Genomic DNA, 243545 nt, shown 5'->3' with positions numbered 1-243545 from the left:
TCAGTCCAATATCAGATCAGTACTGGTATAAAGAAAACTGGTTGTATTGGATATCAGCCTGATGCAGCTGACAATTTGGTTGATAAACACCGATGCTGCGCAAAGCTGCAGCGCAGCGCTCAGGCAGCAAGGAGCAGAGCCATCAGTGTGGAAAGCTGCCTCCAGCTGGTAAGTCTGGTGTGGTGGAAGGGGAGGGAGGAGGGGAGGGGGTGTGGGTGGAGAGAGACCAACACTCCCCATGGTAAGGGAGGAGGAAGGGGCAGGTGCTGCTCAGGTGGGTGGGGGAGGGCAGGAGGGCATGGGGGGCGGGCATGTGCCCCCCGGAGCTGCACCGGGTAGGGCAGGGCAGTGCAGGGCAGGGCAAGGCAGGGCGGGCTGCAACTGGGGTTGCATGGGGCTCTTCTCAGTGGGGGCTGGGCTTGGAGCAGGTGCTGGTGGCACTAGGAGGATGCTGCATCCATCCCAAATTTCACTGCTGCCACCTGCCACCTGGCACAGCCCCGGCTCTTCCTGATGTGTGTGTGGAGGTGGGGCATTAAGCTGGGGATGCACCAGGCAGCCGGTGGCAGCAGCACTGGCAGGAGAGCAGTGGCAAAATTTGGGTTGAATGCACCATCCCCCCAGTGCCTCTGGTGCCCACTCCAAGAAGAGCCCTGCACAGCCCCTGCTGGAGCCTGCCCCACCCCATGCAGATCTGGGAGGCACAGGCCCCCCTGTGGCCTCCTGGGGTGCAAGCAGTGTTGGGAGCTGCCTCCCCTACACCCCCCCATGAGCCACAGCTCTGCCCCCCTACCTGGCCTGGGCAGTGCCTACCCCTGCCCCCTCCCTCACCACGGGGGGCATTGATCTGCTCCCCCACGCCCTTTCCCTCCCCTTCCACCACACCGGACTTACCAGCTGGAGGCAGCTGTATTGGAAATCGGATTGGTATCAGCCAATATGCCTCCTTGAATATCAACTATCAGTATGGGCCCCAAAAATCGCTATTGGTGCAACCTTATAAAAAACACAAATACAAAATGAGTGACACCTGGCTGGATGACAGCACTATGAAAAGTGACATGAGAGTTTTGGTAGACCACAGAAACAATAGGAGTCGGCAGCATGATGCAGCTGTACAAGAGGCAAATGTAGTTTTGGGCTGCATCAATAGAAGTATTAGGTACAAGACACAAGAGATGATGGTGCCCCTCAACTCAGCAATGGTTAGGCTTCATTTGGAATACTGGTTGCACTGGTGGGTTCTAAAAAGGATGTGGAGAAGTTAGAGAGGGTCCAGAGGTGGGCAACAAAGATGATAAAGGGCTTGGAAAGCAAGTCATACGAGGAGAGGCTGAAGGAGCTAGGCATACTCAGCTTGAGGAAAAGGCACTTAAGAGGGGACATGGTAGCAGTCTTGAAATACTTGAAGGGCTGCCATAAAGTAGAGGGAAAGCAACTTGTCTCTCCTCCTGAAGAGAAGATGATGTGGAGCAATGATTCAAAGTTGTAGCAAAGTAAATTTAGATGGGATCAGAAAAACACCTTGACTGAGAATAGTGGTGCAGTGTAATACAAGACTGGGTAGGGAAGTTGTGGACTCTCCATCACTGGAGGTGTTCAGAAAGAACTTGGACAACCATTGGTTGGGGATGATCTAGACTAGCGGTTCCCAAACTGTGGTAGGCGTACCACCAGTGGTACACAGACGACCTGGAAGTGGTATGAGAAAGGCCAGGGGGAGGGGCTGCACACACCCAGAGTCCAGCAGCAGCCTGCTACACACAGCCAGGAACACAGCACCATGTGTGGAGCAGCACCCAGTAGGTAAGTGTGCTAGGGGGAAGAGGGGGCAGATCAAGGCCCCCATAGTGAGGGAGGTAGAGGGGCAGAGGCAGGGGCTGGAGTGAATGGGGCTCCAGGGTGGGTGGTGGGATGGTCAGAGCCCAGGTGGTTCCTCCAAGGGTGTGGAGTGGGGCTCCCTGCCATTGCATGCACCCCAGGGGAGGCATGTGAGGTATGCGCCCCTTGGATTTTTGCATGGGGCAGAGGTGGGCTGCCACTGTGTGCTGGGCTCTGCCGCATGCTGCCTGTTGCTGCTGCTGCTGCCACCACTACCACCACCTCACACGAGGGGCTACTGGTGCCTCGAGTCTCGGGAGGTACAAGCAACCAATGGCACAGCAGGTAAGGAAAGGGTCCCCCAGTGTCTGACTGGCAAAACCAGAAGTGCCACCAATACATCTCTTGGCGTCCCCACCCCCCGGCCAGTGAGGGCCAATCTCAGGGGGGGCATGTGCCCCCACTACGCATCACCTGTGCCAGGATCCCATTTACCCCTACCCCTGCTCTTGCTCTACTTCTTCCGTCACTGTGAAGGCCTTGATCTGCCCCTTTCCCCACCCCTCCACAGACTTACCTGCTGGGTGCTGTGTATGTGTGCGCGTGTGTGTGTGCGTGTGTCACTCTCAACTCACAGCCCCGCTATCCCTGCTGCTGCCCCTCACTCCTGACTCCCAGTACCCTGTATCCTGCCAGGGTGTGCAGGGTTCCCCTGCTCCTGAGGCTCCAAACCCCCCCACACACACCTGCAGCCCCCATACTTTCATAAATTACACACACACACACAATCCCCACCCCCCAACCATACAAAGTACCTGTATAATTCTGAGTTTTTCTGCAGATCATTTTGCATTTTAGCTGTAATTAAAATTGCAATTAATTGCAACTAACTTTTTTTAATCACACAATTAATTGCAATCAATTTTTTAAATTGATAGCCCTAATAAATGCTCATAATGCTTATGACTCTGAAGAGTTCCATTGAAGTCACAGCTTTATAGGTGCTCAGACCCACTGAAAGTCAGGTCAACATTACACACCTGTAGGCAAACCTAGGGGGCACATGCCAAAGCTGTGGGAGCCCCACATGTCCTTGGACAAGCTGCCTGGGTTCCAACCATCCCACAACCAGCCCCAGGGGCCCCAGCTTCTGCCCCACCCCCTCCCTCACCATGGGGGCCTTGATCTCCCCCCCCCACACACACACACACTTATCTGCTGGGCAGTTTCTATGTAGTAGCACAGTAAAAGTATCTTTTAAGTTTTACTCACACCCCCCGATAATATTTTCTTCCAACTATGGGGATACACATAAATATGCCAGCACTTGCACCCCTATGTGCAGAATCATCTGCAATGGAAAGGTGGCTGACTTCAACTTCTGTGAAGAGAAAGCACACTGAAACAAAGGGGACCTCTGAGGAATCAAGAGTTGGACCTTGAAGAAGCTGCTGAATTACTGGGAAATAGTACAGCTCACATTGTTGGATTAAGTGAGAAGGCCACTGGCATTTTTGAAAGATGCCCGGCTGCTGCAACACTTGGTAACCACAAGATTACTCAGGTATGATCCCAGCTATTTGGAATTTGGATTTACCTGGAGTGCTGAAGAAAGTGAACCAATACCTCAGTGCATGATTTGCTATGAACTCCTTTCAAACCATTGCATGAAACCTTCACTTATTCAGCAGCATCTTCATACAAAGTATAACTCTTTTAAAGACAAACCTCTTGATTTTTTAAAAAGAAAACTCAGCCAGTTCTGAGACAGTAAAAAAAACAATCACCACTCTAAGTGGTATTAATGTAAGGGCTTTGGAAGCATCATATAAAGTAAGTTTAAGGTGAGACTCTAGTGCTTGCTGCTGCAACGTTTAATCTATTCTTGGAGATACATATGCAAAACAGCTAGATGATGTTCCTTTGTCAAACAACACAGTATCAAGAAGAATTGAAGATATGGCTTATCAAGTGAAAGAAAAACTAATTGAAAGCCTCAAGAAAAGTAAGTACTGTTCATTGCAATTAGATGAAAGTACAGATATGACTAATTTTGCTCAACTTCTTGCATATGTAAGGTTTGAAGCAGATATGGCAATTAAGGAAAATTGTTTTGTTCTGTGAAGCTCTGTCAAGTCGTACAACAGCAGAACAGATTTTCCAGGAACTGGATAACTTCATAACCGATAATGGATTATAGTGGCAAAATTGTATTGGTGTATGCACTGATGAGGCACGAGCCATGACTGGCAAGTCAGGAGGCTTTCTATCAAAAGTAGGAGAAGTTGCACTGGCTGCCAAATTCATGCACTGCAGTATACATGGTGAGGCTCTAGCAGCCAAGACAATGCCTGTCAATCTTAAGGTCATTTTAGATTAGGCAGTAAAGGTGGCCAGCTTTGTCAAAGCAAGGCCACTCAATTCACAATCATTTCCTCTTCTATGCAATGAAATGGGGAATGAGCATGAAAACCTTCTTCTCCATACCAAAGTGAGATGGCTCTCTCATGGAAAGGTGTTGACCCATCTGTTTGAACTCCATTCTGGGTTGCAGATTTTTTTCAGTGACTTTAATTTTGAGTTTTCTGACCTTTTTACGGATGAGCTATGGTTGGCAAGGCTTGCCTATTTGGCAGACATATTTACATGTCTCAATGAACTGAATGCTAGTCTACAAGGCTTGAAAACAAACCCTTTTAGCGTTCATGTCAAAACAAGAGCATTTGTTAAAAAACTTCAGTTTATTATTCTGGAACTAGAGAGTTGTAATTCCAACATTGGATGGTTTTCTCACTAAAAACAAACTCAAACTTCACCCTGACCTGATCGCTGACCTGAAAGAGCACTGCCTTGGTCTGATGTCAAATTTGAGGGACTATTTCCCTGAAGATGTAACAAAAGAAAACTGGATCAGAAACCCGTTTTCACTTGAAGAAAACTGTTTGCCCAACTGGAGGCAGTGAATTAGTTGGACCTGACCTGCTCGATGTCTGTATAGCTTGGGCACTTCAGTGAGGCTTTTTTGACATTTTTATCTAATAGCTGATTGACTCACCTGCAGGCAGCCGCTGTCCCCCGCCCCCCCCCCCCCCCCGGCCTCAGGAGGCACGAGGCATTCATAGCGCTGCTGCTTCCAGTAAAGTGCTTTTTTGTCTGTTTTTTTTTAGCATGTGCAATTAGCCAGGGTGGCTGACAGTTGGCCAGCACCATAGCATGACAATAAGTTTCAAAGAGTTTAAGGCCAGAAGGGACAAATAGGGCTTGTGTCCTTCTCTCCTGTATATTGTAGGCCATTAAGTTTCACCCAAAATAAGAGGCACCATAAACTCCAAGATGTCTGCAAAGGCAGGGAGCTAGTTAGATTAAGTATAGGCAAAAATGCCTCAGTGCCTTGGAGATCTGACCTGGAGGAAACATTTTTGAGGCCTCAAATCTGTCAATCAAGATGATTTTGGCCCTGCAAACGCAACACACCAACCAGGCACCTGACACGTTCTCTTTACCATGTCAGAAGTATCGGCCCAAAAAATACAAACCTGTCCTGTACCCCATACCCAGCCATATCCAATCTCTGATGCTCCAGAGAAAGGCATGCCTTCCTCCTGATCAGAGGCCAACTCATATATTGCAAGGGAGGGAGCTGGTGGGCAGGCAGTCCTGCTCATCTCTTCAGGCAACTGGTTGTAATCTCAAAGCAAAACTAGAAAAACCCAGATCCCCCTACTTCCCCTCAGGTAAAGAATTTCTCCCAATTTTACTGTAATTTTAGGTCATCCTCTAGACTGCTGATAAAAATACTGGATGGTGTTGGACAAGAACTTATCCCATGTGGGGCTCCACTAAAAACTGCTCTTCTCTTGATAGTGTCCATTCAAGATTTCAGGGAGCTAGTGTTTAATCCAATTAGTGATCACTGTTGATTCAAATTAATGCATGTTTTGAATGTATCAGAATGTCCTGCCATATTAGGAGAAAGCAAAAATATAAAATAACAAAATTTTTAATCCTCTCAAAAGCATTGTTTGATCAGAGCTGTCTTCTGTGTAATCAAGTTAAATTTTATGAATTATATTTGTGTGCTGTAGCTCTTTGTTCAGACTCCTGAATTAATCACAATATTTTTTTACTTGGGATTGATATCAGGCTGACTCAACTCCTTGCATCACCTTTTTTTAAATACTGAAACATTTGTAGTCCTTTGATCCTTTGGAATTTCTCCAGTTTTCTCCAGACATTTTAAACATCAGCACAAGTGGTTCAGAGAGTGCCTCAGCTTTGAGACTCTGGGGTATATGTTATCTAGCCTTACTGATCTAAAAATATTTTGATGTTGCAGTTGTCTGTTTTGCTACAGATGACACATTTTCTATCCAAGAGATGACTTCATACGGTATTGCATGCAGCTTTTTGCTTCATTCCAAAAACAGAACAGAAAAAGGTATTGAACACATCTGCTTTTACCTCAGTCTAATTTACAATTTTACTGTCTGTCTAGATCAGATGTACTCAACCTCTGGCCCTTAGGCCAGATCCAGCCCGCAGAGCCATGTGATCCAGTCCAGAAATTTAGCAGTGGAGAAGCAGGGGTCATTAACATTGCCACCGCTCCCTCACTACCACATGTCAAGCCCCAAGCTGCTGGATTGTCCCTGGCCAGGCCAACTCCACATAAAATGATTGAGACCTGTTTCCTCATGACTGGATTGAGTCAGACCCTAATCCTGCCATGCAGAAATGGCCAGCCCAGAGCCCAACACAGCTGCAGGGCATCAGCCCTGGCTGGGCTGCTCCTACATGACTAGACTATCTGACTGGCCTGAGTGGGTAGGATCTGCCCCACTTCCCTACTGTGGGCACAGATCTTGCCCCCCTGCCAAACTCGCTGCCTGGCCCTGGTGCCCCCATTCTGGGCAAAGAGATTCCTGCAGGGCTGGAGGGCAATCCCTGTCCTGGGATTTCACCACTCAGGAGACCCTGCACTGGGTATCATGCAGGCACCTGCTATCACCCTCCTGGATTCCACGGGTGCTCAGAGCTGGTGAGCAGGCAGTACCAAGCCCCACTAGACCCCCCCTCACCCCTGGGAAGTATGCATACCAGGCAGCAGTATGCTCTGCACAGAGCAGCAAGTGAATCACTGTCACTGCTGTCACAAGAGCCTAGCCAGGGCTGATCCCACGTGACTAGATTGGGTCCTGCCAGATTGTTGGAACAGGCCCCGGCTTGGCTACCACGGCGCACCCAATTGGACCCCTGGGCTGGATCCAGCCCACAGACCCCTCCGAACTGCGAGCCGAAAAGGTTGGGCACCACTGAGCTACATCAGTGAAATGCTACCTGACCTTGGACTTTCCTTGATTGTAAATGTTTTTATGAAACTTCTTAGTTTTTGATTTTATTAACAACTAACATTCCACTGAGTCCTTTGGCCTCCATTTGCCATTCTAATATAAGAAAGGATTAATCTGTCTGTCTGTGTGTCTGTCTGTAACACTTCTGGCCAACTACGCATGTACCACCGAGAGGGCGGGTGGTGATTGGCTGGGTGGCCAAGGCTGTGTGGGCGCAAGTTTGTGCCGCTGCCGGGAAAGTTTGGCAGCTGGGAACATGCCCCAGCACCCAAGCAGCAGGGCTTCCCCCACCTCCCCACCTGAGAGTGAAGGTGGGGGGACCACAGTGTCAGTGCTCCCCTCCCCAGCCTGGATACCCCCCAGAACAGCCAGCAGAGAGGGGGCAGTGGCAGGCAGGGAGGGAGAGAGGGGAGCAGGGAGACAGGCAGATGTGGGTCAGACAGACCTGAAGCAGCAGAGGGGTGGGGAGGAGTGGGGTGGGACCCGAAGTGGCAGGGGAGGAGGGGGGAGTGTGGCAATGGGGGGCGGCAGAGATGGAGCACCACATCTGGTCCCACTCCCCCCTTTCCCATCATTTTTGACAGGCAATTTGCTAGTCTATTCTAATATAATAAGAGACTTATTCTGTCTGTAATGCTTCTGACCAACTGCTCATGCACTGCCGAGAGAGCAGGTGGCTATTGGCTGGGTGGCCCAGGCTGCACGGGCCCAAGTTTGTGCTGCTGCAGGGGAAGCTGGGCAGTGGGGAACACTAGGCCCTAGCTGCCTGAGCAGTGGGGCTTCCTCTCTGCCTAAGGGGGGGGATCATGGTGATGGCACCCCTGCCACCTCCCAGAACAGCCAGCAGGGAGGGGGAGGCAGCTGACAGGGAAGGAGGGAGGGGATTGGGGAAGCAGGTGGACACAGGCCAGGCAGACCTGAAGCAGCAGGGGAGAGCAGGGTTGGACCCTAAGCAGTGGGAGGAGGGGGTGAGCAGGGCTGGGGCCAGACCCGAAGTGGTGTGTGGGGAGTGAGCAGGGTCAGACCTAAAGTGGGGAGGGTGGGGTACAGGGGTAAAACAACCCCAGCAAGGTGATTGTCTAGCCAATTTGACCATCAAAAATGAGGTTGAAAATGACCCATCCACCACCACTCTCTGGGTATGGCCCTCCAGCCAATTTGCGACCCATCTGACTGCGTAGGCATTGACACCACAGTTGCCTAATTTTTTAATGAGGATGGGATGAAAGACAGTGTCAAAGGCCTTCCTAAAGTCCAGGAAGACTACGTCTACCACAACACCTGCATCCAAGGCTTTTGTGACCTAGTCGCAGAAGGCCACCAGGTTGGTCTGACAGGACCTGCCTCTAATGAACCCATATTGGTTGCTCCTAAGCTTAATCTCCCCTGCTGGCCCCTCACAGATGTGTTCCTGCATAATTTTCTCAAACAGCTTTCCCAAGACCAAGGTAAGACTAATGGGCCTATAGTTTCCTGGGTCCTCCTTCCTCCCTTTTTTGAAAATGGAGACTACACTGGCCCTTTCCCAGTCCTCTGGCATCTCACCAGAGCACCACGAGTGCTCGTAAAGCCGTGCCAGGGGTCCCACAGTGACTTCTGCCAATTCTCTCAACATTCTGGGGTGGACATCATCAGGACCTGCTGATTTGAACACATCTATCCCTCCAGAAGTTCCCTGACTAGGTCCTCACTGACTCTGGACCTGGCTGCGCCTCCCTTGGGTCCGTCCGGGATCCCAGTGTCTGGGGGGGGGGGGGCACGTCCCTGTCCCTGCTCAGAAAAATAGAAGCAAAGAATCTGTTAAAAAGATTACCTTTGTCATCTGGTGCTACCACCAGATTACCAAGCATGTTCTGCAGAGGCCCCATGTTACTTGGTACCTTCCTTTTTACCCCCTGTGTATTTAAAAAAGGACTTCTTGTTGTCTTTGATCCAGGTCGCTAGTCCCAGTTCCATCTCCGCCTTGGCCTTCCTAACAGCCCCCCCCTGCAGCCCCCCTACAATCTCAAGCAATGGAGGTATAATCCTCCCTAGTGATGGCCCCTCCCTTCCATTGGGTGTACACCTCCCTTTTGGCTTTGAAGACGTTCCTGGATGCTTTTGGTGAGCCATGGGGGCTTTTCAGCATTCTTGCCCCCTTTGATCTGTGTGGGGATTGTCACCCTTTGGGCTTGGAGGATCCTCTCCTTAAGGAACACTTGGACTCCCAACTCCCCTCCCCAATTCTGCAGGGACCTGGCACCCAGACAGGGGCAGACTCTTCTGTAGCACCTGCAATGTAACTGTGGATGCACCGAGGAAAATCAGCATAAATCAAAACTTAAGAGTTCAAGGTACACATGAAGAGAAAGGTTGGTGGAGAGGTTGAAGGTCAGAGCAAGAAACAAGCCACCATGCCATCCCTGTTTAAAGGGACCACAGAAAGGAGCTTGGCAAGGCAAGGGGGCATTTTCCCTCATGAAAGTATTTGCAGTGGCAAACATCCTGCTGGAGAAACTTGATCAGCCGAAGTTAAGGGACTACCTGAAACAAAATGTCTCTAGGCTGGCAGTTTTGCATGTGCCAACAAGCTTCACCAGGACTATTTCCCTGCAGTGATTGCTTCACATGTAGAGTCTATGAAGGCTGTTTTGGCAGAATATTATTCCTTTTCCTTTGTGGCTGATAAAGCCACTGACCCTCAGGACAACTACATGCTGCACATCTTGTTTGTACTGAGGAACTGAACCAAGCAGGACCTGCCTGTGTTTCAAACTTGAGGCAATCCACCTCACCTCTGTCAATTTTTCCACTGTGTCCCAAGCAATTGTGAAGGTTGTCAGCTATGATGTAGAATTTAACAAGATGTCAGCATTCCTGTCTGACAATGCCACGCACATAGATTTATAGATGGTAGGGTTGGAAGGGATTTCAGTAGGCCATCAAGTCTGACCTCCTGCCCTGGGCAGGAAAGAGCACTGGGTTCAGACAACCCCAGTTAGGTGCTTGTCCAGTCTCCTCTTGAAGACCCCCAAAGTAGTGGAGAGCACCACCTCCCTTGGAAGCCCATTCCAGATTCTGGCAACTCTTACTGTGAAGTACTTTCTAATGTCCAACCTAAATCTACTCTCTGTCAATTTGTGGCCATTGTTCCTAGTTACTCCAGGGGGTGCCCTAGTAAATAGAGTATCTCCTATTCCCTGCTGCCCTCCCCTGATGAATTTATAGGGAGCCACAAGATCACCTCTCAGCCTTCTCTTGCGAAGGCGGAAGAGATCTAGGTCCCTCAGCCTCTCCTCATAGGCCCTTGCCTGCAGTCCTCTGACCATGAGTGGTCCTCCTCTGAACTCTCTTCAAAATTCTCCGCATCCCTCTTGAAGTGCAGTGCCCAAAACTGGATGCAGTACTCCAACTGCAGCCTAAACAGTGCTACACAGAGGGGAAGCATCACCTCCCTGGACCTGTTCATCATGCATCTAAGGCATGATAAAGTGATCACTTCATCACATTGACAACTCATGTTCATCTGGTGTGTTAACTTTGCCCCATAATTTTGTATCATCTGCAAACTTGGACAGGGTGCTCTCCACGCCCTCAGCCAAGTCACTGATGAAGACATTGAATAGCACCGGTCCAAGGACTAAGCCTTGTGGGACTCCACTGCTCATATCTTTCCAGATCAATATTGACCTGTCCACCATCACTTTCTGGGGGCGACCCCCAAGTCAATTTGCCACCCACCTGACCATGTAATTATCTACATCACAGCCTGTCAGTTTATTTAGAACAGAATGAGATACTGTATCGAAGGCCTTCTTAAAGTCTAGGTAGATGACCTGGTCGTAAAAAGAAACAAGGTTAGTCAGGCAGCATCTACCTGCAATGAACCTGTGCTGATTTTCTTTCAGCATTATTTCCCCTGCTGGGCTCCCACAAATGTGACCCTTAATGATTTTTTCCAGAGTTTTCCCAAGCAAAGAGGTGACACCAACTGGCCTATAGCTTCCCATGCAAGGCTTTGTCTGATGTGCTCCAAGGAATGCTGCCCAACACTGTTTATGCATCTGGTGCGTGCAGTTTCCCAAGGTGGATAGCCTGATGTCTTCATTCAAGAAAGCCCTCAAATACCGTCCAGGTGGTCAGGTTCAGTATAGGGAGTCCTTCGCCCAGTCAGGGGGGGAACTTGCATGGCACTCTCTCACTGCCATCAGTCTGTACTCACAAGGTGGAATTCCTGGTTCAACATTGTCCATTAAAAGGACAAGGTGTGGAAATCACACCCAGCACACAGTGCATGCTTAACTTCATGATCTCTTAGGGTGAAGCAACATTTAAGATCAAGTAACATTTGTGGATGACAAATGCCAGCTGGTTCGTGAAGCTCTTGACCTGGTTTGAAGGTCAGCAGGCTGTGATCCACCATGCACACAAGGTAATGGATCTGATAAGCTGGGTCAAAGACAGGGCATTGCAAGAACTGTCAAACCAGTGCAGAAGGTACCTATTCCAGGTAGTAGTGATGAAGCTGAACCATTACTCCATATATAACCCATCACTACCACCACAGTTCAGAAAGCCAGCTTCTTAGTGCTGTTTGCGTTTTGGACCCCAACCTGGTGTCTTTGCTGAATTGTGACCCTCAGCTACTGAAAGCAATCCCAGAAAGAGGGAAAGAGAATGACCATGAACTTGCTGCTTACGTGAACTTCATCAGAGTGCCAGATGCCTGTGTCCGTGCCTGTGTTCTGGGACTCTATCTGTGACCAGTTTCCTTATCTTTAGCCCTGGAAAGACACCATTCCAACAAACTCAGTGGATGCTGAGTGTCATATCTCCATGTATGGACAAATGTTCACCCCACAGAAGCAGGGAATGTCTCTAGCCACTGTAGCTGGATGCACCATTTAATACATAGCATGAACTGCCTGCCTTAAGGTTAGCAGTCAATTTCAGTAAACTCCTTTTTATAATATAGTTTAATATAGTGTATATAGTTGGTATTAGTTACAAATTTATATTGTGCATAATACAGCTTTATTTTCATAATATATTTCAGTTTAGAGTTTGATTAGGTATATATAGTTGGTATTAATAAAATGTATAATTGTTATTGGTATTTATAAAGGCTGCTTGCAGATGTTAAAAAACCAAAACAAAACGGTGCTTTACTTTAAACTCTGTGCGCCCCTGTGAAAAGCCCAGCACATGCCCAAAAGAGGCAGCCAGCCTGGGACCTTGCAAAGAAGCTAGACCTTCTTTTTTTCTTTTTTTTCCATTACATTGCATTGCAAATGCCCACACAGGTGCTGCCAGCCTGCCCACCTGCTGTAGTACCCATGTGTTTTGGAGGCACTGTACAAGGAGCTGCCTCCTTTCCTGGTTGTGTGGTCAAACCTGTGAAAGCCATTAACCACATCCTAGACTGCTTACTAACTCATCAATTAAGGCTGGCAGTGGGGGCAGGTTACAAGCTGGTGCTGAGCACAGGGCAGGGGGAAGCGGCACCTTGCCTGCCCTGTGGCCAGTGCCCCGCGCTGCAACCACTCGCAGCCCACATGGGGCTGCCTGTACCTGCTCAGAACAGCCCCATGTGGACTGTGAGTGGCTGCAGCAGGGAGTGCCGGCCACAGGGCAGGTGAGGGGCAGCCTTTCCCCTGCACTCAGCACTAGCTCCCTCCTTGTCAGTGAGCAGGGGGTCAGGGCTGTGCGCTGCCCCCCGCCTGTACCTTGGGGCTGGGGGGCACTGGGAGTGAGTGGGTGCGGGAGCAGGGCTTGCACCATGTCCCAGGGCCAGCGCCAGCAGGGCCCAGAGCAAGGCAGCAGGAGTACAGTGTCCTGGCTGGCAGGGGCTCTATGGGGCCAGGCCAGCTCCCCCCTCTCCCTGCTGGTGCAGCCCAGGCGGGCTGCACAGATCCCTGCCAGCCTGCGCCCTACCAGTACTGGCCCTGGGACATTGGTCCCAAGATGGTGAGGGCACCTGTCAAGGGGCAGGACTACCCATGCAGCCCTCAACAGCTTCCCACAACTTGGTAAGCGGCCCTCCACCCTAAATAATTGCCCGCCCCTGCCTGGGCACTGAGCTCAGACCATGAAATTAGAAGGCAGCTGCCCCGAATATGGTAGGTCCTTACTTATCAGTACTTACACAGTCAGAACATTTCAAAATAGGTGCTTTATCTCCAGTCTATTGCAATAAAGACTATGGGAGAGGGTGAGAACATTAACAAATCCTCATTGCAACATTTCGGCCAAACTGCAAGAACTGAAATAGGTCTTGAGACCTAGGCTCTATTTTGGCTTTGCTACTGGTGTTCCAAATAACTTGAGGAACGTCACCCTGCTTCTCCATTTAAAACAGGGAAGATTTTTACCACTTTTGCAAAGTTGTAATTAAAAAAAAAAAGTGTAATTGTCTACCCATAGAACTGAATAGTGTTCACATGCAAAGCCATATAGCTTCAACTGCCTAAATAGCATTTAACTCTCACAAAAAACACTTCTCACTTGTTAAAATAACTAGGACATTACACGACAATAACCTCCATTAACACAGTTCAGGTTGTCCCCTTTGAAACATCAAAATTCAGTAGCACTCAAATGTCTGGACATCAGGAAATGAAGAGCTGAGGTAAAAGTACTTGCCAAAACAACATTAATTGTGCCCTCCTTGAGCAATGACTCCAACACAGCAATAACACACATACTTGCACTGCCTTTGCAGATGGTGCACATCGCTTGGGAAATAAGGCATGTAACTGCATCATAGTGCTGCTTTCTCTTTTTCAGAGAAAACATATTCTTAGGTTATTAAATATAGTAACACCCAACAAAATAAATACAGCTGGAGTGCATACAGATAATTCCAGTGTCTAGTATAAGCTTCAGGGACAAACATAAGATTGCACTGGTGCATACCTATATCTGGATTGCCTCGTTTTCAAGGGTTTAAGTGTCACTGAATTCACCAGTCTATAGTAAGGTTGTAGTAGATATAACTGTTGAGGGAATATGCAAGAAGCAAGGTATCTGAATCAACTTACAGAGGGGAGAGATGTTGCATAAGATTTTTGGTGCAAAATGCACTTCCCTCAGGTCTGGAAAAGAAGTAGGTATGGCTTCAGCTAAATACCAACTAGAGCAATTGCTTGTGGTTAATCCTGTGACAGAATACCATTTTGGTCTCTCCCCAAACTCTACCTGACAATTTGGTTACCATGGTCACTGCAGAAGGCAGACATCCCATGGGCTCCAGGTAACCCTGAGTTGTAACTTGAACTGGATGCATTCCTGAGAAAGCGGGGAAACCTGCTCCCTCTGCCTACACGATTGGCCTCACATACCTAGGTTGGGGACTTAAGCTCCCTATTGTTCTAAGCAATGCCAACCTGACTGGGAGGGGGCTAGAGACCCTGCCAGTCTACCCAGCAACCAGTGATGCATTTCAAATTGGTTGCTGGCAGCCAACAGTTGCTGGCCTTCTTTGGATCAGGTAAATGAGCTCATAAGGTCTATATAAGTTAAGGACGGCCCAGGAGGATGAGCAGTAGCCATGATAAAAACTCACAGAGAGAAGCTGGACCATCTGAAACTTGCTCTCTCTCTTGAAACTCATGATCAATGAACTGCCTCAAGAGGGAATCAATGAATTGCCTCCAGGGGGAATCTCCACCTGCCTCTGGATGATACTTGTGAGTAAGCTGAGATCTAACTAGATATATAGCTTGCAGTAACTCAGATACATGATCAAAGGCTAGCATGCCACTTTGCTCTAAGGGATTTCTCTTGATATTGCTCTACCCTGTACCCTATTCCAAACCTACTTCTTGTAACCAATGAAGTTCTCCTTTGTACCTAGCATGGGAGACTTATTGGGAGAGGGGCTAAATTATGCCTTGGGGTCCCCTTGGTTCAGCCAACTAAGGGAGACCACTGTTTGTCCTTCAGACTGAGGGAAGCACCCAAAGTTCTTGCAGTGGGTTAAGCACTCTCAAGGGCTAATAGGCCTGTGTTTCCCAGAGGGCACAGGTCTAGGATCAGTCCAGACTTTGGGTGGTGGCATCGTTACCCCCAGGCTAGCGGGTGTGCTCCAGAAAGGGGGTTGACCAGACGTGAGGCACCCCCAGGGAGGCACTTGGAGCCTGGAAAGTGGTTGGGCACAGTGAGGTGGGTAGCTCAGCATAGGAGCACCCCCTACTGGCCAGCCACAAATCCCATGCTGTCAATGGCAGTGATTGCTTAAAAATCAAGTAGAAAACCTGTGGAACAAAAAGAAACTTAACAGAAGTAGTGACAGATCAATTAAAGGGCAGTTTACTGTTCCAACTGTCCTACTAGAGTGGGACAATTGGAACACATAAACCTTATGTAAATAAGCCCATTCAAAAGGGAAAAGGGTCATTATAATCTGTGTATCAGAGAGGTTAACAGAAGGAGATCTAAGATTCATTGTGGCAACCTGTGGGTTAGGTATTCTTCAGTGAATCCATATAGATTTAACTGTGCATTTTTTTTCCACACAGAATTATTGAATACTTCATAAACAACACTACTCCCCCGACCTCAACTCAGTGGAGGCATCCACATGTGTGCTTTACTGTGGAGTTGCCTAATTAGCTCCACTCTAAAGTGTCACCATCTATGTGTGCAGTGCTATTAGGCCAGATTAATTAACTCCATTGCAATGCATGTGTAGAGGGTGATCAAGGCTGGCTGGGGTGCAAAGGTGCTACAGTGTGGGGCTAGCTGGCAGGCCCACACTGTAGCACCCTCGTGCCCCAGCCAGCCCTTTTACAGCATGTTGAGCTGGGGCACAGCAGCTCTGGGCTGGCAGGCTGTGCTGCTCCAGCTCAGTGTACTGTGGTTCTGGGTGTAAATGCTGAACCCGGGAGCAATAAACAATGGCACAAACTGTGCTGGGGTTTATACAGGTGCATTGTACGTGTAGATGTACCCATTTTGTCTCAACATAGCATTTATTGAGAAGTAGTGAGCAGTATTAGTTTGAAGTCAGGCAAAAGGCAGAGCATGGTAGTGCCTTACAGTCTAGTTCAGAAACACATGAGCAACAACCTATGAAGAGTATCTGACAAAGTAAGCTGTCACCTATCAAAGCATATGCATCTTTCCACTCATCAGTCTCTAAAATGGCACCCATCCCTGTCTTCTACATAGCATTTATTATTTCACCGGCACCCATCCCTGTCTTCTACATAGCATTTATTATTTCACCGTACCTCCATAATGACTATTATAGGGTGTTTAACTGGTAGTGCATGGATCATCTGTAGCCACCAAGGAGTCTCTAAAAGAAGTCTTGGAACAAATCAATCAATTAAATATTCATTAGCAGGTATCTGGGTTTTCTGTTTCCCATGGAAAAACAGTAAACTGTAGATTTTACCTTTTACCAGAGGCAAACGTGGATTTCTCATTTTACAAGGGAAACCCATACAGATTTGGGGGGCATGGGTCCCCCTTTCCCCAAGAGTATGCATGGTGGTGGGGAGCTGCCCCACACAAGCCCACAGCAGGTGGGAGTGGGGGCAAGGGGCTGTGGACCCGGGTCAGTAGGCCTGGCAGCTGAGGGCCCACTCCAGCAGGTGTGGGAGAGCAGAGGCTGTGGGTGGGCAGGAGGGGCACCAGCAAGGCTGTGGCAGGGGAGTGAGAGGCACAAGCAAGGCCAGGGGGCTGTGGGTGGAGAATGAGGGGCACCAGCAGGGCTGGGGGGGGGTGGGGTAGTGTGGGGGGGGCTTTAATTTTAATGACAGATTTTGGAACTTTTGTTAGAGAATTTGCAATTTTTTAGTGGAGAATTGGGTATTTTTTATCAGGGAGAACCAGGATCCCTGCTCATTAGTTACCGAGACTGGATGGCATTGATAGAATCATAGAGAAACAGGGCTGGAAGGGACTTCTAGATGTCATGTAGTCCAGTGGTTCTCAACTATTTTTTTTTTTTGTTTAACCAGAACCTATTTGTAAACACTGATAGCCAGGCCTGAGCCAGTAAATAGTTTAGAGCAGAAAACAGATCCCTGGCTCTGCTGGTGCCCCTTACTTCCAACCCATAGCTCCCCACCCCTGTTGATGCCCCTCACTTCTGACTTGCTTCCCCCTGCCCCCAGTCCAGGGCATGTGGGGGGCGGGGACATGTGCCCCTGCAGATTTCTGCATCGACAGTGGGCACGGGGCTGCAGCCTGGCTGGATGAGCTACTTCCACGGCCCAGCAGGAAGGACTCAGCACAGGAGGGCAGAGCAGGGCAGCAAGACTCATTGCTGCCGCCACCACTGGAACCCCTATGCCAGCCCATCCTGCCAGCAGTGTGAGAAGTAATGGTGCTGCACTGTCCTAACCTTCTTCTGCCACCAGCCACTTGGATGTTGGGCTGCCACTCCCCGCAGGCCACAGCTCTAGCTTAGAGAGTAGGTGGGGTGGGCTGGAGGGCCTGTGCACTCCCGCCCCCTGACACATCATCTATGCCCCCCCCATAGACTTACCTGTGGGGAGCTGCTTGCTCTTCATGCTGCCTGGCTGCCACATGCATATGTACATGAGCACATGCATGTGGCACCCCATGCCTGACTGACCTTTCACGCCCCACAGTCCCAAGCAGCCCCTTGCAGGGTGGAACTCTGCAGCCTGCAAGGGTAGCCTCCAGTTTTCCACAATTTTCTGCCTTAAAGGAGAATCCATTTTTTAAAGTTTGTTCATGACCCTTTCATATATTCTTGTGACCCATTTTTGGGTAACAACCCACAGGTTGAGAAATGCTGATCTAGTCCAACTCCCCACTTGAGGCAGAATCATCTCTATCCAAACCATCCTATACAACCCATAATCTAAAGTCTACGTAAGTCTACATCAATCCTGACACAACACAGACCTAACAACCTAACCTGCCACAAGTAAAGCAAGGGCGAACCACAGCAGCCAATGTTCTACTTCTATGAATTGTCAGCATCTGCTCAAGAGATTCTGGGTACAGAGAAAGGCAAAACCTCTCACAGTCCATACCAATCTAGCCATGGTGTAATAGTCCCTCCTGACCCCAAGTATGGCAATTGGCCTGATCCCGAGTAGAAGGACAAAACCCTTAAGCCAGGAACCTCCAGTTTTGGTCTCAGCAGGAGTGTTCAACCACCCCAGTCAAAGTCCCCAGCCTTGGCTGCAGCTAACACCCAATGCCAAACGTAGCAGAGTCATAGAGAAATAAGGCTGGAAGGAACCTCAAGAGATCATCTACTCCAACTGGAAAGAAGGGGGGGGGGGCAGGGGCAACCAGCAAAGTGCAGAAGTGAAATATCCATACTAGAACATAGGCACAGTTATACCTAGATCATCCCAAACCAGCGACTGATCCAACCTCTTTTTGAACACCTCCAGTGATGGAAAGTCCACAACTTCCCTAGGCAGTCTATTTCACTCCCTCCCTATTCTTACAGTAATTATGTTTTTTCAATCCAATCTAAACTTACTTTGCTGCAACTTCAAGCCATTGCTCCACGTCCTCTTCTCTTCAGGAGGAGAGAAAAAGATGCTTCCCTCTACCTTATGGCAGTCCTTCAAAGTATTTGAAGACTGCTATCATGTCCCCCTCTTAAGCTCTTTTCCTCATGCTTAGTAGCACTGTGCAAAACACCATTGTTTTGTTTTGATGTACATTTTGCTGTTTCAAAGGGACAGTGTTTCATTTTGTTGAGTTTCAAAGCACTGTTCCATTTCATTTCATCAAAACTATTTCACTGTTTTGTCGCATTTCGACATTTCGCCCATAGGCTATAATAAACTTTGTCATTTCTTGCCTGATTCGGATTAAAATTGCAGGGATGGTAGCCCGTTCTGTGGGCATGAAGCCTGCCATGTTTCAAGGAAATAGGTTCAGAGGTTTCTGGGAAACCGCACCTCAAACTGTTCAAAGCAAAACTCATACTCGCCAGCAGTGGCAGCCTCCTGTCATCCGGTGCACAGATCCAGGGGCCTGCAACCCCAGGAGGGCTGCATGGCTCTGCCGGACTCCTCCCAGGGGTGCAAGGCCCTGGACCTGTGCGCCGGATGACAGGAAGCTGCTGCTGCTGCCTGAGACCCAGCACCAGGGAAGACTGATGCTGTTGCTGGCCCCAGGCAGCAGCGGCAACCTCCTGTCATCCGGCATGCAGGTCCAGGGCCCCGCACCCCAGGAGTCTGGCAGCACTGGGAGGGCAAGTTGAGCTCCATGGGGCTGGTGAAACCAGTTAGGGCACAGCCCTGGCTCTCCCCATCTCCCACTGCCAGGCTGCACTCCGACCAGCTCCACTAGTCCCATTGAGCTCAGTTCAGCAGCAGGAGGCAGAGTGCAGCCCTGGCTCTCCCCACCTCCTGCTGTTGGGCTGTGCTCCGAGTGGCTCCGCAACACCACGGAGCTTAGTCCAGGGGCCGGAGGTGGAGTGCAGCCCTGGCTCTCCCCACCTCCCACCACTGGGCTGCTCTCCGGGTAGCTCCGCAGCCCCATGGAGCTCAGCCCGGAGGCAGAACGCAGCCCTGGCTCTCCCTGCCTCCTGCTGCTAGGCTGCGCTCTGACCAGCTCTGCAACCCCATGGAGCGCAGCTTGGCAGCAGGAGGCAGGGAGAGCCAGGGCTGAGCTCCATGGGGCTGCAGAGCCACTCGGAGTGCAGCCCTGGCTTTCTCCTGCCTCCTGCCACCAGGCTGCTTTGAAACTTGAAATGCTTAGAAACTTTCAAAACATTTTGACTGCCCACATTTTGTTTGGAAGCTGTTTCAAAGTTTTTTGTTTCATTTCGATTTTGCTATTTCAAGCTAAAAATACATCAAAGCAGCTTTGAAACGAAACACTACATGAAATTTTGCACAGCCCTAATGCCTAGCTCCTACAGCCTCTCTTGGTATGACCTGCTTACTAAGCCCTTTATCAACTTTGCTGCCCACCTCTGGACCCTCTCTAACTTCTCCACATCCTTTTTAAAATGTGTAGCTCAGAACTACACACAGTACTCCAGATGAGGCCTAACCAGTGCTGAGTAGAAAAGCACTTATCACCTCCCATGCCTTGCACCTAGTACTTCTATTGATGCAGCCCAAAACCACATTTGCCTCTTGTGTGACTGCATCACACCACAGACAGAAGTCCCTTTCCATAGTACTGTCATCCAGCCAGGTGTTACTCATTTTGTATGTATTTTTGATAATTCCTCCCAAGGTATAGCACCTTGCATTTATCTACTGAACTTCATCCTGTTATCTCCAGCCCAGCTTTCCAATTTGTCAAGGTGCTTCTGAATCGTGATCACATTCTCCATGTTTACAATCCTTCCCAGTTTTACATTGTCTGCCAAGTTGTTCAAGAAGCTTTCTATGCCAGCATCCAAATCATTAATAAACATATTGAACAGCACAGGGCCCTGGACAAATTCTTGTGGGACTCCACTTGAAACCTGCCATTCTGACATGGACCCTCTGTTTTGCAGCTGTTGAGCCAGTTATCTATCCCCCTTGTAGTGGGTTTTATCTAGCCTACATTTCTCCAATTTGTTTATGAGAAAGTTGTGCAGCACCTGGTAAAAAGCCTTGCTGAAGTCCAGCTACAAGGAACTCAAAGGTAAAATTGAGAACTGCTGGCAATAGTATGTAACCTATGGTTAATAAACAGCCTGTGCCAGAGGACTGGCAGGTTGTTAGCGTAACTCCAATCTGCAAAAAGGACTCCAGAGGTGATTTGGGGAACTACAGACTAGTGAGTCTCTTCCATCCCTAGCAAGTTGGTAGAATCTATAATAAAGAATAAAATCAGTGGTCACATGGACATATATGATCAACCTCTTTTTCTGAAAGGAAATCCTGCCTCACCAATCTGGAGTTCTTTGAGGGGGTCAACAAGCACATGAACAAGGGGGATCCAGTTGACATAGTATATTTGGACTTCCAAGAAGCATTTGACAAGCTCACTCACCAAAAAAACCTTGTTCCCACAGGATTGGAGGGAAGGTTCTTTTGTGGACTGAGAGCTGGTGAAAAGATAGGGAATAAAAGGTAGGGCTAAATCATCACTTTTCATGATGGAGGGGGATCAAAAGTGGGGTCCTTACAGGGATCTGTGTTGGGCCCAATTTCATTCAACATTCTCATCAATGAGCTAGAAATGTGGGTGTGCAATGAAATATCCAAGTTTATAGATGTGGTGATGGCAATTAGAATCCCTCCTCATACCCCTTTATAGTCCCCTAACGAACTGTAGGTTCCCTGACTTCCCCTCCTGCCACGTCTTGGATGTTATTATTATATGTTCTAATTTTTTATGTCACTCGTCGGGAGCATTATTATATAACCTTTTTTTTGTTTTTTGGTTTTTTTCTAGTAGTTCGTTCTTAGTATGTCTCTATTAGGGGTCCCGGGAACTATGGATAAAATATCTTGCTCGCTTTCCGAATATCCACGCTCACTCGCAAATACAGTTTCCAAGTTTCTAGGGTCAGAAGGGACCTGAGCAGATCATCAAGTCTGACCCCCTGCCATGGCAGGAAAGAGTACTGGAGTCAAACGACCCCAGCAAGATGTACATCCAGCCTCCTCTTAAAGACCCCCAGGGTAGGAGCCAGCACCACTTCTTTTGGAAGTTGGTTTCAGATCTTAGCCGCCCTGACCATGAAGTAGCACCTCCTGATATCTAGCCTAAATCTACCCTCTGCCAGCTTGTGACCGTTATTCCTGGTCACTCCTGGCAGTGCTCGGGGGAACAGGGACTTCCCCAGTGCCTGCTGGTCCTTCTGTCTAGCTTGTAACAGGCCACTAGATCTCCCCTCAGCTTTCTCTTGTGGAGGCTGAACAGGTTCAGGTCCCGTAGCCTCTCCTTGTACGGCCTGCCCTGCTGCCCACTGACCATGCAAGTGGCCCTCCTCTGGACCCTCTCCATGCTGTCCACATCCCTCTTGAAGTGCGGCGCCCAGAACTGGACACAGTACTCCAGCTGCGGCCTGACTAATGCCGCATAGAGGGGGAGGATCACCTCCTTGGACCTGCTCAAGATGCATCTGTGGATGCATGACAAGGTGCGGTTGGCCTTCCTAACTGCATCCCCACACTGCCGGCCCATGTTCATCCTGGCATCAATGATGACCCCAAGATCCTTTTCTGCTTCTGCACTGACGAGAAGGGAGTTCCCCAGCCTGTAGGTATAGTGCCAGGTTTTCTTCCCCAGGTGCATCACCTTGCACTTGTCGGTGTTGAATCCCATCCTATTCTCACCCGCCCACCCCTGTAACCTGTCTAGGTCCGATTGCAGCCTATTTCTCCCGTCTAGCATGCCCACATCCACCACATCTTAGTGTCATCAGCAAAATTGAACGGGGTGCTTTTTACCCCCTCGTCCAAGTCGCTGATGAAGATGTTGAACAGTGTGGGCCCGAGGACCGAGCCCTGGGGGACCCCACTGCCCACATCCCTCCAAGTCAAAAATGACCCATCCACTATCACTCTCTGGGTGCGGCCCTCCAGCCAGTTGGCGACCCATTTGACTGTGTAGGTGTCAACAATCACAGTCCCCCAGTTTCTTAATGAGAACGGGGTGAGAGACAGTGTCGAAGGCCTTCCGAAAGTCCAGGAATACTATGTCCACTGCTACCCCTGCATCTAAGGATTTGGTGATCTGGTCATAGAAGGCCACCAGGTTGGTCTGACAGGACCTGCCTCTAATGAACCCGTGTTGGTTGCCCCTAAGCATAATCTCCCTTGCTGGCCCCTCATGGACATGCGCCAGAATAATTTTCTCAAAAAGCTTGCCCAGGATTGAGATAAGATTAACTGGCCTATAGTTTCCCGGGTCATATGAATATGTTGGCTTTGTCATCTGGTATGAATATATATTCGCAATCTGGTTCAGATTAAAACTTGTCTTTATTTTTGTCTTTCATCACTGTGTACAACTTTCCTTTAGTTTCAGGCAGAAGCTGTCTTTTTGTATCGTTCTTTTCTTTTTTTTTTACCTCATCTATAATATCAACTTATTAACTCTACTTATATAATGCTCTTACGTTATCACTATTAACTTGGATGAACAGAACTTAGTATTCTTGAGCAAAGTCTCTTCCTTTCTTGCTCGCTTGTTCTTCTCATCTCATTATGGTCTTCTATCTTCAAATCTCTCTATATACACTCTACTTATCTGGGTAACTTATGAATCTACCTTTTATATACTGTACTTGGATGATGTCCTGAATCCTCTTGAAGGGTACTCAGACACTGAGTCAAATTCACACTCTTCTTTTTTTGTTTACTTTCCAGGCAGGTGGCATATTTGTCTCCTCCAGAATCTGCCCCTCTCTTCATAGCTCCGTTCTGCCCCAGAGCTGAGAGGCTTTCAGGTAAGCGGTGGATCCCTCAAGGATCCTCTTTCTTCCTTCTTTTCTCCTGTCTCCGCTTTTTTTTCCCTTTTAAACCCCTTTGTTGCTGCCTCACTCCGATCTCAGAGCTTCCATTCTAATATGGTAATGGCTCTGGAAGCGGCATTCCCTGGGTCTTTTCGCCATGTCCATGCTCACTCCTTCACAACAGATGATACTAAATTATTCAAAGTAGCCAAATCCGAAGCTGATGGACAGGAACTGCAGAAAGATCTCAGAATAAGTGAGTGGACAAACAGTGGTAGATGAATTTCAGTGTTGACAAGTGAAAAGTAATGCACCTGTGGGAAAATAACTTCAACTATTATGTACATAATAGTTCTGAACTAATTATTATGACTCAGGAAAGAGAGGTTGAAGTCACTGTAAATCGTTCTCTAAAAACATCTGCTCAATGTGCAGTGGACAACAAAAAAAGCCAATATAATGTTAGGCATCATTAAGGGAACTAAAAACAAAACAGAGAACATCATAATGCTATTATGCAAATACATGGTAGATCCACATCTTGAATACTGTGTGCAGTCCTGGTCTCTGCATCTTAAAAATGTTGTAGTAGGATTGGAGAGAGTACAGAGAAAGGCAACCAAAATAATCAGGGGTATGGAGCAGTTGCCATACCAGGAGAAACTAAAAAGGCTAAGATTCTTCCATTTGGAAAGGAGACTAGCGGAGAGTAACAGTAGGGAGGTCTCTTGTGTGTGGGTAACCTGTCTCACCCTCACCTGCCAGCCTTGATGGATTGTTGGAAAGATATAGTGGGCAAGGCTGCCTTAGGTCTGTGGCCCTGATGTTGGGGTCTAAGTACATGGCTCCACCATCCCCTATACCATGTCCGTCTCCACCCTCAGATCTTAATAGTACTGGTCGGTCACTAGATATTTTAATTAGGGCTTGAGAAGATCTTGTTTGCCCTCTGGACCTACATGTTCAGTTAAAGACGATTACCAGTATCCGTATCTTCTTCCCTGTCTCTATTAAGCCAAAAAGGAAGGTAGTAATTTAAATTCAAGAGTTGTCATCACTCATTGTATCAAACCAAATCAGCAATGCACAATGAGGAATCGGTATCTTCTCATCAAGCTTCTTCTTTCTGGGATTCCCTTTTGCAAGACAGTTTCTTAGGCCCTGCCTGCAATGTCCCAGGGCCCCTTCACTACAATCTAGGCTGTCGTAAGCTGCAGAATTACTGGTTGTGCTTGACCACCTGGCAGTTCTCTCCACTGTGGTCCCTTTCTCATCAGGGGTGCCTTTTCACAGTTATTGCTCACAGCATGGGTATAACCCCATTCCTGCCCACAATTGGGTCCTCTCTTTACCTGAGGGCTACTGCCGATCGTCATTTATAGTCCTTCCCCAGCTAGGTTTGGCTTTTTACTTACGGTTTCTGCCTCAAACTGTTACTTTCAGTTTCTTTTCTGTCTTGCAGGTCCGGTGAGTCTGGTGTCATCAGCGCCCTGTGAAGCTCTTGCAAGCCTTGCCCAGCATCCTCTGCTGAACCTGCTGCTCTGGTGACCCCCCCCCCAGTCTCCACACCAGCACTGGAAAGTACTGACTCTGTCCCTCTTTTGGTCTCGGGGTCTGTATACTCCCTGAGGTTGAGAGTCCTCCCTGCCTCTTCAGAATCCTGGCACCACTTTTAAACTTTGCGTGCACCTGACATTGTCTTTCTCCATCCAGTTAAAAGTGGCCATGCTTGAGTTCATTTTTTTCTCACTGCTTGTCTCCTGATGTCGGCTCGTCTGCCAGGTAAGTGTAGCAAGGGTGGATTCTGCCTCCCTGCCACAGGGGGATGCAAGAGAGGCCTATAAAAATCATAATGGGTGTGGACAAAGTGAACAGAGAACTGTTATTCACCAAGTCCCAGAATACCAGAACTAGAGGCACCTAGTAGGAGACAGTTTAAAACTAAACAAAGAAAATAGTTTTTAACACAATGCATAGTTAACTTGTGGAATTCATTGCCATAGGAGGTGGTAGAAGCAGACAGCATAGCCAGATTCAAAAAGGGATTACACAAATTCATACTTGATAAATCTATTAATAGCTGTTGAAAAGAATAGTTAGAGATCTTTTCTCTAGTCTCTCTAAATTAGTAATTGACAGATGCCAAGGAGGATAATGGATAAATCACTCTACTATCTGGTTTAATGCTCTCTATCTAAAGCATATACTCCTGTCACTGTAAGATACAGAATACTGGGTTAGATGAATCATTGGTCAGATCTTGTATGGCATTTAGTTTTTCCTACTCCTTCCCTCCTTCTGGCTGTGCTCTCTGCCCAATGGTGGCAGGGCAGGGTGGCATGGTACGCAGGGCTAAAGGCTCCAGAGCTGGGCAAATGGAGAGGGTCCAAGTAATCCCACAAAGTGTAGTGTAGCAGAGTACAGCAGGGCATGGGGATGCCCACTGGAAGTGTGGGTGGGGGGCATCACATGGGATGCTTGATGCAAGAACACTGGCACTGTAAGGAGGAGGGAGACTGCCGTAGTGTGGCACTATCTTAGCCCACAGTTTGCAGCTGGGGTTCATGTGAACCCCAGCCACCCAGAAGTTGGCCAGACCTGGTCTTTTATAATCAAAGGTAACTATTATTGCAAGGCATACTAATGGGCCTGTTTTTGGCTATTAAACTTCTATTTGTTTGTTCCAACAGCCTGATAATTTTACATGCATTTTTGTCTTGTACTTTGTTGGTGAATACTGGATTCTAAGTCTTTAACAGAGGCTTCTATTCTGGGTTTTGTACTCCTGGTAGGGTCATCCATGGTGGCAAGGTCAAGAGTGAAGTTTCAAGTTAATAGCAATCCAAAAATTAAAAAAAAAAAATCTTAAACAGCAGAGTAGGCAGATGAAGAAAGAATACTTCATAATGGCTGCAAAAGCAAATTAAGGCTGCAGAACAGAAACCTCTCCATCCATCCAGGTCTTCCTTGCCATTGGATTGTTTCCCTCCTGCAAAGTATCACGTGCTTACTGAAGCACAATGGCACCCCTAAGTTACAACACATGCAAACATTTTCTCTTTCAATAACTTTTTTATTTGCTGTGAAACTATTATCCTCATATCAAGGGACTGCTGCTACCACCATTGCCTATTTTACTCATGTATTCCTCAGCTCTTATCAGCTTCTTGCATCTGAAATGTTATGTAGCAGTAATCTGGCTCCATTTTGGTTAAAGTGGAGGATGTTCCCTTTGTTTAGGATTCCCAAAAAACATTCCCAGTGATTAACACAAGTAAACTGTTCTTTGCACCATCTTCTCAGTCACACAAAGATCTTTAAGTTCTCAGTTTGTGTGGATCTGTCTGAGGACCCTTTCTGAAAATGCAATGGAGTCTTCTATTTACCAATCAAAATTTTGCTTTCAGGTCCTGTGTCCTTTTGTCACTGATACCAGTATGTTCTATGGTAGGCTCCTCCCCAGCACTCATCAGAAGTCAGATTAGATATTCTCTAAAGCAGGAAGTCAATAACATTTTAGAACAGTGAGCCATCCTGGCTGCTTATCCCCTCCAGTCCCCCAGCCCTCCCTGCTCTGTGCCAAGGGCTGGTCTCCTGTGCCACCCTAATGCAACCTCCACTCACCTAGTGCTGCTGAAGAGAGTGTGTCTAATGTAAACTGAAAACAGCCAATTTGGTGGTGAGGGGGAGAGAAACATCAGGGGAGCACAAGAAACCAGCCCTCAGAACTGAACAGTCACATTTAAGGGAATGGTGTACAGGCTGCTGCATGTCATAAATACCTGTCTGCAGGCCATAGTTTGACAACCCTTGTTCTAGAAAATAGATTACTGTCTGTGGCTAAGGGGAACAGGACAGGACTGACGATCTCCAATTGCAGCAGGGGAAATTTAGGTTGGGTATTAGGAAGAACTTTCTGACTGTAGGGGTAGTTGAACATTGGAACAAGCTGACAAGATAGTGTAGGATTGCCAACCTTCAAAATTTGCAAGAGAAGGTTGAACAAACACTTGGCTGGGATAGCTTAGTCAGGGATAATCCTGTCTTGAGTACGGGACTGGACTAGAGGACCTCCTGAGGTTCCATTTAGCTCCATTTTATGATTTGTCTGGCACCTCTTGCTCTAAAGTGGCCTCATCTCTCCCAGCTATACAGTTTGTCCACTAAAAGACATCAATAAAAAATACTTGCTTTTCATATATTTCTGGAAGCAAAGCTACCCTGTAGGGATGTCTTGATTCTCGCCACATCCTCAACTACAGATGATCAGATCAGTCTCCTGACAATTCACTGATTGTACAGCTGGAAGGGACCTCAGAAAATCATCGGGTCCAGCCCCCTGCTCCAAGCAGGAAAGACAACTGGTGTAACCCCAGCAACATGACTGTCCAGTGATGTATTCAAAGACCTAGCTCCTCAAATCCTTGGAGTTCTTTTACAAAGAAGCTACATCCAGTTTGACTAGTTGTTTAACTGCTGTTAACTATGGTAGGACCAGCCCTTGTTGACTCATTATAGTTACTGCTTCTCATCCAGAGGCTAGTTTTTACCCTCCAACAGACAGTAATTTATTTGCAGTGGGTTTGGATGTACATTTCTTCGAAGTAATTTAGATACATAAGGAGTGTGGCAGCTTGTATTTCAATGCCTGTGCCAGTTCCTGCTAAGACTTGGCTTTCACCAGCCAACCATCCAGGCATTGGCCTACTGCTGTCAGAGAGCAGCTACCACCCTAGGTATGTGGTAAATACTCCAAGGGGCTGGACAGGACAATTCTAGATTGATAAGAACTAGCTCAGACAAATCTCATTTATTTGATATGAAGACAACATGAAATCAAGCCTCTGAGTCACATGCGGGCCAGGAATCACAAACTCTCACAGCAAACAAATCAAATGTGAACATCTTTATGAATCTGTTCAAATTCCTCAAGTCTAAGATGCACCTCTACTTTTCTTTTTGCAGAGGACAGTGAAAAGGAAACACAATCCCCTCCATCAAATGGGATTTAAATCAGATCATTGCTATCTTTTAAGGAGAAATGGATTCAATTTGTTCTCCTAAAAACTAGTGAGAAGGAAGAATATCCAGTACACAGAGATCTAAATTAATTCTACATCAGTAGAAGTAGAGAGGAAGAAGAAAGGAGACACAAAAGACAGGAACAGAAAGACTGCTGACAATAGTTAACAGCTCTGGCTTATAATATCAAATCTGTTCTCTGGGAGGAGGTGAAGGTGGAGAACAGAGGAGGTTGTAAGGAGGCACTTCAAGCATTTGTTTAGGTCTTTTTGTTGCTGGGAACTTCTTCCAAAATAAGTCTCCAGAGCAGCCTGGTGCTTTCTCTGTAGTTAAAAAAGCTGGAATGGAGGAGTATTTGCATTGAAGTGGAAGGTTCACACTGACCTAAAAAACTGGCATTGACCCATACATTTTCTCTAGGATCCCAATCCCTTCCATCCTTTCATTAAAAAGGCAAAGCCCCATAAAAGGAAGATCTTAGGGTTCACTCTTTGCTTCAGAGGATAGATGGAAGGACTGGAGCTGTTGCCCTTACAGTCAAATAACTCTTCTCAATAGAATTAGCATCTCTGTTACGTTGTATTCTGGAGTGAATGATCAAGACTGGCATGTGTCCAATTCATTTGGATTATAGAACTGATTCTGTCTAGATGTTCAAGGGTCTGTGGCATTTTCCAGTTTGTGAAATATTTCAAACAAATCTAGCTTTCCACTTTATACTTACCCAAATCCCAGATGATCCGAAATTTAAGATGACCCCCCAAATAATTAGATTCTATACATGAAAAATGTATACATTTGTTATAATTTTCCAAGTAGAAAATCTAATTATTAGAGAATCATCTTTAAATTCATCCCCCCACTGCTGCAGTGAGGAAAGCAATGGAAGGGAGACAGGTGGGGGGGAGGCAGACTATGGGGTGGGGACGGGCAGGTGGTGGAGGAGATCAAGTAAACTATTCCCATTCCTTGCCCCCCTACAGCCTTGCCCCCCCGCCCTCCAATCTTCCTCTTTTGCTGTTTACCTTTGTTCCTGGGCTGGAGCAGGGACAGAGCCTACCAGCACCAGGGCAAGGGTAGGTAGCAGAGGATGGGGTGGCAGGAAGGGAGGAAGAGCAGGGTGGTGGTAAGGCAGGCAGAGGCAGGGGTAGAGATAGGAGAGAGAGGCAATATAGGGGGCAAGGGGCTCGAGCTTACAGAGGAGGTGGGGTTGGAAGGCAGGTAGCTGTTACAGCTCTGGCACCAGACCTGGCCACAGGCTGGGGCCAGAGCCACAACTGCTGCCTGCCCACTCCACTCTCTCTCCTTCGCCTCATACTTGATTCCAAGATGAGGGGCTTCCCCTCATAGTAAAATGGCAGGGAGGGAAAACTCATCTTGGAACTGAGTAAATATGATACACTGTTACAATGTTTTCCAATCAACACCTCACTATTCTGCTCCAAAACTTATAAATATTTTACCCTGAGGCTCACAGAGCTTGACAGAAGCTCAATACTAACAGCTCAACCTTTCTTTCCATCTGTTCAGAGGACAGGTCTTTCCATACCATTTCTGAAGCAGCTTAAAGATCATGGATATCGCACGAATGCTTCCTTGGTGCTTCTAGATGGGTCCCAGAGTCGCAAAGCTAGGTCATTTGGCTATCCTTGTCCACCACTAAATTATCATCTTTTTTGTTTTGTTTTTAACAGATGCCAGGAAAGAAAAGTAAACTCTGGGTCTCATATGGGTGGTGAAAGAATCCATGTTTCCTTGATATCAGATATATGGTATTCAAACAAGATGGCTTTTTTCCTACTATGATAGCTTCTGAAGACCATGTTATGAAAAACAGTGAAAAACAAGTTTCTAGCCTAGATAGATCATCTGCTTGATCAGTGTCTGCCCTCCTTCACTCCACCAGGTACTTCAGTTGGCTCCTGTCCTTAGTCAGGATTTCAAGGCCTAAATCCAGACTAACGGAGGGGAGGAGCACAGGAAGTGCTTAGAACAGCATTTTAGCTCTACACAGGTCTTTGGGTGGTCTGCACCAGGTTTAAGGGTCATGTTTATTCCAGAAAATACAAAACAAATCACCAATATGTTCCCAAGGCAGTAAGTAGCTTCAAAAGCTATATCGGGGTGGGCAATTATTTTAGGCAAAGGGCCGCTTACTGAGTTTTGGTAAGCCATTGAGGCCCGCATGACAGGCAGCCAGGGGCAGATAAATATTAATTTTCTAAATTTTTTTAGGGGCTCCGCGGGCCAAATGGAATGGCCTGGCGGGCCACATTTTGCACACCCCTCAGCTATATGCTAATGCAAAACTGATGACTTGAGCAGTGCTGCCTAGTACAGCCATGGAATGAGTCCTATATACATGGCAACTAGAGTGGTCCTCACTTACCATCCTCTCAAGTATATGAAAGGAGGGAAAGAAGACTTTCTGTCCTACTACCAAAACTGGCAGTGGTGGTAAGCAGGACCCTCAATATCAACTGTTAGTGTGCTGACAGTACCCTGTGCTGGTCCCAAGAGGACAAACCTTGGTATGGTTCAACTGAGACTACCAATTCTTATCTTATTACTTGGATTAGTTTTTATAACCCCTGTTCCTCAAAGGGTTAGCTGCTTTGTTTTGTTCTCATTTTTCAACTTTACCTCTGCCAGCAGTGCCCCCTCCTTTTTCCTCCTTCGCTGCCCTTTGTAGTCTAATCACTGCTTTCTATTTAGAAGCTCTGCTTTCTGCAACTCTTTCACATCTGATGAAGCAAGCTGCTGCAACAGGTTTTGTAAGCATCTCTGATTTTGTTAGTTTATACAATGAAAATCTACCCTGCCTTCTGTCTCAGTGCAAAAAAGAAGTAGGATAGCTAAAGGTCAGATGTGGCCCTAGAACTGCTGTTCTTAGAACCCCTTGAAATTCTGAGTATGATAAATCCAATGCTAGAAAGTAAGCCTCGTACACCTGTATTGTTAGTGCTGATAGCACAGCAGCACTGGTAAGCTCCTTAAGACTTTCACTACAAGAAATGTTTTTCAAATTCTCTAATCATTCTCTCATTCTCATTTGAACCCCCTCAATTTTTCAACATCTTTGTTGAACTAATGACATGAAAACTGGACACTGGTGACAAACACAGGGACTATGTAACCACCCTACTTCTACTCAAGATTTCCCCAGTTAAAACACCTTAAGGCCACATTAGCCCTTTTGGCCAGGGAATCTCACCAGAAGCTCTGGTTCAAGTGACCGTGGGCCCCAAGTTCCAGATCTACAGCTTTCTGGACTAGAGATACCTGATTCTGTAAGCATAGCTTGAATACTTTTACCTAAGTAACCAGCCTTGCATTTTGTTTTACTGATACATATATATTGTGTTTGCACCCTATTTACCAAGTGATCCAGGTCGCTCTGTGAGCAATCTATTGTCTTCAATATCTATCACTCCCTCAACCATTGTATCAGGTGAAAACCTGAATCAACAGACATTTTGTTTTCTTCCAGGTCATTAAGAAAAATGTCAAATACCACAGGAAGAATAACTGATCCTTACAAGAACTCAATGGAAACACACACTTGATGATACCCCCTCACAATTAGATTGAGACCTATCAGTTAGCCAGATTTTAATCCATTTAATGTGTGCCATATAGATTTGGTTTTGTTCTGATTTTCAGTCAAAATATGATGTAGTACCAGTCAAATGCCTTACATAAGTATAACAACAACACTATTACCTGCATTAACCAAATCAAACACCCTAAGTAAAGATATAAAGTTTAAAGTCTTATACTTATCTGCTCTGGTTTAACATATTCACTGGCAAAAGTAACAAATGCTGGCCAGGCTCTTTACACAGAAAGGCACACCATTCAGTTTAAATGGAGTTTGTTTTAATTCACTCATTTAGAGGCAACTGTCGTTATATCCTAGAGGGAGAGAATGCCAATGCACCACATTTTTCACTAGCGTGGGAAAGGAAACACTAATATATATATATATATATACACATATATACACACACATGCCTGTGTGTGTGTGTGTGTGTGTGTGTGTGTGTGTATGTATATATATACACATATATATATGTATGTATATATACATTTTTGTATATATACACAGAATATACATATATGAATATACAGAATATATACACACACACTTTGCCTAGATTTGTTTACAAAATATGTAGCATTTTTATACCATCCAATAAAAGGTACATGATTTTAAACAAATCTTATAGAAATGACGTTATTGGAAATTTACACGTAAAAAAATCCAGCACAAGAAATCCAAGAGCTAAAACAAGATTTTGCTACTAAATCAGTGCTTCTATCACTCTTCAATAAAGATAAACACAGTTAGTTGTATGTGATGTAAAGGCAACATTGAGGGTTTTCCTGTTGTTGTTTTTAAATTAACTTCCAAATTCAAACCCTAAAATTTCAAAGAACTGAAGTCCATTTACAGGTCAAGTGCAGTAAACTAAATGTTCCTTCAGCACAAAGCAGCACTAGAGAAAGTAACATGGAGGGCAGAGGCCAACAGAGTTAGCTAGGGAGACAGTCAATGGCTGCTGCAATGGCCACACAGGTCAGAGTCTCCATCCTGAAGTACAAACACAAAATGAAGATTATATTTAAAGTACTGTCCACACAGAACTGATGTTTAGGCTGTGACCTAGCTTCTTGCAGTGGTACATCATGTGATTTTGTTTGAATGTGCATCCTGTGGGTTGTTTTTGCAGTGGCTTGTCAGCGAATGAAGTCACGAGGAAGATCTTACAGACAGTTCTGTCAATAGAATCTACCACACAGATGCATGATACCGCAGCAATGGCAACTTTTGAAATGTTTATATTGGGGTAAATAGGAGTGCCAAAGATCCCAAATGTCTTGAAAGAATGTATTCCAATGCAGAAAGAGCAGATAGCTTGGAGAATCCACTGAATTCACAGAAATGGAATAACGACCTTCAGTGATGTGGCATCTCTTATGTGACATGAAGATTATACTGATGTCAGCTTAACTTGAGTGAGAAGTGATTGGCTTTTGCCTTCAGACGCCTGGAATCCAAGGAGGCTGCAGAGCTAAGAACATGCTGCTAGCAAAGGCGCAGTCTACAGCTGCACAGGACAACTGTCATGCATTTAGCAATCCTTAGAGATATAGCTTGTGGGAACCGCTTGTTCCAAGCTAAGTCATCTGGGATCATGTGAGTAGTGAGGTAAAAATGGAAGGGCAGGAATAGGAGAATGCTGGGAAGAATATTCATATTCTTTTTAAATGTAGTGTCTTTATACTGGTTAAACAAAGGGTTGATCAGCAGGATTCTTTTTCGGGGCTGGACTGGAGGGGAAGCTCTACTGCATGAGGATGAAAACAGTCATGAGAGCTTACTCTACAGTGCCCTCCTTCCAGTGACAGTTTAGCACATTAAGCTATTTCATCAAAAGGTATGTTACAGAAGAGAAACCTGTTCCAGTCGAGCTGTATAAAAAATGTAAAAAGTGAATTATCAGCTTCACAATGCTAAGGATGACCAGATAATTAGTTTCCCTATGAAAACAGGGAAGGTACAACTAATAAAGAGACCATTTTGAAATTGCACAGTATTAGGGATGGGGAGCGGGAGGGCTTGATTTTCTCCATTGAGTTAGGAAAGTTGTTCTGGGGAGGTGATAAGACTGACCTACTCATATATCCTTTATGGATGGAGGGGAAATGAGAAACTATCCATATCTCTGAAATGGTCTGCAGTCCAGCTTGGGAACTCAAATTTTGTAAAGGGGGAGCTCCAGTTGTGTTCAGTGTTTCTAATAACTAGATAGCATGTCCATTGGTGCCTGTAATTACAGGGAATATAGAAGTTATTCCAATATCTGTGACACACTCTATATGCCTAAAGCCAGGCTGACATACAGCGAAGTAATCAGATATGCTGAATGTCAGGACTGAATGCATCTCACAAAGCCATCCAAAGAGGCACCCAAGGAAGAGCATGGAAAAATAACTCAACTAGAGAGGGATAGCAAGTCTAAATAACTCCCTGGAATACAGGCACACAACTGCAAATACAAGAGAAAAGGCAGCCTATATTGGATGCCAGGAGCGTAGGGGCTAGTGGAGAAGGGATTATTCTTCTTGAGTAGGAAAGGGTAGTATCCAAACGCACATATAGCTGTCCCAACTCCACAAAGATCAAAGTGGAGAGGTCCAGAGCCTAGAGGCGAACCATTCTGGTCAGCCCGTGCCAAAGGGGCATCTTGCCACAGAGCACCAAAGGTTTTCCAGATGCGTGTAACAGCATGTGCACAAGGCAAGCAAATGAGCACAGACAGGGTTACGGAAAACATTGAGAGAATCACTCCATGGATGGCTTGAGGCTCAAAAGTAGGACTGACTGGATAGTGGAGCACACAGCATGGGGGCACCTCAAAGCTGAAAGCCTTCCATGGGAGCCTCGCATTGCTGGAAGATGTACTGCTGCTGGCTGAGATCAACTTGCGGAGCAATGCTGCTGTCCTCATCCTCCGTCCCAAAGTAGTGCTCAATCAGATCAAAAGCCTTCTGATAGATTTCTTGGTTCTCATGGCTCTGCAAGAATTCAATCTTATCAAGACCTACAGAAGGAAGCAGATCACAAGTAATACAGTTTTAGTGAGGCAAACATCTCTCTCCCCCTCTCAGCCCACTAGAAACATCAAGTCTATTACAACCTGCCTTCACCTCCAAAAAGACCAGGCTCCATGGCAGAGGTTCCACCCCCTCCTGCCCTGGCAAACCCCTGCCCCACCAAACAAAGCAGCAAAAATAGGTCTTATTTTTGGCCAGAGGCTCACGGAAATAAATAGTAGACTACCGTTTGGATTTCTCTGTCAACTTCATTTCCCACTACACAAGCAAATCACAGGGAGAAACTATGAAGGTCTGGAGAACAAGGCCTTAAAATCTTTTCATGATTACACTGTGTCAAGAGCATGTTTCTGTTTGACAGACGAGTTAGTATATGTAAATAGTACAGCTGACCTACTACAAACAGGCTTTTTGCATGTGTAGACCAAACAGACATAACAACATAAGACTTGGTAGCCAGGAAGAGATTTTTTAAAATACACTGAAATGCAGTAGCTTAGTAAGCAGGGATACTGAAGTAATGAAATCTAGGTTTTGGTAATGGAATTAAGTCATAAGCACTGAATTCTGACAGCCTTCTTGTGTGTAGCCTTTCATTACTGCATGAACCCAAAAGAGATAACTTGGTGACCTTCAGCTTTCTAGTATTATCATCTTAAAAATTATCATTTGGGATAACAATGTGCAGGAGGAAGTTCTGGACTGTCAAATGCCCCGTCTAATCTCCAAATCGTTTTTACTCTCATTAACTTTAAGTTTGAGCCAGCAGCATTCCTGAAAGTAGTCAGGCTAACCCAAAGCAGGCATTCACTGTGAATCTGGAAAAAGGAATTTCTCATTATTTACCTATCTTGGTGTTTTTACCATGACCACCACCAAATACTTACATATTATAAGAAGAAGAAACCTAACCAAGGAACTCAGAAAAGACTGCCTCCAATTTCACCTACAAACTGACAAACACCCTGCACATATCCTGGTCTGAAGCCTGACTGGGAAATGTGAAAAAAAACAGACTGAGGGCACAGATAGAAGGATGACCTCTTGGCTAACGACAAGGGCCAGATATCCAAATCCATGCTGCTGCATCTTTTTGCAGCATCTGATAGAGCTCGCTGTGGAATCCTATTTATAACCTTAGAGATATAGCAGGGGCTTAGAGGATTGCACTACCACTACAAACGTGGTAGTGCTTCACACTTTTCATTTAGAGAAGTAGTATGTTCACCATCTCCTTTACTTTCAAAACTCCTCTCTTGTAGGATTAAGCATTTACTAAGCAGAGGCAGTGAAAGAGCATATGCTAAAATGCCAGCTGGCAACCAGCATTTGAGACAGGGATGGGCTGCACTGAAACCACTCAGAACAGTACTAATATAGAAAGAAAGAAAAATGTAAGATACCCTTCAGGTTGGTTTAGCGGGATTAAGGGACATATTTGACCTGTATGCAGCAAGGCAACTTGGGTGGCAAAGTGAGAGAAATGGGGTACTAGCAATATGAGCAGCGGTGGATCCAGGGGTACAGTTGTATCCCCTTTGGATTCCTGCTCCACTCACATTTTAAAACCAGCTACCCAGGAGATGCAGCATTTCTAATCAGACAACAGTATGGAAATCAACAGATTTCATGGCTCATAAATGTGCCTGATTCCTGCTACTCTTTCTTCACTGTACAGGTGCTAATGGCCCTCTCTCCTTTTTAATGGTCTTGATGTTCCATTAAATCAATGGAATCTTTCTTCTGCAATTTTGCTGTCTGTTTGCTATTTCTGGTAATCTCTCTCTTCTGCTTCTCAGCCCCAAAGACCGTTTTCAGTTCTAGCTCAAAATCTTACTCAGGGGTGGTATTATTAACTCAAGGAAACATTAATTTAGCTGTGTGAATGACTGACAGGGAAGTATTAGATGCACTGTCAAGATGCTCAAGAAGGCTAGATTTTGTTTTACAATTATGAATGAGATGTAGATTTAAATATAAATGACTGCAGGACTACCAAAACACCACCTTTGGACTATTTTTTTCCCTAGTTTGGGGGGATGGGGGGTGTTGTTTTTTAAACTTAATACATAAGCAAGTTAGAACACATTCCAATAAAGGTGTGTAAAGTTTTTGCTTTCATCTTAAACTGAATAATACAGTACTGGCCCCCAGTTTTTCAAGTGGAGAAAAATACGTACCATATTATGTTTGATGATGCCCCATACCACTTGCACCCCCTTTTCAAAATCCTAGAGGATGCCAAAATGGCAGTGCCAGAGAGCTTGTGTTAACAGCTCCCACTCATGTCTGGAGAGCTTGTACTTAGGCAGCAGCAACCTCTGCATGAGAAGGTAAGTGGCTTGCTTCCCACCCATCTCCAACCCACACCTCCTAATTGCTCAAACTGATCCTATTAGAAATTATTGCCACTGTGAGCAACACTATATTTTACAAACTGTTAAAGAAGACATTAAAGGAGGATCATCTGCTGGAAGTGGGTTCCAGGCAGAATGACAGTGATCCTTTCAGGTAATGTGGCAGAATTTCTTTGACTTTCCAAGCTATCTAAGGTGTTTGTCACTTTGTCCATGAGCTTCACAACAGGATCAAACCCCTAGAAGGACCAGGGTGAGATCTCTATCCCGTAAGAAAAATCCTCTCTCTGTTTAGATGTTTGACTGAACCAAGTTATAACAGCAACTAGAAGAGGGGATGTCTTCCCAAAACAGATGGAGGAAGCATACCAGGACCTCACTTAAATGTGTCAGCTTCTCAAATATGACAGGGAGGTAAGCAGTGCCCAACTGTTCACCCTAAGCAATTCAGCAATTAAGAAAAGGATATCTTGTCCTGCCCAAGCAAAGGCTCATGGTACATGAGGCCCACAGAATCCTCTATATTTTTCACTATATTCCAGTTGAGCCAAAATTCTCCAGTGACGACAGTGAAACTGGTATGTGGCACAACCTAGCAAATCCACAATAAGCAATCATTTTCCTGACTTGAGGAAAGCTATTAGAATGGAAAACTAGATATACTGCACAATAGAACCCAAGATAGCTGGATCTGAACACCAGGTTCCCACAGCGGGAAGACTGCAGAACCAGAGGAGAACGTACAGATACAGTGAATCTACATAGTTGTTACTGAAGCATCATGATGTGGTACCAAAGCCTACTAGGATCCCCAAGTGAGAATAACAGAGCTGAACTATGAAATAAGTAAGGCAGGGAGTTGTTGTCTGCAGTATTCAGGCAAACAAGGAAAGAGGGAGATTAAAGTAAATGAGTCCTCTATCTTGAGCTGCATCTACTGAGGAGGAAGACTACTGAAGCTGAGGGACATTACCAAAGCTTTTCATAAAAAAAAAGGATACGATCAACCTCTACGTCAAACATGGGCAGTGCTAACTCAGCAGATGGTGTATGTTGGTGGGTGGGCATGGGCAGCCTTCAGGGAACAAAAGGGCAGAAAGATGACAAGGAAGTTTAAAGCACCAATCCTGAGCTGCTGTATATTAAAGGGTTCCCAATTACTGCACATCTAACCTGACCTCCACAGATACTTTGCCCTTACCGTATGCTTCTTCAATAAGAGCACAATAAGGATTAATGCCAGCACCACTGCGTCTAGATTCCTGCTCTCCAAGTCTGAGGATGTTCTCCAGACCGTTCAATGCCACCTGAACAATCTTTGAATCCATTACTGTAAGAAGGTCACAGAGTGGTTTGATACATCCCAGTTCTACTAAATACCTGCAAAACACCACATACAGCATGGTCAGTAATTTAGATTAGTCATTTGCATACTATATGAAGTTGCATGGCCTAGCAATTTGTAGAGGACTATGAATCAAAACAATGAGCAATGAAAGTCCACTCCCTTCCGGGTCATCTAGGTGTCCAGATCTGGTTGTTTATATAATGTTTTATCCTTGTTGTATATGTGCCAAAAATGCCACTTATGTAAGGCTAGTATGCTATTCCTGGTGGCATACCATGTACACAGTTGGCTGTGTGACTATGCAGTCACACAGACTGGGCATGCATAGTAACAGCCATACCACATATGCATGCCCTTTGTGGACACATACAGCATTCTCAGATGCCCAGAAAGAGAGTTGGCCAAATCCATGAATGTCAGACCTAGAGTTAGGACCAGAAAGGTAGTAGGCACACAGATCCATCTCTTTCTCTCTCTCTCTCGTCCCATCACTCAGTGACTAAGGCACTCCTGGATTCTAGGGCCTCTCACCCACAGGGAAAATTTAAGAAACTGGGCCTGACTGGACTGTACCTATACTCAAGGTAAAGGCTTTCCAGCTCTTCAGCAACTAGTGTCGTACTTTACACATAAGCATTAAGTTAATTCAAACATTTAGAACAACTTCCATTTCCACCTACTTAATCTGTTCAGCAGAGCCTCCAGATGTTGCATTTGTGATTGCCCAAGCCGCTTCTTTTCTTGTCCGAAATTCAGCTGTTTGCAAAATATTTATAAGGGCTGGGAAAATATTGGCATCTATGACTGTCTGCAAAAAGGAATGACACACAAGGTTAAAGCATCAGTTATTAAACATACAGTTTCTTTGTCCTGAGCTGTCTACTCCAATCTCAGTGCTACGTAAGAAACAATGGAAGATTCCTTCTAAAATGAAATGAAATAAAATATTCCTTTTATATGAGCATTCAGCAATATTTAGGCTTACATTCATAACTGCAATTACCATTCAAGTCTATGCTGTATGGGGCCCCAGAACATAAAGAACATCTCCACAAAAATGAAAACATCAGCAGATTCTCTTCTGCAGAACAAGCAATGCTAGAGATTTTCTATTCAAATAGTTAACTATCTGGCACATCAAACTAACACTAGTCAAAAGACCAGTTTGTAAAAGGTGGTTTTCCCTAGGAAAATGGCCTTTTGCATTAATGGACAAATATTCATAGCTGGAAACCAATTTATTTTCAATACCATGACAAAATATCTGAGATACATAGATACATACAGCTTTTGCAAATGACAGTAGCATCTTATATTTATTGCAGTGTAATTAAATGCAAGTCCGAACAGAATTGTTAAAAGCAAACAAAGACAATTACTTTTCAACAATTTTGTAGAGGAGAACAAATGCATGCATTTGGCATAAATAACAGCTATATTCAGTGCACTGGACAGATGGATGGATGAAGTTCAGTAAATGAGACAAAAGGTTCGAAAGGGCCCGAGCACAATTACTACCATGACATGTTCAGCCAATTTATGGCACCATAAAATGGCCAACCAGCCACAAAGTTAATATAGAACAACTCTGTGGATGGTTTGTTTGACAAGTGAATGTGTGGCACATCCTGATAATCAGATGACTGTCAGAATGGGTACTAGGCAGCCCTGGGTCCTGAACCTAACAGTCAGCTGATTGTTGGCATCAGGACTGGGACAGCTCATGTCAACCTCCTGATGCCAACAGTGGGCTGGTGGACAAGTGGCACAAGGTTCCTGGCCCCTTGATTTCCCCCTGGAATCTTGCAACCCTTGACCTAGCACTTTAAAGCCAGCACATTTGTTGCCTTGCCTAATGCTACAAACATCAACTTCTTCAATTCCCAGTTGTATTATCCTGATTATCCCAATTATATATAGCACAATATTATGGCTACTTTCACTCCCCTCCTTGATGAGAGTGGCTTAACTGAAGTAGACTTTTATGACTGAATAATTGTGTTCTTTGGAAGTCTAGTAAAATATTCTTGAATGTCAAAAAAAATCTCTTTTCTCAAAGGAGAAAACTAGAGTCTTTAGAAAAATCTACCTGGAACACCAAACAAAGGTGCATGCTACATATTTAACATTTTTCCTGAAGCTATGGTATCTTCAGTCACACACTCCAATTACAAGCCTCTGAAAGATGCAAAATATTGAGATGATAATGCTGTGATGATAGATTTTCGTTTCAATGGAAAATATTCATCTCCTTAGGACGGGAAAAACTAAGGGTAGAATTCTTCTTCCCTTTGTTATATCTAAATAGAAGTTTTTTAGCTGTATAACTACCAATAATATCACTTACATGCAGGCAGCAAGTCTCTCACCCATACAGTATAAATGGGTGTGCACAGATTAAGGATACAGGAGGTTGCACATATAGCTACATATGTGAGACCACTGTGGACACATACAAACATTTAAGTCTGGAAAATGGAGGCAGCCCAGACCTAGCAAGAGACAGACTTTAGAACAGGAGTCTCCCATATCCCTGAAGAGGATAATAGTCTTCAAATACCTGAAGGGTGGTTCTAAGGGGATGGTGATAAGTTATTCTCTGTGGCTTCGGTAGACAGGACAAGGATCAATGACCTTAAAATTGCAGCAAGGGAAATTTAGGTTGGATATTAGGAACAGTTTTCTTGCCATGAGGGTAAATAAACGTTGGAACTGGCTACCCAGAGAAGCTGTGGAATATCCATCCTTAAAAGTTCTTAAGAGCAGGTTACACAAATATGGATGGCTTTAGTCAAGGGTAATCCTGGCTTGAGCAGGTTGGACTAGATGACTTCATGAGATCCCTTTTAGCCCAGTTTTTTATGATTCTATCTGTATAGATATGGAGGCAGATAATTATGGAGAATTCCTTCCAGAGTAGAGATTCTAACCCTGAATCAAAGATGCCATCTGAAATGAACTGCAAAGTAGATGAGGAAAGTCCCATTCTGAAACCAGGCAGAAACTAAGCTGGCCAGAAGTCACTTTTGCATGGATATTTCAGTTTAAATTTGCATACAAACCTATGCAGTGCCAACAGACCTCTGGCATATTGATAAATGGAGTACACATATGATATACTTAAAACAAAACAACCCACCGCCCAAAAAAAGTCCTCATAAATATTTCAAATAATTACTTATTTTCATCAATCCACTCAAGGCACACCCTGTGATGGAGGAACAACGATCCTGCTAAAACCACAGGGCACCTCTAAATGTGAAGTGAGGCTGCTCTGACATGCTAATTACAGTGCAACAGAGCAGACTCTAGCATTTCGTGCATCAGTGTCCCCATGCTGAAAATGGTGGCAGGGGCACTTTAAACTAAAGTTCATTCGACAAGATTTAGTTAAAAGTGCCCTTTGCCACCATTTTTCAGCACAGGGATTGAGATGCTCCAGGAGCTTCAGAGTGGCTCTTGGAGCCACTCTAACTAAAGCCTTCCCACCTCCCTCCAGGCATTATGTGTATAAATGCCCAAAGTTTTTATCTCATTCCAGAAGCATAAAAGATGTTCAAAACTAGTGTTTTTAAATTGCAAGAATCTTTCCAAATACATTGGTCTTTAAAACGGCTAAACTATTATGTTCAAGCTTTTGAAAACAAAATCACTTTAAAGTTATGAACAAGCATGGAAGATTTGAGCCCACAACACAGATATTAAACAAAATTCTGTGCATTGTATCATTATCTTGCAAAAACTCTTGTACAACCAGGACCACATGCAAATGTGCTCTCTTGTGCTCTATATTACTGCAGTGTGGCAGACTGAGATTCTGTAGCAGCTTAAAAGACTATAAAACAAACACATTTTGAACCAAATTAAACATAAATCAAGTTAATAAAAAAAACTGCATTATTTTTCCTGATGGTACTATTATTTTCTACTGCATCTACATTTTCCTGTATCATATGGCAAAAATCTTTAGAGGAAAATATTAAAACATTTGTTTGTTTCACATGTTTTATATAAATGGGTAGAAACAGCTATGGTTTTTGGTATGTGGGAACAGAGTGAATTTGTAGGATAAGCATGTAAGCAGGATCACAACAAAATAGTTCATGCTGACATTAAATATGCATCATTAGATTCTGAAGGTCCAATTAAGCTCCAATTGACAGCAACAATGGAGTGTCAACGTAGAGATGGTGCTAGCAGTTCCTTCTGTTTTTTAAACACTCTGTTGTCCAAACCTACTCATGACAAGGCTATCTAGCAGTGTGCCTTTGACACAGACAAGCAAGTTAAGCCCTGCACTAGCGTTCCCATTACTGGACTTTTTCAGTGGGAACAAAAGCAAGCAGACACAACCTTGTAGAATTTTCTTCAATCAGAAGAGCTAGAAGAAAAAAATTAAAGAATGGTAAAAGCACAGTCCTACACTCACAGAATAGACTGTATCCTAAAAAAAAGATAGTAATGTAGACTACCATTAACAATACTCAAAAAACCTTTAAAAGTTTCATAAGATCACAATATGGACTCCCTATATGTGGATATAATATCTAAAAGTAGGCTGTTGCCTACAAAAGCTCATGCCTTTCTGAACCACTTAAGTCTCTAGAAGTGCCAACTTCTTACCTTACCTTCTGCCTGATTTCAGACTAACCTGACTAATGATCTCTCTATATGGATGAAATTATTAAAGTTAATAAAATGGAGAAGTGCATTAAATAGCAAAGGGTCAAGGTAAATGTACTATTCATGTAAATTTGTGAACTGGGAGAGTAGAATCCTACAACACTATACTAGGACTGGTATCCTAGGATTTGCATTATTTACAAAATACAAACACAGAGCAACTTCCATTTTTGACATCCTCAGAAATATGATTGACGAGAGACAGATCACACTATTGAAAGAGCTGCCCGGATACCATGTGAAGAACTGCTATGGTACAGAAGGAAAAACGAATGAATCATACGCCACTGGTTATGACATACCACCCTGCCCTGGAACCTATATAGAAAATCCTCAAACAATTGCAACCCATACTAAAAGACAACCCAATTCTTAAAGATATCTTCCCAGAACCACTCATCCCAGCCTTCAAACAAGCACCGAACCTTGCTACCCTCATTACCAGAAAGAAGCAAGCTTCCTACAGCCCCAAACACACCGAATAGATCCAGACATTACCATGGCAATAAATGTAAAACCTGCCAACATATTTCCACCACCCCTGCACAACAGAACCATCAGCATTCCTGGATCTTACAGCTGCACCTCCAGAAATGTAATATACAGGCATACCTCGGAGATATTGCGGGTTCGGTTCCAGACCACCGCAATAAAGTGAATATCGCAATAAAGCGAGTCACACGAATTTTTTGGTTTCCCAGTGCATATAAAAGTTATGTTTACACTATACTGTAGTCTATTAAGTGTGCAATAGCATTATGCCTAAAAAACAATGTACATACCTTAATTAAAAAATACCTTCTTGCTAAAAAATGCTAACCATCATCTGAGCCGAATGGCGCCGATGGAAAAATGGCGCCGATAGACTTGCTTGACACAGGGTTGCCACAAACCTTAAATTTGTAAAAGCGAAATATCTGCGAAGCGCAATAAGCGAAGTGCAATAAAACGAGGTATGCCTGTATCTCATCCAATGCACCAAATGCCCTGATGGAAAATACGTAGGAGAGACCAAACAACAACCGCGCACCAGAATGAATGCGCACTGGAAATGTATCAAAGTCAAGAATACCCAATGACCTGTGGGGGCACATTTCTCACAAGAAAACCTTTCTTGCTCTCCAATCTCTCAGTTCTAATCCTCAAAGGGAATTTACAAAACCCCTTTCACAGACCAGTCAACGAACTCCACTTCATCAGCCTCCTGGATACTAAAACTCATGGACTAAATACAGACATTGGATTTATGACACATTATAACCTGCCTAACATCTGACTCCCCAGGTACTCTCCACTACTTACCAGCTACATTCATTCCCCCCCACACACACACACACACTCCCAACCTGTCTCTCATCCATTGACTCCTCAATTTACATCTTCATTGACTGGCTTTGTTGCATGCATACCAGCCTCTAGCTTCTTGACTACTCATTTCACCCAGGAAGAGCACACCCCAACTGCAGATGCTTCCTCAGCCTGAAAAAAGGTATTTATACCCTACAGCTTGTTAAGAAGAATGTTTCCAACTATCTGAGTTGGATCAAATTTACCCAAAGAACACTGTGTGCCTATGTCCTTAGACTAACACGGCTACAACCTATACCCATGAACGGTAACACATTTTTAAGCAAGCTACCCAACAACTCTTGCAAGATTACTACAGACTGTCAGAAATAATGTTCAAGTCTCAAACATAAGAAATCCCAGTTTCATTCACTGCACTGCAATGTCCTTCAGAATTACTGAAAAGGTTTTAGTCAACCTATTACATCCTCTAAATTACAATATAATAAACTGAACTCTTCTAGAGTCTGGGAGTAAATCCAGAATTCCTGAACACCTATATTTAATAAGTGACTAGAAAATAATGTTATGGCCCAGTAAACATAAATCTGTACTTAGTGTTCAGATTTATCATACTTAAGTTGTGAATCACCAAAGTACATGTTTCACATTTGAGTGTGTACTCCACTGATCAATGTATATTGTATCCCATGCTTTTTATACGCAGTTCACAGAGAATGGGAGCTTGTGACATCTCTTGACTTAACCGTTTTTTCTTTAGCACAATCATTAATCATCTTTTTGTTCTTGAGGTTCTAGTGTTGGCCATGATGGTATCTACTATATCTATAGTTGTTGCATACTAGCAGATTTGAAGGGAAAGGTAGAACACCCAGAAGAAGGGGGAGTAGAAAAGGCAGAGTTGCTGGTGGAACACAAGCATGCAACTCTGCTGCTACTGCATCTGGATGTATCTAATTTCTACGAGTAGAGTGCCCATGAGTACCTAAGATGCATTTGTGGAAGTGAATGATGACAGATTCCTTCCTGGCAGCTTCCTGAAGCTGACAGGTTGGTTATATCACAGCTAAGAAAGAATGAGTGTTCTTGGTATATCTGCTTTCAGTAACTTTTAAAAGAGTTAAAGTATAAGACAAAGAAATTCACTGAGGCATGTCAGTCTTTCATACCCTCCAGAAGGGTTGACAGTCAGGATTAGCTTCAGCAGTGCAGTTTCTCCTCCTGAGTCCCAGGTAGGTCCAGCTCCCCTTCTCCCTGACTCTGGAAAAGCTATCCACTGAAGTACAGCAAAGCTGCATACAAACTAGGAAATTAACAAACAAAAACTATGCTTAGTGACAATTAAGGTTGCATCAGGACATACCCGTCCACCCAAAACCTCAAAAGCATGGAAATAAAACATGGGAGACTCCTGCATTCCATTCCACCTTTCCATTCTATTGCTTACGTCACTGTTGATAACGCACTTAGAAAGCTTTCACTTCCACCTTCAACAAAAAATTAACAGCACCTTCGTAAGATCTTATATCAATTATAGAGAATAATCAGCACAACTGGCTGTCACATTTCATGCATTTGGGAAGTTATTGATTTCATTAAAATTTTATGTTAAAGGGTGAATATGATAAAGACAAGGTACATTCTGCTTCTTGGTATCTTTCGGAAATGGAAGTGAAAAATCTTTGGAGTGCGTTACCAGCAAGCATAGGCAAAAAGGAAGTGGAAATTGATACAGAGGTCTTTCCCTTTGGCTTCATATTTCCATACTTTACAGAGTATGGATGGAGGGATGTGTGACCCAAGGCAATCTTAACTGACATTAAACGTAGCTGTTTGTTTGTTAATGAACATGGGTGAGGCAAGCAGCCAGAAATTAAGTTTACAGATCTATTTCATTTTTCACTCAACAAGAAGTTGGCTAAAAGGAAATGTGGCTTGCCTTACGAGGCTCATTACTGCGAGAGTGATAGCAAAGTTTGGTGACGGTACCTATGCGATTCTAAAGGCTTACCTACACTGGATATATTAGCCTCCAGATAAATCATTTGTAAACTTGAACAAGTGCAGTTACAAAGTTTACCTTGTAAGAGAGACCTCCATTGTAAATAAATACTAAACCCCTGAATTCAAACACACAACTTTTTGAAAAGTTATTTTTTTACGTTCAAAAGTTATAGTCTGGTTTCTATCCAAAACAAATATTTTCCTTGCAAAACTTGATCAACAGCAGTTTACATTATCTGACAGCAAGGAAAATGAAGAACAGGAATTTTTTTTTACAAGTTTTTCTTTAAAAACAAACAAACAAACAAACAAACAAAACAACACCCTCCAACAATCCCTCCCTTCTCCCCAAACCCAACCTGGTGATCACAAAACAAACAAACAAACAAACAACTAAAGAAACCCTAGAGGCTGACAGTGTTTGCCTTAATGCCTCATTCCTCTAAGAATCCAATTCGTCTGGGAATGTGTTATATAAGCTTAACCAATTACATTAATAGACTGCTACATCTGACTTGCCAATACACTTAGACATTAAGGAGACTGGAACAACTCTGGATGAAGCCAAGGTATGGACAGAGCAGTCCTCTGGAAGAAAGCATTTCAGCAAACAAGCTTAAGGGTGAGGAGAAGATTTGGCCTGGGATTGGCATTTCAGCAGGGGAAGATCCAGGAGGGGTGCAGGGGCATGATCTCACTCCTCCTTGCACTGCATGCCAGAGCTGTCTCTACAAAAAGCATGCTGGCTGGCTCCAGCTCTCCACAGCCCCAGACACCTAAAGGCTCTGGACAGGAACTGAGGTTCAGATAAAGTGGGGCTGGAGGCCCAGGCTGGCAGCGAATGGGCAAGGAGCAGATGTAGGAAGGGTGAACCCATACAGTAACTTGGCAAGGGGAGGGGAGTGGCAAGTGAGGTACCAGCACTAGGCACTAACTTAGTAGGGGTACCAGAATGACTCCCTCACCTCCAAAGGGTCCATGCCCCTGGCAGAAGCAGCCCCATGGTGTTGCCATTGCAGCAGCAGTCAGGGATACACAGATCCTGAGGCTGCTGTCAGAGCAACAACTGCTGCATACAGACCAAGCTGCAGCAGTAACTGGGGGTTATTTTTGAGGTCCCAGAGTAGGTAAGGCTCCTCCCTCTCTGGCAATTAGTACCATCTCTGTTCAAAATGTTCCTTGACATAGCAAAACCTAAGAATTCTCTAGGTGACTTTCCAGTATCTAAAGGCAATTTCCACGAGCTTTATTTCATATCCTCAAGCTCCAGAAAAAAATGCTGCATTGATAAAATGTTTGTGTTTCCCTCTGGAATACTAATTCACATACAGACTTCTTGAGAGACCAGAACTGAAATAGACTGTGCACTATCATTTCCGTTTGAACTTCAAAACAGAAGACTTGTATCCTGTCCAAAGTCTGTCTTCCTCCATGGACCAGGTTCTATCATTTCAGTGAGGAGAGAGGCTACTTCAGTTCTTGATACTAAGGAATCAACTGCCCTCCCATATATAGATGGCATGTGCAAAGTGGGTTTTCCCCACAGTAGTACTGCTGGCTGTGGGGTAAAGTAAATGGAATAGAGAGGGAAGGTCTGCCAGGTCTTTTCCTGCAAGCCACAATCTATACAACACAGGAGATGCCATTTTATATTAGTGGATGGAACAGAGGCCACACTTAGCTTGACAGATCTCTTGAAAACTTAACTGAGTTTCTAGTACTTATGAAACTAATCCAATTTATACATATGAGCCACTTGCATGCAAGAGAATATTGGTTGTACCTCTAAAGTAGGGCTACTGCAGCTTTCCTCTCTGACAGATCTTGTTGCCAGTGTTGGTTTACTTTAGTGTTCTTTGGAAAAGGATGAGCTCATCCGTAGGACAGCATGGATACTGAATCCTAATATTGAATCCGCCTGATTTTCTCAAGAAGCATTTTCTGAGGTTGTTTCACACCCAGATGAGGATCCATTCTGAAGTACCCATCAGAGGGTACTTCAGAATCTGACCAGACTCAGAAAACCTCAAAAAGAAGAAAATCTTTTGAGGCCACACTGTTTTGCAGGGTATCCTCTCTTTGGTCTTCCAATTCGCCTAATGTGTAACCTCATTTGGGGGAGCAGCAGCTTCCCATTAAAAGACCTGCCAAGATAAAGTACCTTAAAGATTATCTTATTGGAAGGAGAAGTTATTTCCCTTGCCAAAAGGCTAGTGACTACTTTGCCTCTACACTTCCCCTAAGACCTTACCAACAAAATACTTGGAAAGATATAATTTAGCCTATAATGCCAATTCCAACAAGTAGTTGCCCACAGAACAAATATTTAGGAGGTCTGAATGAACAGCAAGTCAGAGTCTGAGAAGTATCAGTCTTGAAAAACTTCCAGAGAAATAGTTTAAAAAGCAAATGTTGCCAAGGGGTTCTCCCTGCCTCCCCCTACCCTTTTTCTTTCTTTTTTGATATGCTCACAACTGCCTACCTAGTAAATATATCCACTATCAGAGACAGCACCCAATACTCTTAGAGCTGAGACTGCTATATCTGAAGTCTAGTTTGAGTGATATGACTTTGCCTGGGCAGGAGTACACCTCCAGCAGAATGACTATGCCCTTTACTAAGGAAGCCTTGGCAGCAAAATCTAAGGGAGAATAATAAAAAATCCATTAGGTCCTGTGATACACTACCTCTTACTCATACTCCCACAAACCAGAACCAAACAATTAATTTTCCAAGTTTTTCTTTCTTTAGTGTTTTTTTGGGCAACCTGATCAACTGGTTGATCAGGGAGCCTGTGACAGTCTCTCTCAGTCTGGGGAGAATGAGATTGACTGTCATAGGCTCCATGATCGGGAATAGTGGGACGCACATGGGGAGCAGCAGGGACAAAGTCCAGGAGTGGCAGGACATACGAGCGGCAGGAGCCATGTGGCTGAACTGAGCCATGCCCTCTGCCACTGGAGCTGGGCGAGTGGGATGATCCCCCTCTGTACTCCCTGCCACTGGGCGAGTGGCGCCCTGGTCAGGCCAGGTCAGAGCCCTGATGGCTTGGGGCACAGCAGCAGCCACCTTGCCCTGCACACAAATCAGGGGGGCATGTGCCCTCCAGCCCTCTGCCAGGAGCCCACCCGCACACCTGGACAAGCCACCCAAGCTCTGACTCCCCCCCAGCCCAACCCACCCGCCTGGTCAGGGCCCCACTCACCCCTGCCCCACTCCCTCCTTCACTGTGGGGGCCTCGATCTGCCCCCAGGACCCCCTCAGACTGGTCTGCTGGGCAGGGTGGTGGGGTGTGGGGGGTGCAGTAGATCCTGGCTTGCCCTTTACTTCAAAAAGTGATCTTCACCTTAAAGAAGTTGAAGACCACTGAGATAAATTAACAAGAGCCACTGAACACAAATGCTTCATCTGCATTAGAAGGGCAGCAGGATGTGTCATCTTTTATGGCAGAGAAAGACTTGAGGGGTGCTTTCCAGTTCTCACTCATTTCTGCATGGATCTTGCCTTCATATTGACTAGGAGCTGGTGTTTCTTCTTTCAGTTCCAGGGATGACCTCACCTTCCTGAGTGATTTAGTTAAACTTCCCTGAGTTTTCTAGAAGCTGTGGAAATATGGGGTCCTATGTATAAGTGTATGCTGGGAGGAAGGAGAGTGAGAATGGGAAAGGAGAGGGCTTTAGAGCCATATAACTTATTCTAACTCAGTGACGGGAACTTCTGTCAGTCTGTTCAGTCTTAGTATTGGTCAGGCAGGAGTTATTTTCAATTCAGCCTGCTCTCTGCCTGCCGTTTCTGAGGGGGAACACAAGGAAGCGAAATGGCATCCTTCCAAATCTCCCACAAAGTCAAATAAAATCAAAGACATGGAGCCCTATCAGTTTTGAAGGGAAAACCAGAGAGCCAATGAAGAAAAAAGTAGTTAAATATCTCCTGAAAGTTTGTGAAACTGCTACAAAGGTTGGCCTGCAGTCTGCCATATGGAGTCAAAGAATTCTAGGAGTTCTACCACCTAAGAAAGTGATGGCACCCTGGGGTGCTGTGAAATTCTTGTAAGACTGTTGTGCAATATTCGCAATGTAAGGTGTGCAAACACGTACACATGATTCACAAGATAAACCCAGAGATTAAGTCCTATTTCAAACAGGAATCCATGGTGTCAAAAACATTCTGACCTACTGTGGTCTTTCTGAGTCTATTGCAAAAAAAAAGGATTGCTCTATTATTTTTCTGTAGTAGAAAGCCAAGATGTGACATTGTCCAAGGGGTCCCTGGAGTCTAAAAAGGTTGAGGACCACTGGTCTAAGAGAGGGCCAAAAACCCAGGCTATGAGGATCTGGTCTGTCTGGTCTGCCATGGCAAGGGAATTCCAGTGCACAGACTGATGTACAGGGGACTAAAATTGCTGTCTACTCCTATATTTTCTAGCACTGAAGACAACGAGACTAGAAAAGCTGATGGTTATGGAGGTGGTCTCAAAGAGACTATCCTAGTAACAACTGTTTTGAATTTGGACAGCCTGAACTAGGTAAAATGGTTCACTGGTGTGAAATCTAAGAACATTCATTAAGTGTTTTACAGAATCAACTTCCAGGTTTAGTAGTGAAAACATAGGATTGTGTGCGTTTAAAATCTGGCTATCATTATATTCAGTAAATTAGAAGGGTGAAAGTATTCCTTTCTTGTTTGGGAGGACCTAACTATACTGGGTGTTGAGATGAAAATTTAATTTTTGGCGATGAGATTTTATTCCCCAGATTGTATATAGCAAAGTTGCCAGAGACAAGGATTTTTGTGGGAGATAGCCCTTCCTCAGGACTCTGGCAGAGAACCAAAAACAGCACAGATAAACAGCAGATGTTTATTTGTTGTAAAACTCCATATGTAATTAAAAATGGGATACAAGAGAAATCATGGCAAACGGTGGCAAAGCTGTTTTTCTTAGGGTTAGCCAGTCAGCTCTCTTACCCCTGGCATAACTCTTCACCCTTTACTTCTGAAACCTGATAAAGTTTCTAAGCTTTAAGAATCTGAATTCTATTACAGAGATGGCTGGGTTGTCAAAACCTTCACCTGTGAAGGAGGCTCATAGCCTCCTACTACCTCTGTTTTAAAGTATATAAATAAATGGAATGCCACTTTATAGGCGTTTCTCCAAGATCAGAAGACAAAACCCATAGCTGTGTAGGTTACCTGGATCTGGGCTCTGTTTCCAGCTGTTATGTTAGATATTGTCCAACATGCCTCCTTTTTAATAGATTCCTTTGGGCTGCTTAACAAATGCAGTAAACTCTGGAGGGCTGAACAATTCAAAATTACCTAGGGGAAAGGGTAGAGAAAATATGTTAGATTATGCCCAGAATAATCAGCAGGGGAAAGGAGAGACAGCAGCAGAAGCATTCACCTATGCTGATGTGCCGTGACAACCCGTTCACTCCAGCTTTGTGGGCTGCACCATAGGCTGGAGGTTATGCATCCCTGAAGTAGACCATAAGCTTAATATGAACCAACGGTGTGCTCTTGTTGCAAAAAAGCCAAGAGCATTCTGGGTTGTACTGGTGGAAGCAGCACTTGCAAATCAAGGGCAGTAATTCTTCCACTCTATTTAGCAGTGGTGAAGCCTCACCTGTGGTACTGTATCCAGTTTTTCACCCCACACTTCAAAGAGGCTGTGAACAGCTTGGAAAGAGCCCAGCACATAGCAAAGATGACTAGGGGGCTGGGAGGCAAGACTTATGAGGAAAGACTGAAAGAACTAGGATTATTTAGTTTGGAGGAGAGAAAGCTGAAGGGGGATTTGATCACCCTGAAGGATGATTACAGAAGGGACAGAGATGGGCTTTTCTCTGTAGCTGCAGGGGACAGGTCTAAGAACACAGGCCGCAAACTACAGCACAGGAAATTTAGGTTGGAGATTGGGAGGAACTTTCTGAGTATGAGGGTGGGTCAAACACTGGAACAGGTTACTTAGAGAAATTGTGGAATCTCCATTTATTGGAATTTTTTAAGAGCAGGTTAGAGAGACACTTGGCTGGGATGATCCTGCCTAGATGATCTTGCCAGGTCCCTTCCAGCACTACTTTCATATGATGCTTTAACTGAAATTTCTGGGAAATTTGCATGATACTTAGTGACTTGGAATATAAAAGGAGTTCAAATGAGATGGACTACTTCCCCTTTTGACCTTAATTTCTACAAAACTAAGGAATCATGTATATCAAACCTGATCTCAAAATAATTTTATGGCAAATTTACATGCCATCGAAACAAGTGATAAAGCACATGGTGCTAATGTAGCTCTCAGCAACAGAACATAAAAAACAAGATTAGAAAATGTATACAAACAATCTCACTCATAATGAAGAATATAAGCAGAGAACATCTAGTTGTTACTCACCAATCTTCTTACCCAATATGAATCTAACTGGGTTAAAGGTGATATTACAAAAGAAAGAGTCCCATGCATAATAACATATGGTCAGTGTTAACAAACTAAACTCTGGGCTAGGAACCTGAGTTGCAAATTTGCAAAGATTAAAAAGTAAATATTAATATTTCAACGAGGCCAGGAGTATAAACACTTCTAAGCAGCTGGGGGCTGCACACCACATGGGCCACACCAGTAAGGTCTGCACACAGCACATGCAATTCCTGCTGCACTGTTCCACCAAGACACCTGAGCCTCCATCTTCACCCCCCAGCTGAACCACATTGCCATAGGCTCCTGGGGCAGGGACAGGAAGTGGAAATCCATAGGAGGTGCCTTGAGCCCCTGGTTGCTGCTGCAATGTGGGGAGGAACAGCCAGGTGGGAGCTCCTCCCACCCCCTACCCTCTGCAAATTAACCCCTTGCAGGGTGCATGAAATTGGACAATCTGAACTAGGCTATAGAGGTAAGAAGGCCACAGAATAAAGCCAGTACAAGATTCAGCATAACAGCTAGCCTTTGCTTGGGACAGAATCAGAAAAGAAATACTCGCAAGTGTTGAATGTCAAGATTGAATAGTATCAGCATGACTGTAGAAATTCATCCTAGGAGCTGTAGGTCAGGACTGAAATGAATCATGAGAGTGACATGCTCGGCTACAACCAATGACACCACTCTCATATGGGTGAAAACCAGAAAATACAATGGTGTAATAAGCAAAACAAAAAAGCAATTTAGAGGCTTATGAATTATCTCATTAACCAAAAAGGCAAACAGAATTACAACCCAAAAACAATGAAGTCTATACCTGGGTCTGGATGTCATCGCCAGTCACAATGTTCCCAACTGCTCGTAAGGCAGGAGATACCACTTTGTAATCACTGTGCCTAAAAAATACAAGGAAAGAGGTAACAGCCCAAGACAATTTTGCAGCCCCATCCTTTCAATCAGGACCTACACCAAGACTCCTTACTGGCAAAAGGAGAGTTTCCTCAACAAGATAGACTGACACGACTGAAGTCATAAAAGGTATCTCTAAGTTTAGATTTGAAACTATGGGTACTTCTTTTTAGGATCCTCTAGGGGGCTTTTTAATGTTTTAGATTTGATGAACAGTTTTTGTGACTTTTTGCTTTACTTTTTGTGCACTGTTTTTCTCTCTTCCAGTGCTGAGAAATCCACTGCACGGTAAAATAACTTACTGACTATATAATGGAATCAATAAAACTGACTACACACTAACTTCTGCCAAATAAAGAAAATAAACTAAGAAAAAATAAAAGAAAAATCCTTAATTTTCTGTTATAAAAACACAAGACTCTTACAAGTCTCTCCTATTACAGAAAAAATTGGGCATCAGATTTAATTTAACCACACACCCTTAAAATGAAGTTGTGGTTTTGAAAATGAAAAAACTAAATTCTTTTCCATAGGAAAGTATTCCTCCAACTTCGACTCCTGACAAATTCCTTCAAGCGAACAAAAAACACGTCTCATGGCTGTTATTTTGTTGCTAGGTGCTGACAAGCCAAGTGTTCTTCCTCTAACAAAATTTACCTTAAAATAAAAGGGATTCAAAGGGATGGACCGAAACAGTTAATTTCTCATAGCAATTTGACAACTGGCCATATATTATCTTTTATAAATATCTGAAAGCTAGTCCATCACTAGAAAATGGCAATGTGGCTCTTAACACAAAAGGGAAAATTCTAGTAAATATAAAAAGCATCACTTAATGATTACAGAGCAAGATTCACTGATGCTGAGATATCTGTATCATCTCTAAGATAAAATTTAACTAGCAAGAGATCACATTTCCTATATTTGTAACCAATCAGTAACAGCATTTTATTAAAGACCAAAGTGGGATAAAGCAGTGATAGTGTTTCCTCCAATGATGAGAAAACAGATAACTTTAGAAAAGAAAGACAGTATTTTTCAATAATTTCCTGTTTTTCCTTTTTCTTAAGTAAATGATCATTAATTCTGTTTAATACTGCTTGAGTCTGTTTAATACACACAAGCTGGTAAATGAAGGTAGTTGTATATTCTAGGTTTTTTTCCTTCCTACTTTTTAAACATATTGTAGGATTTTACATTAATGTAGCTATGTACTGCTTGTTTAGCAATAACAGCTTCCTAAGATATGCACAGACCATACGCATAAACCAAAATGACAAAGCCTACTTTTGTAGCTTTAGCTGAGATGATTCTAGCAGGGTGCAGGGCCCAGGGCAAAGCGGCCTGTGCGGGGCCCCCCTCCCCATCCCACGGCACTTACGCTGGGGAGTGAAAGCCCCGGCACACCGGATGCAGTGGGATGGGTGGCGGTTAGAACTTCTGGCTGGAACAAAGAGCCGTCCAATCCGCAGGCAGGTGCGTGGGCTAAACTACAGCCACGGCCTTTCCACTCTGCTCTGCAGGGCCCCCAGCAGTTGCTCCAATTTGCCTCCACCAGGGATGGCCCTGAGCTCCAGTATAAAATGTCATATATTTAACATAATATAAAAACTCAGTTGCGTCTCAGTGGGTACATCTACACATGCACTTTATTGTGCAGTTAACTAATTAGCTCCGTAGTAAAGCATCAGTCTACATGTGTGTTTGTATTAGGACACAGTAAATTAACTCCACTGTAGGACAGTACTGTCAGGGACAGTACTATCTTACAATGGAGTACTTTACTGTGCTGAAAGGTGCATGTAGATAGTGACCAGGGGCATAAATGGAGACCTGTCAGCCCAGCCTTTTGGGGGCTCATTCCATCTCAGCTCAAATTGCTGCTGTCCCAGGCACATGTATAGATGCTGCACCTGGGAGCAATTTGGCTCCAGCACAAGCTGCTCCAATTTATTCTGTCACTTTAATTTCACATGTAGATGCATCCACTGTTGTTTTTACAGAGTTTTAAAAGATACGTATCAAAATTACTGATACTGCTGGTATTAAGGCCAACGAACCATGTTTGTTTTCTACTATTGCAAAATCTCTACTTAACTTTACTTTTGCAGGAATCTGGACTGTAGAGAAAGGGTAAAGAGGTAACAGTAAGAAATCAAGTCAATCCTTTTAAGTTAATTTCTTACATCAGCAGCTCCACAAGTCTTCTACACACTCCTGCATCAATCACTGCCTGTATTTTATCATTAGGTCCATCAGACAAATATGACAAGGCCCAGCAGGCATCAGCTAGTACATCTGTGTCATTGACAAAGAGCAGCCAGGAAAGCACACTTAGACAAGGTGAAACCTGCAAAACATTAAAAAGATATGGTCTATGAAATGCAGAAGTCCAAAATTAGCTAGCATCCTGCACTTGACTCTGTAGGGCAGTGGACTGATATGCAGTCTGAAAGACTTGAGGAATCATTAAGGACCTACGTCAGTGCTCTTATGAAAAGCTCCAGCTCCACAGAGAAGCAGGAATAAGTCTTCCTTCAACATTAGAAATGAAGACATGTTCACGTATGCAGCAGCACATATAACTGGAGGAACTGGGAGCATCACATGACACAGGACAAGGCAGCCGATTCCCTCAGTATTAGATACAGAATATGCTAGTCAATTTTTCTAGAAAAGGACCTGGGGGTTACAGTGGACTATAAGCTGGATATGATCCAACTCGTATTGCAACAGTGTGCCCTTGTTGCAAAGAATGCTAAGCATCCTGGGCTGCATTAGTAGGAGTGTTGCCAGCATATCAAGAGAAGTGAAGTGATTACTGCCCTCTAATTCAGTGCTGGTGAGGCCACATCTGGAGTACCGTGTCTAGTTTTGGGCCTCCCACTACAGAAAGCACATGGACAAATTGGAGAAAAACAAAAATGTTTAGGGGCTCAGGCACATTACTTCAGAGGACTGGAGAAAAGACTGAGATGGGGTTTAATAGCAAACTTTAACTACCTGAAGGCTGGTTCCAAAAAGGATGGCGCTGGACTGTTCTCAGTGGTTGCAGATGACAGAGTGAAGAGCAATGGGCTCAAGTTTCAGCAAGGGAAGTTTAGGTTAGATATTAGGAAAACTCTCTCACTAGGTGGGTACTAAAACACTGGAACAGGTTACCCAGAGAGGCTGTGGAATCTCCATCCTTGGAGGTTTTTAAGACCAGGCCAGGCAAAGCCTTGGCTAGGATGACCTAGTTGGGGCTGGGTCCTGCTTTGAGTAAGGGGTTGGACTAGATGACTTCCTGAGGTCCCTTCTAACCCTAGTTTTCTATGATTCTGTTATTCATAAACAGCACTGCAGACTGGATGATAGGTCTCTGCAGGCCATGTTTTTGATACTCCTGCTATAGTGCAATGATACTTGAGTCCATGCCGTGTTATTTTTGTTTCACTCAGACTGGCTTAGTACTAATAGCAGTCAAGTGCCTTAGCTGCTGGATAGTTCAGTGAGACATCATTGGTAGGGATCTCCATAAATTGCAGAGGAAGTGCTCTGCAGCAACTCCTTTAATTTTTTTTTCATTTTACTGCTTTCCTCAGGCCCTGATAAGCAGAAGGGCCCCCACCAGCTGAGCTGTTTGCTGCAGATCTCTGGGAAATGAAATTTTAAATATGCCATGGTTTTTGCCTCCCTGCCAGTCAACAGCAAGCAGTGGGGCCACCGGGGTCTCCCTCCCAATCAGCAGTGGGGGAGCAAAAACCACAGCACATTTAAAACAGTGGTTTTCACTTCCCCAGTAATCAGCAGCAAGTGGCCTGGCCTGCAGGGCCCCTCCACCAATCAGTGTCGGGGCAGGGTAAGCAGCGAAATGAAAAAAAATTTAAGGAGCAGCTGCTGGAAGCACTTCCCCTGTGATTTACAGAGATCCCCAATTGTTGGGTCTAGTTTGCATAGGGACCTGGCAGCTCTCCCCACAGCCAGTGCCTAACCCCTCAGTAAGGGTTTTGTTTTTTTTTTTTTGTTTTTTTTAAGTATAACAGCTCTGCTGCACTCCTTTCCCTCTCACACTAGCCTCCCAAGAGATCCTGCCTATCAGCTCCTTGAGTGAGCTGAAGTCTGCTTTTCTGAAGTCCAGGGTCCTTACTCTGCTGCTCTCCATCCTTCCTTTCCTCAGGATCCTGAACTCAAATCTTCTCACAGTTGCTGCTGCCCAAGTTGCCATCCACTTCTACATTCCCCACCAGTTCTTCCGTGTCTGTGAACAGCAGGTCAAGGAGAGCACAGCCCCTAGTTGGCCTCTCCAGCACTTGCACCAGAAAGTTGTCCCCAACATTCTCCAAAAACTTCCTGGATTGCCTGTGCACTGCTGTATTGCCTTCCCAGCAGATGTCAGGGTGACTGAAGTCCCCCATAAGAACCAGGTCCTGTAATGGGGAAACTTCCACTAGCTGTTTGAAGAAAGCTTAATCCACCTCATCCTCCTGGTCTGGTGGTCGATAGCAGACCCTCACCACAACGTCACTTTGCTGCTCTCCCTCTTGCTAACCCAAAGACTTTCAACTGGCCTATCTCTAGTTCACACTGGAGCTCTGAGCAATCATACAGCTCATTTACATAAAGAGCTAGTCCTCTTCTTCCCTGCCTGTTGTTTCTGAACACTTTATACTGGAGAACTGTCACAGCTGGGTCATGCAAGCTAGCCCACCAAGTCTCTGTTATTCCAATGATGTCATAGTTCAATAACTGTATAAGGACTTCCAGTTCTTCTTGCTCGTTTCCCAGGCTCCATACATTGATGAACAGACATTTGAGGTAACTAGCTAACTGCCCTACTTTTTCAGGATGAATGAGAAGGCCTCCCTTGTTGCCCCCTCCTGTTTGTGCTACCTCCAGGTCACCTGCTTCCCCACACACCAGAGAGCTTTGGTTTCCATCCCCTGGCAAGCTTAATTTAATGCACTCCTCACCAGGTTAGTGAACCGGTCTGCAAAGATGCTCTTCCCTCCCTTCATCAGGTGGATCCCGTCTCTTCCTAGCAATCCATCGTCTTGGAACACCATCCCGTGTCTCAGACATGCCACACAGGGTACAATCATTGGATCAGCCCTATGTGGTGCAGAGGTTGGGATGGATGCACAGCTAGTTCAATGCACATAGCACCCGGGGACAGTCTGGGGTGCACACTGAATGCAGTGCTCATGGTACTGCAGCCCTGTGCATTGGATCCTGCATGCAGGGCCAGTCTGCAGGCCTGTTCGGCCCCATGGACTGGCCCTGCTCCATTTGTCTGAGCTGTTGACAAGCCCCATACCATTCGTCCAGCCCATAAAACCTCACAAGTTGGACATCCCTGCACTAGAAGGAGGTCTTGCATATATCCATCTGAAGCCCCACACCCTCCTCCTGTGAACATATGTTATTGCTCATGGGAATCGCAATAATCCTGAGACATTTGCAACAGCCCCAAAACATTAGACTGAGCAACTACACAGCCTGCCAATATGCATTACTTGGAGCAGTGTCCTAGGCAGGCCAATGGGCTTTTGACTGCCATGTAGAGCACTATCAATTGCTCCTTGGTTGTCAAACTAGTTGCATGCTGTATGCGTGGTGTCTGTTCCCAGGAGTTAGCACCTGGATAGACAAGATGAGACTTCACCAAGTGCAAAAGATTCTGCAGATCAAAAAAAAAATCTCCCAAAAATTGCACACATCTTCAAAGCTACCAATCTATACACTTCTCAGCTACACTAAGCACATTCAGGAAGACTTCTGAAAGTCCTAACAATTTCTGTGGATTTTTTGTTTAATTTAAACATCTCAGTTCCTTCCTCCTCCCTTTTTTGGGCACCATGCCTCAACCTTTCATTCTCTTGTTTTCTTTCATGTTTTGTTTCTTACCTTGGCAAAGTCAGGAGGAGGATTCTTCCCTCTGCAGAGGTTGGATAGAGCCCATACAGCATTCCGTGTCATGGTAAGACGATTCTGTTTTGAAAGTAATCTGAACAGAAAAAACAGCCATCAGTCCATTTCTTTTAAAATCTTTCAAAGGAAAAACATACTGTAGTGTTAATTAACAGATTAATTAATGAAGCTTTCACAGGGTCTAAAGTTCTTCCAACTTAAGTCAATGGAAACTAGGTTAGAAAGATTACATCAAAATAAATCACTAGTTAAATAGTAATCAATGGTAGAAGGCAACTTCTGCCTTCAATTTATTACTGGATTTTACTAGTCCAGAAACATCTGCAATGAGTTTGATCAAGTAACTTATTTTGATAGATATCAGGATCTCTATGGAACTGTTCAGTCAGTTCAGGAGCTTTGCTCACAACCTGGCTGAACTGTTTTAGAGAACAGGACCTTTAAATGAGGCCCAGAAGTTATATCAAAGATGCCTTCTTTATGAGAGAAAGTTCTCTAGGCTCAAGTGCTCCACTGCTGAATCAGCTGAAGACTCAAATCGTGAGCCTAGTCTCTGTGAAAGAACATACTACAAAGCTCCTTTCCTGGCTGCACAATTTCATTAAAATTAGATCTCTGATAGAGCTTGGGCAAGCAGGAGGTTTACAAAAGACAATGAGATCTATAAAATGATTACTGATAAATAACAGAACTTCCTGAATGTCCCCAGCCTAGTCAGAAGCAGGTTGTCTTTTCACTGAGCAAGCCCCTGCTGTTTATCAGCATTATTCATTGCAACAAAAATCCTTTTGTGCAATGGCAGCTGATGGGGAAGAATGATTTCCATTTCAGAACCCAAAGCATGTGTACCTAATTCTAGGTTTCTTCCAATATAAAAAAAATTACTTATTTTACATAACTGTGGTGGTTCGATGAGCTGTCTATACAGATGCCAGTCTGGGTGTTATGCAGGTATTCCATACATGTGAATTCAGATCCTTTTAAAAAAACTGACACTTCCCTGATGCCCCAATGCCATCCTTCTCCCCATCAAGTGCATAAAGCACTACCTGTGCTCTATTCCTTTGCCAATAGCAATCCCAGATAGGAACAAGACTGAATCTAGCTCAGGGCAGGAAGCAAATGACACTTATGTCTTACCTGATAAAGCATAAAGGTTCGTACCAGTGAAAGAGAGATAAAGACTGTGCTGCTGTTCCATATGCACCTAATAAAGGAATACTACCCAAGCAGATCACACGACTCCTGGTGGAAGAAGTGCTAATCTTGCCAAGATAATATTTCTTAGATCAAAGTGCAAGTCCTGACAGAGTCCAAGACCCACTTGGGCAGTTCCTATGATAGCCCAGGTGTAAACCTGAAAGGCTTAGTAGTCTGAACAGTGAAAGAAGCGAAAATGTAACAAATCCCTAACAGACTCATGGGGTGTAACTACACCAATATATTAGTATAGGTGTTCTCTGTCTGTAGCTTAGTCACTGTAATAATAGAATCAAAGAGAATTAAGGTTGTAGGGGACCTCAGGAGGTCACATCTAGTTCAACCCCCTGCTCAAAGCAGGACAATCCTCAATTATGTCATACCAGCCAAGGCTTTCTCTAGCCAGGTCTCAAAAACCACCAAGAATGAAGATTCCAAAGCTTGCCTGGGTAGCCTGTCCCAGTGCTTTACTACCCTCCTCATGAGAGTTTTTCCTAATATCTAACCTCAACTTCCCTTGCTGCAACTTGAGACCATTGCTCCTTGTTCTCTCATCTGTCACCACTCAGAACAGTCTCTTTTTGTAACCACCCTTCAGGGAGTTGAAGGTTGCAATTAAATCAGTCTTCTTTTCTCCAGATTAAATAAGCCCAATTTCGTTCAGTCTCTCCTCAGAAGCCGTGTGTCCCAGTACCCTATTTTCATTTCACCCTGGACTCTCTTCAATTTGTCCATATCCTTTCTATAGTGGGGGGCCCAAAACTGGGCACAGTACTCCAGATGCACCCTCACCAGTGCCAAACAAGGGAATAATCACTTCCCTTGATCCGCTGGGCAGTGCTCCTGTTAATGCAGCCCAGTGTGCCATTAGCCTTTTGCAAAAAGGCCACGCTGTTGGCCTCATATTCAGCTTATTGTCCACTGTAATGCCCAGGTCCTTTTCTGCGGAGCTGCTGCTTAGCCATTCAGTCCCCAGCCTATACTGGTGCATAGGGTTGTGCTGTCCTACATGCAGGACTTCGCATTTGTCCTTACTGAGCTTCATAAGATTTCTTTTGATCCAGTTGTCCAATTTGTTGAGCTGTCTCTGAATCCTAGCCCTACCCTCCAGCATATCTACTACTCCCCCCAGCTTGGTGTCATCTGCAAACATGCTGAGGCGGCACTACAACCCATCTTCCAGATCGCCGATGAAGGTACTGAACAAAACCAGAGCCAGACTGACCCTCGAAGCACTCAATTTGATACCAGCTGTCAATTAGACATCGAGTCAGTGATTACTACCCTTTGAGACCAACAATCTAGCCACTTTTCTATCCATTTCACAGTCCGTTCATGAAACCCGTATTTCTTTAGCTTGCCTGCAAGAGTGTTGCAGGAGACCATATCAAAAGCCTTGCTAAAGTCAAGATGCATCACACCCACTGCTTTCCCTGCATCCATGGAGCCAGTTTCCCATCATGGAAGGCAATCAGGTTGGTCAGGCATGACTTGCCCTTGGTGAATCCATGCCAACTGTTCCCAATGACCTTGTTCTCCTCCAAGTGCTTAGAAATGGATTCCTTGAGAACCTGCTCCATGATTTTTCCAGGGACTGAGGTGAGGCTGACCAGTCTGTAGCTCCCTGGATCCTCTTCCTTCCAAGATGGGCACTAGGATTTCCCCTTTTCTAATTCTCCAGGACCTTTCCTGATCACTGAGTTTTCAAAGATAATGGCCAGCAGCTCTGCAATCGTATCTCCAACCCCCTCAGCACCTTCGGCTGCATTGTGTCTGGCCCCATGGTCTTGCACATGTCCAGCTTTCTAAACCGTCCCTAACAAGTTCTTTCACCACTGTCAGCTGCTCACCTCCTCCCCAAACCGTGCTGCCAGGTGTAGTAGTCTGGGATCTAACTTTGCCTGTGAAGACTGACGTAAAAAAGACATTAAGTACTTCAGCCTTTTTCACATAATATGTCACTGGGGGCTCCTATACACATGCAGGGGGGCTGCTCTGATGCACTGTAATTAACTAAGTCTGCTGGCACGTGGAAATTACTACACTCCAGCAGACTCCAGCATCACGAGTATCAGTGTCCCTGCACTGAAAATGGTAGCAGGGTGCTTTAAACTAAAGCTCGTTTGGCAAGCTTTAATTCAAAGTGCCCCACTGCCCTTTTTCAGCGCAGGAATGCTGATACACATGACGCTCCAGGGACTTTTAATTAGCACTGCTCTCAAAACTGCACTAATTAAAGTGCCAGCCCTGCCTCAGGGGGCATGTCTCTGGATGCCCTAGGTTGTCTCCCCCATTCAGTAAGAGCCCACACATTTCCCGATCTTCCTTTTCTTGCTGACATATTTGTAGAAAACCTTCTCATTATTCTTCATGTCCCTTTCTAGCTGCAACGCCAACTGTGTTCTGGCCTTTCTGATATTTCATCCCTGCATTCCCGAGAAATACGCTTATAGTCCTCCCTTGTAGTTTGTCCAAGTTTCTACTACTTGTAAGCTTCCTTTTTGTGTTTTAGCTCACTGAAGAGTTCCTTGCCATACTTGTTAACTGTCCTGTGCATCAGGATGGTTGGTTCGTGCCCCCTCAGTAAGGTTTCTTTAAAGTACAACCAGCTCTACTACACTCCTCCTTTCCCCCTCAAATTGGCCTCCCAGGGGATCATGCCCATCAGTTCCTTGAGTGCTTACTGTCCTAGTATAAGATGCTTGAGTACAAAATCAATATGTTACAGTGTAAGTTTAACTGCGTAATCTATCTAGGCTAATGGTGGGCAAAGTATGGCCAGTGGGCTGAATCTAGCACACCAAGTGACTGGATCTGGCCTGCAGCTGCCTCAGTGGCACTTGGCATGGGGCTAAGCCCTGCCTGGCTTCTGTTGGCATTCATGGCCTAGTGCCAGCCCTAGCCAACACACACAGCTTTCATTTTGGCTGCAGCCGGGTGCTGCTCTGCTTCCCGTCTCCAGCAGTGGCTACTGCTCCTTATCTCTCCTCTATCCATGGCAGACTCCCAGGACCTAGCATCCAGGCAATACCTTCCCCCACAACCCTTCCCAGAGGGTAGGGTCACTTACAGAGTAGGTCCCAGGGCCTGGGCTGGAGCTGTCTGTCACCACCAGGGGATCTGGCCTCATGATTCCAACCTCACTTGCTCCTCCTGTTCCTGAACACTGTTCCCTACCCCCACCACAGCCCATAAGGAGCTTTGGTGAGTTGCTAAGGGTGGGGAGGTGCTGACCCAGCCCACAACAGCTCATCAAAGCTCCCCATTGCGGCCCTCAGGCCCAAATAAATGCCCACCCCTAGTCTAGGCCCTTAGCCCTACCCATGCTAAATATCAATACTCTCATGCAAGCCAATGTAGGAAATCTCATTTTGCTCATGGCAAAATACAGTTTAGCCAAGAGAAGCAAAATCTAAAGAGACAGGGAAGCAAGAGCACCCTGAAGAATATTCACACTTTAGGGTAAAAGTGACTTTGCTATCAGACACAGAAGGGCTCCCCCACCCCCAAATATTCAACACTATGTAAAAATTAAGAACAAAGTAAGAATGAAGAAACAAACCCTGAAAATTTCCAGCTGATACACAGTACACCTCCCTGTATTGAGCAAAAAACCGCATTTCCTCAGTGTGCCATTCTGTGTGTTAGCTGTCCACTGAATTGGGAATTTAGTTTCAGCTCTCACTCCTGATATTCAAAGTCCTTCATCAGCTACACACCCTCTGAATCCAAGCTCTCAGAACAGCTACATTGCAAAATAATGACCAGTACAGAAAACTCCACAAGAACAAAAAAAACTTTCGCATGAGCTGGATCTACCTGCCAGAACTCACTTTCACAAAGAGAACTGGCCACAGACTTCACTACTTTCAGAATCAAATACAGACTCACCTCTGACATAGTTTTCCTTCAGTAGTTTCTCCTTGTATACAAACCCTGCTAACAACAAATCGGGAAAGCAGCACTGTGAATACAGGATGAGAAGAACCCAATCTGTGCTGTTTGTGCTGCTGGGGAAGTACTTACGTAAAACTTTCCTACACAGCAGTAAGAGACAATTAAAAGTGAATTTACCTATTCCACTGTCAGTGGTAAATATGTACTGCTTATTAAGCTGTCAAATAAGGTATAAGCAGTAGCTCTCATCTGTGCTTGAATTTGTGACTCAGTTTCACAGTTACACATATCACACACTGTGTTGACATGTCTGGCTATCCCGGAGTTCAGTTTCAGCCTCATCAGACATCAGCAAAACAGAGACTACCCTTCTCAAAACATACTTACTGCAGTAAAGGGGGTAGGATGTTGCAGTCCAATACATAATCTCTACACATGGTGCTGTCTCCAGCAATATTGCCAAGAGCCCATACTGCCTGCAAAGAAATAAAAAACAATACCTGCTTTTATTCTCATGATTCAAATTAAAGTTTTCCTGCATGTGCATACTGTAGTAAGAGCTATCATGTTCCATGATAATCTTTAGATTCTTAGTTGATTTATATGGGAGGGAAAGATTCTTCCTTCTGAGGTACATATACACAGCCAGGCTCACTGGATGGCTCGACTAGGAACACCCACAAAGGGATATTGTCACATGGTGGGGAGCAGGCCAAATGGGGTCAACAACAGAATTTATTAACAGCCACATAAACAAGAATCTTCTTCATACCAAATTAGGAAGTGTGGCAGAAAAAGTCAAGAAACAGGAGCATGTGATGAATACAAATGGAAGGGCAAATCAATATTCAAACTCCCAACTCCACAAAGTTTACAGTTCTGCCATGCCTGCTCTTACTATGCAGTAAGTAAAAGAACCTGTGGATAAGGTGCTCCAGGTTACCTTTCACTCTTAAAACACTGGGGACTGGACAGCTGCCATAACTTGAGTAGGGCACAAAAAGGGAAGGAATGGAGAACTGTAACAATTACAGAATAACATCCTGAACTTAATTCCCATAGAAAATTAAGGAAAGACTGACATAAGATGTAATCAGTCAGATTACATCTATATTAGTCAGAATATGTTAAGCTTGACATTATCTCCCTGCAAAGGTCAACAGAAGTTTTTATTTACTTATATATCAATCATTTATATAAGGGAGGAAGACTAGCAAGTAGGGCAAGAGACCAGCTTAGCTTAGCATAGCAGGGAACTCTTCAATCCAGTAACACGTAAAAAAAAAGCTGACAAGAAGTGGAAATTTGGACAAACTACTAGGGTGAAGTATAAGAGTATTATTTGGGTATGCAGGGATGAAATATCAAAGGCCAAAGTGTAACTGCAGGTGCAGCTAACAAGGGAAGAAGAACAAAAAGGGTTTCTACAAGTATGTCAGCAACAACAAGAGGAAGATTTAGTGACAGATGATGTGGAAAAGACTGACGTACTCAGTGCCTTATCTTAGTCTTCACAGAGAAAGTCAGCTCCCAGACACTGTGCCTGGCAGCACACTTTAGGGAAAAGAAGAGCAGCTGATGGTGGCAAAAGAACATGTTAGGGACTGTTTAGAAAGCTGGACATGTACAAGCCCATGGGGCTGGATGTGATGTACCCAAGGGGGCTGAGAGAGTTGAGAAATGTGGTTGCAAAGTCACTCGCCATTTTCTCTGAAAACTCATGGTGGCCAGGAAATATCCTGGAAGATAGGAAAAGGACAAATCTAGTGCCCATCTTGAAGGGAAGAAGGATGATCTGGGGAACTACAGACTGGTGAGCTTTACCTCAGTCCCTGGAAAGGTCATGGAGCAGATCCCCAAGGAATCCATTTCTAAGCACTTGGAAAAATGGGTGATTAGGAATAGTCAGCATGGATTCACCACGAGCAAGTCTTGCCTGACCAAACTAATTGCCTTCTATTATAAGAGACTGGGTCCATGGATGTAGGAGAAGCAGTGCATGTGATGCATCTTGACTTTAGCAAGGCTTTTGATATGGTCTCCCACAACACTCCTGAAAGCAAACTAAGGAAATACAGGTTTCATGTATGGTGTAAGGTGGATAGAAAAGTGGCTGGATCATCAGCCTCAAAGGGTAGTAACCACTGGCTCGATGTCTAGTTGGTAGTCAATATTAAGTTGAGTGCCTCAAGGGTCAGTTCTGGGGCTGGTTTTATTCAATACCTCCATCAATGATCTGGAAGATGGGTTGGAGTATATCCTCAGCATGTTTGCAGATGACACCAAGCTGGGGGGAGTAGTAGATAAGCTGGAGGGTAGAAATCTCATGAGGTTCAATAAGGATAAGTGTGAAGTCCTGCATGTAGGACGGAACAACCCTATGCAGGGTACAGGCTGGGGACTGAATAGCTAAGTAGCAGCTCTGCAGAAAAGGACCTGGGGGTTACAGTGGACAATAAGCTGAGTATGAGCCAACAGTGTGGCATTGTTGTGGAAAAAAGCTAATGGCACACTGGGCTGCATTAGCAGGAGCACTGTGGCCAGTTTTGGTCACCTACAGAAAGGTTGTGGTCAAACTGGAGAGTGTCCAGGGGGCCAATGAAAATGGTGAGGGGGCTGGGACACATGACTTTTGAGAAGAGACTGAAGGAACTGGGCTTAATAAGTCTGGAGAAGAGAAGACTGATTTAATTGCAGCCTTCAACTGCCTGAAGGGTGGTTACAAAAGGGACTGTTCTGAGGGGTGGCAGATGAGAAAAAAGGAGCAATGGTCTCACATTGTAGCAAGGGAAGTTGAGGTTGGATATTAGGCACAACTCTCTCATGACGAGAGTAGTAAAGTAAAGGAACAGGTTACCCAGAGACCCTGTGGAATCTCCATCCTCGGAGGATTTTGAGACCTGGCTAGACAAAGCCTTGGCTGAGATGACACAGTTGAGGATTGTCCTGCTCTGAGCAAGGGGTTGGACTAGATGTGACCTCCTGCGGTCCCTCCCAATCGTCATTTTCCATATATGCATGAGCATATATATTACAGTATGGAACGCTGTACTTTAAGTTACATGCCTTAATATGTCTGTATAATGTGTGTGCATGTGTATGTGTATGTGTGCATGTGCACACACACACGGCAGACATACTTAGGATGGCCTCAGGGTGTACCTGGCAGTGGGCACCACTGCTGGCACTTCCACCTCCACCACAGTGGCACTGACACAGTTGCTGATTGGGTATGGGGGACCCCCCTCCCGGGTCACCAATTGGCTACTGGCCTCCACCCCCCACCTCATTTACTTGCTGCTGGGGAACCACCCCCATTCCCCCCACTTGACTGGCTACTGGGGTACACTGACCCAAAAAGGTTGAATGTTGTGCTGTAGTATGTAAACTTAATGTAGCATATTAAATGGATTAAAAAACTAGTTCATAGGTATCAAAATGAACTATAGATGGAAGATCTTGACTGAGTGAGGGAATTGCAAGTTGGGACCCACTGATATCTGTCCTTGTCCCAAAGGTGTTACACAGATATCTGCAACCGGGAGGTGCCCTCCACTGCAGAGTGGCAGACTGTCACCTCCAGAACCAGGGCTGCTAGTAACACAGCAGTACCAGTTCCTCCAGTCCAGCTGGAGAACAGGTATGAGGCCCTGGCAACTCTGGAGGAGAAGGAAGGAGAGGAGGCAACCGGAGAGGAGACAACTCCACGTTCCGAGCAGGCTGAAGGAGCTAAGGAGTCCCGGAGGAAAAAGCGTTGAGCGATCATCATAAGCAACTCCATCCTGAGAGGTACAGAGGGCCCCATATGTCGCCAGGACCCCTTGACACAAGAGGTCTACTGCCTACCTGGAGCAAAGATTCACGACGTGAAGGGGATGATCCAGGCCGTGATCCAGCTCACCAATTACTACCCCATGGTCCTAATCCATGTGGGTACTAATGATGCGGCCAGAAGAAGCCCTGATTGCCTGATGGCGGACTACCACACTCTGGGGGGCGTGCTGAAGGAGGTAGGGCACAGGTGGTTTTCTTTTCCATCCTACCAGTGAGCAGATGTGGAAGACAGTATGCAACGTGCATTGCGGAGACCAACTGGCGGCTTCGGGAATGGTGTCTCGAGGCAGGCTTTGGCTTCCTCAACAATGACCAGCACATCACGACAAGAGACATGCTCAGATGGGATGGTCTCCACCTTTCCCCTAAAGGTAAGCATGTGTTTTCTTTTTAGGTTGGCGGATCTCCTCCGGCGGGCTTTAAACTAGGCTCATTAGGGGAAGGGAAAGACAAGGGCGGAGGAAGCCCTGGACTGCCAAACCAAGCAACACCCACAAGTACAGCTCAGCCTAGGCTGATGAGCAGAACATATACACAGGTAAGCAACAGGGGCCAGGGTAATGCTGAAAGTAGGGGGCCAGTGCACACATCCACAGGAGGCCTCAAATGCCTCTACACAAATGCTCATAGTATGGGAAACAAGCAAGAGGAACTTACCCTCCTGCTAGCTGACGCCAACCCAGACATAGTGTGGATCACTGAAACATGGTGGGACCCAACGCATGACTGGGCGGTGAATATCAAGGGCTATAGGCTGTACAGGAGGGATAGGACAGGGAGGAAAGGTGGGGGTGTGGCGCTCTACATTAAAGGAGGAATACACATCCTCATCAGTTAGCAAAGAATCAGAGGAGGGGCACTCTGAAGTGCTCTGGGTTAAAATACAAGGCAGTCACAGGGAAAGAGACTTAACAGTGGGGGGTCTACTACAGACCACACAACCAAGCGGAAGAGCTAGACCAGGAATTCTTAAGTCAGCTAACGGAGGTAGTTAGGTCAAAGGACATGGTCATCATGGGGGACCTGAACTTTCCAGACATCTGCTGGGAAGAGCAGGCAGCCAGGTCTGACCGCTCATGTAGGTTCCTAGCCAGAATGCAGGACCTTCATCTAACCCAGGAGGTGCGCAGCCCCACTAGGGGAGACACCTTGTTGGATCTGGTGCTGGCCATGGGTGATGACCTGGTGAGGGGGCTGTGGGTGCTCGACCACCTGGGCAACAGTGATCATCGCCTGCTGGGATTCACCATCCAGCACAAGGTGGCAAAGGCCTACAGCAAGGCAGCAGCCCTGGACTTCAGGAGGGTGGACTTCAATGAACTAAGGAGAATAGTCGGGGAAGCGCTGAGGTCCCAGAGGGGAGGGGAGCCAGGTGTCCTTAAGGAGACTATCCTCCAAGCCCAAAGGGAGGTAATCCCAACACGGATCAAAGGGGGCAAGAGGGCGCAAAAGCCTCCATGGCTCACCAAAAGCATCTGGGAATGTCTCCTAGCTAAAAGGGAGGCACACACCCAATGGAAGGCAGGGGCCATCACCACAGAGGATTATATTGTGGTTGCTCGGGGATGCAGAGGGGCTGTCAGGAAGGCCAAGGCAGAGATGGAACTGGGACTAGCTTCGAGGACAACAAGAAGTCCTTTCTTAAATACAGAGGGGACAAAAAGAAGGTTCTGGGTAACGTGGGGCCCCTGCAGGACACACTAGGGAATTTGTTCGTCACACCAGACGACAAAGCCAACATATTTAATGATTTCTTTGCCTCCATTTTCCTGAGCAGGGACCAAAACAGTCACCCCCCTCCTCTGGGCCCCCTTAGACCCTAGGGGAGGCGCACCTAGACCAAGGGTTAGTGAGAAACTAGTCAGGGAACTTCTGGAGGGACTGGATGTATTTAAAATCAGCTGGTCCGGATGATCTCCACCCCAGAGTACCGAGGGAATTGGCTGAGGTCATTGCAGGACCCCTGGCACGGCTTTATGAACACTCATGGTGCCCTGGTGTGGTGCCAGAGGACTGGAAGAGGGCCAGTGTTGTTCCCATCTTCAAAAAGGGGAAGAAGGAGGACCCGGGAAACTATAGGCCAGTTAGTCTTACCTCAATCCTGGGCAAGCTTTTTGAGAAAATTATTCTGGCGCATATCCACGAGGGGCCAGCAGGGGAGATTATGCTTAGGGGCAACCAACACGGGTTCATTAGAGGCAGGTCCTGTCAGACCAACCTGGTGGCCTTCTATGACCAGATCACCAAATCCTTAGATGCAGGGGTAGCAGTGGACATAGTCTTCCTGGACTTTTGGAAGGCTTCAACACTGTCTCTCACCCCGTTCTCATTAAGAAACTGGGGGACTGTGGTGTCAACACCTACACAGTCAAATGGGTCGTCAACTGGCTGGAGGGCCGCACCCAGAGAGTGATAGTGGATGGGTCATTTTTGACTTGGAGGGATGTGGGCAGTGGGGTCCCCCAGGGCTCGGGCCCGCACTGTTCAACATCTTCATCAGTGACTTGGACGAGGGGGTAAATAGCACCCTGTTCAAATCTGCTGATGACACCAAGATGTGGGCACGTTAAAAGGGAGGAATAGGTTGCAATTGGACCTAGACAGGTTACAGGGTTGGGCAGATGAGAATAGGATGGGATTCAACACCAACAGGTGCACGGTGATGCACCTGGGGAGGAACAACTGGTACCATACCTACAGGTTGGGGAACTCCCTTCTCATCAGTACAGAGGCAGAAAAGGATCTTGGAGTCATCATTGATGCCAGGATGAACACGGGCCGGCAGTGTGGGGATGCAGTTAGGAAGCCCAACTGCACCTTGTCATGCATCCACAGATGCATCACAAGCAGGTCCAAGGAGGTGATCCTCCCCCTCTATGCGACACTGGTCAGGCTGCAGCTGGAGTACTGCGTCCAGTTCTGGGCGCCACACTTCAGGGATGTGGACAACGTGGAGAGGGTCCAGAGGAGAGCCACTCGCATGGTCAGGGGACAGCAGGGCAGGCCCTATGAGGAGAAGCTACAGGACCTGAAGCTGTTCAGCCTCCACTAGAGAAGGCTGAGGGGAGATCTAGTGGCCTGTTAAAATTAGTCAGAGGGGACCAGCAAGCACTGAGGAAAGTCCCTGTTCCCCTGTGCACTACCAGGAGTGACCAGGAATAACGGTCACAAGCTGGCAGAGGGTAGATTTAGGCTAGATATCAGGAGGCGCTACTTCACAGTCAGGGCGGGTAGGATCCAGAACCAACTTCCAAGGGAAGTGGTGCTGGCTTCTACCCTGGGGGTCTTTAAGACAAGGCTTGACAATCACCTTGCTGGGGTCATTTGACCCCAGTATTCTTCCCTGCCATGGCAGAGGGTTGGACTCAATGATCTGCTCAGGTCCCTTCCGACCCTGGAAACTATGAAAAACTATGCATATTGTGACAAAATCTTTAATTATATCAGGACTGTCCAACTAACAGCTTGTAGAGGGTTACATTTACATGTAATATATATGCGCGCACACACATATATATGGAAAATGAGGGTTGGAAGGGACCTCAGGAGGTCACATCTAGTCCAACCCCCTGCTCAGAGCAGGACAATCCTCAACTGTGTCATCTCAGCCAAGGCTTTGTCTAGCCAGGTCTCAAAATCCTCCGAGGATGGAGATTCCACAGGGTCTCTGGGTAACCTGTTCCTTTGCTTTACTACGCTTGTCATGAGAGAGTTGTGCCTAATATCCAACCTCAACTTCCCTTGCTACAATGTGAGACCATTGCTCCTTTTTTCTCATCTGCCACCCCTCAGAACAGTCCCTTTTGTAACCACCCTTCAGGCAGCTGAAGGCTGCAATTAAATCAGTCTTCTCTTCTCCAGAGCACTACCAGGAGTAACAAGTAATAATGGCCGTAAGTTGACTGACAGTAGATTCAAGCTAGCCATCAGGAGGCGCTACTTCACAGTCAGGGAGGCTAGGATCTAAAACCAACTTCCAAGTGAACTGGTGCTTGCTCCTACCCTGGGGATCTTCAAAAGGAGGCTAGATGATCACCTAGCCATGGTTATCTGACCCCAGCATTCTTACCTGCCCATGGAAACATTTTGGCTGCGAGGCTCCTGTCTTCTTGAAGCTTCTCTCCTCTCCACCACTGCTCAGCTGCACTAACAGCCAGAATGGCTGTCACTTCTCATCTCAGTCCTAAGGAGGGGTGTTGCAGTAGCATAGGAAGCTAAGGGTGAGCCAGGGATGCACAGTGCAGCAAGGAGTGGAGGGAGGTTCATGAGGCATGCAGCCTTACGGGGGCCTGCAGCTTCCTAAGGCAGCTGCTATTGCAGTCCATGGGGATAAATTGTTGGGGTATTTCTATTTTAAGCCTCAAAGTGAAGCCATAGGCCTAACTCACTGTATGCCATCTAAAACCTGCACTGAATATGAAATTACCTGTTTCCTCATGAGTTCTGATATTGTGCTATCACTTTACTACAAACAGCTCATAAACAATAATACATTTAGCTTTAATATTTCCAGGGTAGGTGATTGTACCACCACTGGAAGAAGTTTATTCCACAGTCTGGACACCCTGACTGTGAAGGAGCTTTTTCCCGGAATTGAGCCTGAAACAGCCTTCTAGGAGTTTGTATCCATTGCTCCTGGTTTTTCCAGGGGTGCCCTAGTAAACAGTTGTTCACTGAGTTCTTCATCCATTCCCCTGATGTAGCAGTAAGCCACTACCAAGTCCCCTCTCAGTCTTCTCTTCTGTAGGCTGAAGAGGCCCAACTCCCTCAGCCTCTCCTCGTATGGCTCCTTGTCTTGCAAGTCCCTGATCATACAGGTGGCTCTTTGGACCCTCTCAAGTTTTTCCATGTCCTTGTTGAAGTGCGGTGCCCAGAACTGGATGTGGTACTCCAGCTGTAGCCTCACCATGCAGAGTGGTGGGAGTATCACTTCCTTAGTTTTGCATGAGATGCAATGGATAACGCATGCCAACTTGTTGTTTGCCCTGCTTGCCACAGCCTTGCACTGCCGGCTCATGTCCATGCAATGGTTGATCACTACCCCAGGTCCCTTTTGGCCGCGGTGCAAATCAAATTGTAACCATGGAGGCTGTAGGTATGTTGGGGATTGTTTGCCCCCAGATGGAGCACCTTACACTGCTGAGTATTGAACTTCATCTGGTTCCGGTCTTCCCAACTCTCTAGCCTGTCCAGGTCCGCCAGTATCTGCAACCTATCTTCTGGCATGACCACACTCCTGCTAATTAGTGGTCACCTGTGAACAGTTTATTTGCAATGACCTGCCCAACACCACACAAACTCTGGGTAGAGGCAGGGAGATAATCCAATTGTCCAAGGAGGTTCTTCTTCCTTTTTTGGATATCCCCTTCCTCATTCATAACACACATTTAATCTCTTTAACAAACAAGGTAAGAGTCATACAGACAGAAGCCTCTTTCGTTATATACCAATTCATTCTTTTAATAATGTGCTTTTTAAAAATGCAACTTCCTTAGGGCATTTTTTCTTTAAAAAGAAACCAAAAAACTCCCACAGGTTCCACCATGTTGACCCACCCAGATCCATATGGGTTGTCAGCAGGACTGAGATATTTAGATCCAAACATGTGCCATTTGTAGAGGTAATGGGATAACTGGAAGAGTTCTATGTTTCCCTATAGGCAGCAGTCAGTAAAGAAGGACAAGGCATACATTTTGCTCCTGCAAGTCAGATACCTCCTAACAGAACAGCAACAAACTTATAGGTTCAATTAAGAATTTTGGAGGAGAGTCTGCTCCTGTGGTTCTAGATCATTGTTACTCTCACTTGTAATCCAATATAACCACTCCAGCCATTTGTTTCCCTGAACCTCCGCAAACCTTCCTCGACTCTTGCCTGAATGCCTACGTTCTTATTCCTCACCCGCTTAACTCATCTCTCTGGATTTGAATCAGGCTCATTCCTCTGCCAACGTGCTGCCTGAAAGCCAGCAGGAACAGCACTGAAAAAATTGCTTCTGAGGGCTAATTTCTCCTACTACAGCTCCAATGCAGAACATAGGTGGGGATGGCACATGCCAGCAAACAGGATTTTGGAGAATATTTCTGTCAACCTCTAATAAACCTCTGAACATGTGTCAACTGCTTTTAAAGATTTAAAACTTCAACAAAACATAAGTGGATTTTCACAGGGACAGTAGAAGACACAGGACTACCAACCTAGCAACCTGTGATAAAGTTTCAGTCTCTGCTTCAAAAAAAAAAGGGAGGGAAGGGGAGAGAGCCTGAAATTTTTCAACAGATCTATAAGAAATGGAAAAATGATTTTCTAATGAGAAATGTTAGGCAATCTTACTCATACTAACTTAACACTACCCACGTCATGTATAATAAAGGCAGGTTATTTATAGAAAATTACTTACAAACTGGACTCACCTGAACCATCTATATATTAATATAACTAAAGACAAGTTTATATATCTAGAAATAAAGAATGTAGGATAGCTGGAAAACTGTACCCTGGAAAAGACCAACTGAAAAGAACAATTCTTCTTGGTAGATAAGTGGTTCAAAATATACTCCCAGTGAGCTTCTGCAACTAAGAGACTATCAAGTAGGAGAAGACTTATGACATGACCTCTCTGTACAGCAGTGATAAAACTATTAATGTCCAGATCATGAGACCTCACATCACAAAATACGTTGAAAAAAAAACTGACAAGGATTCAGAAAAGGACCATAAAAATATGTGAGAACTGGAAAATGTGGTACAGTGAAAAGCTGGGGAAGCCATATTTAGTTTACCCAAGAAAAGTTTAAAGTGGTTAGTGCTCTCTTCTCTTCTTTCTTTCGTACGGCATCAGATATCAACTTCCAAATCTATGAGCCACTGTCTGGTAAGAGGTTGGCTGATCACAACCTACATGTTGTTACATGGTAAGAAAATAAAGAACTTTTTAATCAACAAAATCCCTCCTTAGAAACTGAAGCTAGGTAAGTTCATACATAGGAGAGGTACATTTTTTTAAGCTAGGATGATTAACTACTGAAATAACCTACAAAGATTCCTCACCACTTGAAATGTTCAAAGCACGAGTGTCTTAATTTTAACATACATGCTCTTGCTCAAATGATGTTTAGACTTCATGCACAAATTACTGTGTGAAAATTTTGTGTTACGCAGGAAGTCAGGCTAAATTATCACTATAGCCCCTTCTGTCCTTTAAATATATTAATCTAGTTTGCAGAAGAGACACTTCACTGTTGTTGACAGAATAAAACAATGCTGTATTCTTTCATGTTAATCACTCCCCCTCAAAGCGCACCATCAGCTCTAAACAGTTGTGTTCTGTTTCAGAACACTTTTGCTTACATCAGTCAAGAGGCATGTAACAAGTATTGTTACATATCAGCATTTTTTCTGTTTTAGAGGAAAAGCCATCATTTTCATTCATGTTTTACCAACCAGAAAAATAGAAGCTTCAATATTTTATATTTCTAAATATTTTTTTCAAACATCAGGGAGGCTTCACAACCTCTTTAGAAGGTAGGAAAGTGTTATCCCTATTTCACTGACAAGATGCATTAAGCCACTTAAAATTACCTTGACAGTCTAGCAAAAGGCAAAATATGGCATATTACAGTTGCTTTCACTAACAGGTCAATCTGCATCACAAGAATTAGTAAATCACTATCTGTACAGAACTGTCCATCAGGTCATTTTCCTCTCCAGAAGCATTTGATTCTTTTATGACGCAGCCCTTGATCCCATTTCAAAGTAGAAAGAAAGAGAACCCCAACTCTTAATTTTTACCTGCTCCTGTACATCTTCAAACTCTGAGCTGAGCAGCTCTATGAAGATGGGGACAGCTCCTGCTTGAATCACAATTCGAGTCTGAAGGGAATTTCCAGAGGCAATGTTTGTCAGCACCCAAGCAGCTTCAAACTGAAACATAAAATACAGGGAAATGCTCACCATCAGCATAAAAGTTTAAATGCATTCTATAAGAAAGCAAGCATGAGACAAAAAAAAAAAAAAACCCCAAAAACCACAGAGCAACTAAACAGCTAACTGTGCTAAATTTGCAAACAATTTCAAGTATCAGAATCATATGGAATTGAATTCAAAGTTGCAGGAATGATTTATAAACGCAACATCACATTTCCCACGGAATCTCAGTTATAATTTATTTTTGCTCAGAAGTTCCACAGCTTTTGCTTTATCCCATTTCTTTTTTTCATTCTTTCGTATGATTTTTTACAAGGCTGGAGTTTCCAGAGCCTCTCAAGTTTCCAGCATATTGCACAAAATAGGGACTGATGTACCTGAACAAATACATACTTAGAACCAGTGAAGCATAACTGAACTTTGCTCGACACAATTTAGTCACTCTCAAAATCTGGGGTGTCATTTTTAAATCCAGTAGGAATGAAGATAAAAGAACTTGCTAACATCTTTACAAGTTCTTTTGCCCTCAGTTACAACCTGGCATCACCCTTCAGTTGGAGTATAATTCTTTGAGTAAAAAATTAGTAATACATGATGTCTGTGAACTAAACTGAGACCCCAATTTAAATCGTCTTGTGGATTTTAAGAATGATAAATATACTTTTTGCTATAATGTGACACAGGTAATAAACCTTTTTTCGATAGGTTCAACCTATTTGAGCTACTAGGTTCTCCCAGTATTCAAGCCTCTTTTCTTGTGATAGTGTAAATTATGGTTTTAGCTGTGATAGTCCAGAAACTATACAAGAGGCTAATTTCTTCTGCTGTTGGTCTGCTACCCCTGGGAATTTCTCCCTTCAATTTCACAGCTCTGCCTATCGTTCTTAATTATTACTGTGCATGCTTTCCTCCTCAGACCCGATGAAGAACGCCTTGCATTCAAAAAGCCTGTCTAACTTTCCCCCAACAATGCAGTAGGGTCCAATAAAATGTAATCAACCTTAGAAAAAAAAATCTGTCTCTCTCCCATAATTCCTGGACCATCATAGCTACAACATCACTCCAACATTACCAAATATATATTGAACAAAAACATGTCAATATGTCAGTCCCTTGGTCTTGTCATGGGGTGAGCCCATGACAAGAGGAGAGCCCAGAGACGCAGGGTCACTTTCTACTGTTCTACAACATATCCTTGGGGCTTTGACCGAATCTTGCTTCAGGGCCAGCTCCTCTTCTAGTAAATCTCTGTCTAACCAGTAGCCCATCTGGACCTTACAGCTTTGTGGACAATGATTTCCCAGGCTCCTAGGACTCCCTGCGATTACAAAATAAAATGGGCCGGCTGTCCCGAAGGAACAAAATGCCAACTGCTGCCAGCCACCCTGAAATCACTCGTTACCAAACAAAATAGAAGGTAAAAAGCCAAAACAGATTTATTATGTGAGACAGACAAATATAAAGCAAGAAGGTTGTCAAGTCTGGAGACAAATACAAAACAAAACCAGAAATCTCTCTGCTGCTTTCTGAAATGAAGCAGGCTCCTGGTGATTTCTGTGCTTCCAGCAGCTAGCAATCCTGCTAGCTTATTAGGTAATGCTCCAGCCTACTTTGCTCTTTTCTGTAAATTCAAAGTCCTTCCCCTCTTCCACCAAGTGACTTTTCCTTAAATACTTAACTGTGTCTCCTTCATCTAATTCTTTGTTCGGTTCAAGGAGGACAGAACTATTCCCTCAAACAGACATCTGCCTAACAAGTTAATGCATCTTATTTGTTATGCGTTTGATGCATTTTCCTACTGAAGTGCATTTGGACAATTTCTGACTGGAAAGCTTCTTAACACAATAACTGCCTGACAGTCAAGCAGGGTTAGATCAGTGATTTCCAAAGGGCTTGCAGTGGCACACTAATGTGCCGTGACAGTGGTGGAAGTATGTCATTAAAAGTAGGCTAGAATGGGGCTGAAGCCACACCAACCCAGCATGGAGAGAATGGGCCAACAGACCAGATCTGGCCTATGGACTAGAGAGCAAAGTGTGCCTCAAACTGAGCATGTTCCTCATTCCCTGCATTTCATTTGTCCCAAGAGGCTCAGCATTCCCCAAAACACCTCTCAAGAAATTGGACAGTGAAATCAAGCAGCTCCTGAAGAAGTGGATGTACTTCTAGCTAAGTGGATGTACCTGCTGCAGGGAGATCCTGCATATCCCCTACTGACAGGGGGATGCCAGCATCTCCTGAATGGGAGACCTCTATATTATCACCTGTGCCTTCTGCCTCCTAACTTTGTCCCAACGACCTGGCGAGCAGCATCACTGCCAATGCCCTGAAGGAGACAACCAAGAAAAGGATCACGACACAAGGACCTGGCCACATTCCTGAGTGGGTTGCTGGAGGGTGAATTCAGCCCCAACTGTCAACTGAATCACTGTTACCTGCTGAATCAGGATCTGCCTGGAGAGGTTCCTGAAGGGTGCTATGCAGGTCAAGTACTTCAGTGACCTGAAGACAAAACTTGACCAGGGCAAAAATCTTTGAGGTCACCTTGAAGTCGGATGCCAGCAACTACTTTATGACTTGAGGGAACTTCACACATATTGAAGACTGGTACTTCATCCACTGGGCCTGTCCCAAATGCCTCCCACTCAACGATGCCATCGCTACAGCCACAGGAGACCAGAAGTGCCAGAGGTCCAGCTATGAAAGCAAGACCCTGTGCCACATCCTGTTCAGCTGTGAGTCTCATGCAAGAGCCTGGCAACTCCACCACAAAGCCATGCAGGACCAGCTGGTGAATGCCATCTTGCAATGGCAGCTGTGAACCATACCACTGCAGGCTGCAACAATCACCCCACCCCAAACACACACTGCTTGCAGCAGCTCATATAGGAGCAGCACAAATTTGTACTGGAGATTTTTGCCTCAAATGTGCCTGAACACGTACTTTCGTGTGGGGCAAATTGTGCCACTTGGGGCAAACTGACCCTGTCCAGCTCCTCCCAGATCTTCAGCCAGGAGGAAGACACGCATCCGGCTTTTTTGCCGCAGTTACACTGACGGCAACACCCGGCAGAGGGAGGCGGTACAGAAGCACCTCCAGCGGGAAGTGCTAGAGCTGGAGAGGCGCCTGGCCACCAACCCAACCAACCCATCCCTCTGCAGAGAGTGTTAGGAGAGGTGGGAAGAGCTTCATGCTCTGAACAACCACTGTGCCCGTGATGCGTTTTTCTGCTCACATGTCCAGCTCCTTCAGGAAAAGGACCATGGCTCCCACTTCTTCTATGCCCTGAAGAGGAGGCAGGGGGGCAAGAAGTATGAGCTGGAGAGGAAGCGGGGGACCACCTGCCTTCTGGCGGGTGATGGCACCCCCCTCTCGGATCCAGGTGAGATGCGCCAGCACGTGCACTCCTTCCAGGAAGAGCTCTTCTCCCTGGATCCAACTGATGCCAAAGCCTGTCAGACCCTGTGAGAGGGACTCCCACAGGTCAGCATGGGCAACTAGGATCAGCTGGAAGCTCCTCTCACTCTGGCTGAGTTTTCGGCCACCCTCTGCCTGATGCCTGGCAACAAAGCGCTGGGCATCGACAGGCTGACCATGGAGTTCTACCAGGCCTTCTAGGATGTCCTCAGCCCAGACCTTGCCATGGTCTGAGCTGAATCCACCTGCGGTGAGGAACTCCCCCTGTCCTGCCGGAGGGCCATGCTAACCCTACTGCCAAAGAAGGGGGATTCCCACAACCTTAGGAACTGGAGTCTCGTGTCCCTCCTCTGCATGGACTACAAGGTGACAGCAAAAGCTATCTCGCTGCACCTCTGGTCCGTGCTGATGGACAAGATCCATCCCAACCAGATGTACATGGAGCCTGGACGTTCCATTTTTGATAACCTGTACCTGGTTTGGGACCTCTTGGAGCTAGCACACCAGAAGGGCCCGTCTTTCACCCTCCTATCCCTGGACCAGGAGAAGGCATTTGACAGAGTGGATCACAGGTACCTCACAGGCATGCTGCGGGCCTTTGGCTTTGGGCCCTGCTTCACACAGGCTCTCTAGGTGCTGTACACCTCTGCTGAGTGTTTGGTCAAGCTCAGCTGGACCCTGGTGGAGCCCATCCTGTTCAGGAGAGGGATGCATCAAGGCTGCCTGCTGTCAGGCCAGCTGGACACCTTGGCCCTGGAGCCCTTCCTTGTTTTCCTGTGGAAGCGGGTGGCTGGGCTGATGCTCCAGGAGCTGGCAGTGCCCCCCACCCGGACCCCTCACTCCTGACCTGCCCCTATGAGCCTCTGCCTGCCCCTACGAGCCTCCCTCCCAGCCGCAACTCTGTTCCAGCACCAGGACATGAGTCCAGCTGCAGCTATCCCACCTACTGCTTTGGGGCTCTGAGTAGTGCAAGCCCTTGCTCTTCTGCTTCCTGCCCCATGCTGTCCCTGGGAAGTCCCTGACTGGGGACTGAGCTGGGTCCTTTCCTCCCAGGCTGGCTTTCCCCTGCACAGGCTGCTCTAGGAGGACAGAGGGGCTCTAAGCCTGGCCCTGACACCCTCTCCAACCTGGAGCACTCCCCCACCCCAATCCCCATCTCTCTCTCTCACACAACCCTGCTGCCACCTCCACCCCTCCCAGCCCATCATATCCCAAAAGTCATTCCTAGGACCAGAAACCTCCGCCGGGTGGGTCTGCAGGTCCCAGCACTGGGGTGGGCATGAGGCAGGGCTGCAGGGTGGCAGGTGCCCCTGCAAGCCACAGCTCCTACCAGCAAGTCCCATCCAATCCCATGTGGCTGGCTGGGCACACAGGGTACGAGATTTGTGGGAGGATGTGGGGAGAAGGGGTGTGCGGGAGTTTGGGGTTTGTGGCTGGGTATGTGGGTGAGGGGCTTGTAACGGTAGTTTGGCAGCGTGGGGTTTCTGGTTGAATTGTGAGGGGACTGGGGGGGCAGCCAAGGAGCAGTGGGTACCTCCACCCCCCGGAGGGCGCAGCCTCCCTGCACAACTGCCCTCCGCCGCAGAGCCCACAGCCCTCCCTCAGTGCTCACAGTTCCCTCCATTGGACCCATAGTGCACAGTTCCCACATGCTCCCTCCCCCCTGGCAGCAGCAGCAGCCATCAGGGCACTCAGGGCCCTCCTGGCAGAGCCCCCCTCCAGCACTCCCTGCAGCCCCGGCCACCTGGCACCCAGCACCACCTGTACTGCGTGTTGCAGGTCCGGCCCAGACCGGGGCTGTGCGCCTTCAGGCAGCACCAGGCTGCTGTAGCTGTCACCAAAGGTCTTGGCACTGCTTGCAGGGGCCATTCATTGCACCAGACCGAGTCCTGCCTCCATGTGCCCCACGTGCCACCAGGCTGGGCTGGTTCCACAGAGCAGGACCCAGCCCAGCGCAACATGCAGCACCTGCAAGTGGTGCTGGGACCCTGAGTGACAGCCTGAGTGGCCCAGGGCTGCCCAAAGGCACATGACCACAGGCCAGGCCTGCAAAATGCGCTGGGTGCCAGGCAGCCAGAGCTGTGCTGCACGGGGGGGAGAGGGTGCTATGCCAGGAAAGCCCTGAGCACCCCACGGCTACTGCTGCTGGGGGTGGGTAGGGGGGGGAAGAAGCGGCGGCCAGCCATACAGGGGGCAGGCATGGCACCCACTCCTCCCGAGCAACCCACCACCTACCCACCGTCTCCTGCACTGTCACAGGTTCACTTGCCCCTCCAGTTCCACCCCCAGCCCCAGTCCCTATATACCTAGGCTAGAGTCTAGCCCGGAGCACACAGCAGCCTGCACTGCTGGTTTACCCCACAGACAGCAAGGGGCAACCATAGAAATGTCACCCACCAAAGCATCTCTTTGGAACATCCTAGCCTCCGGCTGCTTCAGGGCACACTACAGAAGCGTAGCTTTGCCCTGCTTTTTTCCGTAGGGTTTTTTGGTTGGGGTTTTTTTTTTTTTTTTTGATACCTGAATTTCCAGGTATCAAATTTAGAAACTGTGCTGCAAATATGCAGCGCCGGGAACATTTTTGGTTGCCATGTGCTTTTTCTTTCAACATGCCTCAACTGCTTTGAGACACCACAAGAGGCACGTGCGTGCTTGTCTGGACACGCCCACAAACACTTGCCAGCCCACCTATTATATATCACATGCTAAAACCATTGTAAGAAGCTCTTATAACTTGTGTATGAATGCAGTTACCAAGCAAAGGGTCTTTATATTTCATCCATCTCATCCTTACCATGGCACTTTGTATTTTATACTTTATACTTTTAAACCCCTAAGGAACGTACTCCCTGTAGAATGAAGTTACATCCTTGGACCATTGTTAAAACTGCATTGAAACTGCATTGTTAAAATCTGCTATAGTGGGCAGTCCCTTAACTGAATCCAAGTATGTATGCTAATTAGTAGGTAATTAAATGACAATAGCCTAGCCAAAGGAACTTACCATTACAAAACTCTACTCTACAACCCATTTTAAACTAAACAAGCCAAGGAACTGATTCCTGGGACTGAGCACCCACCCTATTGACTATTCCTGCAACCTTTAACAATACATTGTTAATTAATCAAAATCACAGACTGACTCCCAAAACTACACCACTGGATGAAACCCCCAGTGACTGTGACTAACAGCTGTCAGGTACTACTCAAGATACATGTGGGACAGCAACCTCCAGATTGGGCAGCCAAGATGATGCTGGGGGAATCAGAGAAGTCTGCCAGAAAGGGATAAAAGGCAGTGAAGTGTGACCCTCAGGGATGCCCTCTCATCCAGCATCTGACCTACTGAGAAAGGAGGACAAGCACGCGACCCCCTTCTGGAGAAGACATTGCCTTGAAGGAAGCTGACCATCAACAGCAAGCTCCTGGGCCTCGAATAGGTAGATATACTGACACCAGTGCTCTCTCAATCACTACAGCAGCTACTATACAATATACTATATGGGTCTGAATGAGTGAGTGCATGTGTGGGCGTGTGTGCTATTGTGACCAGTACCACTAATAACTCAAAGTTTGCATTTATGATTTTATTGCTAACTTCACATCCCAACCAATAAACTAGAATTTATGATGATCCCAAGAGTTGGTCCTTTGTAGCCAACATTATCTGGTGGAGAACGTGACAAAAGTCTAAGATTATTGACGGTTGCAACAGTTGATAATTGCGAGGGGGCTGTGTCACCTTGTAGAACCCACGTCCGCAGGGGAGTGGAGTTGTTTGGAAGTCGGGAGCTAAGGGTTTAAGAACTGTCAGACAGAACCCACATCCGTGAGGAAGTGGGATACAGACCTGGTCTGCAGGACAGGGGAGGGCAGGCTTCAGAGGACAGAACCCACGTCCGACTTGAGGGACAGGGGAGGGTCACGTCCACGAGGCACTAGGAATTGGTTAGGGAATTCCTGTGCATAGTCGGGAGTGAGGGCTAAAGGAAACCAGACTCGGGAACTGGTTTTAGACAGAGCTCTCATCCATGAAGGAGTGAGATTTGGTCACAGTACTCCAGCAAGGCAGGGGCAGGAACAGTCAGTCGGGTGCATGAGGGCTCAAGGAAACCAACAGGCTTGAAGTATATTGAGGGGGATGTCTTTGTTTAGAAAGAAGACCCTCAAGGGTGGGGTGGGAGGCCAAGTGGGTAAAGAGGGAGGAAATTTCCCCTCTCCATAAGGAGATCCTAAAGGATGGACCCAGCCCATGAAGGGAGGATGTATGCACCCCAGGCTTCTCCATAGGAGACAGTGAAGCCCAATTTGAGACGTTCTGCCTTTGTGAAAAACCCTCAGCTCAAAGATAACACAGTGCCCTGGTCTGGCTACTGTGGCATGCTATAAGAACAGCAATCAAGGAAAAAGCTCAGCAAGCCTCAGAAGTTGAGGAGAAAGAAGAGCAAATCCAAATTCTAAAAGATAAATGTACCCAATTGAAAAACCAGTAATCAGGCTCTAAAAGGACCGTCTCAAAATTTGGAAAATGAAAAGTGGAGAAAGGTAAATCAAGATAATGCCCAACAATTGGAATCCTTGGGCCAGGAAAAGGCTAGCTGAGAAGCCTTGCAAAAATTAGTTAAGACCATGACTCAAGATCAAGGCAAGAAGGGAGCTAAAGTAAACCAGAGCCCCTGCATAAATATTATCAATTGTTTAAAGAAAGAACTCCAGGAGTACAGTCTGCAAGCAGTAGCTGTCATTTGGGGATACCAAGCCTGGGACCCAGACATCTCCTTCAATCCGGGAGAGATTTGGGATGGGGAAATGTGGGGAGACCCAGAGGACACAGTGGATCCCTCGCCTAAGGATCCTAAGTCTGAGAAGGAGAGCAATCCGGTGCCTGAGATGAGTACGATCACTCGAACCTCAGTCACCTGGGATGCACAGGGAAACCCAAGGGAAACCACATATGTAATGGTTCCCCCCTTAGTGGAGCTGATCTAGTTGCCCTGGGCAAGATCTTGGGACCTGCTAACATTAGGAATTTGAGGCAATAGTTACAAAAATCCCTGCCTGTAGTGGAATGTGAAACCCTGAGTACCCGGAAGTGGCATCACTTATTGAGAGCCTGTGCCACTCTGGAGATTCAGGCAACCATGAGTCATGAGGACAGCTTTGGGGGAGGCACTATTCCCCAGAGTATAGTGGATTTGGTGATCAACCTAGGAAGAAAGACATTTAAATGGCAGTTTGAAGCAAGTCACCAAACACCTGGGGAACTGGATAGGGACTATGTGACTCGGTGCATCATGCTGCAAGCAGCTTTGTGGGAGGAATTCCCCCTCAGCTCCCTGGGGCTGCTTGGGGATGGGGAAGCCTGGGGTGGGGTGGAGGGAAACCCTACAAGATGGTGGTTCCCAGGTGCCCCCATGCGGGGCTGCACAGGCAGCACCCAGCCAGGATTGCTTCTTCCTCCCTCCTGTCCAGGGGCAGGGGCTCAGCTCCCTAGGGCTGCCTGGGCTGGGAAACCAAGGCTGGGGGAAACTCCCTAAGGAGGAGGCTCCCCCAAGGTGGGCCAACACCCCAACAGGGGGTTCATTAAATCCCTGGGGGGGGGGTGCAACAGAGGGGCTGGGGACATTTGGCTGGGCGGGCACTGGTCAGCAGACTGGGAGACATGCTCTAGCACCCCCTGCCTACTGGCCTGGATCAGTGCAGGCCTCCCCCTGCCTTTCCTAGTTGAAAACTGAATGTTAGTTCAGTTGGTTAACAGTTCAACCTATGCAGCTGCCCAGATTGAACTGCTTCTGCCTCGGGCTTTTTGACTGTCTGTACTTAGCCCAAGAGATGGAGAATACTCCACTCCCAGCATTAGTCTGCTCCAATGGTTCATCAACCTCACCAACAAAAACATATGGTTATTTCCAAACTGAATTTTTCTGGCATCAACTTCCAGCCATTAGTCCTTTTATAGCTTTCTCCACTAAATAAAGAGCCATTTGGTATCCAGCATTGTCTTCCCTAGGAAGGTATTTTTACATTATTCAAATTCAAGTCACCTCTCAATCTTCATTTGGACAACAGCTAGAGACTGAGCTCTTTAGTTTTTCATTAAGGCATTTTTCAAAAGCTCCAAATTAGTTTTGGCTCTCTTTTGAACACTCTTTGATTTTTTTAAAATATAAACATCAGAACTATGCACACTATTTCAATATCAGTCACACCAGTTCTATGAATGTCACTGACTTTTCCCCGATACATCCCAAAATTGCATATTAGCCCTTTTTGGGAATACCACTGCACTAGAAGTTTATGTCCAGATTACTTGTCCACTCTGACCCCTTCACCCTTTTCAAATTCACTGCTTCCCAGGGGACAGTCCTCCATTCAGCAGCTATGCCTTATGTTTCTTCTTCCTAAATTTATCATTTTGCAACTGGCGATTTTAAAATCTATTTTGTTTTAATGGGCCCAAGGAGACAGACAGCTTCTATAATGCAGATATTCTTAAGCAAGCTAGTTACATGCGCCTCAATGTGAATCACCATCATAACAATAGAGAGGAAAATAGTGTACCTGCAATGTACAGTTTTCTTTTCGTTTAAGGAACTCCACAAACCTTGCCACCACTCCTGGCGTGCTGATAACTTCATCTATTGGTGGATTAGGCTCTGTTTAAATAAAATTCAAAATAATCCATAAGAATCGTCTAGCAAGGAAAGTCTCACACACCCCCACCCACCCATGTTGATTTGCTTTTTAATCAAGATCAGGAATTTAAATTTGCCTTTGAAAAAAGATTCCACTTCAAAAAGAAAACACGTGAAGGAATGAAGTTGATTCATAAAAGTCAAAAGGCTCCTTTACAGATACAGTTACTTCTCATTAACAGCACCTTTGTGATACTACTTCTGCAGCATCACATGCTAGTATTTTGTGTTTCAGGCACAGCTGGATTACAACTTTCTGGGAAGAAACATGTTTAGGCAACTAAGGTACTTGCTAGAGGGCCCAAAGGTTTGTTAGGGAGGATGTAGAAGCCCAGTATACCACCACTACATGAAACAGATTCATAGATATTAAAGTGACCTATGACCATTAAGTCTGACATCATGTAAAGCACAGGGCATAGAACCTCACCTAGTAATTTTTGTATACACATATAACTTCTGCTTGCACTATCTATTTCTTACAAAAAGATCCCGTCTCAATCTAATGATGTGATGAATCAACCAATACCCCTTAGATCAGCACCTGGCAACCCTTTCAAGCCACCACCTGGTACAACTTGGCTTCAGTCCAACACAGGCTGGGTGGCTTACATCATGTGTCAGTGGTAGGGGGGTTCCATTGCACTGACTCTAGGGTCAGTCAGCTGGGAGCTGCACCTGTGCTGCAACTGCTTCTTCCAGCCCTTCACTCCCCAGCTGGGACATGAGCACAGCTTCCAGCTGGTGAGGAGTTACATTGGGGTGAGGCATCTGGAAGCTGCATTCATACTACCGATGCTTCTGTACCACAGCTGGGAGGTAGAGGCGGGGGGGGCCTAGGGAAAATCTGGGTCATGGAAAGAGAGAAGCAGCAGCAGTGTGGACACAGCTTCCAGCTGCCTGGCCCTGCTGTAGTTCCCCACTGGCTTCCAGCTGTACCCACACTGAAGCATGGGGGAGTGGTGGGGGGGTAGGGTGAGAGGAGCATCAGCAACAACTAGAGCAGCTCAACTAGGCTGAGCTCCTTGCTGCTTAGCCCCAGTGCAGGTGTGGGCATAGGCAAAGCCCTGGGGCTCTGAAGGCTAGACCCAGTGGCTTCACAGGCCAGACCCAGTGACTTCACAGGCCAGACCATGCTGAACAGCAAGGGGAAACTGGTGGGAATCAAGCTGGGGAGACATCCCCCAAGCTCTAGTTCCCAGCCACTGGCTTTTAAATTGCGATCCCACTTGGGGGAGGGGAGAGCAAAAGGAAGCCAGCAGAAGATGGCAAAGTCCCCTGCCTCTTCCCTGAAACTGGGGACTACCCAGTTGGGAAAAAAGAGGCGGGGAATGGTGGTTTAATGTCCCCCTCAACTCCCAGTCTATGGAGGAGGGGCAGGGAAACAGCTGCTCTCCATGCCTCCCCAAGACCAGGGTGACCCAGGTCTTGGGAAGGTAGGGAGTCTTTCCCCTGGTTCCACTCCCCCTTGTTCTCAAGAGGAGTTAAGCCAGGGAAAACTCTAAAGACATTCAGTCTTGAGAGAAACTCCCCTGGTAGTGATTTAACCCTGGTTGTTCCAAGATTATTTTTCTCCCAGGGGGGCCATTTTTGCTTTGGGAAAAAAATTCTGAACATCTATACACTTTTGGTTTCTACCAAGACAACAATGATTCCCCTGACAGAAACTAAATATCTATACTTAGCCAAACAAGGCCAGCAGAGTGCTTCATATATTTGCACCCTCCAGCAGTGTAATAGGGACCTGGTTGGTCCTCCTCTATCCCACCAGGTTCTATTTCTCCTCATTTTGCCTGTCACCCAACTCTGAGGACTCAGCCTCCATTTTAAATTGATGGTGTTGTGGACCCTTTCAGACAGGGTGACCATATGTTCTGGTTTTGCCAAGATACTCATGGATTCCATATCCTGGTCCTGGCCAGATACTTAAAAGTCCCAGGCCAGAGTCTGGTGTGGAGACAGAGTAGCACAGTTCACCAGCCAGGTCACCGGACAGGCACTGCTGTTCCTATGTGGGAGCAAGGACATGCCACATGCAGGTGGGGTGGGAGCAAGGTCCAATCTGCCCACCTTGCTCCCACACAGAATCAGTGGTGCCTGCCCAGCCATCTGCCTGGCACACCATGCTGCTTTGCAAAACTTTTGACCAACCAGCTGGGACCAGGCTATGGAATCCATAAGTGTCCCAGGCAAACCAACCTTTACGTCTTTACTGATTGCTTCCCATATCATCCTTTCTAAAATTTTGCCCAGTTTGATATTAAGTCAATATATCACCCCAAGTCACCTTTTTACTCTTTTTCAATTTTGGTACAACATTCTATTTCTTTAGTCTTTTGGAACTTTGTGTTAAGATTTGTTAAAAATCAATATTAATGTTCCTCAGCCAATCTTTTAAATATTTTTTGGTTGCAAGTTATCCAGTCCTATTTATTCATGTTTAATTTTAATAATTGTTATTAATTAATCATCTAATTACTGATACAATATGAAGTACTTCCTCATTGTGAGGATATCCCTTAGCTTCTTTTTAAATATAGAACATTGTCTGTTGAAAGTGTCTGCCTTTTCTGCATTGTTCAGAGTTTCCACCTATTCAAAGCGCAAGATGAAAGCTAAAAGAGATGAGGAAAGTAATTGGACTGTGTGAACCTCCAATGGCAATAACAAGATTCAAGTAAACGTCTCTGTCCTTTAAGAGATAGCTTTGCAGATTCCTTCTCTGGGAAAATAAACTAGAAGGAGAGAACTCAGGAGGAAATAGTTGCATTAAAATTCTGGTTCTATGCTGGGGCATTCAAATAGCTTTTTACAATGATATCAGGAGGTGCTACTTCACTGTCCAAGAGGCTAGGATCTGGAACCACCTTCCAAGAGAAGTGGTGCTGGCTCCTACCCTGGGGGTCTTTAAGCAGAGGCTAGATGAACACCTTGCTGGGGTCATTTGATCCCAGTACTCTTTCCTGCCATGGCAGGGGGTCAGACTCGATCTGCTCAGATCCCTTCCAACCCTACCAACTATGAAATTATGAATCATTGCTTTCAGAAGATTCCAAAGCCAGTGTAGTATAAAAAGCAAAATCACACACAAGCATTCAAAGACAACTGTCTAAAAAACAGGTCTCTTCAATAAAAAAGCAGCACACACAGGAAGTCTCATCACAAAGGAGTTTATCCTTCAATGCTAGAATTTATACTGAGGTTTGGGGAGTATGATGTTAAAACAACTTTCATGTCAGACAGTTTACAACCACTTTACTAAGCTGGACATAAAACATTCTCCCTTCTAACATTATTATTCTAAGTAGCTTCAGCACTCACCTTTGGAGAGTAGTTTTCTGAACTTCTGGGTGGCTGAAAGTTGCTGCTCTGGACTATTGGAGAAAATCATCTCAATCATATCAGAGGTGATGACAGCACTCTGGGATCACAAGGGCAAAAATAAACAAATTAATCTTGGATTTGAATTCAGAGAAAAAAAATTCTAACACCATTTGTCAGATTCTAGTACTGAGTTTGACAGAGAGGGAGGATACTAAAATGCGAAACTTCTCTTTGGAAACCAGCGTTCAAACTCTGTTTATGCTGTACAAGCCCAATTTAATAGATAATTTTATGAAGCTCTAGAGGGTATAACTGGCAGTCTTAATTGGAGAAGAAAGTCTTAAGGCTGGAATAGTAGAACTATTAATATGTGGGAGACTGAGGATGTCAGAAACAGCTTTTGTTAGTCAGGCTACTGTCTAGCCTTCCCAGTACTGTGCAGCTCAAGCCCCTTTATTACATGTAAAATAATTTTTAAATGTTAAAAAAAAAAAAAAAAAAAAAAACTAAAAATTTTAGTGTTGGTGAAAGATGAAAGATCAAAAGCCCTGGCAGCAATATAAGCTACTTGCACTACTTTGACTAGCACCATTCTACTTGGATCTGGACACCTTTACATCATGAAAAATGGAAGCATAGTTCCCCACACATGCAAGTGTCCAGGTAGAAGTAGTAGAATAAAAATAACTTGATAGTAAAAAAAAAAAAAAAAATTAGAAAAAAAAAAAATCAACTCATCTAATCCAATTCTAAGATGAAGATCGTTAGCAATGGTAAAACTATCCAAGCTTTGTCTGTCTTGGTGAAAGATTACAGGTTTAGATTTTAATCAGAATAAACAAGGCAGAAAGGGACAAGAAGCTAAATTTTTGGTCCTTTTGGACTACCATGGACATCAATTTGAGGTATCTGCAATGGCAAACTAATAATAGTCTCAATGGAACAAGTAGTAACGAGGCGGCCCTCCTTTACACTTTATACAACAACTCATTACACACAAGCTTCCAAACAAAAGATTTACATTGTCTGCTGTAACTGACCTGGAGTAAATTTGAAGAAAAGCTACAGGTAGAAAACTTTATATCCCTTTATAGATCCACTGAGCAATCCAGTTTCAAGATTAATGAGATTATGTCCAAGTGAAACATCCTACATTCAACCCAGTTGCATCTTGCTGTGTCTCTCTGTAAGGCAGTAACCTGAAGACTACATTTGCTCAGTTCCAAAGTATCAAGGAATGGTTGAGGGATCCATTAAGGAAAACTTGAGACAGCCCTATTTTTATTAAAATCATCATTTCATCATTCTGGGTAGAGGCATGAGATAGTGATTTTAAGGTGAAGTCAGAGTTAATGGGGTCGTCATTTCACTCTGGTTGAGCCCCTCTCATCCTTCCCACCCTGACCAGGTTCCTAATTTCTGATGAAAAAATTGGAAAAAAATTAAATAGGTCTGATTTCCAGGGATCAGGTCAGAGTGGAGTGCATGACCACTAATGGGTGTATAACAAGGTCTACAAACACAACACAGTTTGCAACACTACTTTAAAATTATGTCAGTTAAAACTTGCCCAAGGCACAATTTCACAATAGCTCCATTTTCTCCTATAAAAATGCAGCCACCTGCTGCAGCACCATAGTTTCATAGTTAGTAGAGTCGGAAGGGACCTAAGCAGATCATCAAGTCTGACCCTCCGCCATGGCAGGAAAGAGTACTGGGGTCAAACAACTCCAGCAAGGTGATTGTCAAGCCTTATCTTAAAGACCCTCAGGGTAGGAGCCAGCACCACTTGCTTGGAAGTTGGTTCCAGATCCTAGCCGCCCTGATAGTGAAGTAGCGCCTCCTGATGTCCAGTCAGAATTTACCCTCTGCCAACTTGGGCCCATTATTTCTAGTCACTCCTAGTAGTGCTCAGGGAAACAGGGACTCCCCCAGTGCCTGCTGGTCCCATCTGAGAGTTTGAAAATGGCTACTACATTCCCCCTCAGCCTTCCCTTGTGGAGGCTGAACAGGTTCAGGTCCCATAGCCTCTCCTCGTAGGGCCTGCCCTGCTGCCCCCTGATCATGCGAGTGGCCCTCCTCTGGACCCTCTCCATGCTGTCCACATCCCTCTTGAAGTGCGGCGCCCAGAACTGGATGCAGTACTCCAGCTGCGGCCTGACCAGTGTCGCATAGAGGGGGAGGATCACCTCCTTGGACCTGCCTGAGATGCATCTGTGGATGCATGACAGGGTGCAGTTAGCCTTCCTGACCAGTATCTGCAAGCTTTCAACAACAAAGACTTCAATGCCTCAAACTAAAAACTTCACAAACTTAACAAAACATTGTTTTTTAAGAAAATATTGATAGGTGTTTCTTTGCATTGCTCAGTATCAAAAACCAAAAACTTTGAAGCTTGTTTGAAAAACTACGATTTTTTTTTTGAAAATATATACCAAACAATCTGTCTTTTCACTATGTTCCTTTCTGAGGCAATCTGTTCTAATCTGATCCAAATGGATGCACGGTGTCTGTCAATTTTAATATATAAGCTCTTTAGATGGGGACCTATCCATGAATTTGCAACGTGTCACTTATATGATATTCAATAAATATACAAGCACAGATCATAAAATCGTTGAGTTCCCTCCACTCCACCACTTACAGAAGTCATCTCCATGTTGTTCATTTGGGCCTCATGGAATCCACCATCTGACATGACTTCCTCCTCTGTTTCTTCCTCAGCTGTAGCAACATTTCGGCGCTTAAATAGCTGAAGAGTAAAGAATATAAGTTAGTATAAGCAGGGCAGAATTACAGCTAGTAAAAGTTCAAAACAGCAGGTTAGTTTGCAATACCAGAAATACCTAAAATCAGAATTCAGCGTATTTACTAACATTTTCAAAGTTCACAATCACGTCAATAGGTAGGTTAAATGCAATTTAAACCCCATGTTTAATAGAATATACCCCCCCAAAAAACCCAGCTTAAGTACACCTACTGAGGAAATTTAAGCACATAATGATTAAGATTAAATAAATCCCTGTTGGTACTGGAACATTTAACAGTATCATGGTGATAACAGAGAAATTGGAATGTGAAACCGACCAGAAAAACTCAAATGCTAAAAGAAATATTAAATAGCAATTTAGGTTTTGTTTATCTTAATTATTTAAAGCATTAACTCAAGAAATTGTAATTTACCTAAAAAATATCACACTAAAATTAACCAAAAAAGGAAAATTCTCAAAGAGCAAAATGATTCAGAAATAAGAAATTTATTTGTTGCTTATTTACACATCCCTATGTCAAAAAAATGGGAAAAGCCTTGACATTAAAAAAAAAAAGTGCAATTTACTTGGGTCCTAAAAAGAACACCACACAGTTTTATTTTTCATTAGAATGTTCTTAGTTGAAGACTTCTGAGTTTTACTTTCCAATTAAAAACTCCATTTTCCAAAAGATTCATAACAGAACTGAGAAATTATCAATTACAGCAATATGTCCTAACATAACTACACATTTGTAGTACTCAGTATTCCATAATGCTAGAACAAGAGGCCATAAACTAAATTCAGTGGTCAATTTAGTCAGGGGAAAAAAAAAAGGAAAATACCACACACTGTATTTAGTGAGTCTGTGGAATAAGTTCCTAAGAAGGTCACAATCAAAGACTGGAGTTATGTTTTTAAAAGGAATGCATTAATTCTCTGATTTAAAATCATCTTTAGTAATGTTTAAAACAGAGCTGATCACTATTCATGCTGCAGGCTAGGTATGCTATAATCAGGGATCTGGGTTATCCATTTGTCAAGGAAAAACCCAGATGTTCCCTTTTAAAGGAGAAAAACATGGGAAACCACAGGTTTCTTCTTGCATGTTGGCAGTGTTCCAGCCTGCAAGGAGCTGCTTAGGGCTGGAAGGAATGGGGGGTGATGTGTGTGCACACATACACACACAGCTGGCATACAGCCAGGCAGGGTGGTGGGAACAGCCCCGGCAAGTGCTGTCCTGGTGGGTGCGTGTGTGTTACAGTGCTGGTTCTCCCTGCTGTACCGCAGCCCCAACCCCAGCCAACAGTGCGGGCCAGCGTAGTGCCCTAGCTGCCACCTCTGCTTCTGCATGAAGTGCACTGCATGGTCCTCATGCTGGAGGCCATCCCTGCCATGTCCCCATAGACCATCCTGGGAGTCCATGAGGGGCTGGATAGGCCAGGGGGCAGCTGGGGGTCCCCTCTGGGGTGGTGGGGGACTGTGGGTCATGAATGAGGGCCACTCTCAGGCCCCACTGTGCAGGGAGGCTGCGGGTTGAGAGTTTAGGGACACTGGCATGGCTGCGGGGGCCGTGGCTGGGAGTGAGGGGCAATGGCATGAGCAGGGGATAGGCGTATCAGGGTTGCTCAGCACCACAAAGCAGCTGGGGGGGACAGCAGCAGCTGGACCTGCATCCTGGTGAAAGAGGGAGGCAGGGGGAGCTCTGATTTTCCATGATAAAAAAACAAAATCAAATGGCAAAATATATAGATGTTTAGAATTTATTTTATTATAATGACTGAGGCACTGGTAGGTTTCCAAACTGCTTTAAAATTGCACATATGTCAATAAAGCATTGTGTTTAACTAATACCTATACACATATACAGTAACATTTCATTTTAATCATGGAAAAATGAGGATTTGGGGGGGGTTTAATTTGAGAATTTTGGATTTTTAAAACAACAATAACCTGGGACCCTGGTTTTGATTCCCATCCCCCAAACGCTCCTCTGCATAAACAGTTCTCTGAAGCCTCTGGCACTGAAATCACCAAAGGAAGAACTGACAGGGCAGTGACTTAATCCCATCTTAAAATGCTCCCCTCAGTCCTCAAGTTAGGTTTCAAAGACTTAAAACCTAGTGAGAAAAAGACCCCGCCCTCTCCCCCAACAGTTTCATCTGGAATCAAACATAAATCCTGCATATTCCAACATACACAAGTAAGCTCCCAAGTACAGAAACCTCTAGGACTACTTAGCTCCCTGTTAGTAAAGTTCTGGGTCTCCCTACTTTTCAGCTACTCTCTCGCTTTCAGCTCCAGGAGAACAACACACCAACCTTTCACTATAAAAAAAAGAGCGAGCAAGAGAGAGCCATAACAGTAGGAAATGAACAGTCCACTTGGTTTGTTCTCAAGCATCTCTCTTAATACTCATATATTTGAAGAACACAACACACTGAACTTGCCATTCAACCTAACTTGAATCCTCAGAGATAGGACTGAAGTATGAACCAGGCATGAGGACAATCTGTTTTCTCTTAAGGAAATCTGTTTTGCAACCACTGACAGGACTGAACTGCACAGGACAGGGATAAAATATAAGGGAAATATGAAAAGGATTGGGGGGTGGGGAGGAGAGATCTTTGCAAGAAAAACTTCAAGGCCTGACTACAGTTCTTGAGAAGCATTCTAATGTACCTGTTCCTCTCGTTTCTGCTTCCGTAGCTGAAGTCCTTCTTCTTCCCGCCTGCGACGCATCTCATCAGGATTTAATGATTTGTTCTTGTAGCTCTTCAGTCGGAAGTTTTCCTTTCCTGAGGTCGTCATGGTTTCTTTGTATTGCAATTAAAGTGAAGAGAAAGTGGGTCAAATGAAAAGCACCTTCTTCAGAACCCGCTGAATCCAATTCTACCCTATTTCTGCTATAAATAGTTCTAGGCACTTTCCACAGTGGCCTTTTGATATCTAAGCTTCTGATGACTAAGAACTACAAAATAAATGCAACAGTGGCTCCCAAACTTTTGGAACCAACAGACCACTGTCAATCATCAACACTTCTTGCAGGTCCCCACAAACCCATATCAATTTTTAACTGAAAACACTATAAAGGCATATAGGACCTGGTACAATTGATTCACAGGTCACTTAGCATGGCCTCATGGGCAACGCATTGGAAACCACTGCTCTAGTATATACATGTTAATCCCACTTGAAACTAGCTCCGATACTCCCAATAACACTAACTCTTGATTAGATTGTCACCCTGACTAGACAAAAACTCATCAAGTGATAAAAAATGTATTAACAAAGAGTTCCAAAGACACTAAAAGGAAAGAAAAAACTGCCCTGATAAATCTAAGTGCCAGTCTAGGTGAGAAATACAGCCAAATTAATCAAGTCCCTATGTGGGTACTCATTCAGAAGCTCGCTTCAATTCACTTTGGAAATCCACGTAAGTATTTAATATATTTTGAGCACTCTGAATCACACCTTTTGTTAATCAGCTTGCTTTTTTTGAATATTGCCATTTACACAAGATTTCAAGAAAAACAGAAGACATGGAGAGACAATGATAATGAACAATTTCACAGACCACACCACAGTACAGCATATTGAGAAACTCAACTTATATATCAAAATTAGATTCCACCGTGAAATATTCCATCACTAAGGCTCCATAAAAATTAACAGATAAGATGTAATTAAAACTTGTGGGAAGAGAACATAGGATAAGAGTATGAATCTATATCAATAAAACCATTTTTGCCACAGCATTCTTTGAGTTTTCAGGAAGATAGAAATAAATTTGGGATGAAGAATTTTAAGATGTTCTGCAACAGGTTAAATACCAAAGAAACACTTAAAGTAGCCAAGCAGGGAACACCCCAAATGGTACAAGGGAAGAGTACAAGCCTGAGAGAGAAACATGTTTAAGCTGGTCTAAGTCCAAATTATAACAGCTTTTTGTCTCAAGGAAGCATGATTCTGTTTTTTTCCTACCTTGGAAAACATCTATCTGCAAAAAGGAACCTGGATAACATCTTATCTTATTCTGCTAAGCTGAGAAGGCCTCTGTGGAGCAACTGTGAGCAGCAGCCAACCCCTCCCCTTGCAAAGCCATTGAAAGTATATGCATGTCCATACCTACCAAAACAGAAACAGAAATTGCTTCACATGACTTAAATAGACCTCTAAAAATTGCCAAGCCACTCACAATCTTGTAATAATGCATATATACTGTATGTAGGCTGTTTCTCAAACCTAGGATCTGCCTCCTTTGAGATCAAGTTAAACTGAACATATAAATCTGATGCGTTTTTAGTAACAACTTATTTTAAAAACAGCAATCTAACACAGATGACTTGGAACTCAGTTATACAGTAGATAATGGATTAAAAAGATAATTATGAACTTTTTTTTATCTTAGTTAATGTAGTTTTAAAAAGAAAGGGAGGGAAAATAAATAATTAGCTTGTTCCATCTAACACTATAGAACTTATGCTAACCCCCAGTCACATCTGTTACTCCATGCAATCTTCCCATTCATGGTACAAGAGCCTTCTCTTCTGTAATCCTTACTTTTTAGGACGGAAAATTCCCATTTCCCCCTACTTCAGCAATTCTCAGTCTTTTCGAATGTCAGCTGCATATCATCCTTCTCCTTTATCTATATCAGCTATTGTACTCTTGATTTTGGAGTTCTGATTTATAGGAATCACCACATGAGTGGCTGAAAACATCAGTTTATGATTTCAAGGCCTATTTGCATATTTTCCCTTCCTGGGTAAATAAAGAACTGTTCTGAAGCATTTAAATTCTTGATTTGCATGGGGCACGTGTGGCCCATAGGTCCTGCAGAAAACCCTAGACCTCTATTCTCTACAGGAGGGTATGGAGAGAGTGGGGATGGGTTATCTGCAGGCTGAAGACCTGCAAAACTGCAACTATCTGGTCCTGCTCCTTCATCCTGACCACTCCTAAACTTGGAGGTTTGACACCAATGCTGCTGGGCTCTTTGTCCCCAACTCCCTCTAGTTGGGTGGAAGAGAAAGGAAAGGAAGAGAGGATTTGGAATGGACAGTCAAACTCCCAGCAGGGGAGGGAGCTGAAGATCCCGCTCTGCTTCCCCTCTCACCCATCAAAAGACATCTTCCACCCCTAGTAGGACCTCCTAACTGGAAAGCCATATGCTGCATACAGCTGCAGTAATTTGCAATGTTCCAGCTGGGCAGTGTCACAGAAGCTGGACATATGTCCCCCAGTTGAAAGTAATCCTTCTTGAATTGTTTCCAAGCCAGCATCACATGAAAACATGTCAAAAGTTCCTTCTAACCACATGCTGAAGTGCAGTGGATGGCATCTTCTATTTACAAATCAGGTCCTCCATTTCCAATATTCTTGTCCTCCAATGCTTTATACTAATAGAAACATGAGAAACTTTGGAATTGTGTTTTTCATTTCTCAAATTTTCTATGCATAACATGCAGCTGCAAAATTTCAAATACATTACAAATTTCAGCAGCCTCATACTACAACCAAGAAAGGCAACAGAAGCACCTAATGTTCACTTCTGGAGAGAGAATACTAGAACTGATACCCAAAAAAAATAGTTATTTTATCAAAGAGATATCCAACACGTCTAGCAAATTTAACTTTGGTACACTCATGCTGCATTTTACCCCATATGTCACCATATGTTTTACTTATTCTTTCCTTTAAAATCTGTTCAAACACCTTGTATACCGTAAACTCAAATTAATGAGACTCCAGCTGCTTAGATCACCTCTTACCATTAAGTATAGGTAGTACATTGCTAATCTCCAGTCACATGCTACCACTCCTGCCTATGATATCTTCATTGCAAACCTTTCCTACTTATTTCATGTGTCACATATTTTAGATCTCTGACATGCAGATTTCCCCAGTCTGTCCACACCCTCCGTGTCATGTGTACTGGAGCTCTTTTATTTTTGTTTCTACTTCAGATGTAGTATTTTTCATTTCCATGAGCTGTCCTGCCTTTGCACGTGTTCCATGTCATCATTCTTATTTAAATTTGAGGCACAGCATCAATTTAGGTTTTTGGCCCTACTGTGATTTTCTTTAATCTCTAAACCAGAATTATGTCACAGCAGCCTGATTCATTCTCTCTTTTTATTTATATGGCTGAAGAGATTTTTGCTATTTAATTTATTTTGCAAGTTCTAGCTGTGTTACTTCTGGCAATTCTTACTTTACAACTTCCCTTGCTGACCTCCAAGACATGGCTTTCTTTGATCACCAACCTACTTTTCTATTTCTTATATACTGTCTACTTACCCCAAACACCCTTTCTGAGGTGGTTACTCATCTAGTTAGTTGTGAAAACCTTCCCTAAAAATGTTTCACCTTGCTTGCAGTGGGGGGGGAAGGCATGCGTACCAGCGCTCCCACCTGCCCCCCCGCCCATCACCTAAGCAGCGAGCACAGACATCAAGGGGTACACCAGAGCACTCAGTGGGTGCATGTACCCCCTACACACTCCAATGGCCTGGATTGAAGAGTTCAGGACCTTTATTTCACAATGTTTATCCTCTGGAAATTAAAAACCTTAGTTGGTAACTTTTGCTTATTGTTCCATTTAATTTAAATGGAATCAGTTCAGTATCACTTGACCCAAGTTTGTTTTCTACAAACATCTCTTCTGCAATCTCCTCTCAACATAGGCAAGTCAAGTCTAAAATAGCATCATCTCTTATTAGTTTATTGACTATCTGCTGAAAGGTAACTGTTGGCTCTCATTTTCAGGAATAGGGTCTACCATGCTTAGTAGTATTTGCCCTCCAACCCATGTCTGAGCTCATTTCCCATGTCCATACAATTCATGGCAGTATTTTGTAGAATGACCTCTGTCCCTAGGCACTCACTCTATCACTTTTTTTTTTAAACAAACTACTGCACTGTTAACCATCACCTTTACCTGTTTCCATCTTTCCTAAACAGCACATACATTTAATACCTGCATTCCAGTTATAATTATTCCACTCTCTCCATTATCCATTCAATAACCAGTTTCACATCTTGCACCAGTAGTTCCAGTTCCTCCATCTTATTCACTAGACTTTTTGCATTAGTATATAAATATCTCAGTTGTTACTTTGACTTCACCCAAATTCCTATCCAGATTAGATCCAGTCCTTCCTTTGACTAGACTGCCTACTGCTTTGTTCAATATTAATATTCTCTTTCTCCTCTTATCCCACTAATTTTGATACTCATTTATCCATTGCTCTATCTTGATATTTTACCTGCTTTTCTTTCTGTGTTACAGATTTCTCTGGTATTCCAGACTCTATTTAAAGAAAAAAAGGAAAGAACGTTCACATCTGTGGACTAGAGAGCTCCTTAACCAACTCTTGGGTTTAAGTTTTGAGGACCTAATTTAAACATGTTTCTTATGTTGTTTATCTATGTTACTAATGGACTAGAAGGTATTTTACCATAATAGTGCCATATTTTTCCTGTGTCCAAATGCTCTCAAGTAAGACACGCACCTTGTTTTTTGGAAAGCAGAATGTACAATCCCCTCCCCACTGGAGTTGTGGCTGACTGCGTGACAAAGAGCAAGTGCTCCTGGAAATACAGTGTTCAGGAAGAGTGACATCCTAGGAGAGTCTAGGTGAAGCAGCGGGAATTTCCCAGTGTGACAGGACAGCAACAAGGCTAGGCTCCAGATCCCCACAAGGGCAGCAGCAAGACTGTTACTTCTTTACTGTAAATATTCTTTATATAAAGCCTTGTAAATAATATGCTGTTTCCACACCACAAGGGTCATTAAGACACTACAGACTACAGCTCACTTGCCTCACGCCAGTGCAACTGCTCAACTACCAGCTGTAAGAGATAAAATGGGACTCCGCCTATACTGCTTACTGGGCCACAGAGAAGCTCTATACATACTGGGAATTACCAAAGGGATACAGACTGTACTTTATTCCTCCCTGCTTCTACTAAAGCAAAGTCAGACTCCCACTTAAGACATGTACTACAATTGTCAAGGGCTTATTTGTTTTCAGGGGGGGCTGAAGGGGCATAATGCAAGCAAAAACAGATAAAAATACATCATCCAGCTTTTTCCAAATACCAACAATAATATGTATTAAAGACAATATCTATTTAAATATTTAACGGCACATACGGAAAAAGAGCCATAACAATCATCTGTAGGTTAGAGAAAAGGCCATGCAACAATGAGAAACTTGTGTACTGGCTTGGGGACTGCCACTCAGTATTGCTTTAACCTAAGCTAGCTTGCATTAACTAGCACTGGACAGTGTACCACAGCCAACCACTTCTTCCCTTGCACAACACTGAGGAAATGGAACAGATCAGCTAAGAAAGTTGTGGAAACTCCATTATTGGAGGTGTTCAAGAATTGGACAAGCATTGCTTAGGCACGTTCAAGAAGTATCTAGGCCTGTACTCTACAATGGGTATTTCCCATGCTTCTGGGCTTTGCTGTTTGCCACAGGAGGCTGGGAAGGAATTTGTTCCCCTCAACTTGCTACATGTGTCAAGGAGTTTTCTTTCACCTTCCTCAGAAGCACTGGGTGTTAACTGCAGCCAATGTTGGAGATTTTGACTAGGATGTGTGCCAATGTTCCTGCTGAGACTTAAACCCTGAGGAGTCTGGGTAGAGTCTTGCCCTTCCACTCAGAGTCAGACCAATTGCCATATCTGGAGTCAGGAAGAAATGGGGAGGTTAAACGGCACCACAATAACAAACCATTTAGATGTTCTAAGTGTAGAGATATGTTTAGGAGTTATCTGAGTAGGAAAGAAAGTTTCTTTCTAATAACTACCTTAAAGTGAATCCTTTTCTTTTAAAAGAAAAGTGATGAAAGACAGAAACCTAAGTTATCCAACTATAATTATGGCATTATTGTATCACTGAATAAATACTATATTCACACTAATGTATACTCATCCATACGAAGTTATGGATGTACTGACTGTGATTCCAGAGTTAAGTCTGAGTTTTATTTTATATGTAAAACAGATTCAACCTTTTTGTTGTAAATGACAACTACTGCATTTCCTCTCCACACTTACAGCATAATAAGTAGGGGTCAGCAAGAGGGGCACCAGCTGCAGACACTGACTTAAGAGCAGCACCAAAATAGTCCCCCACCCCTGGGGGGTCTGCACCTCAGCAGCAAAGGCAGCCCCAGATCATCACTCTTGCAGCAGCCGCCAGTGCACAGATACTACACTGCTGCTTTAAGAGCAAGAGCTAGCACAGACAGAAAAGCAAGCAGTGGTGGCAGCAACAGAAGCTGGGGACTGTTTTTGCTAAGACTGCTATTCTCCCTTCCTTCCTCTCACCCCAACTCTCAGAACCCACATATGCCCCTCGACCCTCAGAGCCCTGCAATGCAGCCACCCCACCATCCTCTTCCACAGGATCTGTCCAGAGCATAAACTCTCCTTGTTACACCACTAATATATTTTGTTGCTCTTTGTCCCAAAAAATCTTAGCAAAAGAACAGACGCTTCAAATCTTTCATACTTAGTTAAATCTAACTGAAAATGTTAAATGTGTAATGTGCTTAATATAGCATGTTAGTTAAATGTGCTCAAAAGCTATATCTTAAGAAATTAAGTCGTAATTAAGTTATTAATGAACACTGTGCGAGTTATAGGCAGGCAAGGTTCTTTGGTTAGATATGGTATCTTTTATTAGACCAAGTGAGTACTTGGAAAAAATTTCTTAGCATGCTTTCAGGTACAGTCACCCATAGTCAGGCATAGGGCATCTCTTCTGGTCTAAGACTCCAAGGAATGAGAGAAGCTAACGGTATGTGGACTATAGACACCTCTAGTGAGGGTGCCACTGAGACTCGAGTAATGCAATCACTTAACTTCCCCTACAACTAGACACATTTGGATATTTATCTTGCTGGGATCCCATGATCCCTGCTGACTTCCTGCCCCTGGGGCAGGGGGCTGGACTCAATGATCCTCCGGGGTCCCTTCCAACCCGAATGTCTATGAAATCTATTAAACTAATTTTCATGTAAGAAGTGTATTTGTCATGACTCAGCATTATGAAAGACAAAATATGTGAAGAGTTTTGGCTGGTAGATTTAATTGTAGTATATGATAGACTAACTTGTATCATCAGTGCTTGAAAAAGTTACCAAATGCTGCTGCATCTGTTCCGATAAGCTCTGAAGCAGGACCACAAAGAGAGCTCTTAAAGCTTAATGATGTCGGGACTCAGACTGGGCTGACCCTGCTTCCCTCATCCTCAATTTTACATAGTGCTAGTCTCACTAACACCCTAAACCTTGTGTGTCAAAGATATGGCTCCAAAGCCCTATCATTCTGTCCATAAGGCTCTTGAAGAAGCCAGGAATTCAGAACCAATTGGTCCAAAAGATACCACCCCAAAAAATCCTTGCTTTGCACATATTTCCTGAACCATAACAGCTATAACATCCCTAATAACACTACTATAACATCAGGATTTTTTTCTGTTTTTCTTCCATTTGTTGACCTGCTTACCTGGCTAAGTATACAGGATTTTTCCACTTGCTTTGCACCATCAGGAGAGTCCAAACACTAAACTGTACAGATGCATCTCTTAACTTGAAGTCAAGTACAGTTGGCCCAACAAAAGATATCACACGGAAAAAACAACCCTGGCTTCTGCCTAACCCAGAAATCAAACCACTAAAATGACTTAAATATAACCACAGGGTTACTGTAGGGCATAATACTAAGGTTGGCTGGTGCCTTAACACTCCATTTCCACACATTAACATATGTGGCTCTCTTTAAGAGCAACCCCAATTCCAGACCTTCTAATGCTTCATTTCAGGATTATAAGTGAATGTGCATGCGCACGTGCACACACACACACCCACCCACCCCCCATAATGTATTTCTGTGAAGTCACGCAAAAACACTATTGTAAACAATAACTGCCTCTTAGCTTGGTTTCCTTTTAGGGACCAAGATAATTCATGATCTCATAGAAACCACAAAATCCACACCTGTCTATAAAATCAACTTAAAAAAAACCCAATAAAAATAAAACGTTGGCTCCCCAGTGGGAGCCAGCAGACCTTGCTGCCTTGCAGCCCACCCAGGAGGGGAGAGCGCCAGCTGGCAAGGCAGCAGAAGGGCAGTCAGCAGCCAAGATGGTTGGCTCCCCATGGCCTTTCCGCCAATCAGCTACTAGGGGCAGGGCTGTAGGGAAATGCCTGCAAAATCAGGTCTTTGAGCCATGACCAAGCCATGAAAATTCCTTTGCTCGGTCACAAGTTAAGCAGGTCTCTATTTATGTTCTCTGGCACTCTAATCAGTCTTTGACAATAAATAGATTCCCATCCTAAAACAATCCAGCATTTTATTTGGTTAATATCTTGTCCATTAGTTACCAAAGTATCAGATGATTCTGTGAAAGGGGAAAAAAATGTAGAAAAACCTGTCTAGAGAGAAACACTTAAAAGTTAGTAGTCAGCACAATTTTTATACCTTAGGGCACACTAGATACACCAGTGGTAGGCAATCTTCTCCAGCTCTGGGCTGGAATAACCCACCTTGAATCACAAGCAGGCAGGTCTGCAGCTAGCTTCTCCCCACAGCAGTACAGGGAGAAACACCCATTGCCCCCACTGCCAAAGCCCCACATCTGCTGACCACATCCAGACTGCAGGCCACACGTTGCTGACCCCTGATACACAGCGTTTTTATTTCCCTCTCTGTACAGAAATGTTTAATGCTATTTTGACTCCTACAAGGCCCTCGGCCTCTGCAATATCTTGTGCCACTGAGTTCTAAATATTAATTATGTATTATTTAAAGTAGTATTTATCTCTAACACTTAAATTACTTTCCTCTTCTATTTGATTAACCCAACCGCTTATTCTTGCATTATATGGAACGTAAGCACGAGTGCCCTATTCAACTAACACAAAAAAGTCTCATGGACCCAGACAAACAGACATCCACCTTCAGCTTCCTCTGTACAAAATGAAGTTTACTGTCTACCTATGAGGACTTTAACCATTTTTTATTTCCTTCAGCCTGACGAAGGGTGTGTGCGCCTGAAAGCTTACAAAGAAAGATAATTTTTTTGTGATTTCTTAGTTGGTCTAATAAACGTATTATCTCTGAACCAAGATTTCTAGAGTTTTGTGTTCCATTCTCCTCCCTGGTATTTCTCTTTTTTTCCTATGTTTTCTCTCTATTGCAGGGCTGACAAGTCACATGGGGTCCTCAAGACCCCAGTTTCACAAGTAGGGCAGCCCAGGCAGAGCAAAGCAGCACAAGCACCCTTCCCCATCACCACATGAGTAGCATAAGGCTTCCCCCCACCCACACTGCCAGCAAGGATAGGCAATGCGAACTCCCCCTTGCCCCCAGTTGCTGTCATGTTAGCAGCACCAACCCCCATGGCACCACTGTCCTGTGGGCAACACAGTAGCTTCCCTCCACCTCCCCTGCCACCTAATCCCTTCCACTGCACCAGATTCAGGCTAATCAGGCCCCCTTCCAACATGCTGCCCTGACCTAGTAAAGCCTGCCCACACTGAACCTCCGCAAAGTGCTCCCCACCAAAACTACAGGCTAGAATCCACATCATCTAGCCTTCTTTGTTACACTTACTTGAAAAGCTACATTTGACCAGATAGACAACTTTCCTTCATAAAAGCTATGCTGATTTGCTCTCAGATTAAGGACTTAAGTAACTGTAACAGTCAAACTATTTTGACTTATCTACTCAGAAGTGATACCAATGACTCATCTACAGTTCCCAGGATGATCCCCAGGATTCTCTTAAAATAAGTACACGTATTTCCTTCCAATTCTCCCAATGCTAGAAATAACTTTTAATGGAAGACTGCACACTTTTATTAGCAGAGCAATCCACAAGTTCCCTCAGAACTCCTGGATCTATACTATCTGCTCCTGCTGACTTGTTGCTCCATGATGCATTCTAACACCTCTTGTTAGCGCATCTCAATATTTGACTTATTTATCTGTTTATTAATAAACAGATAAAGTATGAAGCTAGTATTTCCCCAGTATCTGCTACTGTAAAGAAGAAAGCAGCCATTTAGCTTTTCTCTAGATAGATTTTACTCCCAATTGCTCTCTCAACTCCCACAACACCTAAGAAGATTCTCCTGAACCTTCAGTTTTGTATCTGATACACTTGAAAGCAGATATACTCTTTGCTTTCCCATCCCTTTTTAGTTATTCTAATTCCTATATTTCATTGACCTATTATACACCCTTTTCTTCACTTAATTTCCATTTTCAAAGAGACAGTGGTTTATTTGGAATGACCTCATGTACCCTGCCATATGGCCATACTTTCCTGAATTAAAAAGAGAAATGTTTTCCTTCTATGCACATAAGCATACTTTGAGTCAATCTCTCATTTGTCCCTCCAGAATGACAACTGTTGAAAAACATTCCACGCTCTCATGGAAAAAAGCCACAAACAGTTCAAAGGAAATCAACACAAGCCCTACAACCAGAGAACAGCAGCCTCAAATAAACCATATTATTCTACTAAGTTCAGCTGACTGAGCAGAAAAAGTAGGCTGCACAGCAGCACTGAACTTATGACACTATTCCTTTTGAAAAAAAATCAAACAAGGCAGCTAAATACACTTTTTAAGCTTAAAGATCCCTGGTTAAGAATGTTTTAGCAACTGTTGAAGAATCTGTAACAAGAAAACCCAAACCTACTTTATTGGGAGTAAATCGAGCTTTTTCCTGTAATGTAGCGTTAATTATCATTTTTTTCCTTTTTAAGTGAATTGGTTACCAAGAGAAATACAACATTGAGCTTGGTATACAAGACCCAGGGTTCCATCAGCATATTTATGAGATTTGTAGCAATTGCACCAGTATATAGCACTGATTGTTAAAAAGGAGAAAGCCATGTCACATGCAGCAGCAGCCAAGATGTGATACAACAGAATGTTTTTAAACAAATAGAGGGAGACCCCAATAAACCAAAAACAAATACTCTTTCTAATTCCCAGGCGTGGCTGCATTCTACCAGAAAGCAAAGTTGTAACTGCACCTATATGAAAATTTATGGCAACAGAAATCAGCTGTTGATAAGAACCCCACTCTCAAGGTTTCCTCCGTGATGCAACCCATCCAGCCACCCTCCCAATTTTTATGCCACAATTTTTAAGGATCTGCCTACACCAGCAGTGCTCAACCTCTGAGCCACAGGCCAAAATGTAGCCTTGCAGAGCCATCGCATTTGGTCCACAGAGCTCCCCTGGATACAGAAATTTGATGGTGGAAGAGTAATGGCCACTTCCCCTGCTGCCAAATTTCTATGGCCCCTCCCCCAACACAGCCAAATCTGGGGTGGGCTCTTCACCTCAGGGTTGGGTCTGGGCCACACTCCCTACCTTGCCTGCCCACCCACCCGACCCAGGGTTGGGTCACGCCCCCCCCCCCCCCAGGCTGAATTGGAGTTGGGGCACACCAAACGCTCTTCTCTTTTGCAGCTGGGTTGGGGGCAGGTCATAACCCCTTCCTCACTGTCTTGACATGCCTCCACGGGGCTGGACTTGGCAGGGCTGTTTCCTGGCCCCCTCTTTGCAGCTGGATGGAGCCACACCACACCTGTCCATGGACAGACCAAGTAAGGTCCATGTGGCCCACCAAGGGAAAAAGCTGAGCACCACTAGTCTACATCTAGTCAAAGATATGACTGCAGCTCATGTAGGTGTAGCTGTACCGGCATTAATCTAGCCACCTCACATTCCACAAACCAGTGCAACCCTGACAGCACCCAGTTCAATGAAGACTGCAAAATCTACCCACAAAGTTGGGTAAATACTCAGGAGATGGATCTCTGCTGGCAGCTTAAAGCCAGCATGGATATGTTTACATGAGCAGCAGTCACACCCGAGGGTGCTGCAGACACACCCTTACTTCCACAGCTGTCGCCAAGAGCAACAGGTGAGGCTGGGCAGCATGAGGGCAGGACTGCCCCAATCCTCCTGCCCCCTCTGCCTACAGAAACAGCAGTCCCAAGTCACAGCTGCACTCCCGAGCCGGGGGGCAGCCGGGCCACCAGCGACCCAATGAACGCAGCGACCTCCAACCGGGGGCAGGGGCCCGCTTACCAAGGCTGTGTGACTACGCCGGCTCCCTCCCGCCCGGGGCCGCCCCGGCCTGGCCGCCTCCAACCCCGGGCGGCCCCCGCGTCTGCCCTGCGCGGCCGGGCTCGGCCAACACGGGCAGCCCCTCCACGCCCCCCGCTACCTGCGGCCCGTCGGCCCGGCCCGGCCCCGCCGCGTGTCCTGTCGGGCCCGAGCGCGCGGGCACGGCTCCTGCCTGCCCGGAGCTGGGTAGGACCTCTACGCGCATGCACCGACTTCAGGCACGCAGCTTCCGGTGCCGGCGCGCAGCCCGCTGGGACACGGGGCCGCTTCCGGCGGGGGGCCGGTGGGCGGAACAGGCGAGATCCTGGTAGCCACGGAGTCCATCTCTACGACGGCCGAGCGAGCCCACGGGACTACATTTCCCAGAATGCAGCGCGATACGCCGTTCTCCTCTCCGCCCCGCTTTCCAGGGCCAGGCCCTGGCGACTCGGGGCTGCCGCGCATGTGCGGCGGCGTCATTGACCGCCCGGGCTCTTGCGGGGGGGGGCGGGCCGCTGAGCCAGAACTGTCACCTGCGCTCCTCGTCCCCAGGAGTGCGATAATTACCGTATTTGCGCGAAAAGTGCTGGGGCTGAACGATAATTTTTGAGGCAGCTCATTGATGTAACAGATGCGAAACACAAATCGTTCTCGAGGACTTGTAGCTGACTTCGGGGCTTGCCGTCAGCACTTTCTTATGATGTCTTGCCTCAAAGGAATGCATCAGCTTTGTTGACCCAGTTCCCACTCCCTCACAAGTATTTGTATACTTATTTAAATATTTGTTCAGTAAAAGACTCTACAGCCATTGCTCCAAGAAGGAAGGGAAGAGTGGCGGTTGGTGACTCCCTGCTGCAGCTTTGTCTGGCCAACCTAGTAAGGACAGCTTCAAATTAATTAGGAGGATGGTGATCAAAATCTTCCAGTAATAGAGCAAACAATCCAGAGGGGAAAGGACTGGAATAAGCAGTTCAACTCTGGGAAAGGTGCCAGAGAGCCAAGGGACAGCAACAAGTGGTGCAAAAAAGAAGCAAGTACTTCAAAATACATGTACACACATGCAGAAAGTGTGGGAAATAAAGAAGAACTGGAAGCAACAGCCTGTGAAAGAACTATAACCTGATTGGTATCATAGAGCCCTGATAAGACAGCTCTTACGACTGGAATATCACATTCAGGTTTGCACTTTATCTGGAAGGACAGGGTTGAGGTGGTGGTGTCACCTTGTATGTCAGAAACATGAATGTGGAAGACTAGCCATGCCACCAAAGTAAAATTGTACCCGCTCTCATTGGACTGGATAATCTCCTTTAAACTCGCCTGCCATGACTTAGATAGAAAAGGAAGAAACCAAAGATGGGCACAGTCCTGCAAGACAAAGTTGATGTTAAGTCTACAATTTAGAAGACTGGCTCCTCTTCACACCAGATCCCCACCCCCTGTCCTTACCACACCAGATGTTTCAATATCAATCTCATTAGGTCCCCTCTGTGGGAGCCTCAGTCTTTGGGTTTCCTTAACTGATTTCTAGGCAGCCGGTTTATTGTTCTCAGTTGCTTGCCCCATTGTTTCCCACACAGGTCCCAAGCAGACCATCATACAGCTTGTCCCTACCCTTATCCTTCAGGATAGGATTATATTGGACCAATGCCCCAAACTTACGTTCACGCTTGGTCTCTTCTTTTCCCTCCTTCAGGTCTCTGGAATGCAGTCCCATACCCACCGCACTCGGCCTGACCAGTTTGGGTGCTCCAATGACCTTGTCTTTCCTGCTCCGTGGGCAAGTACTTCTCTGAAATACTCTCCTGGGTCCCTTTGGTTGGTCGCATGCCACCACTGTCGCTTTGCGCTCCTACTGGTCTCCCTCCGTTCCATTCCCTTCACCCCAGGAGAGCTAACTCTTTTAAATTCCCACACTGATCAGCTGTGTACCCAGCTGCAGCATCCCATTCACTGCTTTGCTGGCTCTCACAGCTGATTGCTTTAATTACCATCCGGGAATTCCAGCATGACTTTTCTCCCATCTGGGCTCACCACTGCATTAAGTTTAGCTTTTTCCTTTATTCTTTTGGTACTTTGTGACAGGGTAGGCTTACTACCTTGTCACAATGAACAACTGTTCCCTGGTTAGGGGGAAAAAGACAGAAAATCAGAATGCATTTGGATGAACATGAAAGGTGAAAGATGCAGCACTGATATAATGATGGAAATTTTATTACAAGCTTCCAAATCAGGAAGACAAGATGGAAGAGGCACTCTTCAAAAGGGGGTAATAAATCTATCCAAAAGGTATGGTACTGATGGGAGGCTTCAGTTTTCCAGACATCTGCTGGAGGCTGTAGTTTTCCAGACATCTTATTCGACCTGGAGGGATGTGGGCAGTGGGGTTCCGCAGGGCTCAGTCTTCTGGCCCGCACTGTTCAACATCTTCGTCAGCCACTTGGACAAAGACGTAAAAAGCACCCTGTTCAAATTTGCAGATGACACTAAGATGTGGGGAGAAGTGGGCATGCTAGAAGGAAGGAATAGGCTGCAATCAGATCTGGACAGGCTACAGGAGTAGACAGATTAGAACAGGATGGGTTTCAACACTGACAAGCGTAGGGTACTGCACCTGGGGATGAAGAACCAGCAGCAGATCTACAGGCTGGGGAACTCCCTTCTCATCAGTGCAGAGGTAGAGAAGGATCTTGGAGTCATTATTGAGGCCAATATGAACATGGGCTGACAGTGTGGCCAACCGTACCTTGTCATGCATCCACAGATGCATCTCAAGCAGGTCCAAGGAGGTGATCCTCCCCCTCTGTGAGACACTGGTTAGGCTGCAGTTGGAGTACTGCAGTTCTGGGTGCTGCACTTCAGCAGGGATGTGGACAGCATGGAGAGGGTCCAGAGGAGGGCCACTCACATGGTCAGGGGGCACTAGGGCAGGCCCTATGAGAAGAGACTATGGGACCTGAATCTGTTCAGCCTCCACAAGAGAAGGCTGAGGGGGGATCTAGTGGCCTGTTACAAACTAGTCAGAGGGGACCAGCAGGCATTGGAGAAGTCCCTGTTCCCCCAAGCACTACCAGGAGTGACAAGAAATAACAGTCACAAGCTGGCAGAAGGTAGATTTAGGCTAGATATCAGGAGGCACTACTTCACGGTCAGGGCAGCTAGGATCTGGAACCAACTTCCAAGCAAAGTGGTGCTGGCTCCTACCCTGGGGGTCTTTAAAAAGGAGGTTAGATGAGCACCTGGCTGGGGTCATTTGACCCCAGTACTCTTTCCTGCTGCGACAGGGGGTTGGACTTGATGTTCTGCTTAGGTCCCTTCCAACCCTACCAACATTGAAACAACACAGCTAAACAATGTCCAGCTGGTTCCTAATTGTGTGGAGGACAACTTTATGTTCTAGAAGGCTGAGGATACAATTAGGGGGCTCATCTATCTTGGATCTTGTCCTAAACAAAAGGGAAGAACTGGTGGAAGATTCCAGATGCCATTCATGGGCAACTTGGAAGGAAGTGATGAGAATTCCAGATCCTGAGATGGGGAAAGCAAAGAGTGGCAAAACTAGGATGTTAGATTTCAAAAAGGCAATTTTCACCCAACTCAAGCATTTAATAGGTATGGCACCATGGGAAGACAGCCCAAAATAGAAAGGCACCTGGGAGGGCTGGGAGCGTCTAAAGGGCACATTTTTGAAAGCCCAACAAGAAACTGATAGAAGCACAAGATGAATGGTAAGAGACCAATGTAGCTTCTAGAATGCCTCAAATGAAAAGAAAAGCATACAGGTAATGGAAAAAATGGGCAGGTCACCCAGGCCATTAGGGGAAGGAGGAGGCCTCATAGGGGACCCACAGCAGTGTGAGGACCCCAGCGCCAGAGAGGGTGCAGCATTTTTCAAGGCCACAAAGAGCCCAAGCACCAGTGAGGCGTGGAGCAAGACAGGGCTGCGAAGGACCCAGCAAGGACAAGGGGGCCAAATTATAACAAGGCCCAGGCTAAACAATGTCAGTACCATCTGCGAGGCTTCAGGCGTGATAAAGGGGTAGTTGGAGCCACGCATAGCCCATAAGGCTAGGGTGCCCCAAACACCTGTTGTGACATCTATCTTGGAGCAGGACCCACCAGGTGTCTGGAAACCCACGGGGTCCAGAGAGTTGATCAAAACTGTGTCCAAGAAAGGCAGCCTCCCTGTCAATCATTCAATCAAAGACGTGGGTGAGAATAGAGGGTGCCCATTGGCCAACTTGGCACAGTAAGGGGGCTTGGGGAGATCACGGCCATCCTGCAGGACCCCATCCCATGACACTTGGATGAAGGGAATGCTGTGGATATAGTGTGTCTGGACTTCAGCAAGGTTTTTGAAAAAGTCCCACATGACCTTCTCGTAAACAAAAAGGAGAAATGTGGGTTAGACCAAACTAATGTAAGGTGGATAGACAACTAGTTCAGTAGACTCAAGCAAAAGGTCATCATAAATGGATCCATGTCAAAATGGCAGGAGTCCTACAGGGATCTATCTTGGGTCTGCAGTTGTTCAGTGTATTTATTAATGATTTGGAAATTAGCATAGAAATTTTAAGCGATATTCAGTAAATTTGCCAATGACATGAAACTGCTTCCCTACTCCTCACTGGTTAGGCCTTATCTACAATATTATAAGCAGGTTTGGGCTCTATATTTTGAAAGGGACATGGAGACATTAGAGAGAAACCAGAGGTGGCTGATAAAAATGATAAAGGGCTTGGAAGGCAAATCATATGAGGAGAGGCTGAAGGAGCTAGGCTTGTTCAGTTTACAGAAAAGGCGTTTAACGAGTGGCAGAGAGAAGTTGCGTTTTTAAGGTAAAGTTGTAGGGTATGTTAATACATAGTTTTTTGTTTTGTTTCCTATTTCTGCCTGTCTCAGCCTATGGTTACTGATTCTTATAATACATCTTTTTGTAATTCCCTATAACTTACCTATTGTTAGTAGTAAGTGTGGTGGGGTTTTTTGAGCACTTGACCATCAGACAGGCCTCTGTTCCAGCTGAAGGGACTTATAATTTCTGAGCACATGCTAGGTAAAGGCTGTGATTCTTTAAGCTGGCAAAAATCTCTTCTGCTAAAAGCTGGCAAGATGTGAGTGAGACACGTCAAGCTGAGGCACTCTGGGCCAAGGAGTTAGTTAGCCCTTTAGTGTAGCTCAGTCTGGTCTCAGTAGTCAATCAGCAGACATCAGCCAAGGCTTTGGGGGTGAAAGACACTCTTGAAGGTGTAAAAGCATCCAGGAATGTGGAGTTGCTTCCTTTCCTACAGGGGGCTCAAACGCCTCCCTTGCTCTGCCTGCCGGCATTGAACCGGCTGTGCTGCTCCTCCCTGCTGCAGGAGGCTCTGTGCATCTGGCGTGCTCCCTCTCCTCCCCCCTCCCCCCCCGGGTTCCAGTGGGGCTTTTAAATCTTCCCGCAGCAGCCGTTCTAAGCAAGCCGTGCAGGAAGTTCTAGGAAGTTCTAATTCAGAGGCTGTGTCTCTAATGTCCGTGCTCAATAGCTACTGATGCCCCTTTATTCCAAGAATTTGTCCAGTTTGCTTTTGTATCTATTAAGCTGTCAGCTTCCACAACAACTTGTGGCAATATGTTCCACACTTTAATTATATGCTATGTGAAAAAAAAAACGTCATAGTTTCCTAGTTGGTAGGGTTGGAAGGGACCTGAGCAGATCATCAAGTGCAACCCCCTACCATGGCAGGAAAGAGTACTGGGGTCTAACGACCCCGACAAGGTGATTGTCTAGCCTCCTCTTAAAGACCCCCAGGGTAGGAGCCAGCACTACTTTGCCTGGAAGTTGGTTCCAGATCCTAGCCACCCTGACTGTGAACTAGCGCCTCCTTATGTCTAGTCTGAATCTACCCTCTGCCACCTTGTGACCGTTATTTCTTGTCACTCCTGGCGGTGCTCGGGGGAACAGGGACTCCCCCAGTGCCTGCTGGTCCCCCCTGACTAGTTTGTAGCAGGCCGCTAGATCCCCCCTCAGCCTTCTCTTGTGGAGGCTGAACAGGTTCAGGTCCCGTAGCCTCTCCTCGTAGGGCCTGCCCTGCTGCCCCCTGATCATGCGATCAACTTCCTTATGTTAGTTTTAAACATTCTACCTACTACAGTAAAAGCTCTGTTAATGGGCATGAGTGGGGAACAGGGGGTGCTGGGTATCTAAAAATTCCAGTTATCTGAGGCAGGGGTTTTCAACCTTTTTTAAAACCCCTGTGGGGTGTATATGTGTGGGGGGGGGGAGGGGAAGGGGGAGTTTAAATGCTGGTTAACACAGCTTTTACTGTAGCTTCATTTTATGACCCCTAGTTTTTATATTATAGGTAAATAATAAATCCCTATTTACTTTCTCTTCACCATTTAGTATTTTGTAAACCCTTATCCTATCCCCCCTCAAGTGTCTTTTCTAAAATCTTAGTCTGTCCTCATATGGAAGTTCCTCCACACTGCTAATAATCCTTGTTGCCCTTCTTGGAACCTTCTCTAGTTCTCATCCTCACACCTCAAAAAGGATATAGAAGAACAGGGCACAGTATTCAAGGCATAGACACAACATAGATTTATAAAGAGACATGATGATTCTTCCTGGTTTTTTTACAATTCCCTTATTAATAATCCCTGACATTTCTTTGACTCTTTGATGTCTGCTGAGTACTGCGCTGATGTTTTTAGCAAATTGTCCGTAATGACTCCCGGATTTCTTTCCTGTGTGGCAACAGCTACTGTAGAGTCTATCATAATGTAGGTATAGTTTGGGTTATTTTTGCCCAGGTGCATCACTTTATACTTATCTACATTGAAATGCATTTGCCATTTAATTGCACATTCACTCAATCATGCCAGATCCTTCTGTAGTTCCATGAAAAAAGCCATGTTGATTCCTCCCCAGCAAGTCATATTTAGCACATGGATGAACAATTCTTTTTATTATTTCTACCAGTTTTCCCAGAACAGAAGTTAGGCTCCTTAGCTACTTCCCTGGCCAGAAGCAGCATGCGTAGTGCAGAGGCACTCTCCTTGTCACCTGTGCCTCCCTGCATCATGGTTGCTCCAGACCTGGCCATGGGCAGCAGTGACCAGCACCCTGGACTCCTGCTGGCCTGATGCACCAACCACCACCTGGCCCAGGGCCATCTGGCCCACCCAGTTCCCCATGTGCAGCAGCTACCTGCCAGACTGCCATTCACTGTCCCAGGGCCACTGCCACGCACCTGCTGCCTCAACCCCATCCACCTCATTGAACCGCTGCAGGGACACTACCAACAGGCTCCAGGATGCCACCTCAGGGCTGCCATTGCCATCCTGGGCCTCCAGCCCTCTGGGCCTGCTGGGCCAACCAGCACTGGTGTTGTCCAGCATACCTAGGATGATGAGCAGTGGCTGGAGGCCTTCCCCATGACCCAGGTAACCTTCTGTGTTTTGCTGGAGCAATCTGGCCATACCTGGAGTAGCATGCAGCCGCCCCTCTCTGTGGGCACCCTCCTGGCTCTCACCCTGCTCAAGCTGCCCATGCCCACCAGCCTGTGGTATCTCAGCCATCTGTTTGGCATAAACAAGGTCACCACCAGGAAGGCCATCTGGGAATCGTGCAGCACTCTCTAGGACTTGCTGGCAGACACTGTGCTCTGTTTGCATAACCCCATGGCGGTGATGGTGGGGTTCTGTGCCCTGGGATTCCCCCAGTACATTGGGGCCCTGGATGGGACCCACATACCCATCACCTGCCTGTCCCGCAGAGGCCACTACTATTACAGCTGGAGGGGATTTCACACTCTCATGCTCCAGGCCATCATTAACTACCACAGGGCCTTTATGCATATGAGTGCCGGTTAGGTGGGCAGTACCCACAACACCATGTCCTTTAGAACTCTGGCCTGCCAGACCTGGTGGAGAGTGAATGTTTTGCACTGGGGTGCTGGACCTGCAGCTGCGCCATGGCTGTCCTGCCCCTCTTCATTAGGGACCCCACCTACTTGCTCCTGCCCTGCCAGGCCCACTTTAACCACTGCCAGACCCACGCCCTGGTGGAGTGTGGCTTCAGGCGCCTCAAGGACCACTGGCATACCCTCACTGTCAGCCTTGAGTTTGTCAAGGACAACACCCCCCAGGTCATTGTCACGGTCTGTATGCTGCATAACATCTGCAAGGCCTGGGGAGTTCTTCCACAAGGCCTGGGCAGAGGAGGTGCAGCATGCAGAGGTGCCAAGGCCCCAGGAGAGCCACACACCCACAAGTGGGGGCTAGGGCATCAGGTGTGGCAGGTGCTGGCCAATCACCTCCTCCAGCACTCCTTACTCTAGCCAACCTGCACTGCCACCCACAGAGCCCCGCCCACCCCAGTACCATGGGCACTGAAAACCCATCTCACAAGAACAAGTTTATATTTCCCTTACATGAAACAGACCCCTCTCCCCTGTCAACCAACAGAGCCCCTTCACCACCTACACCACCCACCAACAATAAAATATCTTCTTCCCTTTGAAAACTGTGTATAATGTTCTTTGTGTGCCTTCCAGGTATGGGGGGTGATGACTGTGAAACTCAAGCTAAGCTGGGGCCTACTCACAAAAGTTAAAATACAAAATACTGATGATAATTGCATAGTGCAAGGGGATGTGAGTCCACAGCTAGGCCATCTGAGAAGAAATAATGAGGTATCACTTCCAGCTTATCTTACTATAGTCATGATAATTTTAAGTAGGCTCCTAGTTGCCTAGTATATCGCTGTGTGAAATGTTTATCTTTGATGAATTAGTTTGATAAATATTTCTTTTGCAATTAACTCATGTTTATGTGCAGGAAGAGTCATTTTCCATATGTGATAGATTTCTCTACTTTTGTTTTCCTTTACTGGTTCCCTTGCTCTTTCAAGGATGACTCCTCAAAAACCTTGTGTTTTTTGTGATTGTGAATCAGTTTCTTGATATATTCCAAATGTAGTAGTAATTCATTCAAATTAGAACTTTCTGATAACCAATTATGAACAGTTTGATTAACAGGATTTTCTTGCCAATTACTGCTTGGGACTCTCTCTTGACTTATACAACTACAAGAATGCTTTGAAGATGCTGAGCTAAAGGGTATAAGAAGAGGAATGAAACAACTAACAATGCGTGCTTTAAGAGTGAGAAATCTCTGACATGAACTGCTACTGTGCCCAGCTGTCTTGGAGGTGAGCAGATCGGCACCTGAAGAAGCTGAAAAGAAACAGACTGCTTTTCTTTGCCTGTTCGGTGAGAAATTCTCACTTTATACCTAAACACACAACTTTATTTTTTTGGGCTTATTTAACTTTGAATACTTGTAGTAAATAAAGCCTTTCTGTCATTTATTGAATGAGGTATCATGTTAATCCTTGAATACTAGTCCAGAATCCCATTTTATTACTTAATGAGGGGCCATGGACTAGGGGTGACTAGGGGGCAGAGCCCGGGGACAGGTGGCCAGAGATGGGGCTAGGCAGGGGGCTGGATGGCACCAGACCTGGGGCAGGGGCCAGGGCAGGGGCTTCTGGCTGCTGAAGGTGGCACAAGATCTTCTCCCAGGCCCAGGCCAGGGCCTGCTGGTCATCACTGGGTGACTGCCAGGGGGCAGGTGGGGATAGGGTTGGAGGCTAGGCAGGGGGCAGCATGAAGGCAACCGCCAGAGTCAAAACAGCACCTGGTGCTTGTCATCCATGGCCTGCACTGCCTGGGCCAGGATGGTGTTCTGCTCCCACAGCATTTCCACCTGCTCGTGCTCAAGGGCCAGGAGGTGCACTCAGAACTCCCTGTCTGCCTGGTCCCATGTTTTCTTGCACCAGTTCCACACCTCCTCGCACCAGTCCTACGTGTCATCATGGGTAATGTCCTTTGCCCACCACCTGTCCTGGCATACCATGTCCTCTACCCACCAGGCCTATGCATCTGCCAGCTGGTTGTCTGATGCTGTGACCAGGTGTCTTCCAGGGACCTCCTCTGGCAGAGCTGACACATCTGCAGGGCCCCAGCTGTGGGTGGTGGTGACCCTGGAGTCGCATCCCGCTGCTGAAGAAGACGTTGCTGCCACCAGTGACATGTTGCTCGACATGAGAGGCCTGTGCCCACCTGGCTGCAGGGGCATGAGCTGCTCAATAAAGTTTTGCACTGTCTCCCACCTCCCTGTGTGCTGTGGGAGGAGATCCCCAGGTAAGAGGAGTGCAGGCAGGCTGGGGCTGGGGCAGGGGCAGGGACCTTATCACATGGCTGGAGCTTGCACGACTGGTGGCTTCATGCAGTCATGGTGGTCGGCAATGGCATGTGGCTCCAGGCAGTGTCCTCAAATGGTGAGGCACAGCACATGGGTGCCTGCCTGGGGACCCTGCCCAGGGAGGAGCTGGCACTGCTGATGGCTGGCAGTGTCATGGCTGGCTGTGCCCCACGGTGGGACCTGGGTCTGCAGAAATGGTGAAGCAGGCACTGGCCCAGGCTCCCTGAGCTGCTAGTAGAGGGTGCAGCTGGTAAGCTAGGTGGGACAGGCTGCGGGACACCCAAGGGGCCCTCTCCTGGTGATGTGTCACCAGGGGTGCCAGGCCAAAGAGGGAACTCGGGCAGGCCACCCATGGAGCTATAGACAGCGGCCTGGGTCCTGGGGCCTGAGTATGTCCATCAGTAGACGCAGCCAATTCCACCTGGAAAAGGGGCATTTGGCACAGTCTGAAGATCCCCTGGGAGGGGAAGAGGACAGAGAAAAAGGAAAGGTCAGTGACGCAACTGGACCCAGAGACAGCGAGGAAGACAGCAACAGGATCAGCAGCAATGGAAGTGACAGCAAAATCAACAGCTACAAGGACAGGGAATGAACTGAGAATGCAAACCCCGGATCAGGGTTTGGACTAAGGGACTGAGATTGGGTTAGGGAAGGGCAGTGGGTGGGTGCATGGGGATGCAGGGGAGCGGCTGCGTTTATTGTAACAGGTGCACAGTTTCTTAATGTGGTTTAAGGTGTGTGATGGAAAGTTATATGCTAGATGATGTGCATATATATATATATATATATATAACTATATATGTATATATATAGAGAGAGAAATGTATTTTTTTTAAAAAGTGTCTGTCAGTTGCCACATAAAAGGCATGGAATTATGGGCATCCTTGACTAACAATTGTGGTCTGTGATGGTGACCCACTGTGCCCACAAGGCCTTGACATTTATGCAGCACTGCTGCAGTGACTGGGAGTGCCCGTGCTCCCACATCTGGCCTGACAGCACCTCATAGACGTGGGTGTTGGAATGTCCGTTCTGCTCAAACTGGTGCTGCACCTCCACCTTTCCACCCGGCACCATGAGGTCACCAGTTTCCTCCATGGACCAACTGGGGCTCCGGGTGGTGTGTACAGCATGGGCATGGCAATGGATAAAGAGCACACCATCATGGACCTCTGCACAGCTGTCTCTGTGCCCCATCATGGCTGAGACTGGCCGTTGTGCAGCTAAGGCAATGGCCTTCAGCACCTGCAGGCTCATAGCAGGCTGCTGGGTGTGGGCTGTAGGCAGGTGGAGCTGGCTCCAGCAGCCAGAAGCTGCCTGCAGCTAGGCCTGGGTGCTTGCAGGCCTGGCTGCAACCTGCAGCATCCTGCTGAACTGGATGGCATGGGAACTGCACTGCAGTGCCAGGCAGCAGTCCTGGGCTGCAGGCAGGCTTAGGCAGTTGGTGTGTGGCCTTCCTAGGGGGACACAGGGACCTGCAGTACCCTCGGGCTCCCTGCTGGTGTGCCCCAGGACTCAAAATGCCTACAGGAAACCATAGAGGCAGCCCAGCCCTGGGGCAGGAGAGGCTCCAAGTCCAGAGCCCTGGGGCTAGCCTCAGGCCAGCCCCTGAGTGGCACAGCAGAGCTGGAAACAAACTTGCTCCTGGGTCACATCTACATGTGCAATAACTAATTGCAGGTAGCAAATTTACTCATTAAGCATTTTAACTGTGCAGTAAGCATGCACATGTGGGTACTGTGCATGCTTACTGCACAGTAAACTACTGTATGCTACTGCATAGCTAAGCACCTCATGTAAGATGTGCCCAAAGATAAAGTTTTGTTGGTCCTAAATAGTGTAGGAATAACAATGCATTTTAGACGTATTGTCTACTAGCCTCCATCCTTTTTTTTGTCAAGCCGTCTTTAATAGCTATAGTTAGTTCTTGAAGATAGTTGTAAGCCTTTTCTTGGCCTCGACTTTAGCAGAATGCTTCTGGCTCTCCACCAACATGGTATCTCCCCCTTCCTCTCCCCTCTTTCCCCCTCTCCCCCTTCCCCGCCCTCCCCTCCCCCCGAGAAATGGCAGAGGCATGAAATAGAAGTAGCTTGTATCTTTGGATTTTTTGCAGTACAGAAATAAGTCTGAAGGCAATTAGACACATGCCATTACTGTGTATTAGTTTCTGTTGCTGGAGTTCATAACAATAGGAGGAAAAAGCATAGTTATGAGACCAATGAAGGGCACAGACCAGTATGGGCAGTTCAACTTAAATTCGGAATAAGTGGTAGCATGGGTATGTTAAAGGACTGCAGGACACGCACAAAAAATAGTTCTTGTATGTGGAAAATGTTTATTAGCCATTTGACTGAACACCTAATTTCAAAGACATGAGTCATTTCTTCCCCTCCTGCTTTCTCTGTTAAACATCATTCCAGAAGTGACAGTGTTAATAAATACAGTGAAATGGTATCTCTGTAAGCCGAGCCACATGGTCACATGGCTCAGCGTGCTGGTTTTATTTTTAACAACCCAAACTACTTATATACTTTTCTACTTGGGCTTTCTCTGTCTTTCTGTTTGTTCCTCTTTCTCTGCACCTACGTATCCCTTTCCACCTCACTTCAACACTGCTGAGCGAAACCAAGAGTCTTGGTGCTATCACAGGGATCCTATGATCAAGGTAAGGACTTGTAAATAGAGTCTTTATTAAACAAAGTTTATGCTTTATTTCCCAGCTATGCCATACAAATCAAGACTGAAACCTACAAATCTCAGTGGTTAAAATAAAACCACTTAGATTATAAAAACTTATAAAAAATAAGTGCTCACTGGTGCTCAGTGCCCCAGTTTTTATCCACTATACCTCAACACCTGTAAAATTGACATGCAGGATGTCTCCTGTTGAACATCCAGAACACAGGCACCCAATATTGGTGAGCACTTCTGAAAATGTTGGCCTTAAACTTTTTTGTTTATTCTTCTAGTAATCCATACAAATTCTGAATATTTTAATAGTTCGGTTATATACTTCCCTAAAACAATTGCATATACACTGTAAATTACATTTAAGAAAAAATTCAAAATATGGGCTCTAAGCTGTAAACTTCAACATGAGGTTGCAGAAGCAGAGGCAGAAGGTCAAACTTAAGATTCAACCTTTGGGATTTTCAAAGTATTCTGAAAAAGAAGGTTGCAAGATATATAGGTGAAGGGCTGGAAAAAAAAGTCAGGAGTAACCTTGAGATGCCCTGAAGCAAACCATTCATAAGACTTTAAAAACTAACTACAGGGGAAAAGCAGGGAGACATTTCCATGTCTAGCCCCAAAGTAGATTCTAAGACAATATAAGATTACATAGAGACAGTGTTGATGGCACATCATAGAATTGATATTTTTAATATTATAAGGACCTTTTTAGTTGCTCATAACTTTGGCAAATTTTAACCTTTTGAATTGAAATTTTCAGTGCTGGGTTCCTTTCAATTTTGTCTTTTCTTAGAGCAAAGTTAAAAAAATTCTAGCAACTAAATTGTAACGTTCTTATAAATGTAAAAGTATTGTAGTTGTTTAGTTCAGAAGCTTGAAATATGGAAATACGATATGCCCTGTTGTTAGAGAGTTGCCTTTTGTCAGCCCTATAAAATCTGACCAAATTTGGCCAGGTTATAAACCACTGAAAAACTGCAGATAGCACATAATCAGCAGAAGTACATGAGAGTTCAGCATCATTATGCTCCAAAGAGTTTCATCTCTGCTTCTGCTGCATCCCCGCACAGCTCCCAGGTGCTAACAGATGTCATATACAGAAATCCCACCAAGCCAAGAAACGTGCTTTATTCTGGAGTGTTACGGGGATAACTAGAACTTTTTTTGCAATTGTTCTTCCTACAGTTAGGGGCCATTGCAGTGCCAGGCACCAAAACTAACAGCAAGGACACTATCTCCCCTGTGCTCTCAGTGTTCTCCTTAGGTCTGTGCAGCTGGAAAGGCCCAAGGTAATCATTTGACTCTACTAGTACAGGCTGAGAAGCAAAGGTTGGGCTTGAGAGAAAAAAAAACAGCAATGGAGAATTGGGACATAATCTAGGTGTGGGGGCTGGGTACACAGATACAAATGATGGAGGTGGAGAATGAAGCAGGAAGGAAAGTATAGAAAGAGGTGGGATGGGAGCCAGGGAACAGAGGCAGAACTTTATCTACAAGGTAGCATCCCTCCCTAGAACCAGGCTGTCAGTGATTTCTACTGATGAGATCTCTGTCTCACCTGGGTTCTGGTTCACAGAAGACACCATTATGCTTCAAAAGTTCTTTAAACTAGTGGGCAGGGGCACTGATGGCATTACTGCAGTGACAGCATGGAGCTCATCATGGTCTAGGCACCTCTGTATTTAACTAGGGTCCCAGAGAGGTTTTGCAACCTGCAATGACGCCTAGTTGGTTGTGTCTAAATCGTTTTTGGTACTCAAACTAGCTAGTTTGTAGCAAACTCAGGTACTGCTACATACTTTGCAGTCATACCTATTATTGCAATGTACACTTACCCATCAAGGGTAAATGACTAGTATGAGCAGGTACTCAAGTGATAGAGGTGTGAACTGTGGCTCTTGGAGGTGCAAACCCTGCCACTTGGACCACATCAGGGCCAGTACAATTCCATATGATGGAATTCCTGTTTACTCCGTGGTTTAAAGAACAAAGTAAGCAACTCCAGTATATCACATTTGGCAAATGAGGGTTGCTTTAGTGTCTGGTGAAAATGTATTATAATATAGTCTTTAAATGCATAATTGCATGCTGTTTTTCCACAGCTCCAGGAAATAAAATGGGGTTGTGTAGCCAATTAAGTCTGTAAGTTATCTGTTTGATGGATATAGAAAGTGTATAGTGAATGAGGCAGAGGGCTGCAGGGATGGAAAAAAAAAATCTGTTGTTTAAATCAAATGGATTCCAGGGAAATGGATGTTTCCTCCCACTATCAGAGGTCCTGAGTGATGCATTCACTGCACATTCATGGTAGCAAGTGACAACAGAGAGAGAGCCATAAAAATACTAAGTACTCTGAAAAATCAGGCTGTAGGTATCTTCAGCTGGACATCCAAAATGTGTACACTTCAGTATCCTATTCATAGGAATAATAAAAAAGTACTACTTGACATCAAGGAGTGCTGTGAAAATAAATTAATTAATGTTTGTAAGTTGCTCAGATACCACAGTGAGGAATGTTCTAGAAAGAGACCTTAAAGAAATTAATAATTCTTATTAGTAGTACATTATTAATTAGTGCATTAGTACATTATTAATAATTCTTATTATGTAGTACATAAGACATGGGGTCACACAATTTGTAATGAGGATAAAAAGAAATACTGAGCATTTACCCATGCAGTAACCAACTGTGCACTTAATGAGGAACATGAGCATTCTTTTAAAGAAATTTTTTGAGACTTCTGAATATAAGTATTTGGATTTAAGCATTCCTAAGATTTTTCCAGAGTAAATATGCTTAATTTTGGAAAGATGATTTGTTGTAAATTTGCAATCAGATCCTAAAGATGTCCTATGATCTTTATCATTTGAGGAATCTGATGCGCTACTACACTGTCATTCAAATGGATATTTCCTCAAGTTTCTTTAGAAAAAGTTTGGATATGATGCAACACCATATTATCCTAAGACATCAATGATCTACATGTAGTAAGCATCCTACCAGAAAACAGCTGCACTATTTTGGATTAATTTATGAAAGCTGAATTAATTTAAGAAACTCACTGGTAAATAAATTGTTTAATCTATGAACGCGTTAGACCTGCCCAGGGGTCAGACATCACCAATGTCAAAACAGTAGCTGTATATTTTAAACTCTATTTGATTTACCATAAAGACAATATAATTGTTTTTTGACTAAAGTGGACAGAATGGGAACACCCCTGTAGTTCTGAACACATATCAAGCAAGCTTTTCATTATAACCCAATTTTTGCCAAGAGCAGGGCCAGATTAATGTATAGGCAAACTAGTCACATGCCGGCAACCCTGGTCTTTTCCTCTGCAGCATCAGCACAAATAGCCCCATTCACCTCTCTTCCCTTCTCTTCTCTTCCCTTCCCCTCCCTTTTGCAGGCCTCGCTGCAGCAGCAGCTGCTTCCTAGCTGTGGCTCTGAGTCCTGCTCCCTGCGGGCAGCAGCGCCAAGGTGGGGAGGGGTGTTTCAACTGGCCTGGGGCCTGTGAGTTTATTTGCCATGGGCTACTAAAGGAGTAATCCAGCCCTGGCCAAGAAACTGAGAGATACAAAGCTGTAGCCAAGTTCAGAAAAGTTTGCTCTTCTTATTCAACCTATTTGCTCCTTGAGTACCTTAGAATTTTATCTGTTACCTTTACTGACCCCAGAATTATTTTAGCATCTGTTAGTATTTTGAGTTGATATTGCTGCTGGAGAGTGAGCCAAAATTTATTGCATCTTGCATCAGCAATAGTCATTGGCCAACGTCTGAAGACAGAGCTTCTGATTACTGGCTAGATGACAGGGAAGCAAAAACCCATTCGGCTCTGGCGGAGATTGATGCTTAATAAGAAAAATCAAATCAAGCAAGTTGGATATTCAGCAAAAAGAGATGAAAAGTCACTCTTCTCCTCTCATAGGCTATAAAAAATTGATAAGGCCCAGATTAAAAAGATCAGGTCTGAGCTCACATGAACTATGACTCTGCATCTAAACTTCAGGCTCTGTCCTCCGTTCATCTCTGGTAAGAGCGAATGAGGTGATTTATTTTTACAGCAGACAGAATTAGTTTCATTTTATGCTAGTGTAACTGAAAGCAGGATCAGCTCCAGAAACTTTGTTGACTATACTTTTTGCATTCTGCGCCCAATGGACTTGTGCAAGTTGTAAGTGAAATGAATGCTTACATGCATTAGTTACCATTCAGTTTTATATATATGTGTGTGGGTATGGGTATTTATATATACATACATACATATACATAAATCTATATACGTATGTATATATAAATACCCATATACACACACACATATATATTCAATATATATGTCAATTGCTGTGTATATATCTAGATATCTATATCTAGATATCTACATATCTAGATACAGATAACAATGGTTTGTCCTGGAGTTAGTCCCTCAGTGGAAAGTACTGTTCAAACATTCATGTTTTTTCTTGCTGCGTAACATACCCAGCCTTCCTCTAACCTTATGTAAGTCCTGGCTGAGACTATTTTTAGAGATTACATTTGCAATGAAATACTATAAGAATCAAAGTTGCAGGGATGCTGCCAGTGAGAAATAAACTGCCCAGTGTCTTGTTCTTCTGAGCTGCTTAAATGCAGATAAAACTAATACAGCCATGAGAGAAAGATCTTATCTTTTAAAATATATGAATATTGGACTTCTAGACTGAATCACAGAATCATAGAAAATTAGGGTTGGAAGGGACCTCAGGAGGTCATCTAATCCAGCCCCCTTCTCAAAGCAGGACCATCCCCAACTAGATCATTGCAGCTTTGTCTAGCTGGATCTTAAAAACCTCCAAGGATGGAGAGTCCACAACCTCTCTGGGTAACCTATTCCAGTATTTACTACCCTCCTTATGATAAAATTATTCCTAATATCTAACCTAAACTTCCCTTGCTGCAACTTGAGACCATTGCTCCTTGTTCTGTCATCCGCCACCATTGAGAACAGTCTAAGTCCACTGTCTTTTGAACCACCCTACAGGTAGTTGGAGGCTGCTATTAAATCTTCTCTCAGTCTTCTCTTCTCTACACTAATTGTGTCTTTGTATACACCACCTTTTTTGCCCTTTCATGCACTGCAATGGTGTAACTGTTTGCACAAGCAGGTTTTCTGGATGCTTTAAAAGTCCTTCTGGTGCACTAAAGTAAAACTCGTCAGATGTAGTTTAGTTTGGCCCACCAAGAATTAAAGTGTCATATCCATAGATTCATTGTGTACAAACACAGAGGCACTCAAAGATATGTAATGAGCATCTTTGTCCACCAAATGGCACTGCAACTTTTTTGTAGTTCACCCCTTCAAACTGCTTCCACTTTCAAATTGTTTCCGCTTTTTTTTCTTGTTCTGTTTGCCAGCTCCATGCACCCACAGCTGTGGGGCAGGGCACAGGTGAGGGACCCCAGGCTGGGGACAGGGCAGCACTGAACTGTCCTGCTTTCCTATGGCACAGGCTGGGGACTAGGCTTAATTAGTTTGAAAACCAAGTGTGTGCAAACACTGGTGCGATGCTTCAAATCTTAATTCATTCAAAAACCGAATGCATGCAAACACTGATGTGATGCTCCAAAATAAACAAGTTTAAATTTTATAAACTTATTTAATTTAATGAGGATTAAACACCATGGTGTGTACAGGCAATTAAGCCCAGTTCTCTTAGCCTCCCCTCAGAAGTCATGTCCCCCATCCCTCTCACCGTTTTTGTTGCCCTCCACTGGATTCTGTCCAATTTATCCAAATATTTTCTGTAGTTGGGGGTGGGGCAAAACTGAACACTCCAGATATGGCTTCACTGGTGCTGAGTAGAGGGGAATAATCACTTCCCTTGACCTGCTGGCAACACACCTACCAATGCAGCCCAGTATGCCGTTAGCCTTTTCAGCAACAAGGGCACACTGCTGGCTCATATTCAGCCTATTGTCCACTGTAACCCCAGGTCTTTTCTGCAGAGCTGCTGCCCAGCTGGTCAGCCCCCAGCTTGTACTGGTGCATGGGATTGTTCCATCCTAAGTGCAGGACTTTGCACCTGTCCTTGCTGAACCTCATGAGATTTCAGCTTTTTCTGCATTCTCTGTCACAAGGTTGCCTCCCCCATTCAGTAAGGGACCCACGCTTTCCCTCAGCCTCCTCTTGCTGCCCACATACTTGTAGAAACCCTTCTTATTACCCTTTACATCCTTTGCTAGCTGCAACTCCAATTGCACTTTGGCCTTCCTGACTTCATCCCTGCAAGCACGAGCAATGCTCTTATACTCCTCCCTAGTTATTTGTCCAAGTTTCCACTTCTTGTAAGCTTCCTTTTTGTGATTTAATTTACCGAAGAATTCCCTGCTAAGCCAAACTGGTCTTTTGCCATACTTGCTAGTCTTTTTGCACATTGGGATGGTTTGTTCCTGTACTCTCAGCAAGCCTTATTTAAAGTACAGCCAGCTCTCCTGGACTCCTCTCTCCTTCATACTGCCCTCCCAGGGGAGGAACTCATCCTGCCTATCAGTTCCCTGAGTAAGTTGAAGTCTGATTTTCTGAAGTCCAGGGTCTTTACTCTGCTGCTCTCCATCCTTCCTTTCCTCAGGATCCTGAATTCAATCATCTCATGGTCACTGCTGCTTAAGTTGCTACATCCACTACTACATTCCCCCCAATTCATCCCTGTTTGTGAGCAGATCAAGAAAAGCATGGCCCCTTGTTGGCTGCTCCAGCACCTGCACCAGGAAATTGCCCCTTGCACTCTCCAAAAACTTCCTGGATTGATTGTGAGCTGCTGTATGGCCCTCCCAGCAGATGTTAGGGTGATTGAAGTCCCTTATAAGAACCAGGGCTTGTGATCTGGAAGCTTCCGCTAGCTGATTGAAGTGGTATAGCAGACGCCCACTACAACATCCCCCTTGTTGCTCTCCCCTCTAACCTTAACCCAGAGACTTTCAACAGGCCTATCTTCAGTTTCATACTATTCATATATTCTACCATCCTAACTTCAATACTAGCCAGTAGCAGATGCTCCCAAGGAAGGGAAGGAAACTCCATGTTGGGCAATGATGGATGATACAGCAGGATACAACACAGGAAGTGGTTGTAACACCCTTTGGTGTCTGGACTACACCTGGTCTACTTAGTCTCACCTGATCTTCCCCGGTTAATCCCTAACCACACCTACCACATCTTGATGGAATATTACTATGAAGTTAGGGATATGCCCTTTCGGGACTGGGACTAGCCCTTAGGCTAATGTTTCCCAACCTTTTTCACCCCATGGCACACTTACCTAAAGCACCATGGCACACTGGGCGCAGAGCAGGAGAAGGTGCATGGCCAGCTGGACACTGACCAAAGGAGGAGGGGTGGTGTGTGGCCAGCCAGATGCGAATGGGGAGGGGGTAGCACATGGCTACCTGGATGACATTTGGGGTTGGAGCCATGCCCCCTACCTGGCTGAAGCCATGCTCCCCATCTGTCTGTGTCCACAGCAGCAGCAGGTAGGGGCGTGGTTCCAGCCCAAAATGGCACAGCACACCTGGACGTGCCTGATGGCACTCCAGTGTGTCACAGCACACCGGCTGGGAAACGCTGCCTTAGGCCTCTATTCCACCTCGTGCTACTCCCACTTTATCTTACACCACAGGTCCTCAACCTCCAGCCCATGGGCCAAATGCAGCCCTAAGAGCCATTGCATTAGGCCCATAGGGTCACTACAAGTTGGGAAATTTGGCAGTGGGGCGCAATGACCTTGCTTTCCTGCCAGTTATCTGATCCCTGACTGGCAGCCCTGGCACAGGGATTTCCATCATCTTTTTTCAGCCTCATCTGCCTCCAGGAAACTTTACCAAAGGCAGGCCTATATCTGGGGTCAGTTTTTCCCTCATCAGCAGCTCCTGCACTGGTTAGCAGTCTGGAGTTCAGTTGTAGTTTAGAGCTCACAACTTCAATGCAGCCTCTGATGACGAGGCCATGCGTCTCTCCTGTTAGCTGGGGCACAGATACCACCATGGATAGAACCAGGATTTCAGAAACAGGGGTGCAGAAGCAGTGACTTGTACTGTAGGGGATTGGGGGATTCTGCAGCCTGGCTTCCCGCCTCCCTCCACATGCCAGGACAGCCAGACCTGGCAGCAGAAGCAGCAGCCAGGGACTGATTTTAAGTCCCTCAAGCAGACAAGTACTTTTCTTGCCCCCTCTCTTCCCCTCCAATTTCCCTTTCCCCTGCCTGCTGCTGCCACTGTCCCCAGCTAAGTCAGAGTTCTACAGCATAGTTCCTGCCCCACTGCAACCAGGCTGTATGTGGAGCAAGGCTCAGCTAGAGCAAGCAGCAGCCTCTACATAAGCAGGAGGATTCCCTTCCCCACTCCTGCTCCAGGGGGGAACACCAGGGGGACCAGACAGGGAGGAGAGCCCCATCTTGCTACTGCCTCAGTCCCTGATTGAACCCACCTCTGTGGGGAACCCAGCTGCAATCGGCAGGAGCGTCTCTGGAGTTTCCTGGGTACCCAGAGACAATGGAACTGATGGGTGGTGAAGCAGGAGGGAAGGGGAGGGGAGAAGATATGCTGCTGTGCAAAGAGGGAAAGAGAGTGAGGATTCTTATTTGCTTCAGGCACTTAACAAAACCCCACCCTTGGCTGCTTCTCCCATAACACAGCTGACTGAAATAGGGATGCATGTGTGCCATGTACCCCTTCCCCCAGATACACCCCTGGTTCCAGGAGTTTCCTTCTTCTGATGGGATTTCTTTCCTCGACAGAGTTCAGGGCTAAGCCTCTTACCTTGCTCAGCAGTGGCACTTCTCCTGTCCAAGTTCTTGATGCTCTGGGCCACAAAAGTTATGTTCTTAAAGGGGCCTTTCCTGCCCATCAGTGCTTTCTCCATGACAGGGCTTGGGTCCCCTGTTACAGATAACCTACCAGTCAGCAAGGCTGGATCCAGGGGGGGTGCAGGGACATGGTCACCCTCCCCTTTAGGCCATGTCATGGGAGCAGCAGCCAGAGATTATTTGTAAGCCCCAAAATAAGGTGAAAATCCCAACCCCACCCTGCTTGTCTTCTGTGTTCAGTGACACTTCCCCTCCTTCCCCATCCCTGGCTAACCTGGGGTTGGGGTGGACTCTAGAGGCACTCCTGCCCCACTCCAGCTAGTCTGCATAGGGAACCAGGCTCAGGTGGGGAAAGTGGCAGTGGTGACAGTGGGTGAGTTCACCTGTCTGCCAGGTCCCCCAGGGTGTTCCCTACTAGGCCAGGCGCAGGCCCGGGGGGAGGGGAATGAAGTATGTGTGGGGCAAGAGCAGCTCTGGAGCACCCTCTCATCCAGGGACAGTGGCAGCAGTGGGTGGGGGAGGAGGTGAATGAGAGGAAAAGAGACAGAGTAGAGAAGGGAGGGGAGGGGGTTCCAAGAGCCCAGGAGTGGGGGGATTCTTACCTGATTTAGAAAAGTCCTGGCTGCTGATCCTGTGGTGCTGTCCTGGTGGGAGAGGTGGGAAACTTAGAGTAGGGGTACAGCTACCCCTGCAGCATGGGTTGTTGCTTGCAGAGCTCACTTTACACAATGCTGAATCTGCCTCTGCAAGCTGGAGAAAGGCCATTTCATTCCATTTTGTAGGAATGAAGAAATAATGTTGAGTTCTACGTAAATCAGCACGCTGCTTTGACTGACTTTATGCATAGAAAAAAAAAGGGAATCTATAAATCCAAGCAATTCAGGGCTCAAGCTACACCATCCTATATAGGACTGGTGTTTTTCCCCTCTCCCTGAAGCAACAGGCCTTGGTCAGAGCCAGAGCAGCAATGGAATAGTCAAGCATGACATATCCTTTCAGAGCTGAGAGTTCAAACTGAACGAGGTCAAGTTTTAATATAGGTATCAATTAGGGTTGTGTGAAACAGGACTGTTTCATTTTGACTTCTGTTTTGCCATTTCAAAGGGACAGTATTTCGTTTCATCATTTCATTCTGTTTTGAAGCACTGATCCATTTTGTTTCATCAAAACTGTTGCACTGTTTCGATGCATTTTGACATTTTGCCCATAGGCTATAATGGGGAATTATGAAAATGCCTATAACTTTGTCATTTCTTGCCTGATTCAGATGAAAATTGCAGAGATGGTAGTCCCTTCTGAGGGCAGGAAGCCTGCCGTGTTTCAAGGAGCTAGGTGCAGAGGTTTCTGGGAAACTGCACCTCAAGGTGCTGACAAGCAAAACTCATGTCACTTGCCAGCAGCAGCAGCCTTCTGTCATCCTGCATGCAGATCTGGGGGCTTGCAACACTGGGAGGGCTGTGGGGTTGTGCCAGACTCATCCTGGTGCTGCAGGTCCCCAAATCTGCCCTCGGGATGGCAGGAGGCTAGCGCTGCTGCCTGGGACTGGTGCTGGGCACAGCCCACATCCAGCACTGGGAAGACTGGTCTTGCTGCTGGGCCCAGACAGAAGTAGCAGCCTCATTCACTGCACAGGTTTGGGGGCCCGCACCCCCAGGAGGAGTCCAGCAGTGCTGGAAGGCCAGGATGAGCTCTGTGGGGCTGGTGGAGTCATTTGGAGCGTAGCCCTGGCTCTCCCTGCTTCCCATCACCAGGCTGCACCCTGAGCAGCTCTGTGAGCCCCATGCAGCTAATCCTGGCGGCAGAAGGCTGCAGGAGAGCCAGTGGTGGAGCCACTTGCAGCGCAGTCCTGGCTCTCCCTGCCTCCTACCGCTGGGCTGCTTTGAACCTCAAAATGTTTTGAAACGTTTTGCATGCCCTCATTTCATTTTGAAGCTGTTTCTAAGCCTTTTGTTTCATTTTGATTTCACTGTTTCAAGCGCAAAATGAATTGAAACAGCTTCGAAAGGAACACTTGTTGAAATTTCACACGGCCCTCATATCAATATGTCAATTTCCTTCCTCTAGTATTATTACTGATTCCCTCTCATTAATTCTCACAGTATCACTCCTTTCCAAGGAAGAGCACAAAGAACAGGGTTCAGTGAACAGGAGAGAAGAAGGGTCTTATAGCACACTGGGCCCTAGTCCACTTGCTCTGTCACAGCTGCTGCTGTTTGTTAGGATGGGGTGTTTGCAACTGAATGTTCTGCAGGGAACTGCAAAGTACTAATGTCTAGGCATTGGAGTACTGGTGCCACTGTATTTTTAGTTTACTGAAAAAGAAGTTTGATTAATTTACTAATTTTGTGCCTTTTTCTCCCAGAGGCAACCAAGACAGTCCACTGGAGCAATGGTAGGTCCTGTTCAGAAGAAAATATGATTCACTTGTTTTAAGACAGTGCCAGCAAAGTTGCCAATATCCTTTCTTTACCTTGACTGCATATAAATTCTCCAGCTTTGTACCATTCTTTGTTGCAGATCAAAGGAAAATAAAAAAAGGTTCTGATTTGGTCATCTACATGGCACTTTTGGTCCTATAAAGCAGACGTTCCCAACCCCTGGGCCATGACCTGGTACCAGGCTGCAAAGGGTTGGCTGCCAGTCTGCAGGAGAGTTAGCTGCTGGACCAGAAGTCCAGAAGTGACCGTCATAATGCGGACTGGCAGCCAACCCTTTGCAGCCCGGTCCACACTATGCCAGTCACTTCCAGACTGTAGTATGCTGGTCCACAGTTTGCTGGTCCGTGGTCACTTTCAGTCTGTGGTCACTTCCAGTCCATGGTTTGCCAGTCTAAAAAGGTTGGGAACCACTGATCTAAAGTGCCAGAAATTGCATTTAAGCAGAGGTAGACTGTGTGCAAAGCCTAGTTTTGTAGACAGTCTTCAGAGATGATTACATGCATGCCCAGACTGGACATGCATAGAAGTCTATGCACTGGTCACAAATGTAGCTGGGGACATACATGTGTCCCTTGTGGATGAATAGTGGCACTCAGGGCCTGAAAATGCGGTTGGCCAAAACACAAGACTAGAGAAAACTGGACTCAGGAAGGGAGGAGGGCCTTCTATCTTTTGATCCTAGTAGCTGAGTTGGTAGAGCACCCATATGGTTTTGGTTGCTAGCATGGACCCGTGCTCCCAGTGAGGAAGAAATGGCCTCCTCTAGCCTGGCTTAGTTTCAGAAGGAGCCCTGAATAACACCTAACCTGTTGTGTGGTTGTTAGAACACCCTGCTGTTAAGTCAGAAAGACTCAGGTTTGCAATCCCCTGTAGGTGAGCAAGGCCTAAAACTCAGATCCTTTAGCTTCCTAGATAAGTGCTCTAGTCTCTAGAGGTCTGAAAGACATGAAAGACACCCTCTTGTTGCTACTGTACATTCCTAGTTTCTGTGGGTAGCTGGTTATGTACATGTACACTATGCAGCCAGGAACGGCATTCCTGCCTGTATGTAAGTGGCACTTTCGGCATTTAAAAAAAAATCCATGTAAACAACCAAATCTAGACAAAGGAATAGAAGGCCACCCTTAGATGTCTCATTGTCACCAATACATGTAATAGGATATGCCCCTGTTACATGATGTAGCTGGTTAGTTGCTGAGCAGTTTGTTTGGGTCTCCTTTCCTTATTCTGTTAAAGGCAATCTGCTAAAGTAATAAAGATATTTCAAAGATAGAAGAATGTATGAAACAGAGGCAGATTGCTTCTGTTTTCCATTTCTCTTATCACTCCGTATACAGTTTTCCATTTCCCTGCCTCTTGTGTTGCCATTAACCCTGGTGTAAAGTGTGTGCATGTGGGGGGGGATTGGGCTGGGGAAGGTAAGAGGCAGCCAAATTAGAAGTATCCATTCACATCAGGTGTTGTGTTTTACATGCACTTTGCATGGAGGTGCATAATGATACAGTAGACAAGGCAGTGGTGACCTGGGCTTTTATAACTATTGTAATTTGTGCCAATGTGCAACAGAGCTAAATATATATACAGTATAGACACAAAGCTCATTTTAAGCAGGTAAGTCATTTCAGTGAAGTCAAAGGCATTTGCTTACAGATAATAATGTTGAATTAGGATAGGTGTGGACAGAAATATTTTTTATGCTTTTTGAGTTCTTAAAAACCCTTCTGGTTGGTGTGTGGCCTTGTGAACTACGCTGTTCTTGATGTGCTTAACTCATTTTTCAGGAGTAGGGATTTCCCAGCTAGGGGAAGACCAAAACAGCAGACATAGGCAAGCCAGTTATAAACAAGCTACTTTGTAGACTGTTAATTTATGTTACCAAGCAGCAACCCAGGTGTGACCTTTTCTCACTGCTATTCCTTTAATACCACAGATGTGGCAGGCACAGCAGTCATAACAGGTGGTATGTCTATGCAAGGAGTTCACTATGGAGTTGACAAGCCTTGAAGTAAATGTCTTGGCATTTACACTTGCAGGGCTATTAGGCTGGAGTAAACTAATAAACGCTGCAGCAGGGTAGTACTTGTAAATACAGGTACTATCCTGCTGTGGAGTATTTTCTCTGCAGTAGTGCATGTGTAGATGTTAACACGGCTGGCTGGGGCACAAAGGTGCTTCCATGCAGGGGTTGCCTACTACCTACCTCCACACTGGAGCATCCTCATGCCCCATCCAGCTCCTCTGCAGCATGTTGAGCCTGGTCAGAGCACTCCTGAGCTGGCAGAGTGACACTCTGGGCCTCCTGACAGCCACGGCTGCTCTGATCTGGCTCAACATGCTGCGGTCTCAGGCACACATCCAAGGAGTGTGCCCAGGAGCAATAAACTCTGACACAATAAATGCCAGATTTTATTGTTTCAAATTGTGTACACTTGCCCAGGCATGAGCAAAGCCTGATCAAACTGTTGCAGCATGGTGCCAGCTTGCTCTGTGCAGTGTCTCTGCTGGTTGTGGTGAGATGCAAAATAAAAAGCAGGGCCAGGAGCTGATGTTTAAATATCCCTCCTGGTTAAGAGAAAGATTTTGATTTCCAAAATAATTTTTGACACCAGAGACACATATGTACCAACTAACCAGATTGAGGCTCCATCGTCTTTACACCACCTCAGTCTTACTTCTCCTTAAAAGGAGTCTCCTCTGCTCTGCTCCTAACTCCCTGTCTGGCCCCCTTACCAAGTGATTCTGCCCCAAGGCAGAAGAGAGGCTCTGATAACCCCTGTTCCTACATTTTCAGTGGAGGGAAGAGCTTTCTTACAAGCTGGATCTTTGCCAGCTCCACTTTCCACATCCTGAACTCATGTCTACCAGTCCCTCTTCTTTGGTCTCTTTGCTTTCCTTCATATGCTGTTGAAGATAAAGGGCAAAGAAAGCTCTCTGCCAAGCAGGACTTGTCCTTGTGAAGAAGAAAAGCAGAATGGATTTAATTGGTTGAGTAGATATGCACCTTTATACACTAAGATATACAGAGAAATAGAGCACAACCTTTCATAAACTCAAGTTCACTTTATCAGATGCTGTGAAAGGACAGTATAGAGCACAGAATAAAGTGGAGTGAGTGATTATAATACAATCGGTGAGAAAGTAGGAGGAAGAAAGGAGGGAGGGGAAGGAGGAATACTGTGAGAGGCATACTAGCAAAGAACCCACAGAAACAAAAGTATCACAAAAGAAAATCCAGGTAATGGTCCTTAAAACCCAGCACCACCCCCCTTCCAGCCCTACTTCTCTATGATTCATTACTAGCCACTGGTGAGCTCTGTATTTTCCAGTCCAGAAGCTTCCTCTCAAGATGCCTAGATTTTGAGAGGGGCCCTCTTACAGAGAAAGTGACATAAGACAAGGGGGTAAGGGTGTTAATTCCCTGACATAGGATCTAGACTCACAACAGATTTACATCAGTGTAAATTACATTGGTTTTGTACACTGGTGTAATTTGCACCATGACCCATACTAGACAGATGAGTGGGTATATGGGAATAGGTACCCTCAGTAGGCACTATTACAAAGCCTCACTTCTAATGGTGGGAGCATGTAAAACCTGTTTTCCCATAGCACATAGCTACTCCCAGATAGAGGCAGACACATACTTATACCAGTATCATGTACAGAGGTATACTTGTATCCAACTTTTCCCAGTGTAATTCCATAGTTCATTCAAAATATACTGTTTTAGGGTGGTACATCATATGTTCACTCTGCTGTAAAGGCTGAAAAGATCTGGTAAGATAAGCCCATATACCCATGTTGTCTAGATGCTGGGATGAAGTGAAAATCTTTCAGAGCTTCTGTTGGGCTAACACATAAAAGAGCAAGAAGAGCTTACTGAGATCAGGACTGTCAGCAGATCTGAGTCTGAGACATGCAGAGCACAGATCTAAGTGAACACTTTTACATCATTGTTTTTTAGACTGGTCCCAAGGGCCAGATGGGCCAGATATGGCCTACAGAGCTGTCATCTGGCCCATGGGACTTGAGGAGGGTCCAGGAACTCATCAGCAGGATGAGTGGTGGTAGCATTAACCCCCACAGCTCCCTGAGTCCCTGTGTTGGTTCAGGGAGCCATGAGAATTAATGCCACCATCATTCGCCCCACCCCCAAATTGCCAGGTATGAAGCCCCACTGGGGACTTGTTTTAGCAGCAGCCAGACAAGCAATTGCTGTGTTAACCCCCAAGGGTGCCTGAGTTGCTCTGTCAGATCAGGAAACCTCATGGGTTAACATCACTATTGCTCAGCCTACCACCAAATGTATGGGTATGGAGTCCCACTGGGGATTTGTTTCAGTGGTGGCAGGGTGAGTAATGGAAGTATTAACTCTCATGACTCCCTGAGCCAACAAAAAGGCTCAGGCAGCCATGGGGGTTAATGCCACTACCACTTGTTCTGATGCTGGAGGTGGGTCTAGATGAGGCTTGCAAGGAGCCCTGCAGTCCAGATCTGGCTCAGGATGGTCAAAAAATTTGACATCCCTAGACTATAGCATTAGGTTAGCAGTATCACTTAGCATATAGGAGTCAAACCCACTCTGACTAACTGACCCTAGCCTTTCCTGCAACTTCCAAAAATAACTAAGTTTTCTTACTGCCTTTTCATCCTCAATGTACATAGGGAAGGCCTCAGAGGAACCCCCCTGGGCAGCACAAACACTGTGAGAAATGTTTCAGCCGGTACTGCCGAGTCCCCATCGAGCCCACCATCTCCTGCATGGTGATCAATTGCCACTTGCACTGTGGGGCTGCCTTTCACAAGTGCAAAGAGGAAGAACACCAACTCCTGTGTCCCCTCGAGCAGGTAGCATGCCTCAACTCAGCCTATGGCTGCCCTTTCTCCATGGCCCGCTTTAAGCTGGCAAAGCACCTTCAGGTCTGTCCAGCCAGCATTGTGTGTTGCTCTATGGAATGGAATCGCTGGCCGAATGTGGACTCAGACACTATCCTACATCAGAACATTATGAAGGAACCACATAACGAAGAGTGTCTGGATACAGCACTGGCCTTCCGAGATCAGAAGATTCTTTTTAGGAATCTGAAGGTGGCTGAGCTTTTTCCTGAGTGGAGAGAAGATGATGAAATGGAAGCACTAATGGTTGAAGATGCAGGTTTAGAACAAGAAGCTGTTGGAGGAGCATTCTGTGGTTCTACAGAAAATGATGGCCAAGAGATAGAGCTGAGCCAACTCGAGCGTGAGGAGTTGGCAAAAGACAAGGAGGGGATGGACCTGTTAAGTTACAAAGCCTGGGAGAACATTTTTAGCAAGGAACTTTCAGCTTGCAAGGTAACAGGCTCATTAGAAACCACAGAAAAAAAGGAAGGTGGAAGCTCCAAGAAAACAGTGCCAGTTTCTTCTGGAGACGAACCCAAAGAGAAGTCAAAGGAGGCATCTGCCACGGAGGACCCAAAAGAAAACAAAAAACCTCATGAAATCAATTTATCTGCAGAAAAGACAGGCCTGGCCCCTTGGCAAGATGGGGTTCTGGAAAGGTTGAAAAAAGAAGTTGATGTAGGTGGTTATAACATGTACCTGGTGCATCATGGGAGAATGCTTATCCATTTTGGCCAGTTAGCTGCTTGCACACCCAAAGAAAAAGATTTTGTCTATGGGAACTTGGAGCATCAAGAAGTGAAAACCGTCTGTACCTTTAAAGTACCTACCAGCTATTATGGCAAAAGAGCACGACTTGGAGATGCCCTGGGACATAAGATGCCAAGTGCGAACAAGTCAGTGGATACTTCAGAGTTGGGAATAAACCTGGAAGAATTACCCAAATCAGATATAGTCAGAACTACACTACTGTGTGCATTGGAAAAAGAGCTGAAAGGTCATGAGATATCCGAAGCAAAGAGTATTGATGGACTGTTCATGGATTTTGGGACACAGACATACACATTTCAGGCAGAACCCTTCTCTGCTGGGGCAACTCTAGCAGATGTTCTGGATGCACAAAACCCCCCAGAACTCCATGTAGAGCTTGACACACAATGTGTGACTAGAAGGCATAATAAAAGCAGCTCTATCTTCACATTCATGTGCAATCACTTCTTCAGGAGGGATGAGTTTCCTTCACATTTCAAGAATGTGCATGCTGATATCCAGTCGTGTCTGGACAGGTGGTTCCAACACCGTTGTCCCCTTGCCTACTTGGGATGTACTTTTGTTCAGAATAATTTCCGTCCTCCCGGTCATAAAGCAAAGGTTATTTACTGCCAGCCTCTCAAGACACTTGCTATTAAACCACTGGTTGACCCTGTGCTTTCTGAACCAGAGAAATGCAACTTCAAAATGAGGATTCAAGTTGAAGATAATCACTCTCTAAGCAGCCTCCCAGCAGAACTGCTGAAATACATTGCCAGCTTCTTAGATAGCTTCAGCTTGTCTCAGTTGTCCCAAGTGTCTGTGCTAATGAGGGACATCTGTGCCACTCTGCTTCAGGAGAGAGGAATGGTCTTCCTGCTGTGGGAGAGAAAGAGATATTCTCATGGAGGCACTTCATGGAGAGCGTGTAAAAAGGCAAGTAACTAATCTTTGAGAAAGAAGAGAAAGGTAGTTACCTATGTTAAACTGAAGTCAGGCAAAAGGCAGGACTGGGATGCACCCTATAGACTAACTGAATCAGAGTTGCAGAAGTTTTCATGAGTAAGAGCTCACTTCATCAGAAAGTGAATACATCTCTGATTCAATTAGTTGTTGAGAAAGAAACAATATTTGTACGATAGGCTCATTAAAAAGGAAATGCAAGTACTTTATTCTTTGCCTGGTGTGAGCTGAGCTTTTCCAATGCTTTTAAAGGTTCTGCACCAGACTTTTTACATTTGTGCCTTTTTTGGTCCTTTATAATTTTTAAAGAAAGCCTGAAATGACTATATCCTTGGCAAAAAATGAAACACTTACAAGTACTCACTGGGTGTGTCTACACAAGATGTTTACTGTGGAGCTAATTCATCTCAACGTCTACACATGCACCCCTATTAGGGTGCAAGGAACTAGTAAACTGAGCAGCAGGGTAGTGCTTGTAAATGCAGGTACTACCCTGCTGCAGAGATTTTTCATTTGCAGCAGCATACATGTATAGATGCTGACGCAGCTGGCTGGGGCACGAGGGGACTTCAGTGCAGGGACTGCCTGCTGGCTAGCCCTGCACTTAAGCACCCTCATGCCCCAACCAGCCCATTCACAGCACACTGAGCCTGGTTGGAGCAGCCCCAGGCTGGCAGGCTGACCCCTGGGGACCTGCCAGCTGGGGCTGCTCCAACCAAGCTCCATGTGCTGTGCAATAATAAACTCTGGAGCTGATTGCTCCAGAGTTTATTCATGTGCACTAATTGTTGACGTGTCCACTGTGATGGAGAAGGGAGCCTGTATGTTCATGCCAGAAGTTTGCAAGGTATTTGTGAAAATTTGACTTTGGAAGTGGACTGCTTAATAGGATCAGAAATATGAAGAGCTCCTATCTTATATAATTAACTGATTAAAAAAACAATCTCACATTGGTGATGACTAGAAATTAACGCCACCTAATAGCTGGTTGGTCATCTGAACAAAATCTTTTGGCACACCTCAGATTTTTTTTCCAGTCAAAATATTCAATATCACAGTGGATGCTAATTAGTGGCCTTGCTATCATTCTTACAAGGCTCAAGGGCTGAATGGTCTTGGAAACTTTAACATGATTAAATATACTGGGTAAGAGATTTAGAGACAACAAATATAGGCTTTACTAAAGGATGTATCTTGGAAGGCAATGATTCTGAAAAGTACTTATGGTTATGATGGGTAACCAAAGGAATGTGAACTCTCAGTAAAAAGCTATGACTAAAATAGCCAATACAATCCTTGGGTGCATTTAAAAAAAGGAAATATTCAGCAGGAGGGAAGAAGTTATGTTACTTTATATATTGCATTGCTGAGAATATTGCTATGTTGTTTCTAGTAATGTTGAGTCAATTTCTGATGTTTACACTTCAAAGGGATGTTAAAAAATTAGAGAGGATTTAGAGAAGGGCCACAAAATGATTGAGGATAGACTTTCAGTGAGACAATTAAAGGAGCCCATTTGGTGACTTGACCAAGCTTGTAAGGTGTACCTCTTATGGGGAGAAGATATATTAGTCTTTGGGTATGACTTGACCTACCTAATTAGATACCATGGCTGGAAACTGATGCTAGCCATATTCAAACCACAAACAAGGTGCAAAATTGTAATGGTAAAGATAATCAGCCACTGGAGCTACTTACAGGGGGATGTGAAGCATTCTTCTTGATCACTTGAAACCAAGATTGGATGTCTTTCTTAAAGATATGCTTTCTCATTTTCTCACACGGTAAAACCTTTATGCAGAAATTACTGTGTGAAATGTTATGACCTATGTAAAAAGCTCAAACAGGTTACAGTGGCCCCTTCCGTCCTGAAATCAGTGAGTGGAGTGCCTATCTCAGTCTGGGTGAGACGTGAGGGAGACAAGAGAGGAGGCAGGGTTTGGTGGATAGGATCCTACCTTGCCATTGTGTACCTGTGCCAGGTCTGTAGACAAAAGACATCAGTTTCCAGAGATGTCGCTCAGACACACTTCACTAGCACTTCCCTAACAAATGTAGGGAAAGAGGGCAGAGACACAAGCATGGAGTGGGGGAGCATTTTTGTGCTCTGGGCACTGGTGACACACAGGGTGGTAACAATGATGAGTCCACTGTTGGCAGCAGCACCAGGGCACCCTGCTCATCCTACTTTAGTTATGCTACTGAAAGAGGGTGAGCATTAAATTGACTCTTAGCCTTTTGGCCTCAATAGGGGCCAGAACATTCCTAGAATACTCCAGGGAACCTGGGAGCTACTCCACATTGCAATTCCTTACCAAGATCTATTGGAATAGGATCTGGAGGATTCTGGAGCTCTCCCTGAATTTCCATAGTGTGCCTTGCCCCTGACATGCCTTCTCTAAACACTGTTACTAGGATGTGCAAGGGAGCTTGTGTAGGACTTAGGACAGAACAATGCCATGTGCCAGTACAGGCTGGGGGCCAGCTGCCTGGGAGAACTCTACAGAAAAGGACTTGGGGGTTACAATGGACAATAAATTGAATATGAGCCAACAGTGTGTACTGGAGTCCTGCATTCAATTTTTGGGCCCCCCCACTACAGAAAGGACATGGACCAACTGGAGGGAGTCCAGCAGAGGGCAACAAAAATGGTGAGGGGCTGGGGGACATGACTTGTAAGGAGAGGCTAAGGGAACTGGGCTTATTTAGTTTGGAGAAGAGAAGACTGAGTGGGGACTTAATAGGAGCCTTCAACTACCTGAAGAGGAGGTTCAAAAGAGGATGGAGGTAGACTGTTTTCAGGGGTGGCAGATGACAAAACAAGGAGCAACAGTCTCAAGTTGTAGCAAGGGAAGTTTAGGTTAGATATTAGGAAGAATTTTCTCATTAGAAGGGTAGTAATACACTGAAACAGGTTACCCAGAGAGGTGGGAATCTTCATCCTTGTAGGTTTTCAAGACCTTGCTAGACAGTGCTTTGGCTGGGATGATCCAGTTGGGGATGGCCCTGCTTTGAGCAGGGGGCTGGACTAGATGACCTCCAGAGGTCCCTTCCAACCCTCATTTTCTATGATTCTATGGGAGAATCAGGCAGCTTGGTTGGGGCTGGAGTTGGAGCTTTGTACTCAAATCCAAGATGAGCGGTTCCCCACCATGGTAAATGGTGGAGGGGAATTTCATTTTGGATTTGAGTAAATATGGTAGCCATAGAAAGTTAAATACAACACCAAGGTCTTAGAATATAAAAAATGTATAATATGTTTTATTCCTACCTGTAGTGAGGTACAGGGCACTCCACAGCCTCTGATAGCTGGAGTGTATGATGTTATGATTGTGATGAGAATCAGCCAAGTTTCACACTGAGGATTTTCACAGCAGAAAAGACTCTTGTGCCACAAGACATTGCATATCCTAGCCATAGTGACATTGTGCAAAGGCAAGTGTATCACAGGAGGAGCTGTGAAGGTGCAATGATGCACATGTTGGCAATAGTGAAGGAAGGATTTTGTTTTTTAAATATGTTTAAAAGCAAACAAGTAAAATATGAGTTGATGAATATTCTGTTGTTAATTGTTCCTTGCGAGCTGTGTTTATCTGTTACATTGTCAGTACATAGGGAGGAAAGAAACACATCTTCCTCCTCCTCCAACTGTGGTTTTTGAATGGCAATGGCTGTAGCTGCCACACTTTTTGGTTAGTACACTTCAGCCAGTCTGTGTCAGATATGGAACTTAAATGTGAGTTTGCCCAGTTTGTGAATCTCAGACAGTATTAGGCATGAGAGAGATGATGAGACAACAAAACAGGTAACTTAGACTGAAGATATATAACTGTCTCTGCTCCAGGTCTTGAACCACGACTTATTTCTTGGCGGTGGGTGCCTAAGTCTGGTTTCCTCACCTTCAAAAATCCAGTTCTTTAACTCCCACAACACTAGTGATTCTGGGAAGGAATCACTCCACCTCCCCCCTATGATGGTGGTTGCATTGTTGGCTATACAGGCACTGAGACAAAGAGACAGACCCTGTAGCCCAGTGACCTGAGATGTGGGAATTATGAGTTCAAGTCCCAGCTTCAAATCAAGAATTTGAGTCCAGGTCTCCCACACCCAGTTACATAAGCTAAGCATTAGGCAATTGAGATCTACCTCTTCTGGGCATGCTCTGATCATGCTTATGAGACTGAGCCCTGCTGGCAAGAAAAACAAGGAAATTCCTATTTTGATAGTCTCACTTCAGGTCCTCTATGGTTGGGGGCTGAGCTCTGGGGCTGAGTGGCTTGTTAGCTGGAGCAACATCAGTACTTAAGCACCTTTATGGTGAAAATGCAAATGCTGGTGGAAATGCAAGTGCCTACAGGGGCAGGTGGCAGCTAAGCAGCAGTTTTGAATAGGTCATTGGTGCCATACTTGTGAATTCAGATACAAACCCAAATGGCTTTGGGAGATTTGGGCCTAGGTAGCTAATGGGCACAGACCGGGGGTGGGCAATTAGTTGGGCCCAAAGGCCACATAGGGAATTTTGATGAGTCATCGCAGGCTGGGTCAGCACTTCTCCCCCACTCCCTTGCCTCTCAATAACTCATCAAAACTCCCTATGGGACTTTGTGGGGCATAGGGAGCAGTGTCTGGGAGCAGGACAGGTGTGATACACTCTCAGCTTACTCTGTCCTGTGGGACGGGGGTGGCAGAGGGGTGTATGGGGGTGTATGGAGGGATATGTGCGCCGGGGGAGGGGGGGGAGGCTGTCTGGGAGCCACCAGGGGGTGAGAGGAGGGAGGGGAAGGTGGGGAGTGCTGGTAGACATTCTGCATGGGGCCAAGCCCTGCCAGGGACAGCCCATGCTGTGCTTTCACTCACATGCACTAGCCATGGCTGTGGCCCTGGCCCTGGCCCTGGCCCTGGCCCTAGCCTGTGGCTGGAGGCAAGGGGAGCAGAACAGCCCCACCAGCCTGGGCCCTGGCCAGCCCTCACAGCTTCTAGTGGGGCTATTCCTGGTGTGGCTGCAACTACCTGGGTGCTGCTTTGCTCCCCTCACCTCCAGCAGTGGTTCCTCCTCCTGCTCCTGCCCCTGCTGTGCTGGTTCGGGCAGGTGGGAAACTTCACTTTGGTGGCTCCTCCTGGAGGGGAGGGGAACAGAGCACTGGGAACAGCCCCGCCAGAAGCTGTGCCCTGTCCGGGCCTTGGGCCAGCGGGCTCTGGCAGGGGTGTGACATGGGTTTGCCTGGTGGGAGTGGGTGAGGCTCAATCCTATGTGGAGCACTGTAGGGGCAGCCGCAAGCTGGATTCAGTCAGTTGGCAGGCTGTGCTGGCCCCAGCAGCCTTACCTGGGGTCTGAGCATCACCCAGAGCATAAGCGGGGCCAAGCCTGCTGCTTGGAGTCTGGCCAGCAACCAGAGTGTGACTCTGGCTGGTCAGGCTCTGTTTCTGGTGGTGCATGCTGCTGCTGGATGCACCATAATGCTTTCTTAGCAGCGTTTTTTTTTTTTGACAGCAGGATCTCGCAGTGTCAAAAAACTCGCCATGCTTAACAGTGCAGCAAACAAGTGCACGCACACTATATATGGTTTGCAGTGCCTGTTTGAGGCACCACAAACCATACATGCGCACTCATCAGGATGCCCCCTACGGTGCCACACTACACTACCTTCTGCCTCACTTTAGTCTAACACAGCTAACCACTTCTTTATTTCCAGGGTACCCCTCTTGAGTGGCATCCCCAAGCAGGTTGTACTGCCCCAGGCACTGCTCCTATATCAGAAGCCACATCTATATGTGTGAATGACAACTTTCCTACTATATAGGAATGACTACCTTCCCTACTATTGCTGTAGAACTGGTGTGTGATCAATTAAAAAAATTAGACATACACAAGTCAGCAGGACCAGATGAACTTCATCCAAGAGTGCTGAAGGAGCTGGCCAAAGTCATAGATTTCATAGGCATTAGGGCTGGAAGGGACCTCAGGAGATCAACAAGTCCAGCCCCCTTCCCCAAAGGCAGGAAGTCAGTTGGGATCAAAGGATCCCAGCAAGATATACATCCAAATGTTTCTTAAATGCTTGCACCCCCTCTGGTGGCAGTCTGTTCCAGGCCCTGGGGCTCAGACAGTAAAGAGGTTCTTCCTTATGTCCACCCTGAAACGGTCTTGGAGGAGTTTGTGACTGTTGGACCTTGTTATCCTTTGGGGTGCTCTGGTGAACAGGCATTCCCCCAAATCCTGATGTACACCCCTTATATACTTATAGGCAGCTACCAGGTCCCTGCTGAGCCTGCACTTTTCCAGGCTGTCATCATACAGCCTGTTCTCCTGCCCTCTGATCATGCATGTGGCTCTCCTCTGGACTCTCTCAAGTTTCTCCACATCCTTCTTGAATTGTGGAGCCCAGAATTGGATGCAGCACTCCAGCTGCGGCCTCACCAAGGCCAAGTACAGTGGGAGGATGACATCCTGGGATTTGCTTGAGAAGCACCTATGGATGCAAGGCAGAGTTTTCCTCGCTTTACCAGCTGCGACATCGCATTGGTGGCTCATATTCATCTTGTGGTCAGTCATGAGCCCCAAGTCCCTTCTGGCAAGCATAGCACTCCTGAGCCTATAAACATGCTGCGGTGGAGTATCTTGCATTTTTCGGTGTTAAATGCCATCAGGTTTTTGTCCACCCATTTTCTGAGCCTGTAATGGTCGGCCGGAATCACCATCTTGTCCTCGGGTGTAGACGCTTTACCCCAAAGTTTGGTGTCATCAGCGAACTTGGCCAGTCCGCTTCTGATACCAATGTTCACATCATTAATGAAAAGAACCTTGGGGGATCCCGCTGGTCACAGCACCCTACAATGATTGTCTTCCATCAGCTACCACCCTTTGGGTCCGACCCCAGAGCCAGTTCCCCAGTCATTGAACTGTGATATAGCTGAGGCCGCAGTTGGCCAGTTTTTCTATGAGATAATCATGGGATACCAGATCAAAGGCTTTTTTTAGATCAAGATATATGACATCAATCTCCTCTCCCTTGTCCAGATGATATGTCACCTGGTCATATAAGGAGATGAGATTGGTCAGGCAAGACCTACCCACAACAAACCCGTGCTGGCTATCCCTCAGGATGCCAGTTTGTCAAGAATGGTCTCTTTGATAATTTTTTCCAAGATCTTCCCCAGGGTAGAGGTCAGGCTGATGGAGCTGTAGTTCCCCAGATCTACTTTCCTCCCTTTCTTGAAGAGAGGCACCACATTGGCCTTCTTCCAATCTTCAGGCACTACACCAGAGCACCAGGAGTTCTCAAAGATCTGTGCCAGTGGCTGAGCTATGATATTTGCCAGCTCCTTAAGTACCCTGGGGTGTAAACTGTGTGGGTCAGCTGACTTGAAGGTGTCCAGCCTCTCAAGGTGTTCCTTCACATTGTCTACATTAATGTAGGGTAATAGATCTCCCTCATCCTGGCCATTCCGTACTGTATTGAGTAGAGCTGTCCCTTGGGGTTGGTGAAAAACTGACGCAAAATACCCATTAAGCAAGTTGGCTTTTTCCTGGGTGTCGCTTGTCAGTTGTCCCATTTAGTTTAGCAGGGGTCCAATGTTACCCTTGATTCTCCTCTGGCTCACCACATATCTAAAAAAGGACTTTTTATTGTCCTTGATATGTGTAGCCAGTTGGAGTTCAGTCACAGCCTTGGCTTTCCTGGTTTGCTCCCTACAGGGCAGAATACTCCTCCTTTCATAGATTTCATAGACACTAGGGCTGGAAGGGACCTCAGAAAATCATTGAGTCCAGCCCCACACCCCAGGGGCAGGAAGTCACCAGGGATCATAGGATCCCAGCAAGATAAACATCCAAATTTCACTTGAAGGTGTTCAAAGTAGGTGCTTGAACCACCTCCAATAGCAGGCTATTCCAGACCTTGGGGGCTCGAGGTGGATCCAGTCTTCCATCCTTTATAGGTCTCTCTTTTTAGATGCAGGAGGTCCACTAGTTCCCTTTAGAGCCAAGGAGGCTGCTGTGCCCTTTTGCTACCTTTCCTCCAAGACGGGATAGACATTCCTTGTGCTTCCAGGATCGTTTCCTTGAGGAGCAACTACTCATCCTGAACTCCCCTCCCCTTTGGGTTGTGGCCCTTTAGGACCTTATCAACAAGTCTTCTGAGCTTGTCAAAGTCAGCTTTCCAGAAGTCAAGGACTTCTGCATTGCTGACTGACTTGCCAGCTTTATGGCAGATAGTGAAGGTGATCAGCTCATGGTCGCTGTCTCCCAGCTCCCTTCTATTGTTAGGTCGCTAATTAAGTCATCCCACATTGCTAGTACCAGGTCAAGCAGTGGTTTGCCCCTCATCAGTCCATAGACTTCTTGAGTTAGATAGAGCTCGTCCACGCACATGAGGAAGCTTTGCGACCATTCAGATTTGGCTGAGTGCTTTTCCCATGAGATGTCTAGGTAGTTGAAGTCTCCCACGACAACTATGCACCAGGAGTGTGCAGCCTCATCCAGTTCCCTGGTGAATTCCTGGTTGAGCTCTTGATCCTGGCTAGAAAATTTGTAGTAGATTCCCACCATTGTGTCCCCTATGCCATGTTCACCACTTATTTTAACCCAGAGAATCTCCAGTCATCCACCCTGGGTGCCAATGTTGGCTTGCAGGGATGTGTAGCATTCCTTGACATAGAGAGCTACACCCCTGCACCTTTTGTCTACGTGATCTCTCCTGTACAAGGTATAGCCATCTATACCTGTGGCCCAGTCATTGGTGAAATCCCACCAGGTCTCCGTTATCCCTATGAGATCGTAGTCATTCTTGTTTAGCAGGAGGAGCAGTTCCTCCTGTTAATTCCCCTAGCTCCTGGCATTGTGTATGGGCACATAAGTGTCCCATTGGGGGCCCTTGTCTTCCCTACAAATCCTCCCAGGGCTGGGGTAGGGGTGGGTTCCCTTGAGTGCCTTAGCCTGCTGGGTTTGCAGAAGTTGCCCAGTGGGCTTGCTGTGGCAGTAGTTCCCCCATCCTCCAGTGGGCTTAGTTTAAAGCCCGGTCGAGCACGTCAGCCAGTCTGGCTGAGAAAAGCCTCCTTCCCAGTGCAGTGAGGTAGAGGCCATCCCTTCCCAGCAGTCCACTGCCTCTCTCACCAAAGAGTGGACTGTGATTGTGGCAGCTGAAGCCTTCAGGATGATACCAGCGCCAGTCTTTGGTTAACTACCTCGAACCGCCTGATCCTCCCCAGCCCATAGCCTGAAACTGGGAGGATCAAGGAAAACAACACCTGTGCCCCTGGCAAAACTGTTCCAAAACTCGTGGCCCTCCGAAGACGTCTCTGAGGACTGGAAGAGGGCCAATGTTGTGCCCATCTTCAAGAAGGGGAGAAGAGAAGACTCAGGTAACTATAGGCCAATTAATTTAACTTTTATCACAGGGAAAATCCTAGAAAAATTAATTAAGGCGTCTATGTGTGATATGCTTGCAGAGGGTAGGATTCTGAACAAAGCCAACATGGCTTTGTTGCAGACAGGTCTTGTCTTACCAATCTCATCTTCTTCTACAACCAGGTAACTCACCATCTGGATAAGAAAAAGGAGGTTGACATTGTATACCTTGACTTCCAAAAGGCCTTTCATCTGGTATCCCATGATGTTCCCATGAGAAAATTGGAGGATTGCAGGTTTAACTGCATGACAGCTAGGTGGGTAGGAAGCTGGCTGTGGGGTAGGACCCAGAGAGTTCTAATGAACGGATCTGTGTTGCCCTGGTGAGAAGTGGCCAGTGGAGTCCTTCAGGGGTCAGTGCTTGGTTCAGTTCTTTTCAATGCCTTTATCCACGATTTGGATGTGGGGGTGAAGCACTCACTGGCCAAGTTCACGGATGACACCAAATTATGGGGAAGCGTGGTCACACTTGAAGATAGGCTGCAGATACAGGCAGACCTAGACAGGCCATTAAGTTGGGCAGATTGAAACCAGATGAAGTTCAACATGGAGAAATGTAATCCTCACCTGAGGATGAACAATCCTCAACATACCTACTGGCTTGATGGAGCCAAACTGACCAGCACCACGAATGAAAAGGACCTAGGGGTAATAATAGATCACAGTATGAATATGAGCCATCAGTGCAATGCTGTAGCCAGTAGGGCAAATAATACTCTGGCATGCATAAATCAATGCATCACAAGCAAAACCAAGGAAGCAATTCTTCCATTTTACTCAGCATTGGTGAGACCACAGCTGGAGTACTGCATCCAGTTCTGGGTACCACACTTTAACAAGGATGTGGTAACGCTTGAGAGAGTCTGGAGAAGACCCACCTCCATATGATCAGAGACTTGCACGGCAATACAAGGAAAGGCTGAGGGACCTGGGACTCTTCAGCCTACAAAAGAGAAGGCTGAGAGGGGATTTGGTAGCAGCTTACTGCTACATCAGGGAAATATATCAAGGACTTGGCGAACAACTCTCACCAGGGCACCCTTTGGGAAAACTAAGAGTAATGACCACAAACTCCTAGAAAACTGTTGCAAGCTGAACATTAGGAAAAATTTCTTTATAGCTAGGGTGTCCAGACGGTGGAATAAGCTCCCTCCAGAGGTGGTGCAATTGCCTACCCTGGAGATCTTCAAGAGCAGACTGGACGGTCACCTTGCTGGGGTCACTTGACCCCAGTTGTCTTTCCTACCTAGTGCAGGGGGCCGGACCTGATAATCTTCCAAGGTCCCTTCCAGCTTTACAGTCTATGACTTTATGAATCTGTATAGTACCATGGGTGGATGAACAGGCATTGCCACCCAATTGTGCTTATTAGCCCACTCAAAGCACTGCATGGGAGTAGTGTAGCATTCTTGAGAGTACTGTTGGGAACCATGATGCAACTTACATACTCCTAAACATCTTACATACTTTTGAAATGTTTGCCATAGTTGACTGTCCGAAACTAGCCATTTGCAAAGCATCAATTCCTTTTACTAATCCTACATTACTAGTGCATTCAGCAAATAGGAATGGTGTCTGAGAGTTTTGTGTCAGCTAAGATAAAAGGATGCAAATTCAAAGTTACAGGCCTATTTACACCTTTTATGAATAGTTGAAACCATAGGCAATGTGTAGGGAGGGCACAAGGGGGCACATGCCCCCCCTGAGATTGGCCACTGCCGAAGCTGCTGCTAACTTCTGCAGGTGATCACCACTTACATTTGCCCCCACTTCACTGCTGATGCGGCTGGCGGCGTTTGTGGGCAGTCCCCACTGCTGGTCACCCCTCACCACTTGCCCCCCAGTAGGTGGTCCCTGCTCACCACCACAGCACCCCCCAGTTGTGGGAGGCACCAGTCATTCATGGTTTAAACTGTTTTCATTCTGCAGTTAAAGTGAAATTTTTCAAGAAAAGATTTGTGTGGAGGTATGTGCCACTGGACTTTGCACATTCTGATGTTGGTTGCCTAATAAATGAGGCACAAATTACTGAGAGAGAAGGTTTTTGATTCAAAACTTGCTCACATGTTGAATTAAAAAGTTCTGGAACACAGGAATTGTTTCAGTAGAACTGACCAATTGCAGCACAGTCTAGCATCCTATTTTCTTCCCATAGATCACTAGTTTAGTAAGTTTGACATATTTCATTCAGTTATAATTTCAGAAGTGCCTTTTATCATAGTCCTTAGAGTCACAAGACTTATAAACATGTGGTGAAAACTGCCAAGAAGGCCAGCTCATTTTCAGTCATCCTGTAAACATAACCTTAATGTAAGTTCTCTGACCTTTTCTAGGTTTTTTTTGAGCGTGAAATCTGTTAATTGTGCTCTACTTCTTTAGGATATGTTGTGGTATAGGGGTAGGTTTTACAGCACAATGTGAGAGTGGTGAGGGTTAAAGTCATCCCACTTTTTCAATTAACAGAGGGATCTCAATGAAGAAGCTCTCCTTTTTGGTCTTTCAAATATCTGTATTGACTCCCAATGAGTGTAGTGTGCTTTTTGGTGAACACAGCAGTCACAGAGGAAACGTGGTTTCTGATCTGTCACACTGGTAGACATCAGTCTGTCCTGCATGAAGAGGATAAGCAGAAGAATTACTGAGATATTTTATATCCCCTTCATGAACCACCTAGTATGAAATCTTGTCCCCCCTCACATATCAAGACAAACCAGAACTTCATACAGTCCAGGGTCCTCTTTCATTACTTTACCAGAACACACCCATAATTAGGGACCTATTTAACTCCATGTGAGAGAAAGCAGTTTTCACGGCTTGGTCACAGTGTTCAGATCCAATTTTACAGTCATATCAAGGTGGCCCCAACCTTCAGCACTGATTGGCAGAGGCTTCACCTCTTGATGTTGACAGGTGGAGAGGCCTAAGGGGAGGAGGGACAAGGGGGTGGCCACCATCTTGACTGCTGGCTGCCCTTTTTATGGCCCTGGCTCCAATGTTGATTGGCAGATAGGCACAAGGGTGCAGCTGCCATCTTGGCTGCTGCCCTTCTTGCTGCCTCGTCAGCTTGTGCCTTCCCCTCCCAAGCAGGCTATGAGGTTGTGTGACAGCAGCAGTGAGGAGCAGCTAGCATTTTATTAAGTTTGAGGTTTTATTGGTTGATTTCCTGGGAAATTGCAGCCAATGCCATTTTTCACAGTGATTGTGGGGATTGCCCGTTTTTGTGGTTTCCATGAAAATCGCAAAATTGTGATTTAAGTAAGTCCCTACCCGTAATCTTTCTCTGGCACCTTGCCTCCCAATATTAAGCATGACCTGAACCCTTAGGTCAGTGGTTCTCAATCTTTTTAGACTAAAGACACACCTAAAAAATTGCCAGCTCTTAGTTTTCACTTGTTTCTTGACTACATAAAAATAATAGAGAAATTCTTCTGTTGCCAAGAACTCACAATGCCCACAGCAGGTCAAAATGTGTTTATACTATGTTTTTGACCTATTTTAAATCTCTAGGCTGAGCTGGTGGATCATATCTAGGTGTTGCTTTTTTTTTAGCTTCAAATTGCTGACTCATGTTGAATTTTGACCCACTATAGCCTCAAGTGCTATTGCCATTTGTGCAGTTTACAGGGAAATTTTATGCCCTGAAACAGCAGGCATGACAACTCTTCTAATTGTTAATGTAAATTAGTACAGTTGCAAACACCTACTGATATGGAGGCATTGTTTGGGACTCCATAGTTATGGCTTTATTTAATTTTGTACATAAAGCCAAATTCTTTGTTTTGTGTGATAATACAGAGTGTCCTCCCCAAGGTAACAGCATTTACACTTTAGGTAAAAGAGTGAATTTTCTGAGAATTTACAGGCAAATCCTTTTGCTCATGAGTTAAAGTTTAATTAAAACCTTAATAAATTTAGCAGTTATATGACTCCTTCCTTCTTTTGAAAATATTACAAATAGAATGATGCAGACCAAGCAGTGCCACGGGGAATTTCTGCCACTATAGTCATAGAATCATAGAAGTAGGGTTGGAAGGGACCTTGTAGATCTTCAAGTCCGACCCCCTGCCTGGGCAGGAGAAAAACTGGGCTCAAATGACTCCAGCCAGGTAGGCATCAAGGATCCTCCTCTTTTCTTAAAGACCCCCAGGGTAGGAGCCAGCACCACTTCCCTTGGAAGTTGGTTCCAGATCCTAGCTGCCCTGACTGTGAAGTAGTTCTTATGGATGTCTAATCTAAACCTACTCTCCAACAACTTATGGTCATTATTCCTTGTTATGCCAGGGGGCGCTAGGGGAAACAAGGTCTCTCCCAAACCCTTCTGGTCCCCGCTAGTGAGTTTATAGACTGTCACCAGGTCCCCCCTCAGCCTTCTCTTGTGAAGGCTGAACAGGTTCAGGTCCCGCAGTCTCTCATTGTAGGGTCTGCCCTGTTGTCCCCGGATCATGCGGGTGGCCCTCCTCTGGACCTTCTCAATGTTGTCCACATCCCTCCTGAAGTGGGGCGCACAGAACTGGACACAGTACTCCAGCTGTGGCCTGACCAGTGTTGCACAGAGGGGGAGGATCACCTCCTTGGCCCTACTTGAGATGCACCTGTGGATGCACGACAAGGTCCGGTTAGCCCTTCCAACCGTGACCTCGCATTGTCGGCCCATGTTCATCTTGGAGTCAGTAATGACTCCAAGATCCCTTTCTGCCTCTGTGCTCTCAAGAAGGGAGTTTCCCATCTTATAAGTGTGCTGCTGGTTACTACTGCCCAAGTGCAGCACCCTGCACTTGTCAGTATTGAAACTGCATCCTGTTTTTGTTAGCCCACCCCTGTAACCTATCCAGGTCTTGCTGCAGTCTTTCCCTCCCTACTAGCGTGCTCACCTCACCCCAAATTTTGGTATCATCAGTGAATTTAAACAGGTTGCTTTTCACCCCATTGTCCAAATTGCTGATAAAGAGATTGAACAGCACGGGCCCAAGGACTGAGCCCTGGGGGACTCCGCTGCCCACTTCTCCCCAGGTCGAATATGACCCGTCCACCACCACCCTCTGAGTACGACCCTTCAGCCAATCTGCAATCCATCTGACTGTGTAGGCATCAATGCCACAGTCGCCTAGTTTTTTAATGAGGATGGGGTGGGAGACAATGTCAAAGGCCTTGCTGAAGTCCAGAAAGACTACATCCACGGCAACACCTGCATCCAAGGCTTTTGTGACCTGATCATAAAAGGCAATCAGGTTGGTCTGACATGACCTGCCCCTAATGAAACCATGCTGGTTGCCCTTGAGCATCATCTCTGAGGCCGGCCCATCACAGATGTGCTCCTTGATGATCTTCTCAAAGAGTTTCCCTAGGATTGAGGTAAGACTGACTGACAGGCCTATAGTTGCCCGGGTCCTCCCTCCTCCCTTTTTTAAAGATGGGGACCACATTGGCTATCTTCCAATCATCTGGCACCTGGCCCAAGCACCATGAGTGCTCATAAAGCTGTGCCAAAGGCCTTGCAATAACCCCTGCTAGCTCCCTCAACACCCTGGGGTGGAGAGCATCTGGACCCTGATTTGAACACATCCAGCCCCTCCAGAAGCTCTCTAACCCGGTCCTCCCCAACCTGAGAGTCTGGAGGCGTTCCCCTCGAGTCTGTCTTGCATCACAGTGGGGAAGTCCCAGTCCCTGCACAAGAAAATGGAGGTGAAGAATTGGTTAAAGAGGTCTGCTTTCTCCTCTGGTGCAACCACCAGATTGCCCAGAGAATCTTGCAGGGGCCCCACATTTCCGGTGCTTTCTTCATCCTCCCTATATATTTGAAAAAGGACTTTTTATTATCTTTGATCTTGGACGCTAGTCCTAGCTCTATGTCTGCCTTAGCTTTCTTGACAGCCCCCCTACAGGCCCAAGCAGAGGAGGTATACTCCTCTTTGGAGATAGCACCCCCCTTCCACCAGTTGTACGCCGCCTTTTTGGCAATCAGGCATTCCTGGACACCCTTGGTGAGCCAGGGGGCTTTCGGGCACTCCTGCCCCCCTGCTTCTTGTTGGGATGGTCACCCCTTGGGCCCTGGTATCGTCTCCTTAAGGAACGACCACTCATCTTGGGCACTGAGTTCCCTGCTCTCAAGAACCCCAGTGCCTCTCCCACTAATCTCAACTCATTGAAGTTGGCCCTCTTGAAGTCTAGGGCTACCGCCTTGCTGCAGGCCCTTGACACCCTGCGCTGGATGGTGAATTCCAGCAAGTGATGATCGCTATCACCCAGGTGGTCAAGGACCTGGAGGCCCCTTACCAGGTCGTCGCCTGTGGCCAGGACCAGGTCCAACGAGGGCATTTCCTCTGGTGGGACTGTGCACCTCCTGAATTAAGTGGAGGTCCTGTATCTCAGCCAGGAACCTCCTGGAACGGTCTGACCTGGCTGACTGTTCCTCCCAGCAGGTGTCATGGGTAATTTAAATCACCCATGACAACTACATCCCTTGCCTTAAGTGCCTCTGCAAGTTGGCCCGAAAATTCCCAGTCCAGCTCCTCCCCTTGGTTGGGGGGTCTGTAGTAGACCCCCACCATTAGATCCCTCTCCCCACGGCCCCCTTGTATCTTGACCCAGAGCACTTCAGCTTGCCCCTCCTCTGACCCCATTCTGCTGGCAGAGGATGTGTATTGCTCTTTGACATAGAGCACCACACCCCCCACCTTTCCTTCCTTCTCTATCCTGCCTGTAAAGCCTATAGCCCCTAATGCTAACTGCCCAGTCATGGGATGAATCCCACCACGTTTCTGTAAGCCCTATTATGTCTGGGTCTGAACTGGCTATTCTGAGGGTGAGTTCCTCCTGTTTATTCCCCATACTACAAGCATTGGTATATAGGCATTTAAGGCCTTGCCTGTGCATGTGCCACCCCCCTGATTTGGGAGACTGTCCGGACCCCTGTTTCTTACCTGGGCACTCCTTGCATTTGTCACCTGTCTTGCTCAGGTGGTGTCTCCTCATCTTCCTGCGGCCCCCTCCCCTGGTGAGGCTAGTTTAAAGCTCACTGTACGAGATCAGCCAACCTGGAAGAGAAGACACACTTGCCTTTAGGAGAGAGGTGAAGCCCATCCCACCCCAGCAAGTCCCCTGCCTGAAAGCATGGGTCATTATCTAGGAACCCACGGCCTGCCTGGTGGCACCAACTGCGTAAGCGCTGGTTGACCTTGCCAATGCAGGCCTTGTGTCACCCGATCCCTGCCTACTCACCAGAAGAAGAGAGGAGAATACCACCTGCACCCCTGTCTCCTTAAGCTTGTCCCCCAGAGCCTTGAAATCCTTCATAATGCAGGTCAGGGTTGCCCCTGGCCGTGTCATTTGTCCCCACATGGATGACAACCATAGGGGGGAGGATACTACTGGTCTGCAGGTCAGATGTAGGCCAGGATCCTCTCTGTGATGTCCCTAACTCAAGCCCCAGGCATGAAGCAAACCTCTCGCGTCACAGGGTCAGGTTGGCAGATGGGACCTTCCAGTCCTCGTAGGATGGAGTCTCTGATGATGGGGACCCGGCATTTCTTCCTGCTGGTGTTCACTCTCTGCCCATTCTTTGTCATGTGGGGAGTGGCATCGTCCCCACTGGAGCCAATTTCTCTGTCTTTCTCCATCACAGTTGCCAGGGTGTCGAACCTGTTCCCCAGGTGAACCTGGGGAGCTTCTACCACTTTAGGCCTAGCAGCTCTGGATTTGGACACTTTCTGCCACTCCTGCGTTGGATGCTTCTCCTATGGGGGCTGTACAGTGGGTGACCAGGCCTGCAGAAAACAGAAATAGGCATCAATGTCATCCTCTGCATCCCTGATCCCCCTCAGCCTGCTCGCCTCAGCCTGGAGCTCCCTCACCTGCTCCTCCAAGGCCCTAAGTTGTACACAGGAGGGACAGACAAGGCGACCACCAGGCCCCCCCCCAGGACCCCACCAAGCCCTTCCTACAGACAGGGGGGCAAGGGGCCACCAACCCTGCCATGAGCTCTGTCTGGGTGGAGGTCTCAGAAGAGCCCATGGCAGGCAGCAGTGCCCGGGCAGGGCCCCTGGCAGCTGCGCTCCACATCTGCACCATGTCTGCAGAGCTGTGCCTGCTGCTTTTACTCACTGGAGGTGCCGCTCTGGGCAGCTACCTCGCACCCTCCTTACGTGAATGCCGGTGCACCCTTACAGAGCGCGCCTGTTTGCGCGCACTGTTCACGCGCGGCTCCCTGTCAGGTGAGCTAAGAGGGCTCTGGAGGGCTTCCACTCCAGATCCACCTCAGCTGTGCTGTACCCTCTGCCCCACTTACTTAGGGGGAAATCAGCTGTTGCTGCCCCCACCACTGTCTCCTCCGCAGCTGCTGCCTTCACTGCCAAGGTAAAGTGGGTACACGGTGACACACGTGCACCCTGCTCCCTCTGCTCCTGCTCCCCAACTGCCCATATATTATATTATATATTAGCACTTTACATTTACTCTGTTTTATTGCACATTTCTCTGTGTATATATATACAGATTTTCCATTCTGTTGCATCAGTTCTTAATTAACATGACTTCATTAGTCAGTCCAATTAAATGAGCATGAGGAAGACCCATTATAGTATCTGAACATTGATTTGTAAAATCCTGAAGCATTTTATGAAATGCTCCCTATGCTTAATATGTTTAAGTCTTCTCTTTTTTCCCCCCCATACTAGATTTGGCAATTTAGCAGCCTGTTCTCGCCTGTTAACAAGTGGCAATTCAATGAAGTTCCCTGCATGTCTGAACATCTGAAGGCTTGTCCATTCTATGAAGTGGAACACAAGAAGGACCCGATCTGGCTACCCAGCATGCGTGAATCTCAAGGGCGGGATCAAGAGACTTTGGTTTCTGCCTTCAAGCGTAGATTCTGAGCAGATAAACGCAACTCTGCCCAGGTCACTCACAGGAGGATTGGGTGCAGATTGTTACGTGGGCACTGCAGGAGAAAGGTCCTGTTGGAATTATAAAATTATCCTTCTGCTATTCTTCCTGGAATATGCTGCATCTTTTTTCTTGCATTATTTTAACCCTCAGTGCTTCACTCAGCTGTAGACTTCTGGCATGCTGGTTGCTAATGTCACCTTGCTTTCTATTTATTTTTTGTTTCTTGGCCTCTCAGCATAGCCACTTGGAAAAAGCAATGATTAATGTGAATGCTTTACAGGGAGCCATTTTGGCAGTCTGGAAGTCAAGGAAATGCTACTGGCCCAACAGTGTCCTTGAAGAAAGGAAGAACAGTTAGAGCATTTATTTAGCTTCGATAAATTAGATGTACATCATGGTCAGCATGCAGAATCATCCACAACTAAATACACAACACAGGGAAGTTCCTGAATTGTGCCCTTTCTGAGAACATTTTGCTTCACTATTGACAGACATGGCACTAGTAAGGGTGTTGGGATGCACAGGAACAGGAAACCAAGCCCTGGAATGTTGGCTGTGTCATAGCTTCATGAGATATATAATCTAAGATTCAGCAATACATAAAACAGCAGCAAATTAGCATCTAAAGAAAAAGGATGGAGGTTACAATTCAGGAAAGCCTGCTGCTGCAGGGCAGCATTTCATGAGGGGCACTGGCAGGGCTGTGTGAGGCAGGGGGCTGCAGGTTGGGAGTGAAGGGCACCAGCAGGGTTGGGGTGAGGGCAGGCAGGAGGCTGCAGGTTGGGGGTGAGGGTCAGAGGCAGGGCACAGGCATATCACTGCCCCCCAGTCATATACCCAAGTGTTTCTGTTATTTTTGTAAAATAATGTTTCTTCTACAAAGAACCCCTGGTTATAACACTGGATCCAAACACTCCCTGACACTAAGGAAGCATGGATCCTTAGTGAGAGAGATGGAGTAGGGAGAAACAGGTCAAGGTCCAGGCAGTAAGTAATTAAGGTGGAATTGCCAGGGCAGCCACCCTACATACAATTGCTGGTTGAGAGCCAAAAAATAGCAGCTGCCACCACAGGTGCACAATCATACTGGTGGCACAGCAGCAGCTAGAACTTGCTGTTGCCTCATGCGCCCAGCTGCCTTGTCACACTCTGGGTCCAGGAGAGGGGTGAAACATTGAGTGGGAGAAGGGAGAGGTTGTTTGATATGCATTAAGTGGGAGGAAGTAACTTTGCAGGGGGTGATCAGCAGGGATCCTGGTTTTCTCTGATAAAAAAAAAAATCACAAATTCTCTGACACAAAAATATTGCAGATTCTCTGATAAAAACCCCAAAATCCATTATTAAAATTAAAAGGCCCCTGCAGCCCCCACCCCCCAGCCCTGCTGGTGCCCTTCACTCGCCCCCACAACAGCCCCCCCGCCCTAATTGTGCCTCTTGCCTCTACCCACAGCCCTGCTGGAGGGGGGCCCCAGCTTCCAGGGCTATGGGGCCAGGGACACAAGTCTGCAGCTCCCTGCCCCCAATAGCAGGCAGCGGCAGCAGAAGCAGCATGGAGCCGGCTCCCTCACTGTTCTGCCTGTTCAGCTAGGGGTGGGGCAAGCTCCTGGCTTCCCCCGCCCTGCCAGTGGCCCCCAACCATGGCCCCCAACCCCCCAGCCCCCTTCAAGCCCCACTTACCTCAGGCTCCAGGAGCAAAGAGTGAAGCTGAGCTAAGCAGAGCTGTGGCTGAGAGCCTCAGGCCCCGCCCTTCCCCTTCCCCCTTCTCCTCCAGGCAGAGCTGGGGGTTTCCCACTCTGTTTGAAAACAGCTCTGCAGGCTGGAGTTCAACCAGCCTGCAGAGCTGTTTACAAAAGCAGGGACTCCGCAGGTTTCTCTGCTAAAAGGAGAAATCCACGTTTTCTCTCATAAAAAGGGAAAATCCATGGTTTTCTCTGTTTTTCCATGGGAAACCAGGTTCCTTGGTGATCAGAAGAATGGAGAATGGCAGCCTGAGAATACTTAGGAAGAAGGAAAGTTATAAGAGGTGGCTTTGGGTAGATGGTTGATAGAGACTGGTAGCATGTAGCGGAATACTGGACAAGTTGGAAAAGGCAGGTAAGGTACAGATGTGAGGAGAGGTGGCGGAGGAGGATTTTCAAGACTGAATTCAAATGGAGGTAAGAGAGGATTAAACTGACAGCAGAAAGTGGTGGGAGAGGGGTTAATAGGTTGGGAGGGGAGACAAGGGAAAGCAAAGCTTTCCAGAAGAGGAGAAGAGGAGTAGTGCGAAGAGTGGTGTTTAGGAGTTGAGAAAAAAAGGGAAGGGAAAGAAATTGGCTTTTATATTTTGGACAAAACTGTGGGAGGGGCTTACTGGGGGAGGCTGGAGAGTGGAGTTGTTTGGATTTATAACTGACAGAATGGGGCATGTTTGTGTTAACACGTCTAAATTCAAATGCCACCTCCTCCATTTTGGATGGAGACAGTTGCTGTACCCTTTGTACCCACTGTGTGTCAGGGTCTTTGCACTGATGGTAAAGATGTTAAAACCAGGGTCTGTGACATGGGCAGCAGCAGCAGCAGCAGGAGTTGAGTCACCTGCAGCAACTGTGGCTGCTCTGCTGGCAGTAGCAATAATTGCCATTCTTGCACCTCCTCTAGTGGGTGTCTGAGCCTGATGCCCCAGCTGTCCACCACTGGTTATGCCATTGCTGGGAAGTTGCAACAGAGTCATTAAATAGCATCACCTTTGGATGCCTAGCACCTGTGAAAATAGATCATAGACAGCAGCCTATTGGGAGGAAGAGTCTGGAATTTCTCACCGTTGGTATATGGCAAGGGATTGGAATTTAGGGGGAAGGAGAAAAGGTGGGTGGTTCAGCAATACATGAAATAAAGACAGGGGCTCTGCTTGCCTGGCAGTTGACCAAGGCTTGACTTCCAAGTAAGAAAGAGTCCAGAATAAGGGGGATTACTTCTCAGGAGGGTTTTCTATTTTACCAGCATCTGTAACTCAAGTGCTTTCTTAAAAATAAAAGTCACTGCAGTCAAAAAATCCTAAAGTCCTTGCTTGCTTACCTGTCTCTGAAAGGTTTAACTGAAAAATGCAGGGATGTGAAACTTAGGGAGCCTGTTTAAGCAACTGGAGGTTCTGGACAGCTGAGGCAGGAGTTTCAGAGTTTGTAGTAGTTGGGCTGCAGAGCCCCACACAGGAAAAGACAGCAGACAGGGGCCTGTACCAGGAAATGTGCTTAGGGCTACGGACAGACATTACACATAAACTGATTTAAATGATCAGAAACTGGTTTAAACCTGTAACAGAACAGATGTTCAATGCACATAAACCTGTTTGAAAATGGCTGAAACTGGTTTGAGATAAACCTGGTTGAATGTAGCATCAGACTTAACTGATTTGGGTTAAACCTGTTTAAGCAATGTCTGTCCCAGACCCCTTGTTGGTTTAAGCTAAATCAGAGTCCCCCATCATCCTGGCATGCTCTCTGAGCTCAGCTGAGCTCTCTGCTCTACAGCAGAGCTGGCCCCTCCCCTCTGCTCCCTAGCCAGAGCTCCAGCAGAGACTTTCAGGCACAGCAGAGTCTGCTGGCTTCCCCATGCCTCCTAACCCCTCACCACTCACTGCTTAAGCAGGGATCCCTTCCTTCTCTCTGCCACAGCATGGATCATAGCTAGCATGTGATTTCATAGATTTCATAGACATCAGGGCTGGAAGGGACCTCGGGAGATCATCGAGTCCAGCCCCCTGCCCAAAGGGCAGGAAGTCAGCTGGGGTCATAGGATCCCAGCAAGATAAGCATCCAATTTACTCTTGAAGGTGTTCAATGTAGGTGCTTGAACCACCTCCTCTGGCAGACTGTTCCAGACCTTGGGGGCTCGGACAGTAAAGAAATTCTTCCTTATGTCCAGCCTGAAACGGTCTTGCAGGAGTTTGTGACCATTCGACCTCGTCATCCCTTGGGGCGCTCTGGTGAACAGACGTTCCCCCAGATCCTGGTGGTCACCCCGATAAACTTATAGGTGGCCATCAGATCACCCCTGAGCCTGCGCTTTTCCAGGCTAAAGAGTCCCATGGCTCTCAGCCTGTCATCGTAAGATCTGTTTTCCTGACCTCTGATCGTGCGCGTGGCTCTCCTCTGGACTCTCTCAAGCTTCTCCACATCCTTTTTGAATTGTGGAGCCCAAAACTGGACGCAGTACTCCAGCTGCGGCCTCACCAAGGCCGAGTACAAGGGGAGAATGACGTCCCGGGATTTGCTCGAGAAGCATCTATGGATGCACGCCAGCATTTTGGTCGCTTTACTAGCCGCAGCATTGCATTGGAGGCTCATGTTCACCTTGTGGTCAATGATGACCCCCAAGTCTTTTTCTTCTGTAGTGCTAACCAACGTAGCACTGCCGAGCCTATAAGGGTGCTGCAGGTTTTTCCTCCCAAGGTGGAGAACCTTGCATTTTTCGGTGTTAAACACCATGAGGTTCTCGTCTGCCCATTTGCTGAGCTTGTCCAGGTCAGCCTGGATCACCCTCCTATCTTCTGGCATGGATGCTTTGCCCCAAAGTTTGGTGTCATCGGCGAACTTGGCCAGTCCACTCCTGACTCCAATGTCCACATCGTTAATGAAGATGTTGAACAGTATGGGTCCCAGGACAGAGCCTTGAGGGACCCCACTGGTCACAGGGCACCATGATGAGTGACTGCTATCAATCACAACCCTCTCGGTCCGACCACGGAGCCAGTTTCCCAGCCAGCGGATCGTGGTGGAGCCAAGGCCACAACTGGGCAGTTTGGCCAAGAGGTGATCATGGGATACCAGATCAAAAGCTTTTTTGAAGTCAAGATATATGACATCAATCTCTTCTCCCTTGTCCAGGTGATAGGTCACCTGGTCATAGAAGGAAATGAGATTGGTCAAACAAGACCTACCCGCAACAAACCCATGCTGGCTGTCCCTTAGAATGTTAGCCTGGGCCAGTCCCTCAAGGATAGCCTCCTTAATAAACTTTTCTAAGATCTTCCCCAGGATAGAAGTCAGGCTAATGGGCCTGTAGTTAGCCGGATCCACTCTCCTCCCTTTCTTGAAGATCGGCACCACATTGGCCTTCTTCCAGTCTTCGGGCACTACACCAGAGCGCCAGGAGTTTTCAAAGATCCGTGCCAGGGGCTGGGCTATGACACTCGCCAGCTCCTTGAGTACCCTGGGGTGCAGGTTGTCAGGGCCAGCTGACTTGAAGGTATCCAGCTTCTCAAGGTGTTCCTTCACGAGGTCAGCATTGATGGAGGGTAGGGGATGCCCCTCACCCAGATTTCCCTGTCCCATAGCAGGCATGGGCATCCCGTGTGACTGATAAAAGACTGACGCAAAGTACCTATTTAATAGGTTGGTTTTTTCCTGGGCGTCAGTTGTCAGTTGCCCCATCTGGTTTAGCAGGGGTCCAACATTGCCCTTGCTTTTCCTCCGGCTCCCCACATATCTGAAAAAGGACTTTTTGTTGTCCTTGATGCCTGAAGCTAGTTGGAGTTCAGTTGCAGCCTTGGCTTTCCTGGTTTGGTCCCTGCAGGACCGGACCAGCGCGGAGTAATCCTCCTTGGAGGTGAATCCCGTCCTCCATCCTTTGTAGGCTTTCCTTTTTAGCCGTAGGAGGTCCGCTAGGTCTCTGGAGAGCCAGGGGGGCTGCTGTGCCTTCTTGCTGCCTTTCCTCCGTGTTGGAATAGATTTAGCTTGTGCACTGAGGATCGCTTCCTTGAGAAGCAACCGCTCTTCTTGAACTCCCATCACCCTGGGGTCATGGTCCCTGAGGGCGTGACCGACTAGCCTCTTGAGCTTGTCAAAGTCGGCTTTTCTGAAGTCAAGGACTTCTGTGTTGCTGACTGACTTGCCAGCTTTACGGCGGATGGTGAAGGCGATCAGCTCGTGGTCGCTGTCACCCAACTTCCCATCAATCACTAGGTCGCTGATTAGGTCGTCCCCCGTAGCCAGTACCAGGTCAAGCAGCGCTTTGTCTCTCATTGGCCCATAGACTTCTTGAGTCAGGTAGAGGTCATCCACGCACGAGAGAAAGCTTTGCGCCCGCTCAGATTTAGCTGAGTGATCTTCCCACGAGATGTCCGGGTAATTGAAGTCACCCATGACAACCAAGGTCCTGGAGCAAGCGGCCTCAGTCAGTTCCCGGGCAAACTCCTGGTCAAGCTCGGGACTTTGAGTGGGAGGTCTGTAATAGACTCCCACCGTTGTGTCCCCTGTGCCGAATTCCCCATGAATTTTTACCCAGAGGGTCTCTAGCTGTCTATGCCGGTCGCCAACATCAGCTTGCAGGGACATGTAGCTTCCTTCACATAGGTGTGCTAGCTAATGCTGTGTAAGGCTCCAGCAGAGACTGCAGATGCAGCAGGGTCTGCCTGGCTTTCCCCTGCCCAACCCCTCACTGCTCAAGCACGAAATCCTGCTCCCCTACTTCCTTCTCTTCTTCCCTCCCATCTCCCACAACATGGACCCCAGCCCCACAGAACCTAGGCATGTGGTATGCTAGCTAATGCAGAGAGGGGTGTGTTTGTGTGTCTCCAGTTTCACTGTGGCAAGCAGACAGAACAGTGACTGTTTAGGGCTGTTTGGAACTAATCAACAGGTCAGTCGGTAAGCTGTTTAAGAAGTTTGAAGTAATGGAGAGAGGCCATTGTTTTGCTAGTCAGGTGATAAAGAATGTTATCACTATCAGTCCCGCCTGTCAGTTTGCTGCAGACAGTATGACAAAGAAGGGAGGGAGATTGAAAAGCACCATAACAGCAACAGATGCATGCACTGTGCCACCCCTCCCCCACCTTGCCTCAGAGTGCTAGCCCAGGGCTGGGGGCTGGCAACATTCCCACCCCTTAAGCAGCCAGTGGGGAAAAGCCCGGGATTGTGCAGGCAGACATCCCTAATGAGACAGTTCTCCTGGGTCCTGGCCACACCCCACTCAGCTCTGCTCCCTGCAGAAGGGAACAGAGGGCTGCTCTAGCAACCCACTACCCCCTGTAGCTTCTAGCCTGAGCCACTGCAGGCATATGCCCAAATTTCCTCAGTCCAGAGAAAATGTTTGTCTGGTTTCAGACTAGTTCAGCCTAGCCAGGTTAGACTAGCCTGCAATGATTGAATCAATTCAGGCTCAGGCTTTTTGAATGTCTGTCCCTAGCCTAGGAGGTTCTGTCTTGAAGGCTTAACCTAGGCTCTTACCTGAGTTTAGCCCAACCCTCTGACATAAAACAGTACAAGGAAGTGCCATTTCACCATGCTGTTAGATAGCCAAAGGAGCAAATTGGGGTCCTGGATAACCTCTGGCATGAGTGTGGTTGTTTGAAGAATGTGATAGGTTGTACACTACCCATACAGCAACACAGAAAGGGTTATTATTATTATTACTACTTTGATTTATAGCCTGCCCTATCCAGAAAGCATTAATTAAAAGCTTAATTACTGTCAGCTGTGACCAAGCCATCAATCAGAAAATAGCTGTCATGGAAGACGGCAGTTTATGTAGGAAAATGGAAGAAGGGCTATCTGAAGGGGAAGGGCATTGAGAGAGATAGCGAATAGGACTTCAGAGATACAAGCTTAGAGAAGATGTGAAGAGCCACGTAGAAAGGAAGCTTACCACAAAGGGATGTCAGGAAAGAGCCAAGGCAATAGTGAGGGATAGGCAAGAATCAATCCCCAAGGAGAAGGCAGGGCAGGCCAGGGTTCCTGTGCTTTGTAGCAGGGGAGGTAACACCCCTGGAGGGAAAAAGGCCAAGGATTACTGAGCCCCATCTTAGAGACAAGCCCGCAGTTGGACATACAGACCTCTGGGCTCTGCCACCCTGAAAAAGAATCAGCTGGTAACTCCCTGTCCACCTACCTGTTAGGAGTTTGAATGTATACCTCTATCCCAAGCCTGCGAAGGTATAGCATTTGAGCCCTCATCAGAAGACTTAGAACTACTGTTTCTAATGTTAGTGGGATGGGCTTGCTGCTTTTGCCCAGCAAGCCGAGCTTGGAGAAGGATAGTTCGGATTGGTGGAACATTTCTACCAATCAGGTAACAGCTGGGAGGAGTTTGCCCTGTCCCTGCTTGGAGTGGAGGTGAGGAGCTTCTGGACCTGATTGAAGATTGTGCTTTGCAGGTCTGGCAGACTTCAGGGGCAGGGCCTCTGGTGTAAATAAAAGCTTGAGCAGAGATGGTAAGGGATGTTGGAGAGGGAAGAGCCTCCACCGCGATCCCTTCTTTGCCCTAGCGGCGTGCAGGCCAGTGCACGGGGCTCAGGCTCTGGGAGCTACATCAAGACAGCTTGAGCCTGCATCCTCAGCAGAGGACTGGACAGAGCAGTGTGCAGACTGGCACATGGAGAGACAACCCTGGGGGCAGCTCAAGCCCACATGGTGTGCAGTCTGGCCCATGGAGAACCTGACCTGGGAGCAGCTTGAGGTTGCTCAGGTTAGCCCCAGCATAAGCCAGGTAACCGGAGCCTCACATTGAGGCCTGGTCAAAGAACTAAAAGAGCCCCGGAGACTAGAGCAGAGCCCGGGAAAGGGAAGGCCTAGGCATAATGCTAGGTAAACCCAACCAGCAGCGGCTAGGTTTCCCCCCACGAGATCTGGAGGAACCCTCAGTGCCCAAAGCAGGGCTCAGGGCCAGGAGGGGAGGTCTCAGAGTGACGCAGACAATGCTGGTGGAGCCTCTGATTGATCGAAGGACTCTGAGGTCCGGTCAATGGCTCCTTGAAGAAAACTGTAAGTTGCTGGCAGAGCTGGGTCCCGCAAGGGAGGCATTCCTGAAATAAGGCAACCCTCCCCAGAGGGAAGCCCTGGGTGAAAGTTTCCCTCTCAGCTAGACCCATAGAAGGGGAAGCACCCCTTGCTAGCTGGGATCCATAGGTAAATGAGCCTTATATTGCATAAAACTGCCTCATATTTTGTATAATTGTTATCACAATTATGAATACATTGTACAAAATATTATGGAATTGGGTTAGCTTTGTATAATGGGTTTTTGGCTTATCATATTGTTAGAAATATTATTAGAAATGCATAATGAATAGAGTGTTGTTAGAACTGCACAGTTTGCATCTCGTACCTGATAAGCAGAAACACCACCAAGGACATTCCTTCCCCCTCTTGGCCAATTTACTATCCTTTTCTTATACTAAATCATTCTCTTGTCTTCTCCCCCTCACAATTTACATGCAGATTACAGAAGCTGGAATCCAACTGACTGTGTCCTTGAAAGGGGGGCAGATTTCAATTCTTGGTGACCTAGAGAGCTTTCTGAGCGTGCGTAATTAGCTGATGCATATATGCCTATCCGCCCTGCATACTTAAGTAGTTAATTATAATGCACATGCAACGGATGACGTGACGTAATCACATGTATGTTTGTATGAACCGGAAATGAGTTGTAAGAGTTCCTGTTTCTGCACACGTGCCCAGGAGAAAAGAGATAAAAAGCCAGCTAAGAGTTTTCCTCGGTGGCAGAGTAATCTGAGATTCTCTGTCTCTGCTCTGGCCCTATTTGCAAATACACCTTTTGTTCTGCTAATAGTGTGTGTCTGAGAGTTCTTCGCCTCCGAGAAACGAACCGCAACATTTTTTGCAACAATATTGTAAATATTTATATGTATACCTTTGGTGTTGTTAAAAGATATTGCTAGGAATATTTTCGGAAAGTTTTCCTTTGTTACCTACTAGAATATTTACCTACATACATATCACTTCTTATTCAATATATATAATTCAATAAACTGTAAATAGCTGAAAGCACTGCTGTGGAGTTGACTCTACAGAGGAAAGAGGGACCCACGCTCAAATCACCGGTGTCCCCCTAACAGCACTGTCATCTGCTTCATTTATCCCTTCCAGCTGAGGATAGGCAAACCCTTGGGTGTTCCTGTGTTACATCAGCATGAGGGAAAGAGATAGGTGAAGTTTCCATTTCAATGTTATTTGATTTTATGCACATTTTCCATGAACACCACAACTAACAAGGTGCCAGCAACCACTGCGCTGCCTGTGGTTGCTTCAGACCCTGCTGTGCCTGACTCACCATGGCTTCCATGCATTCCCCAGGGTGGGGAGACCCCAGTCCATAGTGCCTGGGCTACAAGCACCATTGGTGCTCCATTTTCCCCAGCTTCCTCACTTCTTTCTGAAGCATGGTCAATGATGATGAAAGCAGGGACAGAACCCCTCTATCCTTGTCCCACCTCCATCTTGCAGCATCAAGGTCTTTCCATCCAGGGCATAACCAAGGATCATTGTTATCCTACCCAAGTCTCTGCATGCAAACAGTTACAGTGGGCCTATATCTAGTCTCCTTCCCTCATACAACTACTCCTGTGCTCCTTGAGGTTGCAGAAGAAATGAGCAGGACTTTCTCCTTCCTTTCTGCATTGGGTGCAGTTGGTGTAGTGGTAAAAGTTATAATTTATGAATGCTCCTTAACCTAGAAGACTGAAAAAGTTAGGAACTGGGAGAAGGTGTCTCAGAGAGTAGCTAGTTAGCAAGAAACTGGGTTGCAGAGGCTTGCTTACTGCTTCAGAATAACTGTTGTTGTTTAGTTCTTCTCATTCTTGAATGCCTGTGTTTATTGAACTTAATGATCTTACATGGCGTAAGAAGTGGCAAATGAGAAACAAGTAACAATTTGAAAGGATCTGAGATCAAAGCTGAAGAAGTTGGAAACTGAGAAGTTAGAAACAGTTCTAGCTTCTGCTGTGCCACCAGCAAGTGGAACAATGCAGCCACGTGCAAAGACAAAGGCCTCTAAGTGCCCTGCCTATACAGCCATTGTTTAAGAAAAAGGACAGTAGTCACAGAAGTGTTGTAACTTCCATCATGTGGCGGGGGGAACCCCTACAGGGTTCAGAAACACTGGAGGCAAACCCCAGTGTCCCCGAAAAAGGGAGCGGGGCAACCCACGCCTCAGGAAACTTACCTCCCAGGCAGGCAGGGGTGGAGGGAGAGCCATACGAGCCAATGTTTCGCCGGTTCTTCAAGTGGCTGCTTCCCAGGTAGGGCGGTGGCCAGCTGATTATGTCAGCTGCGGCCACTGCCGTGGGAGATTTAAAACCCCCGCCAGAAGCTGGCTGGGGAGAGGGAGAGGTCATCTGGGAACGCCAAGAGGAGCGGGGGCAGTAGCTGGCACAGGGCTGGGGACAGGCAGTTCCCAGCCCTGGAGCATTAGAGTTTCAAGGTGACAATCCTCTTTGTGAGGATCACCTAACTCCAATGGCTCAGACCCTGAGGCCAGGGTCAGGAGCCTCAGGGTCTGAGGTAGGATCCTGTATTGTTGGTGCCCACACTGGACCCACAGTTGTGGGGTGGATACCCTCCTGGGGGTGAGAGCGTGAAGTCCTGAGCGGCTGGCAAGTGGATGGGGTGTAGGGGAGCGCAGCCCCGAGGACCACTGCAGCACACTTGTGAGTACCCCATCTTCACGTCAGCAGGTGTAGGAATATCACTGAACCCCCCACTTTACATATTCCATCAAATCGTGGCAGGTGAGTTGGGAAACCCCAGCCATGGGGTGGGACTATATTCAAGGCGCCAACTTAGGGTGTCACACATCAGCCCGTCTGTTGTCAGGCAATATAGCAGAAAACTGGAGGGTGTCCAGAAAACAGGACCCTGACTTTGGAGTGAGGGGCTGACTAACGCTCACTGCAGCTCTGTGTGTAGGAGACAGGAGTTGGAAATGCTCTGGAGACCACCCCCTGCCTTGGCACAAGACATTTTTGTGCTCTAACCTTGTCTGTGCTTTATCTCCAATTCAGACCATCTTTTCTGGCATGGGTGTCACAGGTCTTCCCAATGCTTCCCGGAACATGGTTCCCTTCCCTGCCAGGATGGCTGGAGCATGGTGCACAGCCAGTTTGGATTGAAACACTGGCTCTGCTTGCAATCCATTTGGAGCCACACTTGTTAATGGTGCAGAGCAGGGGACTGGGCCTTTTCTAGGTACTAACAGGCATGAAGACATGCTCCAGGGAGAAGCCAGCAGCAGTTGTGAGGTGCAAATAGGCTAGCGGAGCATGGCAGGAGTTCCCCTTGGATGGCAGGAAAGAGCCAGCAAGGGAAGGTCCAAGAGGAACAAGAGTTGTGGCATAGTCAAGCAGAGAGGGAAAGGGGTGGGAGGGAAGAGAGGTGCAGTTTTCTCTTGGGCAAGGGGCTGTGCAAGAGGATGGCTTCCAACAGGATGGCACAGTCCCTTTCAGGGGTAGGCATCACGCCATCCCACAATAGTGACTGTAGGTCCAGGTGGCATGGGACATTCGTCAGAGGTGAGGTAGGACGCCTGAGTGTGGGAGGTGGAGGGAGGAGTACGAGGCATCCCCAGGGCCTGTGAGCATCCACCCAGCAGCACGCCATCCCCAGGGCAGGTGAGGGGGCTTCCCAAGCCTGGGCAAGGAACTGCAGAAATGAGCAGGAAATACAACTCCCTGCAACGTGGTGACCTTGGCCCTGGTGCTCTCCCCATCACCTCCAGGGCATTGGAAACATCCCCAGGTACTGAAACTCTCTACCCCTCCCAGATCAGCCAGTGCTGCCCAGGCTGAGTATGCAGGGAGCCCAAAGCCTTGGCACTACTGGGCACCTGCAGGTCCCAAGGAGGGGGCCCTTGGATTCCTCTGCTTGGCATTCCTGAATCCCAGCCCCAGAGTCCATCCCAGGGGCTACCTGGACTCCCAGGGGTTCAGCCCACAGCCAGTCATGTGGGGCAAGAGGTAAAAGGCAGGAGCAGGGAGCTGTTTGTCCAAACCAACTTCAGGTCTTTGATCCTGAGGCCAGGGCGCTCCCCCCCTGCCAACTTTAGTGCCAAGGATGCTGGGGGCATGGGTGAAACCCAGGGTTCACCTGCCTGTCTTCTGGATGAGCGGGGGTGGGGGAAGATGGGTATGGAGTGGGTGCCTTGAAACCCAGTTGATAACTGCTCCTGCTCAATGGCAGGATGGACAGACTGAGGTAGGTGCTGAGGAGGAGGTTGGCCAAGATGGTTTTCATGGGAGAAGAAAGTATCCAGGAACCTGGATAGGAAGATTCGGGCCCTGCCTGCCATGATGAGGAGGGGCCCATTAAGGCTAGGAAGTGGCTGTACCCCATCTGCTTCCAAAGGAAACCAGCATTTCCCAGTGGCAAGGGAGAGCAGGTGAAAAAAATCCACCACCTCCAGGTCCAAGTGGAGGTGGCCCTGAATATGTCTGGGCAGCTGGGAGCAGGCACAAGAAGAGCCATGCAGCTCTCCATCCGTGGCATTGACCAGCCTGGAGCCCAACCCTGCAGATCCACAGCAAGAGGCAGCCTCCTGTGGAGGAGGGACCAGCCTCCCTGGGACAGGAGCTGAGCCAGTTTTGTAGCAGCCCCAGCCTGAGCTGCAGCTCCTTCTGGGATTGCTGGCAGACCCTAGGAGGTTGAGATCGCCAGCCTGACCAGCAGCTTCTCCTCAAAGGACTTGAATTGCCCCAGGGAGTCCCGAGCCACCAGCCCAACAAGCAGCTCCTCGGAGGAGGACTCGGATAGCTCCCTGGGGTCCAGAAGCACCAGCCCGACCAGCAGCTCCTCCTCAGGAGTCGCACAGGTCCCTGAAGACCGGGAGCAGCCCAGCCACACAAGTGAGGGGTCCTGCTGGGGCTGCGAGGTTGCAGGGGTTGACACGGGTGATGGAGAGGGACGACATTAGACTCTTGCAGCCTTGTGCTGGCGAGCGGAGCTTGACACCATTTCTGCCCCCCACACCCCACTTCCCTTCCTCTCAAGGTGCAGGAGTCACCCACTACCCTTTCCTCCTTGCTGCAGTGATTCCCAGCCCAGCATGGGAGGAGCTGGATGCAGAAGAGGAGAATGAAGAGGTGGAAAAGTAAGATGGGCTGCCTCCAGAGGAAGCTGCTTTCTTGTGAAAAAACACCTACAGGAACTAGGAAAGGTATGAAGCTTCCCCAGCAGAGCCAGCACCAGTCAGTCCTCTGTTCCCCAATACACCTCATGGGGGGAGGCTATCCCCAGGGACCCAGAGTCTGCAAGGGGAGACACTCAGTCCATGGGTGCAGCTCAAGGTGGGTGTGTCTGTGAGCTCCAGCTGGGTCCTGTCCCTCCCCAGACACTACCCCCTCCTCACTCCACCTGCCCTGGAGGAGATGCATGTCAACACAGTATGGGTCCTAGGAGGCTTGAGTCCCACAGGGCAGAACAGGAGGCCCCTAACTAAGAGTCTTCTTTTGCCCACCTCCCATTCCTGTTAGGTGCTGGACGGGAAGGATGGGCAGTGCTTTGTTGGCAATGCTTACCCTGTGCACTGCCAGGGAGCAGAGGGAACAAGAGTCTGGAGGTCCTGAAAGCAGCCATTATAGAGAAGATCATGGTGAGTAGGATGCAGCAGGGGAAGGTGTGGGGAGAGGGAAGAAGGGAAACTCTCATGAGGCCAGGAAGAAGCAGAGGTGGATTAGAGAGAGAAAGGCAGGCATGCCTCAGCCTGGGCGTTGGGCTGGGGCAGCAGAGAAGGGAGATTGTGATAGAGGCTGGGGGCAATCCTGCATCTAGAGGGCAGCAAATAGGTGGCTCAAGGGGTGGGTTTAAGTGGGCATAGGAGGGACAGGGCTAGCCCCAGTTCAAGGGGCAGGAAGGAGACATGTGAGGCTTCCTAATGGGGTGGGTGAAGTTATGCTGCTTGCACCTGGAGCACTAGGTAGTATCCCGTGGGGGATGTGGCTGAGGCCTGTGGGGCACTCACCTCTCCCTCCTCTTCAGGTCTCACAGGAGCTGATGGAGAACGTCTCACTGGAAGCCAACTAGAAGAACATCCTGTTTTACAGCATAGACACCATCTGTTGCCTCAGGTACCAGGACCTCTGTCCAACCCTGCTACTTCTGCCATGGGCCAAGGAGAGTCCCACTGATCAGGCCCAGATTTCCAGGCTGTTTCCAGCCCACACCAGTGCCACCCCCACAGAGCTCAGTCTGACGCAGGCTCCTCTCTTGTGACAGTGACCTGTAGATCAGCCCTGGAGTCACGCCTCCTGCAGGCTGCAATTGAGAAGAGCTTTCAGTCCATAGGGTATGACAGCCATTGCAACCAGGTAGCTCACCCTGCCACTGCCTTGTCCCACAATCCACCCTTGGGTGTCCCTCCTCTTCCAGGAGAGGCTGTACATGGAGCAGCTGGAGGGCCTGCTGTGCTGCCTCTTGTCCAGCAATCCCAGCTTGGGCAAGCTCTACTCCATTTAGGACAGGGATGGGCAAAATCTGGCCTGTGGGCTGCATCTGGCCTATGAGGCCATTCTATCCAGCCTGCAAGACCCCTAAAAAATGTAGAAAATTAATATTTCTCTGTGCTTGGTTCCTGTCAAAAATGCAGGAGCCAAGGGCAGTAGGACTCAAGGGAAGCCTGGGCTGCCCCCCAGCCGGGATTTCTGGGCTGGGAGCACGTGGCTGCCCCAGTGTGGGAAGCTCAGGTACCCCAGGTAGGGAAGGAGCGCCAGGGGGTTGTGGGAAGGAAGGGGGAAGCAGACCCTCTCCACCCCACACCTGGTGCCCCATACTGCAGCTGCTCACAGCCCCCATGGGGCTGCCTGTGCCCACTCCAGACAGCCCCACGTGGGCTGAGAGTGCCTGCAGCATGGGGCAGCAGGCATGGGAGGGACCGCTTCTCCCCCGCATTCAACTTTTCCCCAGGTTCATAGAATCATAGAAGTAGGGTCAGAAGGGACCTTGTAGATCTTCAAGCCCGACCCCCCGCCTGGGCGGGAGAAAAAGACTGGACTCAAAGGAGTCCAGCCAGGTAGTCATCAAGCCTCTTCTTAAAGATCCCCAGGGTAGGAGCCAGCACCACTTCCCTAGGAAGTTGGTTCCAGCTCGTAGCCGCCCTAACTGTGAAGTTGTTCTTGCGGATGTGTAATTTAAATCTACTCTCTAATAACTTGTGTCTGTTGTTCCTTGTCATACCAGGGGGCGCTAGGGGAAACAGCGTCTCCCCTAAATCCTTCAATGAGTTTATAGACAGTCACCAGGTCCCCCCTCAGCCTTCTCTTGTGAAGGCTGAACAGGTTTAGGTCCCGCAGTCTTTCAATGTAGGGTCTGCCCTGTAGTCCCCGGATCATGCGTGTGGCCCTCCTCTGTACCCTCTCAATGTTGTCCACATCCCTCCTGTGGGGCGCACAGAACTGGATGCAGTACTCCAGCTGTGGCCTGACCAGCGTCGCATAGAGGGGGAGGATCACCTCCCTGGCTATACTTGAGATGCATCTGTGGATGCACAACAAGGTCCGGTTAGCCCTGCCAACCATGACCTCGCATTGACAGCCTGTGTTCATCCTGGAGTCAATAATGACTTCAAGATCCCTTTCTGCCTCCGTGCTCTCAAGAAGGGAGTTTCCCATTCTATAAGTGTGCTGCTGGTTTCTACTGCCTAAGTGCAGCACCCTGCACTTGTCAGTATTGAAATGCATCCTGTTTACATCAGCCCACTCCTGTAACCTATCCAGGTCTTGTTGCAGTCTTTCCCTCCCTACTAGTGTGCTCACCTCACCCCAAATTTTGGTATCATCAGTGAATTTAAACAGGTTGCATTTCACCCCATTGTCCAAATCGCTGATGAAGAAATTGAACCGCTGCCCACTTCTCCCCAGGTCAAATATGACCCATCCACCACCACCCTCTGAGTACGACCCTTGAGCCAATCTGCAATCCATCTGACTGTGTAGGCATCAATGCCACAGTCACCTAGTTTTTTAATGAGGATGGGGTGGGAGACGGTGTCAAAGGCCTTGCTGAAGTCTAGAAAGACTACGTCCACGGCAGCACATGCATCCATTGCCTTTGTGACCTGATCATAAAAGGCAATCAGGTTGGTCTGACAAGACCTGCCCCTAATGAAAACGTGCTGGTTGCCCTTGAGCATCATCCCTGAAGCCGGCCCATCACAGATGTGCTCCTTGAGAATCTTCTCAAAGAGTTTTCCAAGGATAGAGGTAAGACTGACAGGCCTATAGTTGCCCGGGTCCTCCCTCTTCCCTTTTTTGAAGATGGGGACCACATTAGCTATCTTCCAGTCATCTGGCACCTGGCCCGAGCACCATGAGCACTCGTAGAGCTGTGCTAAGGGTCCTGCAATAACCCCAGCTAGCTCCCTCAACGCCCTGGGGTGGAGAGCATCTGGACCCGCTGACTTGAACACGTCCAGCCCCTCCAGAAGCTCTCTAACCCGGTCCTCCCCAGCCTGAGGTCTGGAGGCGTTCCCCTCGAGTCCATCTGGCATCCCAGTGGGGAAGTCCCGGTCCCTGCACAAGAAAACAGACATGAAGAATTGGTTAAAGAGTTCTGCTTTCTCCTCTGGCGCAACCACCAGATTGCCCAGCGTACCTTGCAGGGGCCCCACGTTACCCGGTGCCTTCTTCATCCTCCCTATGTATTTGAAAAAGGACTTTAATGATCCTTGATCTTGGACACTAGTCCTAGCTCTATGTCTGCCTTAGCTTTCCTGACAGCCCCCCTAAAGGCCCAAGCAGAGGAGGTATACTCCTCTTTGGAGATAGCACCCCCCTTCCACTGGATGTACACCACCTTTTTGGCAAGCAGGCATTCCCGGATGCCCTTCGTGAGCCAGGGGGGCTTCCGGGCACTCTTGACCCCCTTGCTTCTTGTGGGATGAACTCCCCCTGGGCCCCGAGTATCGTTTCCTTAAGGAACAACCACTCATCCTGGACACCGAGTTCCCCTGCCCTCTAGGACCCCAGTGCCTCCCCCACTCGTCTCCTCAACTTGTTGAAGTTGGCCCTCCTAAAGTCTAGGGCTACCGTCTGTAACTATTTTATATTATTTAGCATATATTTTATATTATTTTCCCTTTTCTGTATAGCTGCCGCGCGGCACTCTCACATTTATGTAACCTTGAAGTCTTGACTGTTAATCAAAATGAATGCTTTGTACTTTTCTCCGCTGGCATTAAGCTACACATGCGCATTCTGTAAATTTCATTTCTTATCTAGAAGTGTCATTTCTGCAGAAATGAAACTTATGTAGAAAATCTGCCTAGCAATTATTATGTAAAAGAAAATTATCCTCTCTCTGTATATTATAGTTAGTGTCATAGAGGCAGTCCAACGAACATCTATAAGAGAGGCAAAAAAGCAGGAAGCAGCAGAGACGACAACTGGAAAACTCTGTGGGCCTGATCACCCCACAGACCGGTTCTCAGCCTCCCCGCCTGGGCGTACCCCAGCGAAGACAAAGGCCTCAAAAATCCAACAACTGACAATGATTCACCGTGTTACAGTATTGCATTGTATTTCCCATTCATGAGCCGTTGACCAGTTCTGGGACTTAAGGAGCCGGCAGCCGCACCTAGCTTTAGACTAGCTCCACTGTTGGAACGCAAGGGCTGGCTCTGGAACCTCGTGAACCAACGGACACCCTATAGATTAAGAGACACTAACAACTTACTCTAAGTCATCTACTTGTGCCAACTTGACGAACCTCGAGGGCGGCTAAGAGCTACCTCAATTCCGCCCCACAAGCTGCGCGCTCGCACAACTCCGCAAAGCCCGCGGCTCCCCTAAGCAGTGCCGGAGCCGCTAGCCCGGCATTTCGCCACACCGTCTTGCTGCAGGCCCTTGACACCGTGCGCTGGATGGTTCCTTCCCTGCACGGAGAAAAGTGGCCCCTTGCCTGCCCCATGGCTGGTGCTCCCTGCTGCAGGTGCTCACAGCCCACGCAGGGCTGGCCAGAGCAGGCACAGGCAGCCCCAGGAAGGCTGCGAGTGACTGCAGTGCAGGATACCAGGCATGGGGCAGACGAGGGGCTGCTTTCTCCAGCCCCCGCACACAGCACCACTTTGTAACCCAGCCCCACTGCCAGGCTGGTAGTGGGGCAAGTTACAAGCTGGAGCACGGGAAAACGAGGCCCTTCGCCTATCCCATGGCCAGCATCCTGCACTGCAGCCACCTGCAGCCCACATGAGGCTGCCTGCGCCTGCTCCAGACAGCCCCGCATGGGCTGCAAGCACCTACAATGTGGGGCACTGGCCATGGGGCAGGTGAGGGGCTGCTTTTCCCCATGCTCAGCACCAGCTTCTTCCCTGCTGGTGAGCAGGGGGTTGTGGGGGGGGGGGGTGCTGCCCACCACCTGTACCGTAGGGCTGGGGGGAGTGAGTGGGCGAGGAGCCAGTGGGAACACGGGGCCCACACCAGTGTCCTGGGGCCAGTACTGATGGGACCCAGAGCAGGGTGGCAGGAGCTCTATGGAGCTAGGCCAGCGCCACCCTCTCCCTGCTGGTGCAGCCCAACCAAGTTTGACAGACCCCTGCCAGCCTGTGCCCCGCTTTGAGCCCCACCAGTGCTGGCCCTGGGACATTGGTCCCAAGACATTTTTCCCAAGATAGGGACCAGGGGGTGAGGCACCTGTTAAGGGGTAGGGTTACCCATGCAGCCCTCGACAGCCTGCCAAAACTGGGTAAGCAGCCCTCCATCCGAAATAATTGCCCACCCCAATTTAGGCGGTGAGCATGATGCAGAGGAGCAGGGCTCAGGCAGAGACAGGCTCCAGCCCTGTGAACTGCAGCAAGCCTCTCTGAAAGCTTAAAGTTAGAGGGTCAAGCCCAAGCTCAAATCCTGGGCCATGAGGAGGAGGGGGAGGCTGAGGCTGCTGGGTACAGCAGGGGCACACACTCACTGATCTTGATATCTTTCTCCCACAGCACTTCACACCGTGAATCAAGGTGCCAGATGTTCAGCAGCAAGCACTGGACATGAAGATCAGCATTGTGATATCCTTTGCTGTTTAGCTCCTCCCACATTTTGTGGTCAGTAGATCCCTGACCCCCAGCGTCCTGGTCCCCTGCCATTGCCAGGGCCCTGTGAGAGCTGGGAACTTTTTTTTTTTTGGTAAAAATATCTATATATCTATACATCTCTACACTCTGAGTATTGCTTCACAAAGAAAACCTTAATCCATTACAATACCTGCACTCGTGTGCCCGTACAAAGGCCCGCTGGTCACCCAAACCCCGTTACAATACTCGCGTTGTACACTATACCCACAAGCAACTTTTGGTCTCTCAGATGAGGCAACCCTTTCCTTTCATCCCCATCCCACTTGACAGGTGAACTGAGTATGTGACCCTGCATCTATGGCACTGTCGCTCCAGCTCCCACTGGAGGACCCACTGCTGCTGTCGCTGTCCTCAGTTCCACTTGTCTCTTCCTCGCTGTCACCGCCCCTCCCCCCCACATGCACACACTTTTCTGCTCAGGGGAAGTTGGAAGGTCCTGTGCCACATGTCTGTGCCAGGTGGCTTTGGCTGCATCCTCTCCATCCTCCACTACCGATTTCTGGTAGTAGGTCTGGAGTTCATTCAGAGGTAGTAGGCTGTGTGAAAATGGCTTTATGTCAGTGTGCCTGTACAACAGGAGGTTCCTGGCCTTCCACAGGGAGCTCCCAATGCAGGATGGAAACTGGGCGATGGGGGTCCCTTGGTGTTTAGCAAGGTGCACATACAGTGCTACTTCTCTGGTTAGTTGGCTGATGCCAGTCGCCGCTTCAGAGAGCTGCTTCACCCTTTTCCATACCTCTTTGGTGCAGGTGCAGAGCCAGAGGAGGTGGTCAATCATCTTGGTACCTCCATGGTTTATCAATGCCACATCTATAGCACTGAACTCCTCTAAGCCAACTAACCCCGGGGGTGAGGGGATGTGGGAAGTGGGGGGGGGGGGGGTCGTGACGCTGAGAGGGAAAGGAGATGGATACACACATACCCATTACAGTGGTCCACGATGTTGGAGGAGGTGGCTCAGAGAAAGGTGTCTCAGTCCATGAAGTCTGATCGCGGGGGTCCTCTTCGGGTGGGGCGGGGTCGTCGGTGGTGGCGAAGTCCTCTCAACGTGAAGCGAAGCGGGGGGGGCGGTTCAGGCGGCGGTGTCCTCCAGGTCCGGTCCAGCGGTGGCTCGTCTGGAGGGGTTGGTGTACTGGCGGTGGCCCGTGATGTGCTCCACGTAGATGTCGTGGGACCAGCAGATGGCGTTGGACACCATGAGGCAGCACATTGATCTGAGCCTTCAAGAGCCCGAGGAGCAATAAAGGGAGTGAAACTTGTAAGAGATTCCAATTGGTTTTCTGCCTGCAGAACTGCAGATGGGCTTCTTTATCAGCTCTCTCACTGCTGAGCTTTTCTGAAGAAAATTCCGCCAATTATTTCTTCATCTTCCTCTTAATCCCCTTCATAATCAAGAAATGCCTTCTGTTCACATGCTGGAGCCTTTTGTTCAGTCCCTGCAAGCCCAGCATCTTTTGGAGGTGCCCCAGAAAGTAGTGCCTTAGCAGGCCACGAGGAAGAGGTTAGGCCCCAGAGCCAAAAGGCAAAAGAAAACACCTTCAGCCCTTACTTCAAATCATCAGCACATTGGAGGCCTCTGCTTTCTCCATGTAGTATAGCTTCCAGACACTCAGCCTAGTCAAGGTGGAGTCACCTCATACCTTTGGCCCTAGGCAGGAAAGATGCACTCTGAGAGTGGGAAAGAGGTGCTGGCAGCGGCTATTTAAATAAACATAGCAAGGTGGGGAATAAAATAAACTTCCACATGTTGTGAAAATAATATCTAAATCACTCCAGTGTGGTCATGTTTCCTGAAAAAAAAAAAAAAAAAGAAAAGAAGCAGCTTCCTATAAGCTAGGAGCTGATCCCAGTATGATTTTTGCACAAATCTGTCCCTCTATCTGGAGTGGCTCTTGCCTCAGCTATAGACAAAGCCATCCATAAAGAACTCCTTAGCAGCCCTCCTGTTATTTCCCCAGTTGCTGAAGTCCTACATTGAAACAGTTCAGTGGTCCATGCACTTGTCCTGACCTAGAGCATACAGTCCTTCTACAAACAGACTGCTCCAAACCCTTACTCCCATAAACACACACTTGTGCTGCTCCACGTACTCAACCCATATAACTCACTGAATAAAAAGTGATCAATGATCCCTGTAGGTGTAACTTCCCCTGTCCTCATATCATACCGTCACTCATCCATCCTGATGCAAGTCATATTTTGTTTTCAAGCTTTACCTGCTTTTACCCTGAAGTCATACATGAAATAGAAAAGAGAACAGGAAAGAATGTACATTTTAAAGCCTTTATTAACAGAAAATACACATTAAAAGGCACTCAATCTAAAAGGTACCAAAGGTAATATTTGGATCAACTATTCTGCTTACTAAATGGTGGCAGTATTTTGGAATAGTGCAAGTGGGGGATAACCCTTATTCATGACTTGTACAAACTGATTTCTAACTAACTAGCACAACCAGCATTTTCAGCAAGAGGCAGAACCTGACATTAGGCTTTTCAAAGAAAGACCCAGACTGGATACTTTGAGCACAGCAGTTTTATACACCAATACAAATTACTTACAGTAACTAAGTGTGACATTTAAGGATAGCCATAATAGGGGAACAAAATAAATCATGGTATTTTCATTAACCAAGGTGTTTAGAGTCATCTCAGTTTAATTGTTAATAGGACTGAAAACTAGCAGAGTTAAACTGGTGCTAAAAGCTCGAGGATTCTCTTCTCTCCTTGTAAGGTCAGCTTTGCTTAAACGTTCCTAATCAATTAGGTTAAAGCTAAATCAAAATAGTCTGTCTTTAGACTTACTGAGGACTATCCACATGAGTAGGGGGTTTGGGACTTGTTTTGCCGATTCAGTTTTAGTACCTAGTTTAAATGAGACTGAAGCAACTTTCCTACATAGACACCCGGTGATTCCAACAGGATTTTAAATGCCCACTTCTCTCTTTTTACCCCTACCTTCTGTAATTTAATCTATGCAGCAGTGTCCAACCTCCACCCCCACCCCCTGCCGCTCCATAGCTCTGACCCCCCTCTATTGTTGCTGACTACTGAGGTTTCTCCCCCTCCAATTTAATTATTTCCATTCTCCTCCAGGACTGTTCAGTTCTTATTTGTCCACTACAATCCCCTCCCCAGCTTGAGTCTCCCCATCTCATTCTCTCTACCTGCTAAGCACTACAGCCCTACACTACTTCCTTCAGGATCATGGATACTACTAGCAAACAGATTGAACAATACTCAAGGTGCTGAGATTTGCTGTTCAACCATGAGCACTTACTGCTATCCATGCATATGAAAATCCAGCGATCTGTTAGACCGCTAGGATTTAGGACACTAGATATTAATGACTGCACTTTGAGAACTGCCACATCTAGAAAAGTCCAATTGTAGTCAAGGGGTGTTCTGCATCTTTGAAAGCCAAGGCATTTTAAGAAGTTAAGACCATCAACATGGAAGGCAACCTGGCATTGGGATTAGGATGCCTGGGCCTTGTGAAACCCAGTGCACATTTCGTATCAAGGACACAATTTAAGCAAGCATCCTGCATCCCAGAGCCAGAAGGCAGGGAAGATTTTCTCTTCGTTGAATGAAGCGGACTTGAATGTGAAGACTGGGGTATTGTTATCAGTGTCATGGAAAACCACTTGCCCCTCTTCGTAGTCCAGAGAGATCTGGACCTTCCTGGGGGCCTGGTCCAGGAGCAGGGGGGTCACAGGGGAGGTGAGAGCCCAGTACTGACCCTTACACCGCTGCACAGCCCAGATGCCTCCTTCAGGGTTAAAGTTGAACCCCGCTTTCCTCCTCACAGACTCAAGGGCAACCCCCAGTGTCCACCAGCACCTGTGACCCCTGATTTCCACCTCCCAGTGATGTCTCCCCGAGATGAACCCCTCAGAGCCAAGTACACAGGGAATAGGATCAAATCGCTCGGGTTTGTCAGGCAGATTTTGTACCACATGCTCCCATATTACACTTTTGTGATCTGTAGAAAATGTAAGGTGGGGGTTTGCTGTATCTGGATCCAAAGTCATGTTTACTGCAATAGGAAAAAAAAAAAGGGAGAGAGAACAGCATAGTATTAGGAGAGGGCCTCAGCCCTTGTGAAGGCTGGGTTCATTCCTCACTCCCCACAGCAGCCCTGTAGGGCTCAGTCCCAGGGAATTGTCTCCCTGCTGTGGCTGGGTAGGGCTTTCACTGTAGAACTCTTATCCTAGGTACGACAGGTGTTTATACACACATTTTTTGTCCTGCGACACCCTGGAGATCCGAATCTGCTCTGCACGTCAGCCAATGCAAACTGCACCGCATATTGTGCAGTTGTATAAGTGGCAAAATGCATACAGAAAATAGTAGTGGTGCACTTTTGAACTAAAACAACTTTTGTGTGTTTTAATTCAAAAGTGCGCCACCATTTTTTCAGTGCTGACTCACATTTTGCCGCTTAGACAACTAACTGGGCACTTTTCAAAGCTCCCGGCATTTACTCGTGTAAAAATGCCCCCTCTGTTCTCATTGCTGCTTGGTAGGACTGTTACCCCCAGAAGCAGAGCATGAATGCAGGAGCACACAAATCAGGAAAGAAAGCAGAACTGGAAAAGAGCGACCACTAGACCTCAGTCCCTACAGGAAAGATACTGGGCCCCAACTAGACTAGGGAGACTTATCCAAGCCTAGAAAGTGAGGACCAGGGGGTAGCTCTTCAAGGAGAGAATTGGGTTTCATGGCTTGAGAGGCCATGTCTACACATCACCCAACAGTGATGTAGCAACGTAGCTGCAAGATCTAAACATGCACTGCCCACGTGGCGCAGTAACAGCCAGCACTATGCCGTGATTGAGTACCTCCAAAAGGAAGTATTGAAGCACAACACCATACCAATATCACCGTGTGGCGCCAAGTGCCTAAAGAGAACTTCTTTGGGGCCCAAAAATGGAAAGGATAGACCCTCATCCCTACCAAGGGTAGAGAAGAAAGGGAGTGGTCAAACAGTGATCATGGAGAAGAAGACTGTCTGAGAGTGAAAAATTCACATTAAAAAGGCTGACAATAAGATTGACAAATGAAAGCTTTGTGGACACAATTAAAAAGTATCTGGGTGCTGGTTGGTGACAATAATTTCTCAGGTTATCATTCTGTGCATATGTGAACTGAGTATTAGGGTTCGTCTCAGAAAAAACGCTTTAGTGGCTTCAGCTTGCAATAGCTCTAGGTAACACAGGTGCACACAGAAAATGTTGGTTCCAATTTAGAGCTTGTTTAAACTAGGAAAATATATTATGTTAGAAAAATGTGTCAGCTGAAACCAGTAGATCTTTTTTGTTACATGAGGGGAAACATTTAAAAGGGGAATGCCCCCCAAAAACAAACACATTTTTTAAAAGCTACATAAAACTCATGCTTGCCTCTTGTCCCCCCTCTTCCCACCACTCTTTTTTTTAGTCCCAAACATTTTCAGTGGGGGGAAATTTCTCCTCAAAATTATTGCTTTTTCTTTAAGCAAGAAGAAAAAGAAAAGAAGAAGAAAAAGGGGAGAAAGTAACAGTTCTGAGGGAGAAAAAAAGATGCCCCCCCCCCCACTGGAAATGTATGGGATTTTAAAAAGAGTCATACAAATTTATATTCTCAGTTATTAGCATTCCAAATTATTATCCTTGTTTCTTTTTGGGTGGGACAGAAGAGGCAGCAAGAGAGAATAAAAGAAATTAAGGGAAAAAACACTTAGTCAATGTTTCCCCTCTTCTCACTCGACACAGATAAATTAACAAAAACATGCACCTTTTCCCTGATATTTTGTTGTAGTATATAACATTTTTCTGAAATGAAAATTATCCTCCTTCTGCTTCCTCTCCCTTTTTCCACTCTGTACAACAATTCTGGAGTATCCAAATAGGGAAAATTATATGTACTTTACACTTCTGTTTTTCCATTCCCATATTTTGGGGTTGAAGAGGAAAAAAGGCAAGAATCTGGCTACACATCACCCAACAGTGATGTAGCAACGTAGCTGCAAGATCTAAGCATGCACTGCCCACATGGCACAGTAACAGCCAGCACTATGCCTTTTATTTTTTTTTTATTAAAACAAATTGGTATTTGAAAAACTGATTTTCATATCTTTTTTTGACCAAACACTATTTTCCCCCTATTAAAACACTACCATGTTAGCTAGGATCCAATAGTTATGGAGCATGTTCCAAGCATGGATGCAGATGACTGTTTAAATGCATCAATATTTGTGGTTAATCATAGAGAAGAGAGGAGCAGTCAAAAAGAAATGAACTAATAGCACAATCTTAATGAATTGGATGTTAACACCTTGTCATCCAATGTAGCCATTTTTAAAAGAGCTACGCCATCCTATGGTAACCAATTAAACATGGACAGGTTTTCTAATGCAAAACTGTATGAGAATTTCCCCAGGACAAGCAGCCACATGAAAAATTTACCTTTCTTATCTGGTCTAAGAGGTTTACTCCTTTCTTTCAACAGTTCAACTGACAAGGAATCTGTGGAAGAAAAAAAAAAAAAGGAGGAAAGCAGAGGGAAATTCATAAAGAATGAGGCAATATCCTTTTATTACTTCAGGTCAGTACATTTTAAAATGAGAGAGGAAGGAATACCCGGGGGTCTTTGAAATAAAAATTGTTCATAACATTTCTATTTCCAAATCACATTTCAAAGCAGCAGTGTAAACTGGGGCGAGTGAGTGGGGCATAGACCCTGGGCATGGCTTAAGGGGGAGAGGCACCTCACCCTCCCCTTCCTGGCTCCACTTGCACTTCCAAGCTACGCACTGTAGCAGCACAGGCAACACATCATGGAGCACAAGCGTTTTGGGAATCAGTTTTCCTATGACAGTGGAGATTGCCAATACTGGGGTGGTAATACTGGGGTGGGGTAGTAGCAAAAGAAGTTACTCTAATTTTTATGCTTCATGCAGCCAATTTTTCTGCCCTCCCAACATGGGCTTTGACAGCAAAAAAGGGTTGGGAAGGGAACTTTCACCAGCAGCAACTCCATTACCACTCTAGACAACTACAATTCCCAGAACACCTTGGACTCCATGACACATTGCCTGCATTGCTGCTCCTGCATGTTGCCTAGTCCAGGCACAGTCAAAAGAACAGCATGTTGTGCCTCCATTTCAAAGTACCTCAGGCCATTTTCACCACAGCCACTAAACAGAATGACTAGTCCTTAGGATACAGTAAAATCCCTGTTATCTGGCAAGAATGGGGAGGGGTGCCAGATATCTAAAAATGCCAGTTACCTGAGGAGTGTGGGTTTCCATCCGGATGTGGAGCATGGAGGGCGAAGGAGGAGAGAGTGGCGGTGGCCAAATGTGGAGTGGGGGGTGGGGGGCCAGCAGCAGCCACACACAGAGCAACAACCTCACAGGGTGGTAGGCGAGCTTTCCACCCCCCACTGCATCCAGCCGGCCGGCAATTCCGGTTCGTAGAGTGCTGGATAACAGGGATTTTTTTGTACCTAACGTCCCAGTTATGAAGGCATGGAAACCAAGGGGCAGATCGCAAAGAGGTGCTCAGGCATGGAAACGCTAGTGGTGAGATCCTATTTCACTTATGGGCCCTAATGACACTTACACGGCCACTTAAGTGCTGTTTTTGGCACTTGGGAGCAGTTTGCAGTTCAGTTCTACGGATGTAGGATGGACAGACAACTATAAACACAGCTGCTGAGCATGCTCAATAATGCTCAGGTATACTTGCCTGGTTATATGCTTAAGCTCAGGTCTACCCCCGAATTGTAGCTAGGTAAAAAAAAATGCCATGATAGTAGGTGTTCAGCATAGGCAAATGAGGAAAAGCAGTGGATATTAGATGACAGATTGCAGGCCAGTAGCTTACTGGTTAAAGCACTTACCCAGGAAGTAAAAGACCTGGGTTCCATGCCCCATTCTTTTCTGCCTCACCCCATGGGGACTAACATGTAGCAGCCAATAATGAACCAACTGGCTTAAGCCCTTCTAGTGCCAGAGCCAGGGATGGCTTGTCTACACTGCTCCCTGTGCAGAGACCAGAACTGCTGGTGAAGAGCAGGTCTCATGCAACCACCCAAGTTTAGTATGAAGTAAGTCTCAGAAAATGAGGCACTGCATCCAGCCTGGCGTGGTCCTGAGTGCATGTCCCTGTGCCCTTGTCAGACAGTCTTGGGCATGCATTTATGGATACACTAAGGCACCACAGTTTTGCAAATTTGTCCCACCCTGTCACTCCTACTTGGTGTACCATGTTCTTTGGTAGTGTCCCCAGACACAGCAGGGAAGTGGTAGAGGCATGCCCAAAGCCACCCCAGTTCTCTCTCCTTGGTACCTTTGAATATCCTAAGAGTCTTCTTTACTGCAGTCCTTTGCTGACAAAAAGAGTTGAGGTTCTTTTCCAACTCAGGAAAATAAATGATTGGCTGAAGAAATTTCCCCTTCTTTTCACACCTAGCAAGAAACAGTTTATTTAGAAACCATGTTCTCACTCTAGTAAAAGTTACTAGACTAGGGGGCACAGAGACTCCCGACACAGAAGACTTCAGCACAGGTGGGGAAAGTGCAAGGAGCAATGTCTCATCCAGCAAAATGCTTGAATTTTTTACTTGGGAGCTACTTCTTCAGGAGTTGTTTCCATGAGCAATATAGTACCTGACTTGCCTACCATCACAGCCAATATGATCAATTGCTTTTGGAAGACTGCATTATGTATCCACTAGGCAATGAAAGAGAGAACATTGGGATGTACAATTTATTTCACACCCATCTGCAAACTGCCAGGGAGGAAGATTTGTCATAATTACCAGCCTGAGAAGAATAGTCACCAGGAGGTGGCAGACCCAAGTTACCCAGTCAAAATCTTCAGGCAGCTACTTCCCACTCCCTCTCCCTGACCCAGGATGCAAGGGAGAGAGGGTGGGAAGAAGAGTTATTTTTGGCAATAAGCCTTCCTTAAACAGTTATATTCCAAATCCCCAACCTTGTTCCCAGGACAATGAGGTTTGAGGATAAGAGAAGATTTACATACCTGTTCAGTGTGCTTCTGATGTCCTAGAGGGAAGAGAAAGGAAAAAACAAACAGAGGCAGCTCAGTCCCAGAGGCCACACGCTGGGGCTCCCTCCTGCTTGGGGGAAGGGTCAGGGGGGGAAGCAATCATTTGCATCTGACAGCTTTTCCAATTAAATTCCATTTTTTCCTTATGCCTAATCATACAAAAGTCCTCCCTTTTTTGTGTCAGCCTCTGGGGTGTCTCTAACACCGACTCACCTGCAGGAACTCAGTCCCTCCCTGCTGGCACTTCCCTTCCATCTCACTGATCATCTGGCTTAGAAACGATATCTTCCTGGAAAGCTTGTTAACATTTTCCTTCTGCCTCTTCAAAATCTCTTTATCCAGCTCTTCAAGCTGGGCCAAGGCAAGTTGCTCTTCCTCTTGCAGAAATTGATGCAGTTGCTGAAAATCAGATGTAAGCTTCTGCTTCTCCATTTGCTTCTTTTTCTGGCACCATCACATATGAATAGGGAAAAGTCAGGTGAGAACCCTGGAAAGTATCACTGAGTACTCCATAGTGCAAGATGGACCAGATCCATTTCCAACTGTTAGGTAACACTGGACTCAGGCACCTAAATTAAATTTTATTCCACCCTGCTCTAGTGCCTGCAAAACAGTTAACGCAAAAAAGATGGGTGGGTTATCCTCTTCCTCATTGCTCTTTTGGACTCAAATCTTAAAGGTCAGATGACAGTCTTTTATGAAAGTAGATGCATAGTCCATTTGATGTCTAATCTGGCCCTACATATCCAGTAAGAGGCATGATGTCACAAATAAGAGTTTTTCTGGACATGATTGATAATAGTGGGAAGATGTACTATACTCTGGGAGGTGTGGTGTGAGGCAGTGCAAAAGATGGAGCTTAATTTGGTAAGGAAGGGAAGCACAAGGAAGGTGGGAGGGCAGCCCGCACAATAAACCGAGGGCTGGAGAGGCATCATGTTTACCTATTGGAAAAGCCCTCTCCCCCTGAAGGTTAATGATAACCGGCACTCACCAGATAGTCTTCATTTTTCCTGTCTCCTGACTCTTTAAATTCTAGGAGTTTCTCTCTTTCTTTCTTCAGAGCCTTCACATTGTCTTTGACTTTTTCCTAAGGGATGAACAGTATTGATGATGTGGCTGTTTGCTATTCTGGAATGGGCGAGTTATTTCTCTCTCTTCCTCACTGAAAGGTTGGAAGGTCTCGGTTTCAACTCAATAAAGAACAAGACATATTTTGAAATCATGGACCTGCTGGGAATACTGTTTGCTTCTTGGCTCCTTTAGGATTGCCCAGGATGTAATAAAACTAAGCCATTTATTTGTCCTGGGAGGAGAAGTATAAGCAACAAGAAAACAGGTCAGAAAGACAGCCATTTTTTGTTTGCCTCCCCCCCACTTTTCTTTTTTTTTTTTTTAAATGGATTTCCCCCTGCCTCCCATGGTAAAACTGAAAAAGTGAGGAAACAAAATAAAACACCAACAAAAAAGGCAAGCAAACAGACAGGTCCACAAACTTATCAGTTTTTAGGATTGTCAACACTGGTTAAAAACAAACAAACCAAGACTTAGAAAACAGATGAAAGGAAGGAGGGAACATATTAAAGGAAAAAAAAATCAGATTTTCTTTGCAAAAACAAAGCAAAATAAGGGTTTCTTTTCTGGACACCCTTGAACTGCTACCAATGTCACTTTTATAGTTGTCTCTCAAATACTGTACTCTGCAGTACAAGAATATAAAGGGAAGCTGCCTCTGGACTGCACACCAAATGTCTGCCCTGTCCTAACTCATCTTCTGCTAGAATGACCCTTCCTCCTGATCTACGAGTCTGTTCTTCACTGGTAGATTATCCACATCTCATCTCCCTCTTACACATTACAGGGGTGTAGGTTGTAGCCGTGTTGGTCTAAGGACATAGGCAGACAAGGTTCTTTGCATGAATCTGATATCTTTTACTAGACCAACTAAAATAGTTGGAAAACAATTATTAAGCAAGCTTTTGGGTTGAAAAACCCTTTGTCAAGCTAAGGAAGTTTCAGCAGTTGGTGTGTGCCCTTCCTGGATGGACTGAAAAGTAAAGAAGCCAGAAGCTGGGCTGCATACGAGACAGGCAGTCAGTGAAACAGTAGACTGAAGAGTCAATGGGTGAGAGACAGACTGGGGGGGAGAGAAGGCATTCCTGAGATACAAAGCTGTCTCGCACTGTAATGCAATAAGAAACACTTAAAAAGGGTGGGGGGGAGGAGGTATTAGCCAAGAGTAGCCGCTTAGATTTTTGTTACAACAGCAGCAACAATATAAAAAGTCATTGACTGCAATTGGTTATTTCCAGACAGAGGACCCCTTTTTAAACATCTGCACCTAGGAAATGATGCCAGACCTGAGACTTCTTACCTTATAAGCCTGGGCAGCCTCCTTTACAGGAATGACAGAATGAGCCCTGTGGTCCTTGGACCTGTCACACACAACGCAGATACACTTTAGATCCTCCTGGCAGAACAGTTTCAAAGGTTCTTCATGTTCATCACATACATGCTCCGTTCCTGCTTTTTTCCCCTGCCCCTTCAGTTTTTTAGCTATTTCTACAAAATTCATCAAGTGCCTGTTCCTCTTGAAGATTTTCTGTGGAAAGCTCTCTCTGCATTGTGGGCAGGAGAAGTCTTTATTTGTTCCTTCCCAACAGCGGACAATGCAGACTTGGCAGAAATTGTGCCCACAACCTATAGTGACTGGGTCTTTGAAATAATCCAGGCAGATGGAACAAGATGCCTCATCCTGCAAGCTCTCGACAGGATTCTCTGCGGCCATGGCTCCTCAGGGGATGTGTGGCAGCTTAAGTTTCGTTTCTCAGACCTCTGGAATCAGTTCTCTTTGCAGCAGGAAGTGGGTGTTGCTATTTAACTTGTGAAACTCCCTGCCCTGAAATTGATCTGTTGAAAAAATACGGCACGTTTCTGTTTACTAGTCTCACATGGAAGACACGGATAAATTGGAATTGTCAATCAGTTACTTATGGGGGAACGAAACCCAACAGGATCTGGCCATTACTTCAGGTAATCTACATACAGCATGGAAACATTCTGTTATCCAAGACCAGACATAATCCAGTTTATTATGTCCAGCCAGCCTCGATATTCGCACCTTACATCAGGGGTTCTCAATCTTTTTAGACTCAAGCCACCCCTCCATAAATTTTGCGAATTGAGCAGCACCTCGTTTCAAAAACAAACCTAATTTATTACTGGCCTTCCACCTTGCAGATGGAACAGCTAGGAAGGGAAAGCCTTAGCCAGCCCTTATCTGCCTATCTCCTCCCATCTGAAGCCTGAGCCTGCCTTTATCTGCTTATCTTCTCACACTTATTGGGGCACCCTTCATTGCATCTCACTGCACCCTGGAGTGCCCCAACACCCAGGTTGAGGATCACTGCCTTACAATATACCATGGCTATAAAACCACAGCTATAAAACAGATCCCTGAAACATGGAACATACCAGAGTTTAGCTGTTTTTGGAATTAATAACTTCATTGCTAAGCAAGAAAGAAAGATTGACACCTCCCTACCTTTCAGCCATCTGACACCCCCAGGGAAGAGAAATTGCCTTATCTGCACATCAAAGAGCAACTCACACCAAAAGGGATTCCCAAGGACATAGAGGAACATACATCCACCTTCAGCTTCCTCTGTGCAAAATGAAGCTTATTTTCTACCTAAGAGGACTTGTACCATTTTTAATTGCCTCTCAGCCTGAAGAAGGATGCATGTGCCTGAAAGCTTGCAAAGAAAGATTTGCTGTTTTCTAGTTGGTTTAATAAAAAGGTATCACCTCTGAACCAAGAGTTTTAGAGTTTTGTATTCCTCTTTGCCTTACAGGATAAAATGTTTCCAGCTATTTAGGTGGTCTCATAAAATATATCACATTTATCCAAAAAACCTGGTTTTGCAGTATCAAAAGTATTTACTTGTTAAATTGATATGCCCCCCCCTCCCCAAAAACTCAGGGCAATTTAGAATAAAGGGAATACAGAAGCTGAACAAATTCTACATTAAAAACAACTTCCCCACCCCAAAAAGTTTCCAAAGCATTGAAAAAGTTCAAAAGCAATTTGTCCCACAACACTCACCCCCTTGCTTCTGGCCTGGCAGAGTACCACCCCCCTCCCCTCAGTTTCCCAATCCACATTCAATACCTCTGAAGGGAATACAACTCCCCTCCACCACCCAGGTCCTCTCCCATCCCTGCTCATACCCACCCCCCTGCTCCACACACCCTTATTGCCTCTTCCACACTATGCCTCCCTCTCTCAGACAAGCTGGGGTGGGGCACAGCTGTCTCTAAACATTCATAGTCTCCATCCCTACAGCAGGCATACAGTGCATAAAACCCAAGCACCAAAAGACATGCTCTAACAACATCCACCCCAGAGCAGCCTGCAATCCCTTTTAAACCCCCAGGATGGCTGGGACCTCCCCCCTTATCTAGCTGCGTATGCCTGCTTAGCCTCCCAGCCCTTCTCCCACTCCAGGTTTAGCTCCAAGAAGCAGAGAGAGGAGTCACTAAATTTGCCCATCACTTCGGGGTGTGTTCATCTATTAGGGGTATATCTCTGGGGTGTCTGTAATTCTATCAGTGTGCTGCTTGTGTTACTTATATTTCTATATGGAGCTATATCATTCCCTTCTGCAAGCCCTCACCCTCAATGGAGCTCTCCTGCAGGACTCGGCTTCAATGGAGCCGAGTTCCTCCAGTCACCAAATCAATCAAACACCTACACACACGGATTAATAGAGCACATCTGAGCCAGCTGGGTTGATCAACACGTACAGGCTTACACCCTTATATGCCGTGGATTCAGTTAATCAGGGTAGCAATAAAAATGCAGTCAGACACAAGCACACAGGTTAACAAAATACCTCTGAATCAGGCTAGGTGCCCAGTCAACATGCTCATGGGCCAGCATTCAGTTCATTAGGGCACATCTGAGCCAAACTGGGTCAAATCAGCCTATATAGGCTGATCCCCTTCCATCTCAAACTCAACACATCCCAGTTTTTTGCCTAACTGGCCTAGTAGTGGTAGCCTCTTGATGAGCAGACCCCATAGTATTTGGGGGCATTACAGGGAAGTTTGGCTTAGGTACAAAAAGTGGTGCTACAGAGCAGGTAGGGAAGGGGAATTATTAATTTATTGTTAAGTATATGACATTTATGATAGTACTAGCAGTAATAGCTATGCAAGGAAAACAAACAAAAACAAATTACTCAACTGAACCAGGGTAATGTTGTATCTGGGGAAACCTAGCTCAAGCTTAGCTAATAACATTCAGGTGCAGAAAGCTATGCCTAGAGAGAGGGAGGGAGGGAGAGAGAGCTGGGACCTCAGCATTTCAAGGCACTCAGGTGTTTTGTTGACAGGCAAAGTTCCTAGCACGATGGAAGTGGCTGTTTGGAAATAAAAAGCTTTATTTTGGTTCAAGTAAATATCAAAATATTTAATTTGGACTAAAAATTACAACATATTACATGTTTATCACAGTGTTATCCGAAGGCTACTGTGATAGCCTAGGCAGCAGTCAGTCCAATAGAAGATACTACCCACAAGTATTCTCTTCTTTAACATTAACTATTTAATTCCTGAGCATTTTAGTTGATGGAGTAGCTGAGGAGTAGGAATGAAATTGTTAGGGGTGAGAAAAAAAGAGTTGCTCCTGGGAACTTTTATCACCTTTCATTAAACATATATCTGATCAACAAATCCCTTTGATTGAGTCGGTATGTGCTAAGTTCAGTTAATTTAAAGTTAGTAACAAGACCAGCATTCTACATGCCTATGTTGATAATGCTAGAACATAAGCTGCTCTCACAGTGATAGCACAAGAACATAATGTGGAAGTGAGCCCAAGGCTATAGCTGACAATGCAGATACAAAAAAAATGCAAAAGAAAAGTTCAAATAATACTGGAATTCACCACTCAAGCAGGTTCAACTAAATCTAAATCTAGCAAGCTACCCTAACACCTCCCAGTGGATATAACCACACATTGGACTACTACATAGACTGTTTCAAGAAGAAAGCAATATTCTCTACAAAAGCCAGGGCTACAACAACCTCTCTACCTTATAGAAAAAAGGTCATCTCAGATTCCCTAAGATCCAACAACAAAATGGTAATCAAACCAACAGACAAAGTCATCTTCAGCCATCATGATTATATCAGTGACACCAACAGACAGCTTTCTGACAAAACACAACAAAAAACTTGGGGAGGACCCCACCAGAATTCACTATGGAACTGAAAAATATCAAAGCCTTCCCATACCAGCTCCAGGAGGAAAAAAACTTATTATTTATCCCCTACTCTCTCACCCCAGAAACTTTCTGTATTCTCCCAAAGATCCAAAAACAAGATAACCCTGGCAGGCCCATCATATCCAACTGTGGTACCCTCACTGAAGAGCTATCAGGATTGATATAAACCAAGGGTGGGCAAAATGGCTGACCCAGTTGGCAGACAGACTCCATTTCCCAGCAGCCCCTGCCCACATGGCTGCTCCTGTTCAAGGCTGGAGTTGCCATGGAGACCAGATTCAGCTGCCCTGGCAGGGCAGCAGGGGGCTGCTCCAGAGCCACTGGGATCTTGCAGTGGGAGTTGATTGCTCCAGAGCCAGGGCAGAGCCATGATCTTTAGCCTCATGGTCTGTGCAGGTGTGCACAAGAAGGGGATGGTGGCTCTGCCCCTGTTCCAGACCAGGCTGTCACTGCTGCAAACACAAGTACTCTCCTGCTGCAAAGTTTTTTCATGTGCAGCAAAGCACATGTAGATGCTGACAGGGTTGGCTGGGGCATGAGAGCGCTTCAGTGCGGGGTCTGTCTACCGGCTAGCCCTGCATTGGAGTACTCTTGTGCCCCAGCCAGCCCCTCTGCATCACACTGAGCCCAGTCAGAGCAGCCCCGAGCTGGAAGGCTGACCCCCCAGGTAACCTGCCAGCTGGGGCTGCTCTGATGTGGCTCAACATGCTGCGGTCCTAGGTGTATATTCAGATAGTGTGCCCAGGAGCAATGAACTCCAGTGCAAACTGTGCCAGAGTTTATTGCTTCAAATTAATTGCATGTGTAGATAAGCCCAGTGAGCAGCAATGCTACTTACTAGCAGTTCCTGGGTTTTCGTTTGCCCATTCTTTTCCAAAGCCAGAATCTCATCTGTCTTTCAAGTATTTCAAACATATGCCTAAAGTAACTGTAAGGCTGCTACTTGCATTTAAATTCAATAAAATAATTTTAGCAGAATTACCAATGGCAATTAAATTTCCAACACCATTCTGTATTTACACTATTTATTTTTACTTTTGCTGGCTATATTAAACTTAACATGCACGTGCCTATCTGTACAATACATCACACCTGCATTTTACTATGTAGACAGGCACCCACTAATTTAGAGTGTTAGCAACCCCTTCTTGGTTATGAAAGCAACACACCGCCCCACACACACTTAACATTTTTCAACTTAAACTCTCTGGAAAACTTCTTTTGTACTAAAAAAAGCAGAGAATTGGAAAGAGCTCTGTTTTAGGAAAGATGCTTTCTACCCGCATATAGCTCTAGATCCTGCAGGTTTTGTCCATCTTAACCTTTCATTTGAAGCACAATTGTCCTTTCTATTGCAGCTTTTGTGTGTAAAGTTTTTTCAGAATTGAGTGAAGCAAAACATGGGATTTGCCCAAAGCTAAATAGGGGTTTCTTACCTTATAATCTTGGACACTTCTCTATGGAGATCACAGTGTGTCCTCAGTGAACCTGGGACATTCTGCGAGTCAAGCAAATTAAATTTTATCCTCTTTGCAGAAAAATTCCAGGGGCTAAAGATGTTTCTTACACACCCTGCCTGCTCCTGGATCAGGATTTCCCACCACTTTAAAAGTCTTTTCAGCACTTTTAGTTAACCCTGCTTGGAGAGGTTTTATTTCCCAGTGCCCCACAGCTTAGCATGCCCTATCCTGTCATGCACACACCAAGCGTTTGAGTCCCAAAGGCTTGTAATTGCTTTCCTTCACCACCAGGTGGTGCTGTGCTTTTTCTTTAGCCTGTAGGTGGCTATGTGAATTTATTTTAGGTGTTATCTTTAACCACCCCCCCACTGCTCAGCTGACTAGGGCCAGGTTTGAGTGAGGTGTGGCTTTCAAAGTATGTGCATGTGCTTTCAAAATCTAGTATTTTAAATATACATGGGTAGGAAAATGGCCGAGCAAGAGCAAACCCATGGTGTGCAACAAGTGGTAGTTAATTACCCCTTGGTAATTTTTTTGCTGCCTGTAATGTATGTGCTCCCCATGTACCCACCGCTCATACCCCCACCTGCTGCATCCGCAGGGTTCATAGCTGGCCAGCATCAACAGAATGGCAAGTTTGCAACACAGCGTGGTAGCCCTTAACTCTTCAATATTTCCAGCCTTCCTATTTCTTATCATTCACATTCCCATTCCAGTACCCAGCGCCCCTGCTCACTGCACCCACTACCTCGGTGTTCAGCACTGCCCAGCACAGCGGCATCAGCAGAATGGTAAGTTTCCAACTTTCTGAAAGTTGGTACCAACCTACCTACTTACCTACCTACCCTTTGACTCTTCAATATTTCAAACCTTCCTATTTCTTATATATTTCTTATAATTCCCATTCCCATTCCAGAACCACAATGATTAGTCAAGGTAGACACTGACTGCCAGACCATCCCTCCAGACTATGAAGCATCCCTGCTGATATATAGGTAATAAATGTCCCAGTGACTGGGGTGGGGGGGTCTGCAAGTGGGCAGGTGGTGTTTCGACTTCTGTTGACTCAAACCCCTGTTCTTCTTTTTTCTCCCCCTCCCTGCAGAACACTGTGGACATCAGAGATAAAAAGTTTTCAATATTGATACTATCAAGAAACCACGTTTTTTCATTAGGGTTATGAAGTTCAGAAATTTGAAATTGTGTCAGTTGGGTTTTTTTTCATTCATACATATGTATATACATACATAGGCAGATTGTATTTCAGGAGTAGGTGGAGGTCAGTCAGTTGGGAAAAGTGCTGGCTATGCTTGCCCTTCTCAACCTGAGGATCCTTTGCATGCATGCAAGGTAGTTTCACAAGAAACCGGAGGTTTCATGAATCATTCACTATTAACAATTGTTTATAAGGTGGGGCATTTATGGAGTCAAGGCATTACTGGACTCCATAGTAATGCAACTCTTCTGTGTAATGGTTGGCTTTTGTTTTTTGCATCACCCACCTACAAAACACCCTCCCCAATCAATCAACCAAAACACCGTCCCCTCCCCAAGCAATCAATCAAGAGTAAATTGGATGCTTATCTTGCTGGGATCCTATGACCCCAGCTGACTTCCTGCCCTTTGGGCAGGGGGCTGGACTCGATGATCTCCCGAGGTCCCTTCCAGCCCTAATGTCTATGAAATCTGTGAAAATCAAGCAGGAGCAAGTACAAATCAGCATTTTTTCTTTCTGCTCTTTATTTTTTCATAATAAATGGAAATGCTATCTTTTTCAGTTGGAAAATCACAATACAGAGACATTTTTGTTTAATTAATATTGATCCATACTGATCAGTATTACTATCAAGCATGTAGTAGCGTAAATGTGTGTGTGTGCACACGCATGTGTGTGTGTGTAGACAGGCTGGGAATTTCCCTTCGCCAGAAGCAGGGTCATATTTTGGCCGCAGAAATAGGGCAACAGGCAGGGAGGGAGAGGCCACAGCCCAGGGTGCAACAGGGGGATGCTCAGGCCAAAGCCTGTTCAGAGTGGGCATGCATGGCTTGTAAAGGATGGGACACCACTTACACTTTATGGGAATGTGATAATATGATTTTTTATTGTAATTCAGACAGTATTGTAAGCATTGGGTTATTTGGTCTTCCTTGCCTTCACCCCACCATCACCTTGACCTGGCCCTGGCTCCCTGAACTGGAGTGGTGGCTGCCTGGCCCTGGTGGCAGTGTTGCGACCCTCCTCTGGCTCAAGTGCATTTCGGGAAGTGGGCTCAGCTGTCTTGGCTACCTCCTGGATAGAGGCTAGGGGAGCTACTTTTGCCTTTGCGTACCTGCTTTTTAAAGTGGAAATTCGGCTAGGACCTGCTTTGATGCTCAGATTTCACCATTTTGTCCAGGACATCATGTATCAAGTCATATGGCTTCTGGGACTCCGCAGCCATCTCTACCAACTTCTGCATGTTTTCATCCACATTCTTCAAGATGGCATCATCTGAATGCATGGACGTCTCCGTCCCCCACTCAGTGGAGAAAATGCATGCAGGCACAGAAAGAGAACCCGCCATTCATACTGCCCAAAACAATGGCGTATACCCCTCATCCACTCCTGAACCAGCATGGCGACCCACCACCAGCTGCACATGACTATAACCCCACCTTGGCCCCAAGAGCACAACCAGCCCAAACCCGAGCAGTGCCTGGCTGTGCAAAATTTCACCCGGTATTTTGTTTCAAAACTGTTTCAATGTGTTTCAAGCTCAAAACAGTGAAATTGAAACAAAACAAAAGCCTTCAAAATAGCTTCAAAATGAAACAAGGGGACTCAAAACGTTTTGAAAGGAAACAGAGCACAGTGCCTTAAATGCATCTATGCTGGCATTCCTTGTGCACACTCTGTGGGATCCCAAGGTGATGGTAGTCTGTGTCATCCTCCACATTGTTAACAGCAGCCCCAGGAATCCCAGGGCCATGTAAGGCAGCTCAAACTCTGTCCAGAGATGCCCAGGGGGAATTCTGCTCAACCAGACTGAACACAGATTTTCCTGGAGCAACGGGATTTTAGGACACCATTAGCCCCAAGCATTGGATGAAAAATGGTACTAGTGCTCAATGCATGGGCATCCCAGGCCCCATGACTCTACCAATGTCTCTTTGCAGCCATCATGATGTCCCTCATGCAGCAGTTTCCCCATCTCTACAAGCAGACCATAGGTACATAGTTGGAAATGCTCAGGTCATGCCACACTCACCTGGTTGCTACTGCCGGACGCCAAATTTCTGCTTGTTGACCATGTCCAGTCATGTGGGGGAGGAGCTGTCCCTGGACTCAGTTGGAGTGGCCCACAGGTTTCCAGGTGGTGTTAAAGGAATTGGCTTATCCTGCTTGTTACCAGGGACCTGGAGCTGAGGGAACTGGAACAGAAAAGAGATGATGGGCAGAAGGCACTCTTGGGCCCGATTTCCTCAGGTGGAGATGACCTACTCACTTGCAGTCTGTGAGGAACCCCAAGTCCTGCCAAGAAATATTATAATCCCTGCTCCCAAAAGGAAAGCTGTGCTCATTCTGTGGTCGAGTGCTCGGATAGGTAATATTGCAGGGCCTGATATTACTGACATCTTCAGCAGCAGGAAGTGACCCGAGAGAGTGAGGATGGGCGCATGGGGAGGCCACGTTTGTATAGTTACTTGAACCTGTGTTTTTTCAGAAATCTCACATGGTGTTGCAGTAGCTGGAGTGGGGGGAGCCTTACAAAGGAGTTTGGTCAGATCTGATAGGGATGGATCTGTAGTGGTATGTCTAGAACAGAGCCAGCCCTCTACAGCACCTTTGCCCAGGGTACTACATTTTTTCCCTTATGCCTCTGAGACACAGTTTGGTTATTATTTCAGGTTTGCAGATGCCCAAGAATGAGATCAGCCAGTGATTCTGTTCCAACAGCCCAAGCCACAGACTAGGAGGAGAAGCCTGCGCTAAACAGATGGAGAGGCAGTAGGAAAAAGAAAGACAGCAACACGCTAGAAGACAGTCAGAAGAGACTCACAAATTAAAAAAGAGGTTGCAAGGAACACCAAGTACATGAGATGGGACAACAGGCACAGACCCAATGTGCCCAATTGGAAATCCACTCCAGGTAAGAGAGAGAACCAGTCTGCAAGAGTTTACAACCAACCACAGCAGCGATGAAGGAGAAGGCCTAGCAAGCCACTTACATGCACTCGGCGGGATCCTTGTCTTCTCTCCATTCTTATTCTATTTCTAACATTATCCATATAAATTAATTCCTACCAAATTCTTTTCCTAACACTACTCTTATAAACAATGGGAAACCCTATCAATTGGGGATATTAAGAATTACTGAAAAACCAATTCCAACCAATATTAATATTAAGCTACTGACTAGAAAATGAAAAACAAAAAAAAGCAAAAGAACAACAATAAATATAACACAAAAACTGGGAACCCTAGTAAACCTAAGCACTTTTCCTATCTAGCACTCTTGGTTGATACCAGCAGCGGTATGAAAAAATACAGGCGTACCTCGGCGATATTGCGGGTTCGGTTCCAGACCACCGCAATAAAGCAAGTCACACGAATTTTTTGGTTTCCCAGTGCATATAAAAGTTATGTTTACACTACACTGTAGTCTATTAAGTGTGCAATAGTATTATGTCTAGAAAAAACAATGTACATACCTTAATTGTGAAGTGAGCAAATGCTGTTGAAAAAATGGCGCCAATGGAAAAATGGCGCCGACAGACTTGCTCGACGCAGGGTTGCCACAAACCTTCAATTTGTAAAAAACGCAATATCTGCGAAGTGCAATAAAGCGAAGTGCAATAAAATGAGGTATGCCTGTACTTAACACTGCCTTTTTCCCTGCCACATCGCTTGTCTCCATGGTGATGGCGTAAAGGGGCACATGTCATAAAGCAGCCGGTGTCAGGCCCTATACCTAGGATTTTCAACCAGGCTGCCTTGGCTTTCCTTTCTTCCTTCAGAGAGTTCACATGCCTAAACTTCTTTCTGCCTAAATTAAAAAATAAGGTAGTGGGATTTTTATGGGGTTCCTGTGCCTCCTCCTGCCTTCTTCCCTACCCCTGGTCCCTGAAAAGGACAATACTTATTTTCCTGCAAGACATTTCTACCTGGGTCTGATCAACAGTTTATTCAAACCCTTCTCAACCAACTGAGAAATGTGGTGGCTTTTTCAAGAAAACTCATTTTCCAGAGCTCCTGTGTGAGATCAGGACGTTGCACACAAAGGAAGGAGGTTGTCTTCTTTTTTGAGAGCATATTATAGTTTATTTTTCCATTAAATGAATCAGGTTATCTTTGCAGATCAGCACCAAGGGGCAGGGTCACAGAAAGGGTAGACAGCCACCAAGATGGCAGCTGCCTTCTTTGTTCTTCCCCCCGGCCTCTCTGCCAATGAGCGCTGAGGGACAGGGTCTCTCTTCTAAGCAGCACCAAGGGGTGAGGCCACCACAAAATGGTGCAATATTGGCTCTGAGGGCAGGTATTGTGATGGCCTAACGAAGCCAGAGAAGGATCATAACCAGTGTTTTGTGCTTTCCAGGAGCTTTTCGGCTGTTTTCACAGCTGATTCAATCTTCCCATTGCTCTGCAAGTGCTCTGGGCATGTTATCTTGTGCTCCAACTCCCATTTTGTGCTAAACCATTTGAATACCTGAGCTGCACATTGTGGCCTGTTGTTTGAACACAAAGTATTTGGTAGGCCATCCCTCGCCAAAAGAGCCTTTAGCTTCCTGATTGCTGTTCCTGTTCAAGTGTCTTCTAGGTAGTCCACCTCCCCAAAACTGGAGTGCTTATCTATTGTGACCATATTGTTTCTGTTGATAACGAACAGGTCTGTCACAGTTGCTTCTCAAGGGAGTGTTGGGTTCTCCTGAGGCTGCAGCATGTCCTCCTTCTCCCCGACTGTCCTGCTATGAGATGTACTCTTTTCCACTCCTTTGTCTTCCTTTCCACGTGGCACCAACAAGGACATCCTGAGCCTGACAGAATTTTGAATTATTTATTAAAATTTGGGGTCAAACTAAAGGGGAGGTATCTTGGGCTTTGGGAACAGCAATGAGTCTGTGCCACAGCTGTGCTGGAACGTCCCAGCTGTGCGGGAAGGCTCTGGTCTCCCTGCACAATAGCACAGAGCCTCCCGCCGTGCCCTGCCCTGCCCTGCCCTGCAGGGGTTTGTCATGCTCACCCAGGCCCAAACAGCTATTCCTCTCAGGCTCCAAAGGGAGCCTCAGTCTCTCACACAAGGCCCTCCCTAGGGAAGCTGTTTGGTGTGGAGGGTATTCGGGGGACTCCAGGGGACCTGTAAGAGGGATGATGGGGGGAAGAATGAGGTGCCAGAGGCCATAGAGAGGTTGAGTGTGGAAGGGTCCATGGCAGGGAGAGGACTCAAGCCTCAAAGATGCTCAGGTCCCTGCTGTCAGAGCCAGCCTCACTGATGCCCTCCCTGGCTCATGTGGGCAGGCGTTAATGTCCATGCAGCATCCACATGGGCCTATGAACAAGCCCTGCACCTTCCTCCTCCTCTTACCTGAGCCTCAGTCTCTGCCATAGAAGCTGCTCCTCCTCCTCCTCCCACTCTTGCTGTCTCTCCGGGAAGTACTGCTCCACCTGCTGCTCCTCTTCTATCCACAACTGGAGGGTCACAGGAGGGAACAAAGGAGAAGTCAGTACAGACACCAGCAAATGACCCCCACAGGACACATCCCCACAGACACACCAGACACCCCTCCTCACACCAAAGCAGGGACACGTGAGGCACATTTACATGCCCATCGATCAATGCATATGACCCAGGGTGCGCAATCATGCACACATACACCCTTCTCCAGTGCACAGAGAAATGCATGTATTTGTCAGGACACCCTTGCATGTGCACACAGACTCCCAGAGTGCGGGCTCCTTACTCTGTGTGTGTGCTTGTTAGAAATGGAGTATTGTTAGAATATTGTTAGAAATGGAGTGTTGTTAGAAATGCACAGTTTGTATCTCGTACCTGATAAGTAAAAAACACTGCCAAGGACTTTTTTTTCCTTGGCCAGCTTTGCTACAGTTTTTCTTATGCTAAATCACTCTCCCCCTCAGCCTCCCCCTGGTATTCTCATGCAGATTACAGAAGCTGGAATTCAACTGACTGTGTCCTTGAAAGGGGGTGGGATTTAAACTCTTGGTGACCTAAAGAACTTTCTGAGCATGCGCAATTAGCTGATGCATATTTGCTTATCCGCCCTGCATACTTAAGTAGTTAATTATAATATACATGCAATGGATGAAGTGACGTAGCCACATACATGTTTGTATGAAATGGAAATGAGCTGTAAGAGTTCCTGTTTCTGCACACGTGCCCAGGAGGGGAAGGATAAAATACCAGCTGAGAATTTCCTCAGGGGTTCGGAGTAATCTGAGTCCTTTGACTCTGCTCCGACCCTATTTGCAAATACACCTTTTGTGCTGCTAATAAGCGTGTGTCTGAGATTTCTTTGCGTGCCTCCAGAGAAACAAACTGCAAATTTTTGCAACATGCTTGTGTTTGTACACATCCATCACTCACAGCCCAATAATACCATAAGCCATGTCTCAGCAGGCACACAAACACATGTAACAGCTGCTGCTGGATTTGCAGCAGGGCTCACGATCCCTGCAAAGGCAAAGCGGGAAAGTTTGCAGAAAGTTGTTGCTGGCAAGAGCACATGCATGTTTTTGATTGGCTCTTGAGGCAGGAGATTGGCGGGGAGGGAACTCAGCTCTGCTCAGAAGGGAAGGAGCCTGGGACCACAGAGCTCTGGGAGGAACCACCCTGCAGTCTGCCTGTGAAGTGAACCTGCCCTTAGTGATGGGGAGAAGACAACCTGGTATCCTTTTTCCTTCTGTGAGGTGGAGGGAAAAGGGTGGTAAAGTACACTTGCTTAGGAGGGCAGGCTATTGATCTTGAAAGGCTCTAGGGAGAGTTAACTGAGAACCAGCCTGGAGCCAGGTGGGTGATCAACCCAGGGTTGTTTCAGTTATCAGCACAAGGGTCCGTGTCTGGCAATTGAAGAAAGGTGTTTTTGGGGAAAAGGGGGCAGTGAGTGTTTCTTTGCAGAGACCACAGACAGCTGGAGCAGAGGAGAGCTGCTCTTCCCCATGAGGCTCTAGCAGGGAGCAGGACTTTCTGAAGCAGCAGCACCAGCCCTGGTTATTGTGTTGCCAAGTATGAAGGAGAGCTGATGTTTATGTTAATGCTGTGTGCTCCTGCTCACTGGAGTCTCAAGGTTTTAGCTGGGGAGTTGTACTTGATTCTATTTGTACAGAGTGGTTTAGTTTATTGATACCTGCCTTTGACAATTTGATTATTGATATCCTGTTCTGCTATTAGCCTCATCCATATGTTGACTGTTTTGTAAATAATAAACTGCAAATAGTTAGACTTCATGTACTCCACTGTGTGGGGAAACCACAAGAAAACACTCCATGGAGAGGTAGACCCAGCCTTCGGGGCTGGGAGGTTGACTGAGGGTATTTGACACCCCAGGGCCCTGAATCCAGACGTGGCTGCGTCTAGCACAATGGCTAGGGTTACACATATCTACCACTTAAGAGTACAGGGCCATGCCGCAGGACTTGACCTTTTTCCGCAGTACCCCCAGCATGCCACTGGCACTTCCAGGTCGTGGTCAGCGTGATTGGCTGCCAGGGGACCCCCTCCCCCAGTCACTAACGACCACTGGGGGGGGCAAGTGCCCCCCCAACTCAGGAGGCACCAGTTGCCCATGGACCTAGGGGAGACAATCAACCAGAGGATGAACATGAGCCATCAATGCAATGAAGTCACTAACAGGGCAAATAGAACTGTGGTGTGCATCAGCTGAGGCATTGCCAGTAGATCCAGGGAGGTGCTCCTCCCCCTCTATTCAGCTTTGGTGAGACCACAGCTGGAGTACTGTGTCCAGTTCAAGAAGGATGTGGATAAGCTCCAAAGAGTACAAAGCAGGGCCCCCTGCATGATATGGGACCTGGGGATATGCTCTATGAAGACAGACTGGGAACTGGGCCTGTTCAGTCTGAGTAAGAGAAGACTGAGAGGTGACTTGATAGCTGCTTACAGGTATGTCAGGAGTGAACACCAAGATCTAGGGGAGCAACTCTTCAGAAAGGCACCCCTCGGGAGGACAAGGTCCAAAGGGAACAAGCTAGTTGAGGAAAAATTTAGGATAGACATAAGGAAAAATTTATTTTCCATACGAGTAACTAGAATCTGGAACATGCTCCCAGAAGAGGTGGCACAGTCAGTCACCATCCCTGGAGGTGTTCAAGAGGAGACTGGACAAGCACCTCCTGGAGCTTCTTGGAGCCTAATTACCTCCTGCCCATGGCAGGGGAATGGACTTGATGATCTTACAGACCCCTTACAATCCTTCTATTCCATAACTCTGTGACATCCTGACACAGTATGTATACAGACCACCTAAACTGAGGGAGCCTAACACTTATGACTCCTCCAATGATGTTGAGGGAGTCCAGGACCCTTTAGCACTTGCCCAGAATGTGTGAGACAGGGGTTTCTCCCTGTTTCTGCTTGTGAGTGTGAACCCTCTTGTCTTTCTCCTCCCAAATAAATGCCCTAACCACCAAGCAATCAGGTAGGCTGAGCAAGTTCTCAGTTGGGGCCTTTCTGCCCCTCCTGTTCAAGCGGTCTCATTTTACTGATAATAATTTAGGATTCAGTAAGCAAGAGAATAGATGTAAAGTGTGAGTCTGACTGTTGCCTTATGGTTAGGACACTGTCCTGGGAGAATGGAGCCCTGATCTCACGGTACCTATATATTTTATCCATGGATTGTTCTGTGAGCCCTTCCGGGAGCAGGCCCTCCTCGGGGGATACCCTTACTGGTGGGCTACAGGTTCCTGCTAACTCTCATACACCTGCCAGGTAATAGCAGTGGATACCTACCAGACACTCAGGCTTTCCTTGTTTCCCCAGCTGGTGTAGGTGAGAATTTGTATCATGATTTTGTGGGTAGCGAGATAGGCACTGAAATAAAGGGTTTTCTTGGGGGTTTGGGGTATAACAATAGAAAGTTTTAGGCTGCGGATCTGTCTCCTGTCTCTCTTCTAAGTCGTGATAATTAAGCAACTGTAAGTAAATATACCTTACCTTTGTGTTTACAGGGGAATCAGTAGGGGAATCATGGCTATTAGGGCTGTGTAAAACAGCCATTTCGACAGAACAGTGTTTTGTTTCAAGTTTCATTTAATTTTGAAAGCACTGTTCCGTTTTGTCAAAGCGGTTTCGCTGTTTTGACACTGTTTCAACATTTCGCCATAACGGGGAAGCACAAAACAGCCTGTAACTTTATTTCTTGCCTCATTCCAATGAAACTTGCAGAGGTGGTAGCCCCTTCTGAGGGCATAAAGTCTGCCAAGTTTCAAGGAGATGGGTGCAGGGGTTTCTAGGAAATTGTACCTCAAGCTGCGTACAAGCAGGAGCCGGGGTCAGAAACAGCGTCCTGTGATCCGGCAGGCAAACTGGGGGCCCACACCCCTGGGAGGAGTCTGGCAGAGGCCCCGCAGCCCTCCTGTGGTGTAGGTGGGCTCCCAATCTGCCTGTTGGATGACTGCTGCCTGGAACCCAGTGCTGGGGAACTGAGCCCAGCTGAGCCACATGGGGCTGTGGAGCTACTCAGAGCACAGCTCTGGCTCTCCCCTGCCTCCCAGCACCTGGCTGGCTGCTTCAAAATTTGAAACGTTTCAAAACTTTCAAAATGTTTCAACTGGCCCCATTTTGTTTTGAGGCTGTTTCAAAGCCCTTCATTTCATTTTGATTTCACTGTTTTGAGCTCGAAAGGAGTCAAAACAGCATCAAAATGAAACAGCCAGCAAAGCTTTGCACAGCCCTAATGGCTATACCTTAATTCTGTGTCAAAGCTTGCAAAAGAGTTCCTGATCTCATGGATGGACTGTGGTCTTGAGGCTAAACAGTTCCTAATGTTGTAGCAAGAAACCTTTTTTTTTTGCCTGCCTCCCCCTCCACTGTGAAGCCCCTCCATATGGCAAAAAGCCCCTTTTGCAGCATTTGCCCCCTTTTGGGGATGCCTTCTCTTTTCTACCTTTTCTTTCTTCCTCCCTCTTCTTCTTTTATTATATTATTATTTTTATAGAATATAAGGTGTACTTCTAATAAAAATATAGTTTGTAGATGCTTTTATGGGTATAAAATAGTATTCTGCATCAATATCTTGTGTCCCCCCCACCAGCATTGTATTTGGTCTGTTTGTTGTATGTACCATGGCATTTCACCCTTCTATGTTTTATAGTCTATGCTTTTTAACTTTGTAACAAGTGTACTTTAAGTTCAGAAGGAAGTTGCACCATGTAACAATGTTAGCAAGGGCAGGAATCAAACTCTGGCTTCTCTGTATGGAGTGGGTCCCTGAATGAAGCTTGACTGATTGTGTAACACAGTAGCTAGACAGAATAACAAGTCAACCAGCCGCAAATAACACCTAGGAGACCACAGACTAGGGAGAGGAAGGGAGCAATACAGAGCCAGGAACTCCCTGAAACTTCACTGTTAAAGGCACAGAAGCCCTGGTTTGAACTAATCAATGCTGAAGACCGACTCTTGGGACTGAATACTGCCCCTCCCTGCCCCCGATCAACTGCCGCCAGAGCCCTGTTCATCACAGCAGTGAATTAATCAAATTTCATCAACGGACTCGCAAGACTGCACATATCTGCAGACATGTCCCCAGGGTCTGAAAACTGCCATCCAGCAACCACCACGGGGGATGTCCCATGAGGTCAACAACCCCTGGATTGGGTAAGCCCGAAAATTAGGGAGTCACCAAAGTCTGCCAGAGAGGGATAAAAGGCAGTAAAGAATGACCCCCAGTGGTGCCCTCTTTGACCTAACCAGCACCCTGCCTGCCCAGCCAGAAGGATCAGCCGGTGATCCCCTTCTGAAGCAACATCACACTGAAAAAAGCCTTGACTGGCCATTGACAGTCACTTGGGAATAGGTATATCATGACACTGGTGCTTAGTGTTCATAGCTAGCTACTGTGGGTGTGTGTGTGTGCGTGAATGTGTGTGTGTTTGAGGGGATCATCCCCAAGGTTTATGATCTGACTTTTGCATCCATTTAATAAACTAGAATTTTATGATGATCCTGTGAGTTGGTAGCCAACAATGTTTGGTAATCCCCCTCCCCACTCCACTTGCCCCTGGCTTTCCAATGCTTAGCACTCCTGTGTTTCTTCCTCCCCCAACATATTCAACACCTCCACGACTGCCCTTTTGTTCTCAGGCATCTCTGCACAGGGCACCAAACCACTCCAGTGTCATCCAGGGTCAAAGCTGGGGGATTTAGCTGGGACTGCTACACTGCAAATGTAACTGTGAGGTCGCAACACCCTCTGTTCACTCCCCAACTACAACTCCTCCCCTCTTCCCCTCACACTCCCCATAGTTAAAATATACATTTATCCGTACCCACAGTTCCCTTTCCCAGGTGAGCAGGTTGAGCTTACTGTCACACTCACACCCTCTCTGACCCAATGAATCTTTCTTCCACAGAAAATGGAAACAGCTTCTGAAGGAGAAGCTGAAAGCTCTCCTATCCTCTGCCTCACCCCTGACTAGCTTATAGTATAGAGGGGAGGGATCTCCTGGAGATCTGTATGCTCTCAGGGAAGGGTGGAACCCGAACCTGGTCTCGTAACCTATGCTAATACTCCAGTAACTGAGTGCTCAATCCTATTTCTTCTCACACACCTAAATAGCACAAACAGTGCTGCATAAGTGCAGCTTTTGGTATTTAAGCTTGTATATAAAAACAGGATCACCCTCTACAGCTGCATCAGGACACATTGGAAGTAAAATGATGGGGTTGGGGGACGCCTATATTTTAGCCCAGTTTAGGCTTCTCACCCAGTGGGAATTGGAGTTTTAAACTGCATCTCCGGCTTCTTAGCATAGTGCTCTAGCCACAACTACAGTTTCAGCATTATCCAGATCCCTCTCTGTCCCCCCCTTTGAAGCTGAGCCACTATCCCTTGCATCTAATACGCATTAGACAAAATGGATGGAGATTAGTGGGGAAGTTTCTGCCCCATTAGGAATGAGGGTCCAAGCTAGAGTCCAATGATTCCACCCACCCAGGACAGTATCCATGTCACTCATCCAAAAAACTTCTTGCTTACTCTATTCTTCCTGATCCCACATATCTCTCCTGGCTGCCTTATGGACCAGTTTCAAGAAGTGGATGGGAGAGAAGTTAGTTAAAGCCTAACCTGTTACCTAGTTGTCAGAGCAGTGGGGGCAACCACTTGGGAAGACATACAACAAATTAGCCATACGGCCTCCTCAAGTGTTACTCGAATCCCCTTCCTCTGCCTGATCGCCTCCTCTGTTTTCTGTTTCCTGCATGTTCTCTGCTTTCTGCTCCTTGCCCTATGCTCCCTGCCTTATCTGCTGCTGTGCTACCTGCCCCCTCCCTGATCTGCTGAGTGCCACTTGCAAAACTCGTGCCGAAGGTTGGATGCTGCTGGGTCATTGTTCCATGAAGTCAGAGAAGGGCAGGCCAAAACCCACATTGGGTGAAGACAGCTTAGTAATTCTTTCTTGCTCCTAGGATGGGAGGGAGCTGCATCTCTGATCTGCTTAGGCAAGACACTGCTTCTGTGTACCTCTGCTTCTCCTCCTATGCTGTGTCTATCTTGAGTTCACACTTGAGCTCTTTGGGGTAGGGAATGTCACGCATTTGTAGAGCTGATACCTAGGTCCCAACTACCATGAAGGTGTGTTGGCACTACTGCAATATACAAATGCAAACAGTCCTAAACAGAAGTAATCAGACTGGACAGCAGATACCTGCCCGGTCCAAAGGGGTGCAGCACTTGAGTTACCACTCTCCTGGAGCTGTACAACTGCTTTGCACCTCTCACATCAATGGAGCCAGCCATTCCACTGGCTCCAGCATGTGAGGACATGGCCACCAGGACCTGTGCCTAGAAGAAGGCACTGAGTTATCGTGGTGGGTGACTCCCTCCCTGGGGGGACTGAGGGAGTGATCTGTTGTCCTGACCCCCTGGCCAATGAGGTCTGTTGCCTGCCTGGAGCTCATGTCCAGGATATGACAGAGAGGATCCCCAAACTCATTCGGCCCTCCGACCACCATCCCATGCTCCTCATCCATGTGGGCACCAATGACACGACACAGAGAAGTCCAGGCCAGTTCATGTGTGACTACAGGGCTCTGGGAGCCGGGCTTAAGAGTCTGGGGACACAGATAGTTTTCTATCCTCCCTGTTGCAGGACATGGGACAGGTGCATCAGCAAAGTGAATAGAAGACTCCAGCGATGGTGCCATTGTGAGGAGTTTGGCTTCCCCAGCCATGGTCCACACTTCAGAGAGAGTGGACTTTTGGGAATGGCTGGGCTCCACCTCGCCTGGAAAGGGAAGAAGCTCTTCTCGGCCAGAATGGCTGACCTTCTTGACAGGGCTTTAAACTGAGACCGCTGGGGGATGGGTGGTCTCCTAAGTTTTAGCCCAGGTCATATCAGCTGCACTACCAATACCTTGAGCAGCCTAAGGGATCCCTCTCTGGCAACAGCCTGAGGAAAGTCCCCTCTTAACCCCTCAGGGAAGCATTAACTGCCTGTACACAAACGCCAGGAGCTTGGGAAACAAGCATGAGGAACTGGCCCTTCTCCTATGTGATAATGACTACAAATTCCTACCTGTAGGAATTACAGAGGCCTGGCAGGACTCCACCTATGATTGGTTGGTGCCAGTAGAGGGTTACACTATGTATAGGAGAGATCATGTGGGGGAGAGGGGTGGGGGTGTTGCTCCCTCTGTCAAAGATCAGCTTACCTCCCTGCAGATTGAGTTTCCAAACCAGGAAGGGGATCTGAGACCCTCTGGGTCAAGATATGAGAACATGGGGAGGGTGACTTACCTGTAGGAGTCGACTATAGACCCCCCGACCAAGGGGAAGACCGAGATCAGGAATTCGTTAGGGAACTGGTTGAAGCCACATGCTCCTGATGCTTGATCATCATGGGAGACTTCAACTTCCCTGACATCTCTTGGGATGATCGCACGGCCAAATCTGGCGGGGGGGCAGTTTAGGAATGTATTTTGTGATTGGTTTATTTTTTTCAGCTGGCTTTCGGTTAGACTTCTCCCACCCCCCGCAATTTTCTGCCGTTCACCCAATGATGCATTTTCAGGTGCTCTCCCCAACAAATCTACTAGCTTTGTCAATTGTGGGGAAATGGGTTGAGACATGGGGTGCATGGGGTGACATGGGATGAAACGGTGGAATGGGACATGGGGTGAGACAGCGGGAAGCACATAGTGTGACACAGAGGGTGCATGGGGTGACAGGGAGTGGAACAGGGGACATGGGCTGAGATGGGGTTGGTTGCAGTTCCAAAAATACACCCCCGCCTCCTGCCCCCCACACACAGCTGGCAGTGTCAGCCCTTATAAGTGGCCAGCACATGGGGTGAGGCAGGGGGTGCATGGGGTGAGATGGGGTTGCTTTTTTTGGTTGCAATTCCATAAATACTCTCCCTGCACAGCGGCCAGCATAAGCCTGCATAAGCATGAATTTTCTGCTGATCAGCGAAGCATTTTTGGGTGCTCTCTCTGAGAAATGTACTGGCATGATTAATTTCAGGTCAGAGCAGCAATTGTTTTTTTTTTGTTTTGTTTTTAACCTGTTTATCCATGCCAGATCATCCTCATTTACATGACAACTGTAAGGATGACTGCCATTTTGCCTCAGGGAACATAATTAGAAACCATGGAAACACTTAAGACAGCTTAGCTCTTCCTTAGTGGGCATTGATCCACAGCCTAACCACCCCCCCCCCCCCCCCGGCATACCCATTTTTTCTGCCATCCATCACTTGGGGTGGCCAGGGGAACCCCTAATTCGAAGCTCAAAAGAAATTGTTGGCTTCTGGGTGAAGAGCCTTTGGATGCTTGCAGTGATCACACTGTCCAGAGAAAGCCAGGGTGGACATCCCCTCCACCAGAATACTGGACGAACTCAGGAGAGGCACAGCTGGGCCCAGGATCAGAGAGGACTTGGTGAGGGAACTTCTGGTGGGACTGGACATCTTCAAATCAGCAGGTCCAGATCTATGAGCACTCATGGTACTTTGGCAAGGTGCCAGAGGATTGGAAAAGGGCCAATGTGGTCCCCATTTTCAAAAAAGAGAGGAAAGAGGACCCAGGAAACTATAGGCCTGTTAGTCTTACCTTGGTCCTGGGGAAGCTCTTTGAGAAAATTATCCCAGAGCACATCTGTGAGGGTCCAGCAGGGGAGATTATGCTTAGGGGCAACCAACACGGGTTCATGAGAGGCAGGTCCTGTCAGACCAACCTGGTGGCCTTCTACGACCAGGTCACAAAGTCCTTGGATGCAGGGGTAGCAGTGAACGTAGTCTTTCTGGACTTTAGGAAGGGCTTCGACACTGTCTCTCACCCCATTCTTATCAAAAAATTAGGAGATTGTGGTGTCAATGTCTACACAGTCAGATGGGTCACCAATTCACTGGAGGGCTGCACCCAGAGAGTGGTGATAATAGAATCATAGAATCATAGAAGCAGGGTTGGAAGGGACCTTGTAGATCTTCAAGTCTGACCCCCTGCCTGGGCGGGAGAAAAAAAACTGGACTCAAATGAGTCCAGCCAGGTAGGCATGAAGCCTCTTCTTAAAGACCCCCAGGGTAGGAGCCAGCACCACTTCCCTTGGAAGTTGGTTCCAGCTCCTAGCTGCCCTAACTGTGAAGTAGTTCTTGCAGATGTCTAATCTAATAATTTGTGTCCATTGTTCCTTGTCATGCCCAGGGGCACTAGGGGAAACAGTGTCTCCCCTAAACCCTTCTGATCCCCCCTAGTGAGTTTATAGACAGTCACCAGGTCCCCCCTCAGCCTTCTCTTGTGAAGGCTGAACAGGTTCAGGTCCCGCAGCCTTTCATTGTAGGGTCTGCCCTGTAGTCCCTGGATCATGCGTGTGGCCCTCTCTGGACCCTCTCAATGTTGTCCACATCCCTCCTGAAATGGGGCGCACAGAACTGGATGCAGTACTCCAGCTGTGGCCTGACCAGCGTCACATAGAGGGGGGAGGATCACCTCCTTGGCTCTACTTGAGATGCACCTGTGGATGCACAACAAGGTCTGGTTAGCCCTGCCAACTGAGACCTCGCATTGTCAGCCCATGTCCATCTTGGAGTCAATAATGACTCCAAGATCCCTGTTTGCCTCCGTGCTCTCAAAAAGGGAGTTTCCCAGTCTATAAGTGTGCTGCTGGTTACTACTGCCCAAGTGCAACACCCTGCACTTGCCAGCATTGAAACGCATCCTGTTTATGTCAGCCCACTCCTGTAACCTATCCAGGTCTTGTTGCAGTCTTTCCTTCCCTACTAGCATGCTCACCTCACCCTAAATTTTGGTATCATCAGTGAATTTAAACAAGTTGCATTTCACCCTGTCGTCCAAATCACTGATGAAGAAATTGAACAGCGCAGGCCCCAGGACCAAGCCCTGGGGGACTCCGCTGCCCACTTCCCCCCAGGTGGGATATGACCTGTCCACCACCACCCTCTGAGTACAACCCTTGAGCCAATCTGCAATCCATCTGACTGTGTAGGCATCAATGCTACAGTCGCCTGGTTTTTTAATGAGGATGGGGTGGGAGACGGTGTCAAAGGCCTTGCTGAAATCTAGAAAGACTATGTCCACGGTGACACCTGCATCCATTGCCTTTGTGACCTGATCATAAAAGGCAATCAGGTTGGTCTGACATGACCTGTCCCTAATGAAACCATGCTGGTTGCCCTTGAGCATCATCCCTGAAGCTGGCCCATCACAGATGTGCTCCTTAAGGATCTTTTCAAAGAGTTTCCCAAGGATAGAGGTAAGACTGATGGGCCTATAGTTGCCTGAGTCCTCTCTCTTCCCTTTTTTAAAGATGGGGACCACGTTAGCTATCTTCCAGTCATCTGGCACCTGGCCCGAGCACCACGAGCGCTCGTAAAGCCATGCCAAGTGCCCTGCAATAACCCCAGCTAGCTCCCTCAACACCCTGGGGTGGAGAGCATCTGGACCCGCTGACTTGAACACATCCAGCCTCTCCAGAAGCTCTCTAACCCGGTCCTCCCCAACCTGAGGTCTGGAGGCGTTCCCCTCGAGTCCATCTGGCATCCCAGCGGGGAAGTCCCAGTCCCTGCACAAGAAAATGGAGGTAAATAATTGGTTAAAGAGTTCTGCTTTCTCCTGATGGACGGGTCGTTTTCAACCTGGAGGGATGTGAGCAGTGGGGTTCCTCAGGGCTTGGTCTTCGGGCCTGCACTGTTCAACATCTTCATCAGTGACTTGGACAAGGGGGTAAAAAGCACCGTGTTCAAAGTTGCTGACAACACTAAGATGTGGGGGGATGTGGGCACGCTAGACGGGAGGAATAGGATACAATCAGACCTAGAGAGGTTACAGGGGTGGGCAGATGAGAACAGGATGGGATTCAACACTGACAAGTGCAAAGTGTTGCACCTGGGGTTGAAAAACCAGCACCATACCTACAGGCTGACGAACTCCCTTCTCGTCAGTGCAGAGGCAGAAAAGGATCTTGGAGTCATCATAGATGTCAAGATGAATGTGGGCCGGCAGTGTGGGGATGCAGTCAGGAAAGCCAACCGCACCTTGTCATGCATCCACAGATGCATCTCAAACAGGTCCAAGAAGGTGATACTTTCCCTCTGTGTGACATTAGTCAGGCTGCAGCTGGAGTACTGCATCCAGTTCTGGGCGCCGCACTTCAGGAGGGATGTGGACAACATGGAGAGGATCCAGAGGAGGGCCACTTGCATGGTCAGGAGGCAGCAGGGCAGGCCCTATGAGGAGAGGCTATGGGACCTGAACCTGTTCAGCCTCCACAAGAGAAGGCTGAGGGGGGATCTGGTGGCCATCTATAAACTCACCAGGGGGGACCAGTGGGGAATGGGAGAGACTGTGTTCACCCAAGCACTACCAGGAGTAACTAAGAATAACAGCCACAAGTTGACTGAGAGTAGGATCAAGCTAGACATCAGGAGGCGCTACTTCAGTGTCAGGGCAGCTAGGATCTGGAACCAACTTCCAAGGGAAGTGGTGCTGGCTCCTACCCTGGGGGTCTTCAAAAGGAGGCAAGACAATCACCTAGCCGGGGTCATTTGACCCCAGTACTCTTTCCTGCCATGACAGGGGGTTAGACTTGATTATCTGCTCAGGTCCCTTCCAACCCTACAAACTATGAAACTATGATTCTAGGAGGATCTCAGGCATCAGGGTGAAAAAGGTGGGGTATTGCTTCAGGGAAACATGAAAGGCTGGCTTGGCCAGCCCTCACCTGGAGCTTGGAGGGGATTCCAGGTGGCCAGCATAAGCCAGCATAGGCAGGCAGCATATGGTATGAGACATGGGGTGCAAAGGGTAACATGGGGTAAGACAGGGACACATGAGGTGAGACAGGGTTGCTTTTTTTGGCTGTAATTTCATAAATACTCCCCCTGCACAGTGGCCAGTATAAACCCACATAAGCACAAATTTTCTGTGATCAGCAAATCAATTTTGGGTGCTCTCCCTGATAAATGTACTGGCGTGGTTAATTTCAGGGCAAAACAGTAATTGGGGGTTTGTTTGTTTTTTAACCTGTTTGTCCATGCCAGATCATTCCTCATTTACATAGCAACTGTAAGGATGGTTGCCATTTTGCCTCAGGGAACACAATTGGAAGCCATGGAAACACTTAAGACAGCTTAGCTCTTCCTTAGCAAGCATTGATCCTAACCCTCCCCAACCCCCACATCCACTGGCGTACCCATTTTTTCCCTGCCAACATGTACAGTCATGGTCCTGCCCTCTCATCCAGGACCATTTCCAGGGATCCCCATCACTCCAAAGTGTGACAAATCAGTGACCACACTTCTGATTGAGCATATTTTTTGTTTTATTTTCATACAGAGTCAGTCATCAGTGCATCCTCAGAGTTAAATTGTGATGATTCATGATTCTGACAAGTCAGACATGGTTTCATCCTCCATGTCCCTCATTTTCCTCCAAGTTTAGATACAAGTCTCTGATTGCTGTGCCTCTTCTGTCAGCAAGAAGACAGACCCATTATGCTTTAGGGATGAAGGGGATGAGGATACAGAGCAGACCCAGGGAGCGGGGAGCAAAGAGGGGGGCATCTCGAGAGGCACCAGGTTCTTGTGCATAAAGCATGAATGGAATCAAAGCTGAGGGTGGTCCAAATAAAATTTTAAGTCTGCAGGCAGTCAGTAATCAGCAGTCAGTAGTGCTGATGCTTGAAGGGTTTTCTTACTTCTTATTACCTTTTATTACTATGTAGTCAATGCTTGTACCTTTCCTGAGGTTCATTACATGTGTATATATGGGAAAAGGGGGGTGAAGGGATTTTTTTAGTTTTCCTGTGGTCGGTCGGGTGGGAAGCAATGCTGCCTTATCTGCTGTCACCTGCAGTTATGAGCTCAGAGTACCTTTCTATCTGTCAGTCTCTGTAAGATGACATTTGAATGGGTGGGGGGTGGGGAGGGATAAAGGAAACAGGCAATTTAGGGATAATTTTTCTTCCTACCTTTTATTAAATTTCTTACTATTGGTTTAACTCTTCTACTATTGGTTGTATAACTTTCACTGAAATAAAGTTCCCCCAAGGAGTTTTTCAAAGTGTGCAGTACTGTTTGCTTGAAAAGAAGGAAAAGTGTACATTCCCTATTGAACCCAGCTCTGTTCATTCTCCAAAGACTACAAAAATGTGCTTTGCCTAGTAACCTACTTTCTGGCTTCCCAGACCACACAACCAGTCCGCAAGTGGTCCATTCAAATTTAGGGTTTCATACAAGTAGCAATCCAACCGTAATGATGCCCCACACTCCCCAGCCTACACCCACAGAAGTTTCTGTGAGTGGTCTCCCTGGCATCCAGCCCATGTCATTCTGGGAGCCCCATGGTCACCTATGTCTACATACAAGTCACAGTTTTAGGTGGTAATGAAACAGGTAAAGAATTTCTTTATTGATCACAGTCAAAGTAAATGGGATAGTCTGGGAGCTGTCCATCAAACACCAAGGAAGATGTCAATTTCATAGATTTCATAGACATTAGGGCTGGAAGGGACCTTGGGAGATCATCGAGTCCAGCCCCCTGCCCAAAGGGCAGGAAGTCAGCTGGGGTCATAGGATCCCAGCAAGATAAGCATCCAATTTACTCTTGAAGGTGTTCAATGTAGGTGCTTGAACCACCTCCGCTGGCAGACTGTTCCAGACCTTGGGGGCTCGGACAGTAAAGAAATTCTTCCTTATGTCCAGCCTGAAACAGTCTTGCAGGAGTTTGTGACCGTTCGACCTCATCATCCCTTGGGGCGCTCTGGTGAACAGACGTTCCCCCAGATCCTGGTGGTCACCCCGATAAACTTATAGGTGGCCATCAGATCACCCCTGAGCCTGCACTTTTCCAGGCTAAAGAGTCCCATGGCTCTCAGCCTGTCATCGTAAGATCTGTTTTCCTGACCTCTGATCATGCGCATGGCTCTCCTCTGGACTCTCTCAAGCTTCTCCACATCCTTTTTGAATTGTGGAGCCCAAAACTGGACGCAGTACTCCAGCTGTGGCCTCACAAAGGCCGAGTACAAGGGGAGAATGACGTCCCAGGATTTGCTCGAGAAGCATCTATGGATGCAAGCCAGCATTTTGGTCGCTTTATTAGCCGCAGCATTGCATTGCAGGCTCATGTTCATCTTGTGGTCAATGATGACCCCCAAGTCTCTTTCTTCTGTAGTGCTAACCAACGTAGCACTGCCAAGCCTATAAGGGTGCTGCAGGTTTTTCCTCCCAAGGTGGAGAACCTTGCATTTTTCGGTGTTAAACACCATGAGGTTCTCGTCCGCCCATTTGCTGAGCTTGTCCAGGTCAGCCTGGATCACCCGCCTGTCCTCTGGCGTGGATGCTTTGCCCCAAAGTTTGGTGTCATCGGCGAACTTGGCCAGTCCACTCCTGACTCCAATGTCCACATCGTTAATGAAGATGTTGAACAGTATGGGTCCCAGGACAGAGCCTTGAGAGACCCCACTGGTCACAGGGCACCATGATGAGTGACTGTCATCAATCACAACCCTCTGGGTCCGACCACGAAGCCAATTTCCCAGCCAGCGGATCGTGGTGGAGCCAAGGCCACAACTGGCCAGTTTGGCCAAGAGGTGATCATGGGATACCAGATCAAAAGCTTTTTTGAAGTCAAGATATATGACATCAATCTCTTCTCCCTCGTCCACGTGATAGGTCACCTGGTCATAGAAGGAAATGAGATTGGTCAAACAAGACCTACCCGCAACAAACCCATGCTGGCTGTCCCTTAGAATGTTAGCCTGGGCCAGTCCCTCAAGGATGGCCTCCGTAATAAACTTTTCTAAGATCTTCCCCAGGATAGAAGTCAGGCTTATGGGCCTGTAGTTAGCCGGATCCACTCTCCTCCCTTTCTTGAAGATCGGCACCACACTGGCCTTCTACCAGTCTTCGGGCACTACACCAGAGCGCCAGGAGTTTTCAAAGATCCGTGCCAGGGGCTGGGCTATGACGCTCGCCAGCTCCTTGAGTACCCTGGGGTGCAGATTATCAGGGCTGGCTGACTTGAAGGTATCCAGCTTCTCAAGGTGTTCCTTCATGAGGTCAGCATTTATGGAGGGTAGGGGATGCCCCTCACCCAGATTTCCCTGTCCCATAGCAGGCATGGGCATCCCCTGTGACTGATGAAAGACTGACGCAAAGTACCTATTTAATAGGTTGGCTTTTTCCTGGGCGTCAGTTGCCAGTTGCCCCATCTGGTTTAGCAGGGGTCCAACGTTGCCCTTGTTTTTCCTCCGGCTCCCCACATATCTGAAAAAGGACTTTTTGTTGTCCTTGATGCCTGAAGCTAGTTGGAGTTCAGTTGCAGCCTTGGCTTTCCTGGTTTGCTCCCTGCAGGACCGGACCAGCATGGAGTAATCCTCCTTGGAGGTGAATCCCATCCTCCATCCTTTGTAGGCTTTCCTTTTAAGCCACAGGAGGTCTGCTAGGTCCCTGGAGAGCCAGGGGGGCTGCTGTGCCTTCTTGCTGCCTTTCCTCTGGCTGAAGCTATCTCATCCTCTGGCTCCCTGAGTTCCACCTCCCATTTCCCTGTGTAAGGATGATGTGCTGAGACCTGCAAGGCACCACAGCAGTGACTGTTACCCCTGTACTGGGAGGCAGCATGTATGGCACAGCCTGGCATAAGTCCCTGCATTGCTCCTGGGTGAGGACCTGAGGCAGAAGGGACATGGCCTGTTGTCTCCCTGGGAAGCAGAAGCAGAGTGCACAGCGTGATTGCCGCAGCCACACATGACCTATGGAATAGGATGTGCCAGGGCACTTCTCAGTTTCCTGCCCCACAGCAGTGACACACATGCTCCTACATGTAAAAGCTGCACAGCTCACCTGGTTGCAAGCTGAATGGGTGAGCTGTGCCTAAGAGTTTTGCAACAAAAGGGTGGCAAAACTTTGCAGAGGGTGCGTAAGCTTTACCAGACAGGAGAGTATGCAGAGCACAATACATACTTCTTAATGGACCATTTAAATTGAGACCAGAGTGTTTAAATTGTGACTGCATTGCAACCTGGGGGCTCTGATTGGCTGCTACTGAGCCATAAAATCTGAGGGAGAGAAAAAAGGAGGAGAAGCTGGAAGGAGTCAACTCTAGCCCTGGAGAGAAGGGGCACAGACTCAGCCCAAGCCAGGGGAGACCAATCTGAAACTTGCCCAGGGAGCAGGCATCAGGATGGGGAAGAGTCTGTGTTGTCCCGTGAGAAGCTGATTCCCCTCTGGGTTCAGAGCTGTGCAACCAGGGACAAAGGTGCCAGGGAAAGAGTGGGAAGGCATTGGTAAGTAAGGCTGGTAGGCTTGCTGGGGTTGGGAGAAGCAGCCAAGCCCTTAAAGGGTTAATGACCAGGCTATGAGTTGTGTCCGACTGAGACACTGGAGTGAAATCCAATCTGGAAAGGCTCAAGCCACAGTCAGAGACATGCAGCAAGAAACACCTGTCTGCGGGTAGATGTACTGGGAGGGGGAAGACAGCCCCAAGAGGGGGTGGGCTGAGAAAACAAACCAGCATGGACATGTGAGGGGACACCTAATCACTAGTGTTTGCAGTAAGTGTATTTTCAGAAGGAAACTGCTTTAGAGAACAACCTGCCAGTAAAGGAAACAAACAGAGCCTATTGCCTGCAGCAGCTGTTCAGAGCCTGTTTCGCTGTGTTACCAGGAATGATTAAAAGAGCCCACTTTCCCCAGAGCAGCAGAAGCCTTGCCTCCACCATCTATCTAGTGGTAGCTCATAGTTATAGCTGTGTTGCTATTTAGCATTATAGGAAGTTGATGGTGACCAGAAGGAAATCAATTGGACTATGGGGGAAGCTGTTTTAAAAGGTTATAATCAGGTTAATTTAGTTATTTAGGTTATTTAACACAAGTGGGACCACCCAGTGTGCTAGGATTATCCACCTAACTTTGTAGTGGTAAATTTTATCTAAATTGTTAGTTTTGTTCTTAACTATTGTTATTATATTTTTTTATTTAAATTTGGTTGTGTATAATAAAGAATAACATGTTCATCGGGTTCGGCGCAAATTCCTGGGTGGCGAGGGTGAGGGACACACCTCTCCATGGGACACCTCAGTTAGTAGTCTGACTGAGGGGTTCCCAGGGCAGCTGGCACCCTGGGAACCCAAAATCTGGCACATCATCCAGCCTTCGCGTGCCAGCATGGGGTATGTACAGATGACAGAAACACCCGTGTGCGAGACCATTTATTATTAACAGCCACCCTTCATATCTGCACATGCTTTACAGAGTTGTTGTTTGGGTGTCTCACCGAAACTTCCCAACCTGAATTAACACAGCCTCACTGCCACAGCCAGGGTAGAAAATGCAATGGTATTTGCCTCTGCTTCTCGTTATTTCTCAAGGCCCTGTGGGTTCCAGGCTGTGGAAGTTGCTAAAAAGCGACACAAGGCCAGGCCTCTGTGTGGAAAACTAGAGGCTGTCCTTCCTAAAGCGAGACTGGGAATCGGACCAGAGGGTGAAATCCTGCCCTGTGGGAGTCTATGGAAACTTTAGCCCACAGGCTTCTGTGTACCTTGCAGTGGCTTTTTGCACAAGAGCAAAGTTGTTCCAGGGGGAGCAGGAGTGGGAAAGGGCTCAGCTAAGCACCTGGTGGACTAGTATTTGCCTACCCAAGCTGGAGGAGCTGGGAAGTGTCACAGTTACAACCATCCCAGATTAGGAGAGAAGCTAAATTAAAACAACCACCCATGCCAAAAGAGGTGTCATGAGAAAATAAAGGGAGCTTTGTATCATTCAATAAGGTATTTCCTGTATTCTCCACCATGACTATACAAGACTGCAAATCTTTGGAAATGACAGTGGGCTCCAGAGCAGGTACACTGGGAAGAGCAATTATCATATTTTGGGTAGAGATATTTGAAATTAGCTTTTCCTAAATTATGCTATTGTCTGACAAAAACACACAATGCTGTATAAAAAGGAGGACTTCAGTACAGGCTTACAAAATGAACACCATTTCAACTTAAAAGAAAACAATGGCAGGCTCATAGAGACCTAAATTTACATTCAAACTCTGGTCTTCATTGTTTTAAGGATACAATTCCAGAAGTTGCTACTCTGTTTCTTTGACACCTATCTTCTATCCTTTCCATCAGTCTTCATTGGTAGTAAATGCTGAAGGCATGCAAAATATATAGTAGAGCTGTGATAAAGGCAAAGAACTGAAAGAAAAACAGAGAGGATGTTACTGTAAAATGAGCCTCCCCTGTCAGTCGCTGCATGGGGGTGACTGATGTCCTTAGGTATCCATGCAACTCCTTGTCATCAGTGGATTTCTCTCTCTTTAGATGATCCCTCCCATCTCTTAATGAAAAAGCTTAGGCTGTAACAGTAGGGAAAAGCTGAAGAACAGGTTGGCTGAAAAACAGAAATCTTTTTCTGTCCCATATTGAAAAGAAAAGCCAACATATCAATTTTTTTATGGAACAAAAAGTTTTTTAAAAAAAAAATGGATTCAGAAGCACAGCAGTAACATATTTTGGGTTGACTCAGTCACTGGCCGGCCATCCTTAGCACCTCCTGAGAGCCATAATTTGGCTGTTCCATTCCTCTCTGGACTGGTTTCCTCGTAGGCTGACATCTCCCAAAATGCGCTGTACTCAGGGGACTTCCATGGCACATGCGTGATAGAGGAGGAAAGAACCCAATGTATCAAAAGAGGTGAAGTCTATCCAGGTAGCCCAGACCACAGGAGAGAGGAGGCAGTATAAATCACTAAACTGAACTGTCAGTCCCACGAGGCACTACAGTAGCTCCAGCAGACAAGGTTACTATCAGACTGCCCTAAAACAAAAATGCTTGTATTGGGTTTGAGGTGGCAAAACATTTTGATTTGGGACAGCCAGACACAAAGTGAAATACTTTGTTTTGATTTTCTCAAGACAAAATTTAAAAATGCAGCAACAATGAGATTTCCCCCCCATGGAAATTTTGGGGGAAAGGGAGGTGGTTACACAGAATGAACAGCTAACCAGCATCCTGGGGATTTGACCTACCGAGGCAGTAACATTGATCTGATAGTACTGAGGCGTATAGGCTGCTGGCACTTCAGTTTCAGAGCGAATTGTTGCATTTGCTTGTAGGGCTGCAGCACTCATGTATAATATCCCGGTGGTCCCATGGTAAAGACTATCCTGAGAAAGGAGAGACAAGTGAGGAAAGTACGGTGCCGAAACACAAGCATGACGTAGGGAACTCCTCACCACACAGAAGGCAGCCTAATCTCATAGAACCATAGTGTCATAGGAACGTAGGACTGGAAGGGACCTTACATAGTCACCTAATGAACCCCTGACAAACCATCCCAGCCACGCGTCTGTCTAACCTGCTTTTGAAAAATTCCGAGGATGGATATTCCACAGTGTCTCTAGGTATCCTGCTCCAATACCTGTCCACATTTATAGTCAGAAAGTTCCTCCTAACCTCCAGCTTTCTAATTTCCCCTGCTGCAGCTCGAGGCAACTGATCCTAGTTCTGTCCCCTACAACCACAAGAAAAGTCCATGTTCATCCTCTCTGTAAATCACCCTTCAGGTATTTGAAGACTGCTATCAAATTCCCCTCAGTCTTTTCTTCTCTTGACTAAATAACCCTAGCTCTTTCAGCCTTTCCTCATAAACCTTGCTTCCCAAATCACCAGTTATTTTTGCTGCTCTGCTCTGCACTCTTTCAAAACTGTTAATATTCTTCTTGAAGTGTGGGGCCCTAAACTGGACACAGTACTCCACTTGAGGCCTCACCAGTGCTGAATAGAGCAGAAGAATCACTTCCCTGGATTTGCAAGTGACGCTCCTGTTAATACAACTCAGTATGCTGTTGGCTTTTTTTTTTTTTTTTTGCGATAAGAGCACACTGTTGGTTCATATTCATCTTATGTCCACTGTGACCCCTGGTTTCCTTTCTGCGGTACTGCAACCTGGCCAGCCATTCCCTTTTCTGTATTTGTGCATGCAATTATTCCACCCCAAGTGAAGGACTTTCCACTTGCCCTTGTTGAATCTCATCTGATTATCTCATCTGACCACTTCTCCAGTCTATCCAGGACATTCTGGCTCCTAGCCCAATCCATAACTTGTTCTACTACTCCAGACTGTCTCCTTCCCAATCTTTGCTGTCAACTGCAACTGTCATGTGGTAGCTGCCCCTATTTGTGAAAATAGAAGTAAAAAAGACATTAAATACTTCAGTCTTTTCTGTATCATCCATAACCAGATTGCCTTCTGCATTCTGCAAGGGACCTATGGTTGCTCTGGCTGGTTTTCCTCTTACTTCTGACATACTTGTAGAATCCCTTGCTATCTCCTTTTATGTCTCTTGCCACTTGCATCGCAAATTGTGCCTTGGCCTTCCTAATTTTCTCCTTGCATGCCCATGTGATACCCTTATACTTTTCCTTAGTACTATGACCTTACATTTTTATAGAATTCCTTTTTTGAGTTTCAACTCATTGAAGAGATTTCTGTATATCCATACTGGTCTGCTGTTGCACTTCCCAGACTTCTGTCACATTGGTACAGCTTGCTCCTTAAAATATAGGCAGCTTTTCTGGACTCCTTTTCCCTAAGACTTGCCTCCCAGGGGATCCTGCCCACCAGTTTCCTGGGCTTGTTAAAATCTGCTTTTCTGAAGTCCAGTGTCCTTATTCTGTTGTTCTCCTTTCTTTCTCCCCTTAGGTTGTTGAACTCTAGCATTTCATGTTCACTGCCACCTTCACATTTTCAACCAATTCCTCTATGTTTGTGAGCAGTAAGTCAAGAAAAGTTTCTCCCCCTAGTTGGCCTCTCTACCATCTGTATCAAAGTTATCCCCAACACACTTCAGGAATTTACTGGACTGTTTGCATGCTGCTGTTTCCCTCTGAACAGATATCTCAGTAACTAAGGTTCCCCATGAGAATCAAATCCTGCTATTTGGAAGTTTCTGTCAATAGTTTAAAGAAGGCCTTGTCCACCTCCTCCTCCTAGTTTGGTGACCTATAGCAGATGCCCATCATGATATCCCTTCTGTTGAAGTCCCCTGTGACCTTTACACAGAGGATTTCAACAGGCGCACCTTCCACTTAGTACTGCACCTCAGAACTCATGTACATTGCCTTTAGACACAGGACAACACCTCCTTCTTTTCTCCCCTGCCTACCCTTCCTGAACAAGCTATCCCCATCCATGACCATACTCCAGTCATGTGAGCTATCCCACCACATCTCCATAATTCCAATTACTCCATCATTCTGTGATTGTACTAGGATCTCCAAGTCGTGCTGTTTGTTCCCCATACTTCTCACATCAGTAGATAAAAAATTCAGGTATCTAACTGACTGTCCTATCCTCTCCCTGAAGACATTACTAAGGTTTCTTTTGTTGCTTCCCCTTTCTAAGTTTTTATTCAGATCCCCAGGCTCTTTACTTGTGTCTGGGATTTTGTCTTCATCTGCAAGTGAAACCAGGAAATTCAAAGTTAAGATTCAGGCACATTATTACTTCACCTGTATTTTGTTGTATGTGGCTTCTACATCTGTGCTAATATATGAGCTACTTCATGTATGCATGCTCTCAGATGACAAAAACAGTCAGCCTTGAAGCTGAAGAGCAGCCACAGGGACAAGAGCCACCCCCAGCAGCAGCACCCAGCACAACAGAGTGTGTTCTTACCATGATTCTCCAGTTTTCATTGTTTCTTTGAAATCCAAACAGGTAAATCAGCAGGAGTGCCAGGGAGATGATAAATGAACTTACTGACACGTACATAACCCATCCCTGCAGCAATGGAAAATGCACTGAGGTGGCAGCAACCAGGATCCAGACCCAGGTTCCAAACACCTGTTAAAAACCAGCAAGGAACTCAGTGAAAGGTAATTGGTAGCTCGCTCATAAATAGGTTTGATCTCCTGTCCTCCCTGCAGGGCCAGGGAATCATTTCTTCTGTGGATATGCCACACACAGGAACCCTAACCCTGTTTCACCCCTGCCATGGGAAAGTTATGTGATAGATAAAATGATCAATAGAGTGAACTAAGCAAGTGCGTAAGTGTTACGTCAAACAGGGGAGGGTCTTCCTATGCCTACAGGCCATAGTATGCAAAAACGTTCTTTGTTTCCTCTGACATGGCTATTGCCCCATTCTATCTCCTCTGCCCAAGCTGGTTCATCTTCCACAAGTGCACAGATGAGAATCTCAGCCTCTGCTTCTCCCCTGAGGAGAAGTGACTGAGCTCTGAGTCTGTGGTTCAAGTCTCTTGGACTGTGTTGGTCCCACTTGGCTTGTGGGATCAGGAGCAGCCATTACAACTTCTGTGGTCCAGGTTGTATGAAGCCCCTGCTTTAGGAGTGGTAAGATGAGGTGTCCTTCACACACTGATATGTCACACCCTGGAACTTTGTAAGACAACAGCCAGCTAAACTGTGCGATCTGGGCTCTTCTTAGACCCTTCATGTGTGAGGTCAAATAACTTATCTCTGCAAGTCCTAACTTTGGTGATATCTGTGCTCTTCAACAGACATCCCTTGCTCAAGCCAATTCCCCTAACTTCTTATATGTCCCTGCTAAGTCCCTCTGAACTTAAGACTCTCCTCCTTGCTTGGCATGGGGCTGGACAGCTGTAGACACAAAACGTAATTGCCCCTCCACTCTGGGGTCTATTAGCATCTGACCATCAGCTCCCTGGGTAAATGATATTTCCTAAAGGAGCAGCCACTGGCAAACCTTGCAGCTCACCAGATGGCTTCATAATCCTACCTTGTCTGCCACTGTTTGCTTCATCTGTGCCCTGGGTTGCATTTACTCCTTCCACCTGGGGAGGATTATTACCTTCTCCCCTATAGCTTCCCTCACACACCAACAGCCCCATGCAGTGAATTATAAGGTGCTTTCCAATTCCAGGGCAGGTTGTATGCCTTGTATTAAGGGCCATCATGACCTCACTAGCTCCATGAATTCTCCTGGATCAGTCTGGTGTCACAGTGAAATCCCAGATTGATTTAGGTATACTGGCTTGCCAGTCAGTGCTTACTGCCCGCCTCTATCTCTGTGTTTTTCTGATCACTGTACCATAGGGAGTTCACTCCTGCTGTCTCTCCCCAAAGATTGCTTTTCAAAGCCTCTCAAGTTGTACACACACTTGTGCCATAGAATTGTAACAGCTGCCCGGCTGTGGAGACAGCAGACTGGGCAGGGAAGCAATGCCGGAGCCTTTGCGGAAAGGGCAGGAAGGGGCTTGCATGCAGGACCTCTGAAAAGGTGCAAGCCTAAAAATATGCATGCAACTGATTGGATTGCCAGCACAATGGAGGTGTCTGGTTGACTGTGTCTGGGATATAAACACAGCAAATAAACACAGCAAATGGCAGGGAAGAGAGAGGAGGGAGAGGATTGGAACAGTCTTTCCACCCAGGGGACTGAAAGCCTGTTCTGGGGAGCCAACACACCAGAAAAGATGGACAGCCTGTGGTGCTCATTTAGGAGCTGAGTCCCCTATCTTGGAGAGGAGCCGTGCAAACTCAGGACTTGGATGCCCTGGGAAAGGGGAGGCAGGGAGTCTGTGCTTGTGGCTCGGTCGGAGCCATGGGAAAGTTTAAACTGTAGGAACAGGAGACCTCCCGGTAAAGGGAGGCAGTCTCTATTAAGCAGCCCTACTTTCAGAAGGAAAGGGAACGTGGGGAGGCATTTAACCCCATAATGCTCATAAGAAGTTTGTTTACAGGGAAGGAATCATCCTGCTGCCTTCTAGACAGAGGTTTCTGCTTGAAAGAAACACTGTGCTCCAGAGATGCCTGTAGAAGCTGCACCCTGCCATCTGGTGACCACTCAGCAGCAGCAGTGTCACCATTTATTTTTATTAGAGAGAACTGAATTCCTAGTGGAACTGAGGTTGAAAGTCAATAATCTGGGAATGGACATATATTGATAGGGCTGTTGCATGTGGGATCACTTGTTGGATGGGATTCACTTATGTTGGGTTTACAGATAATAGTTTGGTTATGGGTTTTAATGGGTGTTGTTGAACCTATGTAATATGTATTATAGTTGTTGTTAATCTTTTCTCTTCTTTTCTTTCAATAGTTATAGCTAAAATAAAGACCCTATTTGTTACTTAAGCTGGAGTGGATTCTTGGGAAGGTGAGAGTGAGGAGCATACCTTTTCTTTTTCACAGGCCACCTCAGCCAGCTGAGCTGCCTGAAGGAGAGCCAAAAACTATTGATACCCTGAGGATCTTGAATCTGGTATAGTGCCTGACCCTGGTGCTGGGGGAGGGTTACAGAATCAATAAGGATTTCACATGGGATTCTTTGGCAGATAGATATAACTCCCCACAAAGGGAACACACGCATATCAAGGGCCTGGGATTTGCAGCAGCAGTTTGTGTCACTACACCCACGGGTGACCGGTGCTGCCTTAGTCAGGGGGGGGCACCCCACCCAACAACCAGTTAGAGACTGGGGGGAGGGGACCCCTCTCGACTGATCACGAGATGGCTGATCGCTATGGCCACGTCTGGAAGTAGCTGTGGCCGCTTCTGGGAGTGCCACAGCACTCCACTCCCCAGCCAGTGCTTGCAGTGGGAGCACCGGTGCTCCCACCTGCCCTGCCTGCAGCAAGCATGGCCAATCAGGGGGGCACTGGCGCTCTCAGAGTCTGCACATGCACCCTCTACACATCACCACTGACTATACCTTGGCCAGCCTGCCTAATACCACTGGGCTAAAATGTCCAAACTCTCCACAACTCCAACAGCTCCAGTCCTCTACAGCTTTTGGTGACTTCCTCCAGGGCCCCCTATCAGGGGATGAGGGCACCACCTGATTTGTCTTGATAGATTGCCTGCCCATCTCCATTTCAGTCTCAGGATTTTCAGGTGCTGTGGAGGTCTTTAGTCTTTTTCCCTCTGGGCTCTGGGATTGCTCTGGGCAGTACTGCTACTGATTCTGCAGTTTTAATTGTACCAGTGCTGCCTTCACCCTTTATGCTGTGTCCCTGAGCTCTGTGGCCCCAAATCCTTGCTGGTCCCTTAGGGCAGCTTTCCCAGCTCACTAGTGGGCCACCAACTAGTGGCAAGATTTCCCCAGGCATTTGCAATTTTCCCTTTCCAGTCATACCCAAAGGAGGGCATCCCCCTGGCCTAGGCTGACCCCTGGCTGCCTTAGTCCTTTCCCAGTCTCAGCATTTCTCCAACTGAGAATGACATTCTGTTCAGATGGTGCTCCCCACAACGATGCTCTGTGCCCAGTCGCTTTGCAAAGATGGATCACACTGCCCCCTTCCAGGTCAGTTTGTCTTTGCTCTGGAGAGGCAGGCAGGCACCTGCAGAACTACCCCCCCTCGACTTTCAGTAGGAGCTACAGACCAGTGCTTTATCTTGTGGCCCACTCAGACTGTCCTGTCCTTGAACTCCAAACACCCTGAGCCTCTGGAAAGGTTTCAAACAGAAAAATAAGGCATTTTGGTCTTTCTGTCCCCAGTTGCTGGCACCACCTCTGCTCCATCACTCCCTGCCAGCTCACCAGCATCCTTCCTGCAATATGCTGATGGAACCTGCTGCTACAAACACTTTAAAAGTTGTAGTTTCTATCTGGGTGCATTACGCAGGTAGGCAGAGTCTCTACGCAGCCTGAACTCAAACTCCTGTGTGGGAGTGGAGGTTGATGCAGCCCAGCTTGTGTGGCTGGTGCTGTGGATGCCCCTCAGGATGTTCCCCCCTTGCTCTCCTCCCCCAGCCACTGGAGTCAGGAAGCCACACTCTGTAGGGGCTGTGCAGGAACATGCCACAAGCAGACCCAGCTGGGACAGTACTGCTCTCACAGTGTATTTGGTTAATTTTACGAAGATACTCCTGGCAGTTCCATATCTCTCATTACTTTTGCTTCCTGCTTCTAGCTAAGATCAAAACCCACAGAAGGTTTCACATCCCAATAAGCAGGCACAAGGACATTCTGAATGGAAGCAAAAGGGACCAGCAAATGTACAGTAATCAATTCCCTACAAAATTACCTACATTATTTGATAAATGTGAGGGGTTAGGCTAAGCATTTAGGCCTTTAGGGCAGGGGCTGGCAACATTTTATCCCCATAGTCTGCAAATCTCAAACTGTCTATTTATAACCTTGCTGCAGATACCTGCTCCCTCTGCAGCAAAGCAAGCACAGGCAAGAAGGAGAGCAACAGAGAGGGCTGTGGAGGACAGTGCTGCAGAGGGGAGGGGCAACTTGGTTCAGCTATATGCCACCCAATCCTCCAGTGCCCCACTGAGCTGGGTCAGATTTTCCCAGGCTGGATTTAGAGCTCTTCATGGGTCAGCTCCTGCTGGGGGCCATAGGTTGCCAACCCCTGCTAGGGATTTATAATGCTGGAGCCTTTGCCTTTCAGCATTAGTGCTTATTATGCTCTCATGGTTGATGCAAAAATGGTTGATGCAAAAATGAACATGAGTCGCCAGTGTGATGAGGGAATAAGCAAAGCTAACTGCACTCTTTCTTGAATCAGCAGGTGCATCACAAGTAGATGATAATTCCCCTCTATGCAGCATTGGTGAGGCTGCAGATGGAGTACTGTGTTCAGTTTTGGAGACCGCACTTCAAAAGGGGTGTGGGATAACCTTGAGAGGGTTCAGAGGAGGGCTACTCATGTGGTTGAGGGCCTGCAGGTAAGACCCTATGAAGACCGACTGAGGGATCTGAATCTCTTCAGCCTCTGCAAGAGAAGGCTGAGAGGCGATCTTGTGGTTGCCTACAAACTCATGGAGGGGGGGGAGTGTCAGCAGGCAATAGGGGACACTCTGTTTACCACAGTGCCCCTTGGGGTTACCAGAAACAATGGCCACAAACTGAAGGAGAACAGATTTAGATTGGATATAAGGAAGAAATTCTTTATGGTAAGGGTTGCCAAAATATGGAATGGGCTTCCAAGGGAGGTGGTGCTTTCCCCTACCCTAGAGATGTTCAAGAGGAGATTAGACAGGCATCTGGCTGGGGTTACTTCCTGGCTCTTTCCTACCTGGAGCACGGGGTCAGACCCGATGATCTACCAGGTCCCTTCCGATTCGAGAAATCTATGAAATCATACAAGCTCAGCCTGTTAATTTTGTGACATGTTACTTGCAGGCCTCAGAGATCTGAATGCAGTGAATCACTCAAATGCAAAACATCAGCATATTTATGTTGGTCAAAGCAAAGGCAGGCACTGCTATGGAAAATGTGCAGAGACCCAGCACCTCCCAGGTTTACCCAGAGGATATCATCCAGCCAGAGAGCTCCAGGAGGAGGGCACAATTGCCAAGCAGAAATGTGGTTGAAACCCCCACCCTGTGCCCCGCAAAATGCTGCTTATGTTTTCATCTTCCTATCAAGAACAGTTTGATCTGTAAATGTGCTGCCCCTCTTGTGCTGGTTGAGCAAGAAAGCAACAGATTAAAGGAGACTAGTACAATGCTTCAGGCCAATGAAGACATGGCTTCTGCTCTCCCATCACAATCAGAATAGGAGCTGCAAAGGGCTCTACATTTCTGAAAACTAAGTTGCATTTCAGGTGGTGCTCTATGTACCAAACAGCCTTGTGTTGGTCAGTTATGATTCAAACACCTGACCAGAATGTCTAGCTCCTTGAGTATGAAGCCTGGTTGCACTTGGCCTTCAAATCTCAATGTGTGATAGTCATGTACCTAAATGTCCCACTGGGGGTGTTCAAACGAGAGAATAAAGAGGATAGGACTTAGGTTAGAAGCGAACATGTATTAGACAGAACTCCCTGTTATTTTAAGAGTGGTCAGGAGCCCCAGGGAGCCCCAGGTGCAGGGAATTGCTTACCAGCAGCTAGAGAAGCTAGTCAATAGGGAACTGATAGGCTGCAGGCACCCAGTGCAGAATAAAAGGCTCAGGTAAGCCAGTAGGGCAAGGTGGTTCAGACAGTGGAGTAGTTACTGAAGCACTAGCACTAGCACTAGCACTAGCACTAGCACTAGCACTAGCACTAGCACTAGCACTAGCACTAGCACTAGCACTAGCACTAGCACTAGCACTAGCACTAGCACTAGCACTAGCACGTTACAGTTCAGCCTAGAGTGGGGGGCACCTACTACTTACTGTAGTTTGGTCAATCTGTGGACTTTAACAGAGGACACCTGGAGTAGCACAAAAAAGGGTATGTGACTCCCAAGAGCATAGCTTGGTGGATATATAACCCAGGCTGAGTCTAGGAAAGCAGTCTGGCCTTATGTGTGGTGAGGGTTATAGCTCTATGTAGTGGTGACTGCAGCTGAGAGCTTGCTGGGGAACCCCACTGCCCTGCAGACAGTAAATAAGGAGCTGGGTGAGTCAAATTGTATTGAGTAACCTGGGTAGTTGTAATCTGAGTTATGACTGGAGGGCTTACCTATTCACTGTAGTTATGACCAGTGGACTGGACTGAGCCTAGCAAGGGCAGGCAGAGATCCTAATAGTGCCAGGAAGGAATGAAGGGGCTTGAACCTGACCAGGCAGGGAACAATCTACAGTTTAGCCTATGAGAGGCAGAGGCTAGAGAGGGCCACATATTGAACTGGGACTGCTAGTGCACTGGGACTCTTAAAGCCAGAAGCTGGAGAGGGCCATACTTTAGACTAGGGCTGAGAGGCCACTGGGATGCTGAAAGACACAAAGGCCAGAGAGGACCATATATTAGCCTAGGGTCTAGGACCCATTTGAACATTAACAGTTAACACCTGCAAGGTATGAGCATGTCTAGACTAGAGAAGAGGTCACAGTCCACAAAACTGACACATAACACTAATATTGCTAGTGTACTGACCAACAGCAGACCAGAAATTGTTCTGGGGCATAGGCAGCGTACTTTTTTCCCAAGTTAAATAATTGCAGAAAGGCATGGTAGATGAGAGTGGAGGAGAGATTAGGGAACCGGATTGAAGCAAGAGCTCCTCCATTGACAAAGGGAGCCATCACCATGCCTAGGGATGCAGCCTGTTACAAATAGAAATATGGTATTTGCATGTTATTTGAAAGTGCTGTGAGGAACTGTGCAGTGTTCCCATTGATTTGACATGTGATACTAAAACAGGACCTTTATTCAAGTGAAACTGTCTTCCTTGCAAAGGAAAGCAGCCTTCTGCCTGTCTCTGAATCAAAGATTTTGGGAAATTCCCTGAAAACTCCAAGAAATGGGAATGCTGAGAACTTGGGGGAAGGGGAGTGTTGGGTCTGTATAAATGGGCAAAACTTCCTTCAGCTTCATGTAGACCTATTCCAGGTCTTCAGCTTCCCATCCTATTCCTATTTCCTGTTTCCCTATGTGCCCGGACATTTGGAAGTTGGAAATGTAAGAGGCTAGTCATACTCCCAGTGTGGTTCCTGGAGCAATTCCTGGTGATAGCTGGTCTGAGTGCTTAGGCTGGAGTCTAGAAGGATGCAGTGCTTTTGACTGATTCCCTCCCCCCCACATCCCACGGTCCCAAAGTGATCCAGTGCCCATCTGCTTACAGAGGTGCAGACAAAGCAGCAAGGCAACACATTACTTCTGCTGAGGACAGGAACACTGAGCAGGAAGTGTCTCTAGGATCATTTTACTTCTGGTGGGGTGATTTATTTATCTGTGATGACTGAGAGGCCATTCTGAGAGTATAATTGCACTTCTCTAGAGGTTAGAACCCAGTTGACCTTTGTGCTGTGTAATCCCACAGGCTATTAAATGCTCAGGCATGCAAGATATGTCATGCCTCACTGCTCAGGTAAGGTATTCACTCTCCTGCCTGCTCCCTCTCTCCCATAACTCAGTCCCTCCACCCATCTCTCCCTGCCCTACCCTGCCCTTCCCACAGCACAGAACTCAATGCCAGAAAGCAGATACTTCTAATTTTTCTAAACGAAGTAAATCACTTTGCTGAGTGTTTTATTTTTAATCAGGTTTAGCATATTAACAAGCAGCAGTGGCAGCAATGGGCTATCTCCACTTCCACCAAATGAGTTGTGACACGAATACGATTTTTCCATTATCTATCTACAATCCAATCTTTTATATAGACACTAATTGAGCTAGTAGCAATTTTGGAAATAGTAAAATCAATTACACCTGGCCACACCTTTTACTTTGTGAAAACTACCTTCTTATTCAAGGCCTAACCTTGGTCCAGTGGAATGGATTTATATTTCTGTAGTGACTACATCGATGATTCTAGTAAGGCTTCATTTGTGCTGTATGGAAGCCAAGAGATCTGAGACCATATTCACTCAGAGCCGAGAGGAATGACTGTAGGGAACTTTAGGATGGAAAAGAGAAGCCAGGTCTGAATTTACATTCCTTGACAGTCATAAAGCTCGAAGATCAGAAAGATGTAATGTATAAGTATGTTGGGCTGTGTGAAAAGAGAGAGACTTTATTTAAATTTATTAAGGATAAAAGAAAGCAGGAGAAGTGAGGAGGAATGATGAAGATTACAGTCTATTACTGACCCAAGATTTCTCTCACAGAAGGTGAATTGTTCTTCAAGACAGCAGCATGAATATTTCTTTTCTCAGCAAGTGAGGATGTTACCATTCCTATCCCTGTTCCTCCTCTCTCCTTGCCCCTTCTAAACCAGGAGCAGTTGTATTGGGACCAGTAGGCTTATACTAGTGTAAAACATGAAAGTTGTCTCCTTGTCCCATTACAAGTTAGGGGGCTGGTCCAAGTCCTACTGTAATCAAAGGAAAGTTTCCTATTCATTCCAGTGGACCCCAGATCAGGATATGGAACTCAGCAATGACACTTTTTTTCCAGGAGCTGTGTGTCTGGAGGGGGTGAAGGAGGTGTTTTCTTGTTTTCAGTCCACACAAGCTCACACCTTGGTACAATTCAAGTTTAAATAAGACTGGAGTCCCAAAAAGAAAAGACAGTCAAAACTCCATTCACTTCACCTGGATGTAGCCAAAATCTGTATGATTTTGAAGCAAAGCCCTGGACTAGCCTAGGCTCAGTTCACTTTAATTCCACATGTTCACAAATCCCCATTTCACCTCTCAGTGGGTAAGTCTACAAGTGATGCTTTAATACACATTAGCCTATTTTAATCTGCATTAAACTTTGCTAAAAAAATGCTATTTAGTTAATGTGCATTAAGCATCACTTAACCTGTTGCTCTTTGGTTAAAATGCATTAAAATAGGTGAATGCACACTTTCCTTGTACCTCACAATGGAGGTACTACATTTAATGCGCATTAACTAAAAGCATGTTAATGGCATGTAGATGTACCTAGTGATCCTGTGTCTCCAAGACTGGATCTAGACGGTGCAGATGCACCAGCTTTTCCTTATCTTTATTTCACTTTACACACCCTTCCCTCATGCATTCAAGGGTCCTGTTGGCCTTTGCAGAGCCAGTGTTTCGGTGCCTGCCCATTTTCAGTGAGAACTTATGTTTCTTAACTCTTCATGCTTCTGTTACTTCTTGCTATCAATGGACTCAATTCTGACTTCAACACCCCTGTAGCTCCATTGACTTTAATAATTACTTCTGGTTTACGGTAATTTAAGTGAAATAAGGCCAGACCCCAAAGTATTCACTCATGGAGTGATATCCCGGCCCCACAGAAAGCCATGGGAGTTATGTAATTGAATTCTATGGAGCCAGAATTCCACCCATGTTGAGCATGTATATTCAGAATGTACCTGCCTTTTGTAGTAAAACAGCATTTCACAGATCTGTTGTTTTGGTTATGCATCTCTCTCTTCAGGTCTTCATTACTGGCAAAATTACTCAGATCAGAAGCATGAAAGAAATGCATACTTTTTGTTGGTGTTTCCAGACCTGCCCTGCACAGCAACAGCAGTGCCAAGGAAAATCAGAAGGTGAACTTTTCACTCCCAAAACCACAGTGATGTTTTTGCTTGAGCCAGCACCAAAGTGAGGGGAGGTGGTGGCCCAGCCCCTTGGAGCAATCAGACAGGTTTAGCGGAGAAAGCAGGTGAAGAGCAAAATCTAGTTCAGCTTCACAATGTATTGCATTCAGAGCTCAGGTAGCTTACCATGACTATAGACCTATGGCATTTAAAGCCTCATAATACAGGAAATGGGGGGTGGGGAACATCCCTTCTAAGCCACCCTTTCAGCATCATGTCTGGCTCCTTTTTCAATGGAATGATAAGGAAGCAGGGAGGAAAATGTTACAGGGTTTGTGTTTCTTCTGTTGGCTGCTCTTCCTTTCCTGGACTGTCCCAGGTTACTTCTCTACATTCAGGTTGTGGGAAGGGAACATGCCTCAGCTATCAGCGATATGCCTTGGAGACACTGACAGACACAGCCTTCTAAAACGGTAAGTGTTACTGAGACACTGGTACAGGTGATCTCGTTTTTCAAAGAGCATACAATAAAGCCATCAGAGACAGGACCTCCTTCTGTCACTGGCTTTCTCCACAGGTCTTCAAAGTCCAAATATCCTTGCTGCTGCTAGCATAACAGATTTCTCATTTTTCCAGGAGCTGTCTGAGGTGTCCACCCCCCTTGATTGGCCCGTAATCACCAAATGACACAGCACAGCTATCAATGCAATTTTCAGAGGAGACCAGCTATGACTCTGGGTGCTCTGAAGCTCCAGAGGGCAGTCCCATCATCTCTCCTTCCAGAGCTCATCAGTGCAAAAAAGTGCTGGGATGTCGTGGTGCTGAGCAAGGCATGGGTGCACAAGAACTGTCATGGGTTCACTCAACTGCCTCTTCATTCAGCACCTCCCTTTGTGCTTTTCATTCAACTTCTCTCTCAGCAATATTAGCTGCTGACAGTCTTTACACCTTCTTGCACTGAACAGAAGCAACTCTGCCTCCCTGCTTTTCAGTGCTGGAGCAGACATGTCCCCTTTCTATTTAGGCCAGCATAGCATTCCTCACAGACTGTATTCCCTCTCCTAAAGCATTCCCATCAGGTGCTTACCAGAGGTTTGACCCTAGCTTTCTAAGAGAGGAAGCACCATTAGCAACCAAAAGCACAGGGGTAAGAGACATGAGAGTTCAATGCCCATCTCTACTACAGAGATCTGTGCCACCTTGGGCCAGTTGCTTCATCTTTCTGGCCCACACTTCTGCAACTGTCAGATGACAGTAACAGCAGTTGCTCACCTCACAGGGCAGTGAAGATCTTTGCTGATTGAGTCTTTAAGAAGTGGCCTGACTGGAAGACATGATAAAAGTGTTGCACGTGGTTAGCTCTATGTTGCCTCTTCATAAAACACATTTCTCTCTGCCCTCATCCAGCACCTCAGAAGACAATCAGGCTGGACTGGATTTCACAGGCTCAGTGCATAGGCTGCTCTTAGCTGCTCTGTGACTATAGGAGCCTCTGCTGACTCACGATGCAAAAGCTGTGGCCTACCCAAGGCAGAGGGTAAGGGCTGCAGAGAGAGAGGCTGCACAGCAAGCCAGGTCTAGAGGAGAGGGGCAAACTGCCATAGAGGAACCAGTCGCACAGTGCAGCATGGCTTCCCTGTGGACTGTAAGCCCCAGCAGTGGCCACGGGAGACCACATGAAAAATATCAAATCTGAGAAAAAATTTAATGGATTCAAAATTTAATTTTGAATCTGAACACAACATGCAGCCTACAGCCCATCCCAAACCCTTGTTCTAGCCACCTACTGGAATTATCCAGGATTCCTCTATCACCTCTTCCTTTTCAGACTAACTTTTTGTACTCCTCCCTCAGGCTAACACAGCCCTCTACTTCTGCTTAGGTCTGCCTATCTCTCTCACTGTCTCTGAACCTCTTTGTACCAAGAACATCACTTCATTTTCTGATCCCTCTGCCTGACACTTTGCCCTCTACTCACTGGAGACTCATCTGTGCTTCCAGCCTGGGCTGGGACATGACCCAGTGGCAACGCATAGGGGGAGCATGGGGATGCACATGCACCCCCTGAAAGTGCTGGTGTACCCCCTGAAAGGGCAACACTCCCTGCTTAGGCAAAGGGCAGGCAGAAGCATTGATGCCTCCCCTGTGAGTGCCAGCCAGGGAGTGGGAGCACCTGGACAAAGTGCTGCAGTCACTTTCAGGAGCTCTGTGGCCACTTCCCAGTTCATCCAATCAGCCATGGGGGGACCCCCTAGTCGGTGAAATTGGCCGTGGGGGACACCCCCAGCTGCTGACTGATCACTTGGGGGGGCATGTGCCCCACCCCCCCGACTGAGGTGGCACCAGTCGCCCATGACATGCCCTTTCACTAATGATAACAACATGCATGCAATGCAGCTGGCATAGAACTGCAAGGGGACAGAGCATTATCTGTGATGGACTCTGCACAATTTAGCTGCCGAATTAACTAGCTGCTACTGAGTAGGAATGAATCATCTCAAAGAAATTTTCATAATTAACATGTGAGGCTCATGAAGCAGAGAAGACATGGATATATCAGACAGATGAGATCCCTCAAGCAGGGGAGATTCTAACTCTGGAATTGCTCTCAAATTATCTGGTGTAGTAAAAGTCATAGTTTTAAATGTCGACAGCCAGCACTGCTGGACTTTACTTGAAGTGTTGCACCAGAAACACCATGCCAAGAATAAAACTTCTCTGAATGATAGTGTGGTGTGTTACTAGAAGGCAGGTGTGGAGGATTCACTAACTGCCAGTATTGTAGATGTGTACGTCCTGCTATCTGTCACAGAGGATCAGAACTTGGCCCAATTTAGGCAGATTTTCATGGTGATAGCAATGTTCCTCACAACAGTGGAATCACCAGGCTAAACTTCAAGATGCTGCTTTAAAACATGGTGGTACTAGAGATTCTCAACAGAACAGTGGCACCCACCCATAGCACAGACCAAACAAAATATTTTCCTCTAACCCTTTGCTAGAAAAGAGCTGAATTCTTTCAGCTAAAGTATTAAAAAATACAGGCTGATACAAGCCATGGAAATTTCAGCCCAAATGTCTTGACAAAGTTATAAGAAACTGAAAATAGGGTCTTACAACAGAGAGCAACAGGCTACTTCAACTCTCAACATTAATATTAGCTCACCCTGCAATATCATATTTAATATTGAATGCATGTGAAACAGCGGTATTAGGAAGTTTTCATACATTGGAATGGATACACACTGAGAACCCAAAAGGAAGTACCAGGATGTGCCTGTATGGGCTCCTCTTGTACATAAAGAATAAAAATAATAATAATGTTATGGGGGCTTCTGTTTAAGCTCAAATACATTAGTTCAGTTCCACTGTGCCAGTTCAGCTCTTACACCTGTTTAAACTGTGAAAACAACACAGAACTACATGGGCATTACAACAGTTTGAAGCTTTTGCAAGAGAAGAATTCAGCTCACTGACTTCAGCTGAGTTACTGTCACAGCAGTGTGAGAGAGAGAGCAGGCACTCTGCGATTGCGTAGAAAGAATGCGTGCTGGAACTTAGGTGTTCTCAAGGGAGCATACACTCCTACATAAGCATAAAAATATATCACGTGAAGTTCAAAAGCTTCAGAGGCAACATCCTTTTTGTCTGCAAAATAATTGGCAAAACACACTACTTGTTTACTGATACCTTAAAACATGTCATTGAAAAAGGTGAGGCAATCTAGAGAAAAGCCTTAGATTTGTTTTGGGCTGTAACCACCTTCATATCTCTGATAAATAGACAGTGGTTTTAAATTCTTATCAACTCATCTTATAAAATACTTCTAAAAGTATGGACACAGTCCCTGTTCTGTACTGAAGGTCTACAACACAACCTTTCCTGAGAGGAAGCCACAAAAGCCCTGAGCCTTTTATGAAGAGGGCAGCATATAAATCTAATAAAGAAATAAAATAAAGAAATTAAGTATTCAAAAAAAGATTTAACATGATCAAATGAAACGTATTTTGGGATTTACTTGCTATTTAATCAGTATCATATTCTTGGCACTATAATTCAGCATGAAACCCATTAAAATGGTGATGTGATAAAGACTTAACAATAGCTTGTACTGGGAATGGCAGCTTATGTATAACTGTTGGATTGGTGTTTTGATTATCAAATAAGCCAGATAAATAAATGCATAAGTAGGTATGGATGGGTGGTGCAGATACAGTGTGACAGAGGTAATGACTGTGAACAGACTTTAACTACTGTATTGTATATCAAAGTACAACATCAATTGCCTTAAGCTCAGTAATCACACTGGAATGCATTACAGGACTCTGTACTTAGGAATATAAAAAAAAATAAGACCGCTGGCATATTACAAAAGCTGACTGTCTGTTTACAATCTTTGATCCTTAAGGAAGTTTTCATACAAAAGAGAGAAAATACAGTTCTTCAGAAGAAAATGGTTAACAAAGTTTATTTTTAATAACTGACAATAAATAATTAAAAGAAAGCTTCTGCAGCATAAAAGAACAAAAAGCTTTGTTTTTTAGTACCTTACAAGGCCTTATATGGGTTTATGTGATGATTCTGTACACTTTTTGGCTGAATCAAAATCAAAGAGTGACTTTACGATTTAAATGCAATTTGCAAAAGAAAGTAATTACCTCCCAAATCTCTTTATCACCATGTCCTTTTGGGCCAACTCCATTTTTATGAACAATTTGATATAGCCTTTAAAACAAATCAAAACAAAGTTCAGTGTACTTACTAGCTCTGGTAGGATAAAAGCATATGGTATTGTTTTAAACACAGCTGATCCGGAGGGGATGATAGGTTCTGTTTGGGTGGCAGGTGGTGGGAGAGAGCTTTGTGCCATTTCTTCTTCTCTGCGTAAATTGCTACAGTTTCAGCTCCGCTACACTTGGATTTATCTGTGCAATCCCACTGATATGCAAAGCTTAAAAGAGTAACTACTGACACACCCATATGGACGTAATCAGTAAAACCAGTCCCAACCTGGCACGTCTCTCCACTCATTACAACTAGAAGGATCATCAGCTACTCCCTGGCTAAATATCATGCCATAAAGGGCTCAAGCAGAACAAGAGCCATTTTAAAAAAATGAATGAAATCTTGGGTGTGTGCGCACATTTCAATATTTTTGTGCCAGAGCCATAGAAACTGTCTTGCAAACTGGACTTGTCATGGTAACATTTAAACTAATACCCAAAACAAAACAAGAGATTCAACAGACCCTGATAAAAAGACCAATTAAAATTAGAGAAGAGAAAACCCTATCAGGAAACCAAACCCATCCCTGTGCCAGCGCAGGGACGAACCCTACTACAGAATGCTCAGTGACACCAACTCTACTTGCCAAAGCCGCAGGCTTTGGACCTTCCCATTGAGAGAGCTTCACCCTGATCTGCTGCCTTGTGACACCCTAAATAATTCTCTTCCTTTGATGTTTACAACCCATATACATGCAGGCTGTTAGCTAACTCCCCACATAACATCCTTGCCAAACTCTCCATCCCTTAGATATTGCTTAACTCATCTATATACACACACACACACACATATATATTACCAACACACGAACTGTGTTAGAAGAATGTTGTTAAGGCTGCAAGATCAGGCAAATGCCAGAACTAAAGTTGCTTGAGCAAACTATTTTTGATCATCTTTTTATTCTGGATTATTATGCATCATTCTGCAAACAGAAGGGATGTGCTCTGGGAAACAATCCATGCAGGGCAATAAAGAAGTCTGTTATCTGCAGGACCCCTACTGCATTCATTACAGAAGCCGGGAGATGTGCAGTGAAAGAGGCAGGGGATGGCAGGAAGAAAGAAGACAGTCTTCCAGTTGATGCAGCTTCATGCTGCCCTGGAGAATGAGTTTCTGTCCCTGCCTCTCTGCCAGCGTGAAACTGATAGTTTCTTGATAGTTGCTTAAACTACACTTTTTAGAGGTGGCCAATAATTGTGCATTTCTCATTTCCAGTTGCAAATGCAAGTGAATGTGTGATAAGGTGCTGAGGATGATAAAAAGTGTTGGCTGCTGAGGGCAGCTGAGTGCCAGCAAATGCAGAGGGTATATGAGCATGGGGCTTTCCAGTGAAAGTGGGTGAGGTGGGGTGCTGAGGCAAATAACAGGAGTTGGTAAAGATGTGGGATGTTGATGTAATGGCAAAAGCATATGGTGTTGAGGGAGAAACTTGGGGGTGTCTGAGGCAGTCCCACCATTCTGCCCCATCCCTGTTCAGGCTCTGCCCACACTATCCTGCATTTCCAATCTCCACCAAACCCCTTTCTGCCCCCACCCTGCCCCCTTGTCTTGTCCTCCCTACTGCCTTCCCCCCAGTCTGGGGGATGTGTGCTGGCCTGGCACCAGTCAGGGAGAAGAGGCAGGCAATCTGCCAGTCAGCCTGAAGCCAAGTGCCACCTCAGCCCCAGGTTGCCTGGGAAAGAACCACAGGTCCTATCTATGTCCCAGTTGAATGCACAGGAAGCCAGGGATGGATGTTGACAGTTCAAGACTGTTCATAACCATCTTTTTGGGGGGAAACAGTCATTTAACACTATCTTTAATAAGACATTCCCCAAAAGAGACCACACAGCTAAAGGGAAAGAAATAAGAAAATGTGTGCAAATAAAAGGTTTACTCTGCTTTTGTAACTTGTAGTAGTTTAGCTGTTTCCCTCTGCCCATGTTTGATAATCATCCTTTGTGATAGTTTCTTTTACAATTAAATTAAGTCTACCATAGCTGACCATCAAACCTCCGAAGACTAAAGGCTTTTCTGCATGTCTCAATTAAATCTAAGAACAAAACTTCCTACTGTTCTGAAGTACAGACAGTGGAATAAACTGCCCAGGAAAAGTATGAAATTTCCTTCATTGGAAGGGATTGAACTGGACAGCCAGGTACCAAAATAAAACCCGGGCAAAAAAAGCGGGGCAGGGCCCAGTCCCAGATCATGCCCTGAGGCAACCAGAGAGAGACTTGGGTCCTTCACAGAGATGCTCTGGTAGTCAACCTGTATGGTTGGCCCTGGCCCCTGTGCAGGGAAAGCAGCATGCAGGCTGCAGGGACCCAGGCTTCCTTCCAAGTAAGTAAGTGTTGGGTGGGATGGGGGAGTGGGGGTGGAGGTAACCCTAACCCTAACCCAGTCTCCTGCTCACCTCATGGCGCAGCTCCCCCGCAGGTCAGTGGGGGGCAGCAGGGTTCAATCCCAGCTGCCTGGCACATGTGCTGCTGCTGCTGCATCGCACAGGTACAGCTCGGCTTGGCAGGGCGCTGCAGCTCAGGGTCTGGGTGACAGCTCCAGCGATCCTGAGCTGTCAGAGAGTATGCGGCACAGTGTGGTGCTCTACCGAGCTGGGCTGCACTTGTGCGATGTAGCAGTGTCAGTGTGGGTGCCAGGCGGCTGGGACCGAGCCCCACTGCCCCCCACTGCACAGGGGGGCTGTGCCATGAGGCCCCAAGTAGCCCTGACAGCTGCTGCTACTACTGATGAATGTGGGGATGCTGGGGCTGAGTGTGGGGGTGAGTGGGAGCTGGGACCGGCTGAGGGAGTGAGCAGGGGACCGGAGAAGCGAGCGGGGGGATGGGGGAGTGAGTGGGGAGTTGGGGCTGGGTGGGGCAGTGAGTGGGGGTGGGCTGGGGGCACATGGGCCCTGCAGGGGGGCTGTAGCCCCATGTGAGGGAGCTGTGGCCATGTGGGGGGAGCAGTTGGGGGGGGCTGCACCCTGCAGGGGGTAAGGGACCCATCCCTCCTGAGCAGTCTTCCCTATACATCCCCCCACACCCACAGCCCCTCCACAATCTACCCCCTAACCCCACACCACCCCCCACAAAGCCCTCACCCACATACCTGGCCCTGTGGGGCAGGAGTGAGGGGAATGGGGTGGGGGTAGGCTGTAGGTTGAGAGTGAGGGGCAAGGGCAGGGCACTGGCATATCAACACTGTTCAGTGCTGCACATCCTGGTGAGTGAAGGGGGTAGGGGCAGCTCTGATTTGTCTATGACAAAAAAGCCAAAAGTCAATGCCAAACTGTATAGATATTTATCATTTATTTTATTATGATGACAGAGGCACTGGCAGGCTTCCAATTTGCTTTAAAATTGTAAATATATCAATAAAACATGGCCCAACTCATTTGATCTCTCTCTCTCTCTCTACACACACACACACACACACACACAAAATATCTAGTGGTCTTTTGTTTTAATTGTGATAGAACATAGATTTTGGGGTATCTTAGAGTGATTTTGGGATTTTTTTTTATTAGGGATTTTGCAATATTTAAATAGGGAATACCAGAATTCCTGCTAGGGAGGCAAGTGGCAGGACTCAGGCACCTGCTCAGAACTGGTACCTGGGACACAGCTGGAGGTTGCTGACCTCTTGGCCACTTGGGGTCATGAGGACATGCTTTGACAGTTCAAAGCAGACCATTACACTGAGAACATCTTCTGGGCAATAGTTGCCCTGATGACCAGGTGGTGGCACACATGGCAGTAGTGCTGCACAAAGGCCAGCTGTGCAGCCACAGCCTGCTGGCAGCTGGCCCAGAGGTGCAGATGCCTCTATTGGCTATGCAGTCCCCATCTGGGTCTGGCAGGGCTACTTGCTGTCAAAGGTGGCAGCAGGTCACAGCTAGGCAGCAGTCCCTACTGCAGACTGCTGCAGTGGGTAGAGGGTGCAGGGAACTCTCAGCGCTGTTTCAGCAGTCCAGCTGGCACAAGGGGTAGTGTCCCCAGGTACCAATTGGCTAGGCCCCAGAAGCTCCTGAGAGTGAGTGGTTTTGAGCTGCTCACCAGGGCAGCTTTTGATACTGCTGGGGCAACCACAGGTGCTGGTCCCAGCTTCTAGCGCCTCCTGGATGCAGATCCAGGAGCTGAGCAGGGTTATTTTGCTCCATATGGCACAATTTGCCCCACACCAAAGTGTTTCCAGGCACGTGCACTGAGGCAAAAAGCCCCAGTTCAAATTTGCGCCGCTTCTATTTGAGCTGCTGTAAGTGCATGTTCCTGCATGTGTGGATGCACCCGATGAGTCCTAAGTGATTCTATGAGGAAGTTAGTATGCAGTAAGATCAGATGTGAATTTACAGCACGTATGTGGAATAGACAGTGCACTGTAACTTCACACTCTAACTTATTCTGCTTATTGCTAAAATGTTAAGCATTTAGGGCTTGCACATAATAAAAACTGAACTTCCTCCTAATCTTTTTAAGCACCTTCTTCTAATATAACAACCCCACCCTCTCTAAGCAGAAGTAAAAACATTTAAAATAGTCTCAGTACAGGAGTATCCCACTGCTCATTAACTAGGGATGTGCCAAATATTTATTTCTATTCACAATATATCTTGCTAAACTAGTTTTCTTAAACAACTCATTGCTATTTTCTTTGTTTAATAATTACTTATCCACTAGGGTGTGATGACTAAGGCTATGTTTTTGGCACATTTCTTTTTAATAAATGTCATAGAAGAGGTGTGGAAAATACAGTATTCAAGGAAAAGTGCCAAAGCATGCTTGCTACATGTTGACAACGGTGAAACAGTACCTTAGCAGAGCTCATTTCTCTACTCTGGACCACTGCCTCATAGGAGCTGTAGCTTGAAGGGCTATTGCCCCCATCCTTTCAGCCAATATCTGTGGCTGAATTACACCTTCCATGATCCTATGTGCTCTTCCCTTTCATAGAATGCCAGGGTCCTCCTGATTCTCACTGAGTTTCTACATTATTATGGTTTCCAAACCTCCATGGCTGTTGTGACAAAAATGTAGTCTTAGTCATGACTGGCAGCCTGTGCTAAATAACCATCTAACTCGTATGGACTTGAGAAGTAAATACAGGTACTCCTCACTTAATGTTGTGGTGGAATGTCAGGCTAGCGGTTCCGGCACCGCCTGGGGAGCCGCGGGCTTTGCGGAGCGGGCGAGCGCGCGGCTTGTGGGGCGGGATTGTAGGTAGCTTTATAACTGCCCTCGAGGTTCGCCCAGCTGGCGCAAGT

General features: G+C 46.5%; 4 protein-coding genes and 5 long non-coding RNA genes across 14 annotated transcripts; 6 read left to right on the top strand and 3 right to left on the bottom strand.

The window, feature by feature from the left end:
• Window positions 1-28303: 28303 nt before the first annotated feature.
• On the bottom strand, window positions 28304-108555 carry KPNA1 (karyopherin subunit alpha 1). Of its 3 annotated transcripts, none has more exons than XM_090053482.1 (14): window positions 108406-108555; window positions 95812-95945; window positions 93024-93131; window positions 90377-90476; window positions 86922-87016; window positions 76808-76939; window positions 65570-65658; window positions 60062-60161; window positions 56362-56525; window positions 54084-54162; window positions 52042-52167; window positions 39537-39664; window positions 38710-38888; window positions 28304-35138 (listed from the first exon to the last, which is right to left on the bottom strand). In XM_090053482.1, exons 2-14 carry the CDS (start codon window positions 95938-95940, stop codon window positions 34951-34953), a joined length of 1617 nt encoding a protein of 538 aa, XP_089909608.1. In that variant the 5' UTR covers window positions 95941-95945; window positions 108406-108555; the 3' UTR covers window positions 28304-34950. The 3 variants fall into 3 exon arrangements, with proteins under 3 accessions (XP_089909608.1, XP_089909591.1, XP_089909600.1); XM_090053465.1 differs by lacking the exon at window positions 108406-108555 and adding an exon at window positions 108267-108381; XM_090053474.1 differs by lacking the exon at window positions 108406-108555 and adding an exon at window positions 97114-97221.
• Window positions 108487-117568, top strand: LOC149873940 (uncharacterized). The gene is made up of 3 exons (XR_016443155.1): window positions 108487-109462; window positions 109981-110064; window positions 117290-117568. It is a non-coding gene; the product is annotated as an uncharacterized LOC149873940 (long non-coding RNA).
• A 3494-nt stretch (window positions 117569-121062) lies between these two features.
• Window positions 121063-157481, top strand: FBXO40 (F-box protein 40). Of its 2 annotated transcripts, XM_090053445.1 has the most exons (4): window positions 121074-121194; window positions 132427-132456; window positions 137168-139066; window positions 157172-157481. In XM_090053445.1, exons 1-4 carry the CDS (start codon window positions 121186-121188, stop codon window positions 157367-157369), a joined length of 2136 nt encoding a protein of 711 aa, XP_089909571.1. In that variant the 5' UTR covers window positions 121074-121185; the 3' UTR covers window positions 157370-157481. The 2 variants fall into 2 exon arrangements, with proteins under 2 accessions (XP_089909580.1, XP_089909571.1); XM_090053454.1 differs by lacking the exon at window positions 132427-132456 and having other exon boundaries at window positions 121063-121194.
• A 12088-nt stretch (window positions 157482-169569) lies between these two features.
• On the top strand, window positions 169570-178041 carry LOC149873938 (uncharacterized). 2 transcript variants are annotated; one of them, XR_016443146.1, is made up of 4 exons: window positions 169570-171306; window positions 171623-171741; window positions 172128-172216; window positions 177070-178041. It is a non-coding gene; the product is annotated as an uncharacterized LOC149873938 (long non-coding RNA). The 2 variants fall into 2 exon arrangements; XR_016443145.1 differs by lacking the exon at window positions 177070-178041 and having other exon boundaries at window positions 172128-176302.
• Window positions 178042-178142: 101 nt separating this feature from the next.
• LOC149873937 (uncharacterized) lies at window positions 178143-188709 on the top strand. The gene is made up of 3 exons (XR_016443140.1): window positions 178143-178462; window positions 183696-183791; window positions 188575-188709. It is a non-coding gene; the product is annotated as an uncharacterized LOC149873937 (long non-coding RNA).
• Window positions 178471-190020, bottom strand: LOC149873936 (zinc finger protein RFP-like). 2 transcript variants are annotated; one of them, XM_090053399.1, is made up of 7 exons: window positions 188637-190020; window positions 187257-187352; window positions 186476-186706; window positions 186236-186258; window positions 185540-185658; window positions 183653-183712; window positions 178471-181242 (listed from the first exon to the last, which is right to left on the bottom strand). In XM_090053399.1, exons 1-7 carry the CDS (start codon window positions 189048-189050, stop codon window positions 180722-180724), a joined length of 1464 nt encoding a protein of 487 aa, XP_089909525.1. In that variant the 5' UTR covers window positions 189051-190020; the 3' UTR covers window positions 178471-180721. The 2 variants fall into 2 exon arrangements, with proteins under 2 accessions (XP_089909525.1, XP_089909534.1); XM_090053408.1 differs by lacking the exon at window positions 186476-186706.
• Window positions 190021-194729: 4709 nt separating this feature from the next.
• LOC149873935 (uncharacterized) lies at window positions 194730-198083 on the top strand. The gene is made up of 3 exons (XR_016443144.1): window positions 194730-194803; window positions 194929-195007; window positions 197901-198083. It is a non-coding gene; the product is annotated as an uncharacterized LOC149873935 (long non-coding RNA).
• Window positions 198084-201841: 3758 nt separating this feature from the next.
• LOC149873934 (uncharacterized) lies at window positions 201842-225797 on the top strand. Its single transcript, XR_016439892.1, has 3 exons — window positions 201842-201896; window positions 223418-223575; window positions 225424-225797. It is a non-coding gene; the product is annotated as an uncharacterized LOC149873934 (long non-coding RNA).
• MALL (mal, T cell differentiation protein like) lies at window positions 218796-238419 on the bottom strand. Its single transcript, XM_090031572.1, has 4 exons — window positions 238284-238419; window positions 223376-223543; window positions 220725-220862; window positions 218796-219890 (listed from the first exon to the last, which is right to left on the bottom strand). Exons 1-4 carry the CDS (start codon window positions 238389-238391, stop codon window positions 219828-219830), a joined length of 477 nt encoding a protein of 158 aa, XP_089887698.1. The 5' UTR covers window positions 238392-238419; the 3' UTR covers window positions 218796-219827.
• Window positions 238420-243545: the final 5126 nt, after the last annotated feature.

Source organism: Crocodylus siamensis, chromosome 1, assembly GCF_052110815.1.
Source record: "Crocodylus siamensis isolate JL-2025a chromosome 1, ASM5211081v1, whole genome shotgun sequence".
Lineage (NCBI taxonomy): Eukaryota > Metazoa > Chordata > Crocodylia > Crocodylidae > Crocodylus > Crocodylus siamensis.
The sequence above is the reverse complement of the archived record's forward strand: the minus strand, read 5'-3'. Positions and strand labels throughout refer to the sequence as shown.

What these genes read in the sequence shown, in the direction of transcription:
- KPNA1 (XM_090053482.1), bottom strand. Translation starts at nt 95,940, where the DNA reads ATGACGACCTCAGGAAAGGAAAACTTCCGACTGAAGAGCTACAAGAAC. An exon ending in GCGATGACATCCAGACCCAG is followed by an intron (nt 52,168 to 54,083) that starts GTATAGACTTCA and finishes CCTTTCCCCTAG; the next exon opens with GTAATTTTGAATTGTTCAGC. An exon ending in GAAACAGAGCCCAGATCCAG is followed by an intron (nt 39,665 to 52,041) that starts GTAACCTACACA and finishes TCCTTTTTGCAG; the next exon opens with ACAGTCATAGATGCCAATAT.
- MALL (XM_090031572.1), bottom strand. Translation starts at nt 238,391, where the DNA reads ATGGCACAAAGCTCTCTCCCACCACCTGCCACCCAAACAGAACCTATC. An exon ending in ATGAAAACTGGAGAATCATG is followed by an intron (nt 220,863 to 223,375) that starts GTAAGAACACAC and finishes CTCCTTTCTCAG; the next exon opens with GATAGTCTTTACCATGGGAC. An exon ending in AGATCAATGTTACTGCCTCG is followed by an intron (nt 219,891 to 220,724) that starts GTAGGTCAAATC and finishes TTTTTCTTTCAG; the next exon opens with TTCTTTGCCTTTATCACAGC.
- FBXO40 (XM_090053445.1), top strand. An exon ending in GACAGTCCACTGGAGCAATG is followed by an intron (nt 132,457 to 137,167) that starts GTAGGTCCTGTT and finishes CAATGTACATAG; the next exon opens with GGAAGGCCTCAGAGGAACCC. An exon ending in CATGGAGAGCGTGTAAAAAG is followed by an intron (nt 139,067 to 157,171) that starts GCAAGTAACTAA and finishes CCCCCATACTAG; the next exon opens with ATTTGGCAATTTAGCAGCCT.
- LOC149873936 (XM_090053399.1), bottom strand. Translation starts at nt 189,050, where the DNA reads ATGGCCGCAGAGAATCCTGTCGAGAGCTTGCAGGATGAGGCATCTTGT. An exon ending in GGAAAAATGAAGACTATCTG is followed by an intron (nt 186,707 to 187,256) that starts GTGAGTGCCGGT and finishes TGATGGTGCCAG; the next exon opens with AAAAAGAAGCAAATGGAGAA. An exon ending in GAGGGACTGAGTTCCTGCAG is followed by an intron (nt 186,259 to 186,475) that starts GTGAGTCGGTGT and finishes TCTTCCCTCTAG; the next exon opens with GACATCAGAAGCACACTGAA.